The sequence below is a fragment of the Heloderma suspectum genome, chromosome 3, assembly GCF_057233095.1.
Source record: "Heloderma suspectum isolate Gila_16-S chromosome 3, 16-S_ref, whole genome shotgun sequence".
Classification (NCBI taxonomy): domain Eukaryota; kingdom Metazoa; phylum Chordata; class Lepidosauria; order Squamata; family Helodermatidae; genus Heloderma; species Heloderma suspectum.
In genome coordinates, this window is record NC_139460.1 from 308,024,828 (window position 1) to 308,313,185 (window position 288,358).

A 288,358-nucleotide genomic window follows, 5' to 3' on the forward strand; every position below is an offset into this window, starting at 1 on the left:
CAGGAACTGTTAAGGGGCAACTTCAAGGCCCAGCTCTACTTCCTGTTGTTTCTTTATCTTTATACCAGACCTAAACTGGAAGGAAAAGGAAAGGAAAGGTTCCTCCTGTGCAAGCACCAGGTCATTACTGACCCCTAGAGGGACGCCACTTGTGCTGGCGTTTTCATGGCAGACTAACTGGACAGCCCTTCAAACAGAGGATGCCTTCAAAATAGACAGCAGTCCTCTGGCAGCCCTTCAAACAGAGGGCTGTCCTCTGTAAAACAAGGACACTTGGCACCCTATGTCTTGTGATAAATTGGGACCATTGTCGTGTTACAGGTTTGAGGTCCCAAGGGCAGTATAAAGCTCTGTGAGAGTCAGCCTATAGTTGAATACGGAAAGGATTCAAAGTCAGAAAAACACTTCACAGTCTAATCCTGATAGGCCACTTAAGCTGGAGTGATTTACCAAAGGACTAGATACACTTCAAAGTCAATACATAGGCATGATTGATTGTGGGTGGTCAGCCACAAGAATTGAGTTAGGTCAGGCATCACAGCGGCTGAACTGGGTAATCAAACTGAACAGATCCACAGCCAGAAATTTTGGAATGAGATGCCCTAACAGTTCACTAGGACAACATGAAAAAGCATGCTTTTATATCCAAGAAATCAAACGTTACAGAGTTATTTATAAATTAATTTTAAGAAATTAAATTTAATAAAATTTAAATTGTAGCAGGTTTTTTAATTGGCAACCACTACACACAATTTGGAAACACTCCTTCATGCCAACAGGAAGTCCAGTAATATATCCAGAGCAGACAGCCAGATAATGAGAGAAAGAAAAGTTGCATGTGAAAGTTTGCTGTACAGGCTTAATGGCTGTAAATTGGGCATGAGGCCTGCTGTCTAGTTCGCCATTTGTCCGGGCCATGTAAATTCTTTCTGGGATAGCAGTTTGCAGTTCCTATCAAATGATCCAAAGGATCAGCCAAACCCACATCACTCACATAGGACCTGGAAACACAGTTATAAATCATTCTCACGTAAAACCATCACAACTTAGAATAGACTAGTGGCTGTTTGGCAAGTGAGCCACAAGTGGTCCAAATTACGACTTGGGAGTGGAGCTGTCTCTCAGTGGTAGAACACGTGCTTTGCAGGCAGAAGGTCCTAGGTTTGATTCCCAGCATCTCCAGGTAGGGCTGGGAAAATAATCCTGCCTGAAACTCTGGAGAGCTCCTGCCAGTCACTGTCAACAATACTGGGCAAATTGACCAACCGTCTGACTCCATATAAGGCAGCTTCCTAGGTTCCTATAGCGTGAATTCTACAGCACAGACAGAGCTCCCAATGTCTCGGTGTGTTTTTGCTTCTAGTCTACTCAGCCTGGAGAGCAGGCAGCAGGGCAGTGACAGTGCAGTAGCGGCTGGCAGAACTGCAGGCTGACTCTACGTGCGCTTCTCCTGTCTTTGCTACCTGTGCTATTTCTGCCATCTGTGCCACAGATTGGCCACCCGTGACCTAGAACAGCCTCCCCCACCTGGTGCCCTTCAGATGTTTTGGACTACAACCCCCGTCATTCCTGACCATGGCCCATCCTGGCTGGGGCTGATGGGAGCTGCAGTCCAAAGTATCTAGGAACCACCAGGTTGGGAAAGGCTGGCCCAGAATGATGGCCTTATGCAAAATAATGTGAGCTGAACTGAAGTGCTAAGGCCATCTGTTCCTTGTACAACAAAGGCTTCATCCCACAGTAGTCCTCTGCATCAGCCAGATGGGTCAACAATGCATCAGTCCCCAAAGCTCACTGCAAAGAAGCAGCCACAGAAAAAAATTAAAAGCTGACACTTCCTGAGAAGCCGTGAGGTGACCAAAGCAATGTACACATCATCACAGTGTCATCACAGAGACACACAATCTCATTTTTTGATCAGGTAACCCCCCTTGTGAACTGTGGGAATGCTGTGGACATAATATACCTCGACTTCAGCAAAGCTTTCAACAAAGTGCCCCATGATATCCTGATGAGCAAACTAGTTCAAAGTGGGCTAGATGAAGCAATGATCCGGTGGATCCACAGTTGGCTACAGAATCGGACTCAAAGAGTGCTTATCAATGGGATCTTCTCAAACTGGGGAGAGGTAACGAGTGGGGTACCGCAGGGCTCAATCCTGGGCCCAGTGCTCTTCAACATTTTTATTAATGACTTGGAAGAGGAGGTACAGGGAATGGTGATCAAATTTGCAGATGACACAAAATTGGGTGGGATACCTAATACCTTGGAAGACAGAAACAAAATTCAAAGTGATCTTGATAGGCTGGAGCGCTGGGCTGAAAACAACAGAATGAAGTTTAATAGGGATCAATGCCAAGTTCTGCACCTAGGAAAAAGAAACCAAATGCACAGTTACAAGATGGGGGATACTTGGTTCAACAATACTACAAGCGAGAAGGATCCTGGAATTATTGTCGATCACAAGCTGAATATGAGCCAACAATGTGATGTGGCTGCAAAAAAGGCAAATGTTATTTTGGGCTGCATTAATAGAAGCATAGCTTCCAAATCTTGGGAAGTACTGGAGAGGGTTCAGAGAAGGGCAACAAACATGATCAGGGGACTGGAAACAAAGCCCTATGAGAAGAGACTGAAATAACTGGGCATGTTTAGCCTTAAGAAGAGAAGACTGAGGGAAGATAGGATAACGCTCTTCAAGTACTTGAGAGGTTGTCACAGAGAGGAAGGCCAGCATCTCTTCTCGATCATCCTAGAATGCAGGACATGGAATAATGGGCTCAAGTTACAGGAACCCAGATCCCGGCTGAACATCAGGAAAAACTTCCTGATTGTTAGAGCAATACAACAATCAAACCAATTACCTAGGGAGGTGGTGGGCTCTCCCACACTGGAGGCCTTCAAGATGAGGCTGGACAGCCATCTGTCAGGCATGCTCTGACCTGGATTCCTGCATTGAGCAGGGGGTTGGACTTGATGGCCTTGTAGGCCCCTTCCAACCCTACTATTCTATGATTCTATGAATTGTCTACAAAACATCATAGAGACACACAATTGTCAATGTACAGTACATCACAGTGACACACATTAGTCATGCAGATTCTCTCCTAAAAGGCTGATGTGCATGAATTGTTAAAAGATCAAAATACGCCACTGAATCACCGACTTCAAAGAATGCACGTGATTTCCGTCGGTGCTACTAATTAGCAGCATGAAAGAACAGGCACTGTAGCAACTTGCAACTAAGCTGGGCAGCTGGCCTGCCCTTGAGGAGTGTTAGTGTTGCTTATTTATCAGCGAAAATTAGGTACTGTTCTACACCTAATTAAATTGCTTACAATGTAGGCCACAAGGTGCTTAAATTGAAGACGGAAGTGCCAGTTCTGTTTGTGTGAGCCTACAAAAACCCTGTTATCACCTTTAAAGCTAAAGGATACAGTACAACCTAATTTCTTTAATTTCTTTACAGGGTGGCTGCATGTCTTAACTTAGTTTCCTGCGCCTGCCAATGAGAAAATAGGGCTGGTAATGAAGCTGCATCACCATCTCTGATTGGTTAGGGAGAACAGAATTTGACAAAGCTGAAATGAATATTACTGGCCAGGTAGTTGAACCTTGTCTGTACAACAGAGTTTTTCCCCATGGGCATAAACTGCAGCCTCCTTCACTCTGCTGTTTCTGGCTCCCAACTGGCCTTTGCATCCCAGTATGACTGGCTCTGCCCCAGACAGTTATCATTTGGGGAAGGAGGGGAAAAAATCAGTATCATTTATATAACAAGGTGCTTCAGTAAGTAAGAGTGCTGTCTAAATTGGGTTACAGTGAACTATGGGACTGAAGGTCAGAATGCACGATCGATAACCAAGGGCCTTAAGGCCTGTTGCAATGTTAACACTGTGCACATAGCTTTCCTTTTTAATCATGCTAACTGCCATTTTTGAATGTATACCTTCAGTTCTTTACACACACGTCCCCAAATTAATCAGGGCACACATCCATCTGATCTTCCTATTATGATCATCATTATGGTGCCAGAACCGTTTCACACAAGCTTGTCTCCCCAAGATGGGAGTGGTAGAGAAGGAATGCTGCTTTTCTATGGGGCTGCTGCAATCATGGGTAATGAAGGTACCACTGGTGAACAGATGGTCCCTGCTCAGCAAGTTAAGCAAACGACTATGAAAGAAGTAGAGAAGGACTACAGATCTGAAACGCTGTCTGCAGCTGGGGCTTGTTTTAGTGGGTCAAGGCTTTGGTGGACAAGATCTGTCTTCTCCTTTGCAGGTGCAATATCTGCACTTCCAGGAAATGTCAGATTTAGAGTTCCATTATGACTGTAAGTGATCTTTGATCAGAGCTATCTTCTGAATAAAATGGTGACATTCATAAAATGATAAATCTTCTCCTAAAAACCACATTCAAGTATACCTCATAATACTGAACTAAGTTGCATTGGATTTTAGGAACACAGGAAGATTCTCTCTATGAGGTCAGACTATTTGTCCCTCCAGTCCATTGTTGTCTGTCACTGCCAGCAGTTCTCTAGGGCAGAAGGTAGATCTCCAGATGTTTTGGACTTCAACAACCAGAAGCCCTGCCAGCATGGCCAATGGTCATGAATGCTGGGAGCTGAAGAGATCTACTTTCTGCTTCCTCCTGCTCTAGGGTAGCCTTCCTCAACCTGTGGTGAAAGTCAACGCAAGCCCTACTTAGAGTAGATCCATTGAAATGAATGTGACTTAAGGTAGTCATTATGAACTTGTCATATTTGCATACAACTGCAAGTCATATTCATTTTAGTGAGTCTACTCTAAGTAAGACTTACATTGGATTTTACCCCTGGTGCCCTCCAGATGTGCTGCATGACAACTAGGCTGGGGTGACGGAAGTTATAATCTAATACATCTGGAGGGCCTCTGGTTGAGGAAGGTTGCCCTAGATTCTGAGACAGAGGTCTTTCCCATCACTTGCAACCTAATCCTTTTAATATTGGGATGCCAGGGAATGAACCTGTCCTGCATGCAAACTACGGTACTGTGATCTCTCCTCTTTAACTTTACTTTTGTATACTTTTCATGGTACATGGTGTTATTTCTCTGCTATATGATTTATAGTTCCTTGGGGAAAGGGGAGCAAAAGAGAATTTGTTTTCTCCCTAACCACACCAAAACCACGAAGTATTTCTTAGTATATTGTAGCCTGTTTGGCTGCGGACACCCTAGACGTGAGAAAAAGGATTCTCTAGCCATGCATTTCTTGTAGGGAGGAAATAACTAACTGGTCTCCCTTGGGGGAATGTACACCCTGGCAATCCATTGCGTAAAAACACTTTTTAACTCTACCCCGAGCATAAAACTGGGGAAGCTAACAAGTACTGAGTCTTCCAGAACCGTCTCAGAAGGTTTCAACACATACTGTTGTAATGGGCAACATGCAGGCACTCCAAGATTAGAAGTATTTCTTGTTCTAAGTACGGCACTAAAAAGCTGAGAAGCTCTGTGCAAACTTTTACGATCTACTCAATAGACAGCAATCACAATCATGCCCAAAGTGGCGCCGTGCAGTGTTTCTCAGCAGTTGTTCACAATTCACAGAATACAAAAAAAGTAGTTAAGAGAAGAAGAAGCTCTAGCTAGATAACCTAGGATCAAAGATTTTAACCAACACAAAGAGCCTACAAACCACCATAGATGTATCATCACAATTATAGCACATGCATGGTCACAGCACATAGCTAAGGGTTCAGTGCATCGGTCTTAAAGTGGACACATGGATGCAAATTCACTTTGCCTGGTACAAGAGGTAATTCCTATAAGCTGTGGCTTTAGCTACCATTGATGCCAATTTTCTAGCAGAAAAGATGGATGCTATAAGCAGATGTCTTCTCCCCATTACTAATGGCAAAGAGTTTCTGATTTCTGTTTGAGACAGCCAGCCATGTAGAGTAAGCATGCATGGAATAAGTGAAGCTGAAATATGATCTGTGGCCTTTTAGAGAAAGTGGCTTCCATTCTCTTCCCTCCCAGGTTGCTTAGAGATAGCCCTCTTTTATCAGTGAGCAGACCTTGTCAGTTATCAGTTGTTTTCAACATTCCTCCATGCTACACTCTCATTTTCTCTGAAATTCTTCCATCAAAAGGCACTTTCGGCACAGACTTTTCTTTCTATGGCAAAAAAGGTCCCATGCAACCATAATCCATTCAATAGCTGTCCAAGGAGCCCTGCTTTTCTTTTTTAAAAAACAACAATCCATCACAAGTGGAATTCTCTTTAAGTCCAAGTTTCCATAGGCACCATTGATTCTTTTGTTCCAACAGAGGGAAGCAAATTCTCTTCATCCAGGAAGCGAAAGGGGAACTGAACTAGAAATCCATGGATCTTCTTGAGTTCTTCTGCTGCTTTAGCAGGATTTTCGCAAGCAAGCTTATGTTTGTTGATGAAGTCCCGTAGCTGGACTAAGTTATTTACTTCATCACTGGGAAGGCATCGGAAGACCTAGTTAAGAAGATGATGGGTGAAGAAAAGGGCATGAGGACAGAACTTTTTCAAGGGCATACCTACACTAGAGACTCACCCCCTTTAAATCTCTTGCCCACAAAGCTAAGATGTTCTCCATTTTCCTTTATATCCTTCAGGAGCAGAGACTGGAAAGAATGAGTAAATACTTCACCTTATCAAAAATAGTAGCATTGCGTGCAGCTGTTGAGACCCACACTTCCTTGAAGAACCTGTCACAAACAGGATCCTGGATATCATTAGAGTCCGCTGAACTACCCAGAACAACTCTGAGAATGGGAGAAAGACAAAGAAAAACAAGGGGAACCATTATGCATTATTAAGAGATCTTGCACGATCACTCTCAGAGTCAGGAATATGAAATACAAAACAGGGTGTTAAGAAAGTGTCCAGACGTCTCTCCAACAAAAGCCAAACAGAGGTTGAGAATGATTACTGGCCCAAGGTTTGGCCACTCTGTTCCGATGTCTCGTCTGCTCACAGTCAAGGTGGGTTGTCCAGGAAACCTGGATTCTAGAGAGGCAGCAATGTGAGGGAGAGGTTTCATTTACTCTGTGGCAGCTACCCTGCTGCTTATCTAGTTAGTTTGATAGCAGCTGCAATTTAAGAAGGGTTGCTAATTGCATTTCACACTCTGGCAGTGGCAGCCTTAATTTTGGAGAGGCTTTTCAAAGAAAGAAACCTTTCAACGAGAAGACAGTATATTAGAAAGACGATTAAAAAAACCAAAAAATAGGGTGGGGGGACACCCTGTGAGAGTGTGTATGTGTAGCTGGGCAAACTTCCTGCAAACTGATTGCAGGGTTGGAAGTTGAAATGATGGCAGTGCATTCATAAATCCAAATTATATCAACACAGGGAGCTGCCTTATACCACATGAGACTACTTGTCTATTTGGCTCTAACCTGGGACCTTCTGCTTATAAATCTTTCACTGAGCTACAGCCTTCCATTGGATGAAAGGTAGGATACAAGTGAGATAGGTAGGTAGATGAGATAACCATACCAACCCAACACCTTAAGGTGCCTTCCTGTAAGATGTTTATCATGCAGCCTTCCACAACCTGGTGCCCTCCAGATGTTTAGACTACAACACCCAGCACTCCTGACCATTGGCCATGCTGGCTGAGGCTGATGGGAGTTGAAGTCCAAAACATCTGACACCCAAAGGTTGAGGGAGAAATACTCCTGGCCTTTTAACTATGGCTGCAAGGTTTAATCCATTGATTGGTTAGTTTAACAGATTGGGAAAACCCCTTTTTAATCAGCTCAGACGATACCCTTGATTAATAAGAGATTTTTTAAAAAATAATTTACAGACTGCAGGTGGCATGCATCATCATACAAAAGGCACTCCCCGTTTTCTCACGCCTGAGACGAGAGCATTGCCTAAAATAAAGGATGTCTTGCTTCAGAAATATTGTTTTTACCCCTATGCATTTCTAACTGATACGTTAAGGGCGCGATCCTATGCATGTTTAGACAGAACATGCTGGCTGGGGGATGCTGGGAGTTGTAGGACCTTTTCCCTGTCTAAACATGCATAGGATTGTGCCCTAACCAATTAACTGCACAAACCTAAGGCTGCAATCTTATACCCATGTACTTGGGAGTAAGCCCCATTGAACTCAATGGGACTTACTTCTGAGCAGACATGAATAGGGCTGCACTGTAGAACTCAGACAATTAAAGCATTTTTATTTTTATTTTTTTAACTGAGTTTCAGCCCTACTTTCAACGAAGCAGCTTTTGGCAGCCACGGTACCTAAAGCACTGAAGGCGGAGAGACTGAGCAAATTTCCCAGCTGCGTAGTGCTCCCCATCCATCACAGAAGCGACGGTGTCCGTGTCCTGTACAATGACGGCCATTTCACTGTCTCGTTTCCCCAGCATGCTGCGGTCATTGATGTTAGCAGAGCCTACGAAAGACATGGTGCGGGAAGAAACACAGAAGAAGCTGCACATGGTAGGAATGAGTAACCACTGTAAAATGGCTCCAAGGACCATAAAAACTCATTGCCTTGTTTCGGACCACGCTGTGGTGCACACAAGCACAGATTATGACATGTAATCAGGAGTGGCCTTGGACAGTAAGCAAAGCATTTCAAATTATGTGATAGCAGTAAATGTATCTGCCACAGGAAAAGAACCCTGACCATTGGCATGCTTTTTTCCAAAGTGGGATGCTTGGACTTCACAAAATGTATCTTATTTTAATTCCAGTGCCGAGCCTCAGGCATGCAGCCAGATCTATCCCTCTGGGGATCCCAATTCAGCATTCCAAGGTTCCCCACCCCATTTCCCATGACCACCAATCGTTTGGTGGTTTCCTGGCTTTTGTGAGGTTTTCCCTGCCATTCTAAGAGCATCTCTACACCCGCCTAAAATCCTGCATTTAAAATGGGCCTTTCTGCTTCTGTTTTAAATGCAGGATCACAAAGGACTCCCTTTACACTTGCTTCCTTTCCCCCCTCCCCTTTCCCCTCCTCCTTATCGGAGCCTTCCGTATGTTTCATTGGTCCAGCTCCTCTTCTTGCGGCTTTTCCTTTTTCATGGAGGGAACTCAAGCGGAACACAAGCAGGGTAAATTAATAGCTCATTATCACTGATCTTCTTAACAATGGCATAAAGGTCATTACTTTTATAATGACCTTTACTGCAGGAGACACCCTGGAGGTCCACAACGTCATCTAAAGGGCCCACAAATGTCCGTGAGTGAGCAATTTCAATAGCAGGATACAAGCTCCATGTCAAGGAACCCTAAAAGGCTGTAGTGCCTCTCCTAAGGCTGAATTCCTGGCAGTTAAGAGCTGTAAGCTAAACTATGCTGGTATTTTGACATTTATTTTGGGCCTCACCCCTGGAATGTGGCCCTGAGAACTTCTCCAAAATGTTCGACCCTAGAGCTGAAAGAGGTTCTGCACCCTTGGGATACACACTCTGGAAGGAGAGGAAGGAATTGTGGATTTTTTTTTTTAGGGGTGGGTGTAGAATTATTTATTTATTTATTTATTTCTATACCGCCCAATAGCCGAAGCTCTCTAGAATAACTGCAGGAGCACAAGGGCGGAAGAGCAACAGCCAAATGGGCACAAGGACTGGGGAGGCCTTGGGGAGGAGCTTTCCTGAATGAGGATGTTCAGCCTACCCAGCCACTGGAAGCTCCCTCCAGATTTCATCTGGTCTTAAGGCTTGAGTAACAAATTGCATTCTCACCCAAGTGGACTAGAAACTTGAGGAGGGAGGTTGTTTTCGAAGGCAAATGAACACACATGGATTCTAAGTATATTAATATATCCTCCAACTAGCGTGTCTATGGCCGTGCAAATTTCCAGACTCTCTGCTAATAAAGAGAAACATTCCCTTCTCATTCAGCAACACATTCATACGAAATAGTTTATTACATTTCAACAGAATCATTTTTTAGAGGTCAGACTCTGGTCTCAGCTACATCAGTTTAAATTTGGAATAAGTTTTCTTTTTTGGCTTTTAATAGGCTCACCGTAGATTTGCACTCGAATAAGTGATATATCTTAATGCTGAAGTGCCTAGTTGTCCACATATGACAAGCAACAGAGACTAGGGATCTCCCTTCTGTCTGCTAATGGTCTGTGACATAACAGGGCAGATAGATCAGAATTAGACAAGATCAATGGGATTTACTGCTCCTTTGCCAGTTGCCAGGGTGGGAAACCAAACCCAAGTCATGACATCTTTAAAGCAGGTTACTAGACCTCATTGCAGTACAGGAGCAGAAAAATATGCAAGGAATATTTGCAAATCCCATTCATAACTTGTTTTTCTTTAAACACTGTTACTAGTCCTCATGGTTGCAAGGAAACATGAAGATATGCAAAGAATGCCTACAAATGGGTTTCTTATCATGAAAAGACAGCAGATTGCTTATTATTTAATTTATTATTCTTTACTTCTGCTGCTGGGAATAGGGGGAGAAGTTTGTGGGATTTTCAGGCTCCAATATTTACCTGCCTTGGGCTCCTTGACTTTGGCAGGTGGGGAGAGATGCTATTTGCTGCTCTTCCTCAGGTCTTGGAGCAGCCCTGGTTATAATTCTGTCTTGAGTCCCACCCCGGCCTGCTGCCATGTTTTCCTAACCACAGTGCTATAAATACCTACAAAATCTGTTTAGCACAGTGGGGTGAGTCATACAGGTCGGCATAGGGTGGCCACTTAAGCAGCACCAAAAAAGAGGAAATGCATTACCAAAAAAAGAAGACAAAAGATGACACCAATTTACATAACATTTGAACATGCAAATGTGTGTGTGTGTGTGTGTATATGTGTGTGTATATATATATATATATATATATATGCAAATTTGGAAATCAGTATTATTTAAATAGAAATGCAAGATAGAAATACAAGACAAAGGCACAACTTTGGCATGTAAGCCGGTCAGTTGGGTTGGGTGCTGTTTTTATTTTGCTATTGTGTTTTTAATTGCGGATTTAATGTATTTGTTTTATTATTGTTTTAATCAGGTTTTTATTTATCTACGATTGTAAGCCACCTTGAGTCCCATTTTCTTGAGGGAAAGGTGGGATACAAATCAAATAAATACATAAATGCATACAATCTCACCATAGTGGAGCGCCTGACTAGATGATCTGGGTGCTTCCTCAGCCTGCTGTCCAAGTACTAAGTCTTCATGGGCAACATCTTCTGCCCAGGAACACTTATTCATGTTTCTTTCCCTTCTTATTGCGCTTTATCTTTAAACTGGACTGAACAGCCCTTCAAATAGCGGACACCTGCAAATAGAGGACTGTCCTCTCTCAGCTCGCTATAATCAAGGACTGTCCTTTGTAAAGTAGGACACCCAGCCACCCTACATGGGCAACTATGCCTCTATCCTACTACCTTCAGCCTTCACACTTCAACTATCTATTAGACCAGTGGTCCCCAACCTTTTTGGGAGCAGGGACCGGTCTGTGGAAGATAATTTTTCCACGGACCGGGGGGGGGGGGATACGACTGGGCCGCAGTAGGGCTGTGGGAACCCCCCTTACCTTGGGTCCATGGGGGGGGATCCGTCCCTCCCCCCCCTGGAATCCTCGTCAGCCCTGGACTTGCCGCGGAGCTGCTGGCCGGCTCTGGCCAGGGGAGGACTTCCGGCCGCTGGGACTCAAATGGTGTCCACATAGCGGACACCATTTATGTCCCTGTTCTTTGCCGTAATAGGCTATTACTGCAAAGAACAGGGCCGGAGCCAGCCGGCAGCTCTGTGGACTCGCCTCGGAGTGGAGCCGGCCAGGGCCGGCAACGATTCCGGGGCGGGGGGGAGGGACGGATCGCTTCCCCCGCAGTGGACCCAAGGTAAGGGGGGGGGTTCCCACACCCCTACTGCGGCCTGGTTCCTAACGGGCCACGGACCGGTACTGGTCCGCGGCCTGGAGGTTGGGGACCCCTGCATTAGACCACTTCAGTTCTCCAGCCAGTTCAAAACTCTTCCTTTGCTAGCAGGCAATAAAGAACTGACTGAATCACCTCTGCCAATTTGTGCAAATTCTCAAGTCGATCGATATAAATGCCTTGTGAACATTATCCATTTCTTTCTCATTAATGAAACAACCGAGGCTGGTAAAGGCTGACAGTTCTTGAGATGAAGATTTGTTAAGACAGCTTTTATGTCAAAGGCACCTCCTAATAAAAAGAAAAAAGAGCCCCATAAAAACAGCCAGTAACGTAGTGGAGAGAAGCGCGCGCGCGTGTGTGTGTGTGTATAATACCGCATGCTTCATAAACTCTGGCATACAAGAGAAGTTTAAACAATTCTCAATCCAAATCACAAAACTATTCAGAGTTTAACGTCTCTAGCAGCTCCAAGTTGTTTCTGCAGAGCAATGCAACAGCACTGGAGCATGGCTATATTGAAAGATCCGCTATGCAGTTTATCTCTGCATAAGTTGGGACATGTGAAATATTGTGGTGGTTACGAACACTGCTGTTACTTGTGGGGCAGTGTACCTCTGGGGAGTGGCGGGGGAGGCAGTGGCCTAGTATTATAAGTATCCTACAAGTATCCGACAAGGAAGAAGAATGTAGTTCATTCATCTGTTAAGAATGTAGGTATGTTGCCTTTTATTTTGGTTAAATGTGCAGGTTGGGAGGAGGGGGCTTCCTTCCCCTCTAGAATCCTGCCTTGGGCTGTTCCTCTTCCTCCTCCTCAGGAGCCAGTGAAGAGGCAGGTGCACTGAAGGCTGGTGGCTTTGATGTCAGAACCCATTCTGGGTTTCAGTCAGAACCAGTCAGCTCTGACTAGCTCTGACTAAACCTCAGAGCAGTGTCACTACCCCACTGACCTCGGAACCACCAGTCTCCACTGGGCAGGCCTGGACCCCAAACCTCTCCACCCACATTGCCTTACATGTCTGTTTCAGAAAGCCAGCCCTATCTGAGCCTTGAGCTCCCAAGGCCTTCTCTCCTCTTTCCTTCATAGGGCAGAGTGGCTCTGTCCCATTAAATTGTTGCCAGGCTTGCAGCTAGGGCCAGGGCTTGAGCACCAGCGGACCTGCTTTGTTGCTTCATTATGTAGGTGCTCTTGAGCTCAGACAATCGACGAAGAAACGTCAATTAATACTGGGAGTTGGTGCTGGCAGCTGGCCTAGGGTTGTAGCACAGCCTCGCCCAGGGACCAAACTAGATGTTACTTCAGAGATACGTGGAACAGTTTCTGGACGTTAAAAACAATTAAAAACAGCAGTGGGAGGCTGCAATTAGCAGGGCAAGGTGCTACTTAAATCTTTCCCCCTTGGCCATTTTTCTGTTCAGAACTGAACCCTCCACAGTTGCATTTCTACCCACAGGGGAAAACTAAAACATCTTTGCTCTGCATGGTCCACTTCCTGTTCCAAGATAAAGGGCTCCTTCACACAGAGCTTTTATCCTGCGATTGAGATGGCTCCTTAACGGAAGTTTGCAGGCTCTTTACATCCTGCACTAAATGCCCTTTGTTCCATTTTTAAATAGATCAGAGATAATGAGCGATCAAATTACTGTGTTGTGTTCCACTTCAGTTTCCTCCGTGAAAAGAGGAGAAGTGGCAAGAAGAGGAATGAGATCAATGAAAGATAATGGAAGGCTCAGATATGGGGAGAAGAAGGGGGAAGGGGGTGGGGGAAAAGGAAGCTAGTGAAAAAGGGAGTCGTTGTGATCCTGCATTTAAAAGGGAAGCAGAAAGCCCCGCTTAAATGCAGGATTTTAGGCTGGTGTAGAGATGTCCATAGGAGCAGAATGAGTTAAGGCTGCCCTTTGCAACCTCTAGTAGGAAAGAGAAATATGGAGGCTGACTTTTTCTTGACATATTGCACACCCCACCTCTATCTCTTTGAAAAGAAGTTGATAGAGTGCACATATTGGCGTAAAGCATCCAGATTTCACAGCATGTTCTGTTCTCTGAGATGACAAGTTGCCAACGTTTCGAGGCAAATCCCAAGTTTTATACAAGCCAGCTGGACCTTGTTCTCTGCAGAAGGTCTTTGTGGCAAAGGACAAATGGAGATGTCCTTTATCAACTAGTTTTTCTTCCCTATTGTATTAAATTGTGTTTATAGTAACAAACACAGCATGGTCTCATTTATGTTACGGGTGCCATCTTTTTGCCCAACGTGCCTTTAACAGCTCTAGCACAAGCAGAAATGCAATAGGAGGGAGATCAAGCTGGATTTGGGAGCATGCACCTACAGAAAGAAAACCATACATACTGACTGAGGGAGCTCAATCTGGGCATCTCTTGGCTAAGGTCTATAAAATCAACCACCATCACAAAAATTAAAAAAAATGGAATCAAGTTTCCTTTGGGCCTAGAAGCAAAGGTCTTTTGGGCACAGTGACAGAGATCTGGAAAATAAACATGGCATCTAACTTATCTTTGTTTCTTCAGAGACTTCCCATACTCTAATTTGCTCCCAGGTGGACTGAAAGTCCCATGTAAGCTTCCCTGTGTCAGGTCAGTTGATTCCTGGTCAGCTGCTAACAACTGCAACATTTCAGAGCATCTGAACTGATTCACTCTCTTTAACTCAAGGGTAAGGACCATAGCTCAGTGGTAGAGCACATACTTTGCATGCAGAAGGTCCCAGGTTTTATCCCAAATGTCTCCAGGTAGGGCTGGGAAAGAATCCTGCCTGAAACCCCAGAGAGCCATTGCTGCCAGTCAGTGTCAACAATATTGGGCTAGATGGACCAAGGGTCTGACTTATGGCAGCTTCTTATGTTTCTAACTCAAACTTGTCTCACAATTTGGTTCCCCAGCCTTTGACTTCCATCAGTCCTTGCCTGCCCTTTATACTGTGTACTGTGCACTCCCTATACTGTAGTTCCAAAAGGGAAGTCACAGTTTTAGTGTGGGCCTTAATGATGGGATGGGGTGGGGAGATGGAGTGCACAGAATGAGTGGTATGTGCGTGCACAAAACAACTGCGGTGTGGTGTGCGTGTGCATGTTATTGTGGTGAATGGGGTGCACAGGTGTGGGCAGAAAAAAAAGAAGTGGGGTAGTTTCGTTTTAAACAGGGGCCAGACTCAGTTGAAAAGTAGTGGGATGTATTTAGGTTTGTCTGAAGAGGATTGGGAAGGCATCCGGGTTTTTGTAGATGGTGAAGGTTGTGGTGGGGGGGAATGTATGAAGAGATAACACTAAAAATGATTACGTTTCCACTTGTTTGCTTTGGATGGTGCTAAATATCAGCCTGCCTGGTCACTGATGTCATCAGATGAGGTGCTTCTGGTGGTTCTGAAAGGATCCGCAGTCCATTTGGAGTCCACTCGGAGTAGAGCCTTCAGTGTACTCGCTCCCCTCTCTGTGGAACTCCCTGCATGTTAATGTCAGGCAGCCGCTGACGTTGTTTTGTTTTCAGCGTCTGCTGAAGACGTTTTTATTTAAACAAGCCTTCCCTGATTGAACAGCCACAGCTTTTAAATATTTTAATTCTGTATTCCCCCCCCCCCCACACACACACACACTTTTCCTTTATTATTCACTGCTTGGGAATCTTGTTAGATAAATAATAAATCTTATAAATACATTAATAAATATGGAGAGAACAGTTTTTCTAAGACTAGTATAGTTGGACAGGATGTTCTGTTACATCTGTTGAATTTTCCCCCTATTTTTCTGGAGTAAGCTGGAAGAAAATGACTTTAATTAGAATACTGGCTTATTACTTCACATATATATTTACTGTAGATTACAAGTCTGGAGGCAGGGCCTGTTTCAGTTTTATTTTTTGCATTTCCACAAGCAATTTTAGGCACTTTTGAATTGATGCTTTCAAACTGCGGTGCTGGAGAAGACGCTTACGAGTCCCCTGGACTGCAAGGAGGTCAAATCAGTCAATCCTAAAGGAAATCAACCCTGACTGCTCATTGGAAGGACAGATACTGAAACTGAAGCTCAAACATTTTGGCCACCTCATGCGAAGAGAAAACTCCCTGGAAAAGACCCTGATGCTGGGAAAGATTGAAGGCAAAAGGAGAAGAGGACGGCAGAGGATGAGATGGCTAGATAGCATCACTGATGCAATGAATATGAACTTGAGCACACTCCGGGAGAGAGCAGAGGACAGGAAGGCCTGGCGTGCTATGGTCAATAGGGTCACGAAGAGTCGGACACGACTTAACGACTGAACAACAACATACACACAAAACAATAAAAATAACCAATATATTGAGTAGTTTCCCCAAGGAAAGAACATTCATGTTTGAAAACTGGAAAGTGGTTTGTTAAATCTTCCTTGCATCCTTTAGTTTTGACCTATCATCATTCAGCTGTGTACACCCAAGACCAACCTTCCAGTTATAGCTGAGATGCTGACCCAAGTTTACAGCAATGTTGGTTATCTCTCAACCCAGAAACAAACCATCAGGTGATGAATGAATACCAGATAAAGAAACAGAATAGGGTAAACAAGGGAGAGGGCCTTCTCGCTGGTGGCCCCCCAATTGTGGAATGATCTCCCCGATGAGGCTTGACTGGTGCCAACACTGTCATCCCTCTGGCACCAGGTCAAGACTTTTAGCTTTTTCCAGGCATTTGTCAGCATGTGATAAGTTTTAATTGATCCTGGATTTGTTTTATGCTTGGCTGATTGCTCAAAGTTGTTTTTAGATATATGTTGTCTCTGTGTATATTGTCCGTTTGTGTTTTTTTATGGTTTTAAATTTTGCATATTGTATTTTTAATGTTTTTAACCTTTGTAAACTGCCCAGAGATCTTCGGCTATGGGGTGGTATAGAAATGTAAATCATCATCATCATCGGGAGAAAATATTTCTTATAATCCAACGTGTTTCGGACCCTAATGGTCCATCATCAGGGAAATTCAGAACGAAGAAGTTTTCAGATTTAAATATGCTGGCACTTCAGCCCTCTTGTTGGATTTTGAATACCAGATCATCCTTTTGGCCTAGCTGCCTGCCTGAGGCCTGCTGTCAGGTGGGGTAGTGACTTTTGGCTCAGCTCCTGACAGCTGGGAAGCCACAGGCCTGTCTGACTCATCCACCACTCTTACAAAGCCACAAAGTTGTGGTGATGGCCACAACGCTTAAACAGCTTTAAAAGGGAGTTAGACCAATTCATGGAGGAAACCTCTATCCCATACTAAGAATGAACTCATTATTTGAGTGTGGATCCTTACATAGCCAAAAGAGTGAGCTCAGTCATCCATCTACCAAGAATGAACTCATTCTTCTGTGTGAACCCTTATGTAACCAAAACAGCACCATCAACTCACAAGACAGGGGTATCACCAGGCTCAGGGAAACCTCAGTGTTTGCAGAAGTACGAAAAAATCTTTTGGAGGACACAACCTAAATGGGGGGGGGGGGCACACAACATCCCCAAACAAATCAGTGGGGTCTGCTGAATGGCTGTTGCAATGGGGCGGGGTGTGTGGGGGATGGAAAACAAAGGAAATGGAGGGGAAATGGAATGGAGAATGCTGGAAGAGGGCATGGCTGGCTGAGACTGTATTCAGGAAGTGAAACAATCAGTGATATCAGTTATTAGAGTTTGTTATTAGAGTGTGTTATGTACCTTACGAATTGTCTATAGGAGTTCCTGATGAAGACTATGTGTAGTCGAAACGGGAATATACCAGGGTTCCGTAGACTGATATGGTTGCTATAATACTGGTTTGACTGTTGTGTAGCATCGAGTGCTTTATTTATAAGCACTGCATACAATTATCTTATTCGTCTAGTGCAGTTCTGTTAGGTGTCTTGCACCTTGTGTGTTTGTTTTGGCTGGGACCCTGAACAGGAGCACTACACTGCAACATTTTTTGCAGGTCCCACTTCTCAGTGGCTATTAGCCATGAAGGCTATATGGAACTTCGAGGTTCAGAGGCAGTATGCCTCTGAGTACCGGTTGCAATTGTTTTCATCTCCTGCTTGTGAGCTTCCCAAGAGGCATCTGGTTGGCCCCTCTAGGAAGTAGGATACTGGGCTTGCGAGGGATCTTTGGTCTCACCCAGCAGGGCTCTTCTTATGTTCTTATGGAAAGACAACAACATGTGGCTTGGACCTGTCGCACTCTAATCCTAAATGGTTGCACGGCTCTACTTGATGATGATGATTTAAAATTCTTAAAGCACAATCCTATGCATGTTTAGACACAAAAAGGTCCATGCTTGCTGGGGAATGCTGGGAGTTGTAGGATTATTTTCTGTCTAAACATGCATACGATTGTGCCCTTCGACGCCTTTCTCAGAAAATCACTCATGGCTTCTTACGAACGGGATCAAAACATACAAAAATTTTAAACAATTTGATTCTAACATCACATTTAGGACTACTGCTTTGGCTGAGCACTCAGTGAACACCCCCTAAATATGTGTATTCAGGCACTACAAGTTCTAGGATTGGACCCCCAGAAATCTGTCAAGGTATTTTAATTGGGATACTCGACAAATGTGCTCTCTTACTTAACAAATTCCTCACTTACCAATGATGACTGTGTTGTCATCCACAATCATCAGCTTGCTGTGAACATAGATCAGTTCTGTCACAAGCTTCCCATCCAGCTCAGCATAGTTTCGAAGCCCGCAGAATGAGATGTAATTAATCCACTGGTCTCCCACTGAAGGATGCCATGGGAGAGTGGGGGGTAAAAAGAGAGGGGGAACAGAAGAACATTAGGAATGAGAAAGTGCAGTGGTGGGGCAAATAATCTATTGGGCTTAAATTCCTGGAAGGCAGATTTCAGTTGATCATTGGGAGAAATGTCTTGATGGGAAGAGCAGACTGACAATGGTGTTGGAAATATTGTAAACTCGTTTGCAATTTACTGGAAGAGGGCAGTGTTGCAGTTAGTTAATTCATGGGAATTTTGACCACAGCTACCCTTAGGATTTCTATAGCCCGCACGTGGCTTCCTGTGATTTCTTCCTTTTGCTCCTCCCCTCTCCCCCAACCTCCAGCATTGCTGGAAACACATGTGCTTGCTCTTGCTCCTGCCAGTGTAATGGACCACAAAATAGACTAAACAAACTTTTTTGAAACGCTACGCTGTACCTGCATTTTATATGCAAGAATATTTGTGAGTAAAACTGTTTTCTTTCCTTCACTGAAGAAGGGAGTGGTCTCCTTCCATTGTTCTAAGATAGCCTCTGTGTGTACATGGGACTGGTAAACACTCATTCTGTTTTGCCTTTTGTTTTTTCTCTGCTAATTGCCTTTCTAACAGGAGGCATCATTACTAAATAACACCATCAGATGGAACCAATGACCTAGGGGCGAGGGGTCTCTCCCTTGCCAGAGGTCTTCAAACTGAAGCTGGACACCCATCTGTTGCGGACTTGATACCGGAAGAGCAGGGGAGAAGTCTTCGTGAGCTCCCACAGTAGTGTCATGTACTCTGTGCTGAATGCTTAGAGATCTGTGTAGCCTAACACAGTCAGTAGATTTTAGCAGGCTTTAGCTAATGAAGGTAGGCCTCATTCCCTAGAGGGGCCTCTCACATAGTTTTAATTGGTGTCAAGCAAGTGCAGCTATATATATCAAACAACTGTACATATGCCTAGTTACCTCACCCATGTCTTATCTCACTTAGAGCCTCCCTCTCTAAGGAAAGACAATTAATTTCCCAGGCTGGGATGCTTCGAGAACCTTTGAGAATATGAGAGAGGGCTATATAAGCTTGAGAACAACGCAACCAATTTGGTCTTGCTCCAAGGGAGAATGGCACTGCCGTCCTGGAGGATTTTTGTTGGTCCTGAGGGGAACATCCCGTATGCCTTGGGGTCCCAGATATACTTATCAGCTGTAGTAAAGATGCCTCCTTTATCAAGTGAAGGGACATGAGCTTTCTTTGTATATTCTTTCTGCCTCCATATATCGTCTTTGTGTACTTAATAAACTGTTAAATTAAACCATTTGTGATTTGTCTCACTTCAGCACCCACGAATCTGGTTTGATTGGGACCAAAGTTAATCAGGATCCCATAAATCCAAAACACCATCCGTTGGGGATGCTCAAGCTTTGGATTTCCTGCACTGAGTAGGGGCTGGACTAGCCTGTGAACCACCCAGAGAGCTTTGGCTATTGGGCGGTATAGAAATGTAACAAATAAATAAGATGGCCTTCAAGACCCCCTCCAACTCTATGATACTATGATTTGCTTACCATCGGCACCACGTAAACATAAAGTATCAGCAGTAATAGTAGCTGCACAGGGGTAGCAATGGCAGCAATAACAGTACTAGGTGGTTCTTATCCTACTCGGAGACCTTAAGGCACGACATGCGTGCGAATGGCCGTGTGACTTCCTTTTTCTTTTGGTCTGACAGTCCTTGTTCCTGAACAGGGAGTGCTGCTAGTTTGTCTTTCCTTAGCTAGATTTGGCATGGTTCAAATGCCATGAACTTTATTTAGAGAGCATCACTGCTACTATAGTTTGAAAATGGCTGCCGTGCTCAACACCTTGACCAGTGGCCTTACGTGTCAAAGTGTACAGCAGCCTTCACCAACTTGTTACCCTCCAGATGTGTTGGACCATAACTCCCATCAGCCCCTGCCGGCATGGCCAATGGTCATGGATGATGGGAGATGTAGTCCAAAACATCTGGAGGGTTGGGGAAGGGTGGTGTATAGCCTACCTAAACCTTGTAGCCTATGTAAACCCAGGGAAAAAGGAAGTAATAAATAACAATCGTTGAGATCATGCAGCTGTCCCAGGATACAGCCCAAACTTCACCCGATTCCAAACACTGACCCACATGATTTAGCTTAGGTAATCTGCTTGCAATGGCATCAAGTAAAAAAAGCGCGGGGGGGGGGGATAATTCACTTTGAACTGTATCCAAAGGAATGCTGAAAACTGCAGCTTTATTCTGTTTTTGTCAGACATCCAGATGTTGTTTTGTTAGTTTGTTTCCTTTATTTTGAAGATCTCCTTGACATAATTGAGGCCTCCTGTGCTACTGGTTATACAATCCAGTAATTACGCCCGCTAACGTGTGCTTTATAGCGTATCAATCAAAGTTTAGTGTCCTCAAGGCCCAACAGCGAGCGGCACACACAGAGCAAAGCAAAGCACTTACTCTCAGCTTTCAGCTGTCCCAGGATCGAATTATCTCCTCTGCACATGGTCCTGGAAGAATTAAGACCACAATTAAACTCAGAAAACAGCAGCAGCACGTGAATGAGTTTACAAGGATGGAGCTAATTAAAATCACCAGATACATTCATCTATAAAATAGGGAAGTGGTTGCGGGGAACACAACTGACTTAATACCAAAGGCTGTATTGAGAGGGGAAGATGGTAAGATGCAGAAAACTGTCTGACAATGTTGATTTCTGATGCACGATGGTGAAAGCACAACTGTGGCAAGAGCACAATTTCGCTTTGGCTGGCTTAAAGGGATCAGGAACTTGAGGCCCCAGAGGCAAATCTGGCCCTCTGAGGAGTACTGATCAGGTTAAAAACCCCAAAGCAAGAGAGATGTCTGGAGAATGTGGTGGCTGCTGCAGGAGGATTTACCAGCCATCCACTTGAGGAGACTGGGGGATAGCTGGTCGACCCCCCGCCCTGTCCCATCCTCATAGGAAGCCTTCTCTTACTTATTATTTATTTATTATTAACATTTCTATACTGCCTTATCTGCTAAAAAGCAATCACGGTGGTGTACAACAGGAGGATTTCTCTTAAGACTGGGATGGGGAACCTCTGTCCTGAAGGCCAAATTTGGCTCACCAGGCTGGCCCATCCTGAGCTGCTGGGAAGGCAACGGAGCAAAGCTGGTGCCTTGACTGGCTTTGATTCACCTGGAGGAGCATTTCACTCTGGCTGGGAAAAGCCCACATGGAGCAAAGTAGGCTTCCAGACTGAGGCACTGGCTGGGGAGCGGGCACTTTGGCTAGGGACCTGATAAAGGGGAAGGGAACAGGGGCATGCAACATGATCAGGGTTGGATTAAATTAACACAACAACATTTCTACACTGTCCAATAGCCAAATCTCTCTTTATAGGCCCCAGGTGCTCTCATAATCATAGGCTCACGAGATAGATCTGTAGATAGATATTTACATTGCATAGTTCCCATAATCTAGCTTCCAAAATATCCACAGGGAACATCAAAACAATAGTCCAGAGTCACCAGATACTCCCCCAAATTCATATCCTCATTTAAATATACTAGGACTTTTTTGTCCTTCTCCTGACCTGTGTTGCTGCCACCAATTGTTCTTACATAGCAGAGCTGATCAGAAACGTTGCTACAGTAGCCTAGAGAGGACCTATCCCTTGTCTCCAGGAAGGGGAGGGGGCAGAAATTGCCAGGTAGTTTCCCCTTTTTTCCCCTTCCCCTATCAAAAGGTTTGGAACACTTGGCGAGGCTAAACTCTGAAAATCCTGCCTAACCATTAGCCAATGAGAATGCTGCTGCAAAACAACTCACACCATCCCAACTACAAGGAGACTATACAAGCCAAACAACCGAGAACCTGCTTTTCCTTTATGAAGTTGGCATGGATAATCCTGATTTGGGTTTGAGTGCCAGTGAGAAATTCGGGTCACAGTCCTTCTGTCCTATAACGCATAAACCTATCATTCAGATGGGCGGACGGCAAGCAATATACACCACACTCAAGTCACCCACCCACCCACTGGGGCTGATTCTCAGGGTGGCTTAGCATGACAAGCAAACTTGCCCATTAATAGCCAAGCCTGAACACAGACCTTAGGTTTAGTTGTGTTGTGGAAAGGTCTATGTCCAGTGATAAAGTGGTCTCTAGAGCAGGAGCATTAATAGAGCCCTAGAATTGATGCTTTCGAACTGTGGTGCTGGAGAAGACTCTTACGAGTCCCCTGGACTGCAAGGAGATCAAATCAGTCAATCCTAAAGGAAATCAACCCTGACTGCTCATTGGAAGGACAGATACTGAAGATGAAGCTCAAATATTTTGGCCACCTAATGTGAAGAGAGAACTCACTGGAAAAGACCCTGATACTGGGAAAGATTGAAGGAGAAGGGGATGGCAGAGGATGAGATGGCTAGATAGCATCACCGATGCAATGAATATGAACTTGAACACACTCCGGGAGAGAGCGGAGGTCAGGAAAGCTTGGCGTGCTATGGTCCATGGGGTCACGAAGAGCCGGACATGATTTAACGACTGAACAACAACAACAATCCATCAGATCTCCAACATGCATTCACAGATTTCTACTGTTCTCACATATGTATGCAGATATGAAATCTGTGGCAGAAATGATCACTGCACAAATAACAGACAAGTTGGTGACAAGTTTTCCAAATGTCAACATTGTTTTTAGAATGTATGTTCCCATTTTGGGAACAAGCTGTGAAGGGGAGTGCTCTTTTTCAAAGCTGAAACATATAAAGAACTGTCATGGAGCTGTCAACCATGGGACAGAAATGAGAATCTTCACTTGCACTACTCCTAAATGAGAATGAGCTTTTGCAAAAAATAAAATTTTAAGATGGAATCTGTGATTCTGCTAACAAAAAGAGCCACAAAGTTCATGTTTAATTTACATTTACTGAAGACATATTATACCTGTATGAATAAACTGCTAAATCAAACAATAATTTGCTTTAATACAATTGAACCTTTCTGTAGGTCCCAAACTTTTTTGTAGGCCCTCAGTAGTTTTGTAGGCCCTAGGAAGGGATGTGAGAACCCATCCCAGTTTGGGTTCTCCAGGCACCAACCGAGCTTTCTCCCCACTCGTTGGCCCTCCAGGCTGCAGTCAAGCCCCCCCCCCCTCCGCGCTCAGTAAGCAGCCCACAACTTACCCAGGCCTGTTCATCTCTGTCCCAATCATGGCGATTGGGACAGAGATGAACAGGCCCGGGTAAGTTGCAGGGTGCTTGCTGAGTGCGGAGGGGGGGCTCGACTGCAGCCTGGAGGGCCAGAAAGCAGGGGGGAGCTCGGGTGCCAGCAGTCGAACAGATTTGCAGATCAAAAAGGGCACCCACACCATCTCTAGCACTAGGCACTGTGCCTGTTGTGTGTCAGGGTGGACACTGAGCCCATAGAATCCCAGAGTAGTTCTGATTCTGAGGAAGAGCAGTCACTCCTGGGAGAGGAGTGCGCTCCTCTTCCCCAGGGCCAGCAGCTGACGGAGATTCCTCCCACCAGCATTCCTAGCTTAGATAGCAGTCCTGGGAGTGACCAAGCGTGGGAAGTAGACTTGGTGGACGCACGACGCCGACGCAGAGAATGGCGCCAAATGGAGGGCGCAGAAAGAAGGCGTAGTGCCCGGCTGGCGCGCAAACAATGGCTGCGCCCAGAGGATCCAAGGGAAAAGGGGAGGGACTCTCCCTAGTCCTTAACTTAAGCGGTTAAGCGGTGTGCCAGTAATTCCCTTTCAAACGGGGACCAACTTTTCCAACTTAGGGCATAGGTACTCTGCTGCTCAGATCTAGTTGCTACCAGTAGAGTTGTTAAGTTATAAAAGAGGGATAAAGCTTTGAAAAGAATCCCTTTGTCTGTGTCTGGACTTGGCTACTGGAATAGACTGAGAGAGGCCACCAACGAGCCCTTGACATTGTGCTTAACAGACAACCCAGCCTTGCCTCCACTGTTTTTTACTCTAGAGTAAGTGTAACCCCAATTCAGATCAGGACCACTGCACACCAGGAGGTGAGGATTAAACCTCTCCCCTCCTCCCAGCTACACATTACATAATTAACGTAACGTGTAGTTTCACCCTAAATCTTCACATGTTCATGGATGATTTTCAAGCTCCATTAACCTTGTTTTGCCTCTAGGAATAGAGCTGCAAAAAGGTGATTTTAATGTAGAAAGTTTGAATGTGGTTTACAGCTGGTAAACTGAATGACCATGCTGGGTGGAGCTGATGGGAATTATAGTCCAAAACTTCTGAAGGGCATCAGGTTGCCTACCCCGATCCATTCTGACTGGCAGTGGCTATGTGGAATTGCTTTCCCAACATGTGGCAATCCAATCATTTTTTCTTTTTTAAACAGCTGGAGATGATTGGGGCATTCAAATGACAAAGAACTTGAGTGAGGAACAGGAAGATCAAAATTACCATGCTTTAGCCTTGGTACATTCTCTTCACTGCTTAACCACTGGATAGCATGTTCCTGATGTGTGTCACCCACCATTTATTTCAATGGCCTGTTGTGGGGGATAAGACACTGGGGGTCTAAATCTGGGGACGCTGGCAACCAGACTTAGGGTGCAATCCTATGCATGTTTAGACAGAAAAAAGCACCAATAAGTCCCAGTTGAAGGAACTTTTTTGTTGAAGGAGCTTTTTTCCTTCAACTGGGAGTTGAAGGAGCTTTTTTCCTGTCTAAATATGCATAGGATTGCACCCTTAAGTGGCTTACTGTCTGTGCAACCATGAAGGCTTGCCAGAAGAAGGAGCTGTTGAGCTACAGAACCACCATTACAGAAAAAGTGATATTGCAGAAGGTGATCCAGAGAGCTGGTGCAGCATGATGATGAAGAGCCAAAACATGGAGTTCCTGGTTCAAATCTCACCTCGGCCATGCAGTCACTAGATCAGCCTTCCCCAACCTGGTGCCCTCCAGATGTCTTGGACGACAGTTCCCAGAACCCCTACTCAGGCTGCGAGATGCTGGGAGTTTGGGTCCAACATATCTGGAGGGCACCATGTTGGGAAAGGCTGCCTTAGATGGCTTTTTGTCACGTATGGGGAACTTGTGGCCCTCCAGATGTTGTCGGACTGCAACTCCCATCAGCTCTAGCCAACATAGCCAATGGTGAGGGATGATAGGATTTGTAGTTCAACAACATCTGGAGGACCCACATTCCCCAAGTCTACTTTAGGCCCATCTCAGACTATAAGAATACAGGCCTACCATACAAGGCTTTTGTAAGGACGATGTACATAGGGCACTTTGAACTCTCAACTATGCTACCCAAACACTAAGTATACTATTATTATTATAGCAGCCACTAGCTCAGCAGGTCAGATTTCAGAAGGAGACCAATGGGATTCCACCTGGTCTTACGAAGATTCTAACTCAAACCTGCCTTCTCAGTCTGGACAACTCATCTTTGGGTTAAAAAAAAAAATATATCAAAGTGTCTTCAGACTGTCCCAGCCTGATTCTTTGCTGCATTTCAGCTTTACCTGCTCATCAGCTTCTCCTGCATTTCAGTTTACCAGTTTGTCTTCTCAACAGGTCAACTGCCTGCCAGCTCAGCTGTTCTCCAAATCACCAGCCCTGACACAAATGTACAGGGTGGAAGAGAGGGGGAAAGCTCCCAAACACACCAATTGTTATTGTTCCTTCCACACAACCAATTTTGGCTCTTTGGTCCACCTTTATGATTTGCACTTGGGGCGTGAGAGATCCCAGGGTTGAATTCTGGAGAAGACCTGCCGGCAGGAATTGGGTGGCTGTACCTTTGGGGATGGATGGTAGCTCAGTGGTAGAGCTAGGGATGTTGGAGAAATCCACAATGAAATCAAATGAGTTCAAATTTCTACAAATCCGACCTGCCGATTCTGCAGTGGACCAGGTTTTCTGAAGTTGCAAGAATTGTGCAGATGTGCGAACTTTTTTTTTTTACTTTCTGGAATTTTAAGCAAATTTAATTGTAGAAAAATATGTTAAAAAAAAAAACCTGTCTGAAAATGTGCATTTTCCCCATAGGCAACAACATGAAAATGTGCATTTTGGGGGGAATTTGCGCATATTCCAAGTGAGAATTTGTGCAAACGTGCATTTATGCAAATTCAGGAAATTGGAAAAAATCCAGTTCTGCCAATGAATGGACAACAGAACAAAAACACAGAACGAATGGAATGAAATCCACAAAACACAGATGGAACTAATTTTATAAAATCCGTACATCCCTATACAGAGCACCTGCTTTGCGCACAGAAGTTTCCTGGTGTAATTCATGGCATCCACTTAAAAGGGTCAAGGTAGCAGGTGATGGGAAAAGATCCCTGTCCTGAGACCCTGGAGATCCACTGCTGATCAGAGTACAGTAGACAATGCGAGGCTAGATGGAAAAATAGTCTAATCCTGGTCTAAGGCAGCTTCTTACGTTCATAAATCATAATGTCTGTATTCAGCCCTAAGCAGTGAGTCACGCAACACAATTTCCAGACATGGCATGACTCTCTTAAGAGATCCCGATTGTTTGCATTATTCTTCAAGAGCCATGAGAGAGCAAAACACACATGAGTCACTCTCACAACACATTTGCACAGTGCAGGCATGGCTCACCGGAGTCACGCCACATCTGCCAAATCCTGGGTGTGAATTAGGCCTACTGAACAACACTAACAAGGAAAATGCTGTCTTCGGAAACAGTATCAGTATGATGTGTGCATAAGTCTATCTATCTATTGTGTCCATGCTTTAAACTATGGTTTCTTATTTGTTGCAGCCTGGTATCTATAAACAAGAGAGAAGGACTTAACAGAAAATGGGAAAATGGGAGAAGGAAGCTTAATTAAAAAGCCAATCAGCAAATGCGCCCCTTGAGATTTTCTTGGCAAGGCATAACACAAAACTCTGTGCTCCCTCTGCTGGCTATTTGGCAGAAATACGCAATAAAATTATCTTTCACAAGCTGAACTGGCAATATGAAACAGGGACCTCTTGGGAAAAGGCAGTTGGGAAAAGGCAGCTGGGCAGTGGAGAGTGTAGGACAAAGCCTCATAAGATGTTTTAGCAGCTTATTATAAAATGTCATTTCATACAAAGCACACCACAGCTCTTTCAAAACACTTGTGTTGATAAATCCAAGGCTACTGTTACTGTGAATGACTTCAGCTCCTCCAGCTCCATCTTTCTCAGCTTCCCCAAAGTCTCCCACTCTCCTTACATGTTGCTATTTATTTCTTCTGTAGGCTCAAAGTGGTACCCATGGGTTTACTGGGTACTCTTCCATCCAGGCACTGACCAGACCCACTCCTGCTCAGCTTCAGCAACATCGCTGCCTATTGTGACTCCACCCATTTCTCCCTTGCTGCCCTTTATGCCTGGAAATCTTCCAAGGACAGCTTTATGGTGGCCCTCTCTCCCCCCTTCAAACCCCTGCTCAAAACCCCACCTTTTCTATGAAGCGTTACCTCCTTAGTCCTCACCCTCTAACTGAACTGCAGCCCTGTTCTCATGCTCCAAACAAGTCGGGGGGGGGGAGCAGGGTCATGGCCACCAGCCTCAGTTTGCCCTCTGTGCACCTGCTGACCCCACTCCTAACCTCCATATGTTCAGTGGGAGGCAAGAAAGGGTTGTACATGTGCAGGGCCTGTGTGTGCAATCAGTGTTTCAGATTGTGGGTACAAGCCCTAGGAGCAAACCTTATACAGATGTAGAGCCCTTTCTCAACTTCTCCTGAACATGTGGAGGTTGGGCAAATCCTGCTCCCCCTGCGTGCATTCCCTGAACATGTGGACAAAACATGAGAACAGGGCTTGTGTGTACTCTAACCTCTGCAATCCCTCCCTTCTCTCTATTGCATCCCATACTGTCCAAAATGTATGTTGTAGGCTCCACGAGGCAGAAGCCTGCCTTGTTTTGCTTATATTACTCTTATCATGTGCCATGTACATTCTACTCTAAGGGCACAATCCTATGGGGATAGTCAGCTGCCTCTGAACTCGGAGGCGTCCGACTATCCAATGCAGGGAGTGTGGAGGGGATCTTCTCCAGCCACCCTGCATTTGCGGCTAGATGGCCAATTTCGGCTGTCTAACCAGGGTACCTCGGAGCAGGAGGTGGGGAGGCCAGACGGCACATAGCAAGCGTTGTAGCGGTGCTTCTGCCATCCCCTCCCCCAGGAATGCCCCCTTTTCCCTGCTCTGTGCTGCTCTTACAGGTGTGGAGCCGGGGACGAACCGCGTCACCTATGAGGAGGTGTGGGAGGGCGTGGGGAGACGGTTTTCTGGCAACCAACCTTGGAGTGCTAGCTCCGAGTTCAGTTCCCAGAAAACAAAAAATCCTACGGCTGTCTAGCGGCCATAGGACTGCACCCTAAGTAAATTAACCACAGAACAAATAACAGTAATTTAAAGTTAAAAGCTAGGATCCAAGGAGCCACACAACTATTTGCATGTGACAAAGAGAGCTTAGGGCTTGGATTTCTTGAAGAGCAATCCCCAATGCAGGCCATTTTGCAATGAAGGGTTTATGATATCAGTGTATGAAATGGCACAAGTGTCTGCTGTTCCGAGCAGAAAAACTCTAGGAGGGTGTTCCACCAAACAACACTTTGCTGAGGCCTCTTAAACCAGTGGAGAGAAACCTCAAGCCCACAAGCCTAATCCAGCCTGCAGGGGCTTCACCTACCTACCAGCAGGCCTAATCCAACCTGGGGGAGTGGCGGCTTCACCTACCCTGTGTCCTCTCCCCAATAGGAGAACGTGCAGGGTACATAAAGCTGCTTTGCTGCGTGTGGGCTTTTTCCCATCAGAGAATACCCATGTGCAGTGAAGCCCGGTCCCCTGTGGATGCACCAGGTGGATCATCCTCCCAATGTGCCTGCTGGGGCCTAAATAATGTCAGGGGGCATGGCTCCATGCCACTGACATTGGTCTTTCAGCCTGTGAAGGGCTGGGGAGGGGTGGGGTCACCTGGCCCACCACCCCATCCTGGTTGCCTGCCGCCAGTGCCCTAAACTAACTCTGGTGCTGGCCCTGATGGAAATCAGCTTTTTGGATCCAGGAGCAAGCTGGTATCAGAGATCCCTTTCGCCCTTCTGTCTGTGAGACGTTGCAGAATGCTGGCACTGACCTCGACTACGTGCCACTAAGATTCCGTTTCATAACACATCACCACACATAGTGGAAAATTAAAAAATCTCGACACTCTGGGCCACCCAGGATACCTGTAGTTAAAGTGCATGATTGCCTGCAGTGCATTTCCTCCTCCTGTGGAAATATCCCCTTCAAATCCCGGCAGCAGGGGGATGACGACGTAGACGCGGTACCGTTTGTTTTCCCTAAAAGGAGAAGACAAGGCAAGCGATTTAACCTTGCTGCACTTTGATCAAAGAAACAAAAGCAAAAAATAAATAGGACTAGAAAGTTATCTCAGGGCACAGTCCTGTCTGGATGCCCATCAGCCTCCGAACTCGGAGGCTGGCAGGCATCCTATGCAGGGCGGGAGGAGTGCGGAAGCGATCATCACCTCCGTGCTCTTCTTGCCCTGCATTTTCACTAGACGGGTGATTTTGCCCATCTAGCTGGGGCTCTGCGGAGCTGGAGAGAAGGAGCCTGGGGCACCTGGATGATTTTTCATGTGCCAGCTGCCATGGACTCCTCCCCTCCCCGCCCACAGAGCTGCTCCCTTTCCCTCCTCACATCTGCGAGCTCAGACAGGAAGCCAGTGCAGTTCTCTCCATACTGGCTGCAAGGAGGAAGGGAGCTCGGACTCCTGGGTCCAAGGACAGAGCGCTGTCTCTGGCCTTGGATCCAGGAATCGAAGTATCCTGTGGCCACTCAGACTCTGTCTAGGGGCCACAGGACTGCTCTCTCAGTTTATAAATGCAGAACTTCTTCACTCTGCTTAACTCAGCTTGAGTTATAACATTCATTTAAAAACTAGATTATCTCCAAAATTGTTTGCTGGTTTGGTAAGTAAGACTAGTACAGACTGTTAAGTAAGGAAGTGGGTAGGTGATGATACATAATAATAAAAATAAGTACACACACACATCTACATACACATATATCTACACACATGGTATCTGCTATGTAATAATAAAACAATATATAGATGATATATGATAAAAATAGCAACCCCTCTTGGAGGGGACCTTCACTGTTCCTAGCCTCTGCAGTTCAATGATACTGCTCACTCCCAAACCACAAAAAAGTAAGAAGATTCCACTAAGTGAATGAATACTTTGGACACTGGCAAGGCATTGACGAATGGACCATTACCAAATTGCATTCATCTTTCACTGGCTCAGTAAAAATGTATACACTGCAGACTTCAATGAGTTTAAATAGCCATCACCCATCACCTCTCTCCAGCGAACCCAGAGAAATTTTGTTCTGTTTGGGGCCGTGCATGGGCCTAGGAAGAGCTCAGCACCCCCATCAAACTACAATTCCCGGAATGCTTTGAAGGAATCCATGACATCTCAAGAGGTATAAACCCAATATAAGCTTGTAATGCAGATCTGCTCTTAGTGTTCAAGTCCAAACCCTTCATGCACCTTTATATGTGAGTAAACCCTAACAAAAATTATACGAAGAAATAAATCAGCCAAGTAGCAAATTTGCCACAGGTGCACTCCTGATGTGCAAACTCCTTTCTCCCTTTTAAATCATATTTGTTTTTATTCTGGCTGACAGATGATTATCGTGTAAGCCAGCCAATTTCTGTACTGTTCCATTTCCAGACATGCCCTTGATTCCCTCTATTTTTTTTTTGTAAAAAACCAAAATAATTATCAGCAAGTTGCCAGACAATTACATTCTTCCTAATTAGAATTCGTAGGGAGTGTGACTTCCCAGTTACCCGTAATAAAACTCAAGGGCATAAAAACATTTTTGTTTGATTGTAAGCCAAGGAGACAGGAAATGACCACTAGGTGGCAAGCATCATAGGGTTTGGATAAAACCACTGAAAGTATTGTAATGTTAAAGATTCTACTCAGCAGACACGTCATTTCCTAGCAATTGTTTCTAGGAGTAGAACTTTTAAACAACATTCAGCCAGGTCCAAAAAAATAAACAAATCTATTTCCTGTAGTCAGTACTAGACATGTGGGATGGGAATGGGAATTGTGCTATCTTTTACTGCAAAGTTACAACTCCAATAATTCAAATGCAACTGAAAATATCTGCATGTGCATTTCCCCATCCCTGCTTCACATCACTAGTGGTTGTCACAAAGTCACAAGGCAAGTGAGATTCCTGTGTGTTGCAGCAAGAAGAGAAGGGAGTGCATTGTTTTCAGTGGCATACCCAGGTGAATTGCAAACAAGTAGTTTGCCATGAGATGTGATGCTGGACAGCACAGGAAAATTTTTTGCACACCTGAAGTCCCATTTAATATCAGGCCTTGGAAATGGCAATTCTCAAGCCACCTGCATGGCAATATACTCAAAGGCTACTAGGGGTGCAGTCCTTATATCTACTTATCTGGGAGCAAGTCCCACTGAACGCGGTGCACAGGATTGCACTGTATAGGTTGGGGCAGGCAACCTGTGGCTTTAAGACTGCATAGAGTCCTCAGTCTAATTTCTGAAGCTCTCTGCAAGCAATCAGCCCATACATCAGACATCTGGCAAGGGTGATCTGTTCCTCCCCCAGCAGGAAGATGGATGAGGGGGGTGGAAGAGAGCGACAGAGAGAGGGAGAGGGAGAAAAGGGGTGACAAAAAGAGGGCTAAAGGGTTGTCAGCAAGAGAGAGTATGAGAAAAGGGGGGTTCAGCAAGAGAGAGAGAGAGAAAGAGGGAAGTCAAAAAGAAAATGTGAGAAAAGGGGGTGTCAGTGAGAGATGAATGAGAGAAAAAGGGGGTATCAGAGAAGGGAGGAAATGGGGGCAGAAAGCAAGAGAGAAGGGGAGAATAACAGAAACAGTGTGAGAAAAGGGGGTGTCAGTGAAAGAGAGAGAGAGAGAGAAGAGAAAGGCTTGGAAGAAAAAGGGAGAGAAAAGGGGGAGGCCCTGTCCACCACTGGCTTTGGCCCCACCCTCTGCTGGCATGTGCTCTTTGATAGACTGCCCCTAAGGGAAGGTGACACTCATTAGGAAAGAAGGTTCTCCACCCCTGGTATAAGTGCTTGCGGTTAGCAGGGAAAAGAAGGCTCAGAATCTGTATTAAATGGACTGTTTCCTGCAATCACTAGCGTAAGGGAGTAATGAAGGGATGCATCTTTATTTCTATAAAAGTACAAGGTACTTTTTCTAAGCATTGCAGTTGGAATGAGCATTCACCTAGCGTAATCATACACACACACATGCTTTACTTTAAATTAAAAATGTCATCTGTACGAGGCAAGACAGATCATTTGGAAGTAAGGAATATTAATTATTGATACGTGCCAAAAATAATTGCAAAAATAAATCACTAACGAGCAACCTATTTTCATTAGAAACAGGACAGCTTGCTCAGGAAAAAAATGAACACAATCAGAAAATCTGTCCATGTAAAGCGAAGACGCGAGTCTATTAATTATATATGCCTTATATTGTCTAAGGAACAAAGAGGTGCATATACTTCGATGGAAAACTCCATCAAGTCCCTCCATTATGGTTTAAATATTTATGCAAGAGAGAATCCTTCTTCTGCGTGAGACCCAGAAGATGAAAAATGTCAAGATAATATGATTTGATTCACTGCCTCCTTCCTGCTGAAGGCAATCCCAAGAACTTTATAGTAATAGGGATTTCATAGCATTTTGGTTGATTCACTGCAATCCAGCAAGGAAGATCTATATGCGGATGCCGACTCTCACTTGCTGGATCAAGGTATTGGAAAGCACACAGGCTGACGGGATATGGCTTGCACATCTTGAAATGCATCTGTATTGCAATGCACATCAGTAGCAAAGTACCCAACACAATCCCTATCCATAACATAGGGCATTGATCCAGCCTGAACTCCAGTCCCTCCCATTCTCCCCTGTCTTGCCATATGGATGTGAACATTCGTCTTGGCATTCTGTATCCTTTGTCACACTGTCATGACAAAGAGATACAATCCAGCAGTGGTGTAGTGGTAAATTTTGACATGCCGACCCTCATCATGACAGTCCTCATAGCCACACCCCCAACGACAGTCCAAAAGTTGCAGGCAGCTCTGTTGATCAACATCAACAAACCAGTTCTAAGAGTTTTCATTTGCTAGCAGCAGGCCTTTTATACAGCTTATGGATCTTAACTGCCCTTTCAAGACCAAGCCACCCCAAAATACTTTGCATTACCACAAGGAGCAATATACTGTTTGTATACGCAACGCAAATACTGTTGCTGGAAAAATTCATTTCTCATAAGCTATTGACCAGGTTCGCACAAGACGCTAACCCACACTCAGTGCTTGAGTGTGGATTACTGCTGAACCGTGGACTGCTTGTTGAACCGTGGGTTGGCTTGTTGTCTGTACCGAGGACATTTTCCACAGGGTGGCTTGTTAACCATGCAAATGTGGCTTATTTTACTCGAACAAGCCACTTTGAGAACCCATGGTTTGTTGCTGGGTGGTTAACAAGCACACTGCATGGTTAAGAAGCCACCCTGCGAAAAATGTCCTGGGTTCAAACAACATGCTAACCCACCGTTCAACAACAACAACCCACACCCAACCGCTGACTGTAGGTCAGCGTGTTGTGTCAACAGCCCCAATGTATGGACTGCAGCTAAACTCAGGGGGGGACAGGGAATTCTGGTGGGGGGACAGATGATGTCAGTATCCCTGCTAATAAAAAAGTGCCATCACTTTGTCCCTGCGAGCCCTGGCTTTACTACACCACTGCAACCCATGCCAGGCTATATAGTGGCTCAAGCCTCACTGGGTGCTTCCAGATAAGGCTCTTATTGTTCAATCACACTGCATCATTCACAGAATTTTACAGAGGTCCAGACGTCGTCGTGGCCATCCATTTGTAAGCTTCCCATATTTTCCCACTGGAGCTTCCATCTTTTTCCTTACCAGAAAAAAAACATTAAGGAGGAAAAGACAGAATAGCTACACGCTGCTTTTTGACTGGGAGCACTAGGAGTTATCTGTCTCAAAGCACCATTGGTTCCCATTAAGTTCTATGGGGTCAAGTAAATACTGCAATTCACAAGAGTCCTGGAGAAAAGGAAAAACTCACTTCCCTCAAGAAGTGGAGTTCCCAAGGGCAGGTGGCAGGTTTACTCCCTGCTCTGAAGTGTCTCTGAGCTGAATTACATACAATTATAATTTACTTTCTCCCACATGAATGAATGGGAAAAAATTATCACTGCATTTGGGAATACTATTGTGCTAGGGGCCTACCTCATATCCCTGTCACAGGGTGGACCAGCCATGCTACTCAGGGTCCAAATGCATCTTTGCATTTAACATACAAGTACAGTCAGGGCCAGAAATATTGGAACAAGGATAACTGTTTTGGCAGTTGGCCTCTGTGCACCACCACATTGAAGTTGAAAGGAAACACAACCAGATGGGAGCAAAATCAGGACTTTCAGCTGTAATTCAAGGGGTTGGACAAAAGTGGGGCACTAACCATTCAGGTAGGGATGGCGGAGAATTTCTCCCCGAATCTTCGGGAGGCCGAGCGCCGAGGCATTCGGCCCCCCAAAAGTGTTGGGGAAATTCTCCGCCGCCCCCCCCCCAACCCCCGGGATGGGACTTACCTTCAGCAAATGTCCCTCTCGGCGGCGGGTCCCGGCGGCGGTTCGGCGACGTTTCGTGGGGGACGGGGGCGGCGGACGGTCTCCCGACCGGCTGTCGCCGCCGCCATTACAAAATAAAAAAGTAAGTAAAAAAAACAACAACACACACCCGTGATAGGCTACGTGACGATTAACGTAGCCTATCACGGCTAGATTTCCAAAGTCAGCCGTGATAGGCTACGTTAATCGTCACGTAGCCTATCACGGGTTTCCTCCCCCCACTTTTTGTTTCGCGGCTGGGGAGACGGGGCGCTTCTCCCTGGCCTGAATTTCAGCCGGGCGAGGCGGGGCGCCTCCCTCCCCCTCGCCTGAACTTTGGGGGGAGAAGCGAAGCGCCTCCCCCCCACCGCGAAGCCAAGCTGCGAAAAGGTAAGTGACTTTCGTACATCCCTAACAGCCAGTGGCATACACACACACCCATCGTTGGTGGCTCATAAATAATGGAACAAACTAACATCAGTTCAAACTTAAGGATCGCCTTTAATACCTGGATGAAAATCCTTTGCAGTCAATGACTGCCTGAAGTCTGGAACCTATGGACATGACCCAATGCTGAGTTTCCTCCCTTGAGATGCTTTGCCAGGCCTTTTCTGCAGCTGCCTTCAGCTGCTGCTTGTTTGTGGGTCTTTCTGCCTTCAATCTTGTCTTCAGTAAGTGAAAAGCAGGCTCTATTGGGTTGAGATCAGGTGACGGACTTGGCCATTGAAGAACATCCCACTTCTTTGCCTTGAGAAACTCTTGGGTAGCTTTTGCTGCATGTTTGGGGTCATTAACCATCTGCAATATGAAGCGGCGTCCTATCAGAATGGCAGCATTCGGCTGAATCTGAGCAGAAAGTATAGCCCTATACACTTCAGAATTCATCCTGCTGCTTTGATCAGCAGTCAGGTCATCAATAAACAACAGTGACCCGGTTCCATTGGCAGCCATACATGCCCATGCCATAACACTGCCTCCACCATGTTTGACAGATGATGTGATATGCTTTGGATCATGAGCTGTTCCTTTCCTTCTCCATACTTTTCTCTTCCCATCGTTCTGATACAAGTTAATCTTGGTTTCGTTAGTCCAAAGAATCTTATTTCAGAACTGGGCAGGCTTTTTTACGTGTTTGCTGGCAAAGGCTAATCTGGCCTTTCGGTTCTTGAGTGTTACCAGTGGTTTGCACCTTGTTGTGAAGCCTCTGTATTTACATTCATAAAGCCGTCTCTTGACTGTAGATGTTGACAACGACATGCCTACCTCCGCAAGAGCGTTCTTGACCTGGCCAGATGTTGTGAAAGGGTTTCCCTTCACCCTGAGCAGAATTCTGCAGTCATCCACTTTAGTTGTCTTCCGTGGTCTTCCAGGCCTTTTGCTATTGCTGAGCTTGCCAGTTAAGTCCTTCTTTTTCAGGATGTTCCAAACTGTTGTATTGGCCACTCCCACTGTTTTTGCTATCTCTCTGATGGGTTTATGTTGTTTCCTCAGCCTAATGATGGCCTCCTTCACTCGCATGGACACGTCTGGACCTCATGTTGGGAGTTCCAGTGAACAGCTACCAAATGCAAATGTAACACTCAGAACCACCTCCAGGCCTTTTCTCTGCTTGATTGGTCATGAGGTACCCAGGAAACAGGCCACACCTGGCCATGCAGCTGCTTGTCAGCCATTTGTTCCATTGCTTGTGAGCCACCAATGATGGGGGGGGTGTATGCCACTGGCTGTACTTCCTGAATGGTTAGTGCCCCACTTTTGTCAAACCCCTTGAATTACAGCTGAAAGTCCTGACTTCACTTCCATCTGGGTGTGTTTCCTTTCAACTTCAATGTGGTAGTGTACAGAGGCCAACTGCCAAAACAGTTATCCTTGTTCCAATATTTCTGGACCTGACTGTATTTGTTTCCTTTTTTTAAAAAAAACGCAAATTACATGAGCTGTGGCTGTGATAAGGATCAGGATCACAGCAGCTGGGGGACAGGGAAATATAACCCTTTCCTGCCTTGCTTTGGTCCTGTGGGAAATCCATTCTCTGCTTTGGGAAGAAATCTGTGAAACCCATAATTATCAGCCCCCCCTGCAACACCAGTTGACGTTATTTGCAGGGGGGGTTGGCAAAAAACCCCTGCACTTTGAATGCAAAAACACACTGAAAGTCACATCTTGTTTGGCCCCCAGACGAATCCTACGGGAATCACAATACTCCCAGGCCTAGCGTCAAAGGTGGGCATGGTTGGGCACCTGCCAGGGCCCCACACTGCAGCAGGGCCCCGCTGGCAAGACCCTCGTGGAGTTGCTCCTGCTCTTCAACATCGCTACCTGCTTGTTCACCTGCCTCTCACTCTGGCCCATGCAATGGTGGTGGTGAGAAGGGAGAGCAGGAGATGAAATTGTCTCCTGGCTCCCTGGCTCTTAGCCAGTCAAGCAAGCAAATCACAGCAATACTGAGGAAGAGGAGGAGGATCAACAGCGGCTGGCGACAACGGCAGTGAGAAGGGAGACTCACTGAGGGCTTCATCACACGGAGCTTTTATCATGCGATTGAGATTGCTCCTTCATGCCTTGATCCTCCAAGGCGTCTCCTGCACTAAATGCCCTTTGTTCCGTTTTTAAACAGATTGCAGATAATGAGCTATCAAATTACCCCCTTGTGTTCCCCTTCAGTTTCCTCCGTGAAAAGAGTAGAAGCGACAAGAAGAGGAGTGAGATCAATGAAAGATAATGGAAGGCTCAGATACAGGGAGAAGGCAGGGGGGAAGGAACCGCATGTAAAGGGAGCCAGTGGTGATCCTGCATTTAAAACGGAAGCAGAAAGCCCCGTTTTAAATGCACTATTTTAGGGTGGTGTAGAAATACCCTGAGGGAGGAGGCCCATTGAGGGGTGTTTTGCACAAGGGACCTCAATGACCTGGAACCTGGTACTGAATATTCCCCAACACCCAGAGTGTATAGAGACAAATTATGCCCATCTCCCCACCCATCATGATAATAAGCATTTTGTTGTTGTTGTTCAGTCGTTCAGTCGTGTCCGACTCTTCGTGACCCCATGGACCATAGCACGCCAGGCCTTCCTGTCCTGCGCTCTCTCCCGGAGCGTGCTCAAGTTCATATTCATTGCATCCGTGATGCTATCTAGCCATCTCATCCTCTGCCGTCCCCTTCTCCTTTTGCCTTCAGTCTTTCCCAGCATCAGGGTCTTTTCCAGGGAGTTTTCTCTTCGCATTAGGTGGCCAAAATATTGGAGCTTCAGCTTCATTATCTGTCCTTCCAATGAGCACTCAGGGTTGATTTCCTTTAGGATGGACTGATTTGACCTCCTTGCAGTCCAGGGGACTCAAGCATTTTGCTCGTTTACAAAGAAGATGGATTATGAAAAATAAAGAAAATATAAAAGTCTGATGCTGTGTTCTTCTACCTAATACAGGCATGGGGTTCTGACCTGGTTTGTGAGGTACAGGCAATACAAAATAGGGTTAGACCTACCCACAAGAATCTTGGGGCAGAATCCAGTGGGGCACTTCTGCCCCTGCCGATTCTTCTGCCCCACTGATTGCGTTGCACAAGCATCACTCACCGCTTGTGCAACAGCAGTTTACTGCTTCTGGGGCAACCCAAAATGAGCGGAAATGCTAGTTTCTGGAAGGAGGCAGGTTGCCAGAGCTCGCATAAAGGAGCATACATTTCCCTGGCTTAAGTGGTGGGCCCTGCTTGTGCATTGGAATTGGCGGTACCCACCACTTGCAAAAGGGAATTGGCGCGGCGGAAAAGAATCGACGGGGGCATAAGCACCCTGTTGGATTCTGCCGTTGATCAGGTGAGCTGCAGAAAATGACTCCAGAGGCTAGGAATTGACTGGTTTGCTTTGACAGGAATGCAGTCTGCTACAATGACTGCATCACCTGAATCACAATTATACCAAGGGAAGCATATAGTCTCTCTGTAGCTATACACAAAAAAGTGCTACATTCTGCACCATGGAAACCCAAGGCCTGCAATTAGAATTATGCAAATGTGTGTGCATTTACATAATTTGTTCTGCTAACAAGATCTCCGGGTTTTTCAAAAAAGAAAAAAAAGAAGTCTGGAATGCTTTCAGCCAGGAATGAGAAACAGGTGAGTTGCAGAGGCAGAAGCCAGGGAACAGCTGATGTGTGCGAAAGTGAAACTGCTGTGTGTCGGCCCTCAAGCTGCAATCGCAACCAGCACTGTCCAGCGTGGTGCTGTCTCTGTCTCTTGAACATCGGTTTCAGGGCCAAGCAATGCGTCACATGGTGAGAGATCTGTGGGTGGACTACTGGTTTCCTTGTTTGTTTGTTTGTTTATTTATTTCTATACCACCCAATAGCCGAAGCTCTCTTTATTTAGTTTATTTTAATGCACTTGTCAGAGCTCTCTGCATTTCATTGCAGCAAGGGTACTAAAAGACAGAGCGTTTCATCCCTTCACCCATAACCTTTTCCTGATCTAAATCACCCTCACCCACCTTGAATTTGCTGTTAGTCATGCAGCGGGGAGGGATTATACCAACTGTGTTACCCCCACATACACACACATGGAGCTAACAGCAGCTTCAGTGGGGAGGTAATCGGGAAAACAGCACAGGAAAGAGTGTTCAACAGCTACTCCACTTCGATTAAATGTGGAACCCCCTCTGACTGTGTTAAACAAACGAAATACCAGGAGAACCAATCACCGTAGATGCAACTTGTCAGGAAGGTGTGAGTAAAAGCTGTACCTGCTGAAATTCCCTTTTCTACACAACTATGGGAAATACAAGTGGCTAGCCTATGCTCTTTTGCCTTTGATCTCCTTCTCTACCTGTCTCATGTAAAACAACAACCACGCCAAAACAAAGAGAGAAAAATGATGGTGATGCCATACCGCAACATACCTTAGCTTGCAGCGTGACCCACTAATGAAGCCTTCTCCAACCCATGCTGGCTGAAGGATTCTGGGAGTTGTAGACCAACACATCCGCAGGGCACCAGGTTGGGAAAAACTGCACTAATGGGTCCCGACACCCCAGCTGAAGACCAGTGTTCTACAAGGCATTTGTTCTTCTAACTGGTGTAATTCTATTTGTTCTTCCCTACTATTCAAATTAAGGCATTCATTAAATAAATCATAGTGAAGTACTGAATGCATCAATTAAGTTGAGCAATGACAACGGGCAAATATAGAATGATTATCTTCTGGAACAGTGATATTTAGCTGGAGAGCTGGGTCCCATTAGTGGGTTGAACCCCAAGGTAAAGTGGGCTGTAGCACTGCTATCATCACCATTTTTTCTTTCTTTGATTTGAATTTGTTCTTTGGACAATATTTAATTAGTCAACAGACCTTTTTGGGAGGGGGTGGGTCTGGACAAATGGCATCCCAAATGGCATGGCTGGCTGGGGAATGCTGGCAGCTGTAGGACCTTTTTCTGTCTATGCATGCATAAGATTGCAGGCTGAACAAACAAATACATAATAAACCAATCTGATCTGAGTCCAGTAGGTGATGGTTAGCAAGTCTACAACCAGCTTAGCCTATGGGAGAGGGCTATTGCCTTGGAGCCCTGTTTGTGGGCTTCCCAGGGGCATCTGGTTGGCCACTGAGGGAAATAGTCTGTTGGATTAGATCGGTCTTGGATTTTTCTTTTAATCTTATGGCTGGAAGTGGCTAAAATGCAGAGTCCATCATAGCTTGAAAGCATGTTGAGAATTGGCTGTGCTAATCTAATATCTAGGTAAATAAGGCTGAAAACAGCAATCCTATAGTTCAGTCGTACCCAACCTGGTGCTCTCCAGTAGTTTTGTACTCCAACTCCATCATTTGTATGGCCATGTCAATGGCCATGTTGGTTGGGAATAGTGGGAGTTGTAATTCAACACATCTGGAGGGCACCAGGTTGGAGAAGGCTGCAATACACACCCACTTGGGAGTAGGCACAACTGAATTCAATGGGACATACTTCTGAATACTTCTGAATTCAATGGGACACACTTCTCCCACAGCAATCTTGTGGATGCATGGAAAACCCACAGCTTTATATATATTAACTGCTACAGTTGTAGATAAATGATGTCCACTGTTAATGACTGCACCACTTGAAATATAAGCATGCCTTTTGGAAACATTGGGCAACTGTAAATATCCTCAATCACTTTTCAGAGACACGGTCTAGCAATGCTACAACGATCCACATATTAATCATGTTAGAATTCCCCAGTGTACCAAGAGCTCTTATTCTCTCCATTTAAAAGCCAGTCGCTTTCCATCTAGAAATCACCAACTTCATGCATCGCTGGCTTAAATTATTAAACAAACAGAAATGCAAAAATTCACAGATGTCTTCAGGCACTTCGAAGCAGGAGACAAACTATGGCGATGGACTAACAACATCAACCTGGTCCCCAAAGAAAACAGGTGCAACACACTATTTGGGCTGGATTTATTTTATAGGCCACATTCTGCCCATGGTGTAAACCAAGACTAGGGATGTCTGTCATGGGGAAATCCTGCCCTTTTTGGGCTCGTTGGATTTCCCAGCACTCCCAGCTCAGCTTGCATTTGCTTTTTACTGAAATCTGGGAATGTTTCTCAGTCCCCCACACCCCGTATATAATAACTTGTGCAAACTGCAGCTGCAAATTGTGTAATTTGCACAAACTTTGGCCATAATTTCTGCAATTTGCACAAATTATGACCACAATTTGCGCAAACTGTGGCCACAATTCGCACAAGTTGCTATTCATGAAAAAAAGAATGGAAAATCTGAGAGCTGGCCCAACTCGATGTGATCAAGTTGGGCCAGCTTGTGGGGAGGTGAGCCAAAGTCCATGGGGCTGAGCGCTGAAAGCCTGGCGAACTCCACCCCCTGGATGGATTTCTCCGACATCCCTAATCCAAACCTACACTAGTCCTTTCATTGTAGGTATTAAAGATATACACTGGACAGTAGGATAGCTTGTTGATGCCCTTGAGATGAATACACACATGCGCGCGCGCACAGAGAGAGAGAGAGAGAGAACGAGAAAGAGACAGAGAGAGAGAGAGAGGTGTATCTCTTTGGTTGTAGTTTCAATGAGAAAAACTGTAGTGCACATTTACAATTCAGCTAATTTCAGTGGCAGAGCTGGAACCCATATTGCATGGGTGTTGAGCCTCAGGCCCATGGACCCAACCTGGCCCGCCTAGTGCCTCTGTCCAGCCCCCCAGGGTTCCCAGATATCCATGCTCGCTCTTCCCCAGCTGCCAGGCATTTGGTAGCTTCCCAGCTTTTGCATCCCCCCCCCCCATTCTAAGAAGTTGAAATGCGTCTCCAAAGGCTTACTTACTGTCAGTAGGAGCTTCAAGCGAAAGTGTGCTTGTATTTTTGGAATTCTGGCCCTTCCCCTTTTGCCTTTGGTTCCATCCACCACTGGAATGCAGCCCCCGAGAACTTTTTCAAAATTGAATTTGGCTCTGTGGCTGAAAGAGGTTTGACAGCCCTGCCGCATTGCAAGAGAAGAACGTCTGGGCTGAATATCCCCCCTGCATTGGCCAACAGGGCAGCCATGAATTCCTCCCAAGAATGTTCCTGGAAATGATGCTACATCATGATGTGGCAACATTCCCACTGAGGCGTTCTGTCCCAAATTACAAAAAGAACACTGGCGGGATGCTGAGGGCAGCCAAGCTGTCACTTGAAGTGGCAGCCAAGTTCCTTTTTGTAAAAAACCCAAAAACTAAAAAAAAGGGGGAAATCTTGGCCACCTCATCTTTAACAGTAAGCCCAGCCCCACCTGAAGGTTTTTGAAATTTGCCTGCACCACCAATCCAATCTTTGGTGGAGTTGTTTTTGCTCCCCCTGGCCCCCAGAAATTACTAAACCAACCAGAGAAATAATATTTTACGATTGCATCCAGGGCACCTTGGCTGTATTTTTGAGCAAGGTTACCTGTAGGCTTTGAGAATTCGGTGTGCGATGGCATCACCAATCCGGTTAGATACCACTTTGTCATCTGCGCAGCTAATAAAGAACTGGTTCTACAGTGCAACAAAACAAAACAGAAAGAAGCTGAAAACGTAAACGCCATTAATAACATGGATAATTACTGAAAGTTCTCTAACATGCAACATCTGCTGAGGCAGCACGTTTCAAACAAGGAAACGTGAGGTTCTTTGAAGCTTATCTCAGGTATCTTGATGAAAAGATCAATCATGCAAGAAAAGCTCTCCTGAAAGTCATTCTCGACCAATATCCACCATGACCAACCTTCCCCTGTAGTGTTCAGTCTCAAGGGAGCAGTGGACACATTTCAGGGGGATTTCCTTTGTAGGAGGCAATGGCAAAACCTAGCAGCTCTGGCCAAGGCATCACATAAACTGAGAGTGCGAATTGGAATTAATCCCAGAATCCTCAGCAACACGCAAGGTTTCCTCAGCAGACAAATCAATGTGAGAAGGTTTTCTTGAGGGAAGCAAGCTTGGAAATCACTACGCTGAGGTATAAGGATGCAAATTAGAGTAAATAAAGTATGGATAAGTCCCACTGAAACCAATGGGACTTGAGTCTTTAACTGTGCACTTTTCCCATTGGCTTTTAATAGATCTACGTGTTCTCTGGGTTTCACCCAGAGGACAGATATATTTAATGTTTCACATCAATATGTAATTGAACAACCATTTCTTAGTGGCAATGCATTACACTAATGAAAGAGTGCCCATATTTTTGTATGTGAAGGAAATAATTAGCTGTGACTCATCCTGTACTTACAAGACTTTCAGATTTTCAACCCAGAAGGCAACGGACGGAAAAGGTTGCCCAAAAAGAGCGCAATCCACTATGAACTGCATTGCAAATTCATGGCATTTTCTTTTTTACATGGCTCCTGCAAAGGACAGGTTAGTGATGGGCAAAAGGTGGCCCAAGGACTCAATCCAGTCTCTGTGGACTGCCCATCTGGCCTATCAATGCAGCCCTCTGTTCCAAAGAGGCTCTTCATTGCACACTTGAATCACCTTCCACCATGTGGGTTGAGTCAAGAACCCTATTCTCACTTCTTCCACACATTGACCAAACATGTGAGATCACGCTGCTGGCCCCACCCATGACCTCAACTGGTCCTTCCCCTTACCATTGTGCAATATTATGCTGAAGGTGAGAACAGGTTGTATGAGCATAAAACATCACATGCACAGGGCAGGGGCACTGAACATTCAGCCCGAGGGACAGATTCAATTCAGAGAAGCTCTCTGGGGCTGCATTCCAGTGGTTGGTGGAGCTAAAGGCAAAAGGGGCAAAGGCAAAAATATTTTTAAAATACCCCCCACCCCGGTAAATTTTAGTTTAAAACTCTTAATCTCTCCAAACTGGGAGAATGGGCATCAAAAGGGCAAATGCAGTTCAACATAAGCAAGAGTGATGCACACTGGGGCAAAAAAATCCCAACTTTGAGGATAACCTGATGGGATCTGAGCTATCAGTGACTGACCAAGAAGGAAATCTGGGAGTTGTGGTGGACAGTTTAATGAAAATGTCAACCCAGTGTGCGGTGGCTGTGAAAAACACAAATTCCATGTTGGGCATAATAAGGAAATGAAAAATAAAACTGCCAATATCATACTCCCCTTATACAAATCTATGGTGCAGTCACACTTAAGATACTGTGTACAGTTCTGGTCACCGCACCTGAAAAAGGATACTGTAGTTGGAAAAAGTGTAGAAAAGGCCAACTAAAATTATCTAGGGGCTGGAGCAACTTCCTTATGAGGAAAGGTGGCAACATCTGTGAATGTTTAGCCTAGAAAAAAGGCGAGTGAGGGGAGACATGACAGAGGTGTACAAAATTATGCATGGTGTGGAGAATGCGGATAGGGAGACGTTTTTCTCCCTCTCTCATAATACTAGAACCTGGGGTCATCCCATGAAGCTGACTGGTGGGATATTCAGGACAGATAAAAGGAAGTCCTTCACACAGTGCATGGCTAAACTATGGAATTCACCTCTACAAGAGGTAGTGATGGCCACCAATTTTGATGGCTTTAAAAGGCTATTGGAGAAATTAATGGTGGATAAGGCCATCGATGGCCTTATCTAGTCCTGATGCCTCTGTGCTACCTCCAGTATCAGAGGCAGTATGCCTATGTACATCAGTTGCTGGGGAACATGGACAGGAAGGTGCTGTTGCATTCAAGTCCTGCCTGTGGGTTTCCCATGGGCAGCTGGTTGGTCACTGTGTGAACAGAATCCTGGACTAGATGGATCGTTGGTCTGATCCACCAGGGCTCTTCTTATGTTCTTACTGCCAGTAACTCTTAGGAAAGGCATTTCAGCTTTTTAGAACAGGGAAAAAACTGAGCAAAAGTCGTGAAACCACCACATGATTGGTGGTTGGGGAAAGGGGGTGAGGATATCTGGGGCACCTCAGAGGGCCAGATTGGGAGCCCAGGCAGGACACATTTGGCCTGCAGGCCTGAGGTCCAACAACCCTGTGTTGAAGGGCAGCACATGGCCAATTTATATATTTTACCACCAGCGGAATACCACCGGGATTTTCTTCCCCAGACGCCAAATATTTCTATGGCCATGCCTGGTAAGAGGAGGGCTCTACCAAACATACCAATGCTATTCACATGGGCAGGGGTGGTTTCAGGAACCATTTGTCCACACCTCGGCTTGTGACTCAGTGGACAGATCCAGTCTCGGTGACTCTTCTTCACCCCTTGGCTCAATCAAAAACATGGCTCACATTAAAAATGAGGATAAAGAGATGGTGCCCCGAAGAACAACAAGGCAAACATAAAACCCGCCCAACAACCTGAGAAGCATTTATTTTCCTTTCTAAAAGGTACATTCATTCACAACTGGGATTTTTTTTTTCCAGAGCAGCTAATTTAGTTCATGGCATTGAAGAGATTTAACAGGAACAGCACACAGATGATAATTATAGTCCTTGTCTCCTGCTACTTTTACTGGCCACATATCCATACAGAGCTACCACTTGCCTCTATATATATGTAGTGTTTGCTGTTTTCTATCACGCTAACATAAGCAGCATGGATGGATTCCTCGTGGTACTTGATCCCAGCAGACCAGTCAGCAGCAGAGCGGAGCACCTACAGAGGAGATAACTGTTTTTTACTTCTTAAACATTCAGGGCGAGACGAGTTTGCACCTCACTGCGATTGCCCAGTCTCACCGAAATAGCTGAGTTACATTCAATCATCCTATTTTGCTAACTCAGTCCCAGTGGAGGCTGGTGGCTCCGATGTCAGTGAGGAGATGAATCTGCTCCGACTTTCAGTCAGAACCAGTCAGAGTTCTAAAGGAGCTATCTGAGGTACAAAGAACTCTTTGGAGTTCTGACTGGTTCTGACTGAACCCTGGAGTGGAATCACTGCCCCACTAGCATTGGAGTGAGCAGCCTTCACTGCTTAGTCCTACGTCCTAAGGAAAACAGCTGCTTCAGATTCTATAAAAAATGTTATTATTACTACTACTGTTACTACTAATATATTTAAATGTGCAAAAGAATCCCTTTCAGCCTCATAACAACCCTGTGAAGTACGCCACTGTTATTTCCATTATAGTGTAATGATTAACCAAATAGGAAGTCGCAGCTGAGAGAAAAGGGTTTCAGGGAGGAACACAGACACAGCCTTATACTGAGCCAGACTACTGGTCCATCTAGGTCATATTGTCTTCATTAACTGGCAGCGGATCTCCTGGAATTGAGCCAGCGCTCTTTTGCAGCCCTACCAGGAGATTAAAAAATTAGTTTTGTTTCCATCCAATCTTACATTCCCAGTCCCACATTGGGTGCTTGTTCAGGTCCTTCAAGTAGAACTGGACCCGTCTAGCAAATAATTAAGGAATATCCTGCCATACAACACTGGTCGATGCCCATGTCTATCCAACATCCAGTCACCCAACACACTTCTCTGTCTTCTCTGCTATGTCCTCTCCTCCCCACTTTGCTCAATTTGCGTGTTTCTGGCTTCCACAGGTATATCACAAAACAGAAGAGAAAATAAGTTCTCAGGTGTCTGAATAAAATATATGCATTTTAAGATATAAGATACCTTGGAAGGATTCTTTTCGATATATCTAAAGAAAGCCCCTGAGGAAGGACATTTCTTCGGAAAGGTGTCAGGCAAAATACAATGTTTCATTTGGGCACCTGAGAACTTCTTTTCTCTCTTGTTTAGTGATATATCAGTGCCTTGCCCTCTTGCTGTTTTTTTGCTTCCACAGGTATGCCATGCAAAATCCAACTCAAGGAGCCAACTCACTCCTCGTTCAGTCGGGTTGCTGATTTCAGATCCTGAGAGGGCTGTGGTACCTTTAAGAATAGCATAGAAGGCAAATCCCACCAGCTGCTGCTTCTCTCAAGGGTGCAATATCTTGATGGGAATAGCACCATCTGGCAAACATCTCCCTTCAGTGCAGCGCCTAAGGGCACAGAAGTTCTTCCAGGACCTTATCCTAGTGACCCTGTGGTTCAAGGGCTCTTGAACATGGCATCTGCCTTTAGTGTTCAGCACTAAATGCCATTCACTGACAATAAGAGAACTTCTAGCACAGCCTTCCCCAACCTGTTTAACCTCCAAATGTGGTGGATTGCAACTCCCACCACCTGGGTGGGATGGTGGCCATTGTAGTCCAACAGATCTGGAGGGTGCTGAGTTCGGGAAGGCTGATCTAGTACATCTGTTTGGTACAATGCTCCACTTCTCCTGCCATCCAATGTTCCTGGCTGATCAAGGCTCCATGCACTGTTCCTTAGTAACCGAGGTGCCCACGACGTACACTTCATTAGATGCATAAATCACAACCAGGGCGGCAGAAATAAATTGTCATCAAAGCAGCTGGTGAAATTACAGGATGTGCTTGCACAAATGCAATTCATTGCTTGAGTGGCTTGTTGATGACCTGATCAATCAATTAGCGAAAATTTGCATACTACCAAATACAGCTTATTTTATGAGATACTGACAGACGTCACGTTCAATCCAATAAAGAAAAATAGTGCTCACTGCTGGAAGGCAAGGTCATTGTTATTATTCCCTTTTTCATTCCCTGTTACTGTAATACACCAGAACCAAAACAGCTTCAAAAAAGTGTGTCCTCAACTAATGAGCTAAAATTTGCATATTAACAAATACGGCTCATTTTATGAGATACTGACGGATATTAGTATCACGGTTGACCACGGTATCCTCCTGGACTGCCTGGAGGAGGTGGGCATTGGAGATACTGTATTGCGGTGGTTCCGGTCCTTCCTCTCCGGCAGGTACCAGAGGGTAGCACTGGGAGAGGAGGTTTCAGACCCGTGGCCACTTACTTGTGGGGTGCCACAGGGTTCCATCCTCTCCCCGATGCTATTTAACATCTATGTGAAGCCGCTGGGGGCTATCATCAGGAGGTTTGGGGTGCAGTGTCATCAATATGCGGATGACACGCAGCTCTACCTCTCATTCAAATTTTCACCAAGGTTGGCTGTAGAATCCCTGTCCAAATGTCTGGAGATGGTGAGTGGCTGGATGGGGAGGAATAAGCTGAAGTTGAACCCTGACAAGACCGAGGTACTTTTGGTGGGAGACAAGAGGAGGCTGGGGGATGTTGACCTGGTGTTGAATGGGGTACGGCTACCCTTGAAAGACCAGGTCCGCAGCCTGGGGGTCATTTTGGACTCCCAGCTGTCCATGGAGGCTCAGGTGTCAGCTGTGAGCCGGACAGCGCTGTATCAACTCCATCTGATATGGCGGCTGCGCCCCTTCCTTCCCGACCATCTGCTCCCATCGGTAGTACATGCCCTGGTCTCCTCTCGTTTAGACTACTGTAATGCGCTCTACGTGGGGTTACCCTTGAAGACAGTTTGGAAGCTGCAGCTGGTACAGAACGCGGCGGCTCGCCTGATTAAAGGCAGCCGCCGGCGAGATCACATCACTCCAGTGCTGAAGGAGTTGCACTGGTTACCAGTTGTTTTCCGGGCCAAATTCAAGGTGTTGGTTTTGACCTTTAAAACCCTATATGGTTCCGGCCCAGCCTATCTTAAGGAGCGCCTCCAGCAACACCAGACAGGCCGCTTAACAAGATCAGCCTCGGATGGCCTTCTCTCTGTCCCATCAGCCAGGACAGCTAGACTGGTGGGGACGAGGGAGAGGGCCTTTTCTGTGGTGGCCCCCACTCTGTGGAACTCCCTCCCTAGGGAACTCCGTCATGCCCCCTCTTTAATGAGCTTCCGTCGTGCATTAAAAACGTGGTTGTTCAGGCAGGCATTTGGGGTGGGTTAGGGTATTTTAAAAAAAAAATTATGGTAGAATTTTATTGTTTTAAATTGTTTTATGGTCTGTTGTACATCGCCCAGAGTGGCTGGGTGACCAGCCAGATGGGCGATTAATAAATTTAATTAAAAAAAATAAAAAAAATAACATTCAATCCAATAAACAAAAATAGTGCTCACTGTTGAAAGGCAAAGTCATTGTTATTATTCCCTTTTTCATTCCCTGCTGCTGTAATACACCAGAACCAAAATAGCTTCGAAAAAGTGTGCCCTTAACTGACAGTGTCACTTATGTATATACAATTATTCCATCAGGTGAGGCTTGAGACTCTGCTAGCACCCTCTTCAACAAGACACTGTTCCTCCCATTCATATTCATCTGAATGTTCCCCACTACCTGCTTCTGTTAGAAACGCTATTTGGATTGAGAGGAAATTGGGGAAGGAAGCTTAATACAGAGGACATAGCTTGGAAATGTCCTCGATTGGCAGCTTTTGAAAGGCTGCACCGCCCAGAGCAATTAGAGGGGGAACAAATGCAATTTGTGGCGGATAATTCCCTAGACAAACCCCAGCCCACAAAGTGTCTGGGAGCAGCCTCTGGTTTCCTGAAATGCCCTTAGCTATTTGCACTATTCAGCCAATTTTGTGGTGAGTTTAGTTTCCCCTTGGGATGATGGTGAAGAGTTTGCTGTAAGCTTCTGGTTCTTATCATTTTAAATTGGATACCTAGCCCATTGGCTTGTACATCAAAAAAGCATTCAGGTCTTCTCCCAATTGGTTGAGTGTAACACTTGCCACGAGGTACGTTTTTCATGAAGCTACTCAGGGCTCATTCTCACATTAGATCTTACAGATACCAAAGTCCTTGCGTAAGCCACATGCATAGGTCTGAGGTCCAGAAAAACATTACAAGACGAGGACAATAGAGGCAACTTGTAAGAAAAGACAAGACCCCCAATCTATTTGAGAATACGTAAGAGATTTAGCATATTACAAGGAGGGGCTGTATACATTTAGAAATGAATGAAACATTGAACTGGATGGGGCCCATTAGATTGCACTTTCATTTCCCTGCAAAAGGAACGCATTGAGGGATGGATGGGTACACTTTTTGTTACTCCCATTTGTTCCTCATTTGGTGCATTTGGTAGGGCTACTATCAAGGGTCAGGTACCTGCTGAGGGCCCACAACACAGTAGGGGCCCGCTGATGAGAGCACTGTGGACTTGCGCCTCTTCTCCACCACTGCAACCTGCTTGCTCACCTGCCTCTCACCCAGACAACGGTGGTGGTGAGAAGATGGGAGCATTAGATGCCATTGCCTCTACTTGCTCACTGACTCTCTGCTTGCAAGCAAGTGGCAGCAATGATGAGAAAGAAGTGGAGGAGCCTTAGCAGCTGGAGGGTGTCTTGCCCACAGGCCTTCAAAAACCTGGAGCCGGCACCGCCATTTGGAACTGGAGGGGCTTATTTGCTCTAGTGGGAGCAGTCTTCTCAGCAGCTGCGTTCTGGTGGCTGCCCTTTTACTTACCCACAATATGTGGCATTGTTCTAAGGCACTGTGGGTAACTAGAATGGCATCCACCAAGGGGGGATGCCATTTTTTGTGTTCACCACTACATTTTTCCTACAGTGCCCCCAAACAATGCAGCATCCAGAGCACTGTGGGTAAATACAGCGATGGCTGCCTGGAGTGGCCACTGAAATCTGCTCTGCTGCTGCCTCTACCACAGGCAGTACAAGAAACAAAATCAAAAACAATGCAAGTAACAAAAGGGATAGGATTTCTATGAATGAATAATGAAACAAGTGAGGTCTTTAATAACAAAAGCAAACACGAAACGAAATGAAAAAAACTATGCACGCTCCTATTTACAAGTCATCACTGCAAGCAGTGTGTGTGTGTGTTAGCAGATTTAGATTAAAACTGCCTCTGAAGTGCATGGGTGATACATATTGTGGGAGTAGATCTGTGACAGGCAATTTTCAAGTAAGCCTTGTTGGCACTTGAAAAATGCCTCATCCCTTTTTGCACTGCTCCAGCTAAAATGGCACAAGCCTCAAAAGGAGGACAACTACTATATGGAAGGACACTTGGGATTCAAGGGTCCCAGTGCTAGACTTGATACTGCTCCCTAGAGTGAGGATACTGAGGACAACCCTGCAAGTTCGTCTCATCCACATCACAGCAGAACAGCAACTGGGATCCAATGCTTTCTCTATGACATTGAGCTTTTCTACACAAGGCTGTTAATTGGCCATTTAATTACTTTAGGTTTTACTGCAGAATTGAGATCTGAGTGCAATACAAGGAGCATTTCCCTTCCCGCTTTTCCACGACATAACCTCTAGGTGGCACTGTGATATAGCAGACTAGAGCAAATACACAAGAGGAAATTGCACTTTCTTTTGGTTTTACAATTAAAGCGAGCATCTTCCCTGCTCTAAAAAATCTCACCAAAAGTGCTCATTAGACACAGAAGCAAAACTGGAGGGTCACAACATCACCTAAAGAAACTGTGAGTAGGGAATGACCAGTGCACAATAAGGGACTTGTGTAGAAAAGCCCATTGACATTGTTTGTTTGGAGGCTTCTTTTAGATTAGCCTCGCCCGACCTGGTGCCCTCCAGCTGTTTTGGGTTACAACTTCCAGGACTCCTGTCCATTGGCCATGCTGGCTACAGCTGATTGGAGTTGAAGTCTAAGACACCTAGAGGGCACCAGTTTGGGGAAGGTTGTTTTTTATTGTAATTCTGAGGGCAGAGGCTGGCTTATTATTGTAAGCCACTCTGGGAGCCTTTTCTTGGCTGAAGAGTGGGAGTAAAAAACTGTCAAACAATAGTGTCGAACAGTGAACTGAATGACTGATTCAATTTTTCTTTATTAATATATTTATTTATTACATTTATATCCCACCTTTCTTCCATCATGGAACTCAAGGTGGCTACCTGTGGTTCCTAGGTAGTCTCCCCTCCGAGCACTGACCAGACCCAAACCTGCTTAGCTTCAGCAAGGTGGCTGCCTCATGTGCCTTCAGACTATGGTTGTCTGCAGAAGATCATTTATGCAAAAGCTGCTGATGACCTGGCAGTAGGGATGTAAGGATTTTGTAAAATCCGTTCTGTCTGCGTTTTGCGGATTGTCAGGTACCTTTCCTTCCGTCATCCGCTCACAGACAGAATTGGATTTTTTCCAATTTCCCGAATCTGCACAAATTTCTATGGCTGGTTGGGGAATGCTGCGAGTTGTAGGACTTTTTTCTGTCTAAACATGCATAGGATTGCACCCTAATATTTTCAAACATTCTTCATCCTGCCACAAGGACGAACAACCTAGGCTGTGAGCCTACATAAGTATTTACTGGGGAGTACATCCCACTGAACTCAGTGGGGCTTACTTCTGAGTAAATGTCCAGTAGCTTCTTCTTTTCAGCAATGAGTTTTTTAATTTATTAGCCACTCATCTGGCCGGCCACCCAGCCACTCTAGGCAGCATACAATACTAATAACAAATTTACATAATCAACTGAACAACAATAACAAAAATAACAAAACAACACTGCACTAAAAAAAAACCTAACCCACCCCAAATGCCCGCCTGAACAGCCAGGTTTTTAAAGCCCGGCGGAACCTCATCAAAGAGGGGGCATGGCAGAGGTCACTAGGGAGGGAATTCCACAGAATGGGGGCCACCACAGAAAAGGCCCGCTCCCTAGTCCTCATTTTATCTCTATGTATGTGACCGATCGATTTATTGATTGATTGTAATTCTATGCTGTCCCATAATGAAAGGATCTCTGTATTTTATGTTTTAACTTCGTATGTAAGTTAAAGCCTTGGGAGGGCTTTGGGCCTTAAAAAAAGTGGCATAGAAATACTGCTAACAAAAGAGCAAGCAAGCAAAAAATGCTAAATATTATTCTTCAGAAATTTTATTTGTTGCTGCTGTTGTCATTGTTGTTGTTGTTATTATTGTTGTTGTTATTATCATCATCATCATTATTATTACTTATTTTATTTCTATATTGCCCCATAGCCAGAGCTCTCTGGGCAGTTTACAACAAATGTTATCCAACTCTGAGACCTGGGAAGAATCAAAATAAATAAATGCAGCAACCTTTCTTAAAATGGAAGCTTAGGTTCTCTTCTCTAGGTTTTTAATCAAGATTTTCCACTACAAAAGGAAAAAAGTGGGGCGTGAGGACAGAGTATCTTTCACAGTGTCTCCTGATATGTCAAGGATTTAGTGCCATCTATTAAAAGAAAGTGGTGTTTGATCTAGGAGTTTAAGGCAGTTTCAATTTAAGGGATATCTAAAACTAACCTCGCGGCAGCAGGGCAGTTATAAATGCTGTGTGTCAAAAACCGGTCTTACCTGCACATTGGCACATACAGCTTCAGGGACTTGGTAGTTCAACTCATCAGCTGTTGTCTGAGATTTCGGCAACAGGAAAGGGTAGGAAAGGGATCTGTATTTGGGTTTCATGATCTTGGGGGGAAACAATAAAAGGGATAAAATATGTGGTCAGACCTTATATATTCAGTTTTAATATCATACTTAGTCTCCAGTCCTATCCACATTTTCCTGGGAGTAAGCTCCATTGAACAAGGTGAGATTTACTTCTCAGTATATATGCATAAGATTGTACTGCACATTTCTGAATTGTATTTTAGATGTGCTTCTGTATAATACAGAGAACGGACATAATAGCTTTCATACTTTGTCTAATACGGCACTGTAGCAAAATAGCACAAGAATAGAAAAAAGGGAAAGATACAGAGATGGAAACAGATATACTGGAATCTGTTAAAGAACAGATTTAAGGCAAAAACAATTTCAAAATTACAGTTGAAAACAAATCACAAAGCTCAAATCCAAAAAGTATGAATCTGAATTCAATGTCTGGAAATGTTCAAAACCTGGATTTTTGTAGGGGCAAATCCCAAAATTTATTTCACATTTCACTGAGAAACACGTAATCAAATTTCAAACCGCACTGAGAAAGAAAATCAGTTTGATATAAAAGCATTTGAATTATCACTTAGTGTGCAATCCTATGCATGGAAGGCAGAAAAACGTCCTACAACTCCCAGCATCCTCCAGCCAGCATGGCTGGCTGGGGGATGCTAGGAGTTGTAGGACTTTTTTTCCCCTGTCTAATCATGCATAGAATTGCACCCTTAAAACCTGATCTGGAAATGTGAAAAATTATTTCAACAGTTCCAGCTAGATTGAGCAGTTTCAACACTGGGACATTTGTTAAATTCTGAATGTGGGAAACAAACTTGCTGATCATTCCTGCCCATTGTCAAAGCATTGTGCATGTTTAAATATTTTTGAAATTCTGGACCAGATCAAAATAAATTCTACAACCTGTATAAATTATATCAATTGAGCAAAATAGTATATTTTGGCTTATTTTGCAAAATATATCCTGCAAGGAGGTATGTAGAACCAAGAATCCCTCTCCCCTGACTAATGACTAGGGATGTCTGTCACTGGGAAATCTGTTTTGGGGGCCTCATCAGAATTCCATGGTGTGTACAACTCACTTTGCATCTGCAAGCCGAGTTGCGGACTGTTCCCTGAACTTTGGGAACTTTTTGCATGAGTGGTGGGGTGGTGGTGGTGGTTTGCAATTTTTGCAAATTTCCAAGCAATTTACGCAAATTATGGCCGAAATTCTACTGTAATTTGCACAAATTTAGCTGTAATTTCTGCAAATTGCTCAGAAATTTGCCCAAATTGCAGAACCTTCCCCCCAAAATGCAAAACATGCACTGAAAATCCATGAACTGGCCCGACGTGCTGCAGATCAAGTTGGGTGCTGCAGCAGGAACCGAAACAAAGTCCAGGGGGCCGAGCCTAGGAAAATTCGTTGAACTCTAGCCCCAAACGGATTTCCCTGAGACACCTACTAATGACCCCTTTTTCTGGCTTCACTGATTTCATCAGTTGTTGTGCATGTAGTTTCAAGTCAACTGAAACTTACAGACATGAGGACTAGAATCTATCTATCCACCCACCCACCCACCCACCCAGTAAAGCTGAAATTTTCAGGATGCTGAATTCTGTGCCCAATACCTCATTCTGTGCTTGAGTGGAATCTCAGAGCCAAAACAGACATTAGTTAAATATCTAGCAGCTATGTCTTTTCCATTTTTCTTCTAGAGTAGGTACAGAGCTCCCAATCTAGTTCAGGACTGTAGCAACAGGGCTGGTGGCTTTTAAGATCTATAACAAGGGTCCCTGCACCTACTCCAGGGGAAAAATGAAAAAAGCAGCTGCTAGATACAGATTTAAACTCATGCCCGTTTTGGTCCTCAAACCCCATCTCTACATGTAGCAGAATGAGGTAGTAGAGTTGACTATACCATTTAAGACTACAGGTTGCGGCACCACTTTGGAACGCCTCCTCATATAAACATGACCCCCTGTGAGTAACAAAATACATATCAGTGAGAAAGGTTCTAACTCAGAATATTTCCTGTTGCCCCAATCTATTTGTGGGGAGGGGTTTTTTTTCATGCAAAGGAGCGTTACAAAATGTGACCCTCCCCCAACTGCAGTCTGAAGTGGTACTGTCCTGTTCTTCCCTCTCCTCTCCTGCCTCATTCTGCTGCATATAGACCAGGTCTCACAATTCATCTGCAGCCCTACAGACAGTTCAGCATGTCATCAAAAATAAACAAGGAAGGAGAGAGTTTTGCAGGCTCGGCTCCTCCATCATACAAACACACCTTCGTGAAGTTCCAACGCTGAATGAAGTGCCGAGCCACATCCCGTGCAGCTTTACCATGCACCACCGAGGCGATGTCGTGCCATGGCATCCTTGGCATTGTGTAGCGATCAATGAAGTCTATGTAGGTAGAAAGGGAGCTATGCATCACATTCTATAGTGGCATCAATGGCTACTTAGACATGCTTACCAGAGGCATCTGGTTGGCCACTGTGGGAAACAGGATACTGGACTATATAGGCCTTTGGTCTGATCCAGCATGGCTCTCCTTGTGCTACAAACTCACTTGCTCATAATGGAAATGTTCCAGAAAATCATAGGCTCAGTTCAGATGTAAACACTGTTTCCCATTATGTTAATGAGCTGCAGCACTCCTTGACTTCCTCTTTCAAACCCTCAAAGAGATTGCAGGCTTCTGCTTCCAACTGAAAACTAACTACAGTTTCCTGTGTCATCTGAACCTGGGGAACTGGTTGTTTAAGCTGTAGTTAGTGAGCTTAAACTGTAACTGTCATGAGGCCCAGCCAACAGACCTTCCAGTGTGCAGAAGATTCTGAGACAGACAAAGCACAGACTACTTTCTTGGGGGTAGAACAGTCACAACATTGTGCAGAGCCCTCCCAGCCAGAAAACAAAGCCCTGCCATCATCCTCTGGCTCAGAGGATGAGTCCCCAGCAAAACCACCATCTCCCCAACCTCACAGAAGTTGGGGCTACAAAATCAAGAGGCTACAAAATCAAGAGGCTACAAAATCAGGGTCCTTTAACAATCCAGTCAGCTCTTCCAGGTCTTGTCAGCCTACATAAGGCTTTAGTTGGCTTTAGCTCCCTGCTGAGACAGGATCCTCCTATTGGCCTAATAGGATAGAGATCCAGCCCACTTGGAGCTATCCAAGGTCCTACTTTCTTCCTGCCTTGATCTTGCTACCAGCTTCTCCAGTGAGCCTCAGGGAATGACAGAACAGGATAGAAACTCTGTAGGGATGGTTCTGCCATGCCTCAGGGTGATGTCACCTGCTTCAAGTGACACCATGAGGGGTCAGTAGGAATTGGTGTCTAAATGGTGCAGCAAGACTTTTTGAAGTGTTGGCCTAGCCAGGGTGGAGTGGACAATTTGGGCTCCACTTAGGCAGCAAAATGTTTTGGGCAAAAGCACGGCTTGATCTCACTAAGTAGAGTTTAAACAAATCACAGTCCCCCAAATTCAGACATCACAGGGAACTGTGGCTTGTCTAAAACAAAAAGCAAATGCTTCTGCTCTCCTCATTTGGAATGCAAAAGAGGGAGAGGGGTGACTATGCAAGTCCACAAGGCTTGCCGTGGCTCATCAACATAAGAAGAAAACATGATTTCCCTTTATGTCTGAACAAGACCATAGGATCACTGTGTGGACCTGGTAAGCAATAGGACTCTGGAAAAGAACTAGCTGATATAGGATGGCCTAAGCCATTTTCAATTTGCTTAAAAATGATGTCTCCAACTTCAGAGGTCTGAGTTCAAGAACAAAGGAATTGCTGCCACAGTGTAATGTGTGAACTGGCCCGCAAAACACCAACAAATACCAGTTCTGGGAGTTTCCCCTGACCATAAAGTTTATGACATAAACAAAGAGAGTGAATGAGAGAGCCAGTGTGGCGTAGAGGTTAGAGTGTTGAACTAGGATGGAGGAGACTTGGGTTCTACTCCCACTCTGCCATGAAGCTCCCTGGGTGACTTTGGGCCAGTCACTGAGTCTCAGCCTAAACTACCTCACTGGACTGTTGTGAGGATAAACTGGAGAGGATGAGGAAGATATGTACATTGCCTTGGGTTCCTTAGAGAAAAGGCAGGATATAAATGTAACAAACAAACAAAGAGAGGAAAGGACACTGACTTCAAGTTGCAATGGCACTTACCCGCAAAGGGTTTATCAAGCTGGACCCAGTCTTTGAAGACAAAGTTGCAATAATCCTTTCCATGCCAGAACCTGGTTTCACCAAGAAGCTCCCCAACACCTGTCTTCAAGCTACGGATTGAGCCTTTATCTGTTCAAATAGTAAAACATACAGTGATTTTTGAAACTTATTGTTAACAGTAGTCTCGACACAGCACAGGTGAAACTGGCAAGATTTTAACATGGTTAGCAGCAGTAGCCCTACACTGCAGCTAAGAACTAACTTCTCTTTTACTCACTTTTCCTTTCTTCTCGACCATGACATGTCTTTCCTTTTAGATTGTAAAGCTGAGGGCAGGGCTTCTGTAGCTGCTAATTTGGGGACAATCCTACACATTTCAGTCATATTATAAACAAACAGGCAAAGCAAGCAAATCATTTCTAGGTCTTTAGTCCTTCTGTCTATGCCAGGGGTCCCCAACACGATGCCTGTGGACACCTTTAATGCTGCCCATGAAGAGGTCCTCAATGTGGTGCAGGCACCTGCAGAACTTTGTAACTTTTTTTCTGTTTTTCTAAATGTATGTATTTACATATGTACCATATGTATGGATTTGTATATACTAATAGCAATGAATACATATGAAATGCATACAGCTTTCTAGCAATTATACATAGACTTCAACAAAAGCAGACCAAATATCCAAATAAGTATCTATTTGAAGGTGGTGTCTATATGCCACCCATTCAAATATTGAAAGCACCTCAATCCATTGCATTGTAGGAGGTGAGTGTTTATCCTTTCAGTGTTGTAATATCCGTCTTTTAGCTGTCAAAAGGGTGCAGTGAATCCATTTACGCTGAACATTTGTTAAAGTCCATCATGTACATCAGCAAATATTAAAGACTGTTCCAGTACAATTCTTTCCTGTGTACTAACCTCCTCCGGAAAAAGAAGCAAAACTGGGCATTGCCAAAACATGTTTAAAACAAGCATTAGCCGTATTGCACCACCAGCAATTAGCCAAATTAGACAATCCCTGATTAAAGAGATGTTGCAGTGTCCAACAGACCCAAAACGAAAGTTTTTGCCAAATAAGATGCAGCCTAAGATCCATAGATGTGACAGGTAGATGCCAAAGCGGTGATCCACTGATTAGGCATTTTGTGGTGGTGCCCGCAGGAGTTGCTCAAATTCCCAAACACGCTCAGAGTTCCAAAAGGGTTGGGGACACCTGGTCTACGCTATTGGGATAATAATCGTGAACCACATTACAGGACTGCCGTAAGGATTGCTGATAAAATGTATGTGAAGCACTTTACATACCTTAGAAATCCAGGGTAGTGTAGTAGTTAGAATGTTGGTCTAGGACAAGGGTGGGCAACTCGTGACCCTCCAAATGTTTTGGCCTACAACTCCCATCAGCCCTAGCCAGCACAGCCAATGGTGAGGGCTGATGGGAGTTGTTGGCCAAAACATCTGGAGGACCACAAGTTGTCCACCCCGGTCGACGAGTAAGGAGACCCGGGTTCAAATCCCCACTGGCTATGAAGCTCACTGGGTTACCCTGGGCCAATCACTATTACTCAGCCTAACCTACCTCACAGGGGTGTTGCAAGGCTAAATTTGGGGAGGGGGGCTTACGTATACCACCTTGTGCTCCTTGGAGTAAGGGCAGAATACAAATGTAATAAATTTAAATAGGGTGCTTTTACACTGCTGCTCTAGTTTTAGAATCTTAATGACTGGAAAAGTTTCAGAGGAGAGAAACGAAGGTGATCAGGGAACTGGAAACAAAGTGCTATGAGGAGAGTTTGAAAGAACTGGGCATGTTTAGCCTTGAGAAGAGAAGACTGAGTGGAGATATGATAGTGCTCTTCAAGTACTTGAAAGGTTGTCACAGAGAGGAAAGCTAGGATCTCTTCTCCATCATCCCAGACTGCAGGACACGGAATAATGGGCTCAAGTTACAGGAAGCCAGATTTCAGCTGAACATCAGGAAAAACTTCCTGACCGTTAGAGCAATACAACAATGGAACCAATGACCTAGGGAGGTAGTGGGCTCTCCCACACTGGAGGCATTCAAGATGAGGCTGGACAGCCATCTGTTGGGGATGCTCTGACTTGGATTCCTGCATTGAGCAGGGGGTTGGACTCAATGGTCTTATAGGCCCCTTCCAACCCTACTATTCTATGATTCTATGCATTGATTTTATCTCTATGTATGTGACTGATCGATTTATGTACACGATGTGACTGATCTGAGATCAGGGAGGAATAAAATGTCTGAACAATAGTAATACTTAGCACTGTATGTTCGTTTTTAAATGGCATCCCACTCTGAGACCTGGGAGGAATCAAAATAAATAAATGCACCAACCTCTCTTTATAAAATACTCAAGCCATGCCCATATCTCAGCTGGAGTCATGCCCATCTCTTCTTGCCTTACCCAACATTCTATCTGCTGTCTGTCAAAATGATGACAACCCACTTACTTGACTCACTGTCTACGCTGCTCACGCTATCCACGTGGTATAGGCCATGCCGGTGGAGCTGCTTATAGATGCTGAACCTGGAAAATTTCTTGGTCTTCCCTATTCCTTTCATTTTTGAAGGATCCGGGGCGTCATCACTGTTTCCTTGCAATGGTTGAGCTGTTTCAGCTAGAGACTTAGGACAGAAAAGGAACAGGTAAAGGCCAATCCAAACAGCGTGTGTGTGTGTGTGTGCGTGCAGGAAGAATATAGTCCTTCAGAATGCAGGTGGGGGTGTTACCAATAACAGTGGATTAAATTATCAAAAATGTCTTCCCATAGAAACCTAGTTATGATAAGGAGAAGGGTTCATATACTTGCATTCAAAAGTGGTATAGTCCCATGAGGGCTGTACCATATGCTGTTTCTGGAAAGGCAGATGAGCTTAAGGGGAGCTTATGGGGAGCACATGAAATGAAATGTAAGAGGAACACAGGTATGCATCGATGCATCATTGACAGTCCCCAAGCATTTGCAAAGCCAGCTGCTGTCCCATGGATTCACACACACACACATTCCCCAATCGGTGACCTGCATGTGTGAAACAGTCATCAAATACTGACGGCAACACTTCTGTATCACTTCAAAACACAATGTTCTTCAATGGATGCAGTCTGGATGTTCAGCTGCAAGTCACTGAGTGCCTCGATACGAACTCAGCCTGAGGGAGAAAGCAACAGGCATCTTTTGTCTTTGTATTATCTATGGGCTGATTCATACACTCAGGGGGCCCTGTGCAATGCATTCTGGGAGCTTGAAGTATTTCAGGTACTGAAATACAGGCTCACACACTGGCTGGGATTGCATGGATGTGCTGACTTAGTGAACAGATGTTTCCACATGGGCAATGGAGACACAGCTACTGTGAGGTATGCTATAGCAGCAATTCAGAAAAGCTCTGCAAGGAAACAAGAAGGGGATGATGCGGTCAAAGACAGGCAGAGGGTGAGGCTCTGGATCAAGGAAGCAAGGTCAGCGAGACTGTGAGACGAGTTGCTTGGATTGAGGAGCCAACTTGGGTATTAGGGCTTTAGAAGACCTGGTGTGTCTAGGTAGGGATGGGTGAGAGTTTCATTCAGTTTGGGGGGTTTTTACAAGAATTTACCCCAAATCACAAATTTCTCCATAAACAAGACAGAAAAAAACCTGAGATTAAAAAAAAATTAAAATATGGGAGAAAGTGAAACTGACAGATTGATCTATCCAGGAGGATTCACTATCTGGGCTTTGAATGCTTAGCTCTTAAAAGCCCGGGTTTGAATCCTTGTGCCTTCAGCCATATTTGGGCTGCTGCATTAGGGTTGCCATGTCTTTTCTCCAACAGGCTCCTCATCTTTAATAGTGACATGCCAGGCAGGTACAACACAGTCCTCTCCATGCTGGGAATAGTTGTACGTACTGAATTTGGCCAGTTGAATTTTTGTACCTATTGAATTTGGCCCATAAATAAAACATGAGTGCAATTGCACCCTCCCACTCATATTCCCCAGCATAGGCTTTCTGCCTCTGATACTGCAGGTACCATATAGACATCAGGACCAGTAGCCATTGATAGCCTTATCATGAATTTGTCTAATCCCCTTTTAATGCCATCCAAGTTGGCCATCACTACGCAAAGTCCATACTTAAACTATGCACTGTGTGAAGAAGTACTTCCTTTTATCTGTCCTGAATCTCCTATCATTCAATTTCATGGGATGACCCCGAGTACTAGTATTATGAGAAGCCCTGAGCCAGTTCCCAGAGGCCTTTGCTTGAGGAACCAGCTTGATCAGCTGTCCAAATATCCACTCTGAGAAAAGGCAGGTTATCTGCTTTCAAGACTTCCTGTTGATGATTCAGAAGACTGAGCTGGAAAGAAAATGGGCTTGGTTTGGGGGGGGAAACATAATGTCAAATGTATGGATGCATGAATATACATATGTATTTATTTCATTTATGTATATCCTATTCTTTAACCCCATGGGATTCCCAGATCAGCTAAACAGCAAATACAATCCACAATTATAAAGTAGCAAAGCAGTAAAAATAAATATGAAGGTCAAGTAAAAAACACAGTGCCAAACAAGAATTAAACCTTATCTAACAAGCCTGAGAAAATAAGAAGATCTTCACCTGACACAAAAAGGATAACAAAACTGGCACCAGGCAAGCCTCCCTGGGGAGGGCATTCCAAAGCTGGAACACCACTACTGTCAGAATTGGATTGTTCTTTCCCTTTGCAATCAACACCACAATAGACAAAGCTTCAGGCTAAGCTTCATTTTGCTAGAGCTTAGTCTCTCAACAAATGCAGAAGGAAACTCTCAGGCTGCCCCAGGCTCTAAACAACTAATCAATCTAAGCAGAGGAGATGAACCAGAGGAAGAGAAAGTTGCTGGCAGTTTGGGGTATGAGCCTCATGGCAAAGCTAGCTTTGCAGTAACGCCCCTCCCTTGGGGTGGCTCCCTCCTACATTGGCTTCTAAGAGTGGCTATCCAGGCAGAGTGTCTGAGCCCTGCCCCTAACTTTTCCTGCTGTGCTTTGCATCACGTCCTAGCATCTCTCAAGTCACGCCCCTCTTCCTCCTCCTCCTCCTCCTCCTCCTCCTCCTCAGAACCTTGTGTTCGTACAGTGGAAAGGGGGGGGGCAGGGACTCAGTCTGAGCCACCTGTTGGTCAAGGTCCTGGGAGGACTCTCTTCCAGTGCTTTGGCTTACTAGGGAGGGTCCCGCCCCTGGTCTAGCTGCTGCTCCAAACCTGATTCAGAATTGGAGCTGTCAGACATCTCAAGGCACTTAGATTCATCCCAACATCTACTGAAAAGGCCCCGTCTTGGGCCTCCACCCATCTCAATTCTGAAAGCAGAGGTGGCAGAAGAAGGACCTCAGATGAAGATCTCAACATCTGGGCCAGTTCATGTGGGTGCAAAAGACAGCAACTGCTACATGTAAATTTCCGACACTTAGCCTCAACGTAGAAACCATCTTAGATACGGCTTCACAGATTCATGCATTCCCAGATCAACAGTTGGGATCACAGAAATCATACTTACAGAGAGATTCATTGAAGACTCAGACTTGGTTGCTGTCATTCGTTTTGCGCTGCCAACATCAGTCAGTCGATGTTCATTGTCATCCCACCTGCCATAAGCCAAATCAATGCCTCCAACGAAAGCTATGGACTGGTCAATGACCACCAGTTTCTCATGGTGGGCCCACAAATAAACAGTAGACGACACATGATCTGGGTGCCTCATTACCTGGATGAAAAGAGAACACCAGCCTTAAATTCAGGTTTATGTAATGTCATTAACAGTTTTAAAAGATGCTGACTCAGTCTTGTATTTAACTACTCACCTAGTCACCAACGGTGACCTAGAATTCCATGCAGGTGAGTGCATGGAATTCCCTCCAGGTAAGTGAGCAGGCTGGCAAAGGAGGAACAGAACAATCTCCCCCTTCTTTGCCAGCCCATTCAGTGTCCATGCTGGCCGTGGAGGAAATTAAGCCCCTTCCTCCATGGCCAGCATAGAAATGTACTCGGTGGGCTAAAGAGAAACAGCATACTCCATTTCTTGTTTGCCAGCCCACTCAGCTTGCAGGAGCTTTGCTTCCTTCACAGCCACATGAAAGCAGAGCAAGCTGATGAAGAAGGGACAGAGTGCTCCTGTGACAAAATCACAATGCTTGCCATGTGGAATCTATTTTAATGTTTATATGTGTTTGCCGTGTTAAATAGAATCCAGGCAAGTTAGGGTTAACTGTCTGGCAGTGAGTGAGTGAAAGGTGGGAGGGGCTTGTGTGTGTGTGTGTGTGAGGAGCCTGAGTCTATAAAAGGCAGGAGCAGACAATTAGGTGGATAGACAGGGCCTTAGAGTCTGATGAAGCTACATCTAGATAGTGGGGTTATGAGATTAGGAGTTAGAGGGGACAGAGTAGGCAGAGTAAGACCAAGAACTGAGTGACTAATTATAAGATATAACATCTCTTGAATTAAATAAAAGTTAATTTGTTTGGTTTTAAATTATGAAATCCCACATCTTGCTCATCTTTCTGCGCTACCAATAGTGTGGTACTGCTCCAGGTTGGGTTAAGGGAACCAATTAGGCATATTGGGTGTCCCTTTACCTGGTCAATTTAGGGGCTGAAGCTTTTGGGACAGTGAGGACAATTGTCCCAAAGCAGAGGCAGACGGACTTGAGGGAGGGTTAGGTCACAGCCCCCTTTCTCCTTCGTCAGTCTGTTATGCTTCTAGCCAGCAAAATGTTTTACTGGCATGCAGTTTACTCATAAGAGGGCCCCTCTTATGCACAGAAAGCAGGCGAGAAATTTTCTTTTGAAGGTTGGTAACTTTAGGGGGCTTTAGTAATCAGGCTGTCCTAGCTACTTGAGAAGACTCACCACACTGCTGCTGTTCAGTGGAGGCCCGAGATCCCTGCCCTGGGTATCCACTGAAAATGTAGTTTTACTATTTGTATGCTACTTGTAAGCCACCTTGGTGAGATTTGTATCCTGAAAGGTGGCATATAAATAATGATCACAACAAAGATACCTTAATGTTGGGATGCAAATGCATTAAGGTGCGTTTGGTGTACTCGCTGTTGATGCCAAGAGCAAGCTCTACTTCTTTGTAGAGCATCACGAAGATTTTCACCCCTTGTTGCTGCCAAGAAACAAAACATGGTTCAGACTTCATGCATATATGACCACCAACACCAAAGCAAGAAAGTTCTTGCTTGTTTTAGAATACACATTCTTTATTTGTGGGGTAATACCACTGTGATTGTTCTAACACAAGCAAGAAAAACTGAAACCTGTTAGCTGAGTACATTAAGCTCAGTAAAAAAATGTGCATAGTTTCCTTATTTTGCTTCTGCTAGTCATGAGCTATACTTGGATGCTTAGAGCATCATCAGGGCCAGGCTCCCACCTTTTGAAGTGAGACAGGTGGTTCCTATGAGGGCCTTTTTGGTGGTTGCACCCTGCAATGGAATTCTCTCCCCGGGAAGTTTTATTTTATTTATTTAAAAATCTTTTTAATGCCACCTGTTGTGTAAACAGTGGAGGCTGGTGGCTCCGATGTCATTGGGGCAGTGAATCCTCTCCAGGTTTCAGTCATAACCAGTCAGAATTCTAAAGCTTCACACCTTGGATAGCTCCTTTAGAGTTTTGACTGGTTCTGAATGAAACCCAGAGTGGATTCACTGCCTCACTGACGTGACACATATCCAACTGCTGAACAAAATTAAAAGTTCATATGGCCTCTTCAGTTCTCTCTTTCCAAAGGCAAATAAAAGCATTCCTTTCTAGGAAAGTCTTTCAGGGAAGGATAGTTACCTATACTGTATTGCTCCCAAAATATTTTTGTCTTTATGTTGCGCTCAGGGTGGTAAGAACTGATTTTGTAATTCTGGGGTGTTTTAAGCTGTGACATATTGTTATGTGTTATTGATCGTCAGCCGGGATGCTGACTGGGGAAGAAAGGCAAGATATGCATATTTTATAAACAAACAGACACTTGAACACTGAAAATCCTACCCAGCTCCCTTTCCCACCAGAAATTTCATCAGGTATTGGCTATGTAGCTTAAAGCCTCCTTTGTGTCCTTAAGTGCTAGAAACTTGGCAGGATGCTGGGTTGTAAGCCCAATAGCAACATCTCTATTTGCATGGTGTATTTGCCAAGATCCCCCGCAGCCTTGATTTTAACATATTCAAATCATGGCCAACGTTTCATTAAATTAAATATGTATTTAAACTTTTGAACAATATGTTGCATTTAATTTTCAGAGAACAACTCCTAGCATATTGAGACAATGAGGATCTCTAGGGAAATGTTGCTATTACAGGGGAACAGAATAGATTAATCTATAAGGTCTCCTCTGCGAATCTGACAGTTTACAGATGCCATCTCTCTCCCTTCCTCTCCACCTACTGCAGTGCTATTTGCAGGCAACTAGCATGCTGATACACTGCAGTCCAGACAACAACAATACTGGTTGATGTTATTCCAAACAGACTGCAGTGTCAGCAAAAAGCACATCTGCAATTGCAGAAAACCTATGACAGAAGCTCAACCCCCGCCCCTGCCTTTTCTATGAGGGCCTTCCTGTTTTAGTCCTGGGTTTGCAGTTCGCAAGGCTGATGCCTGGAGATGCCTTATAATCTCCTTTTCGCCCCCTAGCTAGGGATGGGCAAATCTGTCAATATCGATCTTGTTGAGGTTTCCATTTTTCCAGCACCGAGCTCACTCCGTCCCAGTTCCGTGCGAGCTCCCCGCTCCCCCTACATAGAAAGTCATGTATTTTGGTGTGCATTTTTCAAATGCCCGCATTGTGTATGCATGCACTAGGGATGTATGAGAATTTCTGTTCAGAAATCATTCGAAAACGTCCCATTCATAACCCCAAACATGAATAGGAGTGCATGTTCTCCAAAAATGTTTACAAATTCCCAAATTTGCATTTGTGTTCACAAAATGTGCACTTTAAACAACTTAAAAAATGCAGAACTTTTGAAAAATGCACAGCTTTTAAAACACACAACTTTTCCTGTTTGAATAAACCTAAAAACTAGTGGCAAACGAGAACAGAAGCGAGTCAAACTGAGCTTTGAAGTAAAGTTTGGAGAATTTATGTGAACCTGACATCCCTGTTTCACCCATCCCTAGCAAGTACCCACTGAGTAAAGTGTGTTTTGCACATTTTAGAAATATACACATTTTCCCATGTATTTTTCAAATATGCACATGCTGTCGAATGTACCCTTCTTTGCTTTGTGGAACGCATCGCAACTTCAGGAATGTATAGGTTTCTGACTGCAAATTGTGTTTGGGTAAGCATTTGGTTCCAGGAGGTGCGAATGGGGTCATATTGCATAACAATGAAAACCTGGCTAATTTTTCACCCATCCCTACCGCTAACATGACCAACAGGTGGAAACCAAGGTGAAGCTATGCAGACTGGAGCAAGCTCAATTTAAATGGTTCCCAAAATTTATACAGGACAAAGGAAATGGGCTGCAACTGGCAAGCACGTCAGAGGGAAAGCAAAACCTGCACCTCTCTCCAAGCAACTGGAGTCACCAGGGGCAAGTCTAGCCACAACCCCAGTCATACCTTTGTCATCTTTTCTCATATAAGTGAATGATTGTTAGGAAGTGGACCTGACAAACACCACGGGCCTCCCTGACACTAGCCTCCAGTGAGAGAGGCACCTCTCCAGACACAAAGTGTGGGAGGGGTTGTAGCTCAGTGGCAGAGCACCTGCTTTGCATGCAGAAGGTCCCAGGTTTGATCCCCAGCATCTCCAGATAGGGCTAGGAAAGAATCTTGCCTGAAACCCTGGAGAACCACTGCTGCCAGTCAGTGTTGACAATACTGGGCTAGATGGACCATGTCTGATTCATTCTGTGGCAGCTTCCAATAGTTCTATGACTTGCCCTGGCAACTCAATAACCTTCATGGCTGAACCAGGATTTGAGTCTCCCCAGTTGAAACCCCAACACTCCTTAAGCATTCTGTATGTTTCTCAATCTACTGTGGAACGTAAAATGACAAAACCTGAAAAAACTGGATAGGTATTTTATTAAAAATCACAGAGAGATTTCCCCACTGGCCCATATCCCAATCATTAGCTCTCATTGATGAAACATCAACCAAAGTTCCTGGACTATTAACCAGCAATCTGCCTAACAAAGCCAGGATGGGATGCTGTAACTATTTGGTCACCTTTCAAGGAAAGCCAATGTGGTAGTGGGGTGGTGAGGGGACGTGGCTCAGTGGCAGAGCACCTGCTTTGCATGCAGAAGGTCCCAGGTTCGATCCCTGGCATCTCCAGGTAGGGCTGGGAAAGAATCCTGCCTGAAACCCTGGAGAGCCACGACCAGTCAGTGTCAGCAATACTGGGCTAGCTGGACCAAGGGTCTGGCTCAGCATAAGGCAGTTTCCGATGTTCCTGTATGTGTAAAAATATGCATTATGCTCCCTCCTGCCCCTACTCCCCAGCTGTCATTATAATATACAGGCCCTCTTTCCATGCTCCGTTCATAAAGACAAACACTTTGCTAGTCTGTAATAACCAAGAGCCCAAGTAGTCCTAGCAATCTATTCATTGTTCAAAATCTCCTGTTAGCCTGTAAAAAAAATGTTCCACAGGATTGTCTTACAAATCTTGAGATCTCAAAGCAAAGCAAGCTTTTCTTTTCAAACTTTTGGACAAACTGTTTTTCCCCTTTTGATTTCAAAAAGTCTCCTTTCTCCCCTCTGCCATGATAAAGCATTTTGCATCCTCTCTCTCTCTCTCTCTCTCTCTCTCTCCATGTTACAGGCCTAAAGAACAGGCAACATTCAAGGAAGAAGCCAACTCTGCCACAAAGGGAATAACCCTTTTTGACCCATAAGAGCTTGGGGAGGCACTTACCCTGGCACCAGCAAAGGCCTTTTATGATGAGGATAGAAAGATCCCATTAAAATGATCTTCACCACAAGCTCAATAACACAATCTGACCAACGTAACAATAAAGTATGTACATAGCTAAACGATATTCCTTCCCAATTAGATCTCTATCTCTTCGGAGAAGATCGATACCTACCATTAGTAATGTAATGAGAATCCATTTTGAATACAGACACATATAATAAATCATGCCACGTTGTGATGGTATCTTTCTGAAAAGTCAATTTATATTATCTCAGCTATCACCATTTGTATGATTCACAGTGGGCCAAAAAAGCCTGCAGACTGGAGTACAGCTACCACTTGATAGGAACACAGGGAGTAGTATCCAATGTTAGTCTTATGTATAGTAGGTCCATTAAAATGAATGAGACTTAAGTTAGTCATGACTGCCTTCAAACTCATCCATTTCAATGTGTCTATTCTACACAGGACTAAGATTGGATACTACCCAGGAACAGAGATGGATGAACTCCCTCCAGCTTGCCCTAAAAATTAAGTGGACTTTTCGAGTATTCAAGTCAAACACTTGAAAAATCTCCCAGGGTTTTAGATCTCTGGGGTGGGGCAGTCATTTGTAGCCAAGGAGAGGCTCTATGGGGCCTGCTCTTCTGCCCTCTGGCATTTGTTATTCCCGCCCCCTTCCCCATGTACAGCTTTTTTTGGTGGGGGGAAGGAGGAACTGGCACAGAGGGCAGGGAGCCATGGAGGTGGAGCAGGGCCCAGCTCAAAATGGGGCCAACCTATTTGGGCAGGGTAAATTCACATTCTGAACTCCTCTGTTTAGAATACTCACCCCATCTCTATTCAGGAAGTGTTGTTACTCAACTTCAGCTGTGGAGACTGGTAGCGGGGCTATAATTCCAGTTAAGAATAAGACCATGGTTTATAAGAGCTGGTATAGCATGGCTGAGGGGTGTTGAACCTCAGGCCCATGGGCCAAATCTGGCCTGCCTGGAGTCCCAATCTGGCCTCCGGGGTTTCCCACATGGCTACATCTGCTGTCCCTGGTCCAAACCCCTTTCCCTTGATCACTGCTTCAAAACCAAATTCACCCTTGGAATGAAAAAGGTTCAATATCCCTGCTGTAGCGGTTACAAGTGATGAGCTGAGAATCTTCCCTTAGCCACAAATTCACAGGTGAGCCCCTTCTCTTAGCGTTGGTCTCCTATCGGCAATGTGGGGGATAAACTGGCCCACCTTTTGGAACTTCGTATGGCTTGGAGGGCATGGCACACTTACAGCTTTCCGCCTCAAAACGCAGTCCAGTCTCCAGCGATTCCCTTCCACCACAGGCCGCTTCATGAATATTTCTGGGCTCAGCCTGTAAAAAACCAAAGAAAAGCTGGTGAGCCCACTTCAAATATAAATTAAAACATGAGCATATCCCAGCGCTTAGTTAGGGAACTGTTGCCAATCAGGGTAAACAGTCCAGGTCTAGGTGAAACAATAGTCTGATCTGGTAGAAAGTGGCTTCCTCATTAGTTCAAAGCAGATCCTAACCAGAATTTATCACAGATGTCCCCCACCTCCAGATCTATTGGACTGCAACTCCCAACATTTTGGCTGGGAATGATGGGAGCTGCTGTCCAACACAACTGGAGGGCACCAGGTGGGGGAAGGCTGAATTAGTATTTCTGGGACAGTTCTGGAAATCTGGATGCAAAGGCCTTCTCCGCATCGGTATGTTTTCCAGCACAAGGTTAGGAAGTAGGGTAGATAACCTTGTTTCAAGGGAGAGAGGCTTGGCAACTGGTGCTGGGAATGGGGAGGGGATCTCTATGTTGCATCTCACCTTGCTACAGCTCAGCTGCAAAGAGGGGACTCATGCATGGGAGATGAAACTCATTACCCTCAAGGCATGGTTCAGAGAAACCAGTCTGTTTCATGTCATCAGCAAGCCCAGCTAAACGCTCATGTTCCTCAGCCTGGAAGGGTCTCAGGAAGGGTCTCAGGAGGGCTGCCTTCAAGGCCAATGTCAAGGGTAGGCTTGGTCAGGAACTTGCTGAGGGCCACACACCAATAGGAGCCCTCTGACAAGAAGCCCCTGGAGTTGCTCCTCCAGTGGAAACTGGTGGCTCCGATGTCAGCGGGGGACTGAATCCACTCCAGGTTTCAGTCAGAGACCGAAACATTTTGGGATAGGGCTCAGCACCTTGGATAGCTCCTTTACAGTTCTGACTGAAACCCAGAGTGGATTCACAGCCCCGCTGACATCAGAGCCACCAGCTTCCACTGCTTATACCAGGTGAGATGTCTTTGTCCATCTAACCCAGTACTGGCCAATCTGGAAGCACTCTTCTCTAGGCTGTCAGTCCCAGGCCCTTCACACCATCTGCTACTTGATCCTTTAACTCAGGGGTATTGAACCTCTTTAGGCCCAAGGAGAAGCTCTTGGGGGCCATATACCAGGGGTGGGTGGGGCTGAAGGCAAAGGGGCAGGGCCAAAATATCAAATTGTACCAGCAAATTGTAACCTAAAGCTCTTACTGCCAGGGACTAAGCTTTAGGAGAGACATGCCAACCTTTTAGAATGGGGAAAATCCTGCACAAAAGCCAGGAAACCACCCAATCACTGGTGGTTGGGGAAAAGGGGTGGGTCAGGGTAAGGAGGCGTGGCCACCTGGAGAACTTCGCAGGGCAAGATTTGGCCCACAAGTTCAACACGCCTGCTTTAACTGGAAATGTCAGTGATTGAGCACAGGACCTCCTGAATACAACGCAAATGTTCTACCACTGAGCTGTCCACGCCAGGGCTATCTAATCTATCCCAGTATTGTTTGCTCTGACTGGCATCCATCTTTCCCAAGCCCCATGCATGGAATCCTTTTAGTTCAGGGGTGGGCAACTTGTGTCCCTCCAGATGTTTTGGCCTACAATGCCCATCATTCTTCACTACTAACCATGCTGGCTAGGGTTGATGGGAATTGTAGGCCAAAACATCTAGAGGACCACAAGTTGTCCAGCCCAAGGTTAATAACTGACCTTGGGACCTGTGGCATGCAAAGTATGTGGCATCTGGGGTATGTGCTCTCCCAGTGGGCCACCATCCAATTAGTACCCATGGATGCTCACGTGCCCAAATTCCAGGCAGCCAACTGAATTGCACTATCCCTGAGAGTTGGGGAAACAAGACATATTTTGCTGTGACAGGGCTGTTTGCATGCTGGTGGAAATGAGTTATTCCTTAAAGGGAAGCACTGCCTTAAGAGAGGATTTCTGGACCGTGTCCACAAAATGAGTAATCACTGTGCATCTGTCGCACTGTAGCCTGAAACTCTGGAAAGGCTAGTAGGAAAATGAGTCTGAAGATGCATTATGGTCAAATTCAGTGGTGGGCTGACTTTGGTCTTGGGCTGTCTACTTTTTTCTTTATTAGAACTTCCATGGTCTGTCAATGTGCTAAAAGTTTAAGAAGCAAGTGTGCATACTTGGGATCTCCTAGCACTTCAGGCAATAGCTAATCAGTGTTGTGATGTTGGGTATGTACTGTCAGGACCGCCCTTGCTGCCTTCTGAAATCCTCAAGTAACCAGAATCAACACACAGATGATAGGGCTCTTTTCCAAGGCTTTATTTCCATTCAACTTAATGACGCTTACAGATGCTAATTGCAGGAGCCTAATGAGGGAAACTTAAGAGAGCTGCCTACTTCGGGTTTCTTGCCTTAGTGAATCAGTTGATCTCCGTTTGGAGGTAAAGGCAGGAAGCCTCTGAACTTAAGGGCTAGGAGGTGAAAGTCCATGCCTTTCCCGTGGGGCATCAGGGCACAGCTATTGACGTCACGCCAAGCAGGCTGAGCACCTCCTCTCGGTGCCCTCCAACTCCCGCTTGTCCCTACACCGGCGCCTAGCTTCCCGAAGCTCCAGTTGTCCCTCCCCCTGCCTGCCGGGGTCGCTACCACTCACAGGAATGTGATCAGGGAGGGGCTCTTCCTGCTACGGCGCCTCTGAGCAGTGCGTGGGTTCCTCTCCCATGGTTTTTATCTCTTCCTCAGACTCAGAACTGCTTTGGGGCTCTATGGGCTCTGATCCAACCCTGACATGTACTTACTTAAAAACATAGAGGACCTTCTCCCCTTCCCCTTTAGCCCTCTGAAAATTGGCTCTAGAGGGTCCCCCAAGTCTCCAGAGCAGCTTCTGGAGGCACACAGGGGCTGCAGGGGGTAGGGGGAACTTCCCCTCTCCCAGTTCTGCTGATGGAAGCGGTTTTCATCAGCGAAACTATTTCACTTGATTTCACCTAAGGAGAGCCTAGAAAGATCACAGCAAAGTCCAGAATGTTTTGAAATAATCCCAGGAACTGCTGGGAAATTCCCCAGAAGTCAAAGAGTGAACTGGAACCTACTTCCTCCCCATTCCTGGCTTAGTTAACCAACATTTGCAAAAACAGCATACCCATTTGGTGTTTTGTTTTTTTTAAGTATGCCCCATGGAATGATTTGTTTTCTGAATGTACTTTCTATTCATTGTTTCTAACAATGCTCTTGTATACGTAGCGGCCAACATCTGTGACTGAGTCAACAGTCCTTTGTTTGTGAAGTGAGCACACCAAGTAATTTGCCACTTGAGCGCTGAGGAGGAGAAAAAGCTGCTGTAAAGGAAGAGCACATGTGAAAGATCATGCGATCGTCATCCAGATGAGTGAGCCTGGAATGCTGCGCTGTTTTCATATGTGAATGGGGCCCCATCTGTTCATGGGGCACAATCCTAATGATGTCCACTTAGTTACCAATGAGCACAACGAGACTTAGTCCCAAGTTGGTGGGCTTAAGATGGCAACCTTAGATTCTACCTAAACGGCAGGGCAGCCATATTTGTATAAAGCAGGAGGAGCTGTCAAAAGATGGACACTGGTGGGGGAGGGGAGCCAAATCTTCCCCCTTCTTACCTCCGCATGCTCCATCACCCCAAGAATTTTTCTTCCAGCCTGGATCCAATTCTGGAACTGAGTCATTTCATGGGAGCAGAGTGCATGAAATGATGGAGCATTTCAACTGAGAATTTTGGGCTTAAAATGGGGAGCACAAAATAGGAGGGGCTTTTACAACTTCTGCGGGTGATGGCCGCAGCTTTTTCTTTTCTTTTTCCTTTTTAAGTGACAGAGCTTTTCTTGGTGGCCATCTTCCAGTGACCAGCAACTCTCCCCCCGCCACACACAATACCTCCTTGGAACAGTGCTACATTATTGGGGTGGAGTGGGGAATAATGGCCTTACTGGTAGAAAAAAAGTATAAGAATAAAAATAAAATAAAAGGCATTGCCACCATCACGACTCCTTAAATTTGCAAATAATTCCCCCTAATATCATCAAAATATTGTTGTACTCTGCCCCAATTTGCTGCCTGTACATGGAGGGGAAAATTTTCACTCAGTCCTAATTCAGCATCTCTCACCTGGGCCGTGCACTTTTTGATGTAAATATTAGACTCCACCCGCTACCCATTATGCGTGAATCGAACTGAAGTGTTCAAATGAAAAACGGTGTCTGCCTTTTCCAGCGTTCATATTATGAAGGAACCATGGGGGGTGGGGGAGGCGGTTGAAGGGCTTTAATGAAATCCACAAGCCCCATCTCCAATTTCATCCCAATTTTAGACAAATCAACTCCCACATTGTAGACTTCTAGAAACAGTAGTTAAGGGGACTGGCACAAAAGGTAAAGCGGAGTCCCCCTCTCTATTCCCATCTCCCTGTAATTTGAACACTGTCCTTTGTGCTTCAGTTCTTTTAATTCGGCTGCTAAAAAGATACAGGAAGGTGAGTAAGAAACCTTCAAGATTTTTTCATGGGAAGGAGACTCCCAGACTGAAAACTAAGCATTGGTTTTAAAGCAACTTCTGTCTTTTTTGGTTGTTATTTTTTTTTTAATTGGTTGGTTCTGTTTTGTTTTCCTGGCCAAGTGTCCTGAAAAAGCCTTTTCAGCAGAAACTCTCTCTATGAGATGGTTGTTTCTGTTGCCAGACCATCTGGTCCTGCTGTTTTGTTTCCATGCCGAATGGGCCCTGAACAGTGCCGCGTTGTAATAAAATGTTCTAGGAGGTACCTTGCAGTGTGTATGTGTGTGTGTGTGTGTGTGGTGGAATCTGAACATGTAAATTAAATACTAACCACCAATCGGTGATGAAAATCTCTTCTTTGGCTGCTTCCATGGCATTTGCAACATCTTCAAAGTATCCTTTTGCATTCACGTACCTAGAAATAATGACAATTATTTACTTTCTAACCAACTGTTGGGAAGAAAGAGGAGGGAGCAAGGAATGATAAGGGTTGTGATAAACAGGCCCCATTTGGTTCAATTTTCATACACAGTGCTTGCAGCTGGATGATTTTAGACCCTGGGCTTAATGATCTTATGCTCCCACCCCATTAGATTGCCATGAGTACGACTTCAGCTGTGAAGCACACCATTAACATTTCTCTTCCCACCCCCTGCATCAGCATTCCATGCTATACAGTTGCTTCTACATTCCTGACATGCTAGAACACCACAATTATTTGCCAACACTGATAAAGAAAAAAAACTCTGAACATGTGCAGTTTTGCATTTTAAGCTCACTTAAGGACATAAAAACATAGGATGAGCCATGCTGGATCAGACCAAGGGTCCATCTAGTCCAGCATTCTGTTCACACAGTGGCCAACTGGCTGTCGACCAGGCAGGACATGAGTGCTACAGCACCCTCCCGCCCATGTTTCCCAGCAACTGGTGTACATAGGCTCACTGCCTCTGGTACTGGAGGTAGCACATAGCCATCAAGACTAGTAGCCACTGATAGCCTTCTCCTCTGTGAATTTGTCCAACCCCCTTTTAAAGCCATCCAAATTGGTGGCCATCACTACATCCTGTGGTAGTTCCATAGTTTAACTATGCACTTAAATCATAGCCTCCTCCCATATGTACCTGCTCCCATATGTTCCTGCCTGAAGCCTAAGATCATCTTCATGGGTCCTTCTCCAGGAGCCCCTGCCAAAGGAAGCAAGGCAGGTGGCTACCAGGAAGAGGGCCTTTCCTGCTGTGGCACCCTGGCTGTGGAATGAGCTCCCTAGAGAGGTTCGCCTGGCATCTACATTGTACTCCTTTTGGTGCCAGACTTCTTTATTTTCCCAGCATTATAACACTCTAGTCTTTTAGCTTTGCTGTTTTAAATCTGTATTTTAAATCTCTGCATTGTTGCTAGATTTTATTCTGGTTGTAGTTTATACTGTAATTTTAAGTATTCATATTTATATTGTTTTTTGCTGTACTTTGTGGTTTTAATCTCTGTAAACCGCCCAGAGAGCTTCGGCTATTGGTCAGTATAGAAATGAAATAAATAAATGAATAGCACCATCATGACCACAGGAATAAAATGGAGTTGGTTTCTGCTGGCCACTCTCTTGAGTGTTCATTTGGGGGGCTCTAGACTTTGGCCCCAAGGCACAGCTGTAGCTGTACCACTGTTCATACAATCCCAAACCAAACGCCCAGGTGTACAAATGGGTAGGAATGGGACTCCCCATTTGAGGGCATTTTGAGCTGTGGCAACAGCAGCAAGAGAGCTGAATTTGCAGCTGTTCCTGGTAGCTGTCATCTTTCCCCCTAAATGCCCCCCAAAAGGTTGCGTAGTTCCAAGCCACTACATAGAAATCTTAGTAGCCACACAGACACAAGTTAAAGAAAGGGGGGGGGGAAATGCACAAACTAAAACAAACCCAAATGTGAGTAATGAGCAAAATGTGATTTTAACAAATGGATCATGAAATGAATGAAGGCAATAAGAATAACAATACTAATATTTCCCCCCCTGGGACAATCACAACAGCTGGGGGTGTTTTTTGACAATTTAGAACAGGGAAATAGCACAGGAGAAAAGGGATAACCCCTTCCTGCAGCACAGATGCTCTGATAAAAAAATTGGAACACCTCCCCACCTCCCAGACCAGCTGCTTTCAAGTAAACAAAGCAACCTTGAGAGATCTGATCACAGATCTGCCACTTCATGTCTCTTTCAGCCCTGACTTTATTATCAGGTGAAGCCCTGAGTCACTGCTGTGTTGCCCACCTGCATTTATTAGCATCTTGAGGACCCTTGTCTTAATTTCTGTCCTTCTTCTTTTTTTAAACAGTGTTTCTGTCCCTCCGTTTCAATATGTCAGAGCAGAAATGCTAATGGATCAGAAACAAGCTTAAAGGCCAAGATTGCTGTCTTTTCCCCCACTCTCAGGGTTTCTGTGCTACTAACAGCTGCATGATAGGCAGAAATTCAACAGGTTTTCCATCACTGGGGAACGTCACCAGAGCCTCTTACCACTTTGCCAAGGTGTTCTCCTGAATGGCTGCATAAGAACCAAATCTGTGATGTCTGAGGAAGTTCTTGCCATTTTTCTGAATGAATTCTTCTATTCCTTGGCACCACCAGAGAGCATGCCTGTAGCTGTTGCATTTCAAAATCAGTGACCTGGGCAGGGGTGATGCAGTGCAAAAGGAGGGAGAAGGAAAAAAACAGCCAGTGTCACAACCCATTCGCTCGTAATCCTGAGTGGGCATATTCCTTGGTTTTACTTTACTGAAGATGTTCCAAATGCATAGCTTTGTTCAAGAGAGTTGTTTTAGCAGCTGAAATTATGGACAGGGGTGACCCACAAGTATTGACCCTAGTCTACAGAAACATACAGGAAGATGGATGGATGGGGGTGCAGTGGGGCTTTCTTCCATTTTTGAAAGTAGCTGCTCTGTGCTGCACCAGAAGTTTATACTTGCAGAATTGCCCCCAGATTTCAGAAGTATCTTCTGATGACAAAACTAGGACACTGACTGTCACAAAAGAAGGCCTTGTTCTAACTACATGAAGGGGATGGTTTGACTGAAGATCAGAGAGGTGGTGTAGAGTAGCAGGCAAGAGAGTGTGCTATGAGCTAGGAAGTTGCCCAGTTCAACCATGCTTCAGCTACAGCTGAGTCAAGTTTTCTTTTGGGGGGTTTTTCATCTTGAGCCTGAAGGCTTTGACAACATAGGAAGCAACATTATACATAGTCAAACTGTCACTCCACCCGGGGGTCAAAGTACACATTACATTAAACACGCATGCAGCTGACCCTCCTTTGCTTTCTTTCTCTAAAATAAGCAAAGGGGGGTCAATCTGGATTGGGACCACAATGCAGGGTGAGGGGAGATTTAAACCTCCCTACCAGCTGTTTGCTTTCTAAATCTCCCTCCATGGGTGGGTGGTTAAGAAAGAAAAAGCTTCCACTGCTGCCAATAGAGGCTTTTTTTTCTATAAACCTCACCATCCTGCACATGGTGGTCCCTGATCCAGATGTTGTTGTTGTTTATTCGGTCAGTTGCTTCCGACTCTTCGGGACTTCATGGACCAGCCCACGCCAGAGCTTCCTGTCGGCCGTCACCACCCCCAGCTCCCCCAAGGTCGAGTCTGTCACCTCCAGATGGGGGCCCTGCAAATATATCAAATTTTGCCTAGCTTCATAGGCCCCTCCAATCATCGCCGAGAGAGGGGTCCAATTTCACAGCTTAAGAATAAAGCTGGGGAGGGGCTACGGATGTTTCAGCTCAAGAAAAGAATGACCAACCTGTCTTCCATTGAGAAAAGCTTCCTTTCCAAGTCATGTGCAGACAGTTCTTACGTGCCACAGGCAGCCAGCAGAGGGGAGACTGATACCTTGCTTTATACATGCAAAAGAACCTTATGCAATGTAGTGTGCTGGACTTGTGCCAGAGTAGCTTGGGCTCAAAGGCCTGCTCAGTTAGAGACTTGTGGATTCATCATCTCTCAGCTTCAGTTCCCCGTAGCAAGGACTATGACTCATCTCAGTGAAGTTGTTGAGGACAAGATACAACACTTCAAAGCATCTCCCAAGTTCAGCTTGCTACGAATATGGCGAACAGTCAGAACTTGTAGAGGATATGTCAAAAACTGCAGGGGTTTTTCCTTCTCTGACATTCACTTCCCACGTCTGAGGTCTCTGAAGCTTAAGAAAGAAGATGCCCATCTGGAGGCATACACACGCAAGAGGGGACAGCAGCAGGGCTTGGAAGAACCACAACATTCTTCAGAAGCACAAAGTTTGCAGAAGCACAAAAAAGCCTCAAGAAAACAAATCCCTAAAGTGGAGGGGAGAGCCACCAAAGAGCTCAATAAGGACCGAGCATGTGCAGTGGCCACAAAATGCTGACTGTGCTGACTGACTGTTTGAGTGCGAAAACGACAAAAAAACAGGGACATATGACAATTTCATTTTTGCTTGCAAAACATGCAAGCAGGCCCTGTTCACAACTCTGAACGTGATTGCAAGCATGAGCACATGTCCACCGAAAATGTTTGTAAATTGCCAAACATGTGCTCACGTTTGATTTGCACAGCTTCCCCTGTTCAATTTGTCCATAATGTACTCATTTGCACAAAATTCCCCAGTCCCACTTTAGTCTACAGAAAGAAGTGTTCAAATTTCACATCTGATCGCTGCCCGATTTGCGCCATTTCCCCATTTGCGCAGAGTGAGGAACTGCAAATGGGAATAGGAATCAGGCCTGAGATAAGCAGTGAGCAAATGTTTGGAAAAGCCTAGCGATCTTGAACATCGCTCATTTGCCCATCCCTACAAAAAACTAGGAATGGGGTACCCTTGAAGAGGGTGTGGCTGGCTGAAACCCTGATCATTGTGCATTCCACATTGTAACCTATTGTTGCAGATCCCATTTGTGTTTCACTTTAAGATTTCTCTCCTTATTTAATTCCATGATGCTGAATTTGATTATGCTCTTGAAGGCCCTGATTATGCTCTTGAAGGCCCAAACCTAGGAAAGTAAGTGGTCATGTATGACAGCTGAAATCAGTATTTCTAAGTTCTTGCTATGTCACATAAAACACTTTGCTAAGTACAAATGCTAGGTAAATAATGAGGGATACCATCACGATGTGTTGTGTGAAAATGTCTCACCTGGAGAGATTGTCTATTCGTAGCCCATATTTAGTGTCCGTTTCCTTCTTGCCAATCTTTATGCTGAATTCTTTATCTACAAGCAGGACAAAGGAAATGGCTCCACTATCTGGCTTCACATACAGTAAAAAAGAGTCCTTTACTACTAACCACCTGGCAAAGAGACACAAAGAAATGCAGATTTAGTAGTGGTCCCATGTTTATTCTATCAGTAGATTACTTATATATTTAGAATATTCTTGAATCACATCTTTGTTCAGATAAAAAGAATAAAATATATGAACTACAAAAAACTTTTTGTACAAAACCCCCAGGGATTAATAGTAAAACTAGGGAGCGGCATTAACTATTAAAAGCTTGGTGGAACAATATGCTCTTCACCGGCTGTCTAAAGGATTATAACAGGAAGTCTAGCCTAACCACTCTGGGAAGGGAGTTCCACAACTGCGATGCTGCTGCCCTGTATCACATACTCATCAACCTCACCTCTCTAGAAGGTGGAACATGTAATAGTACCTCAGATGATGAACTCACATTTGGGGCAGCCTCATAAGGGAGGAGGTGGCTTTTCAGATACCCCGGCCCCAGGCTGATTATGTCAATGAAAAACCTTTTGATCAATTACAAAAGTGCCCCTTGATTAATCAAGCATCTGTTTTTAATTGATTTTTTATTTAAAGTACACCAATTCTCATGTTTGCTATAATCACAACAACAGACTTCTATCCAGCCTTAGATGACTGAAATGCCTGTTCCAATAAACAAGAAAACGTGTTCATTTGTCTGCTACATTGTCTGTTGCATACTACCTCGTCTATGAATTGCTTCCATTAACTTATCCATTTCAGCCAAATTCAAGCATTTTAACAGCCGTTCCCTCCCAAACAGATGGAGTGAGAGTTTTTACAGTGCCTAGCCTACACAGTTTTAGCAGCAATCACTAAACTCATAGCTAATGATCTCCTAATATTAGGTATGCCATCTTCAATTATGTTACATAATACCAGTAAAGGATATAAAGCAAAATCATGGCTCACAATTTGCTATACTGCATAGGTTTCCATTGTTTTGAAGGAAAGGTTAATGATTTTTAATGCATACGTGTACAAAACCCACAAGTGGCAGGTGCCCTTGAAGAGTGTTAAGCCTCTGTCTATAGCGACCAGTGGTGCAGCTACAGTAGGACCTCAGAGCCAAAGTCCAAGGCCTTCTAGCCCAGGGGGTCACCACATGATCACCCAGAGAGAGGCAAATGGTGGTGTCATGGATCTGTCACAAAAGGTTGGTGGCACAGTTCTCAATGTGCTCAAAATGATGACAGAAGAAAGCGACTATTTCCCCCGCCCCCACAGACACAAAAGGCTGTCTTGTCTTGGAGCTGCAAGCCCCAGGCAATTAAGCAAGTTGCACAGAACTAATTAGGAATCCAGAGAATTAAATAAATAATAAGGTAACTGGTACCAATAAGGAAGATACAGGTTCACAAACAGGTTCGTAATAACGCATTCTGAGTAACTGGCATAAAAATAATGGTCAAGATGACCTGGATGGTATCCAAAAAGAAAATGATTTAAAGCCCTATGACTTGGGCCAAAAAGTTATTTGAGTAACGAACAAGTGTGAGACTGTATTATTCCAGGTCAAAACTGTACTTACAGTTATCGCTTATCAATTAATGGGCAAAAAATATTGTGTAAGGTATACACATCAAAAAGCTTAATATACAGATACCTAGAAAAATGTATAGACTTAAGTTTAATTGGCACATTTTGAATAAGGAACTATCTTCTCAAAGGTATAATTCAAAACTGATCTTATCTAGACTGAAAGGTATACATGTAAGCCTTTTATGTACGTTCTAAATTTTCAAGAATGTTTAATAATAATGAAATTGTTAAGACTGTGAGCCCTAATTTATGGGACAGTAGATAATATTAGTTATGAGGTAATTTCTACACAAAAAGTATAAATATGTGATTTTAGAATGCGAGAGCTTTTTATTAGAAGCTCACCAGTCAGCTGAATAGCCTATTCAGGTACTGAGTGGGGAACTCGGTACTTAAAATGAGATCTCTCCTTTTTAAGCTAATAAGATTTAAGAATTTTTAGCAAAGCTCTGTTTAATATCAAGAAATGTTTTAATGTTATTTTATGCAAGTTATATTTTGATGTGATGTTACTAGCATATTTCTAATAAAAAATAATAAATGGATCAAAAAATGACTTGCTTTTACTAATTCTTGTTAGTACAAAACCTGGACTGCAACCCACAGAACTGTCTTAGGTATACACTTAGTTTAGAAGTGGTTTAATCCGCTATAGGGGGTAAATAGGCAGCTAAATGCTCCCAAAATACTCAACTATAGACAGATAGCTCAAACAAAGTCAAACCATAACAATGCGGGCAGAAGCAAACAAGCCCGGCATCAGCATCTGATCCAGCCAGGGCAACCCAATGGGGCTGATGCTGCTCACAGCAGCATCTTTTCTTCTTATTTTTTACAAAAACATTTTATAGTCAGGGGTTAGCAAGGTGGGTATGTACATGGTATCAGATGCTCATTTTATGATTATTATTTTTTACTTTAAATATATATTACCGTTTTCTACAACAAAATTATGATTATTCCCCAGTAAATGTGGGGCAGCAGAAGCTAACTCAGTTTTATTCTTGTAGTCAAGAAGCTGCTTTAAGTGAGTTTAAAATGCAAAACTGCAGATTGTCAAGGGCTCTTTGGAGGCCTCTCTCAGTCTAATCCAGTAGCCAAGTCCAGACACAGACAAAGGGATTCTTTTCAAAGCTTTATTCCTCTTTTACAACTTAACAACTCTACTGTTAGCAACTAGATATGAGCAGCAGAGTACCTATGCCCTACGTTGGAACAGTTGGTCCCCGTTTGAAAGGGAATTACTGGCAGACCCCTGAACTTAAGGACTAGGGAGAGTCCCTCCCCTTTTCCCTTGGATCCTCTGGGCGCAGCCGTTGTTTGCGCGCCAAACGGGCACTACGCCTCCTTTCTGCGCCCTCCATTTGGCGCCGCTCTCTGCGTCGGCGTCCCTCAAGTCTGCTTCCCGCGCTCTGTCACTCCCAGGACTGCTATCTAAGCTAGGAATGCTGGTGGGAGGAATCTCCATCAGCTGCTGGCCCTGGGAAAGAGGAGCGCACTCCTCTCCCAGGAGCAACTGCTCTTCCTCAGAATCAGAACTACTCTGGGATCCTATGGGCTCAGTGTCCACCCTGACATCGATGATCAGAGTATTTCCTTTTTTATCAGGGTTAGCAAACTGGGGTGTTTGCGCGTGCGTGCGTGAGTGTAACATTTCAAGTCTGTTGAAGCCATTGTAAAGCATGGAACTATGGTGGGGGAGGGTCAGGTTGTTTTAGAAAAGAAGCCAGGCCAAAATAGATGCCAACAGAACAACTTTATCGCCAAGAACAATCTAGAACAGGGGTTGATAATGTGCAGCCCGTGAGCCACATGAGGCCCCCATGCCCCCCCCGAATTGTTATTTTAAAATTACATTAAAATATGGAGACTTGTTGGTTTCTGCACTTTCTTCTGTGTATTCCTCCTTCTCTCACATACACGAAAGAAAATACCTTCTAAGGTTTTGCCATTCAAAAAGGGATTCCCCACCTTGCACCCCGCTCCAGTCTGGAGTGGTGTAGTCTACTCTGCCACCTCAAGATTCTTCCAACTCATTTTGCTGCCTGTGCTGAATAATGCTGCCTGCTCCAGTGAATCAGCAACTTAGAGCTTCTTCCCTTCCCTTCCCTTCCCTTCCCTTCCCTAGGCAATAAAGTGTCCCTGGGCTCCGCCCACATAGTGGCTCTGCCCACAGAGGTTGGTCATTGGCCTCCCTGACCAGGAAGGGTGATAAATGCTGCCAGGTTAGGCTGGGATCTTCCCTGGCCAATAACAGAATTCACTGTCTGTTTGGCTTGTGATGCCAGGTTTCCGGCACAAGGCCCATCTGGCTCTGCAGCTGCTTATGGACCAGCGCTTAACTGACACATAAGTCAACATTCCTAAAAATTTATTTACAAAAGCCCACTTATTTAATTCCCTTAAAGTTCATGAGAAGAGTACTGAGACGCTGGTTTTGAAAATATTAAATTGCCAAGCAACAAGGCTCCTCAGCAGAAAAAAAACCACAGATTCGGAAGGTGGGGGGAATGATAAACAGGGTTTTCTGTGCTCGATGTCATCTTCACAAGCACTGTGGGAGGAAGAGGGGGGAGAACTCCTTTTCACTTTCAAGCTATTTTTACCACCTGGGCATGCGCATGTGTAACTGGGATACTGAAATGTACATTTTGCAAAGCCCAGTTCTTCGAATGGGATGCATTTACCTCAGGAGGAGGAAAGACTATTCTCACAGCCTGCCGCTTTAGGGCCACATTCTCCAGATTGCTTAACGGGGACCAGTGACACTTAAATTTCCTTTGGTTAATCTTCCACAGACACAATGAAGGTAATTTTGTCCTCACCTCAGGATCTTAATTCATGAGGAATGTGAATGCAGGATGATGGGGTGTCAGAGCCGTTCTAGATGTTCTACTCAGCACACAAAGCCAGCTAGAAACAATTCACATGGTTTTTCACACTGCTCCAGTCATGTGGGGAACAGCTCATGACTTTGGATTCTTCTAGATCATATGCTGAGTTTCCCACTGCTGGAAACGTGTGCCGCTGATGGACAAACTCTCCATGCAATCTGGAAGAGCCACAGTGATGAACTACGCCAAATGTCACCGCAGCGGTATGAAGGTATCAAGACGCCAGGATAGACAGACCAAGCCTTTTTGGCTGCTTTGGGCGAGAAGGCCAGATGCCTGCCACTGCTGACATGTATCCACACGCTGCTGCTGCTGTTGCTGCCCCCTTCTCTGGCTGTGGAGAATTAACAAAGCACCTCTAGAAATAAAGGAGGATGCTTTGCGTCCCACTCAGCTGACATCATAAGAACATAAGAAGAGCCATGCTGGATCAGATCAAGTGTCCATCTCATCCTACATTCTGTTCACACAGTGGCCAACCAGCTGCCTGTGGGAAACCCACAAGTAGGACAGGAGGGCGAGAGCACCCTTTGCTTGGGTTCCCCAGCAACTGCTATTCAGAGGCATGCTGCCTCTGATACTGGAGGTAGCATACAGCCAGCATGATGACTAGTGGCCACTGATAGCCTTATGCTCCATGAATTGGACTAATCTCTTTTTAAAGTCGTCTAAGTTGGTGGCTGTCACTACACCCTGTGGAAGTGAATTCCATAGCTTAACTATGAGCTGTGTGAAGAAGTCCTTCCTTTTATCGGTCCTGATTCTCCCACCAATCAGCTTCATGGGATGACCCATTGGGTTCTAGTATATGAGACAGGGAGAAAAGTTTCTCCCTATCCACTTTCTCCATGCCATGCATAATTATGTACACCTCTATCATGTCTCCCTGTAACTCATCTTCTTTCTAAGCTCCCTGACATTACAACCTTCCCTCACAGAGAGATTGCACCTCCTCCTCCAAGTCATTAATAACAGTGTTGAAGAGCACTGGGCCCAGAACTGAGCCCTGCGGTACCCCACTCGTTACCTCTCCCCAGTTTGAGAAGATCCCATTGATCAGCACTCTTTGAGTCCGATTCTGTAGCCAACTGTGGATCCACCGGATCGTTGTTCCATCTAGCCCACTTTGAGCTAGTTTGCTTATCGGGATATCATGGGGCACTTTGTCGAAAGCTTTGCAGAGTGAGGAAACCACCCCACGCCACTGATTTTGGGTGTCATGAAAGGGCAGCAATTGTTAACAATGTAATTTATTATTATTCCCAGGTTGTGGAACTCCCTGCTGAGGGAGGCTAAGTCAGCCCACTCTCTGTTGTACTTCTGCAGGCAAAGGGGTTTTCCATCAAGCAGGCCTTTGGCATGGAAGCTAAATTGCTGGGTTGGGTGCTGTTTTGATTCTTTTACTGCTGTGTTTTTAATCATGTTTTTAACGTATTTCTTTTATGATTGTTTTGGCCAAGTTTATATTTTAAAATTTTGGTTCTTACTGTTGTTAGCTGCCTTGAGCACCAGTTTTTGGTGGAAAGGCAGGGTATAAATCAAATTGTTGTTGTTGTTGTTGTTGTTATTGCATGGGATAGGTGCCTGTGGGATTTTCTGCCTCAGCTGCCCATTAACTTGGGTACTATGCACCTTGACTGGGAGAGGGGAAAAGTGCCACCTGCTGCTCCACCTCAGGCAGCAAAATGTCTTGGACAGGCCTGAGGGCGGTCAGAATGGTGTGGAAGGCCCTCTGTTTGCTAGCTCCCAATCGGTTGCCGGAGAGAGAGGCTTCACCACACCTCATGGCAGGACCACAAGGATGCTGTTTCAAGCTGCCTCCCCTTTAGTCACTGTAACATAGAGACTGGCCTTTAGGGAATTCTGCTGTTGTGTTCCTTGTGGCAGACATGCCTTTGCCTACTGCACCTGCTGACAGGAGTCAGGTATGGCACCCAATGCACCATAATGAGCAAAAAGGCAACTGAGGTCTTCCAGAATATCATCCATTGGTGGCAAAGCTGTTCACTGGAGACAATGACTTGAGTACAACATAGCTCCCGGCATGTCCAGGACCAGCTGTTTGCATTGTGTTCTCACTGCAAACTGAATCAGGTTTTTGTGAAGTGCTTCAGGACAGTCGGGCACCTCTCAATGAGGACAACAAGGCAGGGAACACGGTGCACTTTTACCGAATTGGCACCCAAGGTTGTCTTGCATCTGGCTCTGGCGCATAACATAAAGCTTTTTTAAAAAAAAAAGAAAGGGAGTGGGCGGGCGGGCGGAGAAGGCTCCGGGCAATTGTGCTGTCGAAAGAGGATGCAGCTTAGACTGATTCATCTGACACGGCAATCCTAAGCATGTCTGACTGACTTCAGTGGGATTTACTCCCTATTAAGTTTGCTTAGGCTGCAGCCTGAGAGAGTAAAAAGCAAGCAGCAGTAAAGGGGCAGTGAATGTACTGTTCTGGGAGAAGCGTGTGGGGGAAAGACTCATACCTCCAAACTGAATAGAATGTAACTGGAAAATATCTTAAAGCCAGCTAAACCCTGGGAAGTCATAGTAGTAGTAGTAATATTACTAATTCTTAATAATCATTTATTAGTATTATTATCGTCATCATCATCATCATCGATAATATGTTTGTTTAAAAAGCACTCATAGGTCACTAAGGCTGCAATCCTATGAACCCTTGGAAGTAAGCCCCACTGAAATTAGTGCAAGTTATTTCCAATCCAACATACATAGGATTGGTATGTTAAGTAGTGAATGTGTGTGTGTATTATATTATACACACACAAAAAGAACTGCTGAAAGTTAAAACAAAGGTGATTCAACTGGATGCTTAAGACATATGCTAGCCTATAAAATAGATCTTAGACTGGAGTGTTTTCTCACCAGATTCCAGTAAACATGAGCACTTCATGGAGTTTGAGTCTTAGGTCTATAGCAATCCTAAAGCAATTTTATCTGGCTGCTGGCAGCTCTACCAAATTTTAATTAGGGTATAGTAAAAACAACAACAACCCACAGTTGCATTCACAAGGAAAAGAAAATTGTTTTCAGTTTATAAGAAATTTCACATTTGAATGTCACATCTCTCTTTTGGATTTTGCATGGAACATTTATGAGACATGTATCTAAGTTAACTGGTGCTGTCACTCAAATAGCAAAATTGTAGTTGATGAGTAAGGCAGCAATCCTATGGATATTTACCTAAGAGTAAGGTCCAAGCAAGACGTACTGTATTATTTTGTATGTGTACATCTTTAATCAATTAATTGCATTCAACTCGGTTTAGGGTGCAATCCTATGCATCTTTAGACAGAAAAAAAGTCCTACAACTCCCAGCATTCCCCAGCAAGCCATGCTGGCTGGGGAATGCTGGGAAGTTGTAGGACTTTTTCTGTCTAAGCATGCATAGGATTGCACCCTTAAACATTTTAAAGAAAAAATGTTATTTGTTTTTAGACGGTGCATAACCATTATGGCAGCTTAGAACAGGTATTCCTTTCCGAGAAGGGGTATAACTCTTCCAAGACAGCATCCATCACCCACAGTTTTTGTAAGTACTTGTATAAAAATAATTACAATTATTTTTTAAAAGATGCCCCAGCCTCTGATTAAACAGGAGCACCTTCTTTAAAAAAAATCAGTGAAACATTAACTATGAAGCCCTTTCTGCTAGACTACATCAGCTTTAGTGTAGAGCCTGACAAGTTGACAGGGGGATCAGTTTGTATCGTAATACACTTCCAGTTCTCAGGACCACTGTTAGGAGAAAAAAGTGGTCCCAAGGATGTAGAGATGGGCCATTTAGGGAAAGAAGCAAAGCGGAGGAGTGTCAGAAAGTGGCCAAGAAAGCAAGAAGGAAGGCAAACAGCAAAATGTTGCCGGATGCAAGATTTATGAAGCTGAACGCAAGTGTGCATTAGCATTCAATTTAATATATTGTGTATCTGACAGATTCACCAGATCCACAGTCCCATCTTTAGACATTGCATGGGAGTAATATTATAGGTCTCGCCTCAACAAAGAGCTTCTGCTTCCAACACAGAGGGCAGCTGTTGAAGAAATTATTTCTAAAACCTGCAGCTTAAAAATAACCAGTCCCCTTTGCTATCAATATGTTCAGTATAACACTGGAAAAAGAATTCTGAAGTGAAAAACTTGAAAAGGGGGATTACTATAAAGGTACCTTTTCGACCACCGGTAGCACAACCTTCCTTGCCCGCAGCAATTCAAGCCAGGTATTCTGTGACCTCCAGACCTTTTCATGACCATGCCTTCTCTGAAAGCAAACAGAAGAGAGGAAAAACATTGCTTTGAGCAAGCTCTTCGAAAGAACAAAATGTGGCAAGCTGTCATGAAGTCCAGTCTGATCTTACGTTTACACTTGAGGTTTTTTGAGCCAAATTACAGCTATGCAAGAAGAGAACTTCTATGCATCCCCATTTACAGACTAGAAACTATCTCCACAAGCAACAGGAGTTCAGCTTTTTAAATAGTACCACAAAGAACAAAGCCCTATGAGGAGAGACTGAACGAACTGGGCATGTTTAGCCTTGAGAAGAAGACTGAGGGGAGGTAGGATAGCGCTCTTCAAGTACTTGAAGGTTGTCACAGAGAAGAAGGCCAGGATCTCTTCTCAATCATCCCAGAGCGCAGGACACGGAATAATGGGCTCAAGTTACAGGAAGCCAGATTCCGGCTGAACATCAGGAAAAACTTCCTGACTGTTAGAGCAATATGACAATGGAACCAATGACCTAGGGAGGTGGTGGGCTCTCCCACACTGGAGGCATTCAAGATGAAGCTGGACAGCCATTTGTCAGGGATGCTTTGATTTAGATTCCTGCATTGAGCAGGGGGTTGGACTGGATGGTCTTATAGGCACCTTCCAACCCTACTATTCTATGATTCTATGAACACAATTTGCTTAAGGGGCTTTTTGCTTTATTCTACTATGACTGGTCTCTTCCTTTCCTTGTCTCTTTATATTGACACCATAAGACTGCTAACTTTTCAACTGACCCGGATGCTGTGCCTTTAATAGCAACTCTGTCTGTAGAAATTAGCAGGTGAAGCTTAAATGTTGTTGCCTGCTAATTGCTGCACATCAAGGTACTGTAGTGTGAAAGGCCCAGTGGCAGGGTCTGGCTAAAAAGCTGGCAGCTCTCCTTCTCCTCCCTACCAGCAGACTGTGGCCTACGCAACAAGGCACCTCTGTGTACAAGTATTTCTTGTTCTGTCGTTTCCTGTTTCCTCACCCTGCAGACCTCTCCTGGTTCAGTGGCCCTGCCAGTGTCACTACCTGCTCCTGTCTCCACACCTGCCTCATCTATCTGGATTGCCTTCTAGGACTGAGATCCACCCACTTCTCTTACAAAGGAGGCCTCCCTGCCCTTCAACACAACCACTCCACTAGTGTTTGACATTAGGCCTAAGTCTGGTTGAGGAAGGCCTGGGCTTCCCAAGAGCCCCGGAAATATGTAATTGAAAGGTGATATAGAAATGTTTAAACTAAATAACATTAATTAATTAATTAAGCGGCCCCAGGACCCAAACTTTTCCCCAGTATGCAAAGATCTATTAAAGAGCCATCAACTTACATTCCCTTTGGTCCTAGATCATGGATAAAGGACAGCTGACTTACACCAATGAATTCCATCTGAAAACGTAAACAGAAAACAGACAAACAAAATTGTTATCTTCTATTATTTGAAAGCAGGAGTTCAATAAATAGTCTAAGGTTTGATTTTATACACCGCTTTTGGGGTGCAGGACCCTCATGCATCCCCACTTGAAGTAGCTCCTTTTTTTCCTGTGAATTTGTGACAGTGACTCCCTATTAATGCACCACAAGTGGAAGTCTGCATGCCCTGTGGAAACGACTCCCCCGTACCCCGATGTACAATGGACAGTGGCCTACAAAATTTCCCCTTGCTGTGACTCGTGATTCCAAGCACATTCCCCACCATTGTCAACTGGTGAAGACTGCCAAAGTGCCAACCATATCTTCTGTGGTAGAGACAGCTGTATGCAGCAGGAACACAGGAAGCTGCCTAATACCGAGTCAGGCCACCAAGCCCAGTATTGCCTACTCTGACTGGCAGCAGCTCTCCAGACTCTCAGGAAGAGGTCGTTCCTGTCAACTGCTCCCTGATCATTTCAACTGGAGATCATTTCAACTAGGATTGGACCTGGGGCCTTCTGCACGCAAACCTCTGCCGCTGAGTTATGGTCCCTCCCCACAAGATGAGTGTAACTCACTATCATGCATTAGGATCTCTAGATCTTGTGTGTTTGTGTGTGCAGAAATCCACAATGGATTCAAGTGAGTTTGGATTTTAATGAATCCGACCTGCAGATTCCGCAATGGACTAGTTTCTTCTGAGTCACGCGCACTTGAGGACAAGTTTTTTTTTACTTTGGGGGGGGGGGATTTGCAGGAATGCACATTTGCACTAATGCACATTTGCAAACAAGAGCTAAATTCTTGTATATCCCTTAAAAAAATCTGATTCCATCAATGATGATGGAATAAAAGATGCAATCCACAAAACACAGATGGAATGGATTTAACAAAATCCGTACATCCCTAAGCTGATTCTAACTTTTTTAAACTGTTGTGTAAGTGTGTGGGGGCTCAGTCTAGCCTGGGACCACCATGTGTGGTGGGAGAGGGTTAAACCTTCTCACCCAGTTGCTCCTCACCCTAAATTCATCCCCCCTCCATGTGGGAGAAAAACAAAGAAAAAAACCTCCACTGGCACCAATGGCGGGGGGAGTGGCTGGGTGGGAAGGTTTAACCCTCCCACCCATGCACAGTGGTTCCGATATGGATAAGGCCCCCATAACCTTACAATAAAGTAAAATAAAACTTAGGATCAGCTGCATGGTACACCAAGGGTCCTCAGTGTGGCACCTGTGGGCACCTGCAAAACCTTTTAGAATCCTCCCCCCGGGGGGTGTTAATGGATTTGTATATATCCATAGCAATGAATACATATGAAATGCATACAATTTTCTAGCAATTATACATAGCCTTCAACTAAAGTGGACCAAATATCCAAATAAGTATCCATTCGAAGGTGGCATCTATATGCCACCTGTTCAAATATTGAAAGCGCTGTAAGGTCCTCAATCCATTGCATTATAGGAGGTGAGTGTTTATCCTTCCAATGTTGTAATATCAGTCTTTTAGCTGTCAAAAGGGCACGGAGAATCCATTTATGCTGACCATTTGTTAATTTCCATGAAGCAGGTAAATAATGTAAAAGAGTGTGTACATCAGTGAATATTAAAGACTGTTACAGTACAATTTTGGGGGGGGTAATAACCTCCTCCAAAAAGAAGCAACTACTTTACATTTAGAAAATATATGTTTAAAAGAAGCATTAGCTGTAGTGCACAACCAGTAATTAGATGAATTAGACAATCTCTTATTAAAGAGACATTGTGGTGTCCATAGACACAAAACAGAAGTTTTTGCTGAATAAGACGCAGCCTAAGATCTACAGATGAGACAGACGCCAAAATGGCTATCCACTGATTAGGCATTTTGTGATGGTGCCCACAGCAGTTTCTCAAATTCCCAAATGTGCCCACAGGTACAAAAAGGCTGGGTACCCCTGTGCTATGCTTTTAACGTAGTGTGTAGTTTAGGCCTCAGTGTGAGCTTATTTTGTCACCTGGGGTTAATGACCATCTTAGTGATCCACCACATATATAGCTTCAATTTACTGTCTCAATATTGGGTTGGAAGAAGGATGGGCAATAGCAGAAGTTTGAAAAACCACCAGTACATCTTTTTCTCAGAGGAGTGATGAAGAAAAGTGTTGGGCATTTCATAAACCTTGCATACGTGGACAAAACTTCCTGCACAGTAACAGCTTGAGGGTTGCCTCCTTTATTTTGGTCTCCAAGTCAAGATGAGCACTTCACCACATAACACAGACATACACACACACACCCTTTTTCCAATTTGGGATGATGAAGAGAGCAGATACTTTTCCAGCCAAACCACTGTACAACAGATGAAATTAAAGACAGGCCCTGACAGCTGGCTTACAACCAAACAGACGACCGGAAGACAGACAGACAGACAGACAGACAAGAGTAATGACAGATGGGGAATAAACTAACAAGTAAAGCTCCAGTCAAAATAAGACCCAAAGTCATATGAAATGGCCCCAAGTAGCGATGGCTCTATATTTCTAAAATTGAAACTCTCAAGTTGCTTTTCTCAGTAATTCCCTTATTTTGAATTCCTGAGGCACACTGACATTAAAAACTACATTATTTGGGAGGAATCATCATCTATACTACTGAATGGAAATACAGTAGTCTGAAGAAAGAGAGAGAGAGAGAGAGAGAGAGAACGAACGAACATGGATCAGGAAGGGTGGAAATGTATGAAGAACAGGTGGGCCTCTGAGAGCAAAACTATTTAAAATTAAAACTGACGTATTTTACTTCAAGTTTAACTTTATGGCTTGAAGTACTTTTAGCCATTACTAGAATTTCAGATGCCAGGGAGGCTTAGGAAAGGTGCCTTTACCCCTAAGAAAGCCAGCCTATACCTACAATTCCAAAAGGTGTGCCCTTTGCCATATGTACCACATTTCTGTTTGCCCAGCAGACCATGAACCTATTCAGTGACAGAATATCACCTGCCAGTCCACTTCCAGTCCCAATTCAAAGTGCTACAAGAGAGAGGGCCTTTTCAGTGGTGGCACCCCGTCTGTAGAATGCCCTCCACAGAGAGTCACCTGCCATCTACGTTCTAGTCTTTCTGGCACTTGGTGAAGACCTTTTTATCCACCCTGACATTTTAAGAACTGTTTCTGTGCTGTTATATCTTTGTACCTATCTTCTGCTGCTGGCGCTTGCTTTGGTTTTATGTGTTGCACAAGATTCGCTGACCTGCCCTAACCCGGAAATGAGTGTTTCTGCTCATTTCCAGGGTTCCTTTACAAAGCATTAACTCCCAATTGCAGTAGAATGGGTCCTGCTGGTGCAATGGAATGAGTTGCAGTGCAGTGGCAGTATGTGATACTGCTCTGTATTTTTAATTTGCCTGTACAATGCCCAGAGAACTATGGTTATTGGGAGGATAAGTATAACAAACAAGTAAATAATGCTGACAGGCAAAAAAATTCTGACAGGCAAAAAATTCAACAGCTTGACATGAACATAGGAGAGGACTTCATATGAACCTCCCTCCATGCAGTCAATTATCATGTGATAGGAGAATGGGAACCTCTTCCATGAGCGCAACTCTCCTTGCATGTACAGAATGACGATGTTGGATCCCACCCAGAATATTTTCCCTTGTAATGGGAATGGAGCTGGAGGTGAAGGGGGAAAATGGCCAGAAGAGAAAAGGTTAGGCAACCCCTCCCTTCCCACTTTGCAGCCTCCATAGGCTGCTTTGGATGAAAAAAAAAGGCTGTGAAAAACACACAGAGTGACACATGTAGTTTAGCGCTAACTGTGACATCAAGATTCTCATCGTTTTAATGCTGTATCTTATCTTTTGCGAAGCGCTTTGTTCATTTTATAAAATTAAAACATGGTATATAGGTTTAATTAAAAAAAATATCCCCATGGAGACCAAGTTAGTGGCTGCCATAAACTTTTTTGCAGTAAGGTTCTGATTCTGCCAAACCTTTAGAGATTTGCGGGTCACTCAAAGACTGAATGTCACCTGTGTGATCAATCATTAACAGACATGCAGAATGCCTTTAACATAAAGCTTCCAGAGTTCCATCAAGGAAAAAACCAAATTGACAGCATAGCAACATCTTCCATGTCTCTATCTGAAATTTTATACTCTCCCAGCTGTCCTTGTAAAGGCTCAATATCCCACTCAAGTTTCTCAGTGATCTGTGACAGGAACAGCCTAGTTAGGGAATGTGAGGGTTTCAGTATCAAGGTCTGTTGTGCATCAAAGGAAAAATTTCTAGGAAATATCAGCGGAAGACAGGGCAGAGAATTAAATGTGAACAGAAAAATGACAGCTGCCCTGTGGAAATAAACCCAATGGATCTTTGTGCCTGCCCACTATGGAATTTAGATTCTTTTAAGCCTGGAATGGAAGGAAGAGCAGACATGACCCAGCAACATGACAGCTATTTCCTTTATGTAGTTTAAATGAAGTGGGAAACCAAAACGGTAGACCAGTTAGCACAACAACAACGATATGCTATGGTCAGGATTCAAAGAACCACCCAAACACCCAAAGTGTTTGGTGAAACAAAGTGAAACACCTTTCACTTGTGTTTTGAGCACATGGTAAGTCACTTATTAACTGTGAAGAGCGGAGCTGTGTGTTGTCAAGCCCCCCCCCCCCCGCCCTCCTGTAAGCTAGCCAAAGGTTATGGAGGCGACTGTGAAAAATACACACTTAACACACAGAGAGCCAAGGGATGGGAAAAACTGTGTATGTGTTCTAGGTGTGTGGATAAGTGAGAAAGGATGATGTATAGATTCAAAATAAGTTGCCAAATCTTTGGCTGAAGGATTCTGCTCCCATTCACAGAGTTACCTACAATAGTTCAAGCTTATGATGACTGTAGCTATCTCTGAAACTAACTTTAACCTTGAAGGATGCGAAGAAAAAGGACAGGTGTGTGTGTGTGTTTATGTGTGTGTGCGTCTTCCTTTCTGTAGGTGACTACTGGCAGGGAAGAGCCTGTCTCTCATGAGTCAAATACATCTAGAGCAAGACTGGCCCAAGACATCTTGCTTCCTGAGGCAGAGCAACAACGGGTACCTTTCCCCCCAAGTCAAGGTGCATAGTAACCAAGGCCAGCCAAGTTATTTTGGTACCTGAGGCAGAAAACCCCACAATCACCTCTTCCCTCCTCCAGACGTAAAAATACAATAATAATACATTAAATAACTAGTAATTTTTTTATCAACAAAAACTGCTGCCGTTTCATAACACCCAAAATCAGTTCCTTGAGGCAGCCGCTTCACTCTGCCTAATGGCAGGGCCAGCTCTCATATAAAGATGCCAAAATTCTGGCCCCCAAACAAACTTTTCCCTCTGCTTTAATTCATTTCTGCTACCAGAAGTTTCTCTGTGAAGTTGCAAGAGAGAAAAATTCCACAAACAGTGCATCAGTCTCCGATAACATTGCCAGTCGAGGCAGAAGCACGTCTGGTGCAGCACATTCAAGAGCTGTATTTTACACACAGCATTATGTTCTTTAATCTTCCCCAATGACTCAACGTCTATGGGTGCCAAGTTGGCATAATATCGCCTTTATGAACAGAAGGTAATTATATTATTACACGTGGATGCTAATCCAAGCCTACACAGACTGCATGCACATTACAACGACATTCTTGAGAACATGAGACGACCCTGGCGAGATCAGACCAAGGTTCATCGAGTCAAGCATCCTGTTTTGGACAAAGGCCAGCCAGCTGCTTCCAAGAAGACTACCAGCAGAGCATGAAAAATCAGCCCCATTCTTCCCCCCAGCAACTAGCATCCAGAGATATGCTGCCTCTGAACTTGGGGCTTCCATTTAGCTATTATGGTGAATAGGCATTGTTGTTCAATCGTTAAGTCGTGTCCGACTCTTTGTGACCCCATGGACCATAGCACGCCAGGCCTTCCAGTCCTCTGCTCTCTCCCGGAGTGTGCTCAAATTCATATTCATTGCATCGGTGATGCTATCTAGCCATCTCATCCTCTGCCGTCCCCTTCTCCTTTGCCTTCAATCTTTCCTAGCATCAGGGTCTTTTCCAGTGACTTTTCTCTTCTCATTAGGTGGCCAAAATATTTGAGCTTCATCTTCAGTATCTGTCCTTCCAATGAGCAGTCAGGGTTGATTTCCTTTAGGATTGACTGATTTGACCTCCCTGCAGTCCAGGGGACTCGTAAGAGTCTTCTCCAGCACCACAGTTCGAAAGCACCAATTCTTCGGCGCTCATCAATTCTTCTGCACTCTCCACTTTCACCCTCAACAAGAGGCTCTTTAGATCCTCTTCGCTTTCTGCCATTAGGGTGGTATCGTCTGTGTATCTGAGCTTGTTGATAATTCTCCTGGCAATCTTAATTCCGACCTGTGATTCATCCAACCCGGCGTTTCTCATGATGTTGTTGTTGTTCAGTCGTTCAGTCGTGTCCGACTCTTCGTGACCCCATGGACCATAGCACGCCAAGCCTTCCTGTCCTGCACTCTCTCCCGGAGCGTGCTCAAGTTCATATTCATTGCATCCGTGATGCTATCTAGCCATCTCATCCTCTGCCGTCCCCTTCTCCTTTTGCCTTCAGTCTTTCCCAGCATCAGGGTCTTTTCCAGGGAGTTTTCTCTTCGCATTAGGTGGCCAAAATATTGGAGCTTCAGCTTCAGGATCTGTCCTTCCAATGAGCACTCAGGGTTGATTTCCTTTAGGATGGACTGATTTGACCTCCTTGCAGTCCAGGGGACTCGTAAGAGTCTTCTCCAGCACCACAGTTCGAAAGCAAACTCATGATGTACTCTGCATATAAGTTAAATAAGCAGGGTGACAATATGCAGCCTTGTCGTACTCCTTTCCCAATTTTGAACCAATTGGTTGTTCCATGTTTGGTTCTTACCGTTGCTTCTTGACCCTCGTAGAGGTTTCTCGGGAGACAGGTAAGGTGGGCTGGTACCCCCATCTCTTTAAGAATCTGCCACAGTTTGTTGTGATCCACACAATCAAAGGCTTTAGCGTAGTCAATGAAGCAGAAATAGACGTTTTTCTGGAATTCTCTTGCTTTCTCCATGATCCAGCAAATGTTGGAAATTTGATCTCTAGTTCCTCTGCCTCTTCAAAACCCCGCTTGTACTTCTGGTAGTTCTCGGTTCACATGCTGCTGAAGCCTAGCTTGTAGCATTTTGAGCATCACCTTGCTGGCTTATGAAATGAGCGCAATTGTACGGTAGTTTGAACACTTTTTGGCGTTGCCCTTCTTTGGAATTGGAATGTAAACTGACCTTTTCCAGTCTTGTGGCCACTGCTGAGTGTTCCAAATGTGTTGGCATATTGATTGCAGCACTTTAACAGCATCATCTTTTAGGATTTTAAATAGCTCAGATGGAATACTGTCATCTCCGCTAGCTTTGTTGTTAGTAATGCTTCCTAAGGCCCACTTGACTTCACTCTCGAGGATGTCCGGCTCAAGTTCAGTGACCACACTATCATGGCTATCAGGGACATTAAGATCTTTCCTGTAGAGTTCTTCTGTGTATGCTTTCCACCTCTTCTTAATCTCATCTGCTTCTGTGAGGTCCCTGCCTTCTTTGTCCTTTATCATGCCCGTCTTTGCACAAAACGTTCCCTTGAGATCTCCAATTTTCTTGAAGAGATCTCTAGTCTTTCCCATTCTATTGTTTTCCTCGATTTCTTTGCATTGTTCATTTAAGAAGGCCTTCTTGTCTCTCCTTGCTATTCTCTGGAACTCTGTATTCAGTTGGGTATATCTTCCCCTTTCTCCCTTGCTTTTCGCTTCCCTTCTTTCCTCAGCTACTTGTAAAGCCTCATCAGACAGCCACTTGGCTTTCTTGCATTTCTTTTTCTTTGGGATGGATTGAGTTGCTGCCTCCTGAACAATGTGACGGACCTCCATCCATACTTCCTCAGGCACTCTGTCTATCAGGTCTAATCCCTGAAATCTATTCCTCACCTCCACTGTATATTCATAAGGGATATGATTTAGGTCATACCTGAATGGTTTAGTGGTTTTCCCTATGTTCTTCAATTTCAGCCAAAATTTTGCAAGAAGAAGCTCATGATCTGAGCCACAGTCAGCTCCAGGTCTTGTTTTTACTGACTGTATAGAGGTTCTCCATCTTTGGCGGCAAAGCACATAATCAATCTGATTTCGATATTGACCGTCTGGTGATGTCCATGTGTAGAGTCGCCTCTTGTGCTGTTGGAAAAGAGTGTTTGCTATGATCAGCGTGTTCTCTTGGCAAAACTCTATTAGCCGTTGTCCTGCTTCATTTTGTACACCAAGGCCATGCCTGCCTGTTATCCCGGTGATTTCTTGACTTCCTACTTTAGCGTTCCAATCCCCTATGATGAAAAGGACATCTTTTTTTGGTGTTAGTTCTAGAAGGTGTTGTAGGTCTTCATAGAACCGATCAACCTCAGCTTCTTCGGCCTCAGTGATGGGGGCATAGACTTGAATTACTGTGATGTTGAATGGTTTGCCTTGGATTTGTACTGAGATCATTCTATCGTTTTTGAGATTGTACCCCAGTACTGCTTTTCCCACCCTTTTATTGACTATGAGTACTACTCCATTTCTTCTAAGGGATTCTTGCCCACAGTAGTAGATATGATGGTCACCTGAATTACATTCGCCCATGCCTGTCCATTTTAGTTCGCTGATTCCCAAGATGTCAATGTTCAATCTTGCCATCTCACGTTTGACCACCTCCAGCTTACCTTGATTCATTGACCTTACATTCCAGGTTCCTAAACAATATTGTTCTTTACAGCATTGGATTTTCTTTTCACCACCAGACACATCCACAGCTGAGTGTCCTTTCGGCTTTGGCCCAGCCGCTTCACTCTTTCTGGAGCTACTTGGAAATACCCTCTGCTCTTCCCCAGTAGTATATTGGACATCTTTCAGCGTCATATCTTTTAGCCTTGTGATACGTTCCACGGGGTTTTCTTGGCAAGGATACTGGAGTGGGTTGCCATTTCCTTCTCCAGCGGACCACATTTTGTGAGAACACTCTGCCATGACCTGTCCGTCTTGGGTGGCCCTGCATGGCATAGCTTATGGCTTCACTGAGTTACGCAAGCCCCTTCGCCACAACAAGGCAGTGTTCCATGAAGGGGGAATAGGCATTGGTAGACTATAACTCCATGAGTCTGTCTAACCCCCTTTTAAAGCCATCTAAATTAGTAGCCATCACCATTTCTTCTAGTGGAGAATTGCATAAGTTACTTATGTGTGATGTAAAATAACTGAAAGACAGATGTCATGGCTGGGCCATAGCTCAAATTAAATCGTCATTAAGTAATCTTCTCAAATTCACAATCAACATTTATGAATTCAATGATTATACACTTAGGGCACAATCCTACACATGTTTAGACAGAGAAAAGGCCTACAACTCCCAGCATTCCCCAGCCAGCCATGCTGGCTGGGGAATGCTGGGAGTTGTAGGCCTTTTCTCTGTCTAAACATGCATAGGATTGCACATTTAGAGAGCCATCCTATGATCCTCGGGCATATGTCCCAGGGGTCATAGGATATAGCGGATTTCGCCCTCCAAAGCCGGAGGGAGAGGTCCATCCTCAGAGGGGAGAATCTCACCTTGGATCCCCGCTACCAGCACCCATGGAAAGCACCACAGTGGCTTCCTCCCCAAGGTCAGAACCCTGACCTTCAGGGGCAGGGAGGAAGAGACATATAGGGGAGTATCAGTGGGTGGTGAGGGAGTGGCTGCAGCTCCAAAAGGTGCCCCCAGGAACCTCCCAGCCCCGCTCCCTGCTCCCAATAGAAGGCAAAAGTTATGCCAGCCCTGCAGAGGGAAGGGGGGGGAGGAAAGGGAGGAAACTAGCTCCCTCTTCACTTCCGCCCTGCTGGCAAGAGCCCAGCAGGCCTTAGGATAGATCAGAGAATCCAATATCGGGGTGATCTCTCAGCGAGAATGGGATTGCCCTCTTAGTTACGATAAATTAAAATACAGTGACCCTGTTCACGACTACTAATTAATTACAACAGAACAATGGTGCAAGAAGATGAAAAAGGCCCTGGAGCAGCAAGAGTGGGGTTGAGGAAGATCAACAGGTGGTGAAGAAAATGGGAGGAAATCAAGACCAACCATAGGCATTTGCTTTCCCCAAGTAGCTACAATTCACAATGCATGATATGCCCTTCTCATGCCTTGCAATATCCCACAGGATGTTGGGGTAGAACACACAGACTGTGTATGGCACCATACAGTTTAAAGCCCGCTATAGACATAATGTTTAACCATGGGTTCTGCTAGCCTGTTTTACAGAGTGAACCCATGGTTTAGTGTGCCAGACTAAGCCCACCTCTCAGACACCAAGTATTTAGAAAGAAAAGCTAGACCTGTTAATTGCCTTCGAAGAAGAGAGTTTGAAGAGGAAAGGCAGTCTGCCTTAACTATGGCTTGTTTAGCACAGATGCAACACTTAACTATGGTGAAGGAAAAACGAACCACAGTGAAATATGATGTTTGCACAGGGCCTAAGAGTTGTCCTGCAGCATTGTGGGGTGCACCTCTATCACTACACTTGGGGGACTGGTCAGACTGCAGCCATTAGCTGATTAATCAGTTGGTTTAATCAACAAAGAACTAAAATCATCTCACCATTACAGTGGTGCCTGTGGGTTTTGTGAATGGTCATCATGGCTCTCTGCAGGTTTTGAATTTCAATTACCTCTAACAATACAATATTTATAAAATCTGCACCAGACAGGAGCCATCTTAGAAGAGAGATTTCCCCTTCTCTTTCACACAGAAGGGAGTATCTCTTCATTGTGTCATCTGAAACCAAAGAAAATATGCTTTTTTCTCGAAACCCATTGTTTTATTAATATGCACAATGGCTGGCTGGGGAATGCTGGGAGTTGTAGGACTTCTTTCTGTCTAAACCTGCATAGGATTGCGCCCTTAATGTATTAAAAGTCATACAATTAATTGACTTAAGATTTCTTTAACCAGCTCGCAGCCCAGGTTGCTAGTGCAGCCGCTGTGAACCCTGGAAGAATAACAACCAACAGAGCAGGCAAAAGTAAAAGTCTGATGTAATTGTTCATCACTTACCGTTCCATGGTAGTTCCTGTACAAAGGCATTTTTAAGAGGTTAGTTAAGTAATCCTCCAGTTGTTTCTACAATGCAAACACGAAAAGTTTAGATAGGGTGCCAAAATTCTCAGTGCATATCATTACTGACTTGGATTATTATTCTATTATTTAGAATTGGAAAGCCAAGAGCATTACAAAACAACAACAACAAAACCAAGTCTCCACAACGTGGTGACTTCTGGATGTTTTGGACTACAACTCCACTCATCTCTGACCATTTGTAATGCTACTTGTGCATGATGGGAGTTGTAGACCAAAACAGCTGGAGGGCACTAGGTTGGAGAAGGCTGTTCTATTTGAAGTGGCAATTTGAAGGTAGCCACACTGAGAAGGTGGCAGGAGTGGAAGAAGGAAATTAAAGCATCATTATAATATTGATACTGAGCAAATGGATCGGTAAAGAAAGAAGAAGAGAAGAGATACAGTCACATAACATGCATGTGTGAATGAGTGCTGCATGTGAGCCAGATGTTTTGCAGGGCCTCAGATACAATGTGTTTTAACTGAGCCAGTTCACACATTCAGCTATAAGTTATCAAGGGCTGAGTAACCAGGGGAATGAGAGATCAACCGATGGAGATGCATGTATGAATGAAGCAGCAGAGGCTGGTGGCTCTGATGTGAGTGGGGCTGTGAATCTGCTCTGGGTTTCAGAACACTAAAGGGGCTATCCAAGATTCAGCACCTCAGATAGCTCCTTTAGAGTTCTGGCTGGTTCTGACTGAAACCTGGAGCGGATACACAGCTCCACTGACTTCGGCGCCATCAGCCTCTACTGGAATGCAGCTAATGATCCTCCAGGTGATTGCAAAAACCCACCCTAAGGGCCAATGGGAGCTTTTCTTTCAAAAGTAGGCAGGTGTGAAGGAGCTCAGCCAAGGGTTAAAGCTCCTCTGCCCCTGCACCAGGGTCCCAATCCAGATCAGGCCCCCTGCACCTATTTCCTTTTAAAAAGCCAATAATTCTGTATGAAGCCCTTTGCTCTGGCTTCAGTCCTCCCGTCATGGCAGCAGGGGAACAAGCCAGAAAGCTGCAGTTAAGCATAGCTTCCTGTTACATATGAACTGGGAAACAATGGTTCATGGCTTCCAAACAAGCCAGGATACAAAGCCATGCTTGAAATTTGGCTTCCAGATCCTGGCTTATCTCAGATTGGATGTAACAGGAATCTACAATTAACTCCAACTTTCTGGCTTGTTCACTCACTTGTGCAAAGGCAGGACTGAAGCGGGAGTAAAGGGGCTGTGTGCCAGTGCATGAAAGTTGTGCATATCCTGGCATATTAAGCCAGGATTTGATCATTTGAACACAACCAATGTCTTGCAACCGAAGTCAGTATCAATAGCTATGAGGAAGGATGCTTACTCTTCTACTGGACAGGTGTTCTTCTCTGACCATGTTCTCAGAAGTGCGTGGCAGACTCGGCATTTGCCTTGCTTCTCCCCTTTTGATGGTCTGTCTTCGGACCGTGTGTCTGAAAAATACAACATTCAGATGGTGGGGATTTGTTTCATACAGTGGAACGTGGAGTAGAGAGGGGAGGTGCCTCTTCCAAAACAAAATTCTTCATCATCAAAAGAAGCCCCATATGCATGCGTTAACATAAACTGTATGTGTGTAGCTCAAGCTTTATTTTTCCATGGAATCACAACAAAAACTCCAATGTATCCTTATCAGATTTAATCCTCACAACAACCCTGTATGTTTAGTCTTAAGCAGGCCAGCCAGTACATATTAACCAGGATTACATTTTTCTGCTTAGCGTACTGTTCATAAATTCTGCCCACCGTATCCTCTTGCTACTTTGAATGTCATTCCTCCCTGGAGCAATCTCTTTCATGCCTCAAAGCTGATGAATACCCCCTAGAAACCACTAAGACTGGCATTTAGCACTCCAACACTGAGTACCAACATACTGACATGGGCCTTTTGGTAGGGAACTTCATAATGGCTTATAAACTACCATCCATTTTTAATTTGTGGGCCTCCCTCATAAGTTTCCCAAAACAAGTCAACCTTATATAGCCATTTCTTGGCGTTCTGAGATTTCAAGAAGCATCACCACACGCTTTTCAAACATTATCTTCACATGCATACTGTTGCTTTCCAAAAACCAAAAGCCAGTGTAGTTTAGTGGCTAGAACAGTGGGGTTCAACCCCCAGCCTAACTGGGGTCCCACATGGCCACACTCCTTCTCTATTCCTACCCCCTTTCCCCTGGTTGCCAATTGTTTGGTAGTTTCCTGGGTTTTGCACATCCCCCCACCCCATTCTATAAGGTTGAAATGCCTCTCCTAATGCTAGGTTACTGGCAGTAACAGCTTTAAGCTAAAATATGCTGACTTTTTTTGGTATTTTGGCCCTACACACCATTGGAATCCCCCCTCCGCTGAGACCTTGTCCAAAACTGAATTCACCCCTCAGGCTGAAAGAGATTCCACACTCCTGGTTTGCTGGGGAGACCCAGGTTCAAATCCACACTCAGCCAAGAAGCTCACTGCATGTCCTTGGGCTTCTATCTCTCAGCAACTCTGTCAGGTTGTTGTGAGGATTTTTTAAAAAGGGGAGATGGAGCATGTATGAGCTCCTCGGGGGGAAGATGGCCTATAAATGTAACAACAACATCTGTAATAACAACACAAAAATTACCAAGAGGCAAAATTCTGCACCTGCCACAGCATTCTGTGCTGCCACAGAATCTCAGCTGTGCAGGGATGGAGATCCGCCTGGGATTGCTCCTAACGTTGCTCCCCCTGAAAATTATTATGCTGTTCTGGAAATGGCATGGGGTGCGGGGTGCCAGGAATGAGCAGTGAGTCCAAGCCACAGAGGCTGCTATAGAAATGGCATGGGAGAGAGAGACAGGAAAGTGGCAGGAAAGAGCAAGAGCTGGAAGGCCAAGTGGTAGAAACTAACAAGGACCAAGGCAGATAGATTTATTGAGTGGGAAGGAGGTATAGTAAAAAGCTTTGACTTCTGTGATGAGTTAGCCCTCCCTAGATCTGTGTCGAATCTGGGAAATATTTAGCCCTCTCAAGGATTGCAGAGATGCTAAATTGGTTCTGAGGGGTCTTATCAGTAAGGGGCTTTGTCACAACAGCATACCACAGCCATGGACACTGCACCAGCAGCTGAGAAAGCTTATAAGTCATTCATTTTCATTCATTAATTCATTACATAGCTATACCACCCAATAGCCAAAGCTCTCTGAATGGTTCACAGCATGATAAAACATAATTTGAAAACTTTAACATTCAAGAATTTAAAACAATTTAAAAACAAGTTTAAAGCAATTAACAATGAAACTACCAGGACCTGATTATTTATTTATTTATTTATTGCATTTATACCCCGCCTTTTTTCCTCTTGCAAGGAACTCAAGGCGGCTTACATTATCCTTCTCCTCTCCATTTTATCCTCACAACAACAACCCTGTGAGGTGGGATGGACTGAGAATGTGTGACTGGCCCAAAGTCACCCAGGGAGCTTCCATGGCCGAGGGGGGACTAGAACCCAGATCTCCCAGCTCATAGTCCAACACTCTTGCCACTACACAAAAACAACACCCCTAAAATGCTCCCTCATATGCTTTCAAATGCCTGGGATAGAGGAAAATCTTAACCTGGCAACAAAAATATGACAATGTTGATATCATATGGACCTCACCGGGGAGAGCACTGCACATCTGGGAGGCCACCACTGAGAAGGCCCAAGAGCTTCAGTTATTGATCATAGTGTATGGATAGGTTCATAATGGAAGAGGCACTCCATCAGGTATTGCAGTCCTGAGCTGTGAATGGCTTTGTAGATCAAGGGCAGCACTCTGACTTGGGCTCAGAAATGTACAGGCAGCCAATACAATCAGGCCAGAATTGGTGTTATATGCTCAGACCTATCTAACATGGATGGAAGTGCTTTCCCCTTGTCATTCCTTCCCCTATCGTTTGGAAAGGCTTCATGCAGTTACCTTCTTGTAGGGATGGGAATCCGTATAAAAGCTTTGTATCTCAGCAGTTCCCTGTGGAACTCTTGAAAGTGCTTGAATTTCCTTTTCACTTGCCATTTAAATTCCCCATGTGTCAATTCAATAGTGTAAACATGTGGACATGGTACCTTCAGAAAGGAAAAAAAAAGACATAAAAAATTCAAAGGAGCTGTGATCAAGGACACAGGCTTTTCCAGCAATTTTCTTTGTTTAATAACTGTAACAGCCCTACTGACTTCTCAAACAAATCAATTAGCAGCCTTCCTGTAGGCGAGTTAATGAACAAACTTAAATAAATATTATAGCTTCCTAATATAGGTAACATTTCTAACATACAATTCCTAATAGGTAACATTTTTAGCATATTCAACAGGGGAGGCTGGTGGATCTGATTTTGGTGTGGCGGAGATGCCATTCTGAGTTTTAGTTACAACCAGTCAGAAGTCTAAAGGAGCTTTCCAAGATATTTTGTGGATGTATAGCCCCTTTAGACTTCTGGCTGGTTATAACTAAACCCCAGAATGGAATCTTTGCCCCACTGAAATTGGATCCACCAGCCTCCCCAGATATTCAAGGAAGGCAAGGTTTTAGCCTGACTAAGCAGCACAGAAAATGGGCATATTGTGTGGAAAATAATATGAAATGGATTTTCAAAATTAAGAGATGCATGAAGACAGTTTTACTACCAGCACAGAAACCCTGTTACCAGGAGCAAAGTACCCATTTAAGTGAAAAATGGAGGCCACCTGTTCTCCAGAAGCAATAGTCTATAAAGTATTGACCTTGGAACTGGGAGATTCAGGTTCCAATTTTATCTTTACCATTTGAGGAAGTGCTGTATGTTCAGTCTATGGCATTTACAAGATCCCATTTTAGCAGGGCTAGGAAAGACCTCTAGTACTGGAGATCTTTCAGAGCTTCTGCCTTTCACAGCGGACCAGGGGTGGGCAACTTCGGGAGGCCCAGTGGTCATCTTAGCCCCGCAGATCCCCACCCAGCCACAAGTCCATGAAGTGCCCCACCAAAAAGAAAAAGAGACTAAAATTGCCAGTTTGCTGCTGAAATTCAGTGGCAACTGCTCCATAGTGCTACTAGAGTAATGCTATGGTTAAATTTTGCTTGTGTATAAGCTACATTTGGAGCTCTGTGGCTGCTACAGACACCTTTAAAATGTTTTTATTTTGAGGGCAGCTGGGTCCACACTGGGGAGCATCGGGGACCGCCTGCAGCTGCATGTTGCCCACCCCTGGAATTGACTATTCTGGGATAGATGGACCAGTGGCCTGACACATTAAAACAGGGCTGAGGAATATGTGGCCCTCCAGATGTTGCTGGGACTACAATACCCATCAGCCCTAGCCAGCAAAGCCAATGGTGAAGGATGATGGGAATTACAGTCCAACAACATCTGGAGGGATATGCCCCATCCCTGTACTAGTCAAACTGTGAACTTCCCTGTTTTAAAGTCTTCCGGTCCAGTAATGGGGATTCCAATGAGTAGTTGGCTTGTTTTTTAGCTTCTAAAGATGGCACATAAGTGTTGCCTTGGCACACCCACTTTCTATAGATGAGGTTAAAAGGCTGTTAAACCTAATATTTTATTCAGTTATTTAATGTTATGTTTCGTACAATATGTCATTTGCCCCCCAAAATGCAAAGAAATTCTAAGCTTAGCAAAGAAATATGGGTGTATAATGAAATATGATTGGATACATAAAGGACTGCTGCACTGGTGAACAAGATCTGACCTTTGTAGAAGAGGTAAAACGCTCCACTTCCAGAACGTGCACTCGGATCGGACACCCGGTTAAGTAGAGCTGTATATGAGCCTCTTTAAATCCTCTAGTGTTATAAATGGCGGAGAATGGAATGCCCACTGCGAATGATGAGATGGCAAGTTTAGTACCAAGTTCTTGAAATGGGTTTTAAAGTGCAACTCGGAACAGGAAAAGCAAAAGGTTAATATGAAAGCAGTTAAATGAGATATCAAGACATCACAACATATAATGAATTTTCTCAGTCAAGCTCTCCCACATGTTTAGCAGGCCCCTTCAAATAAATGAAACCTTCCAATTATTTGAATGTTCTGCCTCCTCTTTAGATAGGAGTCCCATTGTCAAGTTCTTAAAAATAACAGGAGGCTAAACGGAAATTGTCAGTGCAACACCCACACCTACACACAAACAAATGATAAACAAACTTAATAATTAAAACAAACATTAACAAAAAAAATTAACCACACAGAAAAGAGAGTAAAATTACAAGAGCTGAAACAGTGCAATATATTAAACATCAACCTGCTCCCTCAAATGCACCCTGAAAAAAATAGAGTTTTGAAGCCCCATCAGAAGTCCAAGATAGAGGAGGCCAGATTGAATTTCTGGGGAAGGAATTCCAAGGCTGAGATAGCCCTGTTCCGTGTGCCCACACTGCATACCCTCAGAAGCTGGGGCAGACACAGAACAAGAGCCTCAGCTGATGAACTATAAGAACCGGGCAAGACAAGTCCAGAGGGTCAAAGATCATCACTTCAGGCAGAGAGGGTCCAGCATAGCACCTCTCCTGTTATACTACTGTTCTACTTGCAAAAAGGGTTATCCTTCACTAGTTATTGTATGCTGGGAGTGCAGCAGTTCTTTACCATAAATAAGGAACCGTTTCAATCAACAGGCAAAACTGAGAGCAAATTGATGAAGTTAATTCTGAATCCATTCTTTAATTCACACATCCAGTGCTTTCCAGTTCCCCGGCAAAAGTTTAGCAGCATGATTGAGCCGTGCGTTAATGAAGACATACTTAGACGTTAAATAAAACGTACTTCACAATATTTTCGGCTGCACAGTGATGCAGATGCATTTAAAATCAAATACTGCATGGCAAACAACTGGAGTATGGGCTGCTTGGTGATTGAGTCTGGTTTACTTACTGTCCTAAATAAACCAAACCAGTCGATTCCCCCTATACATTTTGAGGAACTTTTGTGCGTCTCTTGGAAACCAGTGGAAATTCGGTTGCCAGAGAAAAAACAAAAATAAATATTTCATCCACGTTTGAGCTATTTGTTTGCAGTTAATTCACTTAGGCATCTCTAAGCTTGTGAACTGATGAAAAATAATTATGTAAGCAGCAGTACAGAGGAGACTATCTGGCAGTGTAATAAGCTTGTATTGTGTACAAAGGAGAATGACGATCTCCCCATTTAGCTTTTTTTCTAACTGAAGGATTATTATTTAGTTACAAATGCATGCTAGGTTCTGTACACTTTATAAAAGCCAAGAGCCAGGGCTGAGTATATGGCCAAAGATTTTGTGCAATGCCAGAGGCTGGGATCCAAAATGATGCACATGGTGATTGGGGCAGGGGGACCTCCAAAGCAGCATCCCATGAGGTTTAAGGGGCTGAGGTAGGCAGACAAATTGGCCATCCTGCTCCCTACGCATGCAAAGAAGTGCTTTGCATGCAGTGGTGCAGTTAGGTAATTTTAGACTATTTTTAAGCAAAGATACCACATACCTTTGGTTTGACAGAATGGACTAATGGCTGATAAAATCTCATATGTCAGGTGGGAAGCTGCACAATATTTCTAGTGCTTTTGGGACAGGAGTTTAGTGCCTTGCCTGGCTGTTTGCTCTTCCCCATGGTGAGCACAACCAAAACTGGTTTGACTCTGAACTTTGTAAAAGACACAAGTTGGATAAGGACTTTACGGGTGCAATCCTATGGCCACTAGACAGTGGCTAGATGGCAAAAGGATTGGTTGGTTTCCGGGAACCAACCTCAAAGCCTGTGCTCTTAGGTCAGCTCCTGGAGAACCCGCTGCCTTGTAGGCGGTGCGGATCATCCACAGGCTCCATGCTCGAGAGAGCAGCGCAGAGTGGGGCAAAAGGGGGCGTTCCCGGGGGCAGGGAGCGCGCAAGTGCCAGTACAACACTTCCTGTGCATTGTCCAGCCTCCCCACCCCACGCTCCGACATCCTGCAGCTAGACAGCCAAAATTGGCCACCTAGCCACGAATGCAGGGTGGAGGACAGGATCCCCTCCATGCCCCTCCCACCGTGCACTGGATAAGCGGTCGCCCCCAAGATCAGAGGCGGCCACCTATCCTGATAGGATTGCTCCCTAAGGGTGCAATCCTATGCAAGTTTAGACAGCAAAAAGCCTACACCTCCCAGCATGCCCTAGGCAGCATAGCTATGCTGGCTGGGGCATGCTGGGAGGTGTAGGCTTTTTTTTCTGTCTAAACTTGCATAGGATTGCACCTTAAAGGAAAGTAGCCTTTCAAATAACGTGGATTGTTCCAGTTTTTAGCAGGTAATGATGGAAGGAGAGAATGCTATGATGACTGGGGATTAGTCTCTAGGGCAGGGATGGGGAACCTCTTTCAGCCTGAAGGCCAAATTCAGTTTCACAGAGGCTCTTGAGGGTTGCATTCCAGTGGTGGGTGGGACCAAAGGCAAAAGGGGCGGGGCCAAAACCACCAAAAACCCCAGCTTATTTTAGCTTAAAGCTCTTATCACTAGTAACTCAGCCTTAGGAGAGGCATCTCAATCATTTAGAATGGGGAAAAAACTGCACAAAAGCCAGGAAACCACCTAACAATAGGTGGTCTGGGGAAAGGGGTGTGGCTGGGGAAAGGGGTGTGGCCATCTGGGGGACCCCAGTAGGCCTGGATTTGGCCCACAGGCCTGAGGAACTCCACTCCTGCTGAAGGGGCAGAAGAAGTTGGGAAATTCCAGAGGTGGGAGAACCAGGGATGTCTGAGCATGCCAAAAATTCTCCAAACTTCATTCAAAGCTCAGCTCAGCTTGCTCCCATTTTTATTTGCTTTTGTTTTTGATCTGATTCAATCTGTTTTTCATTTCATTTGAATGGGGAAAGTGCGCATTTTGAATGAAAACAGTATGAATTTCTGTGTACATTTTTCAAAAGTGTGCACTTCTCTCCACTTGATTAAAAGCATTTTTTTTATCAAAATCACACTTCAGAAACATGCAAACATTTTTCAAAAAAATGTATTCCCATTCATGTTTGTGGCTGAGAATGTGGCATGTTTAGATGATCTGCAAACTTTAATGAAAGTCTTATACATCCCTAGGAAATACTAGCCATGGCGGATGGACAAGAAGCTACACAGGGTGATGAAAATGCATCTTGTGGCAACTGGAAGTCTGACTCAGCCTATTCCTCTGAAATCTTCTAATGTTTTGCCAGGCACCACCCACATTTTGACTTTTTCTCTCTAGTGTCATAAAGACACTCGCCATCCTGCCACCATCACAGGCACGCCTGGTGGGAACACAGGAGAGGGCCTTCTCGGTGGCTGCCCCAAGGCTCTGGAACTCCCTTCCCAGGGAGGCGAGAGTGGCACCCTCCTCGATATGCTTTCGTAGGCATGTAAAAACCTTTTTGTTCCAGCAGAGCTTTGGGGATAACTAGTCTGGACCTGTGAAAATATGACATATGGATACTATTTTTGTTGTTGTTGTCTTTTAATGTTTTGATATTTTTACAATTTTAATATTGATGATTTAATTATATTTTTAACTTTTGTACACTTGTATTTATATTTCTATTTATATGTTTGAATTGTATAAGTTTTAACGTTGTAAAGCTGCCTTGAGTCCCAGTATTGGGAAAAAGGCAGGATATAAATATAATAATAATAGTAATAGTAATAGTAATAATACTGGTAACTGTATTCTGATTATTCACAACAATCTTCAGATTCTGAAGAAGCCAAATTCTGCAGCTGAGCTCTTATATTTCTGCCACTGACTCACCAGGTGCTTTTGGGTCGTGCAGCATGTCAGCGTCCACCTCCTCCCCTTCAAAGTGGAGCTCCCTTGTGTCCAAGCTTTCAATTATGTTGCTCATGTCGGCTGCTATTTTCCTCAGTGTTGAGGTATTCACTTTCTTCTCATTGCTCAGAGACATCTTGAACATTCACACTCACGCACAGGGGGCTGTTTGAGAGAAGAAATGAGGGTGCTGTATTACTGCTATAACATGCCCACTTGACCAAAGAATCGGTCCGCATGATGGAGGAGTGGTGGTACAGTGGAGCCAGGGCACACAGGGATGAAGTCCCAGGTCTTTTTGATTAGCAGAAACACTGATGTCATCTGCCACCCACTTAAGGCTTCCCTGTTCCCTCTCAGCTCAACTGCAATCTTCACAGTAGCTGGGGGAAAATGAATTTTCCCAGCCTCAATATACTGTTGTGAGCTATTCCTGTTGTAATAGAAAGCATTTTGGGTTGGCTTGGGGGGTTTCTCATGACAACGGAAGAAGATAGAAGGAGAAGCCAATTGTGGCTTACCCGGATTTTTCAAGGAGCCGGCTTTGCTCCATGCAGGGCTCCACAAGCAAGTGTATCGCACTAGTAAAAGTCACTTCACAGAACATACTTCTGGGTAGAGCGCAGGGGTTGGAATGAACACCAACTGACAGGCAGGGGCTGTTCAGCCAATAACAGAGGCTCCCCCCCCCCTTTCCAGGCTCTCTCCCCTTTCACCTTTGATAAAATCCCAGGAGGTTTCCTCCTGTGTCGTTTCATAAATCACTCTCCTTCTCTCTCTCTCTCTCTCTCTCTCTCTGTGTGTCTCCCCCCACCAGCATTATTTACTCCATTAAAGAAAAATTACTAAAGGAATACAGTGTGCTCCTTCCCCTGAAACTGATGATGCTAGGAACAATCTATTCCCCTCCCCTCGCCCCTAGTGTTATTTACTCCCTTAAAGAACCATCACTAAAGGAACACCATGTTCTTTCTGCCCTGATCAGCTAATTATGAGATCAGTCGAAGCTTCAAAGCTTCGACATTAAGGCTCCTAAATGCACTATTTTGATTCATGAGAATCTAGTAACTCCGGCAGTGTGCATTTTGGGGACAAGCATCACTGACCACAATGGGAGTTACTTCTGAATAGGCACACATATGTTCATGCTGGGAAAGACAGAGGGGAAGCAAAGGGATGGGAAACGAGCCCGCTTTCTAGCCCGATGCTGCTCTGGATCCGGCAACTGAAGATGGAAGTAGATACTTCTGAATGGCAATAAACCAAACAACAGAGAATTACAGCTTCAGGAAAGCATTTTACCGCCCTTAGCTAATTAGTGCTTTAAAATCTGCTATTTCAGTTGAGGGGGATCTCTGTAAATGCTGGTGTGTGCATTCCAGGAACAAGCCTCAGTGACCACAGTGGGAGTTACTTCTGAGTAGACACTAACTGGCTTGTGCTGGGAAACACAGGGACAGGAAACACCCCTTGATCAGGGTCACAGTGAAGACACACCCTTGAGCAGGGCTAGCACACCCCAGGTAAATGTGGGGGTTGGGGCAAACAATAACTATATTGCAGAGAACCCGACTTGAGGAAAAGAACCGGACTTTAAGCAGTCTCGGGAAATCTGGTTTTTCCTTGATAAGCTCCAGGGGTGGCTGCTGAATGGCCATGATGTCATATATCCCTAATGACCTCCAAATGCAGCTAGTCCCCCTGGTCTTGAATGGGCAATTACAACACATTAGCTTTACAAAAGACCTGCTTCTGGTGGAGATAACAACTGCTAGAACTGATTTGCTGATATGGATCAACACAGCTGCATGTATTTTTGGACTCTCCTTGGGGGTGTGGCTATGGGGACAGTCATGATGAGCACCTGCACTTCAAAATTTACCTTGGGGGGGTGCCCCCACACCTGCCTCGCTTATGAGATGACCTATGCAAAGTCTCCATATACAGGTCTGTATTACAGACTTGTGCTTGATTAGTGCAATCTTTCTCTGTACATGTATCCTCCATTTTTCCAAAGTACAGATCATGTGGCTGGAGTCAGGCACACATTTCATTCATTTATTATTTAGGTGTACAGCCCATCCTTCATCTTATGGTCCCAGAACAGGGCACACACACACAAGTATATATATCAATAAGATAATATATACCATAACCAGTATGAAAAGTTCAATTCATACTAATTCAGAACACAGTGTCACTACAGGGGACTAGAATAGGGGTCCCCAACCTTTTAGGACCCATGGGCACATTTGCGAATTTGAGAAACCGCTGTGGGCACCACCACAAAATGGCTCCCATTGAGGATGTGGCTAGTCACATAATGGCTGTCATGCGGGCTTAGCTCGTCAAGAGGTGCAGGGGAGGGGGAGAGGGAGAGAAATAGCGAGGCTAAAGGATGAGAGGGAAGGGGAAATGGAAAGAGTTGCTTCCGGGCCCACCCAGTCTTCCTCTGCCCACACAGACCTTTCACCTTTGCTCTCTCTCTCTCTGTCTCTCTCTTTCAGGTCCCAGCCTCCAACTTCACTGTGGGCTTCACACGGAGCTTTTATCCTACTACTGAGATTGGTTACTCATGGAAGTTTGCGGGTCCCTTAAATGATGTCATCAACCTCCAGGGAGTCTCCTACACTAAATGACTTTTATTCCAGTTTTTAAAATATCAGAGATAATGAGCTATCAGATTATAGCACTTGAGTTTCCTCTGCGAAAAGAGGAAAACCCACAATAGGAGGAGCTAGACCAGAGTGTCATCTAACGGCTGTATAATTAAACATATGGAAGACTCAGATAAGGGGGGAAAGGAGGGGGGAAAGTGGGGGAAAGGAAGCATGTGTAAAGGGAGTCCATCGTGATCCTGCATTTAAAACAGAAGTAGAAAGCCCTGTTTTAAATGTGGGATTTTAGGCTGGTGTAGAGATGCTCTGTATCTCTCCCCCAACCCCATTCCTAGCTATTTCCCTCCCTTCCCCACCCCTAGCCTTCTTTCTCTCCCTTCCTAGCCCTAGCCTCCTCTTTCCCTCCCAGTCACCCCTCTATCTTGCTGTTCCTCTCCACTCACAGCCTCTAGCCTCGCTATTTCTCTCCTCTCTACCCTTTTGCCTTGCTTCCTCTTCCTGCCCACTGAGCAGCTGATCAGCAGCAGGTTCAGGAACAGGAAAGAGAACCTGGCACTCTAATGTTTCTCATTTTTTTATTTTAAAAAATTTGTTTGAAGGGGATAGGAAGCAAAGAGTTTTGCAGGCACCATTGTAGGTGTGCCACACTGGGGACCCCTGGGCTAGAATGACAGTGAGGCCCAACAGGACTGGACAGAATTCTGCCTAACTGAGTGTGCTCCATAGAGTTCTTCACAGAATACTTCTCTGTGGCAGACATGCAGAGAACGATTGCGCCGCAGAAAAAAAAGAAATGGCTTCAGTGAATAGTTTCAACAATGAACTCAAAAACGACTGAAATAGCTCCGCATCCGCCAGCCCTTTACAGGTCAATCCATACCCAGCCTTCGACATTGTTGCACCAGATGTTAAAAGTCAAATATTCCCCTACTTCAGTCGTCCAATGGCTTGGTACCCTCCAGATGTTGGATTGCAGACCTCATCATTCCCAGGTTTCATGGCTGGGAATGATGGGAATTGCAGTTCAACACATCTGGGGGGTACCAGGTGGCACAAGGCTGTCCTACTCCATAACAGATGTCAATTTTTTTTTATTTATTTATTTTAACAACAGAGACAGGAGGGCAGGAAAATGGGAGTCCCCTCTGGAATATGCTGCCTGCAGGAATTAATTTTCAAAAATAAATCACCTCTCCATTATCTCCCCCCTCCCCTCCTCCCACCACGTTGGTTGATGCTATCTAAAATGTAAAAGCCTCTCGTTTGTATAAATGTTTAATAAACAAAGCACTTCGTCATTTTTGGAAGGTGCATTTCTGTACTGCTAAGGATGCTTCCCTTTAAAATATTCAGAAGTGGCAGGCCAAGTGTGACATAACACTAAGAAACTCAATCCTTGTGTTTTGGGAAGGGCCTGGCTTCTCCATGGCTTTTTTTTTGCAGGGCCAATACACTTTTACAATTCAACAGTGGTGTAGTGGTAAACTTTGAAGTCCAGACACTCATCATGGCAGTCCCTGTTTCCACACCCCCAAGGAAAGTCCAAAAATGCAGGCTGCTGCGTTGATCCATATCAACAAACCAGTTCTGGCAGTTTTAGCTCCACTAGGAGCAGGTCTTTCTTTCTTTCTTTTTTTAAGCTAATGGGTCTTAATGCCCCTTCAAGACCAATTCCACACCCCAAAATACTTTGCATTTCAACAGGGAACAATATATTATTCTGGGAAAACTAATTTCCCCCCAGTTACTGTAAGGATTGCAGCTAAGCTCAGAGGAAAGAGGAAATTCGGGGGGGGGGGGCATACGACGCCAGCATACCTGCTAATCAAACATTCCCGGGGCTGCATGTCTCTGAGCCCTGATTCTGCTACACCACTGCAATGCAAGTGATATGTACGTCTTGAATTTGTATGGGAAGTCACACATTTCCCCTTGAATGTGTTTCTTGTCTTTTGGGTCGTATTTGATTGCCACAATTGGGTGAGTCATTTCCTTCAGGCCAGACTGGCTGGTGACCTCTTTTTCTTGTTCCACTCTGTTTGCTTGAGTCACCTGGGTGTCTTTCATTACACGTACTCCTCATCTTAACGTACTCCTCATCTTAACCCCCGTCATCTGTTGCAGGATGTTCTTTGATCCCGCCTTCTCTCTGCTCAGGACATAGACTGTGCTGTGCAACAGACAGTCGAAAGCGAGCCCCAAAATTCTTTTGTATGACCTGTGCCCTATCCAGTCCACAGGACTACAAAGAACAACACAGTCTTATGGCACATTTAAGACTAACAAATGTACTCTGGCATAAGCTTTCGTGGGCACTGACCACATCATCAGTCTGTAAGGTGCCACAAGGCTCTTTGTTTTTGCTGAAACAGGCTAGCATGGCTACCCCTCTGGAAAGGGTTGCAAAGGTAAGTTCGGAAATAAATGGCAGCAGCAGCCAGCAGATTCCTTTAACGTGTACAGCTTTATTACAGAGCAGCAGACAGCGTGAGCAGTCTATCAGAGCAGCAAAAAAACACACAGCAGCAATAACTGTACGGGCACACACAACCATTTTGGACTTGTTCCCAATTTTATCCATTATTCCTCATAGGTATTCCTCAAGTATAAAACTCCTGTTTTATACTTCAAAAATGCAAAAGAACCTTTCTACTTTCTGGGGGGTGATAGCTGAATAATGGTGAAGATGTCCCCCCCCCCCATTCCACACATATCATTTCCCAGACAGTAGGAAGATGCATTTGAACTTGTGTACTGCTACAGCTTGGGGAGGAGAGCACATTGGGAGCCATTCCAGGGTTACAGAAAGACTAATTATGGCACGCTCATTTACACTAAAATGCCTTGTCGCAATGCTAATTTTATGCACATTCCAAGAAAAGAAACAGACAAATGTGCAGCTAATTATATTAATCAGTCTTGCATTTCCTGTCTATGGTAGGAAAAAATTACATGCTGCATGCAGCACATCATTAATTTGAGGAGCAAACATAGCATATTTGTTTAATCCTATGTAATAGTGAACTCATCCTCAGAGTGCCTACCCTTTGTAGCCAAAACAGCTCCATCTGGGCAAAAGAGGGAGGGTTGACAGGCTTGGGGGAACCACAAGATTTGCAGAAGCACAAAGAATATTGGGGGGAGGGGGACTAAGAAGGGAAGGGAGCCCAAAAACACCCCGCTGAGGAATGAACAGGCTCAATGGACATAGGTTGATTAATTGGTGGTGTGGCAAAGCGGGAGGGTGGAATGGAATACCCTGAAATAAGCCATTTCTGGAACCCTGCACATTTCACACTGCGACATTTTGCAGCCCCGCTTGTGTATATATGCAAAAGCTTTGTCAAATAGGCCAATATTATGGAAGACCCATAGGACACATGGGAACTGCATGACACGGTGAACTGGCTGAAATCTATGAAGTAATATCCTACTTTCAAGCAATAGTTTCAACAGAAATATCACCAACCATTCATATTAAATCATATGATGGGTTTGAGCAACTGAATTGCTTCATCCATTTACACATTTTAGCCTTTCTGATTTAGGGCCAAGCCCAAAAGTTTGGTTAGGTCACATTCTTTGCAAGTAAGACTGATTGCCTACAAAGGCTCATTTGCTAGCCTTTAGGGTGGCCCAAGACTTTGCTGTATCTGTTATAACAGATCAGCATGGCTCCTCTTCTAGAATAGTTTTCATGAAGACGTGTGACTCTGTACCAGAGCTCTCCTCTCCTATAGATACAAAGGACACAGCCCCCCCCCCCGCCATTTTTATGATGGACACAGAGGCTGGAGCAGGTCCTACTCCAGCAATATTTGCATGAATGGAGTTGGGATCTGTACCTCTTAGGCTGCAATCTTAAACACACTTACTGGGGAGTAAATACCACTGAGTAAATATATGATTACTCTGTTAAAGAGAGATGTTTTCCCTCATGTTACCTTCTCTCTCTTTCTCTCTCTATAAGAATAGCTCAGAAATTATGTTTATGGAAGGTAACTTTGGAGACAATGATAGCCCCTGGGACATCCCTGTCCTAGGTTGACAGCTCCTCTGCAGTCCCGTTGGGCCCATCAAGGGTGTGTTGCTCAAATGCCTTCAAAAATCTGGAGATAGCAGTTCATGTCAACACCAATGACATGGGGAAACACAGTCATGAGGTCCTGGAAGCAACATTTAGTAGGAGGTTGAAAGCCAGATGTCGGGAGGTTGCCCCTGCCGCCTTCTGAAATCCTCAGGTAGCCAGAATCAACACACAGACAATAGGGCTCTCTTCCAAGGCTTTATTCCCATTCAACCTAACGACACTTACAGATGCTAATTGCTTGATCCTACGAGTGAGACTTAAGAGAGCTGCCTACTTGGGGGTTCTAACCTTAAGAATCAGTTGATCTCAATTTGGAGGGGAAGGCGGGAAACCTCTGTACTTATGGGCTAGGAGGAGAGAGTCCACCCTTTTCCCGTGGGGCATCGGGGCGCTGCTGTTGCTGTCACGCCAAGCGGGCTGAGCACCTCCTCTCAGCGCTTGCCATCTCTTGCTTGACGCTGAGCCGGCACCTAGCATCCAGAAACTGCTGTTGCACCTCCCTCTCCCTGCCAGGGTCACTATCACTCTTAGGAATGTGTACCAGGAGGGGCTCTCCCCCTGGCTGCTCCTCTGAACAGCGTGCGGGTTCCTCTCCCGCGGTTTCTATCTCTTCCTCAGAATCAGAACTGCTTTGGGGTTCTCTGGGCTCCGATCCAACCCTGACACCAGGGCCTCCAAGGTAGCTTTCTCTGAAATGCTACCTGTTCCACATGCTGAGTCAGTTAGAAAAGTGAAGTGGATGGATGCATGGACAAGACAGTGGTGTAGTAAGGAGAGATTTGGATTTCCTAGGCACTGGGGAACTTTTGGGGACAAGCCAAGCCTGTACAAAAGGAATAGGCTCCACTTGAACCAGAATGGAACCCGATTACTGGCACTCAACTGAAAAAGATGACACAGTAGTTTTTAAACTGAACCCTGGGGGAAGCCCAGCAGGAGCTGGGGAGCTTCCGGTTTGGGATGGATCATCCCTAGGGTATGAAGGAAAAACTGTTAATGCTTGCTCAATGGGGACAAGATGGAAATAAGCCACAAGCATACAGTAATACATGACAACCAGTCAAAGAGACCAAAGGGCCACAGGGGTAAATGCACATGCCAGGGATATCTGGAGAGGGACACCATGTACAGGTGTTCTATGTTTATGGTAAACGCCTCCAAACCAAGATGGGAGGAGCTGCGGTGCTTGGTTTTAAAGGAGAACATAGGTATAATGGGCATAACAAAAAGTGGTGGAACAGAGAGAACCAGTGGCATACAGTCATCTGTGGATATAAACTGGACGTAGGAAGTGCAGAGAAGGGCATACTGGAGGTGGTGCCACTCTGTACATCAAAGAGGATATAGTGTCAAACAAACGAGAAACTTTAAAACAGGCCGACTCTTCCACAGAATTGCTGTGAGTGACAATACCAAGCATCCAAAATAATTTAGTACTAGGGACATGTTACTGTCCCATTGACCAAAATGCTCAGGATGATCTTGAGATGGAGAACAAAATTAGGGAGAAATCCCAAACAGAGAATGTTGCAGTAATGGGTGACTTCAATTAACCACACATAGACTGTGGTTAATTGTGTGTTCTGGTCATGATAAAGAGATAAAATTTCTTGACACCCTAAATTAGGGGTGAACAGACTGTAGATCTCCAGGTTGTTGTTGTTGTTGTTCAGTCGTTCAGTCGTGTCCGACTCTTCGTGACCCCATGGACCATAGTACGCCAGGCCTTCCTGTCCTGCGCTCTCTCCCGGAGCGTGCTCAAGTTCATATTCATTGCATCCGTGATGCTATCTAGCCATCTCATCCTCTGCCGTCCCCTTCTCCTTTTGCCTTCAGTCTTTCCCAGTTCTTCTGTGTATTCTTGCCACCTCTTCTTAATCTCATCTGCTTCTGTTAGGTCCCTGCCTTCTTTGTCCTTTATCATGCCCGTCTTTGCACAAAACGTTCCCGTGAGATCTCCAATTTTCTTGAAGAGATCTCTAGTCTTTCCCATTCTGTTGTTTTCCTCGATTTCTTTGCATTGTTCATTTAAGAAGGCCTTCTTGTCTCTCCTTGCTATTCTCTGGAACTCTGCATTCAGTTGGGTATATCTTCCCCTTTCTCCCTTGCTTTTCGCTTCCCTTCTTTCCTCAGCTACTTGTAAAGCCTCATCAGACAGCCACTTGGCTTCCTTGCTTTTCTTTTTCTTTGGGATGGATTTCGTTGCTGCCTCCTGAACAATGTTACGGACCTCCGTCCATAGTTCCTCAGGCACTCTGTCTATCAGGTCTAATCCCTGAAATCTATTCCTCACCTCCACTGTATATTCATCAGGGATATGATTTAGGTCATACCTGAACGGTTTAGTGGTTTTCCTGACGTTCTTCAATTTAAGCCAAAATTTTGCAAGAAGCAGCTCATGATCTGAGCCACAGTCAGCTCCAGGTCTTGTTTTTACTGACTGTATGGAACTTCTCCATCTTTGGCTGCAAAGGACATAATCAATCTGATTTCGATATTGACCATCTGGTGACGTCCATGTGTAGAGTCGCCTCTTGTGATGTTGGAAAAGAGTGTTTGCTATGATCAGCATGTTCTCTTGGCAAAACTCTATTAGCTTTTGTCCTGCTTCATTTTGTACACCAAGGCCATGCCTGCCTGTTATCCCGGTGATTTCTTGACTTCCTAATCCCCTATGATGAAGAGGACATCTTTTTTTGGTGTTAGTTCTAGAAGGTGTTGTAGGTCTTCATAGAACCGATCAACCTCAGCTTCTTCGGCCTCAGTGGTTGGGGCATAGACTTGAATTACTGTGATGTTGAATGGTTTGCCTTGGATTCGTACTGAGATCATTCTATCATTTTTAAGATTGTACCCCAGTACTGCTTTTCCCACCCTTTTGTTGACTATGAGTGCTACTCCATTTCTTCTAAGGGATTCTTGCCCACAATAGTAGATATGATGGTCACCTGAATTAAATTCGCCCATGCCTGTCCATTTTCGTTCGCTGATTCCCAAGATGTCGATGTTCAATCTTGCCATCTCATGTTTGACCACCTCCAGCTTACCTTGATTCATTGATCTGACATTCCAGGTTCCTAAACAATATTGTTCTTTACAGCATCGGATTTTCTTTTCACCACCAGACACATCCACAGCTGAGTGTCCTTTCGGGTTTGGCCCAGCCGCTTCACTCTTTCTGGCGCTACTTGGAAATACCCTCTGCTCTTCCCCAGTAGCATATTGAACACCTTCCGACCTGAGGGGCTCATCTTCCGGCGTCATCTCTTTTAGCCTTGTGATATGTTCCATGGGGTTTTCTTGGCAAGAATACTGGAGTGGGTTGCCATTTCCTTCTCCAGTGGACCACATTTTGTCAGAATTCTCTGCCATGACCTGTCCGTCTTGGGTGGCCCTGCACGGCATAGCTTATGGCTTCACTGAGTTATGCAAGCCCCTTCGCCACAACAAGGCAGTGATCCATGAAGGGGCTCCAGGTATTTTGAACCAATTCCGAAAAGCCCCAGCCAACATAAATAATGGTCAGGAATGCTGGGACTTGAAGTCCAAAACTTCTGGTGAACTATTTTCTGTCCACCCCCTTCCCTAAATGACTGTGCCCTACTATGCTGGCAATGGAACCAACCGGAGGGGAGGCGATCCTGGATATAATCCTAACTGATGCTCAGGTGCCAAGACGCTGTTCAACTGATTGGAAACAGTGACCACAGTGCTAGCAAATTTAATGTCTATGTAACTGGGAGATTGCAAAGGAAGTCCAACACAGTCACTTTTGACTTCAAAAGCCAAAGTTCTCTAAAATGAGGGAAATGGTAAAAAGGAAATTGAAAGGGGAAATAAAAAAGGTCAGACCTCTCCAGGGGTTACTCAAAACCATAACAGAAGCTCAGCTAGACTGTATACCACAGGTCAAGCAAGGTAGCAAAGTCCAAGGTCATCAGGATGGCTGACACGCTGTGTCAAGGAAGCTATTAGAGATAAGAAGGCTTCCTACAGAAAATGAATGTTTTGCTGAAATGAGAGCAAAAATGGGCACAAACTTGCACAAAAGGAACTCAAGCAAGGATTTTTGGGAACATACTAATAACATCAAGACCAACAATAAATTAAAAAACAAAACAAAACATCAGAATCAGGAAACGAGCTAGGGAAGCAGTTAGAACGTTGAATGACAACAGAGATAAAACAGTGGTAAAGGAGGGTAAGGAGACTGCAGAGAAGCTAAATGAATTATTTCCATTTGTCTTCACTGCAGAAGACAATGTAGGGCAGATACCCATGCCTGAAGATATTTTCAGGAAGGGAGTCCGAGGAAGCAAGAAGTGGTGATGAGATGAAGTTCTTGACCTTATTGACAAACTGAAAACAAACCAATTACCGTGTCCAGGTGGCGTCCACCTGAGAGTAGGGATGTTGGAGAAATCCACAATGGAACCAAATGAGTTTGGATTTTCATGAATCTGACCCATGGATTCCGCAGCAGACCAGTTTTTCCCCTGTTCGGCTGATTCTGAGGACTTGCAGACCATTTTTCTAACCTTTGGGAATTTTGCGCACATTTAATTGTTGAAAAACATACACAAATAAAAAAACCAGCCAAAAATGTGCATTTTCCCCATAGGCTAAAACATGAAAGTGAGAATTTGGGGGGGATTTGTGCATTTTGTGGGAATTTGCACATTTTTTCATATGTGAGTTTCTGCAAGTTTGAAAACAAAAAACCCATCCCATGGATGGACAGATGACGGAACGAAAGGCACCTGACAACCCGCCAAACACAGACTGAACAGATTTTACACAACCTGTATATCTCTGAGAGTTTTTACAAGAACTCAAATGTGAACTTCTCACAAAAATATTCTAACAGAGGACTGGGAAATGGCCAATGTTAACAGCAATTTTAAACAACAGATCCAGGAAATCATAGGCTTTTTGCTTTAATGTCTGTTCCTGGTAAATTGATGGAAAGCACCATTAGTGTAAGGGGCAGCATCAGGCCCAAGATGTGTGTGTGTGTCCTGGGAGGAAATCCAGCCTTGGAGGCCAGAACATTTCCCTACCCCTGGTGTAGAGCCAGGTACCCAGCTTTAGATTTTTAGCACCAAAGCGTGGAGTGTGGTGCCTGCAGCCATGACTCTACCCTCTCCCTGACACAGGGGTGCAGAACCTCAGGTCCAGGGGCCACATCCTTCCCACCTGAGAGCTCAATCTGGCCCCCCAGGCTTTCCCAGATAGCCACACACCCTTTCCCTAACCCTGACCATCTAGTGGTTTCCTGGCTTTTGTGCAGCTGCCTTGTTGTGGCAAAGGGGCTTGTGTAACTCAGTGAAGCCATGAGCTATGCCGTGCAGGGCCACCCAAGATGTACAGGTCATGGCAGAGAGTTCTGACAAAATGTGGTCCACTGCAGAAGGAAATGGCAACCCACTCCAGTATTCTTGCCAAGAAAACCCCATGGAACGTATCACAAGGCTAAAAGAGATGACGCCGGAAGATGAGCCCCTCAGGTCGGAAGGTGTCCAACATATTACTGGGGAAGAGCAGAGGGTATTTCCAAGTAGCGCCAGAAAGAGTGAAGCGGCTGGGCCAAAGCCAAAAGGACACTCAGCTGTGGATGTGTCTGGTGGTGAAAAGAAAATCCGATGCTGTAAAGAACAATATTGTTTAGGAACCTGGAATGTCAGATCAATGAATCAAGGTAAGCTGGAGGTGGTCAAACATGAGATGGCAAGACTGAACATCGACATCTTGGGCATCAGCGAACTAAAATGGACAGGCATGGGCGAATTTAATTCAGGTGACCATCATATCTACTACTGTGGGCAAGAATCCCTTAGAAGAAATGGAGTAGCACTCATAGTCAACAAAACGGTGGGAAAAGCAGTACTGGGGTACAATCTTAAAAACGATAGAATGATCTCAGTATGAATCCAAGGCAAACCATTCAACATCACAGTAATTCAAGTCTATGCCCCAACCACTGAGGCCGAAGAAGCTGGGGTTGATCGGTTCTATGAAGACCTACAACACCTTCTAGAACTAACACCAAAAGAAGATGTCCTCTATACAGTCAGTAAAAACAAGACCTGGAGCTGACTGTGGCTCAGATCATGAGCTGCTTCTTGCAAAATTTCGGCTGAAATTGAAGAATGTAGGGAAAACCACTAAGCCATTCAGGTATGACCTAAATCATATCCCTTATGAATATACAGTGGAGGTGAGGAATAGATTTCAGGGATTAGACCTGATAGACAGAGTGCCCGAGGAAGTATGGACGGAGGTCCATAACATTGTTCAGGACGCAGCAACTCAATCCATCCCAAAGAAAAAGAAATGCAAGAAAGCGAAGTGGCTGTCTGATGAGGCTTTACAAGTAGCTGAGGAAAGAAGGGAAGCGAAAAGCAAGGAAGAAAGGGGAAGATATACCCAACTGAATACAGAGTTCCAGAGAATAGCAAGGAGAGACAAGAAGGCCTTCTTAAATGAACAATGCAAAGAAATAGAGGAAAACAACAGAATGGGAAAGACTAGAGATCTCTTCAAGAAAATTGGAGATCTCAAGGGAACGTTTTGAGCAAAGACGGGCATGATAAAGGACAAAGAGGGCAGGGACCTAACAGAAGCAGATGAGATTAAGAAGAGGTAGAAAGAATACACAGAAGAACTATACAGGAAAGATCTGAATGTCCCTGATAGCCATGATAGTGTGGTCACTGAACTTGAGCCGGACATCCTAGAGAGTGAAGTCAAGCGGGCCTTAGGAAGCATTAGTAACAACAAAGCTAGCGGAGATGACAGTATTCCAGCCGAGCTATTTAAAATCCTAAAAGATGATGCTGTTAAAGTGCTCCACTCAATATGCCAACACATTTGGAACACTCAACAGTGGCCGCAAGACTGGAAAAGGTCAGCTTACATTCCAATTCCAAAGAAGGGCAACGCCAAAGAGTGTTCAAACTACCGCACAATTGCGCTCATTTCACATGCCAGCAAGGTGATGCTCAAAATCCTACAAGCTAGGCTTCAGCAGTATGAGAACCGAGAACTACCGGAAGTACAAGCTGGGTTTCGAAGATGTAGAGGAACTAGAGATCAAATCGCCAACGTTCGCTGGATCATGGAGAAAGCGAGAGAATTCCGGAAAAACGTCTATTTCTGCTTCATTGACTACACTAGAGCCTTTGATTGTGTGGATCACAACAAACTGTGGCAAATTCTGAAAGTGATGGGAGTACCAGACCACCTTACCTGTCTCCTGAGAAACCTGTACGAGGGTCAAGAAGCAACCGTAAGAACCAGACATGGAACAACCGAGTGGTTCAAAATTGGGAAAGGAGTACGACAAGGCTGCATATTGTCACCCTGCTTATTTAACTTATATGCAGAGTACATCATGAGAAACGCCGGATTGGATGAATCACAGGTCGGAATTAAGATTGCCAGGAGAATTATCAACAACCTCCGCTATGCAGACGATACCACCCTAATGGCAGAAAGCGAAGAGGATCTAAAGAGCCTCTTGTTGAGGGTGAAAGAGGAGAGTGCAAAAGCTGGTTTGAAACTCAACATTAAAAAAACAAAGATCATGGCATCTGGCCCTATCACTTCCTGGCATATAGAAGGGGAAGAAATGGAAGCAGTGACAGATTTTATTTTCTTGGGCTCCAAGATCACTGCAGACGGTGACTGTAGCCATGAAATTAAAAGACACTTGCTCCTTGGGAGGAAAGCTATGGCAAACCTAGGCAGCATAGTAAGAAGCAGAGACATCACCTTGCCGACAAAGGTCCGTCTAATCAAAGCTATGGCTTTCCCAGTAGTAATGTATGGCTGTGAGAGCTGGACTATAAGGAAGGCTGAGCGCTGAAGAATTGATGCTTTCGAACTGTGGTGCTGGAGAAGACTCTTACGAGTCTCCTGGACTGCAAGGAGGTCAAATCAGTCCATCCTAAAGGAAATCAACCCTGAGTGCTCATTGGAAGGACAGATACTGAAGCTGAAGCTCAAATATTTTGGCCACCTAATGCGAAGAGAAAACTCTCTGGAAAAGGCCCTGATGCTGGGAAAGACTGAAGGCAAAAGGAGAAGGGGACGGCAGAGGATGAGATGGCTAGATAGCATCACTGATGCAATGAATATGGACTTGGGCACGCTCTGGGAGACAGCGGAGGACAGGAAGGCCTGGCGTGCTATGGTCCATGGGGTCACGAAGAGTCGGACACGACTGAACGGCTGAACAACAAAAAGGTTGAAACGCCTCTCCTGAGGATTAATTACTGGCAGTAAGATTTTGGCCCCACTCCTTTTACTGTTGGCCCCACCCACAACTGGAATGTGTCCCCCTGAGAGCTTCTCTGAGATAGAATTTGGCCCTGGGGCTAAAAGAGGTTCAGCACTGCTGCCTTAACACATTGTAGTCTCGTCTGGATAAAATGACTAAAGAGGGCTTGTCTTTCCATTCGAGAGTTGTCACCTTTTTCTTGGCAGTGCTCCTGTGCTTCAGGAGGGGCCATAGCTCAGTGACAGAGCGCATGCTTGACATGCAGAAGGTTCCAGGTTCGATCCCCGGCTTCCCCAGATAGGGCAAGGAAAGAATCCCGCCTGAAACCCTGGAGAGCTGCTGCCAGTCAGTGTTGACAATATTGGGCTAGATGGGCCAATGGTGTGACTCACTATACGGCAGCTTCCTATGTTTCTGTGTTCAGCAGCTGGAAGATAAACATCCACCAGCTGCAGCTTTTCCCATCACAGCATCTCCGTGCCTTCCATGTCCCCTGTGGAAGTTCTCCTCTTCTGAAGGCAAAAGAGGCCTGCAATCTCCAAATGGCTGGGTCCTCGCTGCTTCTCTTATACATTTGGCAGGAGAGGGGGACAGACGCAATTCAACGTCACCCTCATCCACTGCACCTTCCCGAAGTGCGTGAAATGCAAATTCTGATTCTGAGAAAGGATGCTTCTGATGTGCTATTCAGCCTTAGCATGGACTTATATAACTCTGCTCCGTTTTCCAGGGGATAATAAGATGCAAAGCTGGCTGAAATATGCCTAGCTGAAGCAACCTACATTTTAACGTCAGGATGATCCCAGCAAACTTCATCTGCCTAAGCTCTTCTAATAAAAACACATTTTCCTTTTGGCAAAGAGAAACATGACTCATTTCTACTGTTGTCGAGCCATGCTAGGGTATTCTGCATCATGAGGGACCAACACTGCCATCCCTTTATACGGTATACACACACGTGCCACTGTCACATGGGGCAGCAGCACCAGAGGGAAAGGGCTATCCAGTGCTGCTATGCATGCCATCTCTCTTTTAAAAGTTAGACTACAGTTCCCATCACTCCCAGCCAAGATGGCCATTGGTCATGCTGGTGGAGGGTGACAGAAGTTACAGTCCAACACATCTGGGAAGCGCCCCATTGGGGAAGGCTGTTCTCTAGACCTACCAAATGGATTAAACATCAGGAAAAACTTCCTGACTGTCAGAGCAGCCAGACAATGGAACCAACTGCCTACAGAGGTGGTGGGCTCTCCGTCAGTGGAGGGATTCAAGCAAAGACTACACAGCTGTCTGTCAGGGATGCTTTAAACCTAGAGAGGCGTGCCTGGCACCTATGTTGTAAACCTTTCGGTGCCAGGTGAAGACCTTTTTATTTTCCCAGCATTTTAGCACTCTAGTTTTTTAGCTCTGCTGTTTTAAATCTGCATTTTAAATCTCTGCATTGCTACTAGGTTTTATTCTGGCTGTATTTTTATAGTGTAGTTTCAAGCTTTCATATTTTATATTGTTTTATGCTGTACCTTGTGGTTTAAATTTTTGTGAACCATCCAGAGAGTTTCAGCTACTGGGCGGCATAGAAACAAACAAACAAACAAATCTGGATTACTGCACTGAGCAAGGGATTTTATTTTATTTTATTTATTACATTTCTCTACCACCCAATAGCTGAAGGCCAAAGGGACTGGACTCAATGGCCCCTTCCAATGCTATGATTCCATGATATTCTCTCCCACCTCCCAACTTGGCTCCCTAATTCCCACAGCTCTCCAAACCTCCCTTTCCTTCCCACTTCCCCCATGGCAACAGCAGATACTTTCTCCTTGGCTCCTTCGTCCTGCCACTCCATCTCTACACTAACCCTCAGCGAAGCCAGTATGGTGTAGCGTGGCCTTCCCCAATCTAGTGCCCTCAGATGTGTTGGCCTGCAACTCCCGTCATTCTCAACCAGCTTGGCCAATGCTGGCTGGGAATGATGGGGGTTGCAGTCCAACACACCTGGAGAGCATCAGGTTGGGGAAGGCTCTTCTAGTGGTTCCCCCAGGCTTCCTGAAGAAATGTGATCCTTCTCACTTTCCCTTTCAACTGCCTTTTAACCATTCCCCACATTTTTTAGAAGTCTTTTGAAACGTGACAGTGTTGGACTTCCTGGGCAGCTCCTCACTCCTCATTTATTGAACCTGATAGCACCAAGATCACTGTTCCCAACCAGTGAGCTGACACTTGCATATTGCACGAGATTCTGGGCACAGAATTCCAGGGTCACCTTCCCTCTAGCCAGCTCCATGACTAACTGTTCTAGATGAGATAAAAGACTGTGCCTTAGAAATGTATGTCTGTTTGGCACAACCTGAACACACACTTTACCCTGTCAACGTGAAGGAAGTCAACGTTGCAGCCTGGACAATCCTGGCTAACATACTCTATTCCATTCCCCCTCCCACCTGATTTTCCTTCTCCCATGCCAAACTGTCAATCAGTATCTTGGTGCCACTGAGCATGCTCAATCCTCATTGGGCTCCGGAGGGGTGCGGGGGGGGGGGAGTTCTAAAGATTCTAAAGTTCTAAAGATTTTTTAAGAAAATCTTTTGAAAAGTTCTAAGGATTTTTTTTAATACTTTGCAAACTTTGGGGTACTCCTGAGCTTGCTGATACCTCCCTCTTCTGTATGGTGCTTTGGCTACATAAGGACTGGCATTCAGAGAATTGAGATTGTATGTATGTGTGTGTGTGTGTGTGTGTGTATGTATGTACGTGTATATATATATATATATATATATATACACACACACACACACACACACACACACATATATGACATTCCTTTTATTTGCTAGCCCAAACCACCAGGAACGCTTCAGAAGAAATGGTAATACACCAAACAAAAAAAGGCAAGTTAGCTATAATCTGGCAATCCTTCACTCGTGTAATTCTATTGCCCAGTGTCATTTCTCAGTGTTGTTAATGGGTTTTCTAGCCATAGTTCTAAGAATTTTGCTGATATTTATTTTGAAGGAAAGGTTTATAAGGACTGTTGTTAATTTCCCCTGATAGCTGGCAGCAGTAGTCATTGCAAAAATTCCGGATAGTTTCGGAATTCAACACATTAAACCATGTTGTTGTTGTTGTTCAGTTGTTCAGTTGTTAAGTCATGGAAATAATTAAAATAAATTATATGGATACTCTTCATTTTTACAACAAATCCAGGCTGCTGCTCTGCTGGATGAGAAATAATGGCTACTGGCTTCAATGGGAAAAAGATCAAGCCCATAAAATGACTTATTGTTGTTTGTCCCAAGGGCAATGGAGCGGAGACAGTGTGATATAATAATGCATACCAGCTGGACTTGGAGAGGGAGATCTGGGTTCAAATCCCTGGTACTTAGCCTTGCTAAACAGGTTGCTAAACAGCCTTGGGCAAGTTTCAGGTTACAATTCTAGGCACACTTATCTGGGAGAAAATTTCATTGTGACACTTATTTTTGAGGGAATATGCATAGGATTGTGCTCTCGATCTACATCATAGGGACATAATGCAGGGACATCCATGAAATTATCTGCCCCCTAAATTATTTGGGGCCAGATTAATTAAAAGGCCACCTGTGCCCAGAAGAACCTGCCCATGCATTAAGATCAGTACTGGAAGCCTTGCTCATTGGCCCGCCTTTAAGATCAGAGCAGCAGGTGATAGGGGCATGGCCTTCTCAGTTGTGGTTCCTTTCTGTCTGAACTCCCTCCCAAAGGATGTACAGTTGGGCACTTCACTTGCAGCATTCAAAAGGACTTTAAAGGCCCTCCAATATAAATACTTTTAATTGATGTGTTTGCTGGATATGCTCCTGTTTATTTATTTTACTGTGGTGGCTTGGAAATGGTTTTATACTGGTTTATAATTTAATGCATTGCTGGGGGTTATATTTTTTAATTTTGAAGTTTTACCACTGTGATATTACATTGTATTTCCTGGTTATATTGGGTAGACATGGCACAGTAAGTCAGTTTATAAATATTTAAAATAAAGAAATAATACTGTATGGATAAAATGAGAGAATCCACCATGTATGCTACTTGAGATCCTTTGAGGGTGTGTGGAAAACAAATCTGATAAATAAATACATGGGGCTGTGCCATACGACTTGCATTTTCCAACTAGACATTTAAACACATGAAGAACTGAGGCTGGGAGCCTTGCTTGGGCCTCCTATCATGGTCTCAAATTCTGCAGAGGCACAATAAAATTGCTCAGTGACTCTACTATGGGCAACATCCAATAGATTTGCATGAGGAACATCCAAAAGAGGTTAGGCAACACCTTTATTAGGCCCAACGAACTACAGAAGATCGTGCAAGCTTTCAGGCTCTCCAGAATTATCTAGTCTAATCAAGCCAGATGAACAAGCAACAAACTGGTCATGCAACTTTGGGTTCAATCCAGTCAAAGTACAGTGACTGTAGAGAAAGATTTAAGTATGTGTGTAAATGTTCCCAAACCAATGGGCTATAAGGTACTGAAATTAAGATCGCTTGTTCCCTTCCTCCTCTATTTTTAATTTTGCAGTTCCAATATTACTACTACTACTACTACTACTACACCACTATTGGTGATATAATACATAATATAAGGAAAAAGACCAGTCCCCATCACAAGCAGTTTACAAAGACAGAACTTCCGGGGGAAATGGTGCTCCATTTCTAATGTACCTGAGCATTACAAACTGGACCAATTCCTATTCTGAATCAGGTAATTAGGAAGTTGGGTGACATCACTACTTCTTTCTAATAGACCAACACAGCTACCCTCAAACGTTTGACATCCTAAAGTATTCTGTTGGTCACAACCTGTAAATGAGGAAAAGACACTTTCTGAAAGAGATTGATAGGGAGGCATTCTTTGTTATCTTGCTGGCTAGTCTACTGGAAACACCCTACCCACTACAATGAGTTAATAACTTACTAATTAATGTGCCACGCAGGTTCAATAAGACAAGGGGGACTTGGCCGTGCCAGGCACAAGGTGGAATGATGGAAATTTGTTACAGTATCCATGGCAATCATGTATCCAGGGGGCACAATCAACACTTGGCATTACTGAGCACCTGCCAAGGCCCCATACAGCTTCGGCTATTGGGTGGTATAGAAATGAAATGAAATGAAATGAAAGAATGAATAAATAAATAAATAAATACAATGAAGATGGTTCGGATTTCTTCCTTTCTCTCCCACTGTGCGCTCATCCTTGATATAACCTTAAGGGTATTTATTGACAGGTTCTTATCAGACAAGATTAACTAGACCTTGTGATGAAGAACTGAAATCATGTTTGATCACGATTTTATTAACTTTGCTGATGTATAAGCGGTTTCTCAGGTGGGGAAGGATTGCGCCCAGAGATAAATGCCAAGGCGGACTGATGTTAGAACTGTAACATTCTCTAAAAGGATGAAGTAGGAAGACTGAAATGGGAACTACAAGTGGGATCTGTAACAAAACGGCACAAGGAGGAGTACTCCTATTCAGAGTTCCAGCCAGCCAGCCAGCCAGCCTCTTCAAGGATATTCCATTCCACGCCATTCCATTCTCCCTTCCTCCCGGTTTTCTGGCTCCCCTCCCAACAATCAGCTAGCACTCTGTTCCCACTGAGCATGCTCAGTTCTCATTGAGGACTCCTTGGGAAAAGGCCATAGCTCAGCAGGTAGAGCGCAAGCTTTGCATGCATAAGGTCTCAGGTTCAGTCCTTGCTATTTCCATCTAGAGCTGGGAAAAGCCTGGAGAGCTGGACAGACCAATCGTCTGACTCTGTTTAAGGCAGCTTCCTATGTTCCTATGAGCTGTCCCTTAGGTTATGTTCCCCCCATAAATATTTTTTGTACTTTTGCAAAACTTGGGGTTCCTTGAGGCTGCTGATGCCTCTCTCTTGACACAGAATTATTAGGATTTTCTGTTCATGACATAAATGAGTGAAGATGACATGAAACATGAACAGAAGCGAATAGAGCTCAAAATAGCTCAGCATTAAGCTAGCTCAAAGAAAGAGGAACACAGGAAGCTGCCTTATACAGCGTCAGACCAATGGTCCATCTAGCCCAGTATTGTCAATACTGACTGGCAATGGCTCTCCAGGATTTTCTAGCCCTTCCTGGAATTGCCAGGGATTGAACTTGGAACCTTCAGTATGCAAAGCTTGTGCTCTAGCAGTGAGCCACGGTCCCTTTGCTCAAGGCAGAAAACTCAGATGGGACCTAAACTCAAGTATCCTGTTTTGGGAACTTAAAGTAATTTTGTTGTGCAGATGTACTAACCAAAGAAATGAAATAAATAAATGATTCCCAAGTCATAGCAGGAAATTTTGGTAAAAACAGTAGTTCATTATTAAAGAGTGCTGAGCTTACGTTCCTTTCTTTGTTAAACACAAGTACCAGCTCCAAATCATAGAAAAATTAGAGACAGAGCAGAGAGATTTCAGGACGAAAACATCTCTTGACTTCTCTACTCATTTGGGGGAAGCTATTCAATGGTGTATCGGATAGACATTTTACCCTTCCTTTTTAGGGAAGGCATGCTCCTGAAAACAAGTCTTAGAAAAAAAATTGAAATGTGATTTGCTTGTTAGAACAACTACTTTCTGTTTTTTTATGTTCTGTGCTCTCCTACCATATCTTGTTATCATGGAAACGTTGTTTGATATTTTGAAGTAAAAGATGGAAAGATGAGCCTGTCCTGAGAGTCCTAAAAAATAATTTGTGGGTGTCTGTATCAAAGGATAGAACCCGCAAGTCCTTAGAAGACACTTTGCACTCAAGTGTGATCAGTTCATTGCTGGTCTATGACTAGCTACATACAGAAATCACATACCAGAGAATCTCTGGCAGAAGCAAATTTGTTACAGTATCCATGGCAGCCATGTATCCAGGGGCCACAATCAACACCTGGCATTGTTGAGCACCTGCCAAGGCCCCAGCACTTCGGCAAGACCCACCACCAATGCCTGCCCCAAGCTCAGGGCCAGCCCTACCATTAGTCAGACTGAAGCAGTCACTTCAGGTGGAGGATGCTGGGAGATGGCAGCAAGGTGTTGGAGCTCTGTGTCGTGGCCTGCCTGGTGCCCCCTAAGCTAGCCTGCTGCCTTCACGGGCAGTGGACAATGCTGTTCCATTAACAGTATTGAATAAACAGTCCAATTGGCTTTTGTACATGGAATGGGAGAGGCCATAATCTTGTTTTTCACCACCAGCAACAAAATGTCTTCGGCTGGCTGTGCCCAAGCCCCCATATCTTTCTGGCCAAGTGGCTGAGCCTAGCTGCCATTTTAATTTCTAATAATGTCCTGGAGCAACACTACAATGGTGGCACTGTGGGAAATAAAAATGGTGGCTAGACCCTGCCACTTGGTGCTGCTCAAAGCATTGCTGCCAGCCCAGCAAAGGAGGAGGGGGCCTACCAGAGAGTGCCCTCAAACCTGGAGGCAGCCATGCATTTATTCACTATACACACACAGGCTTTGCTACATAGAAGGGGCAATGTGTATGTGGTAGATATTTCCTGTCCAAAATTGTCAACAAGAATGGAAGGGCAGAACTACTGTATCAGGCGTCCCCAACCTTTTGGGTTTGGTGGGCACATTTTGACACAACGTCATGGCTACTTTCATACTTTCATAAAATGGCTGACATGGGAAGTTGGCCATTCACAAAATAGCTCCCATGGTGGGCATGACTAGTCATGAAAATCCATTTCCTAGAAGGCCAACTGGTGAGGCTAGAAGAAAAGTAATTTACCCTGCAAAACATACAAGGCAGAGGTAGAGTTTGAGCTCCAAAACAAAAAAAAACACTCTTTAATGAGCTTCCGTCGTGCATTAAAAACGTGGTTGTTCAGGCAGGCATTTGGGCTGGGTTAGGGTATTTTAGAAAATGTTTTTACTGTAGAATTTTATTGTTTTAAACTGTTTTATTGGGTGACCAGCCAGATGGGCGATTAATAAATTTAATAATAAATAAATAAATTTGTAACCACAGATATATATTTTCAGCACAAACTGATGAGGCTCAGAGACAAGTAACTTGGCCAATAATGCCATGTGGTGCCCAGAGGCATTCTTGGAAATAAAGATGGTGCTGCAGACCGGTGCTTCACTTTGTGGCATGTCAGCCATCCAGTTGATTTTTTTTAATTAAAAAGTATCTAAAATTTCTGATAGCTGTTGGCCCAGCAGCTCCTGTATTAGCACAGGATCAGTCCAACACATTTGGTGGCACAGGGTTAGTCCAATGCATTTTGCTGCCTCATGTAGCTGCAGTGCACAATCCAAGAGTTGTATCCCAGCATGCTTTGCAACATTGCAAGGGTTTCTGTGACACTCCTCACGGATCACTCGCTGCTGCACAGAATGCCCCCCCCCTTGTCACCTCAAGCACCTGCTTGGATTATTTATGCTGTCAAACCATCCCCCATTTCAGCTTCTGGGAGTGGCAGCTCCACATCAAAGACAGCATTCTTCAAAGAATGCACCATGCAGGGGCGAAGGAGAAAAGCAGGCAGAAAAGAAACAAAACTTTATAACAATGAATAGAAAAAGACAGAGCAAAGCTAAGAAGAAAGAGAAATGACAGGAATAGAAGGTTCCACTCTTAAAAGCGGCCAATTTTTTAATTTTAAAATAAAAAATATAAAGGTTTGGGGGGGACAGCTTTTGCCAATCTGGTTTTTAAAGGAGCTTATGACCATAATAAAAAGTGTGCACTGTGTACTTTACACTTATTGCCACACTTGGTGCATATAAATGTCCCTACAACAACAGTTTTAGGTTCCAACTACCCTGGGGAAAAGCATAAACTACAGAAGGAAGGAGCAATGTGTTAGTTTTATATTTATTTGCCAAACAACAACATCAGGAGATTGCTAACCTTTTCAATTGACTGAAAACCATTAAACCTCTTAAATTAATCTCTAAACATGTCCCCATTCCCACCCCAGAACTCATGGCACCAAGTCAGTAGCTGATATCTCATTACACATCCCTTTCTTACATACAGCCTACTCCCAACCTGGCGCCCTCCAGATGTTTTGGACTACAGCTCCCATCAGTCCCAGCCAGCATGCTGATGATTGGGGGTGATAGGAATTGCAGTCCAAAACATCTGGAGGGTACCAGGTTGGGGAAACCTGTTCTATTCCATCTTTGTGTGCTTGCCAATAGCAGGAGGAAATTAGCCAGGAGTAAGAGTGCAGAGAATTAGAGAGTTCTGTGCCTTATCAACCCAACTGTAGCTTCATCCACAGACCCCACACCATGACAACGTAGTGTGTACCATCTGGTGAGGCTAAATCAAAATTGTTCTTTTTTTGACATAACCTTGTCCATGTTTTGATGGCAATGATGTCACACCACAGCTTGAGCTACATCCTACCTAGCATGGTACAACCAGCGTATCTTGTTCAAACACATTGCCTTCAGCAATAAAATTAGCATCATCTTCACACTGTTTGCATGGCCTCATCAGTGGGGTTAAATTACCATTATATCTATTTGCTTTGTACTCATTCCCAGAAGAAAAATAGTGGCTATCCTGAATCCCTAGGTAAATGGAATATGGGGCTTTGCGATTGGAAATAGCACTCTGCCCAACTGCTTTGGGCCAGGAAGATCTTCCAAACAGAACTTTGGCAACCACCACCCTCCATCAGCAGGGCTATGGATGCTTGAGGATTTCATTCTGCCTAAGTGAACTGACTTGATTCACACTCCCAGGACTGATACAAGGATTGGATTGCAGTTCTCCTTCTGCTTTCATACTTCTCCAAATTTTATGTTAGTTCATGGCTCAAAAAAGTACCATATTGCATACATAAATGTGTATTTTAGGATAAAACATGTACAAAACTGCATATTTTAGAATGAAATGTTTATTCAAATACTTTTCGGGAGGAAATATTTACTTAATTATTTTAATGTATTTGATTTATATCCTGCCTTTCCACCAAGGAAATGGCGCTCAAGTCAGCTCACATAAGAACCAAAATTTAAAATAAAAATTAAAACAATAGTAAAACATACACATTAAAAACACAATGATACAAGGGCACTCAATCCAACAGACCAGCTTACACACCAAAGGCCCGCTTGAATAAAAATGTCTTTGCTTGCCCGCAGAGGGAGAGCAAAGAGGGATCCAATGTAGCCTCCCTCAGCAGGGAGTTCCACAGCCAAATTCTGTGTTTAGCAGAGTGATATGGGGATGGAACAGACTTATGGATGGCCACATGAGAAACTGAGATGTACTGGAGATAGACTGATTCATCTGTTCCTAGATAGGGCCACTGTCAAGGCTCAGTCTAAACAGGATCCCGGGGAAATGTCCCCCTGAAGAAAGCCCTAGCATAGTGGGGGATTCTGAACAGCTCACTGAACTACTCAGTCCCAAGGACATCTTAACCCGACCCGCCCCCCACAATTCCACACAACCTGCCTTGACCCCTGATTCTCCCCCTTCACCCACCAACAGCAAAGAGCTGAGATGGCAGCACATCTGGCTGGAGATTGAGAGTCAACAGAGGAGTTCATGTCCTAGCTGCTAGGAGACTTCACTATCAGAGTGAAGGGAGGAAGGGGCTACTCAGGAGTAGGAAGAAACAAGAGAGGGATCAGGTGTACCTGATGACTTGGAGTAATAGTTCCTTATAGATCTCCTTTGGTCAGTTCTTGTGAAACTTTGCTCAAGTTTCCATCTGTGTTCCAGTTCCTGCTATTTCTTTTGGCTTTAGTGTCCCACTAGAGTCACTACACCTATGCTTTGCTTCACTAGCACCTATATCATTGCTCCTGCTTGAGTCCCAGCTTGCTTCCCCAGGTATGAGGAACACAGCTAAGACAGCCACATTCAGCAATACTTCAAATAGTAAATCAACAGTAATCGCCAAATATGAATAAATACAACAGACCCTCTGCCTGACTTTTTTTTGACTGGAATGTGGGGAGGAGGAGGATGACAGATAGTGGAGTCGAATGTACAAAGAGTTCAGCTGGACAGGATGAAAGGTCCATCTAATCTAGCATCCTGTCTCCAACAGAGGGTGGCCAGATGCCACTAGGAAGCTTTCAAGTAAAATGTGAAGACAATGCTACCCCCTTCCTGTTTGTCCCAAGGACCTAGTATTCAGGGGTATGTTGTCCCTGACCATGGAGGTTCCATGTTGCTTTTGTGGGTAGTATTGGTTGATACTCTGAAATTGCATGAAAACCTTCTTGCTTAAACTAGTTTCAAGCAACGTTATATGTAATATAACGTTGGGGGGTAGTGGGCTCTCCCACACTGGAGGCATTCAAGATGAAGCTGGACAGCCACTTGTCAGGGATGCTCTGACTTGGATTCCTGCATTGAGAGGGGGTTGGACTCAGTGGTCTTACAGGCCCCTTCCAACCCCACTATTCTATGATTCTATGATTCTAATCAAAAAGTTGTGTGTTTTTTTACAGGAACCTTATGCAATATTGCAATGCTTAGGAGCTTAACTACTGGATAGTCACCTAGTCTACATTTCTCCCATTATGTGCTTCAGGCTAGCTGATCTGTAAGAGCCTAGCATGTGTGTGTAAGAGTTGTTAACGTGGTTACGACACTGATGTCAGTTATTTTAAGTGCCTGGCCAAACATGTTACAGTTTCCTTTAGAACAAAATGACAACGTTTATAGCACTGCTATAAACACAGGATATGGAATAATGGGCTCAAGTTACAGGAAGCCAGATTCCAGCTGAACATCAGGAAAAACTTCCTGACTATTAGAGCAGTGCGACAGTGGAACCAATTACCTAGGGAGGTGGTGGGCTCTCCCAGACTGGAGGCATTCAAGACGAGGTTGGACAGCCATCTGTCGGGGATGCTCTGACTTGGATTCCTGCATTGAGCAGGGGGTTGGACTCGATGGCCTTGTAGGCACCTTCCAACTCTACTATTCTATGATTCTATGACTGCCACGATTCCTCCTCCACTCCACATTGATGTCTCTTAACTGGTGGGTCAACATATCCCCTGCACATCTCTCACTGCAGTGCCCATGACTTCTTTCTGCAACCAGGGACCTTTTCTCACAATTTCTTTGGAAATGCCTTTAAATTCCTCCTCTTTGCTAACTGCTACTATGGGGACGGTACCAGAGAGGATCTGGCAAGACACAAAGCAACTTGTTCTGTACTTGTTCTGCCTCAATAAGACCAGGATTCACATATTTTTTCAGGGACTTCAAAAAACCAGCACAATCAATAACAGAACTTCTGTGTTCTTTCCCCACCTCCAATTCAGTTTCAGAAAAGGCTTGTGGCCTAGCTGTCACTGAGGTAGTACATTTGTGCCCGTGGACTTCAGACTGCAGGAGTAGAATCATGGGATTAAAATATTTTGCATTAAAAAATTCCTTGTGCTCAGAAAGCTAGCATGTCAGGGTGAGTTATTCTCATCCAGCCTCCCCCCCCCCCAACGTGCTAGATTTCCATGTGCATAATTGGGGGGGGGGGTCGCCTCAGGGCTTGCAGGGGGTAGCGCAACATGAGAAGGCTCCATGCTTTTTCTCATGAGTTTCTCTTACAGTCTTCATTTTTGTATTTTGTAAGGCTTGTCTCAGCCTTCACACACCACCCTACTTGCTAGCCCTTCTGCCCATGTGCTCTTTCATCAGCTTGTCCTCTCTTTCCGTTCCCTCCAGCTCACCTTCCCCCTCCACCCTTGCAGCAGCTGCCCTTCTTATTCTCACTGCCCACTGACTCCACCTCTAGCCCTGCCCTTCTTTGTCATTGCCAACTTTCAGCTCTTAGGCCCACCATGGCCTCCTAGGATGCCTTCCTCTCTAGAGCTTCCTCCCTTGATTGCTTGCAGGGGGAAACATTCCTTTGCGTGACAAAGGCAAAAATGCTTTGCATACAGAAAGCTAGCATACCAGGGAGATGAGTTCTAGTCTAGTCTCCTCCCTGACATAGTACTTGGGGGGCATGTCAATATATAGGACTGGGGCGGGGGGGGGCATTCCATCATATGACACAAATACAAAGAGCTCTAACTTGCACAATTCCCTCCTCCAGGGAGGGCATCACAGCTCCGTTCCATGTTATCTCCGGAACATCAGGCTTACACTTGCTCCCATCCTAAATGTCTAACAGAAAAGACTCATCTGAGCCTGAATGGCAAGGCAAACCCACCAATGAACTCTGGGGATTCAGATCTCCTCTTGGATGTAAAAAAAAGTTCTCCAGAACACTTACATAACTTAAAGGAAGACAGGGGGGGAACACCATATTTGAAACTCTCACAAAGCATGAACTCATTATAACCATTTTTGGGGCAGCAATTTACACGAACAGCCTTCAAGTTAAATTGATTGAACATTCCTGTCTCCCTTTTGCCTGGGAGGAAATGGACTGACAAACCATGAGTCAGCAAAATATGATAACATTCAACCTGATGGTTTTATTAGTGACTGTTAAGGAGTTCAAAGCCCAGGTCACTATTTAGGACCTTCTTTGCCATAAAAAGTTAATCATTTAAATATATTGGATATTTGCAGTATTAAACAAACAGGTACTGGAAAAAGAATGCAGCTCAAACGAAGTCAATGCAGAGGCACAAGCAGATGTAAAACATAACATATCCTTTTGGCATGTTGACAGAATCTGGAATAATTACCAATGGTGATTTCGGAGGCTGGTTTTGGGGTTTTATACTCAAAGAATCTCACGTTGTTATAACCACAATTCTTTGCTCATAACCTTGAGTTGTTGACCTCTTGCTTGGATGGAATTCTGTCTACCACCTACTTATGCAAACCTGAGATAAGAACAGTGGAGCCTGGTGACACCAATTTCAGTGGAGTGGCAAATCCACTCCAGGTTTCAGTCAGGATTCTAAAGGAGCTATCCAAGGTGAGCACCTTGGATAGCTCCTTTAGAATTCTGACTGGTTCTGACTGAATCCCGGAGTGGATTTACTACCCCATTGACATCAGAGTCACCAGCCTCCACTAGATAAGAACCATATTGTTGTTCACACCCTTCTCCAACCTGGTGCCCTTCTGATGTTTTGGACTACAATTCCCAGGATTCTTGGCAATTGGCCATGCTGGCTGGGCTAATGGAAGTCCAAAACATCTGGAGGGCACCTGATTGGGGAAAGCTGATTCACATGATCACTTATTCTGAGGTGAAACGGGGATACATCAAGAGATCCTGGTTAACCAGAGGCTCTTCTTGAATTCCCTTTGGCCTCTGATTAACCCCTAGAGGCTGTAAACCTGGGGTCTCCAATGTGGTGCCCATGGGCACCAATGTGCCTGTTGACACTTCTCGGGATCTGCTGGGCTCCCTGCCTCTCCCAATCTTTATTTTATTTCTTAAGACTTTCTTAATTCAAGAAAATTAACTGGGAGGCTGGCATACTGAAAAGTACTGTCCTCCAACGCCATTTCTATTTGGGCTCAAAAGAGTAGTTTTGTGTTTTGGAACTCAGACCCCACCTCTTCCTTGCACTTAGGTTCTTGGGCAATTTACTTTTCTTTTAATCTCACCAGTTGCCTTCTGGGAAATGGATGTTTGGTGACTGGCCATGCTCACCATGGCAGCCATTTTATGAATGGGCAAACCTCATATGGCAGCTATTTTGTGAGAGCAGCCACAGTACTCCCTCACAATTCCAACTGTTCTCACCAACCCCAAAAGGTTGCGGACACCTGATGTAAACAAGTCAGTCTGTGAGCTGAGGTGGCAGTCTTCAACCTTTTTAGAAAGGGGACCCACCTTTGGACTAAACATATATTTGGGGACTTGCTTGCAATTCTTTTAAACATATAATTGTAGAATAATATTGTGACATGTCTTGGGGCACCCTGTACCCCAGTAGTTAGTTGAAAACCAGTGAGTTAAGGCAGCACTTTTTTGAGCTCAGCAGACCCCACTTCTAAACCTCTGAGTCCCGCAAACCAGCACCAACCATCTGTTCCATAGGTGAGCATGTAGAAATCCTTGTTCATAGTTACGTATATACATCCTATTGCTGAGCATAAGGCTCTGTGGGTTAAGCCACTAATCTGTCACTGCCATTAAAAGAGGAATGTAATTGCGGCCAGTGCTGTATGGCTTAGAACCAGGGAGGCCAAATTCAAAATTCCTGCTCGATTACAACAAAGCTCACTGAGTTAGTGAGGGGTGATTGTGAGAGACAGTGACTGGCCCACTTCGCACAGTTGTTAAGATAAAAAGGCTAGGAGGAGGAAGGAGGACCCTAAGCTCCTTGGATGGAGGAAGACCATTCAACTTTATTTAGCCACCTTTCTGGTTTCTAAGATTTCAGCAAGTATCTCCCAGACACTATCAACCATTATCTTTGAATCCATAAGGGCTAAAAACTTGCTTTAAAAAATAAAAAAGGAAGCCAACATGGAGTAGTGGTTAGTGTCAGGCTAGGAGTGGGGAGTTCTGGGTCCAAATCCCCATTCAGCTATGAAGCTCACTGGGGGCCCATCTACACCCAGCTTTTACTCCGGGGCAGGTGTGAGTCAAAGACCCAGGTGACAGATGACACAATTGCCACTTCACAGCCATCCGTGGTTTTTGCCCGGAAAATGAGGAGTTCCAAGGAGTCGTTTTGCTGCAATGTTTTTCGTTTGCTACAGGTTTCCCCGCAGTTGTGAGCCATCTGTCCCTTCCCCAAACCAACTTTGCATTTTGCTGTGGGCATGTTGTAGGAGTGCGTAGTGCCTGCATCACTCTGTGACGCCACTTTACTCCCCCCATCCCTTCACAGCTGCGCAGTTACAGAGACACAGAGGGGCGTTTTCATTTATTTAATCACACTTCCGCACATTTTTGCAGCTTTGTATCTTTGCAACGGTTGCTTTTGGACTCAGTACCCAAGGGCTGGGGGGGGGCATATTGGGGGAGGACCAACTTCTCTCCAGCCACCATTTCAGAGCGCTGGGTAGGCATGTACCACTCACACTTGTGAGTGCAAACCACTGCGAGAGTCTCAGGCTGGAAAACTGACAAACAGATGGCATGGAAATGAAGGAGCACAAAACAACCAATTTTTAACTAATGCGGGAGGGAAAGACACAATGAACCCATAAAATACAAAACATCCAAAGTGTTGCACCTCCACGATCACGGGACTGCACAGCTGCACATTTAAGTATAATGGCAAAAAAAAGGGCACAACGGGTCTGTTAGGGAAGAGCGCAGTAAAATGAGAGTGTATCGCAGGGGATGCCGATTCAAAGCCGCATTGCTGCACAGTTGTGACGGGGTGGGGGGTGAAAGCAGTGCCATGTAGATGGGGTCTGGGTGACTTTGACCCATCTTTATCTCTCAGCCTAAACAACTCATAAGGTGGTTGTGGGAATAAAATATGGGCGGAGGGACACTATGTATGCTGCCTTGAGCTCCTTGGAGGAAAGGTAGGATAAAATAACAATAACTCTGACACTTCCTAAAGTGATACCTAGAGAAACATGATTAAAAATGGAGCAATACATTTCCCAAATCAGACTGGGATGGCAGAGCAAGAGGAGAAAAAAGCTACTGACACGCACAAGCTTAATCAGTAACTTTAAAAGAAGCAGAGCAATTTCCAGGTTTCTAGATGTTTCAGTATAGTTGAACAACTTATATAGAACAAGACTCAAATGAACAGCTTGGTCAATCTATTGTCTAAACACAACTTTTCACTTCCCTAATTACAAGCTCTTCATGTGTAATTACACTACAAAGACTCTTCTTTATTGACAATCCCTGACTCATCTGGAAACAGCTGGTTAGGGATTCCATCGATTTTCTCTGACAATTTTTCCAAGCTCTTCTCCTCAATCCCCTGCACCACCTACCCAGCAACTAAATATCCTTATCAACTTTTTTTTTTAATCATTGAGCTATATATGGTAAAGCCTAGGGGTGTTGCCCTTTGATTTTGTATAATGGAAAACCATGTACAGAATGAAGATACTCACAAGCCTTCCAAATGGGTTTTGCTCTCTTCCTTTACCTGTGACCTATACATATGCAAACACACAGCATTCTTTGTTTTAGGAGTTTGTTGTCCAAGCAAGTAACACAGAACTGTGCCCTATAAAACTGTATAACACACCTACATTTTGTAGACATAGGCCCACAGTTAACTTTATGTGAAAACAGGAAGCAAGGACTTTGTGGCAGTTCAATCATTATTGTTTTATAGTGATCACTTGTCAGCAGTGGTCAAATGCCAACCAAATGTAAAGCTCTATAGAACTGCCACATATTAGTGTTTCTAGTCCTCTGTATGGGATGATTGAATATGTGGTGGCAATGATGTGCTGAAAGCTCAGAAACCTATATATAATCTCCATATATATTCTAACCTGTTCTAGGAACCTGTGTGGATGAAAATGATAAGTACTCTAAATAAATTCGCCTCTATCACCTGGTCACCTGGGGCAAGTAAGAAACTCTCCCAGGCAATCAGGCAAAGGAAATGTTGGTATATTAGAAGGGATTTTGTTCAATTTTTTCTTTTCTTAGGATATGAATGTGTCACAAATAACTAACCTAGATGTGTGTTGCAGATAGGTAGTACAAACTGTTATCAATTAGTAACCTTTGTGTGCGCTTATTTGCAAGTAGAGTTGCCAATGCTTGAACCACCTTTGAGGCTGTCCCTTTAAAAGCAGTTCAATCTGTAGCAAACATAACGGTTATTACCCTGTCATAAAACATTTTACCTGCTGAACTCTGCAAATCAAACCTCTTTTAAAGAACAGTTTCTCCCTGGCCCATTCACAACCCTGTTTATAAGCCCGATATACATCTTCACTAAATGTTTTATAAAGCAACAGACTGGTTTTTGTTTGCAGGGTCACAAAAACTAACAACAGGAGCAGGTAGGGAACTTATTCAGCCTCCAGGGCATAATGCAGGGATGGGGAACATATTTTAGATAAGGGGCCAAAATGCCCCCCACTGGGTCCTCCATGGGTCATATTACATCAATGGGCCTGGCACTTCCCTGACTCAACCCGTTTTGCTTTTCTCCATGCTAAGAGGAGCATGGAGTTCCATGCCTCTCTCAGCACAGAGGAAGGTACGTAGCAAGCATAACACCTCATGCGTTGCATGTGGTCCCCATGGGCAAGGTCAGCCCAAGACATTTTGCTGTCTGAGATGAAGGACAACATGGTACCCCCTCCCCATTCCATGTGCAGAAGCCAGTTTGACTGGCAGATGAATCTTACTCCAATACTGCCTATGGGATAGTATCCACCACTACAGCTGAGGCAGCAGGCTAGTTTCAGGGGTGGGGGGTGAGGACAGGTTGTGAGGCATATACAGCTCTGTCCTCCAACAGAGGAGAACAGCTAGGGAGCTCACAAGGAACAGCTGGGAAGCTGCCATTGCTGTCCCCCAGTATCTGCTGCTTGAAGCAATTGCCTCACTCTGCCTAATGGTAGGGCTGGCTCTGCTCATGCAAATAGATTTTGACAGATGCTCCTTCCAGTGCCGGCCAAGTCCCATGCTGCCCCCATCCCTGCTGTTATCTCTGATCACAGATTTGGGTGGGATAGCTAATACTTTGGAAGACAGAAACAAAATTCAAAGTGATCTTGATAGACTGGAGTGCTGGGCAGAAAACAACAGAATGACATTTAATAGGAATCAATGCCAAGTTCTGCACCTAGAAAAAAGAAACCAAATGCACAGTTACAAGATGGGAGATATGCGGCTCAACAACACTACAAGCGAGAAGGATCTTGGAATTGTTGTCGATCACAAGCTGAATATGAGCCAACAATGTGATGTGGCTGCAAAAAAGGCAAATGCTCTTTTGGGCTGCATTCAGAGAAGCATAGCTTCCAAATCCCGGGAAGTACTAGTCCCCCTCTATTCAGCACTGGCTAGGCCTCATCTGGAGTACTATGTCCAGTTCTGGGCACCACATTTTAAGAAGGATGCATACACGCTGGAGAGGGTTCAAAGGAGGGCAACAAAGATGATCAGGGGCCTGGAAACCAAGCCCTATGAAGAGAGACTGTAAGAACTGGGCATGTTTAGCCTTGAGAAGAGAAGACTGAGGGGAGATATGATAGTGCTCTTCAAGTACTTGAAAGGTTGTCACAGAGAGGAAGGCCAGGATCTCTTCTCGATCATCCCAGAATGCGGGACACGGAATAATGGGTTCAAGTTACAGGAAGCCAGATTCCGGCTGAACATCAGGAAAAACGTCCTGACGGTCAATACGACAGAACAATACGACAATAGAACCAATTTCCTAGGGAGGTGGTGGGCTCTCCCACACTGGAGGCATTCAAGATGAGGCTGGACAGCCATCTGTCAGGGATGCTCTGACGTGGATTCCTGCACTGAGTAGGGGGTTGGGCTCGATGGTCTTGTAGGCCCCTTCGAACCCTACTATTCTATGATTCCTCCAGGGGGCAGGGTTTGGTGGCCAAGCCTTGTCCCCTGGAGGAATCCAAGCAGGCTTTGTGGACCATTATGCCAGAATGGAACCATTGTGCTGGAGGGTTGTAGCAAATTTACACCTCCACCCTCCCAGCTATATGTATTTAGATGTTTGCATGATACTTCGGCTCAGATCTTAGATTTTTATTTTTTTAAAAACATGTTTTGGTTTATTGATGTAAAACATTATTAATAGCTCAGTCCTAAATATATTTCCTCAAGATGAAGTCTCACTCAGTTCAGTGGGACTTACTTCCTGGTAGGCTGCAATCTTACATCAGCACCGTTCTCAGAATATTTACTTGAAGGTCATTGCTATGAGTTCAGTGGGGCTTCCATGCCCAAATAACTATGCACAAGATTTCAGTTTAACTTCCATTGGTTTTAATGCAGCAGGACTGCACACTGAGCATTTTACAAGGCACAATAGATGTCTGGTTACACAGTTTAACAGTTTCTGGAAAGTGATAACCTGTTCATCTCTGTAATGTGGATGAGAGGTGCAAATGCTATATAAGAAAGAGAGAATAGGTTACAAGCATTCATTTTGTTCATTAGGTTAATGAAAAATTCCCAAGCCACAATGTTTAATTCATTTTCATTTGCAATAACAAGGTTTCCTTGACTATCATAAATATTTGCAAGTACCTTTGAAAAATCATTGCATGCTTCTAATTATCTTAATGCTCACAAAAACAGAGTGCCAGGCCCTGCCTGAAGTTTTTATATGTCAGGCAGAATGTTATTCTGGGATTTTTACATATGGGGTAGGCAGATAAAATAACCACCTGCCAAATCAGATTTCTGCATTAAATTTCAAGTACTCCAAGATGAATGACAGCACTGGAATTCTATCTGGCGCTCTACCCAGACTGTGTTAACTGGGCTTAGGCAGAGCTGATGAAGTTGGACGTAAAACGCTTCACATAATAATAAGAGCTCAACTGGATCAGATACTCAAAATTTGGTTTTAGTAAGCCTCTTTAAGCCAAGGAGTAGGAGCAACTGTTCAAACCCAAAGAGATGAAACAAAGATACAAGTTACTGATCATTGTCTAGAGCTCCTTGAGTTTTGATTTGTTTTGATGGTTATGGCAGATGGACCTTGGCAAGTGTATGGGGGTCTCTCCATAGCTATCAATGCTGAAGTCAAAGGCTGTTTATGCTAAAATGCTTACTTGGTTGATGTAATCCAAACTTTCCACTAAGAAAAGCTGAATCCTGCACTATGTATAAATGATAGAAATCTCCATATTCCCCTTACTTCACATAATATAATTCTGCCTTGTGTGTGAGCTACTTGAAATAATTTAGGGCGCAATCCTATGCATGTTTAGACAGAAAAAAGTCCTACAACTCCGAGCATGCCCCAGCTATGCTGGGAGTTGTACGACTTTTTTCTGTCTAGGTATGCATAGGATTGCACCTTTAGTCTGTTTTTGCTAGTCATGGGTAGGAGTACAGTGCTATGCAGAGTAATGAAACCTGTAAAGCTTGTTCCACCATCTCTCTGGCTCCTGAGATTTCAGTAGGCACGACTCATATACTTTCAAACAGAGTTTCACAACCATAAGGGTTAGAATAGGGTTGCAAAATCTCTTTCAGCCCGAGGACTAATTTTAGGGATGTCAGAGAATTCCACCACGGATCGTGGTGACCCCCGAAATCTGTGGCAGAATGAAGCCCCGCCCCCCCCACGAAAGGCGTGCGAAACGGAGCACTTACCTGCTGCTGTCCGCAGTGACTTGCGAATAGTGGCCGCCATCCGCATCTTCATCATAGCTGTGATAGGCTACGTAAGTATTTACGTAGCCTATCACGGCAAGCCAAAAAACCACAAAACCAACAGCATACGCAAATGGCGGCGGCTACGGCGGCCACCATTTGCGTTCCCTTTTTTTCTCTGTTTTAGCCTACGTAAATATTTACGTAAGCTATTACAGCGAAAAAGAAGGGGAACGCAAATAGCGTAGCGGGCACCATTTGTGTTCCTTTTTTTTTCCTCGCCATTTTAGCCTACGTAAATATTTACGTAAGCTATTACGGCAAAAAAACAAAGGAACACAAATAGCGCCCACTACGCTATTTGTGTTCCCCTTTTTTCGCCGTAAAGGCTTACGTAAATATTTACGTAGGTTAAAACAGAGAAAAAAAGGGAACGCAAATGGCAGCTCCTATGGCCGCTGCCATTTGCGTACGCTGTTTTTTGTGTTTTTTTGGCTTGCCGTGATTGGCTACGTAAATACTTACATAGCCTATCATGGCAGCTTCGCAGGACGCACATGGCGGCCACTACAATGGCCACCATTTGCGTCCGCAGCAGCCCGTCCACGGCCAGAACTCCAGCTACGGACAGCCCTGGCCGGCGGCTCCGCAGAGCCACCCCAGGGAGGATTCTGGGGGGAGCAACGGAGCGCCTCCCCCCCACCACGAATCCAAGCTGCGAAAAGGTAAGTGACTTTCATACATCCCTAGCTAATTTGGCCTCTGGGCCTGAGCTTCTGCCACCCTGGGCTAGAAACATGCTGTTTCTTTTTTAAAATGAAAGCTAAGTTTCTCAGGAAGCTGAGATTCTGTGCCCAGAACAACATTTCGCAGGTTTTTCTGCATCCATGAATTACAGAATGCACACCGCCTTGATTAAGGGCACAATCCTATGGACTGCAACCTCGCTGCTCAGAAGCCCCCAGTCACAGGGGCTTTCAAAATTCCTATGCCCTGCCAGGCTGAAGCTGGAACGGCAGGAGCAGCAATGATTATCTTTGCTGCCCCATCCTCTGATCTTTGAGATTTTGCTAAACAGGATTTTCAGCCCATCTAGCGAGGGTGCATTGGAGGGGAAAGAAGGAAGCTGGAGGAGGCTCAGGATAAATCGTATCCTGCCTCTCTGGTCTCCTCCCCTCCCTGCCCACCAGAACACCTCCTTTCCTCCTCCTTCGAGGTCAATTTTCTGACATCGGAGGGGCAGCCAATGCGATTCTCTCTGCACTAACTGTGAGGGGGCTGAGGTCAGATCTCCAACTCCCCCTTCTGAGGTCAGAGCGCTGCCTCCGACCTCAGATAGGGTTTTCTGAGCCATCTTATGGTCCCTGGGATGCTTACCCAGGGACCGTAGAATTATTCTCTAAGATCCACTGGTACTCAATGATACCACATTGGCTTCCTCCAACCTAAGCAGGGATGCCTGGAGTGGGTTTTTTGCAGGGTCTGACAGGCAAGGCAAAGAAGTAAATGGCAAGGAATAGTGACAAACGGAGAGTTGTTTTGGATGTTCTACTACTCACACATCCTCTGGACGAGGGGTGTAGAACCTCAAGCCCAGGGGCCAAATATGGCCAGCCTGGGGTCCCAATCTGACCCTCCAGCATTCCCTAGATGGCCACACCCTTCCCCTGGCCACACACCTTTTCCCCCAAACCTCAATCTTTAGGTAGTTCCCCAGGTTTTGTGCAGGTTTTTATTTCCCAGTCTAAAAGGCTGAAATACCTCTCGAACAACATCAAGAACAGCACCCTTCTGCCCATATTCCCCAGCAACTGGTGTACACAGGCATACCACCTCTGATACTGGAGGTCGCACACAGCCATCATGATTAGTAGCCATCGATAGCCTTCTCCTCCAGGAATTTGTCCGGCCCCCTTTTAAAGCCCTCCAAATTGGTGGCCATCACTACATCCTGTGGTAGCAAGTTCCATAGTTTAACTACGCACTGTGTGAAGAAGTCCTTCCTTTTATCTGTCCTGAATCTCCAACCAATCAGCTTCATGGGATGACTGAGGGTTCTAGTATTTTGAGAGAGGGAGAAGAATGTCTCCCTATCCACATTCTCCACACCATGCATAATTTTGTACACCTCTATCATGTCTCCCTTACCCTCCTTTTGTAAAGCTAATGGAATTTAAGGAAAAATATGCCAGTATTTTTGGTATTTTAGCACTGCCGCTTTTGCCTTTGGCCCCGCCTACCACTGGAATGCAGGCCCTGAGGGCTTCTCCAATTTGGCCCTCAGGGTGAAATACATTCAACACCCCTGCTCTATGGAGTTGTAGGCAGGTGTCTGCCCAGAGAGAGAGAGAGAGAGAGAGAGAGAGAGTTATTTTTGCCTTGTCTCCCACGTATAATAGCTGTGGGTACAGATTGCGTGTGCCCTAATGGCACTTTTTACATGCTCAGGGTAATGTGTGCACTAGCACACTGATGTTGATGTCAGTGTTGAGACATCCCTCAGGCTGTGCTAGATCCCTGTCGTGCATGCTCTGAGGCTTCTAGCCATGTTGGACCCATGAAAACAGTTACTTTTACCAATCCTTATCAGGTTTGGAAGACTCAGAACAAAAAGGTGGGGGTATAGAATGGCCTGGATATGTCCCCAGAATGTATTAGACACCTATGCCATGAGCTTCTGGCATGGCTAGGGGGTGGCAAAAACACACCAGCCAGAGAGCTTCGGCTATTGGGCGGTATAAAAATAAATAAATAAATACTCATGTCAGTGTCTTCGGGTCTGAATTGGGCCCAGTCCTAGTTTTATTCCCAGTACTCCCACCCCAGCCATTAGCTTAGGTTTCAACTGCAGTGGTATAGTGAAGCCAGGACTCACTGGGTTACAGCACTGACCCCTTTTTATTAGTAGGGACCCTAATGTCATTTGCCACCCACCCCTCAACTCCTTGGACCCCTGAGCTGCAATCTGCACAGCAGCTTGGAGGTGGGGTGCGAGGAATGAATTTTCCCAGCAACAACATATTATTCCTTTATGTAATGAAAAGTATTTTGGGATGGCTTGGTCCTGAATGGGCAATTAAGACCCATTAGCTTTACAAAAGGCCTGCTCCTGGTGGAACTGAAATTTGTTTGTTGATATGGATCAACATAGCTGCCTGAATGTTTAGACTCCAGGGGGACGGTCATGATCAGTGCCTGTACTTCAACATTCACCACTACATTACTATTCAGCTGGGGTGGAATTTGGCAGCACCCCTAACAATAAGAGCTTGTTGACCCAGAAAAACATGTAAATTACAAAACTTGTAATTTTAACACAAGTGGTTTGATGCAAGAAAAAGATATTTGTTGATAAAGCTGGTATCATCATCATCAACAACAAAATTCTTCCAAAATTTTGCAGTTTATAATTTTGTCAGAGGGAAAAATAATCTTGCCTGAGCATGGTTTTTTTGTTTAAATATATTGAAATGAATTATTTTCAGCTTATTTAACCTAAAAGTTCAGCTGGACAACAAATTTTAAGATCCCACTATATATTTTTGTACAGATCGTCTGAACAAAATGGAAGTTGCCATCAGGACATAAAATTTTGAATATCACAGTGCCAGCCAGTCTGAAAATGAAGGGGGGGGGGAATAACCTTTCAGAATATAAATCAGTACTATTTGTCAATTCAAAAAGGGTGTGTGGGCGATTGTGTGTGGGAGTGGGGGGGTGGGGAGGGAGAAACTCCCTGTGTAAGTAAGACAGGAGAGGAGAAGAAAGTTATTTTGTGCATACCTCAGTAGAAAAGCAGGAGTGAAAAATTTTAATAAATGGTATATTCATTCTAAATTCTATATACTGATAATTTGTGTAAACATAGGCTTTCCTGATAGTTAAAAGCGATAAAATAGAAAAAGAATAAAACTTGCTATAATGATCAGAAAACAAGCAATATTAGGGCCAAACCAGACCCTGGTTTTCTCCTGCAGGGCTAGTTGGAGCCAGGGTATTGATTATGACGTGGTTAATCAGGGCCAGCCCTACCATTAGGCAGAATGGAGCAGTTGCCTCAGGTGGCAGATGCTCAGAGGTGGCAGGAAGGTGTGTTGGAGGCCTGCTCTGCGCCCCCTAAGTTGGTTAGCTTGATGTCTCCAGGTACAGTGGAGAATCCTGTCCCAACATCAGTGCTGAAGACACATTCTTCTGCCAATCTGGTTGGCTTTTGAGCATAGAATGGGAGGGGGCACCATCTTGTTCTTTGTCTGGGCCGGCCCCGTGGTTAATCCCCACATGCTACCACTCTAATCAGATTTGGAGCCCATCGCTGTTGCTTTTGAATGGAAATGTCCCATTTGCTTTGGCTGTTACAGTCAATCAACTCAGCAATCAAAACTGTTCAGCACCACCAGACAAAGAGAAGGCATTATTCAACAACCCTATGCAGGCATTCACCCTGTACACATATAGTGGTGTAGTGGAGCTAAGGCTCGCAGGGTCAAAGTGCCGGGACTTTGTGATTAGCAGGGACAGTGATATCATCTGCCACCCCTTAAGCCTTCCCTGTTCCCTCTGAGTTTAGCTGCAATCCTCACAGTAGCTGGAGGGTATGGGGGATGGGAGAACGGGAGAGGGGAGATTTTTCTCCAGCAGCAATGTTTTGTTGTGAGCTACCCCTGTGGTAATGCAAAGTATCTGGGGGATGACTTAGTCTTTAATGGGCAATTGACCCATTCGATTTCCGAAAGACCTACTCCTGGTTGAAATGAAAGCTGCTAGAACTGGTTTGTTGATATGGATCAACACAGCTGACTGCATTTTTGGACTCTCCAGCAAAACAAAATGAGGACAAGGGTTGCAAATGTAAACAACCAACAAGGCTAAAGGGCACACAACTACTGTAGTTAAACCACTAAACTCTAATACGCATACAAAAGTCTTATGTATATTTCATTACAGAGGGTATACGTAAGTATCATACATGGAGTAAAATCAAATATAAAACTTAAAATCAAATCAAATCTGAATAAAATAAAATAAAATTTTAAATTCCTGAAGGCTAGTAACAATAAACCCCACCAAAAAATACAGCAACTGCAATATTCTCCAGTGATGTTGGAATGAAAGGCACCAAGTTCTTCTTTCCGAATAAGTGTGTGTGTGTGTGTGTGTGTGTGTGTATTAAAGAAACAACATACTAAGAAAAGAAGCAAACCTTACCATTACGCCATTGCTCACACAAGGGTTGGTGGGGCCCAGGGCGCACATGCAAGTCCTGCCCCCGACATCCCTGCGCAGCTGGCTTCTCCGTGATCTTTGTGCATTGGGCATCAAGATATGAAGGGGGTTGTAAGCATATCTAGCTGGACATGCTTACAAACGTCCCTGCAGTCAAGAACCCTGAAAAGGCAAAGTTGTAAGTGCTTTCAGGCAAACATGCTTACAGCCCCCCTGCAAACTTTAGTGCTAAATGTGCAAAGGTCTTTGGAGGCACTAGTGCGTGAAGGGCCCCTGGGGTGATGCTTGCATGCTCGCCCTCACACCTACCACCATGTTAACCCTCACACGTGCAGGATGAACACCTTCATAGCGCCAGTAAGAAGGATTTTGCCAGGTGTCTGAGACTCCAACAGGTCTTGCCCAGTGGCGACTGGTGACCCCAATTCCGGAGGGGTTTTAGTTACCACCAGCCAAAACTCTAAAGGTACTATCTAAGGTGCTGAATCTTATCCCCAAAATGGGTTCTGCACTTTGGATAGCACATTTAGAGTTTTGGCTGGTTGTAACTAAAACCCTGAATGGAATTCCTGTCCCTCCGGAACCAGAATCATCAGCCGCCACTGGTCTTGCCAGGCAGAGAGTTTATCACGGAGGGCCCCACATCCAAACAGGCCCTGCTCCTCATAAACACTCCTTGTGTTTCAGGAGGCAGCGGCAGGGCTTAATCTGATGTAGTAGTGCTGCATGCTATTTAGTTCTCCACTGTTTCCCCACAGACAAGGAGTCGGAACTGGCAGTTAGTTAAAAATCAGCCCTCTGCGTCTACACACACAGGTACACATAAGCAAAAGTTAGAAAATGGCTTGATCCAAATGGCAGTGGAGGGGCCATAGTTCACGATAGAGCACATGCTTGGCATGCAGAAGGTCCCAGTTTCAATCCCCAGCATCTCCAGGCAGGGCTGGGAAGGAATTCTGTCTGAAACCCTGGAGAGCCGCTGCCAGTCAGTGTTGACGGTACTGGGCTACATGGTTTGACTCAGTATCAGGCAGTGTCTTATTTTCTTAAAGACAAGTATAATCCCACAAATGGTTTCAGTAGACTTGTACATGGCCAAAAGCATGTTTTGATGCCATACTTGCATGCCAGCTGATAGTTGTGATGTAGACTACAGCTGGGATGGGCAAACTTCAGGCTTGTCAGATCTATTTTGGGGGGTTTACTACAACAATGGGGTCTACCAAACCAGACCCAGAGCCAAAATGGTGGCTCAGAAGATGGAGTCAATTATCTACTGCACCCTACTGAGACACATGCAAACCTACATGTAAGTTACCAGAGAGCAGGCATTGTTCTAACACAACATGTTAAAACTGGCCACCAGAGATGAACAAAAGCATCCAGAGAGTACTCCTATTTTACAGATGAGGAACATTGAGGCTGAGAGACATAAACCAGAGTCCATAGCCTAAGAGCATAAAAAGACCCCACTGGATCAGACCAAAGATCCATTTAGCCCTGATTTGGTTCCCACAGTTGACCACCCCCAAATCATGAGTCCAACATGGTTGCTTGAACTTTGAAACTGCGAATGAATAACAGTCCACTCAAAACCGACTCTCCTCCCTATCACAGACCTGTGCCCAAGTGCTCTCCCATGTGACGCCCAAGTTCCTGACAATATGGAACATCTTTCTACCAAATTCAAAGAAGCTTATGTTTGATGGGGTTGGACTCGGTGGTCTTATAGGCCCCTTGCAACCCTACTATTCTATGATTCTATGATGCTAAGAATTTTTACATTCTGGATTTACAGCTGGTGAAAGGGCTGGTCCAGTTGTCCTTCTTGTCAAAGACTATGTGCCTGGACCTGCATGCAAACTGTATACAGGGTCAAATAGGAATGGAATGCATGCCTCAGCCGTGCCCATCAATCGGGGGTAGCAGGTTCTTTCAATGGGTCCCGTGACAGACACGTAACAGTTGCAAACATCATTGGGTCTTTCATATCTTAATGTACATTGAAAAAATACCAATCAAAGCATGACTCGGATTCTCATAAGCAACATGCCAGAGGTATCACATAGCCCTGCATGAAAAGAATTCCCTCCGGTTATAGGCAAATGACTAGACAAAGCACATCAGTTTTTCCACTGAGCTTACATGTTGCTGGTGGGTGCTAAATAAGTCTGCTTCTAATGTTGGAACCTATCTGTCACCTATATCCTGGGTGGCATAATATTGTCTGCCTTATTTATTTACTCAATTTATTTCCAAAATTTATTGGTTCCCTAACGCTTATAGCTCTCAGGGCAACGTACAATAAAAACACAAATAAAATCCAAAATCCACATAAGACCAGCAACAGCATAATAAAACAATCAATTAAAAGCAGCAGAGGCTATCAATATGGATGACTTGCTCGAATGTACTAATAGCCTGTTTGTCAGGATTCCTTTAGCCCCCACTTTATTGCAACGCCGAAAACAAACACAGAGGAGAGACTTCAGTCTACAGCTTTTAATCCATACAGATGCAAATTCTCAGTGACTCTCATTCTACAAAGGAATGCCTTCAGGGGAATTCAAAAGGAAGTTACGATAGTTGCCCGCCGTATGAAGAGGAAGGCAGTCTCGCTAGCCTAACTTGGGGGGGGAGGCCCCTCTCTCTCGTGAGGCCTCTGAGCGCAGTTTTTCACACAAGGCCAATCGGGTACACCGTCTAAGTTCCGCCCCTACCTTCTCTCTCTTTGCTCTGCACTTGTGTCTGGCGTCTATTAGATTAGACTCCCCAAACCCCACCTCCTTCTGTTCGCTGTCTCTCACGGGGGGGGGGGTGAAGAGGGGCCCTCATCCTCAGCCAGCTGGACATTTGTAACCTGAGAAGTCGGCCCAGTCATGTCTGGACTAGCCTGAGAATATACCTCTCCCCTATCTTGCAGCTCTCCTTCAGAATCTGAACTGCTATCCCACTCCCTGCGCTCAGAAACACCCCTGACACTGTTAAAGTATATTTACTTGGAAGCAAGTCCTATTCACTTCAATGCAATTAACTTCAGCCAGAATGGGATATTATGGAAGATCCATGGCTACCACTGCAAACAATCACCCCAAGCCATTCCCTCCTCTCTCTAACGCCTAGTGAAATGAAATGTGTGATGAGACATCAATGTGCTCAGAGTCTCCCTCCCCAGCAAGCAGTAGCCAATGGAGTAAGGTAAGAGTAGGGAAACTCACATCATAGGATGTGATGGTGGCATCACATCCTATATTTGGGATTACTAGATGTTACTGTAGTAGCAGTTGGTGGATGACCTACGCCGGGAACTAGACAGGGGGAGTGTGTCCCTGTTGGTTCTGCTGGACCTCTCATCGGCTTTCAATACCATCGACCATGGTATCCTTCTGGGACGCAGTGTTTTATAGTGGCTCCATTCCTTCTTGGAGGGGTGGACCCAGAAGGTGGTGCTGGGGGACTCCTGTTCAACTCCCTGGTCATTGGCTTGTGGAGTCCCTCAGGGTTCTGTTTTGTCCCCCATGCTATTTAACATATACATGAAACCACTGGGGGAGGTTGTCCAGAGTTTTGGGGTTCGGTGTCACCAGTATGCTGATGACACCCAACTCTACTTTTCCTGTCCATCTAATTCCAAGGAAGCTGTTGGGGTGCTGAACCGGTGTCTGTTGGCAGTAATGGACTGGATGAGGGCAAACAAAGTGAAGCTTACTCCAGACAAGACAGAGGTGCTCCTGGTCAGTCAAAAGGTAGATCAGGGAATAGGGATACAGCTTGTGCTGGATGGGGTTACACTCCCCCTGAAGACACAGGTTCACAGCTTGGGTGTACTTCTGGATTCAGCCCTGAGCCTGGATGCCCAGGTTTCAGTGGTGGCCAGGAGTGCATTTGCACAGTTAAAGCTAGTGTGCCAGCTGCGCCCGTTCCTTGAGATGTCTGACTTGGCCACAGTGACACATGCCTTAGTGGGGATTACTCCCTGTTTGGATTACTGTAACGCACTCTCCGTGGGGCTTCCTCAGAAGGGTGTTCAGAAACTTCAGCTGGTTCATAGAGCTGCAGCCAGACTGCTGACTGGGGCTGGTTACAGGGAGCATACAACTCCCTTGTTAAAACAGCTTCACTGGCTCCCAGTCTGTTTCCAGGCACAATTCAAAGTGCTGGTTATGTCCTATAAAGCCCTATACGGCTCAGGTCCAGGTTATCTAAAAGACCGTATTCTCCCCTATGAGCCTACTCGTGCCCTGAGATCTTCAAATATTTTGGCCACCTAATGCGAAGAGAAAACTCCCTGGAAAAGACCCTGATGCTGGGAAAGATTGAAAGGAGAAGGGGACGGCAGAGGATGAGATAGCTAGATAGCGTCACCAATGCAATGAATATGAATTTGAGCACACTCCGGGAGAGAGCGGAGGACAGGAAGGCCTGGCGTGCTATGGTCCATGGGGTCTCAAAGAGTCGGACATGACTTAACGACTCAACAACAACAACAACAAGTAGTAGTAGTAGACAGGAGGAAGAGAGGCAGAGCTGCTGTTTTCAGTGGTAGCCAGGCATCTCCTGAAACATCTAGTTTGGCCTAAATATCTACAGCCTTAAGGCACAATCCTATACATGTTTAGACAGAAAAAAGGCCTACAACTCCCAGCATGCCCAAGCCAGCATGCATAGGATTGTGCCTTTACAGTCTCGATTTTCTTTCTTTTTTTCAAAATACAGGCATTTTGTGTATGCAGTGCTAAAATGGATTATAAACCTGTATTCAGTGATACAGTTCTGAATTTGCAATGCATCTGGCAGGATGGATTCTTATCTTACAGAATAAATCCATTGTATATCATTTTCTCTCGATAAATAGTTACATGAAATGTGTTCCCTGAAGATTTTTCTTCTCTTTTACAATATCCCCACATCCTGCCAGTATATGTCCTACAGGGGTTTTTTTTTTCCTGTTCTGTATAAGAGTTATCTAATATTGGCCAAACCCCCCACAATTTAAAAAAATATATATTTACAGGGTATAATGATGGGTTTTGGGGAAACAGATTGAGAAGAGCAGCAATTACAATATTTTAGAACTATTAATAATGACATGTATTTTAGACCGTATATTTGAAAGGCTTGTATACATAAGCTATATGCATTGTATACATATAGCTTATACTATACTTATACAGTATAGTATGAGCTATACTGCACTTTGCGTGTTCATTTTGATCCTATCTGTTGGAAAGATAACACAGAGATTTTATAAATATCAGTCAATCAATAGAGTTGTGTTCCTTTTCTTTAAAAAACTCAGACCTTTACTTGCTATGGCAACGTGTTTGATAACATGAGTGTTTATGAAATACTTTCTGCATCCATCTTTTACCCCTAGCAGTTTCCTACCAAATGCCACTTTGTTGGCAGTGGCACTGAACAGCAACTATTTCCCTCAGGCTCAGCCGTCGTTTCTATTACCCAGTTACTAGTGAGATGACTTGACATTGGTGTGTGTGTTGCCATGGCAATGATTAGGGTACAAATGCTAACTTATATAATTCCAGAAGCATGTTATTATAATCGTCAAAAGCTATCTCTGATCCATAGGGCCCATGAGGGCAAAGCGATTAATGTAAGCCAGAGTGCCCAGAAAAGAAAGGTGAATGCCAACACACGCACACACCCCGACCCATGTTTACAGCCTTCTTAAGAATATGTACAGCTGCCTTATACAAAGTCAGATCAGCACCTACTCTGACTGGCAGTGGCTCAGCAAGGTCTCAAACAGGGGTCTTTCCCAGCCCTGGGAATTTGTAACCAGAGAAGACCTGGAACCTTCTGCATGCAAAGCACATTCTCTAAAGGGCTGGGTCACATGCAGCACTCCGCAGCTGTTTGGTAGCCCTCCAGCCTCTTTCGCCACTGGATTTTTTGCAGTGGCAAAAAAGCAGCAATTTTGCAAGAAAAGAAGTCATGCAAAGAGAATCCACCTTGTTTGGAAGCAGAATCGGGCTCCCAGAAGCCTCCTGGGAGTGTAATTCTGCTTGTAAACAAGGTGCACACTCGTTGGTTGCCTTGGTTCCTTACAACATGTGTGTGTGCGGTAATGTGGCCCTTTGACCCCCAGCGGTTTCTGATCCCTATTTTACTATGTTATGGCCGATTTCCCCATTAATGAGACACGTGGGTCCTTTCCCTAGCTAGGCATGGAACAGTAAGATTGCTGAAACCTGAATACTAGATTAGCATTGGTCCAAAGAGCTCTGTGCTCTGCTGGCACCACTTCCTCACGGTACCAGTCAAGAGTCTTTCCTAGGAGGCCTACTATCTAGGTCCTTGAACTCAAGGAGATGCCTAAGACCTTCTACATGCAAAGCATGTACTTTACTATTAGATTATGGCCCTGATTTTGACTTGCCTACAGACGGCATCTTATACATATATACAATCCTTCCTCACAGCAAGAAACTCACCACACCGCATTTCTGCATTGATCGGTGCTTTTTGTAAAGTTTGCCACCTAAAGAAAATGCTAGTAACGTGGTTGTGGAGCAACTTCAGACAGTACAGGGGCCAATTTCCAGCCACTGGACACCCCCTGCCCCCCGTGGCCACATTCCTGCCGCCACACTATCTGCAGCGGTAAAAAAAACCCAGTGGTTTGCCACCAAAATTTGTCAGCAAACCACTATGGAGACTCAAAAGGGCCACAGTTACCTTGAAAACAAGCTAAATTTGACGCTTCTAAATTGGCACTGTAGTAGTTGCCACCAAATTGCAGTGGCAAATGGCTGGGGTTTTGCCACTGCACGAGTGAACTTCCACAGTGCAGGGGCGGCAGCGGGGATGGTGGTGGCCACACTCAAGGCCCCTGGGCTGCATGTTACCCACCCCGTTGTAGAATGTCAGCAGAAAGAAGGCAGCTGGACCTTCAATGGGCAACCAGATCAATTTCTGAAGTATCAGATGTTTATGATTGCATATTATGGTTGTATATTAATATAATATGTGTCAATTTTTATTTGTTTTTAAAGGGCCACCACATCCTACCATGATGGCGGAAGAAGCAAACATACTCTGGGACACCTGGATAGTTAATTTATTATGTTGCTATCCCATCCTCTCTCCAAGGAGCTCTGGGCAGCCTAGCAGAGAGATCCAGGTTCAGATCCCCATGCAGTCATGAAACTAATTGGGTAACCTTGGGCCAGTCTCCATCTATCACCCTAACCCACTTCAAAGGATTGGTGTGAAGGGGAAAGTGGGGAAGCAACGGCTGCTACCCTAAGCTTCTTAGAGGCAGGGTGGGAGAAAAATGTAATTAATAATAAAATGGGTGCTCTTCCCATTTTATCCTCACAACATTGTGAGTGAGGCTAGGCTGAGAGATGGAGACCAACCCAAGATTGTGGTTGAGCAGGGATTCGAACACAGGTCCCCCTGGTCCAGGTCCGATGTTCTATTGACAACCAACTAATGGCTTGTATTGGACATTCAGTGCCTAAAAGATGCAGCTCCTTGGATTCCAATTTCTTTCTTATCAGAGATATAGACCACAATGCTAGTGGAGGAGGTAGTTTTAACTGATATAGCATATTTTGCAAAGCCCCAAGAATCACATAGTTAAAGGGACTTGGGAGGGAATCTACTCCAATTCCCTGCTCAGTATCACGTACAGCTGCTTGTTCATCCTAACATCACTCCTGCAAGAACTGTGGTAACGATGTCTCCCCAAAGGCCCTGTAGAGCTCTTTCTACATTAATATACCTCGTAAATGGAAAATATTCGGGAAGGTTGGAAGTACAGTCACAATTTGCAATCGACAGATTGACCACAGGAATGATGCCATCAGCCACTACAATGCAAAAATGAAGTGATTCATTCCACTCTGCAGGTTCTGCCTAAGAATACCAGAGAGATGAAACTTACGGCATGGTACTAGAGCTTTTTTTCCTGGTAGCATTTCCTTTATACATAAATAAAAAATGTTAACTGGGAAAACTGCAATGACTGCGCTTCATTTTGTTTTGAATGCTCACTGCGTAAAATAAATCAAAGTTGAGCAATTTGCAGTTTCCACTCTCAAAAGGTGCTGTTCTTACAGCTGGGCCAAATGGAGTGGAATGTTTAGTGCTTGTTTTTTTTAATGTTTTCACCAGGGAACCCTGCTGTTCCTTGGAAGCATCTCAAGGTTTCTTCAGTGAGAAAGCCAGATAAGCTTCCCAGAAAAACAGCTGAACTTGCTTCAGGAAAGAGCTAGGTGTATTCTAGGTCTCACACTTGGTTCACATGGGGCAAGTGTGAGGCCCCCACAGGTCTGTCCAGTGCCCCATGTGAGCTGAGTGCATACCCTACAAAAGGGGTGGGGATCTATTCTGGCCCTGGGGGCCAGATTGCCTCTTGGGCCATCCCCCAAGGAGCAGATGACATCAGGGGACACACCTCTCCCAAAGCCCTTTCTCTCTCATCCAAAGCCCCACCCCCTGACATCATCAGACTCCTTTTTCGATGCAGAGAGAGGCACGGGGCAGTTGCTCCATGCTTCTCTCTGCATGGAGGAAGGGACTGCCTTTCCCTGCTCAGCACTAGAGGGAGGCTGCCTTTCTCTAGTGCTACATATTAGGCAGGGCCTGAGAAAGTGGATGTGGCTAGGATAGAAGAAGGAGCACCAGATGGGGAACTTCCATGGAGGTTCCCCATCCCTGCACTACAAGAGTCTCCAGGAATGTAGGAAGTTGTCTTATAACCAGTTCAGGCTCCTTGTCCATCCAATCCAGCATGGTCTACTGTAACTGAGAGCAATTCTCTAGGGTCTATCTGTGTAGTAGAACTCTGTTGTAAACATTCCCAGTTCATGGCCAAGCCTCACCCAATTCATACAACAAGGTACTGTCACCATTGGTGTCACTTGGACCTGGGCATCACCCAGTTACAGGTGTCCCTGCTTCTTTCCCAAGTCAAGAGTGCTTCCTGGCCACTTGAAGAACATAGATGGGATTTACTGTGGTTCCTGGAGGCTGGGAGAGAGGCTGCCCACAGCACCCACAGAATGCTCACCCTGGGGGTAGCAAGTGAGTGTTCTGTTATTTTCTGGGCTTGCCCACAGTGATAGAAGCCAGCATGCAACACGCTTGCAGGCTTGGGAAGTCCCAGGAATGTGGTTGGGTGATGTTTGGGTGAGGGAGACAGCAGTGGACACATGTTCCAGAGGCAGAAGCCTATTCCCACAACCAGCACACAATGTGTGGTGGGGAAGCAAGGTGAAGGGGTCATTGGCAGGCTCATCCACTCCTGGCAGAAGCAACTGCAGAGAATGGTCCAGCAAGAGCAGTGGACGCTGCAGGACAGCTACATCTAAGCAGGTGTGGTTTCAATCAGTCCCTTGGATAGGAGACCACTGGAAGCCCCATGTAATCCCAGGATATATGATAATTATAATATAATATAATATAATATAATATAATATAGTTTTTCAGAGCCCTTGGGAAGACTAGGGATGTACGGACTGTGTAAAATCCGCTCCGTCCGTGTTTTGTGGATTGTCAGGTGCCTTTCGTTCCGTCATCCGCCCACAGACAGATGTGAATTTTTTTTTTTGTCATGCGGAAAAATATGGAAATAATTACGTAAATATTTACATAAGTATTTACATCATTTACCCCAGTACGTAACATTTAGTGTATTGTCCCCTATTCCATTCTACATTTCCTCAGCAGAAACGTACGTATTTTTCTACAGATTTACATGCATAAATTTCAGGAAAGTAAAAAAATCATCCAGAAGTCCACAGACTCCGCAGGGCCTGAGGGGGTCGCTCCGCAGGGGTCACTCCGCAGTGGATTCCACAGGTCGGATTCTTAGAAATCCGAGCTCATTTTAATCTGTCTCAAATTTCTCCAGCATCCCTAGGCAAGACACCCTCAATGCCCTCCTCCCTCAGTGAGTCTACCCTCTCACTGCCATTGTCACCAGCTGTTCTTGCTCCTCCTCCTCTTTCTTATCATTGCTACCCCGTGCTTGCTTGACAGGCAGAGAGCCAGTGAGCAAATAGAGGCAATGGCATCTCCTGCTCCTCCTTTTCACCACCGCTGTTGTCTGCGCCAGAGCGAGGGGCAGGTGAATAAGCAGGATACACTGGTGAAGAGGAGGAGCAACTCATGGGAACTGTTGTCAGTGGGCCCCTGATGGGAAGTGGGCCCTCAGCAGGTACATGCCTCTCCTTGACACCAGCCCTGGACAGTATAGTTTAGTGGTTAGAGTGCTTGGTTAGGACTGAGGATACTTCAAATCACACGTCCACCCCAAGCCATAAAGATCACTGGGTGACTTTGGGACAGTCACTTTTTCTCTCAGTCTAACCAACCTCACAGGGTTGTTGTGAGGATGAAGGGAGAGGAAAGAACCATGCATGTAGCTCTGTATACATGGAAATAAATAAATCATCTGAGATGGCAATTTTTTGCATTGCCTCTCTCACACTGGTTCCACAGCAAGCAAGGAGGTCTCATGACAGTGGGTATTTATATATATATATATATGGATGGGGCAATGTTTTGCCGTCTTATGTGTTGGTCATGCCAACACACTGCCTTCCTCCAGGCCACTGCCATTAGCATTACAGCACATCATATATATATCATGCCTATTTCAAACTAGTTATATAGCCACCCTTAGTAAAGAGAACAGCAGCAAAAGATTTTGTAATTTTTTTAAAAAATGACCCACTGAGTTTTGAATCAAAACTATTCACTCAGAACAGACTGGTACAAAACTAGCGTACCATAAACCAGGGAACGGAAACAGATTTTTGGACAGCAGCCCATTCCCAAAAAGTGAGACACACTGAAAGCTTTCTCTGTCTTCCAAAAGAAACTGCAGGCAGATAAGCCTGTACTTTGCTTGACCGCATACCATCAATACGTCAAACAAGAACAGTGCTGTACTTCAGTTATTTGCAGGAAGGGGTCACAGCTTAGCATTACAGCGCATCCATTGCATACACAAGGTCCTAGATTCAACCCCCAGCATCTCCAATCAGAGGGATCTCGGATGCTAGGGCTGCAGAGAACCTCTACCTCAGATCCTGGATGGCCACTGCCAGTCAGAGTAGATAATACTGGGCTTGCCTGATCAAGGTCACCGTTTGACTCAGCTTCATATGTGTGCCAAGCACTCACAGATATAAAGTTCAAGAGCAGATCCTACTATCCATCAGGAAATTTGGCTTCCCCAGACACTCACTTTTCAGCATAAGAATTAAATGAATGTCTAGCATTCATGGTAGAGAGGAAATTTGGGAATCACGTTGTCCATATGAGCTTAAGGCTCAAAAATCAAACTGGACCCCACTGCCTCTCATAATGAACGCAGGTGGCGGGTGCCAACAGGATTGGAGCGAAAACGGGACAACTACGTTTCAAGATTAAAGCATGAGCATACTTGAGGGGACTCTGAGGTTTGCAGAAGTATAAAAAAAAGTTTTAAAAAACAAAACCACAGGGGGCAAAACAACAACAACTCCCCCCCCCCCAAACAGCCCCAATGAACTGAGCATGCTCAGCAAGCACGGTTTGTCAGCTGGAAAGCAAAAAACAAAAACTAGAGCAAGGTGGTGATGAACTATCCTGGAGGAGGATAGCTAACTGGAACCCAGAACAGGAGAGCTCCAATTAGGAGGTGCGGATTCACTGCAACATTTTGCAGTTGCACAATTTTAGCTCGTTTCAGGTATTTTATTCTCTCTCATTCCCAGCAGCAAGAACAAAATCTGGGATATGGCCACCTTTAGACTACTGTGACAGTTCTAGTCACCCCATCTCAAAAACTACACTGTACAGCTGAAAAAGTAAAGTCAGGCCACAACAGCTAAGAGATTGAGCTACAGAGTCAGGGAGTTCTTTGGCTTGAGACTCACCTCTAACAAAATGAACGAGCCCCACCCTCAACCGCCAGGCTGAGGCAATACTGACCTATCCTACAGGTTCACTGCAAGGAGTGAATGTATGCGAAGCATGAAACACTCATAAGCACACTATCCACTGTTATTAAAGACCACTTTAATAAAAGCTTGGGGTACCTTTTTAAAGGTCACATAAAAGTATGTTTTTTAAAAAAAAACAATTAGAGGGGAAGGGAAATAATGAAGGGGGAAATATGAAAATGATGAGCTTCTGGAGTGAGTTGACTGGGAAAAACAATAGTAGAACTTGGGAACTCTCAATTATTTATTTATTGTTTTAGGACTGGCAAAGGAAGTATTCTTCACACAATGCATAATTAAGGCAAGATATGGTGGGTAGCTTTTATAGAGGATCAGACAAAACCTTTGATAAAAGGTTTAAAAAAGGCTGCCTGATTAAAGGCAGCCGCTGGCGAGATCACATCACTCCAGTGCTGAAGGAGTTGCACTGGTTACCAGTTGTTTTCCAGGCCAAAATCAAGGTGTTGGTTTTGACCTTTAAAACCCTATATGGTTCCGGCCCAGCCTATCTTAAGGAGCGCCTCCAGCAACACCAGACAGGCCGCTTAACAAGATCAGCCTCGGATGGCCTTCTCTCTGTCCCATCAGCCAGGACAGCTAGACTGGTGGGGACGAGGGAGAGGGCCTTTTCTGTGGTAGCCCCCACTCTGTGGAATCCCCTCCCTAGGGAACTCCGCCATGCCCCCTTTTTAATGAGCTTCCGCCGTGCATTAAAAATGTGGTTGTTCAGGCACGCATTTGGGGTGGGTTAGGGTATTTTAGAAAATGTTGTTATTGTAGAATGTGATTAATAAATTTAATAATAATAATAATAATAATAATAATAATTTGATAGGCCTATTCCCCGTGAACACTACATGTGTTAAAGGAAATTCTGGGTTCACAGGCCACATATTTCTGTGGACTATCTGCTGACGTCTGTCAGAAGCCAGCAGGGCCACAACCAGGAACCTTCAGTTCCATGTGCAGTTGTCCCATGTGGTGAGCACAGTTTGGAGCATCTTGCAGGGCAGCTGTCCCCAACATGGTGTTCTTCAGCATAGCTGGCTGTGGGTTTATGGGAAGTGGAGTCTAACACATCTGGAGGGCACCAGGGTGAGGAAGGCTGCTCTAGGGCAATGAACAGCCCCACCAGGGTGGGGAAGGCCCCACCTCTCCACAATGGTGACTGGGCTCTCCTAGACAGGAAGTGCTGTCAAGGCCTTCCTGTCTGAGCTGGGACTTCGCTTAATGACAATGGTCTTCCTAGTTCTAGTGTATCCTTTGAAAAGACTTCTGGTTCCCAACTCCCATCTGGTGGCTCCCCATGGCTCAGCCCTGACAAGATTTTAAAACACCCACATGGGTTGGCTATCACTTTCATGCCCTGCTGATGTCAGTTCTTATGCTCTTGTTTTTTTAACTGTCAAAACAAAGGTTGATTACACTGGAGAAATCAAGAGGCATATACAGATTAAATACTGAAAAGAAGGAACAAGGTTGTTTATTATCTTGATATCTGTTATTTCAGCACAATAAAATGAAATCCATCATCAGTACTGCCATCTAAACTCATTTAAACCCATCTATGAATGATGGTGTTACCACGCTCTCCCAGTGAAAAGCAATGCACTTTCTTTTTTTTGCTGTAGTTAATAAAGAAGTTGCTAACTCAAGTTATCATTCACAGCAGCAGTGTCCTTTAGATAAACCCAAAGTACTACAGAGCTTTGGTTATTAGGTGGTATAGAAATGTAATACAAATAAAATAAATGGATTATATTCAATTATATATTCTGTTATGTCCTTGATTATACTGAGAATCTGTTTCTAAAGGCCCCAGTCATGGTGCATAATCAGAGTAAATCAAGAAAAGTTGGCATGTGGTCAGTAACGTCACCAAAAATGGTCATACTGGAAATTATACACATGCTTTAGGAAGCAACCCTATGCATGTTTAAACAGAAAAAAGTTTACAACTCCCAGCATTCTCCAGCCAGCAGAGCAGGCCGGGGAATGCTGTGAGCTGTAGGACTTTTTTCTGTCTAAACATGTATAGGATTGTGCCCTTAGGCTTTGACATGTCAAATACAAGCAAAACTATGTTTTATAACAACTTTTCTTTGGAGTTAAGACTAATAAAAATTCTCATGATTCCCCCCCCCCCCAAATTCACGACCATTCCTTCAAAGAAATATTTGTCCTAATATCTCTCTTCCATTTAGGACTATAATCGGGCACTGTCGTGTCTAATTTTAACAAAAGTAGATACAATTCCCCACCAGGCCTTCCAAATTAATAGATGTAATTAAGCTCTCAAATTCTGCATTTCCTTGAATTAACATACTTGCAAAAAAGAGTATGCACAATATTTCTTATCTGACAGTGCTGAATAGCAGCTGATGTAATGTCACCCTGAAAGGAGATTATATAGCTGTTAGATGTGATATACTAGTCTCTAAATAGATAACGATCACTAGATCATTGTAAATGGATACATTCCCTAACAAATTTGGAGAATATAGCTGTTCATTATTTTTTTTAAAAATGGATGATAATGAGGAAAGATGATTCCATTTTGACCTGAAGTTATACCAATCTGTTAAAATGCTCACTATGTATGCTATATTATATCTTTCAGTTTTTCTCTCTCTTTGATATCAAAACAAATTTGTTAGTGGGAAACCATAGTATTTTTGTTTGGTGTGTGTGTCACACCAACACCCAGGAAAGAGGCTGATGTAAGAGGGGTGTGTGTGTGTGTGTGTGTGTGTGAGAGAGAGAGAGAGATGGAGTCATGACCCCACTGGATGTCATGTCCTCACTGGAAGAGTCCTCCCCAGAGGAAGAGCTAGAGGCCTCAAAAGCCCAGGGTGCCCCAGACCAAGATACTGCCACCAGACCCACAGGAGCCCAAGCCCTCGGGGGGATGAATGTAGGGCCATCCCTGTCAGAAAGGGACTCTGCCTCTGAGGCTGAGCCACCCATGACCCCCCGAGAGCATCGTTGACTCAAGCAACATGCTTAGTAGGGTTCCTGTGCGAACGAGTGTTCGCCTCCAGAAAAGCTCTCCTCAGGAGAAAGTGACTCCTCAGGAGTAAGGCTCTGGAAAGGGAGACTTGATCACTGCCGCTGAGCTCTGGGTGGGGTCCAGCAGGCTTTGGGCTTAAAAGCCTTAGCTAGAAACCCACCCAGGGTTAGAACAACCTTGTCTATCCAATATCTTTGCTGTGTACCTTGCCTCATGCTCTGTTTTCTGACCTTTTGGACCGTCTAGCAACCTTGCTTCTGGAATGTGTAATGTAGTTGACTAATTTACTGTGTTTGATCTCTTGCTTGTTATATTAACCATTCCTGCTGTTGCCTGATCCTCTTTATATGCCTGCCCACGTTTCTGACCTCTGCCTAGATTTAGACCACCTCTGTAGTAGCATGAGCCCCATTGGATAACCCTCTGTAGGCTTGAAGGTTTGCTGACTTCTTCGTGGCAGTTAAGAGTTTGTTCTACTCGAAGCAAGGGGCGGGGGGAAAAAGGAGAAGGAACACCATCTTGCATTTGGAGAACACACACACACACACACACACACACACACACACACAGAATGAGAGAGATGTGAGGTAGGTAAAATTTTCTTTTGGTCCATTTTTACTTAGCAAAATTGGAAAATTTCTCCATAAATGGGATGGAAAGAGATTGAGCTTTACGAATTCTGAATGTGGGAGAAAGTGGAACTGTCAGATTCGTGCATCCAGGCAGAGAGGGCTTTGAGTGCTTAGTTCATAAAGTCTACGCTTGAATCCTTGTGCATTCAACCATATTAGTGCGTAATTAGGGTTGCCACTCCTTTTGTTATGACAGGCTGCTCATCTTTAACAGCCACATGGTCCTTGCTGGGAAGAGCTGTACCTATTTAATTGGCTGATGCAGATGGGTGAGAATTCCATTAGGTTCATTGTTTAATAAGAACTTAACCAACTCCACACATTTCTTCACAAAGTGAATGGAAAGGGCTTAAGATTTCTCTAATATGGGAGAAAGCAAAACTGACAAATTTATCTATCCCTGGAGTTAGGGGATGGCTGAAGGCACCTTAATACCTGTTGTTTGCCTCCACCAATGCTGTTCTTATAAATTTTTAAACTAAGCAGATACATGTCAGGGTGGACACTGAGCCCATAGAATCCCAGAGTAGTTCTGATTCTGAGGAAGAGCAGCCGCTCCTGGGAGAAGAGCAGCGCGCTCATCCTTCCCAGGGCCAACAGCTGGCAGAGATTCCTCCCACCGGCATTCCTGGCATAGATAGCAGTCCCAGGAGTGAGAGAGCGCAGGAAGAAGACTTGCTGGACGCCGACGCAGGGAGCGGCGCCAAATGGAGGGCGCGGAAAGGAGGCGTAGTGCCCGGTTAGCGCGCAAACAACGGTTGCGCCCAGAGGATCCAAGGGAAAAGGGGAGGGAATCTCCCTAGCCCATAAGTTCCGGGTCTGCCAGTGATCCTCCTTCAAACGGGGACCAATTGTTCCAACGTAGGGCATAGGTACTCTGCTGCTCATATCTAGTTGCTAACAGTAGAGTTGTTAAGTTGTAAAGGAGGAATAAAGCTTTGAAAATAATCCCTTTGTCTGTGTCTGGACTTGGCTACTGGATTAGACTGAAAGAGGCTGCCAAGGAGCCCTTGACAATACAATTCACTGTAAGTCTCCAGTGCTCTATCAGGCCAAAACAAATCAATCCCAACTAGCATTACTCCTGGAACTCCTGGAACCTGTTGCTGCTCAAGGAAGCAGGGGTGCAGGTACAAATAAGGAGCAGGTACAAGGGAGCAGGTACAAATGAGGGACAGTGTGGTGTAGTGGTGAGAGTGCTGGACTGGGAGCCGGGAGATCCAGGTTCTAGTCCCCATTCGGCCATGGAAGCTCACTGGGTGACTTTGGAGTGTTTAGCGATCTTCTGTTCTCACAAGTACACCAAACTAAAGATGCTCAGGTGTCCACAGAACATCTCTCCCTGCGCCCCTGTCTATTCAGGCAGATGGTTTCTCGGTGATTTGATTACCTCTGAAATTCAGGAAGAATGGATGCATTGTCTGACAAATGAGGAGTAGTGCTTGGGACTGCATTATATAATTTTTCACTTATGTTTTTTCATCTGCTTTTAATTGAGAGAAAACACCCACAACATTCTGGGGCAGGTGGGAGTGGGATTGTGCGTTGGGGAAATGTCTAAAACTACACGCAATTTGGACAATACATTGAATCTCACAGTTATATAACTTGAATCATGTGGGCAACAAGTACTGGAGATATCTGCCCTCCCCATACTTTGAGAGTAGCTGTCTGCTTTGCCAGCCTCGGAAATACAGCTAGTAATAAAGTTGTGGGAAGGGAAGAAGTGTGGGTTTATTTCTCTTCCCACTCAGCATTTTGTCCACTCATTGCAGGAGAAGAGACACAAATATACCCAGAAAGATAAGATGGAGAACAGGTACATTATGCCCAGACTTGGCCGGTCTTGCAGTCTAAGCTGCATGTATTAATGAGGGCATTGTTGCTACATCAAAGCAATCATTCAACAAAATCTAAAGTTATTCAGGCATTACAATTCTTACAATGGTTTTCAGTCTGCGTTCTGAGGAATGCTGAGGTTCCTTGGAAGTTTATCAAGGGTTCTTCAAGGGGAAGATCAGTAACAGTGAACAAGCGTTCCTGGAAGACACCTGTCCCATCACTATTGATCTGCCTATACAATGACCAGCCAAAAGAGAACATTGGGTGTGCTCCAAGGCACACCCTCAGTTCATGCGTGCAAAGTATGTTCATGGGGCCTCTTCCTCATACATACCACCCCATGCATCCAGTTTCATGATTTACAGTCAGACATGGCAATATGGTGTGTATACACTAGATATTTACTCGCATGTACTTGGGCCTGTAAATCCTACCAGCAGCACTGGCTCCCACTGTTGTTCGGATCCCTGTCCCTGATTATTATGGTGCTTTGTCCCTCCAACCAGCTGCCCGTCCCTCCTGCCTATGTACAAGGAACTCTGGAACTGGTAGTTCTTGACAAAGCATGTCACATAGGGAAGCACAAATCTCTCTTGTCGTTCAGAACAGAACAAGCAACATTCTGAGTAGTGAGTGGCTGGCTCTTCTCAAGAACAGAGGCAGCATGCATGTGCACTTCAACCAAGTCTTGCAGTTTGACAGACAGAGATTTGGAAAGAAATGAAAACCAAACTGTAGATCATGCTTGACAATATTTTATAGAAAAGTATTTCTCTGTATCTATGTACCTATTGTCCTGATGTTGCGAGATTTGCAGAAGCCAATCGGAAGTACTGTTAGCACAAAACAAGAACAGAGAGAGCATGCTTGTACAGTTCAACCAACCCTTGCAGTATAACAGTGCTTCTGATTGCCTCTGAATGTCCAGGCCCTGGTAAAGTGAATCCTTCCCCCACTCTCATGCTTGGGCCCTGAGTTTCTGTAGGGTGGTGATGAGGCCCAAGAGGACTGGCCAATGCTTCACGTGAATGGGCACTGCACCCTAAACATCCCCCAGAATCCTCTGGAAAGGCATAGTGGTTCTATGGCAAATGCATACAGGGGTTCCTCTGGCTGTAAGCTGATCGAGAAAGAGTTCCTTGAAGACAGTCATTTTCTATCTTTCTTACTTATCATGTTAATTGTCTGTAAGTATGTGCAATACACTTAAAAAAGAAAGGGAGGTGAGACTCTGGCAGACCTGGAACCAACATGAGGCCTACTCGGGCAAGTACCACAGCCCTAGGGCTGCTGCTGCTGCTGGTGGTATTGGTTGGCAGTCACAGCTCTTGCCTGCCCACAGCAGCTAATAGGACCTTCAGAGGCAAGGATGATTTAGATTGGAGAAAGGGACTAGAGGAAAAAGAGTTAAACATCCTCTCTCAGAATGTCACTTCCATGATCTTCAAAGCAGCCTCACCGGGCTGCTAATCTGCAAAAACAAAGCAAAAAAATGGTGGCGAGATCCTTATCACAGATCTCCTGCATCATGTCTAATTTGGTCCTACATCTGGGAAAGGAGGCTGATCCGACGTAGTAGAAACAAATTCAGCTTGGGGCCCTAGCAATGCCATCCATTGTCCTGACAGCCCACTTCTAAACACATTGACTCAGGACTTACTTCCTGTTAAGTATGCTTAAGATAGAAGTCCAGGAGGAGCAACGGGACATATGAGAGCTGTGATAATTCAGCCTTCACCAAGCCTGTGACCCTCAGATGTGTTGGGATGTAACTCCCATAATTCCCACCCAGCGTGACTGGGAATGATGCGAGTTGCAGTCCAACACATCTGGAGGGCAACAGGTTGAGGAAACCTAGCCACCATACTGAGCAAACATATTGCTGCTGTTTTTGCTTGGGCAAGACCCTCCCTATTTGCTGCAAAAGGTTGGTCTTCATGAAATCCAGTGGCATCTCTTGTGGCACTCCTAGAATAACTGTGTAGAAGACTTTCAGCAGGTTTAACATCATTGTGGTACAGCCATGGAAGAAGATGGCCCTGACCAAACTTTAGGCAGAGCAACACTTTATAACAGCCTTCCCCGACCTAGTTCCTTCCAAATGTTGCGGACTTCAGCTCCCAACAGCCTCAGCCAACATAGCTAGTGGTCAGGAAAGCTGGAAGTTATAGTCTCAAACATCTGGAGGGTACCAAGCTGGGGAAGGCTGGCCTATTATGAGTGTGGCAAGCTTGTCATCAGGGCCTGCTCATGTCATGCCCTCGCTGGAGGAATCCTCTTCAGAGAAGAAGCTAGAGCTCTCAAAGGCAAATGGCATCAAAGAGCAGCTCATGCCAAAAGACCAGGATGAGCCTGGCCTCTCAGCAGACACCAGTGTGGGTCCATCCCTGCAAGAGAACGGGAATGCCACAGAGGCTGAGCAACCACCTAGCCCCTGAGAGTGGTGATGTCTCAAGAGGCAGGCCAAAACAAACCCTGTTAGGAGTACCCTTTTGCCAAGGAAGCCTCCTCATCAGTAGGTTCCTCATGAGGAAGACTTTTCCAGAAGCTTCTGATGTCCTGGATGGGGCTCTGGAAGCTCCAGCATATAATCCTCAGTCCTATGCAGAGAGGGCTGCTAGAACAACATCTTTATTTCAGCTCCCAGCATCTTGCGCCCTAGCTTTCCTGACCTTGCTTTGTTTGGACTGATCTCTTGTGCAGCTGACCCTGGATTTCTGAGAAGACCCTGTTTCCTGGATTGTGCTTGTATTTGTGTTTGCCTATGCTTCTGACCTCAGCCCACCTTTTGACCTTTGAGATGGAATTCTCCCATGGGCCGCCTCAGGACTGAGCCTGAACCAGTTACAGCAGGACAGCTCTAAAGGCTGCTCTGGGTGGTCACAAGAAACACAAACACTCTCCTCCCAGCTGCTTTTCCAAGATCCTGTTGCTACGGTTTTAATGGCAGCACAGGTCTAGAACTCCTGGCTGTTGGAAGAAAAGCAGTGGAAATGAGAGTGTCATGGGGGGAAAACCAGCCAGCAGGGGAAGGGTAAAGTACTACTGTCCTACCCATTGCTTCTCCAGTACAAATCGTACCCTCCCAGACACACTTTTCAAAGGAGAAGTGGTGGCTGGGCATTGAAGACACAGTGGAATACAATGGAGGTGAAATGTGTCATTTTCCACTTAAATCGAAATTGCCAGCCACAATGCTACCACAGCAATCAATCAAAAGACTACAACCAGACAAAATGCAGACTTGTTCAAAGTCCGTCCTTCCCCACAGTCCTCACTTAAATCATGAAAACCTAACACAGATATGAAAGTTGGCTTTTTCCTTTCTGGTTTAGCAGAAGGCATGAAGAGTCGGACATGACATAACGACTGAACAACAACAATCCTTGCAAGCGATATTTTAAATGAACCTAGGCCCTAGCTATTTCCACAAACCTCCAGCTGGTACAAAAGCAGCAAATGAATGGTTATAATAGAAGCGTATCATACTCCAGGCCCGCCTAGGGAAAAGTTTTAAAGTCAAGAATGTAGGAAGGATAAGGGGAAAAAAGTGGAAAATGCTGCAGAAAATATTAATAGCAAGAACAACACAGCCAGCCGTGTGAACTCTGAATGTGTCTAGTTCACATTCCATGAGCCATGAAGATGTAAAATTGCTTTGCTTTGGGTTGTATCCAATGTTAATCTAACTTGTCCTATTCATTTCAGTGGATCTACTCTATGTCGGACTAACACTGGATACAACCCACACTGACCAGCCCATGAAGTCTAATTTCTTGGAATCAAGCTCATGAAACAGTCGGCACTCTAACAGATTCTTTTAATTTTAACGATAAACAAAGACAATAATCATGGACCCAATTACCTAGGGAGGTAGCGGGCTCTCCCACACTGGAGGCATTCAAGATGAGGCTGGACAGCCATCTGTCAGGGATGCTCTGACTTAGATTCCTGCACTTAGCAGGGGGTTGGACTCGATGGCCTTATAGGCCCCTTCCAACCCTACTATTCTATGATTCTGTGTATTTACATAGCACATCTCCTCCAGCTGGTGCTCATGGGAAGAACATACAGAAATGAAATCTCCACCGCCTAAAAAAATCAGAGTAAATTAATTCTTAACGGAAGAAAAGGGAAAGACATTAAATGAAGAATTTACAACTCATGAGAATAAAATAAAATGCTTTCAAGAAAAGTTGGAGGAACAAAAATTAAGGAGGAGCAAATTCAACTCTAAGGCTAAATCAACCACTGAGATGTAAATAGAATGGCAGGATCTCCGTACAGCAGGTGATGGCCAGAGACCATTTCTCATAAGAATTCTTTTTTTCCCCCCTCATCCTGCATATTCAAGAATCGAATATTGTATGAAAGGCATATGTGAGATTTTTTCCCTATTATGTTCTGCTTTGAAAAACACACACCCAGCAGGCCTCAATTATTTGAGTGTATGCAAAGCAGAACACATCTCAAACAATATCTTACAGAAAAGACTTCACACTTGACAGATGGTGTGTGCATTTTGTACCTAGGTATCCAGGCTTTACTTATGCATACACACAAATCTCATGAGAAGCGTCTCTCAGTTGAAGATAGGGGCCCATGACTCCTACTTTACAGAGGACAGTCCTCTATTTAAAGATGTCCTCTATTTGAAGGGCAGTCCAGTCCAAGTCCGCTTTAAAGATAAAGAAGGTGCTTTGAAGTTGCCCACTCAGAGTTAGCACCTGAACAGCAGGCCAAAGAGATCACCCAGCCAGTGTCTCTCCACTATGGTAAGATGTATTGTATTTCTATTTAAATTATACAAATTAAATCTGCATCTATACATATATTCATATGCAAATTTTATGCAAATCCATGTCCTCTTTCATCCTTTTTTTGGTGATGCATTTCCTCTCTTGGGGGATGTAAAAGTGTCCATCCAAAGAAAGACTCCAGGAGCAAGCCCACAAATACAGCCAGAGCCTTTCGAGCCCAAGCAGTGAATTGCATTTAAAAACATACGTCTCATTTTTTTTAATATATCCTAACTTTTAGAAAAACTCTTTATAAGGCACCTTACAAAGCTATACAAACTATGTCAAAATATGGACTGCATTTTTTTAAGCAAACTACAAGTAATAAAACAGTACAGCTAAAAAAATGAAAACAAAAAGTACATCAGCACACACAGGTTAAAGACAACTAATCACGAGGGTTTGGATAAAAATATCTTGAAAGTGTGCTTTAAAAAGAGATGGGGCTTGCTGGATTTCCCCAGGAAGGAAATCCCATGATCAAGGTACTGCTACAGAAAAGGCAAAAAACCTGAGTCACACATTACACGCTTGCTTCCAGTTACAAGGTAATCTCTAGGGATGTATGATAATTTTGTTTTTCCCTCACAAAACATGAGAGCATGCCCTGTTCAAAGCCCTGAGCATGAGTGAGACCATATGTCCACTAAAAAGTTCACAAATTACCCAAATTGTGCTCATATTCAATTTGCTCAACATTCCCAGTTCGATTTTGTGTAAATGTCCTAATTTGCGCAAATTTCCCTGTAGGCTGAATCAGCCCCGCTTTAGTCTATAGAGGAAAACTGGATCGGGGGGGGGGGCATGCACCTGCAATTTATATTCATAGAATAGTAGGGTTGGAAGGGGCCTACAAGACCATCGAATCCAACCCACTGCTCAATGCAGGAATCCAAGTCAAAGCATCCCTGACAGATGTTTGTCCAGCCTCGTCTTGAATGCCTCCAGTGTGGCAGAGCCCATCACCTCCCTAGGAAATTGGTTCCATTGTCATATTGCTCTAACAGTCAGGAAGTTTCTCCTGATGTTCAGCCAGAATCTGGCTTCCTGTAACTTGAGTCCATTATTCCGTGTCCTGCACTCTGGGATGATTGAGAAGAGATCCTGGCCTTCCTCTCTGTGACAACCTTTCAAGTACTTGAAGAGCGCTATCATATCTCCCCTCAGTCTTCTCAAGGCTAAACATGCCCGGTTATTTCAGCCTCTTCTCATGGGGCTTTGTTTCCAGTCCCTTGATAATCTCTGTTGCCCTCCTCTGAACCCTCTCCAGTTTGTCTGCATCCTTCTTAAAGTGTGGGGCCCACAACTGGACACAGCACTCAAGATGAGGCCTAACCAGTACTGCAAAATAGTGATTTATTAAAGATCACTATTTTGCAATATGAATTGCAGGCATGGGCCCCCGAACTAGATCTGGCCCAAAGCAGGTGGGGGAATGGGTTAAAGCTCCCTTGAACCCCCACGCTGGGACCCTGATCTGGATCGGGGGCCTAAAAATGAGAAAAGAGAGTAATGTCTGCTTTGGCCCTGAACTTCCCAAAACAGCCCTACAGCAATTCTGCAAAGGCAGGTTCATCTACATCAGCAGCTATACCTACACTGGGGATTTAGGATATGCTAAGGTTTGTTAACTTTAAGACTGCTTGTCATGTTCTAAACTGCAAGCAATCCAGGGGAACTGAGCCAAAATAGATTAGCATCACTGTGATCCAATGCAAAAGCTGTATCCTTGGGCAAAGGCAAGTGAGAGGAAGAGCAGGCATAATATTTTTTTAAGATAAGGTAGGAGCTCAACAAATGTTTCACATTTAAATGTGCCCGTAGTACGTTTTTAGCCACTAATTAAAACAAAAATTAGCCACTAGTTCTATGCATGGTTGGGAGACTTCTTGCAGTTCTTAAGTGCCCATGTCTGGCTTTATATATCCCCTCTCAACAGCATTTTGTAACAGTTAAGGTAATTTTAATTTTTTGTAAGCCATTCTGGGAACCTGTTGAAGGACAGAGTAAAAAATCCCTAAAATAAAATGTTGATACTGTCAAGGGCAAGAATTCAATTTTCATATATGTAGACATCATAAATGTATTTTCTTCGTACAAGGGTTTGCAAAATCCATACTGCCCAAAAACTGCCAAGTCTGAAATAACATATGCATCTTCATACCCTCAACAGATCATGCAGAGTACTGGCAGAAGTGCTAGTAAGTGATCTACAAAAACATGCACAAATGGCAAAATCTATACACAGCAGGTGGATTATCCACCTGCAAAACATGTGGTCTTAGTATGAGATCTTAAGATGGAGATCTGGTAAGATCAATGAATCAGGGTAAGCTGGAGGTGGTCAAATGTGAGATGGCAAGATTGAACATCGACATCTTGGGAATCAGTGAACTAAAATGGACAAGCATGGGCGAATTTAATTCAGGTGACCATTATATCTACTACTGTGTGCAAGAATCCCTTAGAAGAAATGGAGTAGCACTCATAGTCAATAAAAGGGTGGGAAAAGCAGTACTGGGGTACAATCTCAAAAAAGACAGAATGACCTCAGTACGAATCCAAAGCAAACCATTCAACATCACAGTAATTCAAGTCTATGCCCCAACCACTGAGGCCGAAGAAGCTGAGGTTGATCGGTTCTATGAAGACCTACAACACCTTCTAAAACTAACACCAAAAAAAGATGTCCTCTTCATCATAGGGGATTGGAAGGCTAAAGTAGGAAGTCAAGAAATCACTGGGATAACAGGCAAGCATGGCCTTGGTGTACAAAATGAAGCAGGACAAAGGCGAATAGAGTTTTGCCAAGAGAACACGCTGATCATAGCAAACACTCTTTTCCAACAGCACAAGAGGCGACTCTACACATGGACATCACCACATCGTCAATATCGAAGTCAGACTGATTATGTACTTTGCAGCCAAAGATGGAGAAGCTCTATACAGTCAGTAAAAACAAGACCTGGAGCTGACTGTGGCTCAGATCATGAGCTTCTTGTTGCAATATTTCAGCTTAACTTGAAGAACGTAGGGAAAACCACTAAACCATTCAGGTATGACCTCAATCATATCCCTTATGAATATACAGTGGAGGTGAGGAATAGATTTCAGGGATTAGACCTGATAGACAGAGTGCCTGAGGAACTATGGACGGAGGTCCATAACATTGTTCAGGACGCAGCAACTCAATCCATCCCAAAGAAAAAGAAATGCAAGAAAGCCAAGTGGCTGTCTGATGAGGCTTTACAAGTAGCTGAGGAAAGGAGGGAAGTGAAAAGCAAGGGAGAAAGGGGAAGATATATCCAACTGAACGCAGAGTTCCAGAGAATAGCAAGGAGAGACAAGAAGGCCTTCTTAAATGAACAATGCAAAGAAATCGAGGAAAACAATAGAATGGGAAAGACTAGAGATCTTTTCAAGGAAATCGGAGATCTCAAGGGAATGTTTTGTGCAAAGATGGGCATGATCAAGGACAAAGAAGGCAGGGACCTAACAGAAGCAGATGAGATTAAGAAGAGGTGGAAAGAATACACAGAAGAACTCTACAGGAAAGATCTTAATGTCCCTGATAGCCATGATAGTGCGGTCACTGAACTTGAGCCGGATATCCTCGAGAGTGAAGTCAAGTGGGCCTTAGGAAGCATTACTAACAAAGCTAGTGGAGATTACAGTATTCCAGCTGAGCTATTTAAAATCCTAAAAGATGATGGTGTTAAAGTGCTGCACTCAATATGCCAACACATTTGGAACACTCAACAGTGGCCACAAGACTGGAAAAGGTCAGTTTACATTCTAGTTCCAAAGAGGGGCAATGCCAAAGGGTGTTCAAACTGCCGTACAATTGCGCTCATTTCACATGCCAGCAAGGTGATGCTCAAAATCCTACAGGCTAGGCTTCAGCAGTATGCGAACCGAGAACTACCGGAAGTACAAGCTGGCTTTCGAAGAGGCAGAGGAACTACAGATCAAATCGCCAACATTCGCTGGATCATGGTGAAAGCAAGAGAATTACAGAAAAACTTCATTGACTACGCTAAAGCCTTTGATTGTGTGGATCACAACAAACTATGGCAAATTCTTAAAGAGATGGGAGTACCAGACCACCTTACCTGTCTTCTGAGAAACCTGTACAAGGGTCAAGAAGCAACAGTAAGAACCAGACATGGAACAACCGATTGGTTCAAAATTGGGAAAGGAGTACGACAAGGCTGCATATTGTCGCCCTGCTTATTTAACTTATGTGCAGAGTACATCATGGGAAACGCCGGGTTGGATGAATCACAGGTCGGAATTCAGATTGCCAGGAGAATTATCAACAACCTCAGGTACACAGACGATACCACCCTAATGGCAGAGAGCGAAGAGGATCTAAAGAGCCTCTTGTTGAGGGTGAAAGTGGAGAGTGCAAAAGCTGGTCTGAAACTCAACATTAAAAAAACAAAGATCATGGTATCTGGCCCCATCACTTCCTGGCTTATACAAGGGGAAGAAATGGAAGCAGTGACAGATTTTATTTTCTTGGGCTCCAAGATCACTGCAGACGGTGACTGTAGCCATGAAATTAAAAGACGCTTGCTCCTTGGGAGGAAAGCTATGGCAAACCTAGACAGCATAGTAAGAAGCAGAGACATCACCTTGCCGACAAAGGTCCGTCTAATCAAAGCTATGGTTTTCCCCGTAGTAATGTATGGCTGTGAGAGCTGGACTATAAGGAAGGCTGAGCGCCGAAGAATTGATGCTTTCGAACTGTGGTGCTGGAGAAGACTCTTACGAGTCCCCTGGACTGCAAGGAGGTCAAATCAGTCCATCCTAAATGAAATCAACCCTGGCTGCTCATTGGAAGGACAGATACTGAAACTGAAGCTCAAATATTTTGGCCACCTAACGCGAGGAGAGAAGTCACCGGAAAAGACCCTGATGCTGGGAAAGACTGAAGGCAAAAGGAGAAGGGGATGGCAGAGGATGAGATGGCTACATAGCATCACTGATGCAATGAATATGAACTTGAGCACACTCCGGGAGAGAGCGGAGGACAGGAAGGCCTGGCGTGCTATGGTCCATGGGGTCACGAAGAGTCGGACACGACTTAACGACTGAACAACAAAAGGTGCCACAAGACTTTGTTGTTTTTGCTGCAACAGACATAACACAGCTACGCCTCTGGAAACCATTAATGATGTTATTCCAGTTGGACAACAGAGAAGTTTGCATCCACACCTAAAAAAAGCAGCAATTACATGTGAAGGATAATGAGTCCATTTTAGCTGGAGGTTACAACTCGGTAGTAAAACACATAGCTCACAAGTAGAAGGGTCCAGATTCAAACCTGGGCAGCTCCCATTCAAGAATGTCAAGTAAAACAAGCCTGGAAAAGACTTATTAACCTGAACCTTTTCCAGGTCTTCTTGGCGGACCTGGGCTGTTCCCTAGTGTCAAGAGAAATTCCAAGTTTACTCAGCTCTCACAGTAAACAAGAGATCAAGTTAAGCTAACTCTTGGGTTCTTTTTCTTAAAAGAATGCTGCTACTACAGGAATGGAATGCAAATAATTTGATAAATATATTGTGTGCAACCTGAAGAGACCGGGGGAGAGAAAAATGCTTCAGTGATTATATTTTCTGAGCAATGTCAACATGCAACCATCTTCCTCAAAACAAAACCTCCCAACTCCCTGCTGGGTCAATTAACTCTCGTTCAATTTCCATATGTTTGATGCTCACAGGGTGGCATTCCTGAAGGAATTCCAGAAGCAACTATCCTTTGAATCTAGTTTTTCCCCTGACGAACGGCTAATAAAAGCCTAAGCCACGTTGGTTTTGCGTCAAATCAACATGTTCGTAATTATTACATCTTTCTTGAGGGGGTGATGTTTTCTAGTACAGCCCGGAGTCCTCCAGATGTGTTGAACTAGAACTCCCATAATTTGCCATGCTGGCTGGGAATTATGGGAGCTGTAGTCTAACACATCTGGAGGACACCAGGTTTGGGAAGGCTGTTCTAGTACCACCTATTCACAATCACATACACCTGAAATGTTTATGCCAGAATTGGCTATCTAACCTTTCTGTGGGTGAATCTGTCAGTAAACACCACTGGGAACCTATGATCCTGCTCACAGAATCATTCTTCAAATAGTTATATGACCAACCTATCCCAAAGTAATTGTTTCACATGTATGCTTACATGCACATGGGCATGCGTGTGTGTACACACACACACACACACACACACACACCAGTTTTACATAGGAGCCAGACTTGGGTTGTGCAATTTCATCCTCACAATAAACCAGGCTAGGTTGAGAGATAACGATGGGCCCAAGATAAGAACATAAGAAGAGCTGTGCTAGATCAGACTAAGGCCTAGCTAATCCAGCTTTCTGTTCCACAGTGGCCAACCAGACACCTATGAGAAGACCACAAGCAGGGCAGAAGTGCTACAGCACCCTCCTGTTCATGTTTCACAGCAACTGATATTGAGAGACATACTGCCTCTGATACTGGAAGTAGCATAGTGTGTTTCAAAGCCCAATTCACAGCGCTGGTTTTGACCTTTAAAGCCTTGAACAGTTTGGGACCAAGTTACTTGAAGGACCGTCTTCACCCATATCAACCTGCCTGCACTTCTAGATCAGAAAGAGAGGCCCTTCTCATTTGCCCACCTGTGACAGCAGTCAGGTGGGTGATCACACATGAGAGGGCCTTCTCTGCAGTGGCCCCACACCTTTGGAACAAGCTGCCATCGGAGGTCTGCCATGCTCGGTCATTGCAGGCTTTTAAGAAGGCCTTGAAAACATTTTACCATGGCCTTCTCTTAATATGACTGCTATTAATTACTACTATTATCATTGTTGCTGGTTTTACTGTTTTTATTGTTTTTACCGCTTTTAATATTTTAACTGTTTTTATGTATTTTATTGCTCTAAGCCGCTTTAGGAGGGCTTCTGTCCTGAAAGGCAGCCAAGAAATATTTTAAATAAATAAAAATAAAGACTAGTAGTGATTGATAGCTTTATCCTCCATACATTTCTCTAAGCCCCTTTTAAAGCCATGCAAATTTTCTTTACAAATGGCTTCACCACACTTCGTGGAAGTGAATTCTGGACTTTAACCATACACTGTGTAAAGAAGTCCTTCCTTTTATCTGTCCTGAATATCTCACCAATCAGCTTCATGAGATGACCCTGGGTTCTAGTACTATGAGAGAGGGAGAACCTGCCCAATTTCTCCACACCATGCATACTTTTATATAGCCCTATTATGTCCCCACTGCTCACACTTTATCTAAGCTAAAAAGCCCCAAATGTTGTAACTTTCTTTATAGGGGAGTTGCTCCATCCCCTTGATTGTTGCCCTTTTCTGCACCTTTTCCAGGTCTATAATATCTTTCTAAAGAACTTTTTCCAAGTCACTGAACAAGCTTCACTGCTAAATGGGGATTTCAACCTGAGTTTCTCCAGTCCTAGTCAGACACTAGCCAATATAGCAGCCTTATCCAACCTGGGGCCCTCCAGGTGTTTTGGACTACAACTCCCAGAATTCCTGACCATTGGCCATGCTGGCTGGGGGCTGATGGGAATCGAAGTCCAAAACATCTGGCGGGTACCAGGTTGAGGAAGGCTGTAATACATCATGCTGGCTCTCTAACAGAAGCCATTAGCTAGAACTTGCCAGCACCTGGACCTGAGCTCCCAGCACATGGTTACACATTTTTTTTCATTACAGGAGTGATTTTTGGTTCCACCCCAGTGACCGCTAATAATACCATCAACAACGGTTGTGGAACCATGCACCATGGCTGCACGTTATCCACTTCACTATCACTTGGTGTTGACTATCTTTGCCTGACAGAGATCTTTGTGGAGATTAAAGGCTTGTGAGTTTTAAACCACCAAAGTTGATTTCAGTAAAAGCTATTCATCTTTGCTTACTCATTGTCTTTGAAAATATACCGAAATTGCTAATCTACATATATTGGGCTATGTTACACAGTTTCAAAGTCCATTATGTAATCTTTAAGAGGTCAATCACTTGTAAACAGACTAAGAGCTCCCTTTCTCTCTTGTTTCTTTAACTTCTGGGGTGCTCAGCATGTCTGAGTGAAACAAAATTAAAAGTGAAGTGAAAGCTGGTCAGAAAAGTCATTGCAAAGAGGCAACCCAAATGTTTGAAAAAAGTCAAGGTGGTAGGTATCTTTAACAAAAAGCTCCCATCTTGAAACCGTTCATAATTGGATGGCAGTATCATTTATATTATATTTCTTTCCTGCAGTCCCTCCCCACTCAACTATAACGTCATTTCATTTCCCCCCTTTTAGTAGACAGAAAGCTTTATGCTATCAGCAGCTCCATATTAGCTTGGCAACAAGTAGAGAAAAAGCATGATGTTTAGTATATGAGATCAGAAGTTTGAAGTTTACTAACCTTGTGCCCTGGGGGAGGGAGGTTCCCCATTGTCCCATTCTCTCAAAAATCAACTATCTTTCCGTGTTAAGTTAAATATCCATGCCGGTGCTTGGGTAAAGAAAATTAAGCACAGAGGGGCTCTTCGTATGCTTGGAAAGCAGCGTCTTGCTAAGTGCTTCAGCTCAAGTATCTCTCAGGAGCTGGTTCCAGAGAGGCAGTTTAAGGGAAAATCCAGCCCACAGGCTCCTTCAGCCTATGAAGTAGCTAATCAAGGGGAAACCACTCCCTCTCTGTCAAGTGGATTGTTAGAATGGAATGGAGAGGAAGGAAGAAAAAGCCTTCCTCAAAAGGAAGCAAATTAAGCTGTGTTTGGAAACTATGCAGACTTTCTCAGAAGAGCCAAGAAAAAGAAAACTGAATTACTAGAGGTAAAGCCCTCCTGGATACTCTCAGTGTAATTATGAATTGCATTTGCTGCCTAACTTAGCCCTCAGCCACCACCAGAATAATAGTAATAATCTAGGCACAGTATTTATATTGCTTTTACAGCCATCACATCTAGTAGAGATTGCTATTATTCTGCTATGGGTAAAGATTTCAGCTGCCATCCTCAGGACGCATACAAGTACCACTACTATGTTCCTTGTGGCTCTCTCCAAATTAGATTGCAGCCTTACTTAGAAGTTAGTGCCAATGAGAATGGGGGGCGGGATAATATATATCCGCGCTCACTTTCTTGACATTATTAAGGAACTTCCACAACAGATAGTAGTCACGCAAGTATTTCATTATGGAAGCTGGCTGACAGAGAGCCAGTGAGGTCAAACACATCTGGAGGGCGCCAGGTTGGGGAAGGCGGTCCCAACCAGTTCTGAGCTAGATGGACAAATAGGCAGCTTCCTGTGTATCTGTTCTATGGAACTGCAAGTGTCTGAAATATAGGGGTGTCCACCATGTCCCATTCCTGGAGTAAAGGACAATTTTAACAGATTTTAACAGAGAGCCAGTGTGGTGTAGTGGCAAGAGTGTTGGACTGGGACTTGGGAGAGCCGGGTTCTAGTCCCCACTCGGCCATGGAAGCTCACTGGGTGACTTTGGGCCAGTCACAGACTCTCAGCCCAATCTACCTCACAGGGTTGTTGTTGTGAGGATAAAATGGAGAGGAGGAGGATAATGTAAGCTGCCTTGGGTTCCTTGCAAGAGGAAAAAAGGCGGGGTATAAATGCAATAAATAAATAAATAAATGTTTAAAACGTAATGCACCCTTTCTACACCAATGTGGTATAGTGATTACCGTGTTGGACTGAGACTTGGGAGATCCAGGTTCTAGTCCCCACTCGGCCATGAAGCTCACTGAGTGACTCTGAGCAAGTCACTGGCTCTCAGCCTAACCTACCTCACAGGGTAGTTGTGACAATAAAATGGAGAGGAGGTGGATCATGTAAGCTGCCCTGGGTTCTTTGCAAGAGGAAAAAAGGCAGGATATAAATACAATAAATACATATAAATAGATACATTCAAAGCAGGGACTGCAACTTGTTGCTCTCCAGATGTTCCCTCACCACTGACTATGCTGGCTAGGGCTGATGGGAGTTGCACTCCACCAACATTTGGAGGCCCACGCATGCTCCAACCCTGATCCAAACTCTCCTTTCTTCCCTTCATGCATTTCAATGGCCTTTGAGGGAAATTGGAATGTACAGTGGTATTCCAGAAGGTACATCAGAAATTCGGGCAAATTCACACATGGGACAGAATAGAGGGGTATATGCGTTCCTTTCATATACATAAACAATCCTCAGATTTGGGGCAGAAGTGTGGATTTCCAGTCGCAGCCAGTATTGTTAGGGACACTGGATCCAAAGCTGGAGACCTTCAAAGTTCTTGAACCAGCAGGAAACAATGTCCTGGTGCCGGTTCCCTCCCAGTCTTTGTTGCTTCTGTATGGCATCCCTGGAACCCTTATCAATTGCAGTTTAGATAGGGGGGTGGATGACAGGGCCAGAGAGGGAACAGGCAAGAGAAGCCACGGAGGGCTCCCAGCCCTTCCAGATGGAGGGCTCCTAGTTGTTGTTGTTGTTGTTGTTGTTGTTCAGTCGTTCAGTCGTGTCCGACTCTTTGTGACCCCATGGACCATAGCACGCCAGGCCTTCCTGTCCTGCGCTCTCTCCCGGAGCGTGCTCAAGTTCATATTCATTGCATCGGTGATGCTATCTAGCCATCTCATCCTCTGCCGTCCCCTTCTCCTTTTGCCTTCAGTCTTTCCCAGCATCAGGGTCTTTTCCAGAGAGTTTTCTCTTCGCATTAGGTGGCCAAAATATTTGAGCTTCAGCTTCAGTATCTGTCCTTACAATGAGCACGCAGGGTTGATTTCCTTTAGGATGGACTGATTTGTGCTAACAGTTAAAAGGCGCTGTGCAGCTATTTAATCTTTTCTTCCTTAATGGATTTTTTCTGTAGTGAGAAAAAAGATTGAAGAAGTGGTGGGAAAAAATGAGAGGGCTATAAATGGAAGATGACGATGTCTGGACTTCCCATAAAATTCTGTGGTTGCACAATAAAAGCCTTGTTGGGAAGCACCCTTGATTGCAACCCCTGGCCTCAACAGTTATTGCATAGTGCTTGCCACAAAACTCTACTGCTGTATCTAAAAGCTCACAATTATACAGAATTTCCCCCCCTTCAATTTTTCTCCTGTGTATTAAAATTACAAGCATTTAAACACTGGAAGCTTAATTCTTCCAGCACTGCAGCCACCAACCACTTACAACAGCCTTACACAATGTGGCACCATTCATATGGTTTGGAACAACAACTCCCACCATCCCAAATTTTTACCCATGCAAGTTGAGGCTGATGGGAGTTGTAGTCGAAAGCATCTGTAGGGCGCCAGGTTGGGGAAGAGTGCACTACAACAACAACAACATACATTAGGAAGAGAGGTGAGGGATTTTTGTTGTTGTTCAGTCGTGTCCGACTCTTCGTGACCCCATGGACCATAGCACGCCAGGCCTTCCTGTCCTGCGCTCTCTCCCGGAGTGTGCTCAAGTTCATATTCATTGCATCGGTGATGCTATGTAGCCATCTCACCCTCTGCCGTCCCCTTCTCCTTTGCCTTCGGTCTTTCCCAGCATCAGGGTCTTTTCCAGAGAGTTTTCTCTTCGCATTAGGTGGTCAAAATATTTGAGCTTCAGCTTCAGTATCTGTCCTTCCAATGAGCACTCAGGGTTGATTTCCTTGAGGATGGACTGATTTGACCTCCTTGCAGTCCAGGGGACTCGTAAGAGTCTTCTCCAGCACCACAGTTCGAAAGCATCAATTCTTCAGCGCTCAGCCTTCCTTATAGTCCAGCTCTGAGGTGAGGGATACCTCTCACTAAAATATGAAGCATTCTTCTAGGTGCCATAAATGGCAAATAGTATTTACTATGTCCAGACTTTCCTGGGTAGAACGAATCAATTTCAGTTTTTAAAAACAAACAAACATGTGGAAAGCCTACGTCTGTTAATGGCATTGCTTGTACCATTTACAAATGAAGCTGAAAAATGAGAGCAATTATGTAAACAGGAATAGCGGCAGGGTATGAAATGACAAATACTCCAAAACCTCATGCATGCCATTAACATTACAAAATAAATTGTTCTTTTATATATGTGGTTTTGTATTGTTTCCCGTAGTAGTAGCAGTAGTAGTAGTAATAATGGCAACAGCAGCTGCAATTCTAGATACACTTACTTGTCAATAGGCCCTATTGACCACACTGGGACTTACATCTGAGTAAACATGTAAAGGATTAGGCCACACAAGTTGCACTGATGAATAAATGCATGATTTGAATCTGCTACTGCTAATCTTGTCCTTTAGTATGCAATAAACAAAGTACTTTCTCCCTTTCTCTTTTCCCCACATAAGGGAATACAACCTAGGACATCCATATGATCTCCCACATTCCAGGGATGTTCTGGCTTTAGTATGACAAAGATAACCATGTTCTCAGCAGGAGGTCTTTAACCAGACCCACAGGCATGTTAATACGTGTGTTGGTGGAATGAACTCCTCAGGAGTTGGGGTACCATTAAATTGGAAGTTATCCCACAGTTACTTACAGTTTATATCACAGAGCTCTATCTAAGAGTATATATATCCTTAAGCTCCAATTCCCAGAGTCTTTTACCCTGTTGCCAACTGAGCTTGCATGTTTTCATATATAGGGGACCTCCTCCAGAATCGTAAGCTATTACCACATACCATCCAGCCAGTTTCTTAAAACTCAAGGGCAACTCAGGGACAGATTCTTCTTATACCAAAGCTATTTGCTGTAATTAATATGAGGGAGAGGAGAAGAGAGGGGTTATATTTGGGGTAGCATTTAGAGAACAGTGGGGATGGGGCATTACTCCTACCTCTTCCCCTTGTTTCAGGCCACTTTTGTTTTCACCTCAGGAGTACCCATATTTTTGGCCAACTCACTGGTTCTACACAGGGTAGAACTATATGTTACAAGAACTTGCAAATCTGGGGACTCTGCCCTGCCCCCCCCCCTTTCACATTGCAACTGCTGAGGCTGCAATTTAAAGTGGAATACCAGGACGTGGCACGAGGGGGGGGGTTGTTTCTTAACCCTTTCGCCTCACAGTGTTTTTCTACTGTAAGTTCTCTCCCCTTAGATACCCTTGTTTATTTGAATTATACACCATCTTTCCACCAAGGAAATGGAACTCCAGTTGGCTAACAGTAATAAGAACCAAACTTTTAAAATAAAAAGTTGGTTAAAACAATCATAAAACAGATATGTTAAAAACACAATTAAAAATACAATTAAGACAGCACCCAGCCCAACAGGCCAGCATACATGCTAAAGGGCTGCTCGAATAAAAATGTTTTTGCCTGCCAGCAGAAGCAAAAACATTTTATCTCCAACCTAGGGAGTTCCACAGCCTGGGAGCAGACACCAAGAAAGCTCTCACATCCCCACCAAACTCGCCTCAGGTGGTGGTGGTGGTGGTGGTGGTACCGAAAGGAAGGCCTCCCCGAAGGTTCTTAAAACCTGGCCAGGCTCATCTGGGAGAGGACTTTGGGAAAATGGCATGGGGGCTGAGGAAAGGGTTAATCTGTCCTTCCCTAGTGCTGCTGTTGCTTTGAGTAAATGTTCAACTAACATGTCAGATGGGAGCAAAATTGTACCTGCAGATTACGCCCCCAAATGCTGGCTGTCCCACAGCAGCTGTATGTTCAGTGTTAGTGAGAAGGGTGCAGCTTTACACATTGTGAGGCCTTGGCCTATCGGTGAGGCCCCTTTCTTACTAACACCAAGCACGCAGCCAAGCAGGATGAGTGCCCGGTGGGCACAATCCCTCCCCCCATCACATGTTCACTGAATGCGTGAGATTTGTGTGAAGCCCCTCATGATGGGTTTAAGTATCTCTCTCTCTCTCTCTCCATATTATATTACAGTACATTATATTTCTATACCGCCCCATAGCCAAAGCTTTCTGGGAGGTTCACAAAAATTAAAACCTCAAGGTACAGCGTAAAACAATATCAAAAATTTAAAACTACAATATAAAAGTACAACCAGAATAAAACCTAGCAGCAATGCAGAGATTTAACATGCAGATTTAAAACAGCAGAGCTAAAAGACTAGAATGCTAAGATGCTGGGAAAATAAAAAGGAGTGGAATGAGCTCTCTAGAGCTCTCTGGCACCGAAAGGAGTACAACGTGGGTGCCAGGCAAACCTCTCTAGGGAGCTCATTCCACAGCCAGGGTGCCACAACAGAAAGGGCCCTCTTCTTGGCAGCCACCCACCTGACTTCCTTTAGCAGGGGCTCCTGGAGAAGGACCCCTGAAGTTGATCTTAGGGTCCAGACAGGTACATATAAGATGAGACGATTCTTCAGATAACCTGGCCCTAAGCCATTTAGGGCTTTGAATGTTAATATCAGCACTTTGAATCAAGCCCAGACATGGACTGGCAGCCAATGTAACTGGAAAAGTACTGGCATAATATGATCTCGTTGGCCAGTCCCCATTAATAATCTCGCAGCCCTTTTTTGGACCAGCTGAAGTTTCTAGACCATTTTCAAAGGCAGCACCGCATCTAATGCACTGCAGTAATCCAGACGAGAGGTTACCAGCGTATAGATAACTGTAGCTATGCTATCGCTGTCCAGATAAGGGCGTAGTTGGTATATCAGCCTAAGCTGATATATCAACTATGTTAAAGCTGGGAGATCCACTCATGAGTCACACATGGTTTGACCCTGACTATATCTGGGTTTAGTAGAATCGTAATGTGAAGAGTGGCCCACACCCTCATAGTATAGACTTCTGTATACACAAGTAAACATTTTTTAAAATTGTATGTATTAGCAGATTTCTAAACTTCCTTTCAGGAGGTAAAGCCCTCACAAGGCAGTGTACAAACAATAAATAACATATAGTAATACAATAATACATATGCAAAATTGTAATTCTTAAAATAAATACACAACAACTCTAAAATAGGCAGTACTAAAAACCTGCAGGACAGGAATTAATAAAAAAAAAGCAGACTGACATTTAAAAAGTCTTCAAATATCATTTTTAAACTAATGATGGGGCCGCACAAACCTCCATCATGTACATCAGATGTGGGCAACTTGTGGCCCTCCAGGTATTTTGGCCTACAACTCCCATCAACCCTAGCCAGCATAGCCAATGGTGAGGGATCATGGGAGTTGTAAGCCAAAATATCTGGAGGAAACAACAAGAGGGGAAGACACTTTTATGTGTCCCAAAACTGAAGAGAAAACATGCTGACTTGGGGATCTCTAACAAAATCTTCAGCACTGTAACCAAACTACAGTTCCCAATATTCTTTGGGGGAAGCCATAACAGTTAAACTGATATAAAACCAATATAGATTTGTGGAGTAGACTGTGTTTGTACATGTACACCAGGGATGAGCTTGTGACCCTCCAGATTTTTTCCCCCACACAGAAGAGAAAATATTCTCATTTGCCTGAAAAAACTTTTACTATGCCCCATGCATTTCAGAAAGGGCTTTCCTTCCTCAGGGACAACTTATCTCTCTCCAAATGTGTTGCAAAGACTCTTTCCAATGTTTCTTCTGTCTTAAAATGCTCCAAGACAGAAGAAGCATTGGAAAGATTATTTGTGATACATTTGGAGAAAGGTAAGTAGCTCCTGACGAAGGAAAGTCCTTTCTGAAACATGTTGGGCATAATAAAAGTTTTTTCAGGCAGCTGAGAATATTTTCTCTTCTGTTTGGGGGAAAAAATCTTGTGACTGGTCACTCAGAGGTTTGCAGGTCCTTTACACGACGTCATCAACCACCAGGGCATCTCCTGCACTTTCTGCCCTTTATCCTGCTTTTAAAAAGATCAGCAATAATCTGATAAGGAACATTAATCTGATATATCGGCTGTGTGTAATTGTGCAGTTCCACTATAACCAAAGCACCGTGTAATGGCTGTAAAATGAAACATATAGAACTTGCCAAGAAAGGAATTCCCTGATCCAAAGCACATGTCCGCCCATGTAAAGGAGCCAATCTTAATCCTACAAAGAATCTGGAAGCAGAAGCCCTGGTAAGGATGTGGGATTTTAGCCTTTTGTGCTGAAGCTTGTAGACTTTGACGAAGAGTGACTTTTTAAAAAATGTTCCCCCTTGTAAAATATTCCCTATAAAACACATACATATACAACAACAAGAAAACAACCCTGCACATCAGGGAGAAAGGTTGTAACCCAGTCTAGTCCTTTGCTGAGCTATACTGCTACTTGCAGAGAGGTGTCTTTCTTTTTTTACTCAAAAAAAGGGACCCCCCCAATGTTTAAAGGAGTACAGTGCATTCTACCACCTCAACTGTTTCATTCTGCTGCATGTGTAGATCAGGCTCCAGTCCTGCTTAGCCCACACATGTGTGATTTTTCTCATACTCAGAAACACACCTCTCCCTCACCACCGCCCTTCTCAGTCCTTATTGTGTTGGCACTGTTACAGAGTGATTCCAAGGCTGAAACTGGGGAAGGAGACATTCTTTTGTTTCCAAAGCGATTTTCACATAGCAGGACATTCATCCTATTTATATCCTTGTTTCCTTTAAACACCTCACACTTGCCATAGCTAGGCCAATGGAGATGAGGCTGGGGCTGAACCAAAAACAAATAATGACCTGTCCAGAGTGGCGGGGAATTGCAAGGGACAGATGGATAATGCACATAAGATCAGCCATGCTGGATCTGACCAAAGTCCAACATTCTATTTGTACAGTGGCCAACCAGATGTCCTGCATGTGGGCTTCCATAGACATGAGCGCAGCAGCACCCTCCCATCCATGTTCCGCAGCAACTGGTGTTCAGAAACATACTACCTCTGATATTGGAGGTAATATACAGCCATCGTGATGAGCAGCCATTGATAGTCCTATCCTTCATTAAGAGCACAATCCTACTGAGAGAGTTGGCAGCCTCTGAAGTTGGATTGCCTCCATGTTACAGCCGCCCTGGATTTTCGGCTAGGTGGCAAATTTTGGTTGTCTAGCCGTGGCTTCTGGGAGGGGGAGGGAAGGAGGCCACGTGGCACATAGGAAGCTGTGTAAACCAGCTTCTGTGGTCTTCTCCCCTCCCCACCCCTGGGACCACCGCTGTTTCTCTGTTTCCACACTCCATTTCTGGCCGTGCAGACATAGCCAGCACGAGGAAAATCGTGCCGGCTACAAGGGGGAGGGGCAGGGAGCACTGTTTCTGGGAGCTACATTTGGAGCCCTGGCACTGACCTCGGTTCCCAAAAACTGAAAAATCCTATGGCCCTCTAGACAGTGTCTACTGGCATAGGATTGCCCTCTAATTTGTCTAATCCCCTTTTAAAACCATCTAAGTTGATGGCCCCCACTGCATCTTGTGGTCGTGAATTCCATAGTTAGCCTATGTGCTGTGCGAAGAAGTACTTATTTTGATCTGACTTAAGGTTGTAATTATTAAACACAATTTCATGGAAGTAAATCCCACTAATTCCCCTGCCCCCGCCCCCACCTTTCACCATACCTTTAGTATAGCTACACCCAAATCTGTGTAACTGAAATCAATACATATTCCTCCCCTGCTTACCCATCACCATCTCCCTCCCCATTCTTCTCTTGTCTCCTCTGTGCTTAATTTTAGATTGCAAGTTCCTCAGGACAAGGACCTGTCCTCTTGAACCTAGCAAAGGATCATGCACATTTTTACAAATAAACATCAAAGTGAGTCTTCTGAATAGACATGCATAGGATCTAAGTGAAGTCTGTAGTTGCTATCTCATGGTTATCATGGTGCATAGATGAAAATGTGCTGTCTAAAACTTCACCTAAACACATTTATTTGGAAGCCTCTTTGATTCTGGTGGAATTTACTTCCAAATAAATATGCTGACGATCCAAATAAGTATGCTGAGAGGATCACAAGCCCAGTCTAGACAAAGCGACTCTGAGACATCCATCCATCCAAGAATCATTTAAAAGCAGAAAAATGTACAAATACTGCTGGAAGATTTATTAAAGGCCTGCCTACTGTTTTGTTTCCTGTCTCATAAACTGCCTTAAGGGAGAAAAGGGGAAAGTTTTTATTGTTCCTTCTTCGCAATCTCATCATCATTACGAAAAACAAAGCTTGAGAACATAACCAATATGTACACACACAGGTCAAAGCTCCTAATATAAATCGACAGTTAACAAGGCAGCTGTTTACATGATGAACTTCATGGTTCATCCCCAAATGTCCACCCCAGTGGGCCAAACGATATCTGATGCCCATAGGTTAAAAGCAGCTGCAGAGTTGGGAGGAAACAAGCCACAGTGGGTTGCAGTCCTGCCAGCAGCCATAGTGAACATTCAAGTCGTGATGAGTGAAACCAGAGAGGGTGGGTTGTTGCTGTGGTTAACCAACTCCCTACAACCCATTGTGGGGGTTTGGGTTGTGGGTGGTTTGTTAACCCTGCGCCAGGTACGCATGTCACGATAAGCTGCGGTAACTGTGGCTTAAATAAGCCACGGTGAGCTCTTGCAATTGTGCAAACTGCCCCTCTGAGACAGACCACTGGTCCATCTAGCCCAGTATTGTCTACACAGGCTGGCAGCAGCTCTCCATTTTTTTCCAACCACACCTGGAGATGCCAGGGATTGAACCTGAGGCCATCTGCATGCAAAGCAGGTGCTCTACAACTGAGCCACAGCCCCTCTCCTTCTCCTAAAGGCCTAATGTAAATGGTATGCTTCTAGGGTGTCCATGTGTCCATATAGAAGATAGTCCTCTATTCACAGGCGCCCTCAATTTGAAGGGCTGTCCAGTCCAAGTCCGCTTTAAAGATAAAGAACTGCTAAAAAGAGAGAGCAGCAGGGGCTTTGAAGTTGCCCATCAACACTTTGCACCTGAACAGCAGGCTAAGCAGACACACAAGTCACCTGGCCAGAGTCTTCCCCACTATGGTGAAATGTACTGCGTTTCTATTTAAATTATAATCATTATTAGTAAATGTGCATCTATACGTATGAATTAGTATATGTAAAGCTGTGTCCTCTTTAGACTTCTTTTTTGGTGGTGCATTTCCTTTTTTTCGGTGATGCATAGTTGACCACCCTATTTGTTTCTTGGGTTGGAGGGGAGCAGATCAGCTTAAGAGGGAATCTGTATCTGACTGTAACTTAACTTTTCTTGCTTACATAAAATCTCTGGGTGCCACCTAGTGGCTGCAGCCTGGTTCTTATTCCACAGTAGAATACAAAATAAACCATATGCCAACACCACATTTGGGAAATATATGGAGAAGAAAAGCAGGGAAGGCAGGCCTGGCCCAAGCTATGTTGCCACATCAAGTGCTGGACTGCAACTCCCAGCATCGCCAGCCAGCATGATGCTGGGAGTTGTAGTCCAACACATCTGGAGGCACCAGGCTGGGGAAGGCTGCGTTACATTAATTACACAGCATATAGGTCTCCCTCTAATTGTTATTTACTTCAGACTGTGCAGGGCTTGTTGTGTGGCGGTCCGTATCCAGACCATCAGCACATGCACTTACTCTAGAGTAAATACGTAGAGGCTACGCTACGTAATTATCAATGTGCAATTTTGATCCTCAGTAGCTTAATTCCAACGGCTGAAAATACTATTACGTGCTCATTTCTCCAAGTGGTGAGAAGTTGCAGGGGCCGTGTTACCTGGCTTTGGCTACCTTTGGAGAGAAGAAGCACTGTAGCTCAGTGGTAGAGCACCTGCTTTGCTTGCAGAAGGTCCCAGGTTCAATCCCTGGCATCTCCAGGAAGAGCTGGAAACACACCTGCCTGAATCCCTGGAGAGCCGCTGCCAGTCAGTGTCAACAATACTGGGCTAGATGGGCCAAGGCTGCGACTCAGCGTAAGGCAGCTTCCTGCGTTTCTAGATCATTAGATACTTAGGTGTTTTTGTAATATTTGATTTATTTACCATGATAGAAGTAGAGCATAAGTGGGCAAGCAGCCATGGGCACTCCTAACAGGCAACAGATCCATACGACCACACATCAAGTTCCCCAAAAGAAAATGAGAGATCTATACCCACAAGCTGCCTTCAATTCACAGCTTACTCACTTGCTCTGCTTCTGCCTGTCTCTATTCCAAATCAGCTTTTTTCCTCTCACACACAGACGCAGGTATTTCATCAGCCTCCTCCCGTTAGCTGGGAGAAAAGAGGTATGCCACCTTCCCCAAGTGTTAATGGAGGGGTAGGCAACTTAGCACCCTCCAGATGTTTTGGATACAATTCCGATAATCCCCAATCATTTGGTCATGCTGTCTGGGACTGATGGGAGTTGTAGTCCAAACATCTGGAGGGCACCGGGTTACTTATCCCTGCTAATGGGTTTCCCCTTCCAAACATTCCAGAGAGATCTCTGTCATCAAGAAACCAACTTCTAAAAATTAGTTGCCATAGAGACATACAGTCCATTAACAAGCACTGAAATCTGACAACGTAACTGAAAGTTGAAATCATCTGTTTCCATGCTGATTGCCCCCTAGGTCTGAGAAGAACGTAAGGCACAGAACACTTTGGAGACAGTATGAGGAGGGGGGGGGGGCGTTCATGAAGGTTCAGAAGAGAATGTTGAGTTTTCCAGTCCTTGGTATTGCCTGCCACCTTGAGGACATGTTGCCCTCTTTCTAGCTCAAGGCACCTTTGTGACTTTGTGCTATAAGTCATACAGACCCTACTGTTATTATCTCATCCCATGTCTAGAATAAATTTTTAAAAAATGCTCTGGGGCTAAGCTCTGGTGAGGCCTAACTCAAATTAACACATACCTTTCTAGGCTTTTCCATCATTTCTCAATATGGTGACTCTTCGACGCTCATTAAGTAAATTCCCTTGGGACACAGAGGATCTATAAAGCACCTTTTATACACAGTAGGGGTGTTGAACCCCAGACCTGTGGGCCAAATCTGCCCCCCAAGGTCCCTCAAATGGCCATGCACCTTCTCTTAGCAACACCCCTTTCCCCAAATATTTGGTGGCTTCCCAGCTTTTGCATGTGTTTTTCCCCTATTCTAAAATACTGAAATGCTCTGACTTTGATTCCTGTGTTGAGCACGGGGTTGGACTCGATGGTCTTATAGGCCCCTTCCAACCCTACTATTCTATGATTCTGTGATTCTGTGAAAAGCCTCTCCTAGGCCTTTAATTACTGGCAATAAGAACTTTAAGCTAAAATATGCTGGTATTTCTCATATTTTGGCCTGCCCCTTTTGTCATTGGCCCCACCTACAGAACCACACCATATGCCAATCTGGGTGGAATGTTCTGCATATACTTATCCCCTTTCAGCAGCAAGCACTGATCCCAGCAGGCATGAGTTTCTCAGCAGACTAAAGTGCTAAAGCTATTGGGTAGAGACCCCAGCTTAGTGGTACAGTGCATGCTACGCATGCAGAGGTTCACTCTATAGCATCTCTAGTTAAAAACGTTAACAGTGATAGGAAAGAGTTCTACCTGAGAGCCACTGTTTGTCAGATCAGACATTACTGGGGGAAGATAAGCAAACAGTCTGACCTAGTGTAAGTTAGACTCCTATGTTCCTTTTCATAGACTGAATCTGGTTGCGGGTGATGGTGGAGATACACTGTTTGTTTGTTTTTAAATTAAGTTGTTGTTCTGCTAGTACAATCATCCTGAAACTTTTCCCCCCACCACGCAACGAGAGTAATACAATACATATTATATACATCAATCACTAAGACATCCCTTCTCTGAATCACTTAAATAAGATAATACATTTTCACATTCACTAATACATTTTTAATGCTTTCCCAAGGGGTGGGAATAAACAAACCTCCATGCACATAGAAGGTTCCACCCAGATAGGCATATCACAGAGTCCTGTCACACACTGCAGGTGTGGTACTGTAGGTGGGGCTGAATAAGGATGAAATCTAAGCATGGTAATAGAGGAAGAACACCTGGAATAGGAGGAGCCAGAACACAGGATGCTGCTGGAAACAGCCTTCCCACTGTAAGTGACACCTCTCCCGGCCAGAATGTGTAGAAGTATTTACTGCACAGAGTTCCACCATCACTTTTCTTTATTTATTGCTAAAACATATAAACCGCCCTTCATCCGCAAGGGATCCCAGCTGTATGTAACATTCTGCCAAGGCACTAGAATAACAATAATATTACAGAATAAGAGACGTAAAAACTATTCGATCAGCAAATAAACAAAACCAAACATTCCATTAAAAGAACTTTTAAATTTAAAATGCCTGAGCACACAGGATTTGGCGCCAAAAAGAAAGTAAGGTCAGAGCCAATCGTATCTTCCTTGGGAAGGTATTCCAAAGTTGGGGCGCCACCAAGAAAGAGGCCCCTCGCTTTTGTAAATGCATAATGTATTTCTACCACTGGTGATATTTGGAGAAGGGCCTCCTCTGGAAATCTTAATACATGGGCAGGATGATATATACTTTCATAATGCATGGGCAGGATGATATACTTTCACCCCTTCTAACGGCCACCAGGACACAGATTGAGAGGCACACAACGTAATTGTGCAACAGAATTATAGCAAGAATTCCCACCCTAGAACATGAGATGTGTGTTCTGGCTCTCAGCTGGATTTCTAAGAGTAGGGATGGAATGCAGGGCTCTGGGGAAAATGGGAGGCAATGATGGAGACATAACACCACCGGGCCTCCTTCCATTTTATGCCTAAAGCTGCATACCCTGTTGTAATTAATCCCAAGTACACTGAACTTGGGTTCAGTAACTGAAATAGATGGATATTCTTCTACTCTTTATTCCTGCCTTTCCCCTGCGTTGATTGTATAGACTGGGGGAAAGGAACCCCATGGTCCCTGGGAGAGTGTCCCCAGGACATAGGATGGTTCGGATTCCCCCCTCCGAGGCTGGAAACAGCACTCCGACCTCAGAAGGGGGAGTCAGAGATCTGACCCCTGACACACACACCCTCACGGAGAGAACCACACAGGCTGCCTCTCCAAGGTCAGATATCAAGCTCACAGGGCGGGGAAAAAGGGGTGTTCTGATCGGAGGGGAGGAGACTGGAAAGGCCAGGATATGATTTATCCTGAACCAGCTCCAGCCTCCTTTCCTCCCCCTCTGAAGCGCCATCACTAGACAGGCTGAAAAGGCCCTCTAACAAAAACTCAAAGATGGGATGGCAGGCAAGCAATGATTGCCTCCGCCACTCCTCCTACCCTGCCAGCTTCAGCCTGCCACGGCATAGGAATCGCAGAAGCCTCCAAGGTTGGGGGCTGCTGAGCAGTGAGGGCGCAGTGCACAGCGTTGCACCCTATGCTTCTTAAGCACAGGGACCTATCATCTCATACATCATCTTCACCACCACTGTAAACACTATGCCAGCCTTCCCCAACCTGGTGCCCTCCAGTTGTTTTGGACTGGAATTCACTTCATCTCCAGCCAGCCTTGGCTGGGGAATGCAGATCCATTTCTCTTTCCTTTTCTGTCCTGTTCTTTTTTAAAATACAGGGTCATAAACATTTAGAAATCTAAGTAAACAACTTAAGTAAAATGTAAGTAAACAAATTTCCAAGGGTAACTTATCATCTGCTGTTGTATTATTTACACCTACATATTTCTCCTGCCACTTACCCATCCCTTGCCATCCGAGTGGCATGATAAACATCACATTACTAACAGAGTACTAATTACTGTGAATCAGAAATCATAAGGAGATAGGTGAAGCCTCTGAAGTAGATTCTAAACATAAGGTGATTGGATTCTTTGATCCATCCATAGTTTATAATTTCTCTGAGTTTCACTTTGGACAGTCAATACCCAGGTTCAAATCCTGCTCAGCCATGAAGGTCACTGGATGGTTTGGATGGAACATCCAAAGTCTATATGCGTAAAATCTTGCAGACACATTGGCCAAAATCATGCCGTTGATCACCTGGAAATAAGAAGATAACCAACCCTGCAATTTTGGCTTAAGTCCACAGCCCATCTTTGGACATTCCATCCCACATGGATGGAGAGGGCCTGAAGAGCCAATGACCCAGGAGGGCAGACATGCCCTCACCTCTACACAGGATACATTGGATCAGGGGACAGGTCTTTCCAATCCAGCACAAAGACACCTTCATATGTTCAAGGGTAGAATATAGGCATGATAGATAAATCATAAAATCATAGGGTTGGAAGGGGCCTACAAGACCATCAAGTCCAACCCCCTACTCAGTGCAGGAAGCCTGATTCCCAGACAGTCTCCCATCCAAGTACCAACCACAGCTGACCCTGCTTAGCTTCTGAGATCAGACAAGATTGGACGCATCCAGCAAAGGACCTAACACCACCTTTGTATGCATCTCCCAGTATAGATCAAGATACTTAATGGATTTGAGAGAAAGGCAAAATATTAATCACAGGCTTGGTTTTTGTATTTCTTTTACAAGAAAAGAAATCCCAGTTTTACAGCATTTTTTTTAGATTATCAAAGCACTTTGTCTAAAACACTGATCTTTCAATGCAGGAACAGAACTTTAAGGTACTATACATTCTGAACATTTCATGGAAATTAATGACTGGCTCATGGAGCACCGTGTAACTAAAGCCAAACCAGGAAGGTCTCCAGGAGTTTCTTCACATGGTATGTTCCTGTTAACGGGCAGATATCGTTAGGCATGTACCAAGCAGTTTCTTTCTAACTGCTTACCCATTGTGTTCATGCATTGCAAAAGTCAGTGGTTTATCTCCATCAAATGGTTGTAATGATGAAGAGTGCTGGAATATATACTCTGCAATGTTGTAACCACTACAGAAGAACCACAGAGGAAGTTCACTGTTGACAATCGGAATTGTTTCTATCAAAAACATACTAGATGAAGCAGGGCCACTTTAGAGGTTGTTATGCTCAAGCTACTGGGCACCCATATAGCACAGCAGTTTGAAAAAATAATTACTCTTGCTAGCAAGTCCCTGTTGGAAAAGGAGGTATGGAAAGGCACCCCCACACCCCTGCCCAAATCAAGCAATCTGCACACTCAATCCCCAGAGTGTGCATCACAGAAAACATCTCAGACAACTGAAGTAAGCTAAGCCTTGCACTACAGACCTTTCCTTGCTTGATTGGGGGGTGGAGGTGTACTTTTTCACACCTCCTTTTCCAAACCTAGGATTGCATCCGATGGCACTGTTCCACCAGTAGAAGAGAACCCCTGGCAGGATAGATTTCCTGCAGCTGCCTCTGCATGACCCCCAAATCTACTCTAGAGGTGTGGGGACTCTCTGGAGTAGATATGGGGCATGCATGGGGGGGCTGCAGGGAGGAGAGGACGGGTAAATCCCGTCACACAAGCAGACTTCTGCTTGCACAGGGGTTGAATTCAACCCCTAGGCATCTATTTACTCAGAGTTCATCTAATCCAGAATAAAAGGGCACCTTCTGCTCCACAAGAGGGCACCCATTTTGCAGTCATGCATTTTGCAGATCTTTTGCAACTTCCTGTCCTTCCTGAAGCCACAAATCTATGTACTCTGATACTTGCAAATATGAGCCTTGGTGAATAAAAGTGAGATTAACTTCAGAGTAAACACACAGAACAGCGCTAGAAATTTAGGACTGACAGCCCAATCTATTCATGATTATTTCGAAACAAATTTCAGTAAGTTCAATGAGGTTTACACCATAAGTGTTCTGTGGGACTGTGGTCCTGAGATATGTCTTGGGTTCTGTAAAGTGGCATTAAGGATGCTGAAGAAATCCACAATGGTTTGGATTCTATGAATCCGACATGTGGATTCTGCAGGAGACTGGGTTTTTTCCAAGTTGCATGAATTCCGCAGACTTGCAGAACGTTTTTTTTAACTGGGGGGGGGGTGATTTGCACAAATGTGCACTTGCACTAATGTGTATTAACACTAATGAGCACTTGTGCTAATGCACAAGCTGAACAAAATTCTCATACATCCCTTAAAAATCCAATTCCATCAATGAGCCGATGATGGAACATAAGATGCTTGACAACCCGCGAAACACAGACGGAACGGATTTATCAACATCCATACATCACTAAGTGGCATATCGGTTGAAGGGGAAGGAAGCCAGCTTGGGACTGTGGTGAGCTAAAATCCATTCTCCTTCGCTTCCAGGCTCTGGTACTGACATGGCAGGTACTGGCACTGCTCCTAAAAGGGAAGTTCCCCTGACTTCTACCTCCACTATTAAAGCCCAGAAGATGCTACTGCAGGAACCCGATCCTTGTGTTCGGAACTGCAAGAACTGAGCCATGCATGCTAACGTAATCTTGCCGTGGATGCTCTGAAGGCCACTTTTCACTCATTTATTGCTTTGAGGATTAAGGAGTAGCAAGAGATTGCAAGGCCAGGGCGGGGCTGAGAATTAGCAACAACAAAAATCAATAGTTTGCCAACACCGATAAAAAAAGAGAAGAAAGAAATACTCTGAGCATATGTAATTTCACATTTTAGACTCCCTTAAATCATAGCACCATCATGAATAAAATGGAGTTTGCTTCTGCTGCTAAACACATTTACTTGGGGATATTTTGTTGTAGAAAAGGATTAATTATTTTTAAGTTAAAATGGTAAAATGAGCATCTGTAACCATGTACATACCCCAGCTGCCCTGACTATAAATTGTTTTTAAAACTTAGAAGAAAGGAGGCTGCAGCTTGTAGCATCACCCTCGTTGGGCCTCCCCCTGCCCATAACTGGTCTAGGAACTGAGCCAGGCCTGTCTGGCACTGCCCACATCACTTGCCACTCTCTGGGTGGGCCCAGTGGCACCACTGATTTCTCTCTCACTCTCCCTTGTGCCACCTGCCTTCTGCTGCTTCACTTCCCCACATCCCTGTTCCACTACACCATGGATGCTTTATCCCCAATGAAACATTGTGCCCTAAGTCATACAGATATAACCACCATCAAAGTGGAATTCATCAGGAGTTGCAACGACATCCTAAGTTTGCAGCATGGACAGAGCAGGACAAACCCAGAAGATCCACCTATGCAGGCATGTGATACAATCAGGCCTTAATGCAGACGGAGCCTGTATCAGAAGTAGGTAGGACTAAGAAAAAGCCACACCCACTTTGGTCAGAAACCATGTCCATGTTTCCTCACGAAATTTTGTCACATGGCATAGTATAGACAAATCTCCAGCTCCAATGGACCTCCAAGTGGCTTGTCCTCCTTCATTTGTGAAATGAAGATTTTTCAAGAGACAATTCGATGTTCAGTGAAGGGCCTAGCCCAGACGTCCCCAACCTGGTGCCTTCCAGATGCTTTGAGCTGCAACTCCCTTCAGGCTGTCAGTATGTCCAATGGACAGGGATTACGGGAGCTGTAGTCCAAAACACCTGGAGGGCACCTGGTTTAGGGGTGGCTGGCCCAGCCCTAGACCTTCCCAACCTGGCACCTCCAAAATGTTTTAGACTTCAAATCCCATCAGCCCCAGCTAGCATGGCCAATGGTCAGGAACGCTGGGAGTTGAAGTCCAAAGCATCTGGAGGGAACCACACTGGGGAAGACTAGCAAGTGCAGTGTGCATATATATCAGCTTTCCCCAACCTGATGCCCTCCAGATGTTTTGGCCGGCAACTCCCATCGGCCCCAGCTAGCATGGCCATTGTCTGGAATTATAGGAGATAGAGTTCAAAACATCTGGAATACCCCTGCTTTGGTAAGGCTGGTGTGTATAATATCTACTAAAATGGCACCTACAGTAATATCATTACTTGCACTACAGTAATAAGGGAATAGTAACGTTCTTAATCAAGCAACACATTTTCCAGTGTGATACAGTCATAAGGATTTCCTTCTAGAGGAAACGAAACTCTTCTATCACAAGTGTTTATTCAAGGCACAGATGCTGTCTGTGTGATGCTGTTTGTTCAGACATGGGAACACCTATTTACAATTGACAAATCCACCCAGTGACCTTTTGACAGGGTAAAATGGAAGTCAAAATTACAGCTTACTTTCCTTTGTTACAGCATTCTCTTTAATTCTCTCCTCTGTTGGAATGTGGCATTGTCACAAGTGTGCAATATTTTAGTTTAAAATATAATGTGTGTAAAACAGAGCACTAGGTGGGGGAAAGAGAGAAAAGGCTGGCTTGATTTTGCAGCCACAAAGTCTGCCTTAATCACAGTCTTAAAACACATCACTTGCAGTTGTGTTCATTTTTTTAAAACAGCTGTTCCAGCAGGCACAGAGGAGCGATTTTCATCAGGAGGTACACAGGCAGGGGGTTATTCTTATCCCCCCCCATAATTTTTTATTATTATTACATTTATATCTTGCCTTTTTTCCCATCTGGGGAACCCAAGGCAGCCTACATGGTCCTCCATCTCTCCATTTTATCCTCACAACAACCCTGCGAGATAGGTTAGGTTGAGAGTCAGTGACACTGGCTCAAAGACACCCAGTGAACTTCATAGCCAAGTGGGAACTAGAATCCAGATCTCCCGAGTCCCAGTCCAGTACTCTAACCATTACTCCACACTGGCTCTCCAAGTCAATCCCAACTAAAATACCCCACACTGTCAATTAACTGGGAGCGGGTTAAGCACTGCAACTGGAACCAGTGTATTTGACTCACATCTAGTCTGGTCCTGAGGACCAAATCCATGTTACACTTATCTTGTTATTTTGAAGAAATAATTGCAAGCGCAGAGGGGGTGATTCTTGCTTTGAATGCCACATGCAGCGAAGGGAGATATCTCTCTTCTCAGTCACCTTTCAACTAAAAATCACCCCACATACAAACACACACAACTTAAAGCTTTAGGAAAGAAGTTCTTGTTGGTACCAATTGGTCTCCCCTAAAGCTCTAAGCTGCAATTTTTGGTAGGAACACAAGTTATTTGGATTTGTTATTACATTTTCATTGTTTTAGAGTGTAATTTCTGTGATTTTCTCTTTATTTATTAAATTGTTCCTGTTTGGTTTTTTAAATCATTTTATTTTTGTATGTCACTTTAAGCATATAAACCCTCTTCAAGCGTTCTTCTAAGTTCTTACGCGTAAGGAGCAGAGATCTCCAGCCCTATCCCTGCTCTGCTATCACTCTTATCACCCTGTATGCCTGAAGGTCAACAGTTTGAAGCAGACAGCCTCTTCTATCCATGCAATTAAGAACCCTGATTTTCCAGGGTTCTTAATCACATGCAGCATCCCCAACAAATATGGAGGGCTCTTCTGTTCAGTCTATAGACAAGAAGCAATTAAGAAATATACATATACAGTCAGGGCCAGAAATATTGGAACAAGGATAACTGTTTTGGCAGTTGGCCTCTGTACACCACCACATTGAAGTTGAAAGGAAACACACCCAGATGGCAGCAAAGTCAGGACTTTCAGCTGTAATTCAAGGGGTTGGACAAATGTGGGGCACTAACCATTCGGGAAGGACAGCCAGTGGCATGCACACACATCCACTATCATTGGTGGCTCATAAGTAGTGGAACAAACCAACATCATTTCAAACTTAAGGATCGTCTTTAATACCTGGATGAAAATCCTTTGCAGTCAATGACTGCCTGAAGTCTGGAACCCATGGACATGACCCAATGCTGAGTTTCCTCCCTTGAGATGCTTTGCCAGGCCTTTACTACAGCTGCCTTCAGCTGCTGCTTGTTTGTGGGTCTTTCTGCCTTCAGTCTTGTCTTCAGTAAGTGAAAAGCATGCTCTATTGGGTTGAGATCAGGTGACGGACTTGGCCATTGAAGAACATCCCACTTCTTTGCCTGGAGAAACTCTTGGGTAGCTTTTGCTGTATGTTTGGGGTCATTAACCATCTGCAATATGAAGCGGCGTCCTATCAGTTTGGCAGCATTCGGCTGAATCTGAGAAGAAAGTATAGCCCTACACACTTCAGAATTCATCCTGCTGCTTTTATCAGCAGTCAGGTCATCAATAAACACCAGTGACCCGGTTCCATTGGCACCCATACATGCCCATGCCATAACACTGCTTCCACCATGTTTGACAGATGATGTGGTAAGCTTTGGATCAGGAGATGTTCCTTTGCTTATCCATACTTTTCTCTTCCCATCATTCTGGTGCAAGTTAATCTTGGTTTCATCAGTCCAGAGAATCTTATTCCAGAACTGGGCAGGCTTTTTTACGTGTTTGCTGGCAAAGGCTAATCTGGCCTGTCTGTTCTTGAGCATTACCAGTGGTTTGCACCTTGTTGTGAAGCCTCTGTATTTACATTCATAAAGCCGTCTCTTGACTGTAGATGTTGACAAGGACATGCCTACGTCCTCAAGAGCGTTCTTGACCTGGCTAGATGTTGTGAAAGGGTTCCTCTTCACCCTGAGCAGAATTCTGCGGTCATCCACTTTAGTTGTCTTCCGTGGTCTTCCAGGCCTTTTGCTGTTGCTGAGCTTGCCAGTTAATTCCTTCTTTTTCAGGATGTTCCAAACTGTTGTGTTGGCCACTCCCAATGTTTTTACTATCTCTCTGATGGGTTTATTTTGTTTCCTTGGCCTAACGATGGCCTCCTTCACTCGCATGGACACCTCTTTGGACCTCATGTTGGGAGTTCCAGTGAACAGCTACCAAATGCAAATGTAACACTCAGAACCACCTCCAGGCCTTTTATCTGCTTGATTGCTCATGGGGTACCCAGGAAACAGGCCACACCTGGCCATGCAGCTGCTTGTCAGCCATTTGTTCCATTACTTATGAGCCACCAACGGTGTGTGTGTGTGTGTGTGCGTGCGCGCGCGCGCGTGCCACTGGCTGTACTTCCTGAATGGTTAGTGTCCCACTTTTGCCAAACCCCTTGAATTACAGCTGAAAGTCCTGACTTCACTCCCATCTGGGTGTGTTTCCTTTCAACTTCAATGTGGTGGTGTACAGAGGCCAACTGCCAAAACAGTTATCCTTGTTCCAATATTTCTGGCCCTGACTGTAGATAAACTGGATTTCTAGATGTGGGCCTCTATCCTTTGATTTGATATTAAATCATAAACCCTGGTCCCTTGCTTTTGCACGCCCGATATTATTGAACCATGTGCAGAAACTTGCTTTCACACATATAATCACTTTTTTTGCATTAAGATCCACAGCCCTTCAGTGATGCAGCTAGGTAATTTTAGAGCACAATCCTATGCATGTTGGACAGAAAAAAGTCCTACAACTCCCAGCATTCCCCAGGATTCCACCTTTAGGCCCTGGACTTAATGGTCTAATGAGGGGGGGCCCTTTAAACAACCATGTGTAACACTTCAGTTGTGAAGCATACATACATACAACTAACATATCCCTTCTTGCCCAATGCCATTCCACGCTTTACGACTGCTTCGACATTTCTGATACGTAAGGGTTGGAGGGCTGTTTGCCAACCCTGATTAAGAAATACCCTGAGAGAGTGTAGTTTTGCATTTTAAACTCACTTAAATCATGGCTGGCTGGGGCACACTGGGAATTGCAGGGGGGCGGGTTTCTGTCTAAACATGAGTAAGATTGTGCCTTTAACCTTTTATAGCAGGGGTGCTAAACCTGAGGCCTGTGGGCCAAATCCAGCCACTTTGGGTCTCAACCTGGCCCTCCGTGATTTCTGCCCCCCTCCCGTGGCCTCACCCCCTTTCCCCCCCCCCCCGATCATTTGGTGGTTTCCAGGTTTTTGCACATTTTTTCCCATTCTAAAAGCAGCTCTGCTAAGGCTTAGTTCCTGGAAGGAAGAGCTTTAAACTAGAATATGCTGGTGTTTTTGGTAGTTTGACCCAGCCCAGTTTGCCTTTGGTCCCACCCACCACTGAAATGCAGCCCTCAAGAGTTTGTCCAAAACTGGCTTCGGCCCTCAGGCTTAAAAACATTCAACACTCTTGAGTTAAAGGAAGTAATCAGCATGACTACCAGCAGCAGAGGGTGTGAATTCCAAAATTTATGCAGCCATGTTATACTAAGTCACACCACCAGTCTGTGTAGCCCACTTCTGCCTACTTTGATTTACAGTGTTCCCCCCAAAATCTTAGGCTCTGTTCCAAGGCCTGTTACCTGAGCCCCTTTTAAACCCCTATATGGTTCCGGCCCAGCCTATCTTAAGGAGCGCCTCTAGCAACACCAGACAGGCCACTCAACAAGATCAGCCTTGGATGGCCTTCTCTCTGTCCCATCAGCCAGGGCAGCTAGACTGGTGGGGATGAGGGAGAGGGCCTTCTCTGTGGTGGCCCCCACTCTGTGGAACTCCCTCCCTAGGGAACTCTGCCATGCCCGCTCTTTAATGAGCTTCCGCCATGCATTAAAAACATGGTTGTTCAGGCAGGCATTTGGGGTGGGTTAGGGTATTTTTAGAATGATGGTTTTGCTGTAGAATTTTATTGTTTTAAACTGTTATACACTCTGTACATCGCCCAGAGTGGCTGGGTGACCAGCCAGATGGGAGATTAATAAATTTAATAAATAAATAAATAAATAAAATTAACTAGAGATAACAGCGACCGGACCTCTGACCTTCTATATGCAAAGCATGGGCTCTATCATACAGCCACGTCTCCTTCCACAATGGATATACAGCAGAGGGAGATCAACTGTAAGCTCAAGAAAAAGCAAAGCAAAGACACAAAGGTTTGACAGGGTCTTAGAAGTTCTGTACTGCTTGCATAACACCTCCCAGTGTGTTTCTTTGTTCAAAGAGAGATCAAGCTGGCCCACTGAACCATTTGTAAAACCTCAGCACAAGTGAAATTGGATGATGTACTCCATGCCATCATTCCCATTATTTTTGATGTTCAAGCACGAGTGCTGATGCTTATGTAGACAAAATGGCACCACCCACGCACAAGAGTTATCAGCAGGCTTGGTTTGCCCTGAGGTTTGCAGAAGTACAAAAACAAAGAAAAGGAAGAAAAAAAGTTGAGGAAAACCCCCCAAAGCAGCCTAATTAGGACAGAGCATGTTCAGTGGTCATGAACTGTGGTTGGGGGCAGGTGGGATGGAAAATCAAGTGGAAGGGGGAATGGAACATTATGGAGAAGGGCATGGCTGACTAGTGGAAGAGTGAACGGGAGCACTTCAAATCGCAACATTTTGCTGAGAGTTCCCCTTGTTCATTTCGAAAATCCATAACCATTTTATAAACTTGGTGCATTTATTGTTAGCTCCCTTTCCCCTTTCGATACTTTTGTTTTCCTTTAAGTGCAAGACGAATTCAGGGCACAATCCAGCCAATGTTAAGTACGTACATCCAGCAGTCTGAGACTTCACTCAGAAATAGGTAGCAATGACTTCATTGGAGGGCAAGGGTACCCACACTTACTCCAGGGTGAACCCAACTGAACCCAACTTACTGCAGAGTAAGCATGGATATCGGCTCAGGCAATTTTCTTATTAATTTAGCTAAGAAAGAATTAAGCACATGCTTAACTCTCCAACAAAAATCCACAGAAGTTCAAAGTAATCAAAGCAACATTTTAAGGGCGACACTTAAAGCCAAACTTGACATGATGTTAACTGTGTGCATCCATTGGCTTCTGGGGAGGAGGATTTTCATTAGGACCATGACAAATCTTGATAAAATAGTGAAGAGCAGAGACATCACACTGACAACAAAGGTCCGCATAGTGAAAGCAATGGTATTCCCCGTAGTAACCTATGGCTGCGAGAGCTGGACCATAAGGAAGGCTGAACGAAGGAAGACAGACGCTTTTGAACTGTGGTGTTGAAGGAAAATTCTGAGAGTGCCTTCGACTGCAAGAAGATCAAACCAGTCCATACTCCAGGAAATAAAACCAGACTGCTCACTTGAGGGAATGATATTAAAGGCAAAACTGAAGTACTTTGGCCACATCATGAGAAGACAGGATACTCTGGAGAAGATGCTGATGCTAGGGAAAGTGGAAGGCAAAAGGAAGAGGGACCAACCAAGGGAGAGATGGATGGATGATATTCTGGAGGTGACAGACTCAACCTTGGGGGAGCTGGGGGTGGCGACAGCTGACAGGAAGCTCTGGCATGGGCTGGTCCACGAAGTCATGAAGAGTTAGAAGCGACTGAACAAATAAACAACACAGCACCCACCTCCCACTGGTAATGTTTCTACCACCCCCACCACCCCCTGCTGTTCACATTTTTTAAAAGTACACGTTAATTGCATTCACACAATTAATAATACATGTATTTCACACTTATAAATGATGCAGCAAAAGACATATAGGTGAAGCTTGGTGGGTCCATAGCTCAGTGGCAGAGCACAAGGGCCATGTTGGCTGGGGATGATGTAAGTTGTAGTCTAACACATCTGGAGAGCGCCAATTTGGGGAAGGTGGGTGTAGCCAGTTCTGAGCTAGACAGACAAACAGGCAGCTTCCTGTGTGTCTGTTCTGCAGAACTGCGTATGTCTGAAATAAACGGGTGTCCACTATGTCCCGTTCCCAGAATAAAGGAGAATTTTAACAGATAAACTTTTAAAACGTTTAAAACCCTTTCTGCACCAGTGTGATATAGTGGATAGAGTGCTGGACTGGGACTCTGGAGACCAGGGTTCTAGTCCCCACTTGGCCATGAAGCTCACGGGGTGACTTTGGGCCAGTCACTGACTCTCAGCCTAACCTACCTCACAGGGTTGTTGTGAGGATAAAATGGAAAGGAGGATGAGCATGTATGCCACCTTGAGCTCCTTGCAAGACGAAAAAAGGCGGGACGTAAATGTAACAAATAAATAAATAAAGGATGCTGAAGAGTCTAAATAATATGTCAGCTGTACTCATGAGATGTGTACACAGGTAAGACAGATATTCCTTGTATGAGGAATCACCGAAACTCAGATTGTCACTTTGCACACAAAACTACTATAAAATAATAATAATATTAATAATAATTCCTGGTTGTTTGAATCCTGCTCCTAAGGAGCCACACTGAGGAAGAAGAATTTTAATGCCAAAAGTGAAGAAAGGGTGCAGGGAGGGCTTAGATCAGAAAAGAGACAATCCAGGTAGACTATCTCACCAAGTGCAAAAACTTCTACCCGGTAATAGTTGCTGCTCTATTTACTCATGCCACGTGAAAGCGCATATATGGAAGGAAAGGAGGAGATGCGAATATCCCGAATCCGCGTTTCTATTACAGGAGCAAGCACTTTTGGAGTACAAGCAAAAGGGGAAGGCGGGGGGAGGGGAGTTGTCAAAAAAAAAAAAAAAAGTTCTCGGAAAAGTTGCAAAACGATGCTGCAAGAACTGGTGGAGCTGCTCCCAAGAAAAACTCCGGGTTGCGTTAAGAAGCTGTTGTCCCCCGCCACAACTAGACACACACGCTCACATCCCCTTGCGTCGAGTCCTGCTCCGGCGAGAGGAAGGCGAGGCTTACCTGTGCTCGGCGACGCGTGTGTGGAAGCGGCGCGGAGCTCCAGAAGAGCGAGAGCGGGCAGCAGCCGAGCGGGCAGCGCGTCGTCCTCCGGCAAAGCTCCGGGAGCGGGCGGGGTCACAGCTGTGCGCCCTGGCGGGGGCGAAGAGGCGAAACGGCCCGCCTGGGCGCGGACGCTTCGGCGTTACGTTTCTCTGGGCGCGTCCGAAAGTTCCGGGCAGAGTGACGCTGATCGGGCCCTCTGCACCCGCCTTCGCTCGGGTGGATCGGGCCTTCTGCGCCCTCTCGTCCGTCACTTTTCTGCAGAAGTCAGCCACCGTTGCGAATATACAGATAGCCGCAGCTGGCGCAGCCGTTCTTAGTAGTAATTTTAGGCTGGGGTGGTGGGCGATTTGTGGCCCTCCAGACGGGTGTTGCTTTGCACTAGGACTAAAAACTGCATAAGCTATACCTATATATGCACATTTAGAAATAATCATGAAAATTTGTTTAATTTTCAGCGGAGACAGAAAAATAAGAACATAAGAACAGCCATCCTGGATCAGACCAGGGGACCATCCAGTCCAGCATTCTGTTCAACCAGCTGTTGACAGGAGACCGACAGGCAGGGCATGAATGCAACAGTACTCTCCCACCCATGTTCCCCAGCAATTGGTGCACATAAGTGTACTGCCTCTGGTACTGGGGGAAGCACATAGCCAAAAGAGCTAGTAGCCATTGATAGCCTTTTCCTCCAGGAATTTGTCCAACCCCCATTTAAAGCCATCCAAATTGGTGGCCATCACTACATCCTGTGGTAGCGAGTTCCATAGTTTAACTATGTGCTGTGTGAAGGACTGCCTTTTTTTTTTTATCGTCCTGAATCTCTCACCAATCAGTTGCATAGGAATTTCCACCTAAGGTTAATTGCCATTCAGGGGAAGCTTTGGAGGGAGGGAGGATTTACCCTTCCCTCCCCAGCTGCTATCCCTCTTAAAAATTCCCCCATGTAGCAAGTAAGCTGGGGGGGGGGGATCCTGAGGGGGTGCAGATCTCCAACTCCCCCTTCCGAGGTTGGAGCGCTCTTTTGGACTGTGGAGGAGGGAATTCCCAGTATCCTATGGCCCCTCAGATAATGTCTAGGGGCCATAGGATTGCTCCCTTCGTGGTCTTACCCCCTTCCCCAGTTTAAAAAGCCATGTGTATTCAGTTGTGAAGCACACACACATAGAACTAACATTTCATTTCTCCCCCAGTGCCATTCCATGTTTTACAACTGCTTCTATATTCCTGACATGTAAGTCAGGGAGGTGGAGCTGTTTGCCACCCCTGATTTTAAAAAACACTCCTGTGCATGTGCAGTTTTGCATTTTCAACTCACTTAAATCATATCGCCATGATGACTACAGGAATAAAATGGAGTTGGCTTCTGCTGCTTGGGTTGACTTGGGAATGTTCCCCTTCATGGATCACTGCCTTGTTGTGGCGAAGGGGCTTGCGTAACTCAGTGAAGCCATAAGCTATGCCGTGCAGGGCCACCCAAGACGGACAGGTCATGGCAGAGAGTTCTGACAAAATGTGGTCCACTGGAGAAGGAAATGGCAACCCACTCCAGTATTCTTGCCAAGAAAACCCCATGGAACGTATCACAAGGCTAAAAGAGATGACGCCGGAAGATGAGCCCCTCAGGTCGGAAGGTGTCCAATATGCTACTGGGGAAGAGCAGAGGGTATTTCCAAGTAGCGCCAGAAAGAGTGAAGCGGCTGGGCCAAACCCGAAAGGACACTCAGCTGTGGATGTGTCTGGCGGTGAAAAGAAAATCCGATGCTGTAAAGAACAATACTGTTTAGGAACCTGGAATGTCAGATCAATGAATCAAGGTAAGCTGCAGGTGGTCAAACATGAGATGGCAAGATTGAACATCGACATCTTGGGAATCAGTGAACTAAAATGGACAGGCATGGGCGAATTTAATTCAGGTGACCATCATATCTACTATTGTGGCCAAGAATCCCTTAGAAGAAATGGAGTAGCACTCATAGTCAACAAAAGGGTGGGAAAAGCAGTACTGGGGTACAATCTTAAAAATGATAGAATGATCTCAGTACGAATCCAAGGCAAACCATTCAACATCACAGTAATTCAAGTCTATGCCCCAACCACTGAGGCCGAAGAAGCTGAGGTTGATCGGTTCTATGAAGACTACAACACCTTCTAGAACTAACACCAAAAAAAGATGTCCTCTTCATCATAGGGGATTGGAATGCTAAAGTAGGAAGTCAAGAAATCACCGGGATAACAGGCAGGCATGGCCTTGGTGTACAAAATGAAGCAGGACAAAAGCTAATAGAGTTTTGCCAAGAGAACATGCTGATCATAGCAAACACTCTTTTCCAACAGCACAAGAGGCGACTCTACACATGGACATCACCAGATGGTCAATATCGAAACCAGATTGATTATGTCCTTTGCAGCCAAAGATGGAGAAGCTCCATACAGTCAGTAAAAACAAGACCTGGAGCTGACTGTGGCTCAGATCATGAGCTGCTTCTTGCAAAATTTCGGCTTAAATTGAAGAACGTCGGGAAAACCACTAAACCGTTCAGGTATGACCTAAATCATATACCTGATGAATATACAGTGGAGGTGAGGAATAGATTTCAGGGATTAGACCTGATAGACAGAGTGCCTGAGGAACTATGGACGGAGGTCCGTCACATTGTTCAGGAGGCAGCAACGAAATCCGTCCCAAAGAAAAAGAAATGCAAGAAAGCCAAGTGGCTGTCTGATGAGGCTTTACAAGTAGCTCACGAAAGAAGGGAAGCAAAAAGCAAGGGAGAAAGGGGAAGATATACCCAACTGAATGCAGAGTTCCAGAGAATAGCAAGGAGAGACAAGAAGGCCTTCTTAAATGAACAATGCAAAGAAATCGAGGAAAACAACAGAGTGGGAAAGACTAGAGATCTCTTCAAGAAAATTGGAGATCTCAAGGGAACGTTTTGTGCAAAGACGGGCATGATAAAGGACAAAGAAGGCAGGGACCTAACAGAAGCAGATGAGATTAAGAAGAGGTGGCAAGAATACACAGAAGAACTATACAGGAAAGATCTGAATGTCCCTGATAGCCATGATAGTGCGGTCACTGAACTTGAGCCGGACATCCTAGAGAGTGAAGTCAAGTGGGCCTTAGGAAGCATTAGTAACAACAAAGCTAGTGGAGATGACAGTATTCCAGCCGAGCTATTTAAAATCCTAAAAGATGATGCTGTTAAAGTGCTGCATTCAATATGCCAACAAATCTGGAACACTCAACAGTGGCCACAAGACTGGAAAAGGTCAGTTTACATTCCAATTCCAAAGAAGGGCAACGCCAAAGAGTGTTCAAACTACTGCACAATTGCGCTCATTTCACATGCCAGCAAGGTGATGCTCAGCAGTATGCGAACCGAGAACTACCGGAAGTACAAGCTGGGTTTCGAAGAGGCAGAGGAACTAGAGATCAAATCGCCAACATTCGCTGCATCATGGAGAAAGCAAGAGAATTCCAGAAAAACGTCTATTTCTGCTTCATTGACTACGCTAAAGCCTTTGATTGTGTGGATCACAACAAACTGTGGCAAATTCTTAAAGTGATGGGAGTACCAGACCACCTTACCTGTCTCCTGAGAAACCTGTACGAGGGTCAAGAAGCAACAGTAAGAACCAGACATGGAACAACCGATTGGTTCAAAATTGGGAAAGGAGTACGACAAGGCTGCATATTGTCACCCTGCTTATTTAACTTATATGCAGAGTACATCATGAGAAATGCCGGGTTGGATGAATCAGAGGTCGGAATTAAGATTGCCGGGAGAATTATCAACAACCTCCGATATGCAGACGATACCACCCTAATGGCAGAAAGCGAAGAGGATCTCAAGAGCCTCTTGTTGAGGGTGAAAGAGGAGAGTGCAAAAGCTGGTTTGAAACTCAACATTAAAAAAACTAAGATCATGTCATCTGGCCCTATCACTTCCTGGCATATAGAAGGGGAAGAAATGGAAGCAGTGACAGATTTTACTTTCTTGGGCTCCAAGATCACCGCAGATGGTGACTGTAGCCATGAAATTAAAAGACGCTTGCTCCTTGGGAGGAAAGCTATGGCCAACCTAGACAGCATAGTAAGAAGCAGAGACATCAACTTGCCAACAAAGGTCCGTCTAATCAAAGCTATGGTTTTCCCAGTAGTAATGTATGGCTGTGAGAGCTGGACTATAAGGAAGGCTGAGCGCCGAAGAATTGATGCTTTCGAACTGTGGTGCTGGAGAAGACTCTTAGAGTCCCCTGGACTGCAAGGAGGTCAAATCAGTCCATCCTAAAGGAAATCAACCCTGAGTGCTCATTGGAAGGACAGATAATGAAGCTGAAGCTCCAATATTTTGGCCACCTAATGCGAAGAGAAAACTCCCTGGAAAAGACCCTGATGCTGGGAAAGACTGAAGGCAAAAGGAGAAGGGGACGGCAGAGGATGAGATGGCTAGAGAGCATCACGGATGCAATGAATATGAACTTGAGCACGCTCCGGGAGAGAGCGCAGGACAGGAAGGCCTGGCATGCTATGGTCCATGGGGTCACGAAGAGTCGGACACGACTGAACGACTGAACAACAACAACAACCACTCTGTTGTAGAAAAGAATAATATATTTAAAAGGAAAAATAATAAAAATGAGCATCGATAACCACATACATGCTGAGTCAGATGCTCCCTAACTCTAAAATGTTTAGAAATAAGAAGGGATGCTAAGGTGAGCAGCATCTGTCACGTTGGGCCCCAGCATGCCCAGGTACTGGCGCTGGGGCTGTTTGCCACTGCCCCCATCACCTGCCACTCTCTGGGTGGTCATTGGGGGGGTGGACTTTGGCCCCCAAGGTCCATCCCTAGCTGGTGCCAGTTTTAGAGAGAAAAGGACACTGACAAACGTCCTTTGTCTGTTTATTTGCAGAGTGTGTGTTTTAAGTCCAAAACAACAAATTGTCTTCATAGAAGGAACAACAGACAATTCATCATCATTGTTGAGTCTAGCTCTGTCAGGATGCAAGCACACACACATATATGAGCAGCTGGATCCTATACGTGTCTATTCAGAAGTATGCCCATTTTGTTCAACAGGGCTTGCTTCCAAGAAGAATGCTTGCCAATCCTGAGATATTTCACCCGCCCATTTGATATTATTAATTATCGCTTCCTAATTGCAAGCAGTTTGCGACAGTATACATTTATTTAATTATTTAGTTAAAGCCATTTTTATCAGACTCTTCAGCCAAAAACGCCTCCCCGAGCAGCTTACGTACAATCAATAAAAACAGGACCTTCTCTGCCTGCAGACTTACAATCGAAAAGGACACAAAAGGAAAAAGAGATGGGGAGGGAAGAGGGAAGAGTAAGCAGTCTTTCAGCAGGGCTGGGAGAATGTCCCTGCCTCATCTCCCTCTGTTCCAGCCTATAGGAATGGCTGCTAGTGGTGAAATTTGAGGGAGGTAGCTGATGGAAGTGGTCTTTCAGCCGGGCTCATGGAATGGCTCCCCCTCTCTTTTTTAATTCTCACACACCTGAGAGGTAGGCTAGGCTCTTGGCGACTGGTCCCAGGCATTGGGGCTGAGTGGGGACTTGAAACCAGATCTCCTCCCTGATCAAAACTATCCCTGGCTACAACCCTATGTATGCTTTACACAAGACAGATTTGGGATGTCCTGTGTGGACGTCGGTCAAGGTTCCACTTATGACCTGGACCTCCTGAGCAACTCCTTAAGGATCTCTTGGCTTCTTTACGAGTCTCACCTTTCTTTTAAACTTCCCCTTCCCAGTAATTGGGGGGGGGTAGGCTGTAGATGTGGGGGGACTGACACACCAGACGCAGAGTTTAACTACAACACTTTATTGGTAAATTTAAAGCTAGCAAATCACAACTAAAAGTATTTACACAATAGAGCCAAGTGATACAAAAGGCATTAAAAGAAAATAAAAGTTGCAAAATTCACATTCCTTTACCGTAGCTGTCTTTAGACTCTTCTAGGCTGCTTCTTCCCTCTCACTCTTCAGACTTTGTTCTCACTTCAGGCTCTGGCTGTCTCTCTCTTGCTCTGGCTGCAACCTGGTCTTTCTTACTCTTACTGGCTCTCTTGCTCTTTTTATCTACTCTCTTCCCTCAGAACGGAAAATACTGCTTCAAACCTGAAGAAATGGAACTTATAGGGGAATTGAAACAGAAACTCAACCAGAGAAATTAAACTACTCTTCTCAGGGTTAGCCTGTCCCAACAGAAAACTCCAAGCCTCAAAGCTTGACCCTTTTCCCCCATTGCTTCAGTAGGCCTCAAACCTTCACAAAGTCACTTTCATATACAACAGAGCAAAACCCATATGTAGTTTATCATGCATGACTAGATTGCACATGGCTGCTATGCCATATGCTAAACTAGACATGCTTATATTATGTATTGATTTGATTTGCTCCCTGCTTTTCTACCAATGAAGTGACACTCAGAGCAGCTTACAATCATAGATAAATAAGCATTGATTAAAACAATAATTTAAAAAACCTTAAAACAAAATTAAGAACACAACAATAGCAAAATAAAAACAGCACCCAATCCTACAGACCCGCTTCCTCGCCAAAGGGTTGCTTGAATAAAATTGCCTTTGTCCGCCAGCACAGAGGAAGTCAACCTAGCTTCCCTTGGCAAGGAATTCTACAGCCTGGGAGCAGCCACCAAGAACATCCTCTCTCGTGCCCTCACCAAACGTGCCTCTGAAGGCAGCAGTATGAAAAGAAGGGCCTTTCCTGAAGATGTTAAGACCTTAGTAGGCTCATAGAGGAAAAGGCGGTCTTTCGGGTAGACTGGTCCCACCTATCTAGGACTTTGTAGGTCATAACCAGCACTTTGAAATGTGCCTGGAAATGGATACAGTTCTGTGGTAGTGAGGGAACTGCTGTACCAAGGGAGTCACATGCTCCCTCTAATCGACCCCAGTCAACAGTCTGGCCACAGCATTCTGGACCAGAGGAAGCTCCCGAACAGTTTTCAAAGGCAGTCCCACATACAGCACGTTACAGTACTCGAAACGGGATGTAACTAAGGCCTGTATGACCATGGCCAGATCAGCCATCTCTAGGAACAGGCACAGTTGGCACACTAGCCTCAGCTGTGCAAATGCCTTCCTGGCCACCACCAAAACCAGGGCATGTATTTGACCAAAGCTGCACCATCTGTGACCCACCAAACACAGCCTCCCAGACATGCGTCTTGACAGGGCCTTGGTAAGCCTCCTGTTTTTGCAGCCTGACTGAGACTAGAAAAAACAGAGCATCACTAGAATTTGGCAGGCCATAATACAAAAAGGTTACTACCCCACAACCCAGACACAAACATCTCATGCTGTGAGAAACTGAGGGCAGCTGAAGTTTCTCCCACCTTCCCTTCCAGTCCTTCCCCGTATCTCCTGTACAGAGCAGGATCCAGGTGTGTGCCACATAACAGGTGAGGGAAGAGGTGGATGGGGCAGCAGGATACCAGCTTCTTTCTCTCTTGCTCTATCAAGAGATTTTTTTTTTTTTTTTAATTTCATTTTGTATACCACCCGTTAGCAGAAGCTCTCTGGGCAGTTCACAAAAATTAAAACCACAAAATACAACATAAAACAATATAAAATATGAAAGCTTAAAACTACAATATAAAAGTACAACCAGGATAAAACCTAGCAGCAATGCAGAGATTTAAAATATAGATTTAAAACAGCAGAGCTAAAAGACTAGAGTGCTAAAATCCTGGGAAAATAAAAAGGCCTTCACCTGGCACCAAAAGGAATACAATGTAGGTGTCGGATGAACCTCTCTAGGAACCTCATTCCACAGCTGGAGTGCCACAGCAGAAAAGGCCCTCTTCCTGGTAGCCACCTGCCACACTTCCTTTGGCAGGGGCTCATTGGGAAGGACCCCTGAAGATGATCTTAGGGTCTGGGCAGGTACATATGGGAGGAGGCAATCTTTCAGATAACCTGTTTAGGGTTTGAATGTCAAAAACAGCACTTTGAATTGGGCCCATACATTTTTAACGGGACATACCCAAGAGGGGAGGTGGCAACCCTACATGCCGCTGTGCATTGTGCAACAAGATGCAGAAGATACATGAGAGACTACACATACATTACCTCCACAGCCCCATGACTAGCTGTCCATGACAGAACAGGGATTTTGAGCCCATCTCTCTCAAAATCTGTCATCCTAGACACAGAAGAATGGTATAGCCACTGTTCTTAATTGATCATATGAAGTGAGGAGGATAAGGCTGTATCAGGAATCCCCAATCTTTTTGAACCCATGACCACGTTTGGGAATTTGAGAAACTGCTGTGGACACCACCACAAAATGCCTAATCAGTGGATCACCACTTTGACGTCTGTCTGTCACATCTATGGATCTTAGCCTGCGTCTTACTCAGCAAAAACTTTTGTTTCGGGCCTGCTGGACACTGCAACATCTCTGTAATAAGAGTTTGTCTAATTCAAGTAATTGCTGGCAGTGCAGTGCACCTAATATTTCTTTTAAACATAAGTTTTGGCAATGTCCAGTAGTTGCTTCTTTTGGGGGGGTGGGGGGAGGTTATTACAGAGATAAATTTTGTACTGGAACAGTCTTTAATATTCACTGATCTACATGCTCTTTTAAATTATTTACCTGCTTCATGGAAATTAACAAAGTCAGTGTTACTGGATTCTCTGTGCCCTTTTGACAGCTAAAAACTAATATGACAGCATTGGAAGGATAAACACCTCCTATACTGCAATGGATTGAGGACCTTACAGCACTTTCAATATTTGAACGGATGATATATAGACACCACCTCCAAGTGGATACTTATTTGGATACTTGGCCCACTTTTGTTGAAGTCTATATATACTTGCTAGAAAGTTGTATGCATTTCATAAAAAATCCATGTATGCATATTAAAAAAACCCAGGAAAATCAATAAGTATTTCAAGTGTCCATGGGCATAATATTGGGGACCCCTTTGCAGGCACTGCTTTGGGGACCCCTGGGCTATATCATGGAAGATAAGGCTATCAGGGGCTGCTAGTCATGATGGCTATCATGGAATAATAGAATAGTAGGGTTGGAAGGGGCCTACAAGGCCATCGAGTCCAACCCCCTGCTCAATGCAGGAATCCAAGTCAGAGCATCGCTGACAGATGGCTGTCCAGCCTCGTCTTGAACGCCTCCAGTGTGGGAGAGCCCACCACCTCCCTAGGCAATTGGTTCCATTGTCATATTGCTCTAACAGTCAGGAGGTTTTTCCTGATGTTCAGCCGGAATCTGGCTTCCTGTAACTTGAGCCCATTATTCCGTGTCCTGCACTCTGAGATGATCGATTACCTCTGTCTATTACCTCTAGTATAAGACGTATGCCTCCTAAAACCAGTTGCTGGAGAAGACGAACAGGAAAGTGCTGTTGCACTTATGTCCTCCTTGTGAGCTTTCCATTGGCATTTGGTTGGCCACTGGAATAAATAGGCCTTTGGTTTGATCCATCAGTGTTCTTCTTATGTTCTAGCTGCCTTATACTTAGAAGTCTTCATAAGAACATGTGGGGCGGGGGGCTAGGATTGTGTCTGCTGACCACACACCCAATGATGCTCCCACTAGCCACCCCGCTTCCCGCAGTGATAGGGAGAAAGAAGCCTTATGCACATACATGCCCGGCCACGGGGGGCAGGCATGGCCTGCAGTCATGCTCTCACATTACCTCCATGCATTCACTGAACATGCGAGGGAGTTTAAGTGAAGCTGTCTATTGTCAGACCACTGGTCTCTCCAATCCCATTTTATCTCTATGATTCTATGATTCTATGATTCTATCTACTTTGATTGGCAGCAGGTGTCAAAGGCCTCACACTGGGATCTTTCCGGCTCAAGTATCAAACATTCTTGAAGTGGGAATGATGCCCGGGGTTGAATGTGAGGCCTCTGTGCAAAGCATCTGCTCTGCCACTAAGCCACAGCTGTCCAGCACTGGCCTTAGGGGTGGGTGAGCTGGGCGGTCGCTCAGGGCACTGGGCTGAGGGGGGTGCTGAGCTGAGCAGCTATGTTTTTTTAGGGCGCAATCCTACCAGGGTAGGCAACCACCTCTGAACTCAGAGGCAACTGCCTATCCAATGCAAGGCAGGAGAAGCGTGGAGGGGATCGTCCGCTCTGCATTCAGCCACCCTGCATTTGCTGCTAGACAGCTGATTTCGGCTGTCTAGCTGCGGAAAGTCAGAGCGGGGAAAGCGGCATCTGGACAACACATTGGATGTGTTGTACTGGCATTTCAGAGTTCCCCACCCTGGCACCCCCTCAGGAACGCCCTGTTTTTGCTGTTCCACCCTCCTCTTCTGAGCGCAGAGCCGTTCCACGCTGCCTACGAGGCAGTACAGAAGGGGGTGGAGGTGGGTTCTCAGGGAACCGACCTCGGAGCGTAGGCTTCGACCGACCTATCCTATGGCCATCTAGCTGCTGAATAGCAGCTATAGGATTGCTCCCTTAATGCACTGTCTATAATGAGCTAGGGTCACAAAAAGCAGGAGTCTGCAACCTTTTTTTCCAAGGTTCTACAGGTTGTTTGGGTTCTAACTACAAAAATGATCTTCCTTCAATTAGCTTTAAAGTATGTTTGTTTTTCAGTTTCCACTTTGATGTCATTTGCACTAGTTAAAAATAAGTGGAACACAGCTTTACATTGAGGCAACGTTACCAAGCACATGCAGCACTTCAAATACTGTAAATATAAGCACTATATAAATAATAATAAAAAGCTATAAGGTGTCAGAGGTCAGCTAGATGCCATTTTTATTTATAACTTTTCTTTGGGGGGATATTCTAAAATAAAGAATGCTTACCAAAAGATAAGCTTCAGCAAAGGAGATCGTTACCTTGTCGTGGTGCTGGAGCTTGAGCACCTCAATGACGTCATGAGCTAAACCGTGAAGGGACACCCAAGACGGGAAGGTCATGGCAGAGAGGCCAGACTAAATATGATCCCTGGGGAAGGAAACGGCAACCCACCCCAGTATTCTTGCCATGAAAACTAAATGGATCAGTACAACCAGAGATATGTTGGTATACCACCGGAAAATGGGACTCCCAGGTCAGAAGATGGTCAAAATGCTACTGGGGAGGAACAGAGGATAAGTTCAACTAGCCCCAGATGTGATGACGCAGCTAGCTCAAAGCCGAAAGGATGGCTAGCAGCCGATGGTGCTGGTGGTGAACGACGAATCCGATATTCTAAATATCAACACACCATAGGAACCTGGAATGTAAGATCTATGAGCCAGGACAAATTGGATATGGTTATTGGGGAGATGTCAAGATTAAATATAGACATTTTGGGTGTCAGTGAACTGAAATGGACTGGAATGGGCCATTTCACATCAAATGACCACCAGATCTACTACTGTGGACAAGAGGACCACAGAAGAAATGGAGTAGCCTTCATAATTAATAATAAAGTGGCTAAAGCAGTGCTTGGATACAATCCAAAAAATGACAGAATGATCTCAATTCGAATTCAGGGTAAGCCATTTAACATCACAGTGATCCAAATATACGCCCCAGCCACAGATGCTGAAAAAGCAGAAGTAGATCAGTTCTATGAGGATCTGCAGCATCTACTGGATAGTACGCCAAAAAAAGATGTTATTTTCATTATAGGAGACTGGAATGCTAAGGTGGGTAGTCAAACGACACCTGGAATTACAGACAAGCATGGTCTGGGAGAACAAAATGAAGCAGGACATAGGCTGATAGAATTTTGCCAAGACAACTCACTGTGCATAACAAACACTCTCTTCCAACAACCTAAGAGACGACTTTATACATGGACTTCACCAGACAGTCGACACCGAAATCAGATTGACTACATCCTTTGTAGCCAAAGGTGGCGGACATCTATGCAGTTGGTAAAAACAAGACCTGGAGCTGACTGTAGTTCAGATCACGAACTTCTTATTGCACAATTTAGAATCAGACTAAAGAGAATAGGGAAGACCCACAGATCAGTCAGATATGAGCTCACGAATATTCCTCATGAATATGCAGTGGAGGTGAAGAATAGATTTAAGGGACTAGATTTCGTAGATAGGGTCCCAGAAGAACTATGGACAGAAGTTCGCAACATTGTTCAGGAGGCGGCAACAAAAAACGTCCCAAAGAAAAAGAAAACCAAGGAGGCAAGATGGCTGTCTGCGGAGACACTGGAAGCAGCCCAAGAAAGAAGGAAAGCAAAAGGCAACAGTGATAGGGGGAGATATGCCCAATTAAATGCGAAATTCCAGAGGTTAGCCAGAAGAAATAAGGAATTATTTTAAAACAAGCAATGCGCGGAAGCGGAAGACGATAATAGAATAGGAAGGACAAGAGACCTCTTCCAGAAAATTAGAAACATCGGAGGTAAATTCCAGGCAAAAATGGGTATGATAAAAAACGAAGACAGCAAGGACCTAACAGAAGCAGAAGAGATCAAGAAAAGGTGGCAAGAATATACAGAAGATCTGTATAGGAAGGATAATAATATCGGGGATAGATTTGATGGTGTGGACAGTGAGCTAGAGCCAGACATCCTGAAGACTGAGGTTTAATGGGCCTTAAGAAGCATTGCTAATAACAAGGCAGCAGGAGATGATGGTATCCCAGCTGAACTGTTTAAAATCTTGCAAGATGATGCTGTCAAGGTGATGCATGCCATATGCCAGCAAATTTGGAAAACACAAGAATGGCCAACAGATTGGAAAAGATCAACTTATATCCCCATATCAAAAAAGGGAAGCACCAAAGAATGTTCAAACTATCGAACAGTGGCACTTATTTCACATGCCAGTAAGGTAATGCTCAAGATCTTGCAAGGTAGACTCCAACAATTCATGGAACGAGAATTGCCAGATTGTACAAACTGGGTTTAGAAAAGGCAGAGGAACTAGAGACCAAATTGCCAATATCCGCAGGATAATGGAGAAAGCCAGGGAGTTTCAGAAAAACATCTATTTCTGTTGTATTGACTATTCTAAAGCCTTGGACTGTGTGGTTCATAACAAATTGTGGCAAGTTCTTGGTGGTATGGGGATACCAAGTCATCTTGCCTGCCTCCTGAGGAATCTGTATAACGACCAAGTAGCAACGGTAAGAACAGACCACGGAACAACGGACTGGTTTAAGATTGGGAAAGGAGACGGCAGGGTTGTATACTCTCACCCTACCTATTCAACCTGTACGCAGAACACATCATGCAACGTGCTGGGCTTGATGAAGCCAAGGCTGGAGTTAAAATCGCTGGAAGAAACATTAACAATCTCAGATATGCAGATGATACCACTCTGATGGCTGAAAGCGAGGAGGAGCTGAGGAACCTCATGATGAAGGTGAAAGAAGAAAGTACAAAAGCTGGGTTGCAGTTAAACCTCAAAAAAACCAAGATTATGTAGGGATGTCAGAGAATTCCGCCACGGATCTTGGTAAGGCCGAATGCCAGTGCATTCGGCCCCCCGAAATCTGTGGCGGAATGGCCTGCCACCCCCCTGCCCTCCCGCGGATCCCCCCCGGGACGAGACTTACCTGGGGTGGATCTTCCAGGCGGTGGCGGCAGCGGCTGGTCTTCCGACCGGCTTCCACCGCCGCCATTTGTCTTGTAAAAAAAAAAAAACGACACGATAGGCTACGTAAAGATTTACGTAGCCTATCATGATGGCTGGGTTAAAAAAACAAACAAACAAACCGCGTACGCAAATGGTGGCGGCTACAGCCACCGCCGTTTGCGTTCCTTATTTTTGGCCATCTTAGTCTACGTAAATATTTATGTAGACTATGATGGAAAAAATAAAGGGGACCGCAAATAGCGTAGCGGGCGCTATTTGCGTCCCTTTTTGATTCGCCGTTTTAGCTTACATAAATATTTACGTAGACTAAGACGCCAAAAATAAGGAACGCAAATGGCGGCGGCCGTAGCTGCTGCCATTTGCGTACGTGGGTTTTTTTGTTTTTTTTTACCCAGAGCCCTCCGCGGCCGGAAATCCGGCTGCGGACGGCTCTGGCCTGGGCCTGGCCGGCTGCTCCACGGAGCTGCCACGGAGCACAGCCGGCCATCGAGGATTCCGGGGGGAGGGACGGAATGCCTCCCCCCCACCATAAACATAATCCGCGGAAAGGTAAGTACATTTCGTACATCCCTAAAATTAAGGCAACCAGCTTGATGGATAACTGGCTAATCGAGGGAGAAAACGTGGAGACAGTGACAGACTTTGTCTTTCTAGGCGCAAAGATTACTGCAGACACTGACTGCAGCCAGGAAATCAGAAGACGTTTACTTCTTGGGAGGAGAGCAATGACAAATCTTGATAAAATAGCTAAGAGCAGAGACATCACACTGACAATAAAGGTCTGCATAATGAAAGCAATGGTATTCCCCGTAGCGACCTATGGCTGTGAGAGCTGGACCATAAGGAAGGCTGAGCGAAGGAAGATAGATGCTTTTGAACTGTGGTGCTGGAGGAAAATTCTGAGAGTGCCTTGAACTGCAAGAACATCAAACCAGTCCATACTCCAGGAAATAAAGCCAGGCTGCTCACTTGAGGGAATGATATTAAAGGCAAAACTGAAGTAGTTTGGCCACACAATAAGAAGACAGGATACCCTGTAGAAGATCCTGCTGCTAGGGAAAGTGGGAGGCAAAAGGAAGAGGGGCCGACCAAGGGCAAGGTGGATGGATGATATTCTGGAGGTGACGGACTCGACCTTGGGGGAGCTGAGGGTGGCGACGGCCGACAGGAAGCTCTGTCGTGGGCTGGTCCATGAAGTCACGAAGAGTCGGAAGCGACTGAATGAATAAACAACAACAACCAAAAGATAGGAACTGCTACAAAACAACAATATTAGAAGTAAAAGCTGTGATAGTTCTGCTGTGTTGCAGCAAGGGAAGAAGACTGAAGAAGCAGCTACAGCTGGGAGACTGTAGTATATGATGATACTGTTCCTTGAAGACTAGTTTACCGCTCTAACAGAGGGCCTACTTGGAGTAGCTGAGGATGGAGTGTTAGAGCTGAGGGAAGAGAGTTCGCAGGAGGAGCCATTTTGTGTGTGTGGAAAATAACTAAGGCAAGGCCATGTTGATCGGCTTCTTTGTGCCAATGTGGCAGATTCCTCAAAAGCCCATAACTGATGTCTTTGTTTCTTCTGTACTGAAGAAGAAACTGTTACAACAGTAGAGATAAGTTATCTTGTTTCCACAGCAACTCACCCCAGGTCTATGAATCATCGTCCTTGCAAAAAGTTACAGGGCGCTGAGAGAAGGGGCTGGGAGTGATGGTCCAGTAAAAGTGTAATTGATATTGAGCAGACATGCGCGGTAGGCTTGGCTGATGTCACTTATTTAGCCACATTATGATTATAAATGTAACTGGTGAGTGTTGATTGGGGTTGACAGAGCTGCCTTCGTAGTACACGAATAAACTCGAGTTGAATCTTACCCGCGTGTCCAGAGCTTAATTGGAGGGCAGCTGGACACGGACCTCCAAGTCCAAGTTGGACTTTTACCACATGTGTGTGTGCTGAACTTCATAAATATAGGCCACAAAATGGCATACACCTGCACACGCTCCTTTCATATGTTGTAGGACTTGCATTTTTACTTTAATTAGAAATTGAGCTCATACTTAGGTTTATAATTGGTGAATTCCTTGGTGATTGTGGTTTATTATTATGCACATACTTCTTTTTGTTGCCTTTATTTTGTTAACCTTGTTTCAAAATAAAATAAAATTTAGTGATTAAAAAAATAAATATAGGCCAACAACCCCATGAGAGTCATCTTTTGAGAGTCACACCACAGAGACTTCATCGGGATCCACTGTGGGCCCATTTCATAGACATTGTGGGGGGGAAGCCTGGGAGGAGCAGGGCCTGTTACACTGCTATGTTTTGCAATCCTTCACAAGCCATACAACCAAGTAACACTGCAAAGCTGCGGGGGGTTGAGGCAATTTGCCCCAGGCCTCCACAAAGCAAGGCCCCCCTCTGCTTCAGTCACTGTGCATATCATTGGCCCCTGACCTGCCCCTGCCACATCGCTCGCCACAATTCTTGGTACTGTGTTGAAAGTTTTCATAAAAAGAGGAAATGGTATATCAGAGTGTAAAATGACACAATCTCTACATGTAATTGTGATATGACGGGACCCGCCAGGGTATAACGATGATAGACTGGGACCTTTTGGGACATGGAAACACGCGCAAGAGAAAATGCGCTTGGGGAAACAGCACAAGAAAGTTGGAAAAGAAGTGAAGGCGATAGTGTGGAAACACCCCCTCTGCCTATGATGAAGTGAATATTTCACATAGTTGTGAACGAATCAGAATAGATGCTAAGTTGAGGCATAAGCTGGCTGTAAAATGTGTCCCTGGGAGGCTGGAAGGCAGGGGCCTGCTTATTAGCTAGGCCTGCAGCCCATCTGTAAGGGAGTCTAAACCCATCACAGGAAGGTAAAATCTTTCTTTGTGTCTGGGCAGCAATAGAGATAAGATTGGTCAGGCAGGCTTATGATTAGCTGAGGCCCCCTATTTACAGAGTTTGTTGTAAAGAGAGAAGGAATAGGGAAGATTTTAAGGAGGGATTCTGTGGCAGAGCAGGCGGCCTGTTCTCATCCCAGAAAGAACTCCAGGCCTGCCAGGGAAAGAGTTCAAGGAATGAGTGCCACCTAAGATTTCCAGGTAAGGTACCACTGGAGAGTAATTTCTGTGGCAATTACCCCAGGGAAATGTGTAGGAGGTCAGGCCTGAAGGGAGGAATCCTTCCTTCCTGAGTAATGGAGGAGGCTGGCAGCAGGCCACAACCAGAAGGGCTGGAAGACTGAGCCCCAAGAAGCAGAAAGCTGTGCCAGAAGGAGTTTGGAATCTGGAGGAGGTACTCAGGAGAAGCAAAACCTGATCCCTATTCCCTTAACCCCATGTAAGAAAATATGAAGCACATCTGTCATTCTGCTTGATCCCAGGGTAAGGAGCACGTGCAGGAGAGAATTCTCCAATGGAGTCCACGCATGCAAGAATTCCCACATGTGGCCCCCAGCTTTGTACACATATTTACAACATTTGCATTCTGCTCCACATCTAAACAGCTTCTGGAGAAGTGACCAACGAGATAAAATGAACAAAAGATAAAAAGAAGCATGATATTAAGATTATTCTTAAAAAAAAAACAAAAAACAGTGTCAATAAAATTTGGCTGGTTGACAAAGGAAGGCTTCCTGGAAAAGAGCTGTTTTGAGGAGGTGCCAAAAAAAAAAACAGAAAAAAAGAACAGTGTTGGCGCCTACCTGACCTCCAGAGGCAGGGAGCTCCACAGGACGGGAGCCACCACACTGAAGGTTCTTCTCTGGGTGGACTCCAGTTGGGCCACAGGTCCATGTGAAACCACCAGGAGCATGCCCCTGATGACCTCACATATGCAAGGGTCCTTGCAGGGGGCGGCAGCAGGGCTTCCAACATCACACCTGCACCAGGCCCCAGAAACCCTCTGGGTGGCCTGCAAACCTTACCATGGGAGATCACCAATGGCATTAGTCACCCAGGGCGCAATTTATCCTAGCGCCAGCCCTGCAGATCCCTACCTCACGTGTCATTGAATGGTCACAGCTCATCTAAGGCAGGAAGCGTCAACAGTGGTGAGCCTGGCAGTAAGCAACCACAGCCGACTTGGTCCATTTTCCAGATCAGTGTACAGGTGTCAGCATTCAGTACTGCAGGTGTGTCTGTCTAAATTGCAGCTCAGGTAAGAGAGAGAGAAGGGCCAGAGCTTAGGCCTGTGAAAATGCCTTCTGAAATGCAAGCAGCTCAACCGGTTTTCTGCCAAGCCAAGCTGGGGCCTCACTGCTCGCAGCAATTAGCAGGAAACATCATTTAATTTTCTTCTGTAGCAAAAAGAGTCTCAATTGGCATCAATGAAGGATTTTTTTTCCTGTGGGGGGGGATTTAGGGGGGAAACCGGTGGGAGCAGAAGGTTTAATCCTCCCTTCCTCATGCAAGGTGGCCCGATCTGAACCAGGGCCATACATACTTACCCTAAAGTAAAAAAAGGTTATCTTCAGCTACATGCTACACAATTATCGTAACATGTAGTTTGACCCACAGAGACATCATACAGGGAGGAAAAAGCTATTCCAACTGAAGAATTGAAAGAGAAATGGCAAGATACAAAAAGGTGCTCATTTCAAATCACTCAAATACAAAGCTTTGCCTCAAAACCAATACAGAGGAATAAAGCAACCCAACCCTTGGCCGCTTTTGAAAATTTATGTGTTAGCTCACAAGGCAGGTCTAAAGGTTTAGTCCCTTGAATCTAAAGCTGGTTAACAACACATCATAGCGGAACAAGAGGAGGGTTAAAAATAGCTTGAGAAACTGATACTGGGGAACAGATTACAGATATACAGTGGAATGCAATCTGGAAAAAGAACCACTTAAGACTATTTCAGCAGCAATTAGAGAAACACATTTTAAAATAATGCACAGGTGGCATCTGACATCCGTGAAATTAAATCACATTAACACAAATCTTTACCCAAATTTCTGGAGAGGTTGTCAGAGGGACTTTATTCCATACTAGCAAACAGACTCAGCTTCACACAGGTTCGACTAACCCTCAGTTTGATACAGCAAAGCCTTCAAGCAAACATATACAGCTATCTGAGTTGGGACACATTGTGCTTGCCCCATTTAAGTCAAGCCATGCCCATTGGCACCCCTGGGCACAGTCCCTGTTATGGTGCACCCCTATAACCCCCTGAGGGGAGAGTCTGTCCATTCCATTCTCCTGAGGAGAGGGCTGTATCACAGCAGGGGGAGGGAGCAGGCATAAAATTTCACCCCTCAACCTACCAATCACCTCTGGCTTCAAACTGTATGGATCGCAAACCCATGTGCTGATTCAGGAAGTCTGTCCCTAGTGACTGAAGATGTTACTGTGTCCTGCTATGGCTGGATCAGGCTTAGGTTAAACTAAGGGGCAACCCAAAAGCAAGTCAATCAGCAGGCAATGGTCAAAAGCACAGTTTTATCAGGCAAGAAGGAGCAAGCCAAAAAGAGCAGCCAAGGTCAAAATGCAGATACACAGTCAGATACCATAAGCAGTCTAAGAAGTAGAGTCAACCAGGAGTCCACGGTCAGTAGCACGGGGGTTCAATCACAAGGCACAGTCAAGAAAACAGAATACAAGGCAGTAAGAGCTGGTAAAGTTGTTGTTTCCAGCAGTGGCTAGGCTGAAGGCTTTTAACACTAAACCCTGCTGAACCCCACCCAGGACTCAGCTGCAGTACAGTAGAGCTGTCTAGTCAGAGTGGTACACATGAGGAGTCCTTCTTTACAAGCAAGCACTCCTTCTCAGAGGAGCCCTACTGACCTGTCACTTGAAGTGATGGTGCCCCTGGGGGCCATGGGGTTGCTCAGCCTCTGCCTCAGAAGCAGAGTCCCCTCCCCCTGATAGGGACGGACCTGCAGCCAACTCTCCCGAGAGCCCAGGATCCTACTGCTCTGGTGACAGTGACGGAACTGGGGTGCCCTCGGTTTCTGGGAGCTCTAGCTCTTCCTCTGAGGAGGATTCCTCCAAGGTGGGCATGACGTACTGCAGGCTTCAACCACATGGATGCATTTAAATAATTTAAAATTAAGTAATGCCTTTTAAAAATGAAATAACCCCGGGGTGCATGCCCCAAGGGTCCACTGAGTATGCATGCCAGGTTTCAAGTGTTCAGGTTTCATGGTCTTGATGGAAGGACGGACAGACAGACACGCATCTTTTATTATTATAAATGTGGTGGGCTTGTGAACATGTGCAAGTATTTTGGACAACCATTTTCAATTATATTTCTCAAATAATTAAACTAACAGTTCATGGCACCCCATTATTAGCTCTTCTATTTTTAGTGACAGACAAAAGCAGCTGTTACAGAAAGTCCTAATAATTTTATTAGTACTGGCAGCAAGTAGAAAGGTTAAAGCATGATAGTGGGAAAGAAAATAGGCTACCCTGTCAATGGATGGTATATGAAAATCTGGTAAGTGGCTCTTGCTGAGAAACTAATACAACATAATCAATTTATCAGAGGAACAATCAAGAAGGACCCAGACTTAGACATTTGCTTCCCCTTCATTACATACATGAATGCAGGGTCTACACACCAGCATCCCCTGAGTGCTCGGTCCTATTTTTGGAAGCGTATAATAACTAGGAAGATAAACAGTTGAAAGCTGGTCATTTTGTGGCTGTGATCAAGATTACAATTTATACAAGAGTACATTCAGGGACAATTCTAAAATATGTATAGAACCTGTGATGAATGATGTAAAACAGGCTGCATGTGTTGTACACAGTTAATGCTTTTGCTTTTATATTGCTGTTATCTTGTATTTGTAGAATAAAATACTTGTTTACAAAAATAATAATTCCCCTGCAGCATTTTGACTCAGTCTTGCTGAGAGACTGGGAAAGCAGTATGTTTAATTTCCCTTATGTTTTCCTAGCTCCTCTGTGATGTTCAGCTCACAGGACTCCAGGTCATCCTCTGAAGAGAGGTCCTCCAGGGGTGGGGAGATGACACAAGAGTGGAAACAGCTGAGGACGTCTCTGGATTTGGGAGCCTATCCCTCTTGCTCACTTCTGGGTTTGGGGGACCTATCCCTCTTCCTCATTTCTGGGTTTGGGGGGGGGGCCTTCCTCTGGCCCCTACCCCTCTTCTTCATCTCCTAAATGCCAGGCAAGCTGCAGAGAAAGTAGAATTGGGATCATGGCATGAGGTAAGCAGCACACTCTCACCGTGGAAGGGGCCTGCTGCTGGGATGTGACAGGATTGTGTCTTGGCAGCAGGCTGCCGTTCCCCCAGGAGGGTGTGCTATTTGTCTCCCTTCCATGTTTCGTTCCACACAGTTCTCTGTGCGTGGTGGCCACTTATGAATCACCCCCAAAAGTGGAAATGCAGTACCAAAGCAGTGGACAAAAGAGGGCACATACTTGCATAAAATATGCATCTGTTAATTTATATGTATAGATGCAAATTTATAAATTCTTATACTTTATATAGAAGTGAAGTACATCGTGCCATAGTGTGGAAGACTGCACCCAGGTAACCTGGGTGCCTTGCTCAGTCTGCTGCTGTCCAGGTGCTGTTGATGGGCAGTTTCAAAGCCCATCTCTTCCTTCTGGGGGTTCTTTGTCTTTATACCAGACCTGGACTGGAAACCCTTTCAAACAGAGGACACTTTCCAAATAAACAACAGTCCTCTGGCAGCCCTTCAAATAAGGACTGTCCTCCATAAAAGAGGACACGGGGCCACCCTATCTCTGAGAGGCAGGAATTCAGTGGGGAGGGTGCATTAAGGACTGGTCCACATCTCAGCTGAATGATCCCTCCAGATGCCCTTATTAGCAGCCTAATTTTGCTGTGTGCAGGAGGCGTTGTTGTGAACCTTTGAAGTCTTTAGAATTTAAAGGTACAGGTATGAGTTTCTAGCTTGACACCTAACAAATTACCTCCACCGGATGTGGTGTACAATCTCCTTGGCAAACACACATACACACAAACACACTCATTTTGGTTCAGTCTTGCCTATAAATGTGTGTATGTAGAATTGAGGCGTAAGTGGGTATGAACCAGAAAGCCAAACAACGCTGACACCCAAGATCAACATTAAAATTACAGAACTCTGTTCTTGAATGTCTTTTCCCATCCCGCATGGGTGGCAGTGGGAGGCACAGATGGTAAAGAAATAAGGACAGCATATATAGGCAGCTTTCCAAAATAGATATTGGCAGCGCTGGCCCTCCCATGAAGCGGGGTGATTTCCCGCCTCAAGCGACAGACTAGAAGGAGCAGCGAATTGCGCAGCTCCCCCCCTCGCCCCTGCCAGGAGGGCCTGCCTCCTTCTCCTCCAGTGGGTGTTCCAGAGAGCCCCACTAGCCACTCTCCCACCTTGGCATTTGCCACATTGGGAGCGTGGGCTGGCGGAGCTCTCTGGGGCAGCTGCCTGCTAAGCGACACTAGGTGGTGCTCCAGACAGTCCCGCCAGTCCCACTCTCCTGCTGTGGCAAATGCCAAAGCGAGGGAGTGGCTGACAGGGCTCTCTGGAGCTGCCACCCGCCCTCTATTTTGCTCCAAGGAGATCCTCAGAATGAAACAGAGGATGGACACCTGCTCTCAGTCACCCACCCACTGGCTCACATCACCCAGCCTCAGCCACCTAGACTCTGGCTCACATCCAACTCTTGCTGATAATCCTCTCAGCAGGAATGGGATGGCGAGTGGGCAGGCTCTCGTGGGAGAGTTTGTGCCAGGGCTGGATATTGGCATCATAAAGAATGGAAGAGAGAAATGGAAGACATTGAGGAAAGTGGTGTAGACCTGCTTTCATTGTTGCACAAGGAGTGTGGTTTGAAAGACAAAAGGATGTCCTGGGTATTTTTAGTGGATTTCAGAGGAAGATTAAGGAACTGAAGTCTGCAGACTTCATCATTCAGTTCTAACATTCAGTTCTAACATTCAGTTCTAACAGTTCTAACATCATTCAGTTCTTCTTCATTCAGTTCTAACATCCAGGCTTTCTTTACTGGATGTAAAACTCAGTAAAGCGCCAGTAAATGCCCACACACACACACTCTGGATCTGGCCTGCACAATGTCAGCCCCATCAGCCCCAAAGCAGCCTGCCAACCACGTACTGCTGCTTGCTGGGTGCTTGACAATCACTCTGCTTTTGCAGTCATGACCCAAGCATCAGACTGCCCCTCAGCATCAACAAAAAGGAGGAAATCCATCCCCCCAAAAGAGGACACACATTTACATATGCAAATGTATATGTATAGGTGCAAATGTGGAAAGAATAAATGTGATTTAAATAGAAATACATTACATTTCACGGGGGGGAGGGGGGAGGACTGTGACCAGGTGACCTGTGTGGCTACTCAGTTTGCTATCCAGATGCTAACTGTGGATGGGCAACTTCAAGCTCTCCCCTCTTTATGGCTCTTTGTCTTTAAACCAGACTTGGACTGGAGAGCTCTTTGAACAGAGGACTGTCCACTGCCAGCTCTCCAAAATAGAGGACTGTCCTCTGTAATGGAGGACACCAGGCCACCCTAACGCACCATTATCTCATCATATACATACAATCTGATTAGCCACAAAAGAAATGTTTCTGATTAAATTGTGAAATCTCAGTGTTTCATTCCTGAAATTACACCATGGCCCACAAGGGGGTTTTCTACCATGCTCCACTCACCACTTTTTTTGTTGTTTTTGTCCAGTTTAATATAACATCCGGTCCAGAAAGGAGTCCTGCAAAGCTTGCTGACTATTTGTAATATTTTGGTTGGTTCTAATAAAGATAAGTACCCTGTCATTGTTTTGATGGGTTTTTAAAAATTCTAATAGACCAATGTGGCTGCAAACATTTTATAAATAGACAGTCTCTATCTTGAAATAATTTTAATCTTTTGGTTCATCTATTTCCCTTGTTAGAGCATTGCCTGAGCCAGACTGCAGAAAGCCCTGATCTCTTTTGAAAAACAGGAGGATTGATTGCAATCCTTTAAGTTCTTTGAATTCCCTTTGTTTAACTTGTAATTTCTATATGTTTTAATTTTGGTGTAAGATTTCTTGAGTCATTTTTCTTTTGAGAAAGGATACTAAGGATGCAACCCTATGCATGTTTAGACAGAAAAAAAGTCCTACAACTCCTACCATTTTTTCCCTGTCTAAACATGCATAGGGTTGCACCCTAAATGGTTTGAATTAATTATTATATAAACTTTTTTTTTTTTTTGCAGAGGCCTCAACTGGTATCAAAGTAGCTGGCAACCACAGCTAGCTGAGAGATTTGTTGCACAGACAAGGGCCAGTTGCTGACTCTTCAATGATTAAGGGAAACAACAACTCAGCAGGGGGAAGTTTTATCTCTATGGGAAGGAAGAGGAAAGCACTTGTGACAGATAGCATCTTACACAGGGTACCTTGGCATGCCTAGGTCTTGGGGCCCTTGGCAGTCTGTCATGGGTGTTTGGCAGACTATTATTCCTATAGTATTCACATAAATCAGGCACCAAAGCCAAACACTGCCCACCAGCCGTGTATTGTGGCCTGTGAGGTGCAGAAGAATCCCCCACCCTCCTGTTTTTGCAGTTCCAGGCAGGCAGGCAGACTGGGGTGTCCACTTACAAATCACCCAAAAAGATGGCAGTAATTTGCATGACATTCACATATTCTAATTTACATGTATAGATGCAGATTTAGAAATAATTATTATAATTATTATATAATTACTATAAACAGAATTGCAGTACAATTCACCATACTGTTGAAAACTACGACCAGTTGACCAGTGTGTTTTACATTTCATTATCTTTAAACTGGATTGGACTGGAGAGTCCTTCAAACCGAGAACTGTCCTCTGTAAAAGATGACACCTGGCCACCCCAAACAGGAGGGAGGTTTTGTTTTGTTTATGTCATGCTTTGCTGTGAACTGCTTTAAGCATGTTGTATGCAGGAAAACACCAATAAACGACCATGACTGTGATTGGAAGGCTGTCAGGTGACAGGCCTGTCCATAAACTGGGCAGGCCTTTGGGCACTGAACAGCTGCTTGGGCCCACTTCCCCGATAACAGGAAACAAGGTTTTCCCACTACATGAATGAGCCCCCCAAGCCTCAGATTTGCGCACTCCTACTCCCCTCCCTTCTTTCACAAGAACGGAAGCTTCCACTTCTATTTTTAAACTAAACACAGCTCCCTGTGACATCTAGACTCAGGAATTATGGTTTGTTTAAATGATGGTTTCAGAACAAGCCAAGATCTAAATTATGTGGTAAACCATATTCCGTTTGAGGGCCAGATTGCCCACCTGGGGACCCACACCGGCCGGATGAGGACAGAGGGTGGGGCCTCAGTGCTGGGCCAGCCTGGCAAGTCAAATTAACCCATGGGCTGTTGGTTCCCCATGCGTTATCTAAAACTGACCAAGAAGGTTTACTTGTATTTAGGATTTTAAAATCTCCCAATTTTGCACAGGTTAGAAGGGGACTTCCTTTCTTTCTGTTATACCCCACAGAGTCCATCTAAGGGCTTGAAGATGGAGCGGGGCCGAAGCACTGTGCCAGAGCACGTGCTTTGCCTGCAGAAGACCCCAGAGTCAGTCCCTGGCATCTTCCATTATGCACGGGTGGGCACCTTGTGGCCCTCCATATGTTTTGGCCTACAACTCCCATCTCAGCCCTAACCAAGTGGGAGGAATCATAGGAATTCTAGGGCGAAACACCTGAAGGGCCAGAACCTACCTAGCCCTGCATAAAATGATACAGGCACAGGTAGCAGCTGATGAGAAAGACCGCTGCCTGAGACCCTGACCAGGTAAAAGGCATCTTCCTGTATTCCCTATATACTTAACATCTCCATTGCTTTTGCTCCACACTTGGCGTAGCTTTTGATTCTGAACTTCTCCGCCAGTTAGCAGTACGCAGGAACTGCCAGCCACCTCTGTGTGACGATTAAGGGAGGAAGAAGATTGCCATCCTTACCAGGATCCAACAGAAGGAGGTAATGGAGGCAGGGGGAATTCAGTCAGTACCATGCAAGCACTCCCTATGGCGTCATGGGCTGCTGACTTCAGCAAGAGCAGCTAGCTGGTCAGTAGCCATGTACTTCCACTGGGCTGACTGACTGAGCTTTTCTACATGAGGCTGTTAATCCACTGTATCTACTTTCAGTTTTGTCACAGAATTGACATCCAAGCACTACATAAAGAGCACATTTATTTTCCTGCTTTTCTGCCACATAACCTCTAGGTGGCACTGTGGTAGAGCGGAACAGTGCAATTACACAAGTGGAAAAAGCATTTTCTTTCGCGCTCACAAATAATACCGCATCGTCCCTACTTTAAAAAAAAACTCGCAGAACGTGCTGTTTAAAAACAAAAGTGAAACAGGAGGGTCACTGTGTCGTCTAAAAAACCTGTAAACAACTGTGAGTAGAGAATGACAAGTGCACTATAAATGCGTTGGGTAGAAAAGCTCAATGATGATTCTGTCTCCCATTGGTTTCTGGTAAGGACTGGAATTCTCCTTCCCCTCTATGGCCCTTTTGCAATGGTCAACTGTTCCTAATAAACATCTTCACCTCACTACTGCAATCAGATGGGAGAGCGGGGGTAGATAACAACAGAAACTACAACTGCTTAGTCTTCCCTTTGTGATTTTAAAGCCCACTCAGGGTCCCAATCCGCTCCACTCAAGTTCCCCACATGGCCACACCCCTTCCCCTGACACCACCCCCTTTCCCCCAATCACCAACTGTTGGGTGGTTTCCTGGCTTTTGCAGCCCCCCTCCCCCCCGTGTCTAAAAAGTTGAAAGGTCTCTGAGAGACTGCTTAGTTACTGATGGTAAGAACTTGGTAAGTTAGGGCGCAATCCTATGCATGTTTAGGCAGAAAAAAGACCTACAGCCCCCCCATTCCCCAGCTAGCATGGCTGGCTGGGGAATGCTGGGTGTTGTAGGACTTTTTTTCTGTCTAAACATGCATAGGATTTCACCCGTAGTAACTAAGACTGCTTAGTAACTGCTGAGTCTTAGTAACTTAGAAAAAGCTGGCTGAGGAATGCTGGGAGTTGTGGGCCTTTTCTCTGTCTAAACATGCATAGGATTGGGACCTTAGTCTTAGTAACTAAGACTGCTTAGTTAATGGTGGTAAGAACTTCGCTGGTATTTTTGGTAATTTTGGCCTTGCCTCCTTTGCCTTGGGCCCTGCCTCTTTTGCCTTCAGCCCCATCCACCCCTGAAATGTGCCCCCCCCCCCGGGAGCATCTCCAAAATTTAATTTGGCCCATTGGCCAAAAAAGCCTTGATCTCTGGCTGATCTCTGATGGCTTGCACATCAGGCAGGGTGAGCTCATGTCCTGGCTGTTGTGGGGATCAGATCATATGATCTGCAAGACTCAGAACTGTTAAGGAAATCCACCCTATTCATAGTCTCTTGTGGTTAGGAACAAAGCCACATTGTTAATGCAATTTGAGAATGTGTTTGTTTTGCCTGCCTGATATTGGGGAAACAGAAATGGGAAACTAGAATAGTTAACAATACAGACACACACACGTCTTTCTAGTTAAGCAACAGACAGCATGTTTTCCAATGGCCTATGAAAGAAACACTAAATTATTCCTCAGCTTTAGTTTCCACAGCCCTACCATTTGACAGGGTGAGGCAACTATCACAAGTGGCAGATACTAGGTGCAGGGAGTAGCTGCAGAGTGCTGGAGGACAGAGCTGGGTATGCCACATGATCTGCCCTCGGCCTCCAAAGCTAGTCTGCTCTGTCATGGGTTGTGGAGGATGCTGTTCCATCACCAGCATTGACAGGGCCGGCCCAAAACATTTTGCTGCCTGAAGCAAAGCAGCAAATGGCGCTGCCACCTCCCCACTATCCCAAGTCAAGGTGCATTGCACCCAACGTCAAGCAAATTCTTTTGGCACCTGCGGCAGAAAACCCCACAAGCACCTCTCCCCACTCCTGGCAGTAAAACTACAACAATAATAAATTAACCAACAATTTGCTGCCCTTTCATGACACCCCAAATTTGCTGCTTGAGGCAGCTGTCACACTCTGACTAAAGGTAAGCCCGGCCTTGAGTGTTGAAGTAAGATTCAGCTGCCAATGCAGTCAGCTTCTATATATGGAATGGAGCGGGATGGGTGGGGCATCATCTTTTCCTTCACCTGAGGCAGCAAAAAGTCTTGGGCCGGCCCTCGATCAAGCTCAGATATTACAACTTCTCACACAAAAATATGAAACATGGAAGATAATGGAACAGGATTGGCCCTTCCATGAGGCTGACTTTGGGCAATCTGAGTCAAGGGGCAGATTTGGGGATAGTATTAAAAGATAGCAAATTGTCCATTATTTAGTTCATTATTATATTTTTATCACCAGGGGGGACATTTGGGTTTTCCAACTCGGGTACCAAAATGTCTTGAGCCTTCTCTGCCATAGAGGCTGTCTTTTTTTCCTTTTCTTTTACCAACACAGTGCTATGACTGTTGCTTAGAACACAAACAAAAATGAATCATCTGTCACTACATAGGGTTAAAGTCACTTCCGTTTTCTGTTGCCATGGTGAACTCGGTGTCCTAGAAATTTTTCCTTTCTCCCACTCAGTGTGTGGGAGTCAAAAGCCCAGCAGAGCCAAACCTTAAAAAAAATTATTACTATTATTATTAGTGTTTCCCCCCATAAATAAACTCTTCCTGGGCTTATAGCACCGGACAATTCCAGGAATCATCAAATTAATGATGTAGATATATTTGCTTTGTCATAAAAGTACATATATTTGCTTTGTCAGTTTGCCGAGTGCACGTTCAAAGCAGTGACAGGAGATGCAAGGCAAGCAAAAGAGAAGTAAAATTCATTGATCAACTTGAAGTACGTTTTGGCAGCAGAATCAAAAGTATTAGGATCTCTGTAAGAGGGGAGGAAGAGGGAAGGTTGGTGGGGATTGGAATATAAGTAAGTATATCTCAGATGTGTTGCTGCACAGTGACACCTAGTGTACGTCATAAATATGGCGGCAAATAATGGAAGAAAGGCATGCCATTCCACCTAAAATAGAGGTAATGATAATTCCGCCCTAAGTTAGGGTAAAATCACACCACCGTGGTTTTTACACTTAGTCATGGATGGGTATTTGATTCTGTTGTTGTTGTTCAGTCATGTCCGGCTCTTCGTGACCCCATGGACCATAGCACGCCAGGCCTTCCTGTCCTCCGCTCTCTTCAAACGTTGTCAGAAAGGGCTTTCAAAGATGGGCTGGCCTGTGACATGGAAACACAACCCTGTGGCAAGATCCTGTCCTGCCATGGCAGATGCATCTGGATACTTGAACCCTATGGACAGGTCCTATCATCTGGCCTCCCCACATGACCTTCAAACTCTCTCCTGACTGCTGGCAGGCCATTCCCTGACTCCCTAGCCTAGCCTACTCAATCAGCTAAACTATCCGATCCTATCGGTGGAGCTGGCAGCAACCACTGAGCAAGTTGTCTTTACAGAACCCACTTACACAGGTGTAAAGGATGGTTTAAAGAGAAGGAAAGTATCCTTCCTCACTTTATTTGGCCCCATGGACTGTGGTTTATTGTGAATCCCTATTTGTAACATCTAAACTCATAGGGATCCCTGAGATGATTGAATTTGACCTCTAAAATATTATAAACTGGCCGACTGAAATTCCTCCAGTAACAGCTAAGTCGAGCTCCCCTAATCTAAACTAAACCATATACTTTGGGAAGGCAGCTGGTTAGTGTTTTTATATATGTATAGTGCCATCCAGTGTGCACAGTGCTTTACAAAGTAAGAGTAAAAAGGCAGGTCTCTGTCCCAAGGAGCTTGCAATCTAAAGATCAACAAAGAGGAAGCAACAGTTCAGTTGCCACCTCCTTTGGCTGTCTATTCCAATCACTGTAATTTAAAAGGTGTGCTTCATTAATCATTTGCATTTCTTCCATTTCTTATATTACTCTTCACCACATTAATTGCCCTGAGTGCCATTTTCTTGGTAGAAAGGCAGTGTACAAACCAAATAAATAACTAAAACAAAGGGGATGAGGTGGCACTTCAGTATCTGGAAATATGTAGATTTAGGCTTCTCCCCCTGTCCTAGACATCCCTGCCTCCTGGCCTGTGACAGAAATGAAACCACAAAAATGGCTGCCTAGTCCTATTAAGCGAGGAATGGGAAACCTTTTTTTCTGCCAATGGACACATTGCATCAGAAGCAATCTGTTAGGGGCCACATACCAGCAATGAGAGGGGCCAGAGCCAAAAGTGGGCATGGGAACCCCTTTTCTTTCTTTCTTTCTTTCTTTCTTTCTTTCTTTCTTTCTCTCTCTCTCTCTCTCTCTCTCTCTCTCTCTTTCTTTCTTTCTTTCTCTCTTTCTCTCTCTCTCTCTCCTGCTCCTAACCAGCAGGCCGCCAGGGGAGGGACAGATCAGTCTTGCCAGAGGTCTGAACTGCTCACTTGCAGAAGACTTTTGACAATAGGCCATGGGCCATTTGCGGCCCTAGGACCACAGGTTGCCCTCCCCTGTATTAAACAATCATATGATACATGAGGCATCCTCCCTTAAAAGTCCTCATACCTTTTGAAGCCAGCATAATCTCTGTAATAAAAATGTATTTGACTAGTGCTGAAAAGATAAATGAGTTGGTACCAGGTGAGCCTCTCTGGGGAAGTGTTCTATAAAAGGCTAAGAACACCCTCTTTTTGCTCACCACACCAATCTAACTTCAGATGGTGGAGGGACTCGGAGGAGAGCCTCAGACAGGGAATGCAGTGTTCAAGAATTCTTATACAGATGTGGATGGGCTAAATATAGAAAGGCCAGAGCAGAACTGGATGTGTCAAGACCAGAGATGCTTGAGGATCTAATTTGGTCTGTATTTTAAAGTGATCTGATCTAGTTTGTGCTTCTTGGACTAATTACACAGGTTGGGATGAAGTTATCCTTTGGTTTTCGTGCTTCTCCAGTTCGCGATCCAGTTCTCAGCTCCAAAGACATTGTTGCTGTTTATTCAGTCAGTCGCTTCCAACTCTTCGTGACTTCATGGACCAGCCCACGCCAGAGCTTCCTGTCAGCCGTCGCCACCCCTAGCTCCCCCAAGGTCGAGTCCGTCACCTCCAGAATATCATCCATCCACCTTGCCCTTGGTCGGCCCCTCTTCCTTTTGCCTTCCACTTTCCCCAGCATCAGCATCTTCTCCAGGGTATCCTGTCTTCTCATGATGTGGCCAAAGTACTTCAGTTTTGCCTTTAATATCATCCCCTCAAGTGAGCAGTCTGGCTTTATTTCCTGGAGTATGGACTGGTTTGATCTTCTTGCAGTCCAAGGCACTCTCAGAATTTTCCTCCAGCACCACAGTTCAAAAGCATCTATCTTCCTTCGCTCAGCCTTCCTTATGGTCCAGCTCTTGAAGCCATAGGTTACTACGGGGAATACCATTGCTTTCACTATGTGGACCTTTGTTGTCAGTGTGATGTCTCTGCTCTTAGCTATTTTATCAAGATTTGTCATTGCTCTCCTCCCAAGAAGTAAACGTCTTCTGATTTCCTGGCTGCAGTCAGCGTCTGCAGTAATCTTTGCACCTAGAAAGGCAAAGTCTGTCCCTGCCTCCACATTTTCTCCCTCTATTTGCCAGTTATCACTCAAGCTGGTTGCCATAATCTTTGTTTTTTTGAGGTTTAACTGCAACCCAGCTTTTGTATTTTCTTCTTTCACCTTCGTCATAAGGTTCCTCAGCTCCTCCTCGCTTTCAGCCATCAAAGTGGTATCATCTGCATATCGGAGATTGTTAATGTTTCTTCCAGCGATTTTAACTCCAGCCTTGGCTTCATCAAGCCCAGCACGTCTCATGATGTGTTCTGCGTACAGGTTGAATAGGTAGGGTGAGAGTATACAACCCTGCCGTCTCCTTTCCCAATCTTAAACCAGTCCGTTGTTCCGTGGTCTGTTCTTACCGTTGCTACTTGGTCGTTATACAGATTCCTCAGGAGGCAGGCAAGATGACTTGGTATCCCCATGCCACCAAGAACTTGCCACAATTTGTTATAAACCACACAGTCCAAGGCTTTAGAATAGTCAATACAACAGAAATAGATGTTTTTCTGAAACTCCCTGGCTTTCTCCATTATCCAGCGGATATTGGCAATTTGGTCTCTAGTTCCTCTGCCTTTTCTAAACCCAGCTTGTACATCTGGCAGTTCTCGTTCCATGAATTGCTGGAGTCTACCTTGCAAGATCTTGAGCATTACCTTACTGGCATGTGAAATAAGTGCCACTGTTCAATAGTTTGAACATTCTTTGGTGCTTCCCTTTTTTGGTATGGGGCTATAGGTTGATTTTTTCCAATCTGTTGGCCATTCTTGTTTTTCCAAATTTGCTGGCATATGGCATGCATCACCTTGACAGCATCATCTTGCAAGATTTTAAACAGTTCAGCTGGGATACCGTCATCTCCTGCTGCCTTGTTATTAGCAATGCTTCTTAAGGCCCATTAAACCTCAGTCTTCAGGATGTCTGGCTCTAGCTCACTGACCACACCATCAAATCTATCCCCGATATTATTATCCTTCCTATCCAGATCTTCCGTATATTCTTGCCACCTTTTCTTGATCTCTTCTGCTTCTGTTAGGGACATACTTTGTTAGGGACAAAGACATACTGAAATGCATATAAAACTGGTATTTTTGGTTAAAATACACACCCAAATGTGTATCTTAGGATAAAATGCATACAAAAATGTGCATTTTGTGAAAAAGTATGTTCAAATATAACGCGACATTTCATGCAGTTTTTTTTCTCAGCTGCAGATTGTTGAGGAAACAGGATGGAACAGGCTTAAGAATGAACACATGTGAAACTGACATGTACTAGAAATCGACTGAACTGTTCAAGACCCAGTTTTATGAGCAGGCCTACCTGCAGATAGTCCTGGAGAGTGAGGAGGAACTGGAAACAGGCACAGTAAAATGGAGCCTGCTGTGCAGCAGAATGAGAGTACTACTCTGGTGACTAGGCAAGTGCAGAAGATCACGCTCCTATCATTTATACCAAGCCTGGCCACAGGGCTGGCTCTTGGTTTGAGCAGGCCCTCAGCAAAGTGCCCTCTGCTGGGCCCTTCTGAAGCTGTAGGCATACCAAGAGATGACGTGCTGCAGCAGTGCTCCAAGAAAGCTGTCATTTTAATTTCCCGCAATGCCACACAGCAATCCTACATCGGGACATAAAATGGTGTCTCCCCCCAGACCTAGTGCTCAGAGTAGAGTACTGATTTATTTAAAATACATTTATCCCACTCTACAGCCAAAACAAGGGCATCTCTACACCAGCCTAAAATCCTGCATTTAAAATGGGGCTTTCTGCTTCCGTTTTAAATGCAGGATCGCAACAACTCCCTTTTTCACCCACTTCCTTTCCCCCCTCCCCTTTCCCCCTCCATCTCCCCGTGTCTGAGTCTTCCGTGATCTTTCATTGATCTCGCTCCTCTTCTTGCCACTTTCCCTCTTTTCACGGAAGGAACTCAAGCAGAGCACAATGGGGTAATTTGATAGCTCATTATCTGCGATCTATTTAAAAATGGAACAAAGGGTATTTAGTGCAGGAGGGTTACGGCACGGTCACGGCGACATGTAAAGAGCCCGTAAACTTCAACTTCTGTGAAGGAGCAATCTCAATCGTAGGATAAAAGCTCCATGTGAAGAAAGGCCAAGGCTCCTGGGAGTGGCTTACAGTCAATAAGTAAACAAGACACAGCACACAAGGAAAAAGGGATGGGGAGAGAAGAGGAAAAAATTAAGTAGACTTTCAGCAGGGCTGGTGGAATGGCCCTGCTTCCCCTCTTATCTCCCAGTAGTGGCGACAGTCCAACTGGAGCGGACTCTGATGTTCCTTTTGCCTGCTCTTATTTCTGTCGCTTCTTCTTCCTTGTAGTTAAAGAGGGACCCAAGTCAAGCATCAATGCTGGGTCTCCAGCAGCTGTCCAAGGACGTGGCATGTTACCAGAGGCTTCACTTTTCCTCTCTTTTGCAGGGGTCAAAATGTTACACACCCCTTGCCCCTTCTGTACCTGAAGAGGTCTTTGGGGCTTCAGCCCAGCCACAGTAACTAGCCAAGCTGGTCCCAGCTGTAAGCCAGGAGATGCTTGGTGCAAGCCCCAGCCTCCCTGACAAGAAGCTGCTTCCTTTTTCTAATTTTGACCCCCCCTTCTGCCCCCACATGTGCCAGGGCAACTGAGACTCTACCAATAAGAAGCCCAGTGGAAGTCAAAGCACACCTCTGAGCAAAGCAAGCCCCCTCTGCAAAGGACTCCCGCCGCCGGGGCTCAGCCCTCTGATTACAGAAACCGGAAAGGAAATATTGAAGGTTAACTGACCTAGTCATGAGGAAGGCATTAAAGTGGCAATTGAATCCACACTGCCTAAGCAGAGATTGCAGCTCTTTGAGCACATGACGCTAATGTACACATTGAATTAGATGGCAACTGCTAAGTCATATTAAGCTAATGGCTCTTCCCTCTCCACCACCACCACCCCTAGTGTGCAGGCATGAAATTACATTTCCAATCTGTATATGACCTTTCTGTATCTTTAAAGGAGTCGTGCGCTCCAAGCATCTGGCATGCCTGTTTGAGCGGCTTGTGTAGCCTTTTGACTGCGCTCAGCTCCTTATGGAGCCACCAAAGGATATTGTTTTCCACCTGGATCACTCAGTTTGCAGACTTGCTAACTGAAGGGAGAGGAATCTAAAATGAATTTTGAAGAGGAGACAGATCGTGTGTCTGTACATGTGTGGCAGAAAAAGAGCCAGCCCAAGACAACGTCGATTCTGTCGAAGTCCTGGTTGATCTCTGGAATGGAGAAATGGCCCAGGTGGTTGACACAATCACTGCTGAGTGTCCTCTCCCATAGAGTGGTGCCCAACAAGCCACCAGGTTTTCCAGGGTGCTGCGAGCGGTTAACTGAGTGGGATGCAACTACAGCAGCTTGGGCTAGGAGTCATTTGAAAGTCTACTCCATGGCAATGAGTGTGGCAAAGAAAGCACGCTTCTCCACCCCCATTACATCTGCACAGAGCCGCTCAACAGAACTTTTTCGGGTGGTCAGAAGCCTATTATGCTCTGGAGCACAAGAAGAGGAGGTGGAGTGCTCAATAGCCTGCTGTGACCAATTTGTGTGACACTTGGCAGATAAAATCGATCATATCCAGGCCAGCCTGGATGCCACAGTTGATACAGATCCAGTGGATGTAACTTTGGCCCCTGCTTGTCCAGTTACAGTGGATACTTTTCAATTTCTGCAACCCAAGGATGTGGACAGAATCCTTGGAGAAGTGTGTGTTGGACCCTTGCCCTTCCTGGCATCTAAAATTGGGGTGGGGGGAGTGGCTGAGTAGGTAAGGGTAGTGGTGAATGCCTCTTTATGGCAAGGTGTGCTTTCATCTTGGCTGACCTGCTTTGTCTGCAGCAGACTCAGTGCGGCGCTAATACAGAAGCAATGCAAAGAAGCCAGCAAACGTTCCGGCATATAGGTTTCCATCCAGTGAGGTTCAGGCTACAACAGGGGTGGTCTAAATAACAGGCAGAGGCCAACACACAGGCAGGCAGGCAAGTGGGATCAGGCTACAGCAGGGTTGGTCTAAAAAACAAGCAAAAGTCAAAACACACTAAATCAGTCAAATATGTTACACAGTCCGAAGGCAGAATCAATACGGAGTCCAAAAGTCAGTAACACAGAGCATCAATCACAGAGCAGGGTCCAAGAGGCAAAATGCGCATACCTGGAAAAACAATGTTACTCCAGCATTGGCTAGGCTAAACCTGAAGGCTTATATAGCCAGAACTTTCTGAGCCCCACCCAGTCTCCGCTGCAGTGTGTTACAGGCCCTCTGGCAAAAGTCCTATTCAAAAGGAGGACCTTGCTCCTACGGAGTCCTCTTTTGTACTCAAGCACTCCTTCTCAGAGGAGCCCTATTGGTCTGCCTCTTGAGGCACTGATGCTCTCGGGGGCTAGGTGGTTGCCCAGCCTCGGCCTCAGAGGTGGAACTCCCCTCTTCCTGCAGGGATGTACTAGTGGTGATCTCCTCTGAGGCCCCAGGCTCCCCAGACCTCCAGACATGGGTGGTTCCTTGATATTGTCTGTCTCTGGGAACTCTAGCTCATCTTCAGAGGAGGATTCCTTCAACAGGGGCACCTAAAGGAGGGCATCACCTAAAGGAGGCAGCGGTAAGATCTTTGTTTAAAAAAACCACCCAGAACTCCACTGTACTGGATAATATCCGGCCAGTCTCTAATATTCCATTCTTGGGCAAGTTGCTGGAGCGTGTGGCAGCTTCTCAGCTCCAGGGATTTCTGGATGATGTAGATTATCTAGAACCATTTCAATCTGGCTTCACGCCTGGTTATGGGACAGTGACTGCTTTGGCTGCCTTGGTGGATGATCTCCTCCAGGAACTGGTCAGGGGGAGTGTGTCCCTGTTGGTTTTGCTGGACCTCTCAGTGGTTTTTGATATCATTAACCATGGTATCCTTTTGAGGTGTCTGTCTGAGGTGGGACTGGCTCTGGTCCTTCATGGAGGGGCAATCTCAGAAGGTGGTGCTGGGGGACTCCTGTTCAACGCAGTGGCCATTAGCCTGTGGTGTCCCTCAGGGTTCCATCTTATCCCCCATACTATGTAACATATGTACATGAAACCACTGGGAGAGATCATCTGGAGTTTTGGGGTTCAGTGCCACCAGTATGCTGATGACGCCCAATGCTATCTCTCCTTTCCATCCAAATTTTAAAAAGCTGTTCTAGATGTAAATTGGTGTCTCATGTCAGTCATGGACTGAATGAGGGCAAACAACTTGAAGCTTAATCCAGACAAGACAGAACTGCTCCTGGCTAGTCAAAAGGCAGATCAGGGAATAGGGATTCAACCTCTGCTTGGTGTGTTACTCTCCCCCTGAAGACTCAGGTTCATAGGTTGGGTGTACTTCTGTAGTTGGCATTGAACCTGGATGTTCAGGTTTTGGTGGTGGCCAGGAGCGCGGTTGCGCAGCTGAGGCTAGTGCGCCAACTGTGCCCATTCCTAGAGCTGTCTGATCTGGTCATGGTCATACATGCCTTAGTTACATCCCGTTTGGACTACTGTAATGTACTCCATGTGGGGGTGCCTTCAAAAACTATTCAGAAATTTCAGCTGGTCCAGAATGCTGCAGCCAGACTGTTGACAAGGCTAGATACAGGGAGCACACAATTCCCTTGTTACAAAAGATTCACTGGTTCCCAGTCTGTTTCTGGGCGGAATTCAAAGTAGTGGTGCTTATATAAAGCCCTATATGGCTTGGGAACAGGCTACCTGAAAGATCACCTTCTCCCATACAAGCCTTCTTGGTTCTTAAGAACTTTGGGAGAGGCCCTTATTTCGAGACCACCACATTCAGAGGCTCACTTGATGGTAACGCAAAAGAAGACCTTCTAGGTAGCTGCTACCTAGCTATGGAACTCCCTGCTGAGGGAGACTAGGTTCATGCCCTCTCTGATGTCCTTCCACTGGCAGGCAAAGACCACTTTATTCAAGTGGGCCTTTGGTATGTGAGCGGGTCTGTTTAGCTGGATGCTGTCTTTACTGTGATGTTGTTGTATTTTAAATTGTTTTTCATTGTGTTTTAATGCATTTGCTTATTATTTGTTCTTACCAGATTTTGTTAGTAGTTGTAAGCTGCCTTGAGTGCCATTTTTGGTAGAAAGACAGGATACAAATCAAATAAATAAATAAATTTGCTGCCTGAGGCAAATAACAAGATGGTGCCTCCTCCCATTCCATGTGCAAAAGCCAACTGAACTGGCAATTGCATCTTTCTTCAGCACTGGCAATGGGAGAGCATCCTCCACCACAGACAATGGAACCAATGACCTAGGGAGGTGGTGGGCTCTCCCACACTGGACGCATTCAAGATGAAGCTGGACAGCCATCTGTCAGGGATGCTCTGACTTGGATTCCTGCATTGAGCAGGGGTTGGACTCGATGACCTTATAGACCCCTTCCAACCCTACTATTCTATGATTCTATAAGGCAGCAGGGTAGGGGGTATAGGACACACAACCCCCTCCTCCAACACCTTGCTGCATAGGATATAGACATAAGGATATAGGAAGCTGCTTCATATTAGGTCAGATCCTTGGTCCATTTAGCCCGGTATTGTCAACACTGACTGGTAGCAGCGGTTCTCCAGAGTTTCAGGCAGGAGCTTTTCCAGCCCTACCTGGATTTGCCGGGAATTGAGCCTGGGGCCTTTGGCATGTTAAGCACGTGCTCTACTGTGCACCTGTGGTCTGAAGCAACTGCCTCCCTCTGCCTAATGGTACAGGCCGGCCCGGTGCAGAAGATTTCAAGAGTCTGCTAAGTGTTGCTGAATTGAGTCCAGAACTTTTGTATCATACATTTGATTGAAAAGTCAGAAGTGGTCCACCTTTCGATAATCTGTGGTGAGAAGAATCCACTAATAATGCAGCAGAAAACAGAATAATACCCATGTTGTGGTATTTAATATTGTGGAAATAATCAAACACAGAAAAGCATTTAAATCCCAGTGTATGAATCTGCCTGTGTCAATGCACTTATTTGCAGCTGCTTCAAAAGTCATACTTAGATAGGGGTCTTTCCTAGGCCTGTGCACCGTTTCAGATTCGGACTTGGACATGTGAAACATGGCGGCTATTTCATGTACCATCCACCATTTTGTGTCACAGGCCTAAGGAAAAGGGCTCCCCCTAGGGGTGATACATGAAACTTGCCTAGAGTGCCCCTAGTGGTCATGGGAGACATTGCATGGGACCAAGCTTTTTGCATGTCCTTATTTGTCTACTGTGTGGCTATAGTTCATTTCAATGGGATTCTTCAACTCTGCCTATCATACTTATGCCCCACATCCACCCCACCCCTTTTATACCAGGAAGACTTTTTTATTGGTCCTCCCCATCTTCCCACCCCCTTTTCTACATCTCCCCCACCCCTTTTTCTCAGGGGGAGGTGTTGATGGGGGGCTGGCATACAGGGAGGGCAGGGGAAAAGGATCAAGCCCTATACTCCCCTCTCGAGCTCTATATTCCCTTCTCGAACTGTCCTCTGTTTTGTCTGGTCAACATAGCTTGAATGTCATGATGACCAAAACAGAAAAGCTTTGTCTACTGAGCAAGACAACTGACAGTGAATGTAAAACTAAAGCAAGCAAAATTCCCTCTGAGTTGCCCCTGACCAAACCTTTATATTTAATAAAGGCAAGAGGTGAGTGTGATTGCAAGCAGAGACCGTACTTTCATTTTCTTTCTTTTCTGTCAGTATTATTGGATTATTTGGACACAAAGGATGATGGGTTTTCATCTTAGCTCTGCTGAGCATAATTGGAAACAATGACTGTGACTCAGCCAGAGAGTCAATAACTCTGTGTACACCAGGAAGTGGCCACTCCTCATGGGAAAATGGGCAAAGGAGTTATTTAAACAATAAATCAGTGGAGCTAAGGAGCACTCTGTTTTAAGTTCATAGCTTTATACTAGTAAGCTTAATTAGGTGTAACTCAGGATTGACCACAGGGAAAAAACTTCCTGGCCTCTCTTTGCATTAACATTTCTCCTAGAATTAAATTTGGAACTTCTTTTAACCCTTTGGTTATGTGAATTCAGGTGACATCATTGTATTCATCATGAGGGACTGCTGTCTGAGAACTGGATTAATTAACACCCAGTGATTTTCTTGCACTGAAAACGAATGACATTCATTTTGAAAAAACACCTTGGACACAATCCGCCTGTGCCCAGCTACAGCTGGACATGGGGGAGAGCATCTCCATAGGAAATCTTGGTAGCGATGGAGGCTTTTTAAATGCCTAGTTACAGCACGGGGGGGGGGGGAGGAGTCCAAGGGGGGGGCTGCTGGGGGGGAGGGTCAGCAGTAGGCACAGGGTTGTATCCGAGGGAGCTGATGAATGGCAATTGTTCTTGAGTATGTGAAGAGGTCTCACTGATTCCTTTTCAATACCTTGCATTTTGGTGGGAATTTGCTAAAGTGTGTTTCATCTGAGTAGGCAAACAATGAGAAAGCATTGTGACTACGGTCTCCAAGGTACTTCTGTGTGTAATGGTATGCATCAGCCCAAGTTCTTGCTGCAAAACATTAGCGCAAGTCAAGCACACGGGGAGAGAGAGAGAGAGAGGGAGACAAACTCAGAATGAACCCAAAGAACTTATTCGTGGTCACTGGAAGAATGCTTATTTCCTTTGGGATTCTAAGCCTCATTTCTGGAATTATTGCCTTCTTCCCTGTTTTTTCCTATAAACCTTGGTTTGTTGGATGGAGCGCTCGCATTGCTTCTCCCATCTGGAATGGAGCTTTGGTAGGCAGTAATAATATATGACCGGGAAAGGATGTTAGTGCTGTTGCTTAATTTATTGGTCCAGTTGCTGATGTATTTTCTCAAATCTTTACAATTCTGGAATGTCAAGAGTTAACAATGGAAATACTTGCCAATATACATGCTGTTATGTCTTGTTACAGTGTTTTTATAATGCAACTTTTCTCTGATAGGGAGATGGAGGGAAATGGGCCAACCATTATTGATTTCTAGGGAAAGAGTTGCCACAGCTCAGTCCACCTAGGAATGGCAAGGACTTTGGAAGCTGTTTTCTCTAAGCCTTGATGTGAAGAGGCTGCAAATACAACCTGTTCTTGCTAAATATATTGCAGGAACAAGGAAACACAGTTCAACGGTAGATTGAACCTGGGATAAAACAAGAAAAACAAAACAAAACCCAGCCTCTCTGGGGTGGGTTTGTTTTTGCATTACAATTGCATATATTACAACATCTCCATACTATAAGTTACACACACAAAATAACTCAATCATATAAATAATCCAAGAGCACACCAACAAACAGTAATGCATACACTTTGCCCAATACAAAACAGAACCAAGCACTTTATTGTGGCCTTCATGAAAGCCTAACCCTTACCAAAAATATGAATGACAAAAGATGGAAAATTTAAAAAGAAAACAGAAAGATTTGATTTCTCCATTGTTTTCCATTTACTAGCCTCTTCTGTTCTGTCAGCAAAGAATGGATTACTTATGATTTTACAGGCAATACGTTTTAATCAATCCAAAGGTTTTTCATTGATTAATTTGATTAATTAACTAAACACAGCCTTATATCTAAGGTCTACAAAAGGTCCCAGGTTCAATACCTGGCTTCTTCAGGTAGGGCTGGAAAAAAACCCTGCCTGAAACCCTGGAGAGCGCTGCTAGTCAGAGTCAATCATACTGAACAATAATGGTCTGACTAAGCATAAGGTAGCTTCTTCTGTTCCTCTGCAGCATTTTGTCTGGGTCTAAGGCTTTCTTTAATTGGGTAACTCTGCATGGTATTGAGATGTGTGCCCCAGAATCCACAGCAGATGGACGGAACAACTGCATCAAAGAGATCAGCATGAAAAGGTTCCCAGAGAGTAGAGAATTCGAAAATCATTGTCTACAGATGAAACTACATGCTAAGTGGAATCCCCTGATTTTGGGCTCTCCAGTGTGGTACTCAGAGGCACCAATGTGTCTGCAGGCACTTCTCTTGATAGCTGCCAGGCTCCCTGCCCTTGCTGATTTTTATTTTATTTTTGAAGTCTTAAAAAAATAATGTTTTCTTTGAATGGATGGAATACTGCAAAGTGAAGAGATGCCCTCCCATGCCAACTTTATTTGGGTTCAAAAGAGTGGTTCTGTGTTTTGGAGGTCAGCCCCCACCTCTGCCTTTCACTTAGGTTCTTGGGCAAGTTACTTTTCTTTTAGTCTCACCAGTTTACCTTCTCGAAAACTAGTGTTTTGCCTGGCCATGCCTGCCATGACCACCATTTTATGAATGGGCAAGACTCTCATGGGAGCCATTTTGTGAGAGTGCCCTTTACACGCTGTCAAAATTCCAAATATGCCCACTGACCTAAAATATTTGGGAAGTCCTGTCTTATTATTTCCTCCACATTTTTTTTAAACACCAAAGTAGCCTGGAGCAGAAAAAGATCATACTTCCCCTATACAAATCTATGGTGTGACCACACCTGGAATAGTGTGTACAGTTCTGGTCACCACACCTAAAAAAGGATGTTGTAGAGCTGGAAAAAGTGCAGAAAAGGGCCACTAAAATATCAAGGGGTTGGAGCATCTTCTATATGAGGGAAGCTTATAACAGCTGTGATTATTTAGCTTTGAAAAAAAGGTGAGTAAGGGGAAACATGATAGAGGTGTACAAAATTATGCATGGTATGGAGAATGTGGATACGGAGACTTTTTTCTCCCTCTCTCATAATACTAGAACTTGGGGTCATCCCATAAAACTGATTGGTGAGAGATTTAGGACAGATAAAAGGAAGTACTTCTTCACACCACATAGTTAAACTATGGAATTCGCTACCACAAGATGTAGTGATGGCCACCAAGTTGGATGGCTTTAAAAGGGGGTTAGACAAATTCCTGGAGGAGAAGGCTATCCATGGCTACTAGCCCTGATGGCTGTATGCTACCTCCAGTATCAGAGGCAATATGCCTATGTACACCTGTTTCTGGGGAACATGGGTGGGAGGGTGCTGTTGCACTCATGTCCTGCTTGTGGGTTCCTGGTCAACAGCTGGTTGGCCACTGTGTGAGCAGAATGCTGGACTAGATGGACCCTTGGTCTGATCCAGCAGGACTCTTCTTATATTCTTAAGATCTGGGGAGAAAAATTACCATATCAAGCTGATTTTTCACCCTTGGAGGAAAGATATGGGGCAGTGCCAGCTCCAGGTTCTTGAGGGCCCTTGAGCAAGACACCCTCCATGTGCCTCCAACCTTGGTGAGTCTAACTTCTCACTGCCACTGACACCAGCTGCTATTGCTCCTCATCATCTTTGTCATTGTGGCTATGCTTTGCTTGCTTGACAGAGAACTAATGAGCAAGTAGGCTGCGGCATGTACTCCTCATCCTTCTCACCACCACCACCGCAGTCTGGGGCAGAGAGAGGCAGGGGAACAATCAGGTTGTCAGTGAAGAGGAGGAGCAAGTCCAAGGGGCTCTCGTCATAGGGCCCCTGCTGGGATATGGGCCCTCAGCAGGTGCCCAGCTATGCCTACTTTTGATGCCACATCTGTGGGGACCTCATATCTTTCCTCCTGCAGCAGGACAAAACAAGTTTGGAGCGGATTGTTTTGAGCTGGAAATGGACCAGAGGGGAAATAATTTAAACACTTTTTTTCACATATTAGGGACAGCTCCTGAGGGGTACTGCACAAAATGCCCTCTGCTGGGCTTCCTCATCTGTCATAAGAACATAAAAAGAGCCGTGCTGGACCAGACCAAGGCTCTATCTAGTCCAGCATTCTGTTCACACAGTGGCCAACCAGCTGCCCACAGGAAACCCATAAGCAGGACATGAGTGAACAGCACCCTCCTGCCCATGTTCCCCAGCAACTGGTGCACAAAGGCATACTGCCTCCAATACTGGTGGTAGCATATAACCATGAGGACTAGTAGCCATGGATAGCCTTCTCCTCCAGGAATTTCTCCAGTCCACTTTTAAAGCCATCCAAATTGGTGGTTTTGTAAGAGCGAATTCCATAGTTTAACTATGTGCTGTGTGAAGAAGGACATCCTTCAGTGGGCTCTAGTGGGCCCAGAATGACATTGAAGGCATTGTGGAAGTTTTTAAAAGGTGCCTAGGTCCAGCTGTCTGGTGCAGAAAAACAAAATTGAAGAGGGCCCCAGGGCAGGCCTCAGCAGTGGCCCCTGCCAGGGTACGTGGGCCCTGGCAGCTGTCCAAGGATGCCAGGTGGTGCCATCACTGTCGCATACCTTTCTTCAACTTGGAACCTGGCTGCTTCAGGTTGCTTGAGGGTGTGTGTGTGTGTGTGTGCGTGCGTGCGTGTGTTTTAGCCACCTATGTAACACATAGTTTGAGCCTCAGCTGATGTATGGCTTGGGAAAATGGAAGTAGGAACAGATCTTTCCCCCTTCATGTTAAACAAGAACTGAAGCATGTCAGAGTGTGTGTGTGTGTGTGTGTGTGTGTGTGTGTGTGTGTGATGCAAAAATTGAATGCACACAGCATGAAATTCCGGTTTTGCTGCCTTGCACTTGGAGACAGGATCTGGAGTAAATGGATAACCCTTCTGACTGTTCAGCCCTCATTCCCTTGAAGAGTTATAGTGTTCCAAAAGCCCTCACCGCAGAACTCAGTAGGAACTTTAGCTTCTAGATGCACAGAGCAATATACAATTTCTGAACCTAGCAATGTGATTCTTCTATAGTTGGTGTGGTTACAATAGATGAGCGAACTGTTTCCTTATTGGCCTGTAATTTCTCTGGATATTATGGTACGATGAAGTGCGGTGGAGAATTCTCACGTGGCGGTGACAGCTGATTCAGTGAAATATTATTTATCATGATGGCAGAAATGCAGGCATTGGAAATGCTAGGGGGAAAGCTAGGGCAGAAATTAATGCTGTTGACAGACATTCAGTAAGACTATATATTTATAAGAACCCAAAGCAGCAAATCACATACCATCCATGCTGCAGTCTGTATTAGCTTCTGGCTTTTGTGGCCTTACAGGTTCCCAACATGACCTACAGAGTCTGGAATGTCTCAAAAAAGAAACACTGGGGTGCTGATTTGACTGGAAATATCCCCCTCTGAAGCCCTTCCCCCCAATCTCCAATGACTTGAACTCGCTGTAATTTCTTGGGGCCAAACTAGATGGATGTGATGTGGACATCTGTGATTGGATTGTGATTTAATTCATAGTACGCATATGTGACAGGATGGAAAACCTCTAGACATTCCCCATCCGTCCCGTGGCTTCATCTGGCTCCCTCCCCAAGCCTCACCCCTCCCTGAGCCTCCTGGAGGCTAGCAGGGAGAGCAGTCCCTCATTTTAACTCCAATTAGCAGGGATTTCCCAATTGGGAGGGGGAGCAGCACACTAAAGGGAATCCCCACTGTTATCTCCAATCATTGATCAGAGATAACTATTGACATTCCAGGATGCCCCTTAGCACACCGCTCACCAAACCAATTGGGAAGGCAAGCACCATGCTAAGTGCTTTGCCCACCCCACGCCCTCCAAATGGGGAAGGCACAGGGCAGGCAAGCTGCTTCAACTGAGGTGTGAGGTAGAGGAGTGCTCCTCCATCCCTGGAGACTCACCTTCTCTGCGTGCGGGGTTTCCCCAATTGGGGAAAACCTGCACACAGTGAAGCCGGCACTGGATGACATCAGCGCCATGGCCCCACCTGCTGACATCATCTGGCACACAGAAAGGTCGGTGGAGGGTCATCCAGCCCCCCATCCAAAAGAAGTTCCTCACCCCTGCTGTATGGTTTTCCCTCTGTGCCTAAGGGCAGCCTAGGAGCGTGCACTGGGACTGATGCTGTAGTACAGGGAGAAGGGTTGAATATCTCTTTCCCCAGTGCCAGAATCCTGATCCAAATCCAAATCGGACCCCTACGGGGCTGCTTTTAGCAAAGCCAAAAGACATCAGGAGATACGATCATGGATCTCCCTGGTTTGACCCTTGGTGATGATACAATCTGCACCTGCCCAGGGAGACTTTCTTCTGCTCTTACTTCTGCCAGAGTTGAACTGTGGAACAAGAAACAGGTGCCAGAGCTGACCCTGTTGATCCCTGGCACATGCTAAACCCATATTGCAGATGTGGAGGGGAGGGCTGAACCTGAGAGAACAAAGGGTTTCCTAAAACCTAGTGAGTTCCTGGGGGAGGTGAAATTTGAACTAGGGATGTCCTGGTTTGTAGGCCTTAGCCACACTGGAAAGCCAGTATGGTGTAATGGCTAAAGTGTTCGACTGAGATTCGCAAGACCCAGGTTCTAGTCCCCACTCGGCCATAAAGCTCTCTGGGTGACTTTGGGCCACTCACTGTCTCTCCACCCAACCTACCTCACAGAGTTGTTGTGATGATAAAATAGAGAGGAGGAGGACCATGGAAGCCACATTGGGTTCTTTGGAAGAGGAAGAATACAAACATTACACCAGCTGTCTGCACTACACTACCAGTAGCAGGAGTGGAGGAAAAGAAGATGCTGCAGCATGATAAGGCAGTGTGCAGGTGGAGGCAGGTGCGCGTGTGAGGGAGGAACAGGAAGTGATCCAGATGACTGAGGGGAAGGTCCAAGGGAGGAGCCTGGGAGGGGAAGGCAAAGTGGGCAGAGAGGGGAGGTGCAGAATAAGGCTGAATTTTCCACACTGTTCTGGAGTATCCAGCCAAATCTTCCACCGCTGGCCTGTCATTTATACTATTTTGCAAGTCTCGTGAGATTAAAACAAAATGGCAGGGCATGCTTTGCAAAGTTCGGGACAGAAAGATTCCTTGCCAGAGTGGTTAAAGTGAAGGCGAGACTGATCAACGAGTAGTTGAAGCTGTCTGGCTGGAGCTTGCGGAGCAGCGATGAAATAATCCCCCCCAGCTCTGTTGCTCTTTGTTCCCTCCACCACATGTGTAAATCAGGGAGTGTTGGTTGGAAAAGCAGACGGCAAAAGGGTTTGGCCCTCCTTGCATGTTACAATGGCTCATCACAGTGTTCTTATTTTGTTGTATTATTTGTTCTGGCTACAAACTCTCTCGGATCCTTTGCAGGCGGGTGTTTTTTTGCCTGATGAATTTTGCCAACAGCCGCTCATGACTCCAGATGTTTCTGCTTTTGTTCATGGGAACTGTTTTATGGTGTGGCGATGCCAAGATTATAATTTCAGGCTTAGTCTCTGAAGAAATCGATCCAAACTCCGATTTTGTTGTTGCTGTAAATGGCCATGAATGTGAAAATCTAGGTCTTAAAAACAATTGGTGGGGAAGGGAGGGCAGAACCTGTCCAAAGCTGAAATACAACGTTATCAAGATTCAGGATTTTTGTGTGGCAAATGTATTGAAGTAGTAAGCAATGAAAAACCCCACTGTCTGGTCTGTTTATACTAGGAATATGTAGTTAATTGTCGAGAAGCCCTGTCTGGTCCCAGGGCTTCCTGGTTGCCTCAGCATTGTCTCTAACCCCAAAGACAACCACAGGCGCTTGCCAGATGCCACGAGGACATCAGGGACAGGGGCTTTTCAGTGGTGGTACCTCCTTTATAAAAAATCCCTCCCCCAACAGGAGAGAGAGGCACCAACACTTTTATATGGGTGTGTGAAACAGGAAATTCTGTTGCACAACACTGGAGCCAATACAAAGGTTGGATGATGCTCCCACCCTTGCACACCGAGTTCAAACAGGTTAAGGCCTTTTTATTCTCTGAGGTTTCAGTAGCATTCTGTGGTTGATTTGATTGATGCCTATGCTTTTATTGATCTTCCTCTGGTTTTTTAAGATCTTAAAGATTTTCCACTTTTTTTTTCATTCAAGCATTACTACTTTCTCTTTGCTTTTTTTAATGGTAAATTGGTATTGGTTTTATTCTTGTGAGGCATTTTAGATATTTTTGTAATAGACAAGCAACCTAGAAAGGTTTGAAGAAAATCAAAATAATGAAGAGGACATAATTAAAAATAAACTAATAAAGACAGTGCTCCAGCCCAGCTGGCAAAGATGCAAAGGACCCTTTAACTGCCCTCCTCTCCCCACCCCCCATGGAAACAGCAAGAGAGGCTCTGTCAAGCCCTTTTCACATGACAGTCATGCATATCCTGAATGCATGGAGGGAGACATTCAGATCATCTTTACTGTGCCTGATCCCATTCTCCATGTGTTCAGCTGACAGGGTGGCCATGTGTCCTACTTTACAGAGGACAGTCCTGCCTTTGAAAGGCTGTCCAGTCCAAATCTAGTTTAAAGACAAAGAACTGTAGGAAAGCAGGGCCCTTGAAGTTGGCCCTCAGCAGGGGGCACCTGGACAGCAGACTGAGCAGGCAGGCACACAGATCACCTGGGGCCCGCTTCCATGAGTAATTTACTCCGAACTGGCTGTGTGTGGAGGTCAGTAGGGATACATGGCATTATGGCCATCCAGCAGCCACCCCGGAGCTTATCTGGGAAAAACTGGATTTTGTGAGACTGCTTAAAGTCCTAGGCCCTGTTTCCATGACAACGGAAGGAGAAGAGTGGCTTACTCGCATTTTTCTAGGAGCTGCTTTTGGTCCGAGCAGGGCTCCACGGGGGTGTGCATCGCCCCATTTTAAGTCACTTCTCCTAACATACTTCCGGGTGGTGGTGGGGGGGGGTTGGAGTGAACGTCATCTGAGTGGCAGGGGTTGCTCAACCAATAAGAGAGGCTTCCCCCCAGCCTCTCCCCCTCTTTCTCCTTAGCGAAGGTGCAAATTAGAAGTAATTACATCCGATGTGCACAAGAGAAGCCTCCTAATGAGCCCCAGTCTTTCTAAACTGTTGCTGCACTTGATCGCTGTAATGAGCGGGGGGGGGGGATGAATTACTTCTGATGTGGGCATTTGGGAGAGAAGCCTCATTGAGCACAGTGTCACTTCTGAGCAGACACTAATTGGTTTGTGCCAGGAATCACAGGGATGGGAGACAGGGAACACCCTTTAACCAGGGTATGGTGAAAGGCACACCTCTGGGCAGGGCCAGCATACCTGAGGTCAATGCAGGGATTGGGGCACACAGCAATTATACCGTGGCGAATCCGACTTGAGGAAAAGAATCAGGCTTTAAGCAGTCTCCAGGGTGGCTGCTGGATGGCCACGATGTCATCTATCCCTAATGACTTCAACATGCAGCCGGCTAGGAGTAAATCACTGGTGGAAATACAGCCTTATTCTTTTCCTCAAGTCGGGTTCTCCCCATATAGTTGCTGTGTGCCCCAACCCCCGCATTGACCTTGGGTATGCTAGCCCTGCGCAGAAGTGTGTCTTTCACCATGACCCTGGTCAAGGGGTGTTTCCCATCCCTGCACAAACCAGTTAATGTCTCCTCAGAAGTAACTCCCATTGTGGTCAATGAGGCTTCCCCCCTGAATAGAGATCCTGCAGGTTACAATGGGGGCTGGTTTCCGTCTTTGTGTTTACTTCTGAGTGTTTGCTGCTCTCTTTCCCACAACAAACCATTAGTGTCTCCTAGAAGTAACTCCCATTGGGCTGAATGAGGATTGCCCTTGACTGCTCACATCAGAACTTACAGAGATCCCCCTCAATTGAAATGGCACACTTTAAAGCCCAATTGCCTAAGTGTGGTTAAGTGCAGTCTCGAGGCTCCAATTCTCTGTTGTTTGCTTTATTGCCTTAGGAAGTAACTACTTCACATCTTAATTATGGAGATCCTGCACAGTATCGGTTTGGTTAGAAAGGGGGCTGGTTTCCCATCCCTGTGTTCTCCCCCCACGCTCTTTCCCAGCACAAGCATATGTGTGTCTACTCACAAGTAGCACCCATTGTGTTCAATGAGGCTTGGGGCTCTTTGGGAGGCTTGTCTTACAAATGTGCACAAGGGGAAGTAATTACCTCGCACCTTCCTTACGCAGCCTGGAGAGGGGGGAAGCCTCTCTTATTGGTTGAGCAGCCCCTGCCACTCCAATGATGTTCACTCCACACACCCCCACCCTACCCGAAAGTAAGTTATGTGAAGCCACTTAGAATGGTGCAATATACACCCTCGGGGAGCCCTGCCCGGACCCAAAGCAGCTCCTACAAAAATGTGGGTGAGCTACTCCTCCCTTCTCCTTTTGCTGTCATGGAAACAGGGCCCTGGTCACATTCTTCCCCACTGTGGTGAGATGTACAGTATTTCTTTTGAAATTACAGTAACTACATCTAAATGTGTATCTATATGTATAAATTAGCATATGCTAATTGTATGCAAATCTGTGCCTTCTTTTTTGGTGATGCATCTCCTCTTCTTTGGCAATGCATTAGTGGCCAAAGATCAGTCGAAGATCTGAATGGAGTATATATGTGTTGCCTCTGTACATACAACCAGAGAGTTTTTCCCCAACAGGGAAACATCTGGGCTCTATTTCCACCTTCAACTGAATGCATAGAGGTCAGAAGCTGGGTTGGATATGCGATCTTGAGTTCCAACCCACTAAAGCTAACATTCACTGAACACATGAAAAGGGCTTCATGGCTTTCCTGTTGTACACCTCAGTTAATCATTCCTGTCCATGAGCAGAGACAGGTGAGTAGGATGAATGTGCTTATGGCACTTAGTAAATTCATGGCTGTGGCGAGATTTGAACTGGGAACTTTCTGGCTCACATGTATAGTGCTAATTCTACACCAGCTCTCAGGAATTCAGTCATAATAAAAACTTAACAACTGCTTAGCTGGAACTAGTTCAGCATTCTGTCTTCAACAATATGTTGTGATCTTCAAATCCACTTATTCCGGAGAAGATGCACATAAGTGGTTTAAGTGGCACAGCATTAAATGTCTAGGACTTAATCCATTCAAATGAAAAGAAAAGAAAAACCCAGATACTCTGCAGACCAGGCTTCAGAAATGGCATTTCCAGCTCTTTATAATGAAATGTGAATTTAATCAGCAGCACCTGCCATCGCTGATTATAGAAATAACATCACCAGCTTGAAAATGGGGTTCTAGCACCTTATGGAAAGTGGATGAAAGGAAAGTGCTTGATATAAGATTTCTTTTTCTTCTGGACCAGGATGAGGACAATGCATTACTTTCCCTTCATAATTCAAATAATAATTAATAAAGAAAACCAGGAAAAAACTGATATCATTGTAGCAGAGAGACTTTCTGTAAATCTTACTAACCTTGATGAATCCATCACATGTAAAATTACAAGAGCCCAAATACACATTTTGAGAATCCTCTTCTCTGCTTCTGGAGACAATATGGGAGGCCTTACATGTAGTGATGGCTAGGGATGGATGGACGCACCTCCGTCTGCTCCCTTCGGGCAGTCGATGAGCCGTCCCCACTGCCGCCCGCACAAGCTGCGCGATGGGAGCTGCAGGACGGCTTGGCAATTGCCCGAAAAGTCCTGCAGGGCCACCCGTCCCCTTACCGAGCCACGATTGTGTGCATAAATTGCAGCTCAGGTTAGTTCCACATATTTAGAGTTGAGTCTATCGCTGCCTTAAAGGGGCAATGACTCAAGGTTACAGCGTAAAGGATTGTGCGCACAATTGCAGCTCAGTAAGGGGACCGACAGCCCCGCAGCGCTTTCCTCCTGTCTTTGAGTGGGGAAGTGAACCCCCTGCAGCCTGATGAGTGGGGTCCAGGAGGCCGGACAGGGGGGAGTCCATCAGATTCCACCCCCTCCAGAGGCTCCCACACCATTCCTTGTGGTGGCCACCAATTTGATTGGCTTTAAAGGGGGATTAGAAAAATCCATGGAGGTGAAGGCTATCAATGGCTACTAGTCCTAATGGCTATATGCTACCTCCAATATCAGAGGCAGTATGCCCATGTACACCAGTTGCTGGGGAACTCAGCCAGGAAGGTGCTGTTGCACTCATGCCCTACTTGTGGGCTTCCCACAGGCAGATGGTTGGCCACTGGGTGAAGAGAATACCTGACGAGATTGACCGTTGGTCTGATCCAGCATGGCTGGATGTTTCAGGAAGAACGGTTCTGGGCTTAGGTTTGACACTCACAAGTTAGATGAGGGCAGCCGGTTTTCCTGTTAATCCTCCTTGTGCCATTGTCAATGGAGGCTGGTGGCTTCGATGTCAGTGGGGTGGTGAGTCTGCTCCAAGTTCCAGTCAGAACTGGCTTTGCACCTTGGATAGCTCCTTTAGAGTTCTGACTGGTTCTGACTGAAATCCCGAGCGGATTCACTGCCCCACTGACCCCAGAGCCACCAGCCTCCACTGGCCATTGTGTAGCCTCTTTGTCCATGCAGAACCAAACATGACACTGGCGATAGGAATGCTGCCACAATCAGCAATCCTCCACCACTCCCACATCCGGCTCTTCTGTAATGTTTACTAAGGGAACCATGTGACATGATGGAACTGCATCATGTGTTTCCTCACCCAACACCATTCGACTGCCTACCATCAGCTGCAGATGTACAATACAATACAATGACATTAAATTTCACATTTCACCCATAACTTCATTTGACGCACTACATTACAACTTTAAACTGGTTTCAAACCGGTTTATCTAAAGGGATCCTGCAGTTTCATGAGGCACTGAGAATTATTTGCTAGAGACCCCTGTCTAAGCGGCCCCTCTTCCTAGAGCTACAGTTCCCAGAATTCCTGTATTTGGTAGCTGTAATCGCTAAAAACAGGTTTGAAACCAGTTTAAAGTTGTAATGTAGATTGCCCCGCAATTACTATTATGACCTACAGCTCTCCCCATGATGGGGGTAATAGATGTGTTAGTTATTCTGCCTTATCCCTGGTCACAAAGAGCCAGTTAGAATAATAAGATCTTAACTACTTCCAGGTGGATGGACTGGGGATACTGGGGATCTTGGCCCTTCTTTTTGAACTCAAGGTGCAAGGGTGAGAGCATCTTCAAACCTCCATGTTGGATCCTGTGCCGTGCCGTGGACATCCCTGTTTCACACACCCCTGCAGCCCTCCTGCACACTCCCCAAATCTACTCCAGAGGGTCCCCCAGCCCCCCGGAACATATTGTGGGGCACACAATGGCTGCGGGGGAGGGGAGAGGAATCCATTGTGCAGATCCAACCCTTCATAGATTGGATCCAACCCTTCATAGATTGGCATATGCCCTTACTTTCAAGCTGATCTCTATAGCCACAAGGGCTGCAAAATTACTTTAATCCTCCTACACCAACATTACCTAAACTATGTAAAACTTTTCTCTCTAACCTGTGGGACTTCATACCTCATGTATTATTCTACAGTAAGGGGATAAATTATTTTCTTGGGTTGCACTCTGACTCCATTTGTGTGGGCGTGCTATTGTTGTTGTTTTATTTGAGAATTTCACTAAAATGGCAATGTGGTCAGAGTAGACCCCAGTGCAAGTGAATGGGTGGAATAGAATACTGCACTTCCAAGATACTGGGATCTTAATGATCCCCAACATGGCGAAACCTGTCATTTGCTGCCACAACTACTTGATGCAGCAGTTTAAAAAGCACTGTGTATTCCAGATTTTTTTATACATGCCTCCTGGAGGTTTTGTGTTGAAGGAAAAATGCATATCAGAGGTCCATGACATCCCACAGAAATTAACATGGAGAATCATTACATACCATCATCCCTGTGTAATTGTATTATTTACTATGAACAATAAGCTTTAATAATAAGCTTCATATATTTATATTAAATAGGTGTCAATGTCCATATCCCATTGTTATTTTAAAACTGTGAATTATTTGGGATTTATCTAACCTCAGCAGAAGATTAGTAAACGTCTTCTGATGTTAGTGAATGTGTTTCCTTGTGCGGTGTTTTTTAAAAAGTCTGCTTTGCAACATACTTCAGAGAGAACAAAGGACTATTAACATTGCTAACTTTATGATGTGTAACCATATGCTTTCCCCTCTGTCTACAGGCTGTTATTGCAGGTGTACTCATTGCTTTGGCTGAAAAACAATGGACCCAGAGATACCTGGTAAATTTATGCAGTTATTCTATACGGTGTCACATTCTAGGCAGTAGACGGGCAGAGCTAATCCAGGCATAGACTCAAGAGGAAGAAAAACTCCATTTTTCCTGCCTTAAGCTATGGATCAGATAAAGAATATAGGGCTTAGAGAGGCACAATTTAAAACATTCTACCAGATTTACAAGACAGAGCAGGATCTAGAGATATTTCCTGACTTAAAAGAAGGGAATGTTGTTAGAACCAATAAAAGCCATCAGACTGGTGGAACTTTGAAAAAGTCATTTTTTGCTTCTTTGATACCTGGAAAATGCATATATAAGAACTCCATCCTTGCAAAATGATTCTTACAGTGGTGTGTGGTTTTTTGTTTTTTACATGTTTGAGTGCATCTCTTTTTCTGCCAAAATGAAGCATTTTAGATTTAAAAAAAAGATATTATGCTTCATCCCCACAACACAGCCCACCCCACCCCACCTTTTAAACCTGTCTGTTATTCTGCTCATGCAATAGCACAGAATTAGATTTGCAGTTGAAATAAACATTTTCTTGCCATGTCCTGTGAAGTTGGGGGGAAAACCAGCCCTGAGAACATTGTCATGATGAGATCACTACTGCTTTGAAGGCAAAGATCTAGGGCTGGAGTCAGGGCTCTGCATCGTTGGGCATCTGCCAAGGCCCATATAACAGCAGGGGTCCCATTACTGACCCACACAACCCCTGGCTGCCCTTCCTTCTTGTTGCCTCTGACTCCTCACCTGACCTCTCCATGCAACTGAGCGGTGATAGGAGCAAGGAGAAGCAGCACCCTCTTGCCTTTAGGGTGGCCATACGTCCTATTTTACAAAGGACAGTCCTCTATTTGAAGGAATGGCAGAAGACGGTCCTCTGTTTGAAGCCATACTCTATTTGAAGGGCTGTCCAAGCCATGTTCAGTGTAAAGATAAAGGACGCTAAGACAGGAGAGCAGGAGCCTTGAAGTTGCCCATCAACAGTTAGTACTTAGACATCAGGCTGAGCAGCCAAATAGCTGGCCACAGTCTTCCCCACTACAGTGAGATATACTTTATTTCTATTTAAATTATAATAGTTATTTCTAAATATGCATCTGTGCTTAAAAGTTAGCATTTGACATTTTTATGCAATTGTCTCCCCCCCTTGTTTTTTTTTGGTGATACAGTTCTTGTTTTTTGGTGATGTGTAACTGGCCACCCTCCTCGCCTTGCCCTCTCCCTCTGCGCAGCAATGTGGATTGGGCCCAGAGGGAGAGGGCAAGCGAATGATTAGGAGCAACTGTGATAAGGAAGACTGGAGCTACTTGAGAAAGGAGACAACTTTATAGCTGTAAATAAACCCAGATATTAGAAAAATGCCATAAGCTTCCAGATAAGCACTGCTCCCTTGTACTTCTCACTGCTCAGGGAATTGGGCAGTGCATAACAATATGCTCATAGGAGGGCCCTTGTGGGGCAGAGTGACGCTAGCCACAGTGACATATGCCTTGGTTACATCCTGGTTAGATTACTGTAATGCACTCTACAAGGGGCTGCCCCTGAAGACAATTTGGAAACTGCAACTGCTACAAAATGCGGCAGCTAGAACACTTGTGGGAGCTAGCTGTTCAGGTCATATTACTCCTGTTCTGCATCATTTACATTTACTGCCTCCTAGTTTCTGCCCAATTCTTTGGCCTCTAAAGCTCTAAATGGTTTGGGACCACATTATCTGAAGGACCACCTACACCTGTATAGAGTCTGCCAAAGCATTAAGATCAGCATCAGAGGCTCTACTCTCTGGCCCACCAGTAAGTGCCATTAGGCTGGTGGGTACCAATATAGGGCTTTCTCAGTGGTGGCCCCACAGCTTTGGAACTCCCTCCCCAAGGAGATACCTATGGCCTAAATACTGTTGGCTTAAAAAACAAACAAACCTGTAGACACATTTATTTCAGTCTCCATGTGGTGCTTAAATGTCATTAGCTACTGCTGATACTGCTGCATGTGTGTTTGATTGTAATTTGTATGTTGCATATTTTTGTCATATTATAAGCCATATTGTAAGCTTTCAGGTCAATGCACCCTGAAAGGTGGGGTAAAAACCTTTAAATACATACATACACACATATACATTAAAATAAGTTTTGCTTCACTTGATTGTCAAATGTAATAATAGGTTTCTGCTTCAATTCCAGTGGGAAGCTGGCTTCACCTTTAGCATCTTAAATATCATCAGCTCTCCGGTTCAAGGTGCCATTGCTTTTGCATCCCTCCTTCTTGGCCCTTACTGCTACTACTCCTTTGCTGGGGTTTCAGGTACAAACTATCTCAGTTATGCCGTCCTTTTCCCTTTCCCTTACGGCAAGTTCGCTGCTGTGTGCAAGGACCCATCGTACTATGAATGGTACCATCTGGCTTTGCAGATACTAGACTTTTGCTCAAGTCTTGCCATGCTCTGTGCATCCTTGTCTACGGTGGTCAAACTCACAGCAAGACTGTTCCAGTTTGGACACTTAAATGTGAGTATTAATCATTCTTGGGAAAGTGATGACTAGGTACAGTGCATAAATTACCCTTCCATACAGGAGGAAATATTTTGCCAACAAGTAGGGATGTGTGAATCAGCAAAACTCGACCTCATCGAAGTTCTTAGACCCTCATCTTGGGGGTGTTTCCACCAGCGATTTACTCTGAGCCAGCTGTATGCTGAGGTTGTTAGAGATACATGACATCGTGGCCATCCAGCAGCCACCCCAGAGCTTATCAGGGAAAACCCGGATTTCCTGAGACTGCCTAAAGTCTGGTTCTTTTCCTTAATTCAGGTTCTCCTTGGTATAGTTCCTGTGTGCCCCAACCCCCACATTGACCTCAGGTATGCTAGCCCTGCGCAGTGGTGTGGCTTTCACCATAACCCCGGTCAAGGGGTGTTTCCTCCCATTGTGCTGATTGCTGAATGAGGCTTGCCCTCTGAATGCCCACAGAAATAACAGAGAAGCCCCCCAATTGACACAGCACATATCAAAGCCCAATTCCTTAAGTGCGATTAAGTGCAATCTCGAGGCCTTAGGAATCTAAGCGCTATCTATTGTCTTAGGAAGTAAGTACTTCACAGCTTCCTTATAGAGATCCTGTGCGTTAAAATGGGGGCTGGTTTCCGTCTGTTTCCCACAACAAACCCATTAGTGTCTCCTCAGCAGTAACTCCCATTGTGTTGAATGAGGCTTGCCTTTGAAGGCCAACATCAGAACTTACAGAGATTCCCCCTCAATTGAACTGGCATACTTTAAAGCCCAATTCCCGAAGTGCGATCAAGCACAATCTTCAAGACTCCGATTCATTGCCTTAGGAAGTAAGTACTTCACAGCTTCATTATAGATATCCTGCGGGTTACAGTGGGGGCTGGTTTCTGTCTTTGTTTTTATTGGTCTCTTTCCCACAACAAACCATTACTGTCTCCTCAGAAGTAACTCCCACTGTGGTCAAAGAGATCCTGTGGGTTAAATTGGGGGCTGGTTTCCATTTTTGTGTTCTCCCCCCACCCTTTCCCAGCACAAGCATATGTGTGTCTACTCGGAAGTAACTCCCATTGTGCTCAATGAGGCTTTCTCCTGAAATGCAGGTGCATCTGGACTTTCAGCAGAAGGGAGAAAGGGGGGGGGAGGGGGAAGCTTCTCTTATTGGTTGAGCAGCCCCTGCCAGTCAGATGATGTTCACTCCAACTTCCACCCACACCAGGAAGCATGTTCTGTGAAGCAATTTTAACTGGTCCAGAGAATCTGCTTGTGGAACCCTGCTCACAGCAAAGCTGATTCCTTTTTTTAAAAACCCCAGTACTCCTCCATTAGCTTCTCCTGCCATTGTCATGGAAAGATGTCCCTTGAAGCTTGTTCCGGTTTGAGTCTGTATTAGATTGCGAGCTTTGTTTTTTAAGTTTTGCACGAAAATCCATGCATATTTTCGTACATATTTTTCTAAATGTACGCATCAGTTCTGCGCAGTATTGAAATGAATGCATTACAATGTATGCACCGATTACAGCATGTTTGCGCTCCTTTTTTCAAAAGCACAATTTTTTTCATGCGCATTTTTTGAAAGTACACATGCTTTCGATCACAATCATTTTGGTTCATAAATCATACTGCGAGCTCAGAAATGTACGGACTTCAACTACAGATTGTGCACTTGCCAGTGGAGGCCATCAACCTCCCTTGCCACCAGCTATGTATCACCCAATAGGAAGAAAACAGCAAGAGGAGGTCTATCAAGCTTCCACTGGGCTGCCGTAAGTCAGTAGTGGGCTGCATCAAACTGTTTCCTGGGAGGTAAAGGACTCCTAAGCTTCAGAGCAACTCTACCATCCCAAGCTGCTCCGACTGACCCAGAAGGACTATAATCAATGCCAGTTCCAGGTTTTTCAGGGCCCTTGCTGAAATACCTTCAATGGACTCCCTCAGTGAATCTGTCTTCTCACTGCCATTGCCACCAGCTGCTATTCCTCCTCATCCTCTTTATGTATTTATTATTACATTTATACATTATACTATTACAAATTTCTCATCATTGCTACCACTTGCTTGCTTGACAGGCTGTTGCACAAAATGCTGAGAGCCATCTACTCCTCCTCACCACCACCACTGTTGTCTGGGCCGGAGTGAGAAGCAGATGTTGCAATGGAGAATAGGAGGAGCAACTCCAGGGGACTCTTGTCAGTGGACCCCTACTCTGGTGTGGGCCCTCAGCCAGTGCCCGACTGTGCCTACCTTTGACGCCAGCCCTGTTTATACTAACTGAGAACTAGTACTTCCTAATATAGGTAGAGCAAGACCATGCAGGAGCCCATAATGCAGCTGTTTCCAACACCAGAGATGCCTAATGAAGGGGTGACGCCCACATGGGAAGCTGTGTTGTGGCCCTTCCCATGTGGCTTCATTTTTCTTTATGTTATTGGAGCACTGCAGGAGGGGCAGGTGCTGCAGGTGCTACACCAATGGGATCCACACCTGTTTAATTTCAGCAGTCCTGCAGCATCAGGTGTTCCTAGGCTATTCATGGGGCCCCACATGCTAAGTTAACTTAAGGAAAGGCCACAATCTCCATGTGGCTTGTGGGTTTGAAGGCATCACCTGAATCAGTACATTGGACACTTAGAATCCCCCTATCTGGAAGCATTTTAACTGAACCTGGGACCACTAGCGGAATCCTAAATCTGGTTTGGCAACTAACTCCTAAGGAAAAAAGAGTTCATTCATTTTATTTGTTAGGAGGCCCTTATTTTAAAAAGAAAACAATATTGCTTAAATGCTTCCAGGGTGTGTAGAGAAGGAAAATGCAATGAGTTAAAGAGATGGGTGTTTAAAATGAGAATGAGACATCTCCAGTCCTCCCCCACCCCCCACCCCACGTAGCTGTTTATATCTCCCAATGGCCTCATCTATATTTTTCCTAAATTTTCAGTCCTCCCTGGTTGCATTAGATGAGACCTGAATGGAACCTTATCTATTATCAGGGCCACTGGTTTTTTTCCTAGCCCCACTTTCCTACTCCTTGACCCAGCTGCAGGATTAACCATCTCCTTTGCTTCTCCACCAGCTCTGCGTACAAATGCCACTGGAACTGCTCACAGGCCTGAAGCCAAGCATGGGGCTAAAATGCCTTGAAAAGTAGTATATTCAGTGTCTAGCATGACCAGTTTTCTGAATGCCAAACAGTCTATGACCAGCTTGAGAACTCAAGTTCACAACAACTTGAAAAGGTAGCATTAGGAGCTTCAGGGTTGTACTGCTCCTGAAACACAGTGTCTCCTAAGGCCAAACTAGACATCATGGCAGCATGACCCAATTTAGGTTCATATAGCAAATGTATAAAAAACAGGAAGATGGGGGCCAATTTATAGAACAGTAAGGCTGAGCAGGTGGGATGGGAATGCTGAAACATTCCTCCAGCTGTCCTTCCCCCCTCCCCAAACCATGTCTCTCTAGCTGCTTTTCCCTGCCAGAAATTACTTTCAGTCTTGGAGCCCCACTAGAAGAAAAACAGCTGGGAAGCAGGGTTGGCGTCAGTAGTAGGCATAGTGGGGCACCTGCCCAGGGCCCACACTCCAATAGGGGCCCACTGGCAAGAGTCCCCTGGAGTTGCTCCTCCTCTTCATCATTGCAACCTGCTTGTTCACCTGCCTCTTGCTCTGACTCAGACAACACAGTTGTCTTCTTCTCAGGCAAGAAGAAGGAGCTGTAGATGCCACTGCCTCCTTGCTCCCTGGCTGTATGTCTGTCAAGCAAGCAAGGGGTAGCAACAATAAACGGAGGAGGAGCAATAGGGTTAGGGTGACAATGGTGGTGAGAAGGTGACAGTGGTGGTAAGAAGGTGGACTTGCTGAGGGAGGGGGCCCATTCAGGGTGCCTTGCCGAAGGGCCCTCTAAATCTTGGAGCCAGCACTGTATCCACTGCTTGACTCTGCCCTGCATCCTGCTTGGTGCAACCCCTACCCTCACGGCAGGAACTACTACACTAGGGACAACCTGGTGCCCTCCAGATGTCTTGGACTACAGCTCCCATAAGCCCCAGCTAGCATGGCCAATGGACAGGGATGGTGGGAGATCTAGTCTAAACTATCTGGAGGGCACCAGGTCCCATACCCTAGCACTAGGCTTTGGCCTTGCCCTGCCCCCCTCACATCCTACGATCTGCCAGATCACACCCTGGGCATTTCTTGTTGTTGTTGTTTATTCGGTCAGTCGCTTCTGACTCTTTGTGACTTCATGGACCAGCCCACGCCAGAGCTTCCTGTTGGCCGTCGCCACCCCCAGCTCCCCCAAGGTCGAGTCCGTCACCTCCAAAATATCATCCATCATCAAAATATCATGCCCCTGGTCGGCCCCTCTTCCTTTTGCCTTCCACTTTCCCTAGCAGCAGCATCTACTCCAGGGTATCCTGTCTTCTCATAATGTGGCCAAAGTACTTCAGTTTTGCCTTTAATATCCTTCCCTCAAGTGAGCAGTCTGGCTTTATTTCCTGGAGTATGGACTGGTTTGATCTTCTTGCAGTCCAAGGCACTCTCAGAATTTTCCTCCAGCACCACAGTTCAAAAGCATCTATCTTCCTTCACTCAGCCTTCCTTATGGTCCAGCTCTCACAGCCATAGGTTACTACGGGGAATACCATTGCTTTCACTATGCGGACCTTTGTTGTCAGTGTGATGTCTCTGCTCTTAGCTATTTTATCAAGATTTGTCATTGCTCTCCTCCCAAGAAGTAAACGTCTTCTGATTTCCTGGCTGCAGTCAGCATCTGCAGTAATCTTTGCGCCTAGAAAGACAGTCTGTCACTGCCTCCACGTTTTCTCCCTCTATTTGCCAGTTATCACTCAAGCTGGTTGCCATAATCTTGTTTTTTTTGAGGTTTAACTGCAACCCAGCTTTTGCACTTTCTTCTTTCACCTTCGTCATGAGGTTCCTCAGCTCCTCCTCGCTTTCAGCCATCAAAGTGGTATCATCTGCATATCGGAGATTGTTAATGTTTCTTCCAGCGATTTTAACTCCAGCCTTGGCTTCATCAAGCCCAGCACGTCGCATGATGTGTTCTACGTACAGGTTGAATAGGTAGGGTGAGAGTATACAACCCTGCCGTACTCCTTTCCCAATCTTAAACCAGTCCGTTGTTCCGTGGTCTGTTCTTACCGTTGCTACTTGGTCGTTATACAGATTCCTCAGGAGGCAGACAAGATGACTTGGTATCCCCATACCACCAAGAACTTGCCACAATTTGTTATGATCCATGCAGTCCAAGACTTTAGAATAGTCAATAAAACAGAAATAGATGTTTTTCTGAAACTCCCTGGCTTTCTCCATTATCCTGCGGATATTGGCAATTTGGTCTCTAGTTCCTCTGCCTTTTCTAAACCCAGCTTGTACAATCTGGCAATTCTCGTTCCATGAACTGCTGGAGTCTACCTTGCAAGATCTTGAGCATTACCTTACTGGCATGTGAAATAAGTGCCACTGTTCGATAGTTTGAACATTCTTTGGTGCTTCCCTTTTTTGGTATGGGGATATAAGTTGATCTTTTCCAATCTGTTGGCCATTCTTGTGTTTTCCAAATTTGCTGGCATATGGCATGCATCACCTTGACAGCATCATCTTGTAAGATTTTAAACAGTTCAGCTGGGATACCGTCGTCTCCTGCTGCCCTGTTATTAGCAATGCTTCTTAAGGCCCATTCAACCTCACTCTTCAGGATGTCTGGCTCTAGCTCACTGTCCACACCGTCAAATCTATCCCCCATATTATTATCCTTCCTATACAGATCTTCCGTATATTCTTGCCACCTTTTCTTGATCTCTTCTGCTTCTGTTAGGTCCTTGCCATCTTTGTTTTTGATCATACCCATTTTTGCCTGGAATTTACCTCCGATGTTTTTAATTTTCTGGAAGAGGTCTCTTGTCCTTCCTATTCTATTGTCGTCTTCCGCTTCTGCACATTGCTTGTTTAAAAATAATTCCTTATCTCTTCTGGCTAACCTCTGGAATTTTGCATTTAATTGGGCATATCTCCCCCTATCACTGTTGCCTTTTGCTTTCCTTCTTTCTTGGGCTGCTTCCAGTGTCTCAGCAGACAGCCATCTTGCATTCTTGGTTTTCTTTTTCTTCGGGACGTTTTTTGTTGCCACCTCCTGAACAATGTTGTGAACTTCTGTTCATAGTTCTTCTGGGACCCTATCTACGAAATCTAGTCCCTTAAATCTATTCTTCACCTCCACTGCATATTCATGAGGAATATTCGTGATCTCATATCTGACTGTTCTGTGGGTCTTCCCTATTCTCTTTTCTAAATTGTGCAATAAGAAGGTCGTGATCTGAACTACAATCAGCTCCAGGTCTTGTTTTTACCGACTGCATAGATGTCTACCACCTTTGGCTACAAAGGATGTAGTCAATCTGATTTCGGTGTCGACCGTCTGGTGAAGTCCATGTGTAAAGTCGTCTCTTAAATCCTGACCTTAAAATGGGGCTTCCTGCTTCCGATTTAAATGCAGGATCAGAACTGATTCCCTTTACACACACTTCCTTCTCTGTAGCTGGCCATTCCCATAGCGTTATGTTTCTGTGAAGAGGCATTATACACACTCCAGGTTCAGTGATTCTTGCTTCTGAGTTCCTGCCCCATTCCATCCCTTTGCACATTACTGGTGGATGGGGACTGACACGCGGACAGCCCCCCCACGATCTCCCCAGGCCCTACCCCCCTCTTCCATGCTTTTGGCCAGTCCCTGCCGCTCAGCCCCTCTGCTGCTCCTCCGCTCTGCCGCCACCCCTCACTGCCGCTCTGCAGTTGTGCTGCTCTGTTTTGAACAGGCAGGCTGAAAATGGCAAGGAGCCAAAATGGCGCAGGAGCAGGAAGGCTGAACGCCCATCAGACCTTTGTCACCACCTTCGACATCATGACCACGCCTCCAGCAACCACACTCAGCGCTTCATTCATGCTAGGGGTGAAATACACGGGGAGGACATGGCGCTCCATTTGCACATATCTGGAAAAATACCCAATTTTTTGCGTTTGAGGAAAACACAGAATAGGTGGGAGGAAATAGTGGAATAATAACTGGACAATGATGACGTCATGTAATGGACCCACACAATTCAGTGAGTGAGCGACCATGAATGCACAATAAACTTGAGGTGTAGAGATCCCCACTAAAATCCTGCCTTTAAAACAGGGCTTTCTGCTTCCATTTTAAATGCGGGATCACAACTAATTGCCTTTACATGCGCTCCCTTTCCCCCCTCCCTTTCCCCCCTTCTTCCCGTATCTGAGGGGATCTCCACACCTCAAATTTAGGGAGATTTAGGACTGACAAAAGGAAGGACGTCTTCACACAGTGCAGAGTTAAACTATGGAATTCACTTCCACAAGGTGTAGTGATGGCTACCAATTTGGATGGCTTTAAAAGAGGGGTGGACAAATTCCTGGAGGAGAAGGCTATCTATGGCTACTAGTCCTGATGGCTCTGTGCTGCCTCCAGTATCAGAGGCATTATGCCTGTGTACACCAGTTGCTGAGGAACATGGGCGGAAGGGTGCTGTTGTACTCATGTCCTGCTTGTGGGTTTCCTGTGGGCAGCTGGTTGGCCACTGTGTGAACAGAATGCTGGACTAGATGGACCCTGGGTCTGTTCCAGCATGGCTCTTCTTATGTTCTTATGCTCCTATGACAAATCCCGAATTTAGGTAGGGCTATATCCATGCAAAATAGCCTTCTACCTGCATATTCTTCACTGGGGCTGAAGAAGAGCGTGGGCAAACATTTCATGGTTTTACTGTGCTTATGAGTGCCCCAAATTCTAACATTAAATACGTAAAGCTGTGGGTTTTGAAGATTTGCAATGTCTGTCTTGCTGTGTCTCCTACGCTAATGTCAAAATTAGTCCCCCCAGAATGATAAGCAAAATATCATTTGAGCTTGAATTTCGCACTTGTACTTTACCCTATGCAACATGGAAATAAATGATAACGTAATAGTTACTGCTGTACATGCAATGATCCACTTGATCCAGTAGTCCTATCAGATAGATGGATATAGCCTAGATCAACTAGATTTCGCATCACACACACACCCCTCTAAAAAAAAAAAAAGTGCACAATCGCCACTTGTCAGAAAGAGCTTGGCACATGGAAAACTGGATAGCTGCCTGTCTACACAGCTGGGTCATCATCTTAAAAAATGTTGATTTAAAACATGAAGGGTGCAATCCGATGCATGTTTAGACAGAAAAAAAGTTTTACGACTCCCAGAATGCCCCAGCCAGCATGGCTGGCTGGGGCATTCTGGGAGTCGTAAGACTTTTCTCTGTCTAAATATGAGTAGGATTGTGCCCTAAAATACTTCCTTGAGCTTCTCCTCCCTGTGCTTGGACACAGTGATTAGCGTGGGACCGCAGTGCTTAGTTTTGTAAGAGCAGTTCTGAAAAAAAAAACTTAATGGAGCTGCGTGGACGTGTGCCAACCCACCAATGAGGATTCGTTTAACGAGCCTCCATATTTTAAAGTGGGGAACTTAAACGTGAAGCAGCCATTGCTGGCATTGTCTGCATTCTTGGAGCAATATCAGCAGGAAGAAAGGTCCAGAGGCGCTGACCCAGACAGCGTCCAGCTGCCTCTGGTCACTTTTTCCCCCTTCCTCCAGCTCTGCTCCTCCTCCTCTGTGAAATGTAACCATCCAGCTTGTTTTCATTTAATTATTGGAAGAGGTGGGGAGAAGGAATTACTTTAACACATGCACACACAGGCACACACAGAAGTATAGCCAGGACAGTGTTTTCAAACTCGTTCAAACACGTCAAGCCTCTTTGAACAAAAGAAAAGTATTAAATTGCCCCACTTCGTAAAAAACAAACATCACTCTCATTCTTGGGGGTAAGCAGATCCATGGAAATAGAGTGTTTTACTGAATGGGTAAAACCACCCAGCACAACCTCTAACAGGGAGAGGCTGGTGGCTCCTATTTCAGTGGGGCTGTAAATCAGCTGGGGGTTTCAGTCAGAACTCTACCGGAGCTATCCAGCGTGCTGAGCCCATTTTGGTGATATAACTCAGCACTTTGGATAGCTCACCTTTTTTTTACTAAGCTGAAAAGCCCCAAATGTTGTAGCCTTTCGGTGCTTCCAGACGTGACAATTTATCACACCATCACCCTGCACATAATTTTACAGGGGGCCCAGACGTTGTCATTGTCTTCCACTCACAACCCTCCTGAGTCTTCGCACCACTTCTTATGTCTTTTTTTCTTACTGCAGAAAATCTGTTAAGGAGGAAAAGGCAGAATAGCTGCACAGAGCCTTGTCAGTGGTAGCCCCAGGGGCTCTCCACCTGGAAGCACCCCTTTCCTGGTAGTGGTTCCAACCACTTGATCATTTGGGTTGCCCAAATGCAAACATACAAACAAATGAAGACATACATACCCCATATACATGGGGACACAGGACTGTTATGGCAAAAGATCAGGATACACAGCTCTAGGAAAAGGAAAGGCTATAGGAAGGAGGCAGGTATACAACAGCCTTTACAATCCATCATTCATGACACTGACATGATTCACCCAACACAACCAGCCAGAGTACAGGTTGAGTAGGGGTTGAGTGTGGGTTGTCGTTGAGCCATGGGCTGTTGAATCATGGGTTGTCATGTCGTGCGAACCCACCTACGCTAACAAACCATGGTTTGTTAACCACAAACAACCCACAAAGAGAACCCATGGTTTGTGGTTGAGTTATGAACTATGGCTTGTTCGTGGTTAACATTGTTTGTTAATATGGCTGGGTTCTCACAATGTAACGACTCACAGTTCAACGATAACCCACACTCAACCCCTACTCTGGCTTGTTGTGTTGTGTGAACCCAGCTAATGGGTTGTATCCTATGTTACTCTAACTTAAATACCATTCATTTCAATGGATCGACTCACTGGGTAGGACTAACATTGGATACAACCCAATGGAGGGTGAAGACCTCTCTGGCTCTTCTCCTTACTGTTCCACCACTACATCTCCCTTTATCTGTTTCCTCCCTCAGCATTGGTCCCTGTCTAATCGACCACTTTCTAACCACATCTATACTTGCCCTTGGCATGACATCCTGTTCTACTGGTTGCTCCAGAGTCCCAGTGCCTGTCAACTCCTTCTGGCTCACAGGCCACTTGACAGCTGTCTTCCAAACCCCACACAGGGACTCGGGGCAAGAGGGACTGCGTGTTGCTGGTGGGAATGAATGTGGAGAGGCAGGGGACCAGAGAAAGAAAGATTCAGGGCCAAACTAGACATGACATTAAATGCGTCTTTATATTTAATGTACATGTGTGTGTTTTCAACTGCAAATAGCATATCTACTGGGGAGGAGTTGATCATTATTAAGGTCACAGCAGGTTGAGAGTGGAATTTAACCCTCCCTTCCCTTGTCCCAGAAGGCAAACTAGTGAAAGTAAAAGAAACATAATTTGCCCAAGTATAAGGCAGAGGTGGGGTCTGAGAAAACACAAAACCACACTTTTGAACCCAAATAAAGATACTGCTAGAGGGCAGTCCTTCACTTTGTGCCATGCCAGCCTCCCAGTTAAAAAATAATAATTATTTTTTAAAAATTAAGAAATAAAATAAAAATCAAGAGGGGCAGGGAGCCTGGTGGGTATCAATGGAGTTGTCAGCGGGCACATTAATGCCCAGCTGGAGACCGCAGTGCTGTTGGCATAGGAAGGAAATTCCCCATCGGTGACATGTTTCATGAGAGCCACAGCCAACAGGGCAGGAAACACAAGTTGGAGCAGTTCTCATATATTGAATCAAAATAACTCCAGATACTTGGCTGCTAATGTCTAGTTTATATTTATTTGTGTAAGTGTGTACATGAAGGCCTCACAGTCAATTTTCTTTCTTTCTTTCTTTCTTTCTTTCTTTCTTTCTTTCTTTCTAGGGGGAAAGAAATACATTGTGATCAGGGACCCCCATTCATCTGGGAATATCTTCATAGAGATCCTTGAAATCATCATCAAATCAAGATTAGTTGTCAATTGATTTGTTATTAAATTATACATTCAGTGTCTCATTTTAAATGCATGGTTGTTCGGGGCTATACTTTAAAATAATTCAACAACAGTGGTAAACTATGTATACAATGGCTACGATCTAGAGATGCCCATGCATGCACACAGAGTGTTTCGGCATACACCCGGGGTGAATGGATATTTTTTCTTCCAGCAACAGCTTCCTGCACTTCATGGGATGCTGCTCTAGTAGAAAGCCTTGAGGGGTTTAGGGATGTGGTATGAAGGAGGGGCTGCTGGCAGAAGGGGAGACCTGAAAAATGCCCCCCCCCCTCCCGGTGTACACAGAGCACTGGATGCAGGGCTTTAGATATACAGGAACATAGGAAACTGCTTTATACTGAATCAGACCATGGTACATCTAGCCCAGTATTATCAACACTGACTGGCAGCAGTGGCAGGATACTTTCCTAGCTCTACCTGGAGATAGCAGGTATTGAACCTGAGACCTTCTGCATGTAAAGCAGGTGCTCAACCTCTGAGCCATGGTCAAGGAGCCTAGTCAGTAAGTGCTGACACATTCTTGAGACCCTCTTTGTAAGTACCTCTAGTGGCACGGCTTCTTTCACCTTTGTAGCTGCTCCTACACCACTAGAGGACTGTCTTAAGCATTCCACTCACCTTATCCTTCATCAGGCGTATTTAGCATACCGCACCAGCAGTGGTGATCCCTAGACACCAACCAGCACTTGCATGGTATGCTACACTCATCCGCAGAAGAACCGTGGGGGTGAAAGGCTTTAGACATTTCTGTAGGGCCATGGGAGCAAGCAGCCACAAAGGCGGCAGCAACTACACCACCAGTGGAAACAGCTTCCACCTGACTGTTGTTATGTGGTGGCTGTTCTACGAGTTGTTCTACATCAGGAATGGGGAGCCTCCAGCCTGCGGGCCAAATTCAGCTCACCAGGGCAGCCCATCCGGCCAACAGAACGTTGAGTGAGGCCTTTCCCCCTCCCCGAAGCTCTGTCCCCTCATAAGGGAGAGAGGTGGAAAAGCAACTGAGCCGTAGCCTTGCGGGCAACTGACAGTGCTATCTTCAGGCTTTCGAGGCCCTTGCGGAGACACCCTCAAAGGGCCCCCTCCCTCAGTTTCTGGTCTACCTTCTCACCATCCTTGTCACCAGCTGCTATTGCTCCGCCACCTCTTTCTCATCATAGCTAGCCTGTGCTCGTTTGACAGGCAGAGAGCCAGAGAGCAAATAGGCAGTGTCTACTGCTCCCTCTTCCTTCACGGGACCATCGCTGTGTGGGCCAGAGCAAGAGGCAGGTGAACAAGCAGGTTGCAATGGTGAAGAGGAGGAGCAAGTCCAGGATGCTCTTGTCAGTGGGCTCCTACTGGGTGTGGGCCCTCAACCGGTGCCCAACCATGCCTTCCCTTGACACTGGCTTTGCTCATGCCGACTGAGAACTTGTGCTTCCTAACATAGGTAGAGCTAGACCATGCAGGAGCCCATAATTTTGTATTTTTGTAAAAATTGTATTTTTAATGTTTTTAAGTTTTGTAAACCACCCAGAGAGCTTCAGCTATGGGGTGGCGTAGAAAAGTTAATAATGACAATAATGATGAGGATGCAGCTCCTTCCCACACCAGTGTTGCCTAATGTTCTAGAAGGGGTGATGCCCACATGGGAAGCTGTGTTGTGGCCTTTCCCATGTGGCTTCATTTTTCTATTTGTTGCTGGAGCACCATCTGCTACACCAATGGGGTCCACACCTGCTGGGGTGTGGGCCCTTGGCAGCTGCCCAACTATGCCTACTGTTGATGCCGGCCCTGGCAACTGAGCTGCCTTATGGAAGGGGAGGGAGGAGTGAAGCCAGCTCAGGACTTACTTAGTCAACACCTGGAGGAGGAGCGCCGCTATCCTCAGGCTGAGTCCCTTAGCCTGCTGCTCGCTGTCCCTTATGGAATGACAAGCAGCAGGAAAAGTGCTGTTGGGAATGTTGCAACCTCACCTGCAAGCTACAGGAAGGGGGCAGTGTGGCAGGTAGTTAATCATGGGAATTTTGTGCACAGCTAGCCTTAGGATCTCTATAGCCTACAGTGTGGTTTCCTACTCCTCCCATTCCTCCCCCCACCACCACTCTCAGACCTTCTCCATTGCTAAGAACACACACGTTTGCTCTTGTTCCTGCCTGTGTGATGGAACACAAAGGAACAGACTGAACAAACTTTGCCAGAAACTATATGCTGTACCTGCACTTTATGCAAGAAATTGTGAGTAAACCATTTTACCTTTTCTTCGCTCAAGAAGGTGGTGGTCTCTTTTGTTAGCCTTGTGTGCATGTGGGACTGGTAAACGCTCATTCTGTTCTGCCTTTTCTTTTGTCTCTGCTAACTGCCTTTTTAATTGGAGGCAGCAATACCAAATAATTCCCATCGAGTGCCTGTGCACGCAGATGCACTTGGAGAAACAGCTCCTCTAAGCGCGGCCGACTTCCTTAGCCTGCTGCTTGCCATCCAATTGGAACAGCAAGCAACAGGCAGAGCTGCCCTGCGGCTCAGCTGGCACCGGTAGGAGACATCAGCTGAGTTTCTTTCTCTGCAGAGAGAGAGAGAGAAAGAGAAAAATAATAGGACTGGGTAATGTCAGGCAATGAGGCTTTGGGGGAGAGGCTTCATGGAGGGTCCCTCCTTCGACATCATTTGGCTCTCTGGGACTACTCATCCAACCCCTGGGACTAATCCGGTTGCCCACTCCTGTTCTCTGGGATGCCTGCCCAGTGTAAAACAGCTTGACACAAGAGCTCCCATCTACAGCGTTGCCAGCATCCCTTCCCTACCACCCTCAGAACAGTTTAAAAAAATATCTTGTAAGACAAAGAATGAATATACATATTCAGAAATGCATATGTGCTGCTTAAAAAGAAATTGAAAGAGGAAGACTAGGCTCAAGTGACTTATTTGCCAATACAGCACCGGCCTTGCTGGTTGGTACACATGCACCTCCAGTTGAAAAGCCAGCTCACGTTGTGGCTTTCTTCACACGGAGCTTTTATCCTGCGATTGAGATTGCTCCTGGACCGAAGTTTGCGGGCTCTTTACGTGATGCCATGAGCCTCCAAGGCGTCTCCTGCACTAAATGCCCTTTGTTCCGTTTTTAAATAGATCGCAGATAATGAGCTACCAAATTACCCCGTTGTGTTCTCTTCCGTTTCCTCCGTGAAAAGAGGAAAAGTGGCAAGAAGAGGAGCGAGATCAATGAAAGATAATAGAAGACTCAGATACGGGGAGAAGGAGGGGGAAGGGGATGAGGGAAAAGGAAGCATGCATAACGGGAGTCGTCGTGATCCTGCATTTAAAATGGAAGCAGAAAGCCCCATTTTAAATGCGGGATTTGAGGCTGGTGTAGAGATGCCCTGTGAGTAAAGAACCCATGCTGGCTGCTCAGAAAGGATCACAGGTGTCTTCATCCTTAGTCACATAAACTGTGTGGTTGATTGTAAAGACAAAGATTTCCAGTTTAACCCAATGGGTGTATTGTGTTTGACACTTGCTACACTACACACTGCATCAGAAACTGGGTGAGGCAGAGCTGCAGCTAAGCAGCTGGTGTGTACCTTTCCAGAGAGGACTATTCCCCCGTCTTCTTTTTCACCTGTCAACCACATGTTCAAGGACAGTTTAATTTAAATATATAGGTCTGAACTTTTCAAGATCACAAGCTGCTGCCGTGCAAAGGCAAAGATCAAAGCTCCTGATGTTTTGACGCAACAGGGCACCCTTTTTCTGTTTGTCCAATACAGCCAGCTCCTCTTGAAAACTCTTGAGTCGGGTCACGCTGACAGCAGCCTCCAGGTCAGTGCTAGATTGCACTCAGCACAAAGGTGTGATGTCTGTAAAACATGTTGGGGGCTGTCTGTGTAGCGTCCACAGATTTGCACAATCACAGCACCAATATGTTTATGAGCCACCGAAATTGCGCAGGTTGCAACAAGAGCCAGTAGTGGTTAGAGTGTTGGACTGGGACACAGGAGACCTGGGTTCTAGTCCCCACTTGGCCATGAAGCTCACTGGGTGACTTTGGGCCTGTCACTGACTCTCAGCCTAACCTACCTCACAGGGTTGTTGTGAGGATAAAATGGAGAGGAGGACCATGTAAGCCATCTTGGGCTCCTTGGAGGAGGAAAAAAGGCAGAGTATGAATGTAATCATCATCAATCATCCCCCCCAGTTTACATGGTTTTAGTCTACAAAAGGATGAGTCAAATCAGAATACTTATATATACATCATTGTGCATTAATGTGGTCATAGCAGTTAGAGTGTCGGACTGGGATGGGAGATCCGGGTTCTAGTCCCCACTCGGCCATGAAGCTCACTGGGTGAGTTTGAGCCAGTCACTCGCTCTCAGCCTAACTGACCTCACAGGGTTGTTGTGAGGATAAAACAGAGAGGAGGAGAACCACGTAAGCTGCCTTGGGCTTCTTGCAAAAGGAAAAAGGTGGGATATAATGTAATAATAAATAAGTGATCATAAAATTTCTTTAATTTATACTATAGCTTCTTTTATTCTTCAAGAGGGTCAAGGATAGAGCAGGATAGGGTGAGATAGGGATGGTTAAGTTGCATATGAGTTGTTATGATCCTAACACTGATACCCGCCGTGAGCCGTTGGCATGTGGGTGAGGTAAACGTAGATACATAAATAAGAATGTAAATTAAGGGGGCAGGACCTGTTACTGTGCTTGTGTTTGATGCAAGCATGGTAACAGATCCCTCCCCTTTAATCGGTGTGAAAATCATAATAATCCTGAGTGGGGCTAAGCCAGGGATGCAAACACCCGGCCCATGGGCTAATCTGGACCGCCAAGCTCCCCAGTCCATCTCGTGGAGCCTCCTGGGATTCCTCCAGGGGGCGGAGCTTGGCCTCCAAGCCCCTGCCCCGGAGGAATCCCTGCTGTTATATCTGATCTGAGATCCAAGGAAACAGCCGGGGATTCCCCTGTGCACTGCATGAAGCCAGGGACTTCCAGTGCTGGCCAGTCCCTTTCTCTGTCCTGGGAGAGGCACTGAACTCCATGGAGCAATGACATCAGTGGGTTTGGCAATGCCCACGAGCATCATCCAGTCTGCAGAGGGCCTGGGGAGACAATCTGCCCTCTCCCCCCAAACACAAAGGGGCTGTTCACACAACACACTCACCTGCACTCAGTGGTTGAGTGTGGGTTGTTGAGCTGTGGGTTGTTTGTTGAACCGTGGATTAGCGTGTTGACTGAACATTTTCAGGGAAATGCCAGGGCATTTTCTACAGGGTCACTTGTTAACCCACCTGAACAACCCAACAACAAACCTGAGTTCTCAAGGTGGCTTCTTTAAGAAAAATAAGCCACATTGCATGATTAATAAGCCACCCTATGGAAAATGTCCTGGATTCAGACAAGACACTAACCCACAGGTCAACGGTCAGCTCACAGTTCAACAACAACCCACACTCAACTACTGAATGTGGGTTAGCGTGTTGTCCGAACCCAGTCAATATTGTTCTACAACCCTGGACTCAACCATCCTCTTCTTACCCAGCCTGCTCTAGCCTTGGCCCTCTTCAATAAAAAAGAAAAGTCACATCATCATAGCTGCAACAGGTGAATGGAGATTTGATCCAGCAGGGATTCCTGATGCATTCTCAGATTTCTAACCATGATGCTATGCTGCTGCTGCTTAGAAGCAGCTAGATTCAACTTGATATTTAGTTCCTCCTCCTTGCCCAGTGCTCTGGACTGAGCTTCAGATCTCTTATTCCTGATCAAAGTTTGCTTCTCAGTATTGGGATTTGCCTTTGCTCATCTCAGTCTCACATTCGGCCCTGATGCAGTGGCCCGTTCTATCCTTTCATGTGCTTCTGAAACATTTTATTTATTATTTGAAACATTTATACCTCGCTCTTCAGAAATATGGGTGAGGTGGGTGGGGAGGGGGCTAAAAGTCAGTAAGGAGCAACGTATCGTAACAACGGTCACAGGATTAAAAGCAGAAAGCAAAAAGTTGTCAGTCATAAGGAAAATTCCAAAATCCATATAAGTGTAAAACCTTTGTTAGGCCAACACAAAGGCCCACAAAAACTGTGCAAGCTTATGAGATCCATAGATCTCTTAATTATGCAAGATGTTAAAAAAAACAACAGGTGGGGTAGGATTAAAAAATAAGGTGTATGATCAGGGTCTTAAGATGAAATGGTGACGGGGTGTTGTAAACATTCAAAATTGTCTCTACCAGGTGATGTTTTCAAGAACTTCTGGAACAAGCAGACAATGGTTGAACCTCCATTTCTGAAAATATAGCATATAAAATTGCAGATTGATTAAAACAGCAGAGTTAAAGGCACTTGACTACCACAAGAGGAGAACACTACATTCATCTGGTGCAAAAAAAGGTATTCACCTTTAATGAAAAAATAATTTAAAAGGTCTTCACGTGGAGACATCAGAGTACATGCCAGGCAAGGCGTCCTTCCTGGAGACAGTATGCCAAAGTCAGGGTGCTCGGGAGCAGAAGCATCCCTTTCCCAGTCATCAACCAACTAAACTCAGAAGAAAGAGGCACCCAGGGAGGGGTCTTCAGTGCACAGATGAGCAGACAAGTGTGGTAAAGGGATGGACCTTCAAGTTCCCAGGTCCCAAGCTGTATATACATACCTTTATAGGTAAGCATTAGCACTTTACCCATAATCCTTTGCCTTTCTGCCACATGTATTTGATTGGCAGACCCACCATGACCCTTTTACTTAGAAAGTTCAGCAGTATTTGCACCAGCAAATGAACATTATGTAATGACTTCACAGATAATTATAACAGTAACTACATGAGAACTACATGAAGCTTCCTCTTCATTCTTTCAAAGAACAAATGCTTGCTGCCTTGTAAAGCCATCTGATCCCTCCATAAATGTCCTGTCCTGTTCCATTTACATCCCATTTGCTTCTTTACTGACTTCTAAGAGCCCAGAAATTGATTTTTTCCCCTGCCTAAAAGAGTTCCATAGAAGAAGTGATGATGGAGGCAGCAGCAGGAATACACACGGAAATCCTTCTAAGCGACTTTTGTTCTGCATTATTTAGCAGCAGCTGTAATGTGAGCCAAGCAAAAAAAAGAAAAGACTGTAGCCCTTGATGGATGGATTGTTCCACTGAGTATATGGAATATCCACTTGGTTTTCCAAAGGTGTCAGCATAACCATCCTAGAGAAGGAAAATATCTGTATACATTAACTGCAAAAAGAAATGATGTAATTGTCATACCTTTTTCCAGTCTCCCAGTCACCTACCACCTAGATCTGCTTCTGCTGTTTTATTTTCATTGTGTTATATAGATATAAAGTATGCCATCTGGATGGGAGTACAATTTGGAATTGTACCCAGATGTGAAGGTGATGGCAGTGGCCAGGAGAGCCTTTTACCAGCTTCGTCTGATTTGCCCACAATGGCTGTACCTGGAGAAAGCAGATCTGACTTCAGTCTCACACATTTCAGTCACATTCAGCCTGGACTACTGTAATGCTGTCTCTTTTGTGCTGCCTTTAAAGGTGGTTTGGAAAGTGTAACTGATAGGGAATACGGCTGCCAAGATGTGCTCAATCATCTGAGCATATCATACTGATTTTACATCAGTTGCATTGGTTGCCTATTTAAAAGCATAATCCTATGTATGTTTAGACAGAAAAAAAGTCCTACAACTCCCAGCATTCCCCAGCCAGCCATGGGAGTTGTAGGACTTTTTCCTGTCTAAACATGCATAGGATTGTGCCCTACATGGATATGTATAGATGCAAATTTAGAAATTATTATTATAACTTAAATAGAAATACAATCCCTCTCACCATAGTGTGGGAGACTGTGTCCAGGTGACCTGTGTTCCTTGTTCTGTCTGTTCTCCGGTTGGTGGGCAACTTCAAGGCCCAGTTCTTCCTTTTGATGGCTCTTTATCTTTAAACCAGACTTGGAGAGGACAGCCCTTCAAACAGAGGATGCCTTCAAAGTAGAGAACAGTCCTTTGGCAGCCCTTCAAATGGAGGACAATGGGCACCCTAATTGTTGTTGTTGTTCAGTCGTTCAGTCGTGTCCGACTCTTCGTGACCCCATGGACCATAGCACGCCAGGCCTTCCTGTCCTGCGCTCTCTCCCGGAGCGTGCTCAAGTTCATATTCATTGCATCCGTGATGCTATCTAGCCATCTCATCCTCTGCCGTCCCCTTCTCCTTTTGCCTTCAGTCTTTCCCAGCATCAGGGTCTTTTCCAGGGAGTTTTCTCTTCGCATTAGGTGGCCAAAATATTGGAGCTTCAGCTTCATTATCTGTCCTTCCAATGAGCACTCAGGGTTGATTTCCTTTAGGATGGACTGATTTGACCTCCTTGCAGTCCAGGGGACTCGTAAGAGTCTTCTCTTCCGGTAAGATTTTGTGTTTATATTCTTGAAGGGAGACACTAACCAAGGTAACTTTCCTCTGACTCTTTCTTAACAGTGGTCCATGCACTTAGCCCGGCTGTCACTCTGTGCAATAAGAGCAGGGTTGTGTATATGCCTCCCATTCTACACATAAAGTGACATGAAAGTCATATTTCATAAGACAGGAGTTCCACACAGAGGGCCAAATACATGGGTACCCAATTTCACATGATTCTTCCCCATCAAGGAGGGTGGAGGAAGATAGCATAAACTGGGTTCATGGCCTCCATCTCAGACATAGGGGTGGACACTTACACATCTCAGAGAGAGAGAGAGAGAGAGAGAAAGAGAATGCGTCAACCCGTAAAAAGAGGAGAAAACAGAACACAGATTGGCATAAAGATTGCAGATGCCAACATATATATTGAGATGCAAATTTAGAAATAATGACTATAATTTAAGTAGAAATACAATACGTCTCACCATAGAGGGGAAGATAGTGACTTGTGTGCCTGCTCAGTCTGCTATCCAGGTACCAACAGTTGATGGGCGACTTCTAGGCCTCTGCACTTTCTTCTTCTGGTTCTTTATCTGTAACCTAGATTTGGGCTAGACAACCCTTCAAATAAAGTAGCTTTCCCCAACCTGGTGCCCTCCAGATGTTTTGGACTACAATTCCCATCAGACTCAGCCAGCATGGCCAATGTTCAGGAATGCTGGGAGTTATGGTCCAAAACATCTGGAGGGCACTAGGTTGGGGAAGACTGAAATAGAGGACTGTCCTCAATCAAGTAGGACACGTGGCTTCCTTACACATTACATTATGTGTGTCAGGAGTGCCCTAGCTGCCTCTTACAGTCCCCTTCAATAGCCAGCTCAAGACACAGATGAAGAGGATTCTTTCCAAGGCTTTATTCCTTTTACAACTTAATGACTCTTTCAGATGCTAATCACCAGCGACTAAGCAAGGAACTGCACTGGGGTAGTTAGCAGAGTAGCCTAAGTTCCAGGTAAGGCAGTTGGTCCCTGTTTGAAGGAGAAGGGCGGGAAGACTCTGAACTTATGGGCTATGGAGAGGTCCTCCCTCTTACCCTTGGGTCCTCGGGATGCAACCGTTGTTTTAGCGCCAAGTGGGCAGAGTGCCTCCTCTTGGCGCCCTCCATCTGGTGCCGCTCCCTGCGTCTGCGCCGAGCGTCCAGCAAAGCCCCATCCCCCGCTCTCTCACTGCCAGGGTCACTATCTCTCTCAGGAATGCAGGCAGGAGGAATCTCTCCCTGCCGCTGTGCCTGTGAGAGATGAGCGAGCTCCTCTCCCACGGGTTGTTGCTCTTCCTCAGAATCAGAACTGCTCTGGGGCTCTATGGGCTCAGTTTCCACCCTGACATCGTGGGTTGTTGAGGGGTGGGGCATGAACTCACTCCTCTACCAAATGAATGAAATGGATGACCCAGTAAGTGTCCTCTCCTGATCCTGAGAAGACCCCCATGGGACACAAGGTTGGGCAGAGTTGCAGAACCTCAGAGAGCTCCAAGTAAATATGATGAGTATTCCCTCTACTGCTTTGTCCATCATTTATAAAGGTACTAAAGAACACTTGTCCCAGAAAAGAACACTGTAGCACATCATTTGCCACTTCTCTCAGGTTGATGAGGTGCTGTTGATAAGCACTCTTTCAGTATGGTTCATCAACAAGCTACAAATCTACCTAACAGTAGCATTGTCTAGCTCCCATTTTACCAGTTTGTCAATAAGAATATCTTTGGGGACTTTATCAAAATCCTTGTGGAACTCAAGATATACTACATCCACAGCATTCCCCTGATCTACACGCTAGTAGCTCTATTAAAAACAAAAAAAAATCTAGAGAAAAGGTTAGTGTAGTATGACTTGTTCTTGAGAACCCCGTGCTTGCTCCTCATGATCACAGCATATTTTTCCTAAATGCTCATAGACTGACTGTACAATGATCTGTTTCACAACCTTTCCAGGTATCAATGACAAGCTGACTGGTCTGGATCCTCCCTGCACCCCCAACCCCTTTTGAAGATGGGGACATTTGCCTGCCCTATCTCATGGCACTACCTTTTCTCTGAGAATTTTCACAACTTATAGACAGAGGCTCTGAGATTATAGCTGCACATTTCTTTTGTTCCCAGGATGCAGTTTGTCAGGCCCTGAAGACCTGAATTCAATTTCAGTGGCCAGGCGCTTCCAAACCACCTCTTTACCCATCTTGGGCTCCAACTCCTTCCCTTCACCTTTTGAAGTATTTTTGCCCAGTAAAGCACTGTTTCCTTTGTGGGAGAAGACTGAGGCAAAGTAGGAGTTGACCAGTTCTGCCTTCTTCCTGTCAGCCAACTTTTCTCCATCTTCTCTTCGGAGCAGACCTACCACTTCCTTGTTCTTCCTGAGGTTAGCGAGGGAGGCTAAAAGCAACAAAAAGGCTTTCTTCAGCTACGTGCATAGTAAAAGGCAGAGGAAAGAAATGGTGGTTCAGCTATTAAATAAGGATGGCAAAATGATAACAGATGACAAAGAAAAGGCAGAGTTGCTCAATTCCTACTTTGGCTCAGTGTTCTCCCGAAAGAGGGTCTATGACCCCCCTGGCAAAGGCGAAGTACAGGCTGAAGGGGCAGGATTGCAGCTTGAGATCGATAGGCATATGGTCAAGGAACACCTAATGACTTTGAATTAGTTCAAATCTCCAGGGCCAGATGAACTGCATCCTAGAGCAATAAAGGAACTGGCAGAAGAACTCTCAGAACCGCTGTCTATTCTCTTTGAGAAATCAAAGAGTGAGAGGTCAGGTGAAGTGCCAGATGACTGGAGGAGGGCTAATGTTGTCCCTATCTTCAAAAAGGGTAAAAAGGAGGAACCTGAGAACTACAGACAAGTCAGTCTGACATCAATCCCATGGAAAATTCTGGAGCAGATGATAAAGCAATCCATCTGTAAGCACCTTGAAAACAATGCCGTGATTACTCGAAGCCAACATGGATTTGTCAAAAACAAATCCTGCCAAACGAATCTGATCACATTTTTGGATCAGGTAACCTCCCTTGTGGACTGTGGAAATGCTGTGGACATAATATATCTTGACTTTAGCAA

General features: G+C 45.0%; 2 protein-coding genes across 3 annotated transcripts; one reads left to right on the forward strand and one right to left on the reverse strand.

The window, feature by feature from the left end:
- Positions 1-5,403: 5,403 nt before the first annotated feature.
- On the reverse strand, positions 5,404-210,285 carry PLD1 (phospholipase D1). Its single transcript, XM_084847488.1, has 26 exons — positions 210,156-210,285; positions 111,259-111,441; positions 107,228-107,355; positions 105,462-105,607; positions 102,860-102,968; positions 101,453-101,518; positions 90,260-90,318; positions 88,846-88,938; positions 80,108-80,260; positions 77,461-77,610; positions 75,281-75,364; positions 70,414-70,495; positions 65,269-65,379; positions 63,770-63,976; positions 60,698-60,872; positions 58,223-58,351; positions 56,329-56,447; positions 53,963-54,076; positions 46,305-46,415; positions 43,255-43,343; positions 29,845-29,958; positions 21,075-21,124; positions 18,479-18,613; positions 8,281-8,434; positions 6,671-6,785; positions 5,404-6,495 (listed from the first exon to the last, which is right to left on the reverse strand). The coding sequence occupies exons 2-26, from the start codon at positions 111,419-111,421 to the stop codon at positions 6,271-6,273; spliced, it is 3,081 nt and encodes a 1,026-aa protein (XP_084703614.1). The 5' UTR covers positions 111,422-111,441; positions 210,156-210,285; the 3' UTR covers positions 5,404-6,270.
- A 39,666-nt stretch (positions 210,286-249,951) lies between these two features.
- TMEM212 (transmembrane protein 212) lies at positions 249,952-276,878 on the forward strand. 2 transcript variants are annotated; one of them, XM_084842069.1, is made up of 5 exons: positions 249,952-250,149; positions 263,241-263,300; positions 265,483-265,603; positions 265,711-265,806; positions 276,743-276,877. In XM_084842069.1, the coding sequence occupies exons 1-5, from the start codon at positions 249,985-249,987 to the stop codon at positions 276,841-276,843; spliced, it is 543 nt and encodes a 180-aa protein (XP_084698195.1). In that variant the 5' UTR covers positions 249,952-249,984; the 3' UTR covers positions 276,844-276,877. The 2 variants fall into 2 exon arrangements, with proteins under 2 accessions (XP_084698195.1, XP_084698194.1); XM_084842068.1 differs by having other exon boundaries at positions 265,483-265,806; positions 276,743-276,878.
- The last annotated feature ends 11,480 nt before the right edge of the window (positions 276,879-288,358 follow it).

Coding starts and splice junctions, on each gene's coding strand:
- TMEM212 (XM_084842068.1), top strand. CDS start 249,985: ATGAACCCAAAGAACTTATTCGTGGTCACTGGAAGAATGCTTATTTCC. Junction 250,150..263,240: donor CCATCTGGAATGGAGCTTTG/GTAGGCAGTAAT, acceptor CTCTGTCTACAG/GCTGTTATTGCAGGTGTACT. Junction 265,807..276,742: donor TCCAGTTTGGACACTTAAAT/GTGAGTATTAAT, acceptor CTTTCTTTCTAG/GGGGAAAGAAATACATTGTG.
- PLD1 (XM_084847488.1), bottom strand. CDS start 111,421: ATGTTCAAGATGTCTCTGAGCAATGAGAAGAAAGTGAATACCTCAACA. Junction 88,939..90,259: donor GATCTAGGACCAAAGGGAAT/GTAAGTTGATGG, acceptor GTTTGCTTTCAG/AGAAGGCATGGTCATGAAAA. Junction 21,125..29,844: donor ATCATGCACTTTAACTACAG/GTATCCTGGGTG, acceptor TAATTCTTCCAG/GACCATGTGCAGAGGAGATA.